Genomic DNA, 244,828 nt, shown 5'->3' on the forward strand with positions numbered 1-244,828 from the left:
ATACACATAACATACTAATATGCTTCTAATATCCAAATCCAATAAAGGATTTTTAGGCTGCATTAATTAGGTAAAACGGAACCGGAAACACTTCCCATAACACCCTTTGTACTTGCTACATCATTAGAAGAATGGCATCTACGCTAATATTTGTCTGTTTCTCTCTTGTTCCGAGGTCACCGTGGCCACCAGATCCAGTCTGTGTCCAGATCAGAGGGTCACTGCAGTCACCCGGATCCAGTACGTATCCAGACCAGATGGTGGATCAGCACCTAGAAAGGACCTCTACTGCCCTGAAAGACAGCGGAGACCAGGACAACTAGAGCCCCAGATACAGATCCCCTGTAAAGACCTTGCCTCAGAGGAGCACCAGGACAAGACCACAGGAAACAGATGATTCTTCTGCACAATCTGACTTTGCTGCAGCCTGGAATTGAACTACTGGTTTCGTCTGGTCAGAGGAGAACTGGCCCCCCAACTGAGCCTGGTTTCTCCCAAGGTTTTTTTCTCCATTCTGTCACCGATGGAGTTTCCGTTCCTTGCCGCTGTCGCCTCTGGCTTGCTTAGTTGGGGACCCTTCATCTACAGCGATATCGTTGACTTGATTGCAAATAAATGCACAGACACTATTTAACTGAACAGAGATGTTGTTCAATGTTGTTCAATGTTGTTCAGTTGCTTTGAAACAATGTATTTTGTTTAAAGCGCTATATAAATAAAGATGACTTTGACTTTTGACTTTTGCCTAATCAACTAGTAATCTAGTAATCAATCCCAAAGTATAAATTTCGCTGACCTACCTCTATCCATTGACGGTTAATCAGCATTCGTTTCGCTCTGTCTGTCATCTTGTCACAGACCCAATCTTCCTTCCAACGAAGAGATCTGTACCGGGGATTTTTCAGATCTGCCACTTTTTTCGGACCCACAATCACTCCTACCTCGCCAAACACGGCTGCCGAACACCATTAACCGTTATCGCAACAGCTGCTCTTCTCGCAAAGCCACACGTTGTGGCCAATAGACCGTGCTCCCGCTCAAGACCGGGCTCTCCTTGAGCGCTGGATCACAGCAGCAGGCATTCAACCAGCCTGGGCCACACCTCAGTTCTCACCGCAGCAAGTCTCTCTCGCTTCCCGTCGTGGCTCAGCTTTTTCACCGCGGCTTTTCCGGCCGCAGCACAGTTTGAGGCTGCCTCCTCTAGCAGCGCAGACCACTGGTCGTAAATCAATAGATTCTTCAGGTGAAGACACTAACGCAGGTTTCGCGTCTAAAGTTGTTAAACGACATCATGACATAATTCTGTCGGATGACAATGCCATTTAACCACAAAGCCAAGGTATTTTTTTTCAAGGCAAGCCATCCACACCGAAATGTCTGAAGACATTACATTTGCCCTACCGTGCATGTTTAAACCTCACTGAGATTATACAGATATAAGTTGCATGCAATTATTCTGACAGGACCTATTTATTTAGGTAAGGCAAGTTTATTTATATAGCACATTTCATACACAATGGTAATTCAAAGTGCTTTACATAAAACAAAGTGAAATAATTATGAAGGGAAATAATAATATAATAAATAAATAAAACAAGCAATTTTTAAACTTTGTAAAAATTATTTTAAAAAATGTACTTATTTAAAATAAATATAAAAACCGTTAGAAACAGAAAATGATTTTGCCAAAAAAAAAAGAAAAAAAAAATTGCAACCAGTTCGGACATTGCACAAGTGCTCATTCAATAAATGCACAGCTTAACATATGAGTTTTAAGTCTAGATTTAAATGTGACTAGTGTATTAGCACATCTGATCTCTTCTGGAAGCTGATTCCAACTGCGGGCGGCATAGTAACTTAAATGTTAAAGCCGACTCCCCTTGTTTGTGTGAACCTTTGGTATTTCATACTGACTCGATCCTAGTGATTTGAGTGCTCTGTTAGGTTTATATTCAGTAAACATATCTGCAATTTATTAAGGGACATATTTCACCATTTACTTGCGTGATTTATCTAACACACAACTACCCTCGTGTTTTGCCGCAGGACAGCAAAGGTGAGTAAAATTTCTGTTTGTCTTTTCTGGACTGTAATACGAAAAGCACACAAAGTAAATATCTTTAGAATCTGCTTGAAAGTGAATAACACATAACTGCAATCATCTTTACCATTATAACCACGTCAGTTGGTACAATGTTTTACAAGACTAAACATGCTTCATCGTCTTCAAAGCCCCTGTTTCCACAGTCCATCCTACTACGCGAAAACAGCATTCCAAACTTATCCGCTCTGGAGACAGGTTTAAAAAGTCCAGAAGGCCAAAACAAGCGGAAGACATGCTTCCAGCAGGAACGTACTAATGTGGACAAAGCTTGAGGTATTTTCAAACCAGGCAACCAATCGCTAAGCTGGTAACACAGTAGGCTACCCAGGCACTTTTTATTTTGAATTTATTTATTTTTTTTTAGCTTTCCCCATCAATTGTTACTAACCCTTCTACTTTTCCTGCAGCCAACAACTACAGCAGCCGAAGCAAGCTCAAGCCGCAGGCGGCTCAAGAAGCTATCCCTCCCCACTGCCACAGCAGTGTCTGCTCCCGCAGGAGCCTCTATCAAGTCCAGTCAAGTCACCTTTATTTATTTAGCGCTTTAAACAAAATACATTGCGTCAAAGCAACTGAACAACATTCATTAGGTAAACAGTGTGTTAATAATGCAAAATGATAGTTAAAGGCAGTTTGTCATTGAATTCAGTGATGTCATCTCTGTTCAGTTAAATAGTGTATGTGCATTTATTTGCAATCAAGTCAACGATATCGCTGTAGATGAAGTGACCCCAACTAAGCAAGCCAGAGGCGACAGCGGCAAGGAACCAAAACTCCATCTGTGACAGGATGGAGAAAAAAACCTTGGGAGAAACCAGGCTCAGTTGGGGGCCAGTTCTCCTCTGACCAGACGAAACCAGTAGTTCAATTCCAGGCTGCAGCAAAGTCAGATTGTGCAGAAGAATCTGAGACAAGGTCTTTACAGGGGATCTGTATCTGGGGCTCTAGTTGTCCTGGTCTCCGCTGTCTTTCAGGGCAGTAGAGGTCCTTTCTAGGTGCTGATCCACCATCTAGTCTGGATACGTACTGGATCCGGGTGACTGCAGTGACCCTCTGATCTGGATACAGACTGGATCTGGTGGCTACGGTGACCTCGGAATAAGAGAGAAACAGACAAATATTAGCGTAGATGCCATTCCTCTAATGATGTAGCAAGTACATAGGGTGTTATGGGAAGTGTTCCTGGTTCCGGTTTACCTAATTAATGCAGCCTAAAAATCCTTTAACGGATTTGGATAAGCATATTAGTATGTTATGTGTAAGCCAGGTTAAAGAGATGGGTCTTTAATCTAGATTTAAAATGCAAGAGTTTGTCTGCCTCCCGAACAATGTTAGGTAGGTTATTCCAGAGTTTAGGCGCCAAATAGGAAAAGGATCTGCCGCCCGCAGTTGATTTTGATATTCTAGGTATTATCAAATTGCCTGAGTTTTGAGAACGTAGCGGACGTAGAGGATTATAATGTAAAGGAGCTCATTCAAATACTGAGGTGCTTAACCATTTAGGGCTTTATAAGTAATAAGCAATATTATAAAATCTATACGATGTTAGCCAGTGCAGTGTTGACAGGACCGGGCTAATATGGTCATACTTCCTGATTTTAGTAAGAACGCTTGCTGCTGCCTTTTGGATTAGCTGTAGTTTGTATACTAAGCGTGCAGAACAACCATCCAATAAAGAATTACAATAATCTAACCTTGAGGTCATAAATGCATGGATTAACATTTCTGCATTTGACATTGAGAGGATAGGCCGTTATTAGATATATTTTTGAGAGGGAAAAATGCAGTTTTACAAATGCTAGAAACGTGGCTTTCTAAGGAAAGATTGCGATCAAATAGCACACCTAGGTTCCTAACTGATTACGAAGAATTGACAGAGCAACCATCAAGTCTTAGACAGTGTTCTAGGTTATTACAAGCAGAGTTTTTAGGTCCTATAATTAACACCTCTGTTTTTTCAGAATTTAGCAGTAAGAAATTACTCGCCATCCATTTTTTTATATCGACTATGCATTCCATTAGTTTTTCAAATTGGTGTGTTTCACCGGGCCGCGAAGAAATGTTTCCTGATGATATCTCCCAAGGGTAACATATAAAGCGTGAAGAGTAGTGACCCTAGTACTGAGCCTTGAGGTACTCAATACTGCACTTGTGATCGATATGATACATCTTCATTCGCTGCTACGAACTGATGGCGGTCATATAAGTACGATTTAAAACATGCTAATTCACTTCCATTAAAGCCAACAAAGTGTTCAAGTCTATGCAAAAGAATGTTGTGGTCAATTGTGTCAAACGCAGCACTAAGATCCAACAAAACTAATAGAGAGATACACCCATGATCAGATGATAAGAGCAGATCATTTGTAACTCTAAGGAAAGCAGTCTCAGTACTATGATACGGTCTAAATCCTGACTGGAAAACCTCACATATACCATTTTTCTCTAAGAAGGAATATAATTGTGAGGATACCACCTTTTCTAGTATCTTGGACAGAAAATGGAGATTCGAGATTGGTCTATAATTAACTAGTTCTTTGGGGTCAAGTTGTGGTTTTTTGATGAGAGGCTTAATAACAGCCAGTTTGAAGGTTTTGTGGACATATCCTAATGACAATGAGGAATTAATAATAGTCAGAAGAGGATCTATGGCTTCTGGAAGCACCTCTTTTAGGAGCTTAGATGGTATAGGGTCTAACATACATGTTGTTGGTTTAGATGATTTAACAAGTTTATACAATTCTTCCTCTCCTATAGTAGAGAATGAGTGGAACTGTTCCTTAGGGGGTCTATAGTGCACTGTCTGATGCGATACTGTAGCTGACGGCTGAATGGTTGCAATTTTATCTCTAATAGTATTGATTTTAGAAGTAAAGAAGTTCATAAAGTCATTACTGCTGTGGTGTTGGGAAATGTCAACACTTGTTGAGGCTTTATTTTTCGCTAATATAGCCACTGTATTGAATACATACCTGGGGTTATGTTTGTTTTCTTCTAAAAGAGAAGAAAAGTAATCGGATCTAGCAGTTTTTAATGCTTTTCTGTAGGATAGGTTACTTTCCCACCAAGCAATACGAAATACCTCTAGTTTTGTTTTCCTCCAGCTGTGCTCCATTTTTAGGGCTGCTCTCTTTAGGGTGCGAGTATGCTCATTATACCATGGTGTCTATCTGTTTTCCTTAACCTTCCTTAACCGTAAAGGAGCAACTGTATTTAAAGTGCTAGAAAAGAGAGAGTCCATAGTTTCTGTTACATCATCAAGTTGTTCTGAGGTTTTGGATATACTAAGGAATTTTGATACATCAGGAAGATAACTTAAAAAGCAGTCTTTTGTGGTAGAAGTGATGGTTCTTCCATACTAGTAACAAGAAGTAGAATTTACAATTTTGTCTATATGAAGTTTGCACAAAACTAAATAATGATCTGATTTTATTTCCGTGAGTGCAGTACACCTGCAAAGCGTTAGCACTCGTTAGCTTGTCATTAGCGTTTTCATTCGAACCTATCGCTGTTTTCTTTTCTCCTCTCCCTCGCTCCAGTTTTTCACAAGTTCATCAAACAACCGCAGTAAGAATTTTCATCAAGCACGGTGAGTAATGGCTTCTCCTATCATTGTTTCTTGCACCTCTTGCCACATGTACAGTTTATCTATCTCTGTCGCTGATGAGGGATTCACATGTGATAAATGTAGGGAAATAGGCTGACAGAGAAGATTTCAGAATTAGAGACACGCATCCAAACTTTAATTGAGGACAGTAAAAATGTTAGGGCTCTAGATACGGCTTTGGATGCGTCTAGCTCAGGGATTCCTGTACATTGTTCGGTTCCGGAAACAGAGCCCCAGCACCAGGGCAACTGGGTGACGGTGAAGCAGCGTAGTCGTGGGTCAAAACACCGCTCTTCTGTTCCGATCAAAACATTAAACAGGTTCTCCCCACTCAGTGATGCACCCACTGAGAAACCTGATGAAAGTGCTCTAGTTATTGGTGATTCTATTGTACGGAACGTGAATATAGAGACACCAGCCACCATAGTCAAATGTTTACCGGGAGCCAGAGCGCCTGACATCTTGGCAAATTTAAAAGTGCTGGCTAATGCTAAACGTAAATACAGTAAGATTGTTATTCATGCCGGCGTTAATGATGTTCGACTTCGCCAGTCGGAGATCACTAAAAATAACGATGTCAGACACTGTAATATGCTCTGGTCCCCTCCCTGCTTACCGTGGTGATGAGATGCATAGCAGATTGTCATCACTCAATGGCTGGATGTCTAAGTGGTGCCCACAGAATAACATAGGTTTCATAGACAATTGGACGAGCTTTTGGGGCAGACCTGACCTGTTTAAAAGAGATGGTCTTCATCCCTCCTGGGGTGGCGCCACTCTTCTCTCTAGAAATATGGCAAATAGTCTTAGTGTTTATACTTGACTAACTGGGGCCCAGGTCAGGAAGCAGACAGACTGGCTAAACCGACCATCTGCTAGCTGCCTCCCGTCACAGAGGTCAGTTAATTCTCAGCACATAGAGACTCTTTCACCTAGATATCACACTATAGAGACTGTGTCTGTTCCCCGAACTAGAAAATACAAAAAACGTCCAAACCAAGTTGAGACTAACAATTTAATTGAGGTTCAACAAATAAAAAACAGAAGCAATATGGATAAACAAATGATAAAGCTTGGCTTATTGAATATCAGATCCCTTTCTACGAAAACACTTTTTGTAAATAATATGATCACTGATCATAATATAGATGTACTCTGTTTGACAGAAACCTGGCTAAAACCTGATGATTACATTATTTTAAATGAGTCCACCCCCCAAGATTACTGTTATAAACATGAGCCACGTCTAAAAGGCAAAGGTGGAGGTGTTGCTTCAATTTATAACGTTTTCAGGATTTCTCAGAGGGCAGGCTACAAGTATAACTCGTTTGAAGTAATGGTACTTCATATAACATTATCCAAAGAAACAAATGTTAATGATAAATCCCCTGTTATGTTTGTACTGGCTACTGAATACAGGCCACCAGGGCACAATACAGACTTTATTAAAGAGTTTGGTGATTTTACATCCGAGTTAGTTCTGGCTGCAGATAAAGTTTTAATAGTTGGTGATTTTAATATCCATGTTGATAATGAAAACGATGCATTGGGATCAGCATTTATAGACATTCTGAACTCTATTGGTGTTAGACAACACGTTTCAGGACCTACTCATTGTCGAAATCATACTCTAGATTTAATACTGTCACATGGAATTGATGTTGATGGTTTTGAAATTATTCAGCCAAGTGATGATATCTCAGATCATTATTTAGTTCTTTGCAAAATTCATATAGCCAAAATTGTAAATTCTACTTCTTGTTACAAGTATGGAAGAACCATCACTTCTAACACAAAAGACTGCTTTTTAAGTTATCTTCCTGATGTATCCAAATTCCTTAGCATATCCAAAACCTCAGAACAACTTGATGATGTAACAGAAACTATGGACTCTCTCTTTTCTAGCACTTTAAATAAAGTTGCTCCTTTACGCTTAAGGAAGGTTAAGGAAAACAGTTTGACACCATGGTATAATGAGCATACTCGCACCCTAAAGAGAGCAGCCCGAAAAATGGAGCGCAGCTGGAGGAAAACAAAACTAGAGGTATTTCGTATTGCTTGGCGGGAAAGTAACATATCCTACAGAAAAGCATTAAAAACTGCTAGATCCGATTACTTTTCTTCTCTTTTAGAAGAAAACGAACATAACCCCAGGTATTTATTCAATACAGTGGCTAAATTAACGAAAAATAAAGCCTCAACAAGTGTTGACATTTCCCAACACCACAGCAGTAATGACTTTATGAACTACTTTACTTCTAAAATCGATACTATTAGAGATAAAATTGCAACCATTCAGCCGTCAGCTACAGTATCACATCAGACAGTGCACTATAGACCCCCTGAGGAACAGTTCCACTCATTCTCTACCATAGGAGAGGAAGAATTGTATAAACTTGTTAAATCATCTAAACCAACAACATGTATGTTAGACCCTATACCATCTAAGCTCCTGAAAGAGGTGCTTCCAGAAGTCATAGATCCTCTTCTGACTATTATTAATTCCTCATTGTCATTAGGACATGTCCCCAAAACCTTCAAACTGGCTGTTATTAAGCCTCTCATCAAAAAACCACAACTTGACCCCAAAGAACTAGTTAATTATAGACCAATCTCGAATCTCCCTTTTCTGTCCAAGATACTAGAAAAGGTGGTATCCACACAATTATATTCCTTCTTAGAGAAAAATGGTATATGTGAGGATTTCCAGTCAGGATTTAGACCGTATCATAGTACTGAGACTGCTCTTCTTAGAGTTACAAATGATCTGCTCTTATCATCTGATCGTGGGTGTATCTCTCTATTAGTTTTATTGGATCTTAGTGCTGCGTTTGACACAATTGACCACAACATTCTTTTGCATAGACTTGAATACTTTGTTGGCATCAGTGGAAGTGCATTAGCATGGTTTCAATCGTACTTATATGACCGCCATCAGTTCGTAGCAGTGAATGAAGATGTATCCTATCGATCACAAGTGCAGTATGGAGTACCTCAAGGCTCAGTACTAGGGCCGCTACTCTTCACGCTTTATATGTTACCCTTGGGAGATATCATCAGGAAACATGGTGTTAGCTTTCACTGTTATGCTGATGATACTCAGCTCTATATTTCTTCGCAGCCCGGTGAAACACACCAATTTGAAAAACTAATGGATTGCATAGTCGATATAAAAAACTGGATGACGAGTAATTTCTTACTGCTAAATTCTGAAAAAACAGAGGTGTTAATTATAGGACCTAAAAACTCTGCTTGTAATAACCTAGAACACTGTCTAAGACTTGATGATTGCTCTGTCAATTCTTTGTCATCAGTTAGGAATCTAGGTGTGCTATTTGATCGCAATCTTTCCTTAGAAAGCCACGTTTCTAGCATTTGTAAAACTGCATTTTTCCATCTCAAAAATATATCTAAATTACGGCCTATGCTCTCAATGTCAAATGCAGAAATGTTAATCCATGCATTTATGACCTCAAGGTTAGATTATTGTAATGCTTTATTGGGTGGTTGTTCTGCACGCTTAGTAAACAAACTACAGCTAGTCCAAAATGCAGCAGCAAGAGTTCTTACTAGAACCAGGAAGTATGACCATATTAGCCCGGTCCTGTCAACACTGCACTGGCTCCCTATCAAGCATATATTTTAAAATATTGCTTATTACTTATAAAGCCCTGAATGGTTTAGCACCTCAGTATTTGAATGAGCTCCTTTTACATTATAATCCTCTACGTCCGCTACGTTCTCAAAACTCAGGCAATTTGATAATACCTAGAATATCAAAATCAACTGCAGGCGGAAGATCCTTTTCCTATTTGGCGCCCAAACTCTGGAATAACCTACCTAACATTGTTCGGGAGGCAGACACACTCTTGCAGTTTAAATCTAGATTAAAGACCCATCTCTTTAACCTGGCATACACATAACATACTAATATGCTTTTATTATCCAAATCCGTTAAAGGATTTTTAGGCTGCATTAATTAGGTAAACCGGAAACACTTCCCATAACAACCTATGTACTTGCTACATCATGAGAAGAATGGCATCTACGCTAATATTTGTCTGTTTCTCTCTTGTTCCGAGGTCACTGTGGCCACCAGATCCAGTCTGTGTCCAGATCAGAGGGTCACTGCAGTCACCCGGATCCAGTACGTATCCAGACCAGATGGTGGATCAGCACCTAGAAAGGACCTCTACATCCCTGAAAGACAGCAGAGACCAGGACAACTAGAGCCCCAGATACAGATCCCCTGTAAAGACCTTGTCTCAGAGGAGCACCAGGACAAGACCACAGGAAACAGATGATTCTTCTGCACAATCTGACTTTGCTGCAGCTTGGAATTGAACTACTGGTTTCGTCTGGTCAGAGGAGAACTGGCCCCCCAACTGAGCCTGGTTTCTCCCAAGGTTTTTTTCTCCATTCTGTCACCGATGGAGTTTCGGTTCCTTGCCGCTGTCGCCTCTGGCTTGCTTAGTTGGGGACACTTCATCTACAGCGATATCGTTGACTTGATTGCAAATAAATGCACAGACACTATTTAACTGAACAGAGATGACATAACTGAATCCAATGATGAACTGCCTTTAACTATCATTTTTGCATTATTGACACTGTTTTCCTAATGAATGTTGTTCAGTTGCTTTGACGCAATGTATTTTGTTTAAAGCGCTATATAAATAAAGGTGACATTGACATTGACATTGACATTGACATCTGAGATATCATCACTTGGCTGCATAATTTCAACACTATCAACATCAATTCCATGTGACAGTATTAAATCTAGAGTATGATTTCGACAATGAGTAGGTCCTAAAACGTGTTGTCTAAACCCAATAGAGTACAGAATGTCTATAAATGCTGATCCCAATGCATCTTTTTCATTATCAACATGGATATTAAAATCACCAACTATTAAAACTTTATCTGCAGCCAGAACTAACTCAGATGTAAAATCACCAAACTCTTTAATAAAGTCTGTATGGTGCCCTGGTGGCCTGTATACAGTAGCCAGTACAAACATAACAGGGGATTTATCATTAACATTTGTATCTCTGGATAATGTTATATGAAGCACCATTACTTCAAACAAGTTATACTTGAAGCCTGCCCTCTGAGAAATCCTAAAAACGTTGTTATAAATTGAAGCAACACCTCCCCCTTTGCCTTTTAGACGTGGCTCATGTTTATAACAGTAATTTTGGGGGGTGGACTCATTTAAAATAATGTAATCATCGGGTTTTAGCCAGGTTTCTGTCAAACAAAGCACATCTATATTATGATCAGTGATCATATTATTTACAAAAAGTGTTGCCAGGTTTCTGTCAAACAGAGCACATCTATATTATGATCAGTGATCATATTATTTACAAAAAGTGTTTTCGGAGAAAGGGATCTGATATTCAATAAGCCAAGCTTTATCATTTGTTTATCCATATTTCTTCTGTTTTTTATTTGTTGAACCTCAATTAAATTTTTAATCTTAACTTGGTTTGGACGTTTTTTGTATTTTCTAGTTCGGGGAACAGACACAGTCTCTATAGTGTGATATCTAGGTGCAAGAGTCTCTATGTGCTGAGAATTAGCTGACCTCTGTGACGTGAGGTCAGATTTCTCCGCTGCCGCAGCAGTGTCTGCTCCCACAGGAGCCTCTATCCACATTTCTCCACTGCCGCAGCAGTGTCTGCTCCCGCAGGAGCCTCTATCCATATTTCTCCACTGCCGCAGCAGTGTCTGCTCCCGTAGGAGCCTCTTCTATATTTATCCACTGCTGCAGCAGCGTCTGTTTCAGCAGGAGCCTATCCATATTTCTCCACCGCCACAGCAGCGTCTGCTCCCACAGGAGAATTTGAAAACTCTTAATCAATGTGTCAGCTCCATATAATTTGCCGTTTAAAAACACAACCTCTTAAAAACAAAAATCTCGATGGCTCTTGATGAATTGTCTCTCACAACCGTAGAACAATGATCACGTACGCTTAACTTCGAATGCAAGCCGATCAAAGATTTTCTGACATTATCAGAAGCAGCATATTTGGATTTGCTAAACCACTACGCAAGTAACCATCATGGCATCCCCTTTAGGCCGATACAGCGAGCACGAAGTTCCTGTTGGATGCTGGTGAGAGCCTCCTGACCACACTACTTTACCTTTCTGTCTTTCATCCGGAGAGGCTTACCCGCTTAAGCTCCTGTCGAACGTCGGCGAGAGTCTCCCATCTAGACAAACTTACCTTTTCCTTTTCTATGGTCAGAGAGGCTTACCCATTCGATCGTGTGTGCTCCCGTCGGACGTCGGTGAGAGTCTCCCGGCCACATGACTTTACCTTTCCATTTGACGATAGGCGAGGCTTAACCGTCTGACGCCATGAGTCTCAACCTCCCGTCAAATACTGTACAAAAAAACCCCCTCCGCTACCCTCACATCTTTTCCCCCTGCCTGGCGAGGCTTACCCATTTGATATTCTGAGTTGATACCCCATCGGATGCAGCGAGAGTCTCCCAGCACGGGTTTTCTTTTCCCCTCCCCGTCCGGCGAGGCTTACCCGTCTGATGCGTGTGCTCCCGTCAGACGTCGGCGAGAGTTCTCCCGGTCGGGTTCCATACTTGCTGTCCACAAGCGAGTCTCATCCATCCAATGTCTATATATCAACCTCCCGTCAGTTGTCGCAAGAGTCTCCTCTTTTATCTGCCAAACCGAGAGGACCCAGACGTCCGTCGTCCTGAGTCTTAATCTCCAGTTGGAGTCTTCATGGGCCTTCTCGGTCAGCCATTTGCCCATCGGCCTCTGAATAGCAGGGGCTTATCAGCCAGTAGGGCCTGTACGCCGTCACCGTGACCTATTCCAGTCGAGGCAACTCGGGCCCTCCCGGTCAGGCTATACAACCACACCGCTCCTCCTCTTCAGCCGGTAGGACTCTTTGTTTCCAACGCTGTGAGCCCCCGTTGAGCATCGGCTCGAGCCCTACCGACCAGGTGCCTCTAACCACATAGTCCAGTACCTGCAGCCAGTAGGGCCTACCTTCCCAACGCTTAAGTCACTCCCATTGGAGTACGTATGCTCTTCCGGCCCGCCAACGAGATGACTTCTCAGAAAATAAAATTAGCCCCTGCCAGTACTCAATGCTATTTTGGGGGGTGTCCTTAATCTGGCCGCTGTCCTCTTGTCCATTTGCTTTTTGGGGGGTACTCTAGGTTCAGGCCATTCCCGAGCTCGGAGCCCTTCCCCGGACAGCACGCCAAATACGCATACCATACCTAAGCTAATTATATGTAAGCTTGAACTTGTGAAATGATGTCCTCATTAACAATGTTCGGGAGGAGCGCGTCAGATACTTAGCCTAATCAACTCAGGTGGACCACAATCTAGTAATCAATCCCACAGTATAAATATCGTTGACTTACCTCTATCCATTGACGGTTAATCAGCATCCCTCTTCCACCCCATCTCCTCACTTTGAGTTCACTTTATAATTAGACGGGGAAGGGGGGGGTACTCTAGGTTCGGGCCATTCTCGAGCTCGGAGCCCTTCCCCGGACAGCACGCCAAATACGCATACCATACCTAAGCTAATTATATGTAAGCGTGAACTCGTGAATTAGTTAACAATTTATTAATCTTGCTGCCGTGTTCTGGATTAATTGTAAAGGTTTGATAGAACTGGCTGGAAGACCTGCCAAGAGAGCATTGCAATAGTCCAGCCTGGACAGAACAAGAGCTTGAACAAGGAGTTGTGCAGCATGTTCCGAAAGAAAGGGCCTGATCTTCTTGATGTTGAATAAAGCAAATCTGCAGGACTGGACAGTTTAAGCAATGTGGTCTGAGAAAGTTAGCTGATCATCAATCATAACTCCAAGGTTTCTGGCTGTTTTTGAAGGAGTTATGGTTGATGTGCCATTCTTGATGTTGAAATTGTGATGAAGCGAACGGTTTGCTGGAACCACAAACAGTTCTGTCTTGGCAAGGTTTAGTTGAAGGTGATGGTACATCATCCAGCAAGAAATTTCTGTTGGACAAGCGGAGATGCGAACAGCTACCGTCGGATCATCAGTATGGAATGAGAGGTAAAGTTGAGTGTCATTAGCATAGCAGTGGTATGAAAAGCCATGTTTCTGAATGACAGAACCTAATGATACCATGTAGAGAGAAGATACGTGGTCCAAGAACTTAGCCCTGAGGCACCCCAGTAGTTAGATGTTGCTACTTGGACACCTCACCTCTCCAAGATACTTTGAAGGACCTATCTGATACAGATGATTCTTCTTCACAATTTGACTTTGCTGCAGCCTGGAATTGAACTGCTGGTTTTGTCTGGTCAGAGAATAACTGGCATCCCACCGGAGCATGGTTTCTCCCAAGCTTTTTTTCTCCATTCTGTCACCATTGGAGTTTTGGTTCCTTGCCGCTGTCGCCTCTGGCTTGCTTATTGGGGTCACTTCATCTACAGCGATATCATTGACTTGATTGCAAATGAATGCACAGACACTATTTAAGCTGAACAGGGATGACATCACTGAATTCAATGATGAACTGCCTTTAAGGCCCAATCCCAATTGCCCTTCCCCTTTCCCCTACCCCTCCATTTCGCGCGTTCACATGAAGGGGTAGGGGTGTCTCGATTCTCTTTTGTTTGTAGGTGAAGGGGTAAGGGGAAGGGCCAGATAGCCCTTCAAACGAAGGTTTTTTTCGGGACCACACTTCAAACAAAGGGATATGAATTATCTCGGAAACATGGCTGGTACAGCAAACAAAAAGACACATAAATGTAAGCTTTTTTGGCATAAATAAATATTTAATGAAAAGTAATCATTTGTTTTATGTTACATTCAATTGTGAGTTCATATTAATGGCCATGTTACTCAAAGAAATGTTTGCAAAAATTGCTAATATTTGCTAACGTCATATCATTACAGACTGCATGATAGTGCCACAGCATATGTCTGATCAGGGCGATAACTGCCGTAGACATTGATGGGGGCTAATCCCCCCAATAATTAGAAATCGCTAAACCATTTTCTCAAATATTGCCTATTCGAGAGAGAGAGAGAGAGAGAGAGAGATGGAAGTTGCGTGTATTCGCGTCTGTGCGTTTATCTTTTTAGAGTGAGTTTACTTAAAAACAGCGATTGTATCCTCTCGTCACTGGAAAATATAATGTAGCGATTCAGTATTTAAACTGTATTTAATAAAAGTTGTGGGGCAGCGTTGACAAGTTTATTTTCTCCTGGATGTGTGAGCTGCACGATTTAAGATATGTGTCATGTCATACAGTATGTGTCAGTAAGCAGCTCATTAATACAGAATGATAATTAAAGGCTCTAATGCACACCAGCACACCAGTATATGTGTGTATTGTAAGAGCTAGACGACGAATGATGGCGTGTGACGTCATGGAAGTGGTGTCCCAATCCTTAGGGGATATTCTGTTTCAAGGGACATGGGGAAGGGGTAGGCAGAGGGGTAGGGGAAGGGGAAGGGGAAGGGATATAAAATAGAATTGGGATTGGGCCTAACTGTCATTTTGCATTATTGACACACTGTTTTCCTAATTAATGTTGTTCAGTTGTGTAAGGGAAACAGGTCAATTTAGCTCAAAGGGAATCATTTAAGATTTTAAAGGGAATTTGAACAGAATCACTGTTTCACGGCTGATCACTGAGACGCCCTGCGATTCACTGAACGACCTGTTTAACATCAAATCTGTGCTGGATATTAATATCCAAAGTATAGTGAAAACACTATCAATTAGCACAAGATCGGCAGTTTAAGACATTAACTTGTAAGCACAAAACACAAGATACTTCTCTTTTCAATATGAATAAGGCTTTATTAGAAAAATCTAAGACATATAAACTAATCTAACACACAAACGCACGCACTCACACATTCACACAAGTTGCAGGAAGATCGAAAGTTAGGGAAAGATGAGTTTAAGAGAATGGAAATGTGGAATGCCAAGTTTACAGCAATACGTTAAATTGCATAGACATGAACAACCATCAATCACGTAATTAACCCTCGCATTGAGTTCCTCAATGAGGTTAAAATTTTATTAGATACACCAGTAAAGGTCACAGTCTGGAGGTTACTTGAGTCTCCTGTGAAAAGGGAGTCCCCTTTGTTGTCGTTGAAAGGGGTACTCCGATGTCGCTGATTGGCTGGAAGTTCAGTAGTCGCTGAAGTGACGTCTTGGGAAGCCCTGGTTGGGCGTTGGCTGAAGACGGAGTTGTGTGCTGGTTGAAACTCGACGTTACAAAACTTAACTCAGAACACGAAACTCTCAAACGGAAGCAAAGCTAAAAGCTGGCATGACTGATAGCAAAGCAAGGCTAGAACTAAAAGCAGACATGAATAATAGCAGAAGCATAGCTAGAGACTAAAAGCAAGATTTTATGGTGTCCTGAGTATTTAAACTGGCCTGTTGGCCACACCTCAAATGTTGTCTTGACCAATCAGATATTGTCTTGGCTCGGGGGTATCATAAATCATATGTTTATCTTACCAAGCATGTGGTCCGAATTTTCCCGCTCTTGCAGGGTATAATTTTGGACATGATTCCTATAACAAGAATATGATACATTTGACCAATAACTGATTGTCAGGGCTATTTCAAGTAAGCAGATTCGATTACATAGATACTAGACATGACTATGTATCCTTAAGCTATCCCATAGTTATTAAAAGACATACACAATAAGTGATTATAACATGATAGTCAAATGTGTGGGTTACATATAAATGAATATGGAGTTAAGCGATGGACTGTTATTCATTTAGAAGTCATTTTGGAGTTCATTTTGGTCCATATACATGTAGAAAAGACAGTTTATTTGCCATTCTTTTGACAAATATTTCTGTGGAGACCAGAGGTTCAAAGCCCCTTCCCCCTTAGGAATTTCAGTCTGGTTCTGCTGGGTGGGGGAAGTCAAAAGATCTTGTGTAGTACTCATATATGTTTACACATGATGTCCGGCGTTGCTTATCAATTACGAACAACAAATTTGACAAATCTCTTCTCCGAATTGAAATTGTCAATAATTGTTCTAGTGGTGTTAATGTTGAAAGCTGTTCTGTGAAAGCGTTGGTTGGTTGGTTATCTTGCTTGGGACTTGTGGCACAGAATGTTTTATGACTTCCTGTTGCCTTACTGAGGAATTCAGCTCGTGTTTCAGCCACAGCCCTGATCGACTCTTTAATTTGTCTGGTTCGAGTCATTTCTGCTACAAGTCGCTTTGACGCAATGTATTTTGTTTAAAGCACTATATAAATAAAGGAGACTTGACTTGACTTGATAGGTAAGACTCAAACCACTGGAGTGCGGTTCCTAAGATGCCCTTTGTCAGTAGGGTTGAAGGTACAACTGCAGGAGAAATGGCTTGAAGGAGATGAGATGGAATAGGATCAAGCGGACAAGTATTAGGATGATTATAAAGGAAGAGTTTGGAGACTTCTGCCTCAGAGAGTGAAGAGAAGGATGTGAATGAGTGTATGTTTGCTAGTGAGATGTGCTTGACGGATTGTGGTGTGAAAAATTGTGCACTGATGTTTTTAATTTTACTAATGAAAACGTGGCAAAGTCGTCAGCTATTAGAGTTGATGCAGGAGGGGGAGGAGGAGAACAAAGGAGTGAGGAAAATGTTTTAAAAAGCATGCAACAGTTAGACGAATAGTTAATTTTGTTACGGTAGTATGTCCTTTTAGCATTAGAGACATTAGCAGAGAAGGAAGAGAGGAGTGACTGACACACATAAAAGTCAGTAGTATTTTTGGAATTGCCCTTTCAGCAGCTCTAAGCTTAGAACGATATTCACGTAGAACATCAGATAACCAAGGGGCAAAATGCTAGCCGACTCATAATACATTTAAAGCTCTTTTTTTATCTTGGCTTACATATATTTCTACAAATGCCATGTCATGCCATAGCATTATTAAACTAGTATCTAACAATGGACAAAACTATCTCTCTTTCTCTCTCTCTCTCTCTCTCTCTCTCTCTCTCTCTCTCTCTCTCTCTCTCTCTCTCTCTCAACCCATGGTTCTCTAACCATAAAGGCTGTTACTGTATGTAATTTGCCCCTTGACTAAGCATTTAACAAATTTAGGGGAAGCATTTAAATAATTCTGTGAATGCACTTAAAGAATGCAGAATCGAATCGTTAATCGAATCTAATAGAATTTTACTGTGAATTTAATTGAATCATAAACATATGAATCGTGAATCGATTCCTTTGGAAGTTTGTTTCCTGGTCTTAACAAAGTTCTGCTGGCATCTCCTGTCATGCAATGAACCATTACGAAGTCAACACAAGTCACCTTTATTTATACAGCACTTTATCCAATAAAGATTGTTTCAAAGCAGCTTTACAGCGTTAAACATGTCTCTTTTTTTCTTCTTTTTTTTCAGACATTGTTAAGCACTTTGGTCAGCCATGATTGTTTTTAAATGTGCTATACAAATAAAATTAAACTAAAACAGAAAAAAATAATAATGTCAGTATACAAACAAAATTCAATTCTGCTGTAAAGCAGCTTTAAAAATAGGAAAGTTGTAAATAGTCAATTTTTTTTATTTAACCTCTTAAATCCCAGCAAAACACTTTTTTGTTATTACATTGTATAGAGCATTAAAAAAATAAAAATATGTGTTTTTTCGAAAAAGCTATCTTATGTCCTTGATACAGGACATCAGGAATAAAAAAAAAGAAAAAAAAAAGAAATGAATGAACATGCATAGGCAAAAACTATTTTTAGATTTCAGGATTGATTGATTTATTTTACCAAACTTTGTACAAAGATAAATCTCAACTATGTTCTAACAGAATAACATATAATGATTTGATATAATTTTTTTCTTTATGTAAAATGCGTGTAAAATGGCCACAAAACAGGTTTTCTCATTATATATAATGTATCTATAAACTAAATCTAATTTGCAAATTAATGTGTTTTTGGGACAACATGTAAAGGAAAAAAGAAGTGTAATAATGTGTAAGATTAATAAGGGAATTAAGATCAATATAACTCAAAAGGGATTGAGTTACAGTGAATAAGAACCGAATTAGTATGCAAATTATTCAGAATTAATATTTAACACTTTATCAACTATTCGTCCACCGATAAGTTGAGATTAGGGTATTTTATCAATTCTGTTATTGTTATTATTAATTCAATTATCCCGTGGCCTACAGTAATAATATCATACAATTATAACTGATTATGAGGAAGGTAACAGAATCTACAGTTTAAGGCAGTAACTTGTAAGCACACAGCACAAGGTATGACACTGGTATGTAAAATCAAACAAGGCTTTATTGAACTACTCTAATACACACAAACTAAACTAACGAAAACACACAAACATTCATTCAAACAGTGACAGAGAAAAGTGGGTTCTCCGGTTCTTGCATGTAATCAGTGTAATGTCCACGTGATTGCGTGTGTCCAAATTCCTGAGAGTTTAGTTTAAACACTTTAATAAGCAAACTTAATAGTTTAAATATGGTGCATCCTACACCCATCTACTTTATATCAAAATTCTAGAAATCATTTACCCATCAAGTAAGTACCAAAATACATATACTTTCCATAGTTGAGGTGGAAGTAAATAAGGATTTAGCCGTGATAAGTGTTTAACACACAAAATTAACTTGAGTAATATAAAGCATGCATAATACAGAGAATACACATGTATGAGGCAACGTCTGGTGATTAGTTCCTGTAACTGAGGTAGAAAACCCTAATATATGCTTTAATGAAAGTTAAACACACAGAAATAATTCCACAGGTTATATAAAACATACATGATACTTAAAATATATGTGAGGTAAAAAAAAAAAAAGTAATCAATTTAGCTTATTGGAAGCAATTTTGAGACCGTTGTTTGTATTAAACCACAAGTGGGTTAAATTTCAGTCTGTTGGTTTTGGGATACAAAGTCTCTGGAATTTACAGCTGCAGCAAGGAGGTGTTCCCTGGTTTAAGGTTTTTTGTGATCCTGGGCCAAAGGAATGCCTTAGCATCCTTCCTTTCCTGATAAGGCTGGGGATTTATGCATTGGGGTCACCACAGGGTTTCTTGGCCAAATGGTCTTAAGTTTGGGGAAAAAAGAGAAATCTTTTCCTGCTGTCCTGGCATCGCTAATATGAGATTAGACAGGCACAGAAGGGAAAGGAGGGGGTGACATCTCCTTTAGCCATCTTGGCACCATGACTGTGTTTTATGATGCACTAATGGTTCGATGGGGAATCGTTCTGAACTGTAGAATGCGGTGTTGGGTTCTTTTAATGAAATGGACTGTTCAACTGTTCAAGGATAATCCTACAAATGACAAGATTTTCATAATAATATATAATATTTTATAGGGATATTGAAATATAATTTATTTCCCTATTCATTTTTTGTGTCTCCTATAATGTGTAATAAACTTTCTTTTAATCCTGGTATCCTCATATGAGGACATGTATGAAATCAACATCCTGTTTCATAGCAGAATTTTGTTGAGAAGATTTGTCTACGATGAATACATTCAGGACACCTACCCTATTGATGGAAGCCAGTGCAAGCTGGAGCAGAGTCTTCATTGATATAAACTTCAGCTCAACTGCCTGCAAAGGCTCAAATGGCCCTGCTGTAGACAGGTCCCAAGTGGGTATAGAGGGAGGCTGTGGAGGATTTAGCCTTCTCTTCCCCCTAATGAACCCAATGACCATGTAATGCTTCCCTACCAACTTACCTTTTTCCGGGGTCGTGATTAGCAGTAATCACAGCAACATAGACTTTAAGGGTGTAGGAAGACAGTCTTTGGTTCAACCCCTAATGCAGAAAGGACAGCACGGCTTTGATTGGGCATTTTCGGGGGACTTCTCGGTGAGAAGAACACCATTCGATGAACAGGTTCCAATTCAAGGTGTAAGCATGTCTCATAGACACTGCTCTCGCTGAAGTGATGGTGTCAATTACCTCCTGGGGAAGGTTACCTAGAACCTCTGCGTCCCGTTCCTGGACCAGTTAATGCATGGATTAACATTTCTGCATTTGACATTGAGAGCATAGGCCATGATTTAGATATATTTTTGAGATGGAAAAATGCAGTTTTACAAATGCTAGAAACGTGGCTTTCTAAGGAAAGATTGCGATCAAATAGCACACCTAGGTTCCTAACTGATGACGAAGAATTGACAGAGCAACCATCAAGTCTAAGACAGTGTTCTAGGCTATTACAAGCATAGTTTTTAGGTCTTATAATTAACACCTCTGTTTTTTTTTCAGAATTTAGCAGTAAGAAATTACTCGTCATCCAGTTTTTTATATCGACTATGAATTCCATTAGTTTTTCAAATTGGTGTGTTTCACCGGGCCATGATGAAATATAGAGCTGAGTATCATCAGCATAACAGTGAAAGCTAACACCATGTTTCCTGATGATATCTCCCAAGGGTAACATATAAAGCGTGAAGAGTAGTGGCCCTAGTACTGAGCCTTGAGGTACTCCATACTGCACTTGTGATCGATATGATACATCTTCATTCACTGCTACGAACTGATGGCGGTCATATAAGTACGATTTAAACCATGCTAATGCACTTCTGTTAATGCCAACAAAGTGTTCAAGTCTATGCAAAAGAATGTGGTGGTCAATTGTGTCAAACGCAGCACTAAGATCCAATAAAACTAATAGAGAAATACACCCATGATCAGATGATAAGAGTAGATCATTTGTAACTCTAAGGATAGCAGTCTCAGTACTATGATACGGTCTAAATCCCGACTGGAAATCCTCACATATACTATTTTTCTCTAAGAAGGAATATAATCGTGAGGATACCACCTTTTCTAGTATCTTGGACAGAAAAGGGAGTTTCGAGATTGGTCTATAATTAACTAGTTCTTTGGGGTCAAGTTGTGTTTTTTTGATAAGAGGCTTAATAACAGCCAGTTTGAAGGTTTTGGGGACATATCCTAATGACAATTTCCTAATTTCCTAATGAGGAATTTATAATAGTCAGAAGAAAATATATGACTTCAGGAAGCACCTCTTTTAGGAGCTTAGATGGTATAGGGTCTAACATACATGTTGTTGGTTTAGATGATTTAACAAGTTTATACAATTCTTCCTCTCCGATAGTAGCGAATGAGTGGAACTGTTCCTCAGGGGGTCTATAGTGCACTGTCTGATGCGATACTGTAGCTGACGGCTGAATGGTTGCAATTTTATCTCTAATAGTATCAATTTTAGAAGTAGTTCATAAAGTAATTACTGCTGTGGTGTTGGGAAATGTCAACACTTGATGAGGCTTTATTTTTCGTTAATTTAGCCACTGTATTGAATAAATATCTGGGGTTATGTTTGTTTTCTTCTAAAAGAGAAGAAAAGTAATCGGATCTAGCAGTTTTTAATGCTTTTCTGTAGGATAGGTTACTTTCCCGCCAAGCAATACGAAATACCTCTAGTTTTGTTTTCCTGCAGCTGCGCTCCATTTTTCGGGCTGCTCTCTTTAGGGTGCGAGTATGCTCATTATACTATGGAGTCCATAGTTTCTGTTACATCATCAAGTTGTTCTGAGGTTTTGGATATGCTAAGGAATTTGGATACATCAGGAAGATAACTTAAAAAGCAGTCTTTTGTGGTAGAAGTGATGGTTCTTCCATACTTGTAACAAGAAGTAGAAGTTACTATTTTGGCTATATGAAGTTTGCACAAAACTAAATAATGATCTGAGATATCATCACTTGGCTGCATTATTTCAACACTATTAACATCAATTCCATGTGACAGTATTAAATCTAGAGTATGATTTCGACAATGAGTAGGTCCTGAAACGTGTTGTCTAACCCCAATAGAGTTCAGAATGTCTATAAATGATGATCCCAATGCATCTTTGTCATTATCAACATGGATATTAAAATCACCAACTATTAAACCTTTATCTGCAGCCAGAACTAACTCGGATGTAAAATCACCAAACTCTTTAATAAAGTCTGTATGGTGCCCTAGTGGCCTGTATACAGTAGCCAGTACAAACATAACAGGGGATTTATCATTAACATTTGTTTCTCTGGATAATGTTATATGAAGCACAATTACTTCAAATGAGTTATACTTGAAGCCTGCCCTCTGAGAAATCCTGAAAACGTTATTATAAATATAATAGGAATATAACAGTAATCTTGGGGGGTGGACTCATTTAAAATTATGTAATCATCAGGTTTTAGCTAGGTTTCTGTCAAACAGAGCACATCCATATTATGATCAGTGATCATATTATTTACAAAAAGTGTTTTCGTAGAAAGGGATCTGATATTCAATAAGCCAAGCTTTATCATTTGTTTATCCATATTGCATCTGTTTTTTATTTGTTGAACCTCAATTAAATTGTTAATCTTAACTTGGTTCCGTACAATAGAATCACCAATAACTAGAGCACTTTCATCAGGTTTCTCAGTGGATGCATCACTGAGTGGGGAGAACCTGTGTAATGTTTTGATCGGAACAGAAGAGCGGTGTTTTGACCCACGACTACGCTGCCTTACTGTCACCCAGTTGCCCTTCTGCAGGGGCTCTGTTGCCGGAACCGAACAATGTACAGGAATCCCTGAGCTAGACGCATCCAAAACTGTATCTAGAGCTCTAACATTCTTACTGTCCTCAATTAAAGTTTGGATGCGTGTCTCTAATTCTGAAATCTTCTCTGTCAGCCTAACTATTTCCCTGCATTTATCACATGTGAATCCCTCATCTGTGACAGAGATAGATAAACTGTACATGTGGCAAGAGGTGCAAATAACAATAGCAGGAGAAGCCATTACTCACCGTGCTTGATGAAATATTCTTACTGCGGTTGTTTGATGAACTTGTGAAAAACGGATATTGTGCAGTGGAGAGTCTGTAGTGCTCGCAATGCTCAAGAATTGCTCAGGAGATAAAGCTCAATGATCAATCTCAGGGAGATTTCTGTTACAAGTTTATTTATCCTTTTACAGGATGTGCATCCTTTACTGTGGTATAAGAGTGGTCAAGTATACTACTGTCTCTGGTAGAGCATGTAAAATGCTGTTTGTGTTTTGGAAGTTCTTGGGAGAGAGGGTAATGTGCGGGTTGTCTCAAAAAATTTGATTGATGAGGGTCATAAAAGCCATCTGTTCTGGACACCTGTTTGTACATCCCCCTCCCCTCCCTGTACACCCCAGTGACCTAAATATGAACTTATGAACCTAAGAAGGAATTTCGGAGGGAGGGAGAAGTGTTGGAAAGCTATGTGCTTTATCCCCTGTAAAGACCTTGTCTCAGAGGAGCACCAGGACAAGACCACAGGAAACAGATGATTCTTCTGCACAATCTGACTTTGCTGCAGCCTGGAATTGAACTACTGGTTTCGTCTGGTCAGAGGAGAACTGGCCCCCCAACTGAGCCTGGTTTCTCCCAAGGTTTTTTTCTCCATTCTGTCACCGATGGAGTTTTGGTTCCTTGCCGCTGTCGCCTCTGGCTTGCTTAGTTGGGGACACTTCATCTACAGCGATATCGTTGACTTGATTGCAAATAAATGCACAGACACTATTTAACTGAACAGAGATGACATAACTGAATCCAATGATGAACTGCCTTTAACTATCATTTTTGCATTATTGACACTGTTTTCCTAATGAATGTTGTTCAGTTGCTTTGACGCAATGTATTTTGTTTAAAGCGCTATATAAATAAAGGTGACTTTAAACTCTGAAAAGGGTGAAATCATGAAATTGGTATAAGGGAAGATTTTATTAAGGTTTTAAGTACACAGTGCATTTCAAGAAAAAGGTTATAAACACAGACAGCAATGGAAACAATGTAAAAACGTTGTTAAAGTTGTTACAAATTAAAAAAAAAAAGAAAACTAGGTTTCTGGTTATCTAAAACAACTAAACAAGTCAAAAAACTATCAGATACGTTTCATTAAGCAACACGTGAAAAAGATGTGAGAGCTTGTAGTATTACAGTTTAAAAATGGTGTTTTGTTTCCAGTTAGAAAACTATGTAACAGAGTTTTTGCATTTGTACCTTACCTCATACTAAAATGGTTATTTATCTAAAACAACTAAACAAGTAAATCAGATACGTTTCGTTAAGCAACACGTGAAAAAGATGTAGCTTGTAGCATTGCAGTTTAAAAAGGTGTAAAAACGTTGCTAAAGTTGTTACAAATTAAATAAAAAGAAAACTAGTTTACTGGATATTTATGTAAAACGACTTAACAAGTCAAAAACTTTCAGAAAAAGGTTATAAACACAGACGAGATGGAAACAATGTCATGGTCATTTTTTTTCCGTGCATGGTAGTGTAAAAACGGTGTTAAAGTTGTTACAAATTAAATAAAAATAAAACTAGGTTACTGGTTATTTATCTAAAGCAACCAAACAAGTCAAAAACTAACAGATACGTTTCGTTAAGCAACACGTGAAAAAGATGTGAGAGCTTGTAGTATTACAATTTAAAAAGCTGTTTTGTTACCAGTTAGAAAACTAGGTAACGGAGTTTTAGCATTTGTACCTTACCTCATACTAAAATAAGAAGCGAATGTAAAGAAACGATACAAACCAGAAAACTTGGCGTTTGTCACGTCGGGATGAAAAATTAAAACAAAAGAAAAAATATAGTAGGCATTTACGCGGATCTAAAAGAAAATACATCAGACAAGATACTTGTCAAATCTATGCAGTACTTTACCACTAACTACAATTTAAAAAATCGAGACTGTTACTGACAGAGAGTTAAACAAAAGAAAAAAAATTTTATTTATTTTTTAGTAAGACCTTTTATTTCTAATTTACTTATTGGAGTATTAAATACGATGTCTGACATTTTAATGCTTTTATCTGGTCCACTACTTTCATTACCTTCATTACCTATATGTGTGGGTATCCATACAAAATAAATATTTGTTTTGCTTGTATTCTGAACAAACTCTGTAAAATGACTGACAAAATGTCTTGTCTAGTAGAAGCTTCACCACTCTTTAAACTTGATAGTACTGAAAATGAGTCTGAACATATGACTACTTTAGGTATATTAATCTGTTCAACCCCACTGAAGAGCCAAAAATATGACAATCATTTCTGTAGTATAAACAGACGGATGATTAGATGTTCTTTCTGGTATTCTATCCCTAACCCTTGGAACATATATAGCTGCTGCTGCTGTATGGACTGTTTCAGGATCTTTAGATACATCTATGTATATGAGTTACTTTAAAACTAGGTTAGCCTATATGCTCTTTATTTTTAATCTAAACAAAAGTCCTTGATGTTTTATTTTATTTTAATAAGCCACTCACACTTACTTTAGTAGCCTAAATCATTGAATATGTCTTTTATTTTGTTAATATTAACTTCTGGCACGAAATTCTACATTCATAAATGTATGTTTTTCAAAATTCCACCACGTTTAGTGCCATTTAAAGAGGAATTTGTGATGTATTTGGAGACGTTAAAAGGAATGAAAAGTCCCAAAGCAAGATTTTTGTATTCTTCATTAGAGGACTTTGGTTTCTTAATGTGAAAATCTGTTACTCCCCCCTACATTTTCTTTATCATTATATTTTTCTTTTTTCTTAAGTGTTGTTTTATTTATTTTACATTTATTTTGTTTTATGATGTACAGAGTGTGAACAAAAATTTAGTGTAATCTCAGACCGTATTTGTAAATCTACCAGTAATGTACGTCTTTATGTTTTTAATGTTTAAAGCATCGAATAAAAATAAAAAACACACAATAACACTCCCCCCACCTCCCTAATAATGTTGGTCGCAAAAGTTTAAATGTATGTTAATTGAATGTGGTATGTCAAGACGGGCTTTTCTTGCCAAAGAAACCAACATTACAGGAAAGGCTAAATATTTCATCTCAAGTAGTGCGTAGAAACGCGTCTGGTGTCTGGCATCTGACGTCTTTGTGTTTACTGTTACGACCATGTCAGCGAAGACTGTAAAACATCTAAAGGTTTTTGGGGTTTGCAACTCAACTGTAATCTTATTAGTTTTCTGGGGTTCTGGAGTTGTAAATGGTGTGCTGCAGGTCAGCTAAAGTAAAAAAAAAAAAAAATGTTTGTGTATTCAGTGATCAAAGGGTGACAATTTCAACTTTATGGCTTAGGTCTGTGATCGCAAGGTTCACTGAAAGTTCATTTACTGGTCAAAAGGATGTGAAATCTTTTAACAAGTCAGACCATAGAAAAATGTTGTTTAACAAAATATTGTTAACATCAACATAGACGTACTGAGAATGCAAACAAGTACACAAACACAACCATACAATCATGAACACACACACACACACACACACACACAAACACACACACACACACAAATGTAAACATACAGAAAACATGAACATGTAATCAAACAAATACAAATATACACTCAAACAAGTACATAAATACACAAACAAACAAAATAGGTCACAAACACGAAAATACCTATATTAGATTGATAATGAGTTGTCATAAGTTTTCTTTGAAACCAAAAGTGTTTGTTGCTACAAATGTCTCACAGAACTTTATACAATATATTAGACGTCCTTTCTCACTTTCCAAATGGTGTTGTTAACCATGATGTTTAAAATAATTTAAAAAAAGTATTATTTTTTAGCTTTCATGTAGGATTCATGTCAGCACTCAAATGTTTTTAGCAAGAGTCCAGAGACAGATGAAAATAGATGCATGAAGAAAAAAAATTTAAGAGGTTTTCAATGACAGACTAAATGCTTTCAAAACAATTGAGTTCATGCATTTCTCTTGAATGTGTGTACGGTAACCGTTGCATACATGAAGCAGACGAAATACATAACCTCATAAACGCATTGTGGTTGATGTTAAACAATAAAAAAATATTATTTATATATCATAACTTACTTTCTTTTCAAAACACAATAAACATTCTTATGACTTTTTTAACTGTGAACAACCGGTTGGGTTGGAAAATAAAAAATAAATAAAAACATATTATGTTTCTACGTTAGAATTCTTATATTTTGTAGTAAAATCACATATATAAACTAAAAAATTTTTCTTTCAAACCACGCGGTTTTCACACACACAAACACACACACTCCTCACAAAACTGCCAACAAGGACCTTAAGTTTTTGTTTTAACGTTTAGCTGTAGCTGAGACCTTGGTGGAATTATTTTACGCACAGTTTTGGGGATGTTACTATGAACTTTGTAATAGATCACAAATTACCCTATTTAAAATCTAAAAGGTTGTGCAACTATATCAATTTCTTTAAAAAAGTAATGTAACTGATAACATTTGATTACATGTTTTAAGACTTGTAATGTTTTCAACCGTTAATCTTTTGAAATGTGTAAACAGGACGGGGTTAACATTAGAGTGCTCAACAACTAATGACCATCAGACTTTTCAAAATCCTTCATCACTTAAATTAGGATTGTGATCATTTCATTTTACAGCACAACCACCACAAAATCAGATTTGCTTGGCGATTAAATACATATTTAAAAACACAACAAGAAAGCTTAACAGCTATGATACTGTTTTGAAATCAGGTTTTTGCACACCTATGAAGGGAAATGCCACGGCAGCTAACAATGGTTTGGTAAAACAGTTCAATATAAGAAATAAATATACATCAGCCAAATAGGAAATTAGCATAGGTCTTTAACTTTTAAAACATCTGGCTCATATTTTAGAGTAGTTAAGGTAGTTTATGTAATATATCAATGAATTCTGTATGTGTGTGAAAAAATATTCGGATGTAACATTTTCATAATTAACCCCAATTAAATTATTTTTTTCTCACTGACTGTAACTGATTACATTAATTTTTGTAATCAAATGATATAATTTAGCTATATGTAACTAGTTGACCACCCTAAAACTGATTATGCGTTCCAACAATAATAGATGGTGAAAGAGTTCATTACCCTCTGAATTATTTTTTATCTGATATAAACTAGGATACTATAAAGGATAATATAATGATGTTAAGTAAACGTCTCGAATGAAGACGATGTTTAAAGCAATATTTTAATACCCAAATTCACAGAAATATTGCTTTGTATGAACAAAGAGACCCACTTACACGAGAGCAAAAACTAAGAAAAGGACTCATATAAGGCCCTAAGCATAAGACCAAACCATTGCAATTAGGATGGTGAAACTGCGGTAAACAGATTCAAACAGAAAGAGCTAACAAAATCATGGTAACATATCGTTCTGGTTTCAAAGTGTAACGCTATGAAAAACATTACGGTTTATATCTATTTACATGTGTGTGTGTGTGTGTGTGTGTGTATGTGTGTGTGTGTAAAGATCTCTAACACAGCTTGGCCTATTCTTTTTTTATTTAATCTGTTTTCTTTTTATTTATTATATTATTTAAAAGCCCATGCTTCGTGTACTGTGTTAACCTAACTGAGACTTGTTATAACACTTATATATCATTGCTCTTTTTGTTGTTTTTGATTGCATCCACCGTCCTCATCTGTAAGTCGCTTTGGATAAAAGCGTCTGCTAAATGAATAAATGTAAATGTAAATATTTCACCACTCTAGCAAATGTTAGGTGTACTTAGCAGGGGCTATTGTTTTTTTAGGGTATATTGTACTTATTGTCTGTCATGATCCCAGTTCTTTCTCTTTTCTATCTCTGTCTCCATCTGCTGGTTCTTTCTTTTCCTTTGCGCTCACTTATCTCTACTCTCATCATCTTCAGCTGTTCCTCGTACTCTCCCGCTCACCTGCTCTCTATCTCCTATCATTAGGCTCTCTATTTCTAGCTCTGTGTCTTTCCATTCCCTGTTGGATTATTACTAACCACTTCGGATGTTTCTGACTTTTTTGTGCTTTTCCTACAGACCATTAGTCCTGTCCTATCTAGTCTTGGCAAGTCGTTTGGAGAGTCTTGTGTGGACTGTTTGTTACCTGTCTTGTTCTCCGCCCAGTTCTCTGCCGTGAGGAGTAACGAAGGGTCCGCCGCCTCACCAGTACCCTGTCTCGCTGATCAGAGGCTCCCTGGACCAGCCACTTAGGCTTCATTGTTTCGACCAGGAATTATCCCTGTACTCTGCCTTTGTTTTTCGGCCGTTGCGGCTTTGCCTTATTTCTATTAAAAGAGGATTAACCTGCCATTCGCCTCCTGGGTTCTCTCTCTCTCTGTTCCGTGACAAAATAATCCAACCAACATGAATCCGGCGAATGAGCATCCAGTCAAGGCCGCGGTGGAGATCCAGGGAGTCATGCTTGGCAAGCACGAGGAGGAACTTTCCGCTGCTCGTCAAGCCGTCGATACTCTAGCCGCCCAGATGGTCGACCTTACCAGACAGTTCCATCTTTTCTGCATGGGCTCTGCCTGCAAGGCTGCGGACGCTGCTGAGCCCCGTGTGAACAATCCCCCCTGCTATGCGGGTGAGCAGTCAGAGTGTATGTCTTTTCTAACACAATGTGAGGTTGTTTTCTCGCTTCAGCCTATCACCTATGCCCAGGATCGCACTCGTATAGCCTACATTATCTCTCTGCTCAAGGGAAGGGCTCGTGAGTGGGGAACAGCCGTGTGGAATGCCAATGGAGACTGTGTTAGCCAGTACACCCGTTTTAAGGAGGAGATGTTACGGGTTTTTGACCGATCCCGTTCATGGTCCCGAGGCCTCATGTGTGCTGTCCACCCTCCGCCAGGGAAGGCGTTCGATCGCGGATTTCTCCGTGGAGTTCCGTACTCTCTCCACCACCTGTGGATGGAATGAGCCCACGCTCGTGGTGCGTTTCATCGAGGGTCTGGATGCTGAGATCAAGGATGAGGTTCTGGCCCACGAGACGCCTTCACGCCTCGATCCCCTCATCGACTTGGCGCTGCGCATCGAGAAGCGCTTCGATCTGCGACGACGTGCTCGCAGCACGGAGCCCACACTCCTTCTACCTCCTGAGACCAGTTCTCCCTCCGCTTCGATGGCAGTCCCAGAACCCATGCAGCTTGGCGGGATCCGCATCTCGGCTGCCGAGCGCCAGCGCGCATCATCAATCGGCTCTGCCTTTACTGTGGCTCTGACAAGCACTTTGTCACTGGCTGTCAGTTAAAAGCCAAAGCTCACCAGTAGAGAGAGGGTTACTGGTGAGCGCATCCTCTCTGGACCCTCCGTCACGCCCACGCACCACCTTTCCAGTACACCTGCGCTGGTCCAACTCCTCCACCTTCTGTCAAGCCCTCTTAGACTCCGGTTCTGAGGGAAATTTTGTGGACGAAGCATGGGCTCTTGAGCCCCGTATTCCTCTCGTCGATCTTCAAGATCCCTCTACTGTCTTTGCCTTGGATGGTCGGGTTCTCGCCAGGGTTCGCCGTGCTACTGCCCCCTTGAGCCTCACCGTTTCTGGCAATCACCGTGAGACTATTTCTATTTTGGTTTTTCACTCCCCTAATACCCCCATTGTTTTGGGCCATCCTTGGCTCGTTGAGCATAATCCCCAAGTTAACTGGCCTATGGGCTCCATTCTTTCATGGAATCTTTCTTGTCATGTTAAGTGTTTGATGTCTGCTGTCCCTCCCGTGTCTTCTGTTTCTGTTTTTCAGGAGGAGCCGGGTGATTTGTCAGGAGTCCCTGAGGAGTACTTCGATTTGTGAGCGGTTTTCAGTCGTTCCGGGGCCGCTTTTCTTCCTCCGCACCGACCCTATGATTGCAGCATCGAGCTTCTCCCTGGCACTACCCCTCCCCGGGGTAGACTTTACTCCCTCTCAGTTCCCGAGCGCGTGGCTCTAGAGAAGTATCTCTCCGAATCATTGGACGCAGGTACCATTGTCTCCTCTTCCTCTCCTGCTGGTGCGGGGTTCTTTTTTGTGAAGAAGAAGGGCGTCTCTTTACGCCCCTGCATTGATTACAGAGGTTTAAATGACATAACTGTTAAGAACCGTTATCCCTTGCCACTTATGTCATCCGCCTTTGAGATCCTGCAGGGGGCGCAGTTCTTCACAAAACTAGACCTCCGCAATGCCTATCATCTTGTTCGCATTAAAGAGGGAGACGAGTGGAAGACCGCCTTTAATACCCCGCTCGGTCACTTTGAATACCGGGTTTTACCCTTCGGCCTTGTTAACGCCCCCACAGTTTTTCAGGATCTAGTCAACGATGTCCTCCGTGACATGCTTAATGTTTTTGTTTTCGTTTATCTCGACGATATCCTAATTTTTTCGCCTTCACTCCAAGTTCATATGTTGCACGTTCATCAGGTCCTTCAACGACGTTTTGAGCACAAATTGTTCGTCAAAGCCGAGAAATGCATCTTTCACGCCCAGTCCGTCACTTTCCTCGGTTCCATTATCTCCGCTCAGGGCATTAGTATGGACCCCGCTAAGGTCCGCGCGGTCACGGACTGGCCTATTCCAGACTCTCGTGTTGCGTTTCAGCGTTTCTTAGGTTTCGCCAATTTCTATCGTCGGTTTATTTTGAGCTTTAGTCAGGTGGTAGCTCCCCTCACCGCGCTTACTTCTATAAAGACCCGTTTCGTTTGGAGTGAGGTTGCGCAGAAGGTTTTTGAGCGTCTTAAGTTTTTGTTTTCTTCCACGCCTATTCTCATCTCTCCTGACGTGTCTAGACAATTTATCGTGGAGGTCGACGCTTCGGAGGTGGGAGTGGGGGCTATCCTCTCCCAGCGGTAACCCGCTGACGAGAGGATCCACCCTTGCGCATTCTTTTCACACCACCTGTCTCCATCCGAGCGTAATTACGATGTGGGTAACAGCAAGCTTTTGGCTATTCGTCTTGCATTAGGGGAGTGGCGTCACTGGCTGGAGGGATCTTCGGTTCTGTTCAAAGTCTGGATGGACCATCGTAACCTTAAATATATCCGTTCTGCTAAGAGACTTAATGCTCGTCAGGCGCGCTGGTCTCTTTTCTTTGCGCGTTTCGATTTCACTATATCCTACCGCCCCGGTTCCAAGAATCAAAAGCCTGACGCGCTCTCTCGCCAGTTCGCCTCTCCCGAATCCGTACCCACTGATGAGAGGATTCTGCCTCAATGATTGGTGGTGGGTGCGGCTGTCTGGGGTATTGAACGAATTGTTAGACGCGCACTCGCCCATTCTATCATGCCTCGTCTCTGCCCCAGGGGATTACTGTTCGTACCCTCTTCCGCGCGTCGCGCTGTTCTCCAGTGGGGTCACTCCTCTAAACTGTTTGCGCATCCAGGTGTTAGAGGTACTATCGCCTCTGTTTCGCAGAGATTCTGGTGGCCCACTCGAGAACGTGATATCCGTCATTTTGTAGCATCCTGTTCCGTTTGCGCTCAGACTAAGGTCAGCAACAGACCTCCCGCGGGTCTCCTCATACCTTTACCTGTTCCGTCGCGTCCTTGGGCTCAGATTGCTCTCGATTTTATTACAGGGCTTCCTCCTTCGGGAGGAAATACTGTAATTCTCACTGTTATCGATCGCTTTTCTAAGGCGGCCCGTTTTGTCCCGCTTTTTAAACTCCCCTCCGCGAGAGAGACCGCCCAGATTGTCGTCGAGCATATTTTTAAGATTCACGGTCTTCCCGAGAATATCGTGTCCGATAGAAGTCCACAATTCTCCTCCCTTTTCTGGAAGGAGTTTTGTCGCCTCATCGGAGCTTCTGCCAGTCTCTCTTCGGGTTATCACCCCCAGACCAATGGACAAGCTGAGCACGCTAACCAGACCATTGGACGCATTTTACGCAGTCTCGCTTTCCGCAACCCCGCTTCATGGTCTGAGCAACTCCCGTGGGCAGAATACGCTCATCATTCCGCCCCCTCAATGCTGTCTGGGGTACCAACCTCCCCTCTTCCCCTCCTCTAACCCTGAGTCTAACGTCCCATCGGTCCAGACATTTGTCCAACGTTGCAGACGTACTTGGAGAGCGGTTAGATCCGCCCTGTGTAAGGCTTGTGCCATCACTCGCCGGGCTGCTGACAAGCGCCGCGTCAAGAGCCCTCGTTATGTTCGTGGTCAAAGGGTGTGGTTATCGACTCAGAATCTGCCACTCCAGTTCTCATCTCGTAAATTGGCCCCCAAATTTGTTGGACCATACCGTGTCGTTAGGGTCCTCAGTCCTGTCTCGGTAAGACTTAGGTTGCCATCTAATCTCCGTCGCGTCCACCCTGTGTTTCATGTTTCTTGTCTTAAACCTGTAGTCCGCCCTCCCCCCGTCCCGTCTCCTCTCCCATCCGCGTCGAGGGTTCCCCTGTCTATCGAGCCTGTAGACTCCTTGATGTTCGTCCCCGAGGGCATGGTCGGTAGTTTCTCGTTGACTGGGAGGGGTATGGCCCGGAGGAGAGGAGCTGGATCCCCGCCCGGGACGTCCTGGACCGCTCGCTCATTGACGACTTTTACCGCTCCCGCCAGTACTCCTCCTTGGGTGCACCAGGGGGCGCACGTTGAGGAGGGGGAACTGTCATGATCCCAGTTCTTTCTCTTTTCTATCTCTGTCTCCATCTGCTAGTTCTTTCTTATCCTTTGCGCTCACTTATCTCTACTCTCATCATCTTCAGCTGTTCCTCGTTCTCTCCCACTCACCTGCTCTCTATCTCCTATCATTAGGCTCTCTATTTCTAGCTCTGTCTCTTTCCATTCCCTGTTGGATTATTACTAACCACTTCGGATGTTTCTGACGTTTTTGTGCTTTTCCTACAGACCATTAGTCCTGTCCTGTCTAGTCTTGTCAAGTCGTTTGGAGAGTCTTGTGTGGACTGTTTGTTACCTGTCTTGTTCTCCACCCAGTTCTCTGCCGTGAGGAGGAACGAAGGGTCCGCCGCCTCACCAGTACCCTGTCTCGCTGATCAGAGGCTCCCCGGACCAGCCTCTTAGGCTTCATTGTTTCGACCAGGAATTATCCCTGTACTCTGCCTTTGTTTTATTTTATTTGTACGCTTATTTTCATTTCGGCATCTTAATGAACACTTATACAATTTGTCTTCATTTGAGTAGCTAACGTTACTCGATGGTCACATTTAAGTTTTCACCGCTTACACTCACCAAAAACACCCGAAACCTGTAACTCTGTCATAATTAGGTTAGTTAAAAATACAAAAACTTAATGCCTGACACCTTTGTAACTGACTAAAAACTGATGTTTAAGCTAAACAAACGACAGAGGCACCGTGCCTAAAACTGCGAACACAAACATCACTAACTTAAATGAACAAAAGACAATAACCACCAATATGTATTCACACAGTTAACTTTATTTAGATGATTCAGCATTAACTTAAATGAACAGATGATAATAACCACCAATATGTGTTCACACAATAAATTTATTTAGATGATTCACGGGAATAAAATGACTCTTGAGTTGTTAGAAGAAAAAAAATGTGTACTGACATAACTGCGAAAATGACTTAAGGGCCCTATGAATCGGTTCATTGAACCAAACTGTCCAGTTGAACCATTTTTCAGAAGTGAATCGGACTTTGCATCACTAAAACAGATCACAAAAAAGAGGGTTTGTAACATCACAACATGTAAGGAGCGTATACTTCACAAACAGTGTAGAAATGTGCGTCTTTTTATTTAGGTTATCTGCGCATGCGTTTAATCAGATGTCCAATGATTTAGAGCGTTGCCACATACAATATGAGTACGTATCCACGACGGCCATGTTTGAAGCCTGAGGTGTATGATGGGTATTGTAGTTCCTGACCTGAAGAGCTACATAGCTTGAATGAGGTATTAGTTAAACATATTAAATTGAACCCCTTTGTAAAACAAAAACATATAATACATATAATAACAATCAAATAACTGTTAACACATATTTAGACTAAACGACTATATTCAAGAATAATACAATATACTGTACATGTGCTAAAACAGGCTAAAATAGGGTTGGCTATGTTGTAATGGAGCAACCATTGTTATGTTATCTTGTGAACCATTGGGGTCTGGGGTTGTTTTAAGAGCAAACCCTTGTTTGCCAAACTAGTGTTAAGCGACACTGTCCGCATTTTTAAAGTTAAAGAGGGTAATGAACTCGTTCACTATCTATTATTGTTAGAAAGCATAATCAGTTTTAGGGGGGTCAACTAGTTACATATAGCTAAATTATATCATTTGATTACAAAAATAAATGTAATCAGTTACAGTCAGTGAGAAAAAATAATTAAATTGGGGTTAATTATGAAAATGTTACATCTGAATATTTTTTCACACACATACAGAATTCATTGATATATTTCATAAACTACCTTAAGTACTCTAAAATATGAGTCAGATGTTTCAGGAATTAAAGACCTATGCTAATTTCCTATTTGGCTGATGTATATTTATTTCTTATATTGAACTGTTTTACCAAACCATTGTTAGCTGCCGTGGCATTTCCCTTCATAGGTGTGCAAAAACCTGATTTCAAAACAGTATCATAGCTGTTAAGCTTTCTTGTTGTGTTTTTAAATATGTATTTAATCTCCAAGCAAATCTGATTTTGTGGTGGTTGTGCTGTAAAATGAAATCACGATCACAATCTTAATTTAAGTGATGAAGGATTTTGAAAAGTCTGACGGTCATTAGTTGTTGAGCACTCTAATGTTAACCCCGTCCTGTTTACACGTTTCAAAAGATTAACGGTTGAAACCATTACAAGTCTTAAAACATGTAATCAAATGTTATCAGTTACATTACTTTTTTAAAGAAACTGATATAGTTGCACAACCTTTTAGATTTTAAATAGGGTAATTTGTGATCTATAACCTATTACAAAGTTCATAGTAACATCCCCAAAACTGTGCGTAAAATAATTCCACCAAGGTCTCAGCTACAGCTAAACGTTAAAACAAAAACTTAAGGTCCTTGTTGGAAGCTTTGTGAGGAGTGTGTGTGTGTGTGTGTGTGTGTGTGTGTGTGTGTGTGTGTGTGTGTGTGTGTGTGTGTGTGTGTGTGTGTGTGTGTGTGTGAAAACCGCGTGGTTTGAAAGAAAAATGTTTTAGTTTATAAATGTAATTTTACTACAAACTATAAGCATTCTAACTTAGAAACATAAAATGTTTTTATTTATTCTTTTATTTTTCAACCAAACCGGTTGTTCACAGTTAAAAAAGTCATAAGAATGTTTATTGTGTTTTGAAAAGAAAGTAAGTTATGATATATAAATAATATTTTTTATTGTTTAACATCAACCACAATGCGTTTATGAGGTTATGTATTTCTTCTGCTTCATGTATGCAACGGTTACCGTACACACATTCAAGAGAAATGCATAAACTCAATTGTTTTGAAAGCATTTAGTCTGTCATTAAAAACCTCTTACATTTTTTTTTCTTCATGCATCTATTTTCATCTGTCTCTGGACTCTTGCTAAAAACATTTGAGTGCTGACATGAATCCTACATGAAAGCTAAAAAATAATACTTTTTTTAAACTATTTTAAACATCATGGTTAACAACACCTTTTGGAAAGTGAGAAAGGACGTCTAATCTATTGTATAAAGTTCTGTGAGACATTTGTTGCAACAAACACTTTTGGTTTCAAAGAAAACTTATGACAACTCTTTTTCAATCTAATATAGGTATTTTCGTGTTTGTTACCTATTTTGTTTGTTTGTGTATTTATGTACTTGAGTGTATATTTGTATTTGTTTGGTTACATGTTCATGTTTTCTGTATGTTTACATTTGTGTGTGTGTGTGTTTATGATTGTATGGTTGTGTTTGTGTACTTGTTTGCATTCTCAGTACGTCTATGTTGATGTTAACAATATTTTGTTAAACGACATTTTTCTATGGTCTGACTTGTTAAAAGATTTCACATCCGTTTGACCAATAAATGAACTTTCAGCTAACCTTGCGATCACAGACCTAAGCCATAAAGTTGAAATTGTCACCCTTTGATCACTGAATACACAAACATTTGTTTTTTGTTTTTTTTTACTTTAGCTGACCTGCAGCACACCATTTACAACACCAGAACCCCGGAAAACTAATTAGATTACAGTTGAGTTGCAAACCCCAAAAACCTTTAGATGTTTTACAATCTTCGCTGACATGGTCGTAACAGTAAACACAAAGACATCAGATGCCAGACACCAGACGCGTTTCTACGCACTACTTGAGATGAAATATTTAGCCTTTCCTGGATGCCAGACACCAGACGCGTTTCTACGCACTACTTGAGATGAAATATTTTGCCTTTCCTGTAATGTTGTAAAAGTTTATTTGGCAAGAAAAGCCCGTCTTGACATACCACATTCAATTAACATACATTTAAACCTTTGCGACCAATGTTATTAGGGAGGTGGGGGGGGTGTTAGTGTGTGTTTTTCATTTTTATTCGATGCTTTAAACATTAAAAACATAAAGACGTACATTACTGGTAGATTTACAAATACGGTCTGAGATTACACTAAATTTTTGTTCACACTCTGTACATCATAAACAAAATAAATGTAAAATAAATAAAACAACCCTTAAGAAAAAAGAAAAATATAATGATAAAGAAAATGTAGGGGGGAGTAACAGATGTTCACATTAAGAAACCAAAGTCCTCTAATGAAGAATATAAAAACCTTGCTTTAGGACTTTTCATTCCTTTTAACGTCTCCAAATACATCACAAATTCCTCTTTAAACACCACTAAACGTGGTGGAATTTTGAAAAACATACATTTATGAATGTAGAATTTCGTGCCAGAAGTTAATATTAACAAAATAAAAGACATATTCAATGATTTAGGCTACTAAAGTAAGTGTGAGTGGCTTATTAAAATAAAATAAAACATCAAGGACTTTTGTTTAGATTAAAAATAAAGAGCATATAGGCTAACCTAGTTTTAAAGTAACTCATATACATAGATGTATCTAAAGATCCTGAAACAGTCCATACAGCAGCAGCAGCTATATATATGTTCCAAGGGTTAGGGATAGAATACCAGAAAGAACATCTAATCATCCGTCTGTTTATACTACAGAAATGATTGTCATATTTTTGGCTCTTCAGTGAGGTTGAACAGATTAATATACCTAAAGTAGTCATATGTTCAGACTCATTTTCAGTACTATCAAGTTTAAAGAGTGGTGAAGCTTCTACTAGACAAGACATTTTGTCAGGCATTTTACAGAGTTTGTTCAGAATACAAGCAAAAACAAAGATTTATTTTGTATGGATACCCACACATATATGTAATGAAGGTAATGAAAGTAGTGGACCAGATAAGAGCATTAAAATGTCAGACATCATATTTAATACTCCAATGAGTAAATTAGAAATAAAAGGTCTTATTAAAAAATAAATGAAAAACAAAAAGATACGTGTCAAATTAAATGGGGTGGTTAGAATAAAGGACGGCATTTATATAATATTCAAAGAACAGTTGGAAATGAAAGGAGAATTTTGGGGATAGAAAGGAAGATCTCGCCATAGAATTGGACACATTGCACTTAATCAGTCATTATTTATAAGATGAAAAACATGTGTCTGGACTTTGTGTTAAATGTGATCTTCCTGAAACAGTTGAACCTATTTTAATAAAATGTAAAAGATATGACAACTAAAGATTACAACTTACAGAAGCACTTAATATAGAAATAAATAAGATCTCATTTTAGATTTTGTTAAATAAAGATGTGGCTATAGAAATGTTTCACAGATTAAGTATCTCAAAGAGTTGATAAACAGTATTTAAAGAATCACTACTAAGTTTATTATTATCATTAATTTTATTTTTGTATTTCTTTTATCTCTTATGTTTGAGTTAGTTTTCATTAATGTCAATGCTCCACACTCCTGCCCTGTAGGTGGCGGTAAATGCACCTAAAGCTTTGCGTCAAGAGGAAGGAGTGGTTTGAGTGGGCCCGGACGTAAGCATTCTGAGTGTATCTGCGGTGCTGGGAGGTTGTTTTACGGAAGGCTTCAAAATTCTGCTGGGAGATTTTCTTTTAGATCCGCGTAAATGCCTACTATATTTTTTCTTTTGTTTTAATTTTTCATCCCGACGTGACAAATGCCAACTTTTCTGGTTTGTATCGTTTCTTTACATTTGCTTCTTTTTTTAGTATGAGGTAAGGTACAAATGCTAAAACTCTGTTACCTAGTTTTCTAACTGGTAACAAAACAGCTTTTTAAATTGTAATACTACAAGCTCTCACATCTTTTTCACGTGTTGCTTAACGAAACGTATCTGTTAGTTTTTGACTTGTTTAGTTGTTTTAGATAAATAACCAGTAACCTAGTTTTATTTTTATTTAATTTGTAACAACTTTAACACCGTTTTTACACTACCATACACGTAAAAAAAAAAAAACGACCATGACATTGTTTCCGTCTCGTCTGTGTTTATAACCTTTTTCTGATAGTTTTTGACTTTAGTCGTTTTACATAAATATCCAGTAAACTAGTTTTCTTTTTATTTAATTTGTAACAACTTTAGCAACGTTTTTACACCTTTTTAAACTGCAATGCTACAAGCTACATCTTTTTCACGTGTTGCTTAACGAAATGTATCTGATAGTTTTTTGACTTGTTTAGTTGTTTTAGATAAATAACCATTTAGGTATGAGATAAGGTACAAATGCTAAAACTCTGTTACCTAGTTTTCTAACTGGAAACAAAACACCATTTTTAAACTGTAATGCTACAAGCTCTCACGTCTTTTTCACGTGTTACTTAACGAAATGTATCTGATAGTTTTTTGACTTGTTTAGTTGTTTTAGATAAATAACCAGCAACCTAGTTTTCTTTTTTTTTTAAATTTGTAACAACTTTAACAACGTTTTTACATTGTTTCCATTGCTGTATGTGTTTATAACCTTTTTCTTGAAATGAACTGTGTACTTAAAACCTTAATAAAATCTTCCCTTATACCATTTTCATGATTTCCCCCTTTTCAGAGTTTAAAAAAAAGCACATAGCTTCCCAACACTTCTCCCTCCCTCCGAAATTCCTTCTTAGGTTCATAAGTTCATATTTAGGTCACTGGGGTGTACAGGGAGGGGAGGGGGGTGTACAAACAGGTGTCCAGAACAGATGGCTTTTATGACCCTCATCAATCAAATTTTTTGAGACAGCCCGCACATTACCCTCTCTCTTGGGAAAGATTATCTTTTTTTATGTTTTGCTTAATAATGTGTAGGACTTCATTTCCCAGAGTGCAACATAGGTGGGTGTATCATTGGCATGTACATTTGTTATTGTTTATTACACTCACACACTCAACTTAAGTCTCATCAAGATCATAGGCACACATACAAGGACCTGGAAGACCTCAGGTGATCTGATTCTTTGATAAACCTAATTTTGTATTAAGGTAAGTGTAAAATTTGTGCTGATATTTTAACTATGTTGTTGCTGTGAAATTTTAAATGTAGACAAAAGAGAAATATGTATATATTTGTTAATTTGTTAATTATTAACATAATTTGTTAATGTTAATTTTCTGCTGTTCATGATTAAAATTTGTGTAGCTGAATTGGTAGAACTTCCAAACCCAAGATCATTGGTTTAATTCCTACGGAGCATATATATTTAGGAAATTTATGGCTTGATTCCAATGTAAATTAATTTGTGAGAAACTGTCTACCTAATGTAAATTAATGAGTGACTTTGATGAGTGATTTTACTTACTGGAAAGATCATCAATAAGACATTTACTGACATATTAAGCTGTCAATATATCTATTTATATATAATATATATATATATATATATATATTTTTTTTTTTGTTTGTTTGTTTTTTTATCTGAAAACTACAATGGATAAAAAAGTGTAAAAGCCCCAAGGGTTATATTTTATATTTAAGTTCATATGATTGAATTAAAAGATTAGAAATGTTGAAGATCATTAAGCAATGAAGAGTACAGGCTATTTGACTTGACAGCTACTTCTGAGTAAACATTCAAAGAAAGAATGCTGTTACCCCACTCTCATGCAGTTTCACAACACATGGAAATCTAATAGCAGTCATATGCAGTATCAAGCATTGCTGAAGTTTAATGGAAAGACACTAAATATAGTTGACTACACAAACATGATTGTGTTGATTCACATTTCCAGTCACTTTAGTTTGAAGCACTGAACAGCAGTGTTATTGTCTTCAATACTGAAAAAAAAATGTTTGTTTGTTTTTTGCACACTGTTTGACTGATTTCTTTGTCAGTGCAGTCATATGACCTGATTTATAACCATTGTTATGGAGGAAAAGAGAACTGTGACTTTCCGAGATGTTTCCAAGAGCTATTTCTCACAATCAAGGGTGGACTGTCGCTACACTATAAGCAGTCATCACAGCTGGAGCAGTCACGACTGGATAGGTATTTTTAAGGTAACTCCTGTACTGAATTAAACACTGTATTTATTTAGTACAAAACAAAATATGTGGAAAGGATTAACCTACAAAGCAAATACATTTTATGTTGTATTCAATTCAATTCAATTCAAGTTTATTTTTATAGCGCTTTTTACAATACAAATCGTTACAAAGCAACTTTACAAAAAATTATGTTTCTACAATATTTAGTAGTAGCTTACGAGTGGTAAGTGTCAGTTTGTGCATTTATGACAGGATTTTTAGAAAAATTAATACAAGACGTAGTCAGCCAGACGATGAACATTATTAATATAATTAATAATTAATAATTATTATATGATGCAGTCACACTTGTGGCAATATTTGTTAGTTCTGTTTGTTGATTCAGGGTTAGCATCATCTGAGGTCCGCTGAGGGTCAGCATCATCTCTTCTCAGGTGTTCTGGATCCAGACTGGAGCTTGTGCAAAACATAGAAACAAATAGAGACATCATTAGCATAGCTGCTGATCCAACAAAGTAAAATTAATTAGTTTAACCCAAGCTAAAGAATAAGAATGTGCATTTGATCAGATGCAACTACACTCACAATTTAAAAGATAAATTATTCGAATGCTTGGCGAAAGAGATGCGTTTTTAATCTAGATTTAAACAGAGAGAGTGTGTCTGAACCCCAAACATTATCAGGAAGACTATTCCAGAGTTTGGGAGCCAAATGTGAAAAAGCTCTACCTACTTTAGTGGACTTTGCTATCCTAGGAACTACCAAAAGTCCAGCATTTTGTGACCTTAGGGAGCGTGATGGATTGTAACGTGGTAGAAGGCTAGTTAGGTACGCAGGAGCTAAACCATTTAGGGCCTTATAGGTAAGTAATGATAATTTGTAACTGATACGGAACTTAATAGGTGCAGAGACTGTAAAATTGGGGTAATATGATCATATTTTCTTGACCTGGTAAGGACTCTAGCTGCTGCATTTTGGACTACCTGTAGCTTGTTTATTGAAGATGCTGGACAACCACCTAGAAGTGCATTACAATAGTCCAGTCTAGAGGTCATAAATGCATGAACTAGCTTTTCTGCATCAGAAATAGGTGACATGTTTCGTAGCTTGGCAATGTTTCTAAGGTGGAAGAATGCAGTTTTTGTAACATGGGAAATATGATTTTCAAAAGACAAGTTGCTGTCTAATATAACACCCAGATTTCTGACTGTAGAGGAAGTAACAGTACATCCGTCTAGTTGCAAATTGTAATCTACAAGATTCCGTGTAGTGTTTTTTGGTCCAATAATTAATATTTTCGAATTTATTCGAATTTAATTGGTCATCCAATCTTTTACATTTTTAACACACTCTGTTAGCTTAGATAATTTAGAAGTTGAATCTAGTCTCGTTGAGATATATTGTTATACTGAGTATCTTCAGTATAACAATGGAAGCTAATTCCGTATTTTCTAATAATATTACCAAGGGGCAACATGTATATTGAAAGTAGAAGGGGACCTAGGACGGATCCTTGTGGCACTCCATATTTTACTGGTGATAAATGAGATGACTCCCCATTTAAATAAACAAAATGGTAGCGATCGGACAGGTAGGATCTAAACCATCTTAGAGCCTGCCCTGAATACCTGTATAGTTTTGTAATCGATCTATGAGTATGTCATGATCTATGGTGTCGAATGCAGCACTAAAATCAAGTAAAACTAGAAATGAGATGCAGCCTTGATCTACGCAAGAAGCAGGTCATTTGTAATTTTAACAAGTGTTGTATCTTTTTTCACAGGTGGGATGGCTGACAGTGAATGATTACTACACTTTTGCTTGGGCTCTAGCACCAGAAGGGTACCAAACAGGAACAGATGCAAACTGTTGTGTGGCTTTTCATTGTATGTTTATAATTGTTATATAATATACTATTTTATTTGTGCTTCTTTATATACAGTAACCCAGTGTTTCTGAACCGTGTTCCTGAAGGCACATAAGTACCAATTTCGGATATTTCTCCTTATCCAACCCATCCATTTTCAAGTCTTGGGCTGTGTTCGAAATCGCCCCCGTACCCTCTGTCACTATGCCCTACAATAATCCATTAATATAGTCCAGTTAAAGAATTGAATGAATTTGGACACTGAGTGAATTCGGACACTGAGTCTGTTGGAAGGGCGGTTGCCTTAGCATAGTTTGTGCTTGCTGTTCAATGATCATTTGAAACTTAGCAAACTGGCAGCTCCATGGTTAATGAAAACATTTGTCTTAAAATCTGTCATGGAAACTAGTATGTATGTATGAACTTTAATTTAACAATTTATATATGTATATTTGCACAACCCTCACAGTGCATTATGGGTATTCTCTAGCCATTGAGTGTACATCAGTTGTACACCCACTATTGTAGTGCATTATGCAGATTGAATAAGTGCACTCAGTGATGTTTTGGACACCACTACAAATGGCCATCCCTGTTATGTCTGTAAAGGTGACTGGTGCTTGAGCTTATTTTGATTTGTATTGTTCTCGTCTTTACCTTATCTAATTTGTGTGAAAACTAAGTGTCAGAGTCACTTCACGTTCCAAACCCTTAAAGTAACCACTGTTCATTCTATTTGATTAATTTAACAAACATTTTTCTTCATCAAACTATCAGATTATTAGTCTAACTAGCCTGCCACATTTCCCCTCCCCTTCCAGTGAGCAATGTATGAAAACGTTACTTCCGGAGTCACCGGATGCTGTTCTAGGGGCAGAGGGCATAAAGAACTTGGATGTGAAGCACACCAGAAGGGCACAGTACTTTCCTCAAATAACTTGCACTACAGAAACCATCAGATAGCTGGAAAGTGTGAAGCGTGTTTTCTTGTGTGGCCGCTGAACCAACACCCAGTTCAGAAGGATAATTCTGGAAATCAGGGACTTTTTCTTTGCATCATATCTGCCCTGTGCTTTGAGCTGTTATCCACTTATCCTGGCTTACACCACCGGATTTCCACTTTGAAAAATAGGAGGGCGAAGTCTGCAGTTGTGGCATGTTGAGCAACTCTGTAGTGTAAAAGAGTCTGAAACAAAGCCTTGTTAAAAAAGAGCTGTCTTGAGCCAAGTAAGCTCTCAGACCATTTTTCTGTGACTGATTAAATCTCTCTACGCCCCTATTTGACTGAGAGTGATAGTAAGTTATTTTGCAGTGGATGTAACTGGCAAACTCAGCAAATACTAGTTGAGGGCCGTTGTCTGTTGTCATGTTCCTTGGCAGGCCCCAGCTGGCAAAGAGCAACTCGATGCAAAGAGCAAATCAGTGATGGAACTGGACATAATAGAGCCCACAGTGCAACCTCTGGCTAATTTGAGTGTAAATTATAAACTACCACATGGCAATGCAAATGGCAGGGCACATCACAGAGTTCACCACAGATATCAAGCTGAATGTGCTACAAAGGATTAGTTGGCAAAGGCAAAGACCCAAGTGGGCAAGTTATCCTTGTTACAAGACATGGATTACAGTCCTGAACAAGCTGCTCAATGTCTTTGTCCAACCCTGGCCACTTTTCAAGATCCTTACAATGCTGCTTCAAGTTTAAGTGTGTCATGATGGCCCTCATGCATCATGGCAAGTACCTGTCCTAGTTTAACAGGGATAATGGCATAGTGTCTGTGCTTCAGACAAAAGCTCTGACACTTGAAGTATAGTCTAAATATTGGAGTAAAATGGTGAATGGCCTTCAGCTGAACCATCATAGCCAACGGAGTCAACCTCTGGTACCACAAATAAGCATTTCTCCAGATTAAATGTCAGATTATGTTGAGTGAGTGCAGCAAAAAGTGGTCCTTAAGCACTGTTTGTGAATCACTGCATTCTGGGCATGGACAATGACATCATTAATGTACACTGTAGATGGCAATGCCAGGGGTACCAGCTAGAATAGTGGACATGATTTATTAGAAGCAGCTAGGACCCAAACCAAAAGGAATCCCCACGTAATGGAATACACCAACATGCGTACAAAATGCAGTAAGATTTCTGCTGTCTGGGTGGACTCAGAAACAGTTCCGTTTCAAGGATATTGCTGCCATGGCTAGTAATATGAAATGTAAACATGGGCAGGTCCTTGTTGCCATACCAGACAGGTGCGTGTATAAGACAAATATGTTCTATTACACAGCTTCAATATGGAAACAAATTCAGAGAGGATGGCTGGAGGGGCAAGGATGGCAGGAAACATTCATAAGTGGCCATATTAAATAGCAAAACATAAGACCCAGTGTCTAGTAGTAGGGCTATACAATAATTGTTGTTCACTGAACGGATTTTAGCAGGGGTTGTTGTGCAAGCACATGGATTTCTCTAAAGTAAGATCATAATCTTCCAATAGAAGCGCTCTCGAAAGAGTGTATTGTTTGGTTTCTCAATTAACTGAACTAATCTCATCTCATCTGATAAAGTACCAAAATAGAACAGCTTTGCCAGCCCTCTTAAGTCAACAACATATTGAAAAATTAACTCACTAGCACACTGTCGAAACTGCAGCCGTTTCTGCTGGAGACCCCTATTTTTCTCCCCAAAGTGTTTTCCATTGTTCCCATGGGACCATAGGCCTGGATGGGGCAAAAAAGAGGTTTGGGGGAGATAATGGGAACACGGGAAAATCATCTACCATCCTCGTTACTAGTTGTTCTGTCTGTGAAGATGGCTCATATTTGAGCTTATTTTATTTTGGTAACACTTTATTTTACGGTTACATCTATTAGTTGCTTATTTATAATAACTATGACTATCTGTTAATTAATAGTGAGTAATGTAGTTGTTAAGTTTAGGCATTGGGTAGGATTAGGGATGTAGAATAAGGTTGTGTAGAATAAGGCATTAATATGTGCTTAATAAGCACTAATACATGGCTAATATTCTATAAATATATATGCTAATAAGCAACTAATAGATGTAACTGTAATAGAAAGTGTTACTTTTATTTTTTATTGTTCTTGTCAAACTCTTTTACATCACTGAACTGTCTGAAAACATTCAAGTGTCAACATCACATCCTGTTCCAAACCCTTAAAGTAACCTACATTCTATTTAATTAATGTAGCAAACACATTACTTTAAATAACCATTATTATTAGTCTAATTAAGCATGCAACAGCCCCCTCAAATAGTGTTTTAATTAATTGCTTTAGATTTAAAAGTGTGTAGTGTTGGTGTGCCTTCAGGATTCGGAAATACTGCAGTAACCTATAGTTTGATACATGTATAAATGCATTAATGTTGTCGTATGTCCAGCACCAGCACAAACAGCAAGTGCAATAACAACTGCAGTTCTTGGTAGAACAAGAACACTCAGTTGCCATCTGATACTTTATAGCTATTGCAACACAACTGCAAGTGCCTGACATCGTTAAGGCTGTATCAAGCTGTTTATGTTTGTCACGTGTTTTGGTCTTCTGATCTTTATTCCACTCTTCCTGCCATCTTTCAGCATCTTATCTGCCAAAACCTGGTAGGGAGGCATATCAGTTTGCTTATGTGGATGAACGTGACGAGATATGTGCAGTCAGTTCTCAGTTTACTTTTTGTGCTCCAAAACCTCTGGATGAACTTGTTACACTAGAGCAGGACAAAAATGGCGAGGAAGAGGAGGGGGGAGATGACATGCTGGTGGTGGTGCCAAAGGCTCTGATCCTAAAGGTGGGGCATTCTTCAACAGAAGAGACCGAAACAGATTCGACAATAACAGCTTTTCAATTACCATAATTGAGATTTGGACACCTATCTGTATTTAAAAATGTATGCAACACATAACAAAATGATAGCAAAACAGTAACAAAACAAAGTTTGGTAGGCTTTAAATTATGAAATCATTTCTGATTATTAGTGGAAACTACACCTGCCATTGTAACCCTTTTAGCACAATTGTGTAAACTTAAGGGGAAATGTGGAGTTATTTCTGGTATAGTTTAAATAACAGATATGTTCTGTATAAATGTTACTGTATTTAGAAATGACAATCAATATTTTAAGTGTGACTTTAGTGTCATTTTAGGCCAGTCGTATCTGTCATACTGTACAAAATTTTATTTTACTAATTACCTGCATGTTTTAAAATATTTATGGTATTTCTACAGGATCTCTTAGAAGGATGTCAGCGTGAGTTACATGAGCTGCGTAAGAGGTTTGAGTCTACTGATGCTGAGGTCGAGACAGAAAGGGAAAGATGGAAAGCTGAAAAACATGAGCTTGAAAGAGTAAAACATGAAATGAAGAGTCAGATTGATGATCTTAAAAGCAACCTGAAGCAAAGTACTGAAATAATTGAGGAACTCGAGCAAAAAAAAAAGGTAGAATCCAATTTTTGCTCATGTTTCTGGATCACCATTAATCAGAAAAAATTACGACACAAAGACCTATTGTAAATGAAACTTTAAACTCTGGTATATTTACTATCAGGATGTGCAAAGCACTCATGAAAACATAGCTGCTGAATGCAGTGGGCTGCTAGCAGAGAGAGATGAAAATCATCAGCAAATCAAAGAACTTCAACAGGATGCTGCCACTCTGTCTCAACAAAACCAAGACGTAGAGGCCGAGCTTGAGAGGTGATTTAGGACTCATGCCAATCTTCACTATAATACAGTTATTCTTTGTTCACGGACTGTTAATTTCTCTGAATTTTAACCAACTGATTAAATAAAATAGTTTTTAAGGAAAAGAGAAAACAGACATTTTTCTGTGCAGAATGAAGGAAAGAGTTAAAAAGATGACCACACAAAGGCGAGATGAAGAAAAGGAGAAGAAATACTTGCAGGTGAATTAAAATAAAACGTTGTATTCAGCATAACCATTTTATAAATCTACACTGGAATATTTTCTGCATTCTGTGAAATAATTATGAACAACTCATTTGTTTTTACAATTTTAACTAAATAGCATTACATGGAGTAGATTACATGGTTAACGTGAATTAACATTTTCTCTCCAGATAGAGAATGAGCAGGCACATGCTGTGATGAGGACCTTGCAGGAGCGTCTGGAGGCCAGTGAGCGTAGCACTGAGGCCCTTCGCAGGGACCTGAGTGAACTGGGCTCCTTGCAGAGTCACAGTCATGCAGAGCTGCATCAGGTCAGACTTCAGTCTGCACAGATGAGTTTACAACTGTCCCAGGCCAACCTGTCAATGCGTGAGGGGCAAGCCACCTGGGCCCAGGAGAGGGACATTTTAAGACAAAGTGCAGAGGTAAGAGAGAGATAAGTTATAATAAGAAATCTCTCTCTCACACACTACTATTGCCACTTTTATCAGCCCAGCCACAACACAACTAATAAGTACATTATGTGATTCTCAATCTCTGTGCTCTCTCTTATTAAAGCTGGATAAGGATCGTATTCAGAAACTGAGCCGTGAGCTTCAGAAGAAGGAAGAGTGGCTCCATGAGGAGAGAACCGAGCGAGAAAAACTGGAAGTAGAGCTGGGGAACGAGAAGGACTGTAACCGGGTAAATACTCAGTGACGCATGCATGGCCTATAATTAAACTTTGACATCAGTCAGAGCTTTCTGGATAGCCAGCACATATGTGGGTCAGGTTACTGGTCTTGGAGCAACACCAGTATGAGGCAAGAGTTGCTTTAAAAAGCTTGTAAACAAGCTGACCAAAATAGATTTAAAAACAATATATGTGTATGTTTACAGAAATGTTTTCCCCCTCATCATTCATGTTAGTGGATACCATGCACACTGGTTAAACTGATTAATAAGAAATTCTTAAAGGGATAATGACATGAGGAATCAACATTTATTTGATTCTTTGACCTCAAGTGGTCAAAAATACTACAAGTTTCATTCATCACAAAATAGCATTTGTCGAAACCACTTCCAAATGTATTGTACTTCAGTCAGCATCGAAAGCAATTTGATGCATGGGAAGCAAATATATGTTCCCAAGCCTGCAACATATTTACAGGTAAACCCACAAGGGAAAAAGTGGCTTTTAATATTCTGTTGACTTGTTCAGACATAGTTCAGAAATAATTTGTTGATGATAGGCCTTTGTCAGATGTTAGCTTATACCACAGGTCTTGTAGTCATCTTTGAAGCTAGTTGAAGTAAATATTTGTCATTGATCAGAAATCGGTTAATTGGGAACTCACCCATGCATGAACACTTCTTCACAATGAATCTTCTATGTTCTTCTATGTTGTATAATAGTTGAGGTTTTCTACATCCCTAGATGAAGTGGGCTAGTGTGGAAGAAAGGTCCATGGTACTTTAATCTGAAAATTCCCATCATGGTCCTTGAGATACTGTATAATCTTTGGTACCATCTTGAGCATCTTAACCCATGTTGAGTAACATTACACCAAAAGTACCAGTGTGAAAGACCCCTAAGGGGCCGTCTCCTGTTGTGTCTTTTGCACGCTCCAGTTTGATATTTTAAATGTAGTGTACCAAGCATGCTCATAATAAAAGCGACAGTGTTGAGATCAAGTGCTGGACCAAGACTAGACCAAACTGTCAGGAAAAAAACTAGAAAGACTTGACTATACTCAAACATTCATGGTTATGGGTATTGGATAGGCATTAAGAAAGGTTTTAGAATTAAGTGTACTGTAGTTATTGCAAAAAATGATTCATTTGGTATTCAGACAAAAGGATATTTCTATAGCAATTTAATTTGGATGTTGTTAAAAGAAAGGAATGGAAAGTTGTTACCTTGCTGGAACTTCAACAATAACAGTAGTTAAAGACACCCAGGGTGACTTTATTAACATTATATGCATGAAGTTTTCACTGTAGTCTTTGGATATTACTGCATCATGTGTGTAAAACGTACAGGAACTGAGAGCCAGTTTGAGAGCCCTGCAGAAGGAACAAGAGCAGCATCAGCTGGAGAAAGAGGTGAAACCATGCTTATTTCTGACTGGTGCTATCTCATCTGATGCTATGCTGACTGGAGGTGTTTTATTCACAAACAGGAGCTCTTAGATCATATCCATGTGCTGGAGCTGAGACTAGACACAGAAAAAGATGCTAAGTGGGCTGAGGCTGCAGCTACTCCAACATGTCAGTCACATGGTTTCTCTTAAACATTATGTAGGCATAGGCCTACAAATACATTTTGTAAATGTACAGTATATTGTAGTGATATATTTTTCTTATTTCTTGCAGCTAGCATTGATAGCCCTCCATCAGTTGAAGAAAAGCCACTGAAAGATTTTTTATCTGAACAGACTTTATGTGTGGCAGATCGTGAACAGTCCAGCTTTCATGTGTCAGCAGAGCAAAGCCAAAAGGATAATGAGATTGATATGAGGGTAAGTAACAAAGGTTACTCCCAGAGATTGGTCTGTGGCAATGATTATATAGTAATCGACAAACATATTATATGACAAAACTAATTAATTGTAACAAAAGCACAATGTATAATGTTTGTGAACAGAATTGATTTATTATTTTTTTTTTTATTTGTTTATTTTTTTTGTCTAGTGTGCTATTGTTCCCAATATTTAATCTTTGATTTTAAACTGTAGATTGATTAATTATGATCACCTGATGTTTATTGATTAGTCATTATCAATTAACTTATTATTGAGAAACAAAGAATTCAATTCAATTCAATTCCAGTTTATTTGTATACTGCTTTTTACGATACAAATCATTGCAAAGCAACTTTACAGAAAATTGCATTACAATAGTCCAGTCTAGAGGTCATGAATGCATGAACTAGCTTTCCTGCATCAGAAACGGGTAATATGATTTGTAGCTTGGCATTGTTTCTAAGATGGAAGATTGCTGTTTTTTTAATATGGGAAATATGGTTTTCAAAAGACAATTTGCTGTCTAATATAACACCCAGATTTTTGACTGTAGAGAAAGTAACAGTACATCCATCTAGTTGCAAATTGTAATCTACGAGATTTTGTGTGATTTAGAATTTAGAAGTTTCATCTGGTCTCGTTGAGATACAGTGGGTATGGAAAGTATTCAGACCACCTTAAATTTTTCACTCTTTGTTATATTGTAGCCATTTGCTAAAATCATTTTTTTTCCTCATTAATGTACACACAGCACCCCATATTGACAGAAAAACACAGAATTGTTAACATTTTTGCAGATTTATTAAAAGAGAAAAACTGAAATATCACATGGTCCTAAGTATTCAGACCCTTTGCTGTGACACTCATATATTTAACTGTCCATTTATTTTTATCATCCTTGAGATGGTTCCACACCAGTGGTCTCAAACTCAATTCCTGGAGGGCCACAGCTCTGCAGAGTTTAGCTCCAACCAGCTCCAAATCACACCTGCTTGGAAGTTTCTAGTAATCCTGAAGACCTTGATTAGCTGGATCAGGTGTGTTTGATTAGGGTTGTAGCAAAACTCATTGTTGTAGAAAGTCAACCATCACTGCAGCCCTCCACCAGTTGGGACTTTATGGCAGAGTGGCCTGACGGAAGCCTCTCCTCAGTGCAAGACACATGAAAGCCCGCATGGAGTTTGCTAAAAAAACATGTGGGACTCTGGTCTGATGAGACCAAGATATAACTTTTTGGCCTTAATTCTAAGCGGTATGTGTGGAGAAATCCAGGCACTGCTCATCACCTTTCCAATACAGTCCCAACAGTGAAGCATGGTGGTGGCAGCATCATGCTGTGGGGTTTTTTTTCAGCTGCAGGGACAGGACGAATGGTTGCAATCGAGGGAAAGATGAATACGGCCAAGTACGGGGTTATCCTGGACGAAAACCTTCTCCAGAGTGCTCAGGACCTCAGACTGGGCCGAAGGTTCGCCTTCCAACAAGACAATGACCCTAAGCACACAGCTAAATTAATCAAGGAGTGGCTTCACAACAACTCCGTGACTGTTCTTGAATGGCCCAGCCAGAGCCCTAACTTTAAACCAATTGAGCATCTCTGGAGATACCTGAAAATGGCTGTCCACAAACGTTTACTATCCAACCTGACAGAACTGGAGAGGATCAGCAAGCAGGAATGGCAGAGGATCCCCAAATCCAGGTTTGAAAAACTTGTGGCATCTTTCCCAAAAAGACTCATGGCTGTACTAGATCAAAAGGGTGCTTCTACTAAATACTGAGTAAAGGGTCTGAATACTTAGGACTATGTTTTATTTCAGTTTTTCTTTTTTAATAAATGTGCAAAAATTTAAACAATTCTGTGTTTTTCTGTCAATATGGGGTGCTGTGTGTACATTAATGAGGAAAAAAATTTCCTTAAATGATTTTAGGAAATGGCTGCAATATAACAAAGAGTGAAAATTTTAAGGGTTTCTGACTTTCCGTACCCACTGTATATAGTTGAGTATCATCAGCATAACAGTGGAAACTAATCCCATATTTTCTAATAATATTACCAAGGGGCCATATGCATATTGAAAATAGCAGAGGACCTAGGACAGATCCTTGTGGCACTCCATATTTTACTGGTGATAAATGAGATGACTCCCCATTTAAATAAACAAAGTTGTAGCGATCGGACTGGTAGGATCTAAACCATCTTAAAACCTGTCCTTGAATACCTGTATAGTTTTGCAATCGATCTATGAATGTGTCTTGATCTATGGTGTCGAATGCAGCACTAAAATCAAGTAAAACTAGCAATGAGATGCAGCCTTGATCTGACGCAAGAAGCAAGTCATTTGTAATTTTAACAAGTGCAGTTTCTGTGCTATGGTGAGGCTTGAAATCTGACAAATTCCTGAAATTCTTCATACAGATAATTTGAGCAAAATTGAGCAGACACAACATTTTCTAAAATATTAGACATAAATGGAAGATTTGAAATGGGCCTTTAATTTGCCAGTTCTCTAAAATCTAGTTGTGGTTTCTTAAGAGGCTTAATAACCGCCAGCTTGAATGGCTTTGGGACCTGACCTAAAGATAACAATGAATTAATAATATTGAGAGGCAGTTCTTCTGCTACAGGTAACAACGCTTTCAGTAATTTAGTGAATACGGGATCTAATAAACATATTGTTGGTTAAGATGCAGTGCTAAGTTTATTTGGCTCTTCCTGTCCTATAGTTGTAAAGCACTTCAGTTTATCTTTGGGTCTGATGAATGAAGCTGACATATTAGACACTGTAGAATCTTGTAACGGTAAATAAGGGTGAGGAAGCAGGTGCAAGTAATAGAAATAGGATTTATTGACTGAGTCCAATGAACAGAGAAGAGTGGCAGGAACAACAGGTATGTGGAGATGTCTGACGGTGATCCAGGAAGTGGCGATGAGTAGAGGCAGCAGGAGAGCATGACACAGGAACTGAGATGAGCAGTCTGTTGTGGCGAGGAGTGGATGGGGTTCCAGAGGTGCGAAGATCCAATGATGAGATGAAACAGAGAAGAAACAGGAATGAGAAACCAGGCATGCGATTGGGAAACTTCGAACAATGCTCTGACAAACACAAGATGAAAGACAGGGCAATAAGTAGGGATTGGGTAATGAGTGGCAGCTGTGGCTGATGAACAATTAACGGAGATGCCCACATGAAACGATCAGTGCTGATGAGAGACACACAAAACTCCACCCACATAGTGCAAAGCAGAGACGACGGTTTACCAACCATGACAAATCTACATTTGTTATTGTATTCCTGATGCTATCAATTTTATCAGTGAAGAAAGTCATTACTAAACTGTGAGGGAATATTTAAATCAGGTGGCTTCTGGTTATTTGTTAATCTAGTCACTGTGCTAAATAAAAACCTTGGATTGTTTTGGTTATTTTCAATGAGATTGTGGATATGCTTGGCCCTGGCAGTTTTTAGAGCCTGTCTATAGCTGGACAAATTGTTTTTCCACACAATTCTAAAAACGTCAAGTTAGTCTTTCTCTATTTGTGCTCAAGACGAGTTTCTCTCTGAGAAGTGAGAAGTTCTCAGCGTCCTGAGAAGTTTTTTTGACAGGAGCTCTGCTCCGACTTTGCTGGGGTGCAGGCCATCAGCGCAAAAAAGCCTAGGATGCTCCCAGAAAATATTCCAATTATTAACAAAGAAGAGTTTCTGTTCTTTACACCATGACAGTAACCATTCATTTAAAGCAAAAAGTCTACTGAACCTTTCGTGTCCTCAATGATATGTGGGAAGTGTTCCTGACATGATGATCATCGCCACGGGTGTTGTGCTGCGTACCATCTCAATCAGGCTACTGAAGTCAAGTCAAGTCAAATCAAGTCACCTTTATTTATATGGCACTTTAAACAAAATACATTGCGTCAAAGCAACTGAACAACATTAATTAGGAAAACAGTGTCAATAATGCAAAATGATAGTTAAAGGCAGTTCATCATTAAATTCAGTGATGTCATCTCTGTTCAGTTAAATAGTGTCTGTGCATTTATTTGCAATCAAGTCAACGATATCGCTGTAGATGAAGTGACCCCAACTAAGCAAGCCAGAGGCGACAGCGGCAAGGAACCGAAACTCCATCGGTGACAGAATGGAGAAAAAAACCTTGGGAGAAACCAGGCTCAGTTGGGGGGCCAGTTCTCCTCTGACCAGACGAAACCAGTAGTTCAATTCCAGGCTGCAGCAAAGTCAGATTGTGCAGAAGAATCATCTGTTTCCTGTGGTCTTGTCCTGGTGCTCCTCTGAGACAAGGTCTTTACAGGGGATCTGTATCTGGGACTCTAGTTGTCCAGGTCTCTGCTGTCTTTCAGGGCAGTAGAGGTCCTTTCTAGGTGCTGATCCACCATCTGGTCTGGATGTCCTTCTTCAGTGTCTCTGTCTGCCGCAGCGTGGTGTCGTTAACCCTGGCATGAAGCATGACCGCTACGGGGCTCTTGTCGGCCTTCTCGTGTGTATCTGCGCAGAAACATCAAGAACACGAGCACCAGGGAAACAGTGAGTGTGCACTTTACCTTCAGCTAACGTAGCATGGATATGTCGGATGATGGAGTCTCCAATGATTCCGGATGGAGATCTCGAAGACTGGAGGAGGAGAAGTTGTCGCCCAGAGCCTGGCTCTGTCCCCCACTGTGTATGCACACAGGGTCCATGGTGTCCCGGCGCCGGAGTGAAGGACATCTCGGAAGATCGCGTCCTGGGTGCACCTGTGCAGAGAAACACACGAAGTAGAGGTGGTGGGACTGTTAGCAGCACGCTGTATATAAAGCAAGTAACAGTGAGAAAAGCAATGGTAATGTGAGTAAATAGAGTATTAGCAATGCATGTGGGATTAGCAGCAACCAGGAAATCAAAATAAAACTAGTGATAACAAGGCACTCTGATTATTTTTGTTGTAGTCGAAAAATAGTCGATAAATAATTAACGTGACGGACACACAAGACACACGGCAACAACAAACAGGAAGTGACATGATGGAATTGTTACACTGACGAAGACACAGCCAAAATGTTTGCCTGCTTTAATTCAAATTAGTTTTTTGAGTGCAGACCAACCTTTTCAAAGTATCACAAAAATTGGTAGGATGTTGTGTTTTATTTGCAAAATGAGCTACAATTAAGCTTAAAGTTAGTAGGATGTGGTACCAATATCAGTCGAACCAAATCTATGAATTTCCAACAACTGCAAATCTATTACAAATATTTAGCAATATTTCTTTGCTTTATTTGCAATAACTTTTAATAACTACAATTTTAAAATATACAATGGCACCAAAAGTATGTGAACACATTTTGACACCCATTTGAAGATGTCTGAATTTCAATGTATTTAGATACAAAAACAAATTACGCTGGAGCTGCTGAATGAGATTCATTCTTCAGAGCCACTTTTTAAAACACTTTTCATGGATACATAGTCAGTTTCCATCAAGTTCACATTGGTATTCTTGCAGGATATCCACTGTTCATCTTTTATTACCATACGAACATTGACAACCAGGAAGTGTATATTTTGAAGAATGTATCTTTTCATTCTTTTAACTATAGGTACATTTGCAACTGTCAACTAACACTCACAAGAGTATCAACAGACTGTCTACTCTACTTAATATCTGCTAATATTTTATTTTATTTAGTGGTCCCCCAAAAGACGCTCTATGAGTAACTTTGCCTGTTCATGCACATTCTACTAACCCTAACCATAAACATAATTACTATTCTAAAAGAAGTTTGTTGAGATGTACAAAGTTGCAAAATTACTTATAGCTAGAAAAATGTCTAAAGTGGACTGTCGAAATAAAGAGTTTTTAAAGTAAAAATAAATGCTATTTTCACATATAATTAAATGACGTATATTTTTATTTGTGGCTCAAGTGTCCAAATACTTTTTTGGGAAAAACTACATATTCCACAGTTACTACTGTATGCACATTCAAATAAAAACTTATATAACTTTGTTTGTACCCAACCCCTTACAAAAAGCAAGAGGACCTAGAAGTGGAGCCATGTTCCAGTGTCATTGCTGACAAAACTTTACTGCTTTCTGAACATAACAACAGTGTATTCAGGTGATTATGATGCACAGTTTTAGGAGCTTACCTGTGAAATAAATCAAGCCTGCTAACGTCTGTGTATTTCAGGAACACAGATTTGTTCCCATTTCCACCATAATAAAAGCATTTGGAAATGTTAATGCTTGCAGTGTGTTTCACACAGCTTCAGTGATAACAGTGCTTTCTGTCTCCCCAACAGTGGTCTTGCTGACGCCCCCATGTGGTGAACCAGACGTGGAATAGAAATGAACGTGTGTGCAGCTTGTTTACATCAGAGCATGGTCATATGCTCCTGATCAGTGTGAAATATCAAAACAGTTTTCCAAGATGGCTGATTTTATAGCCAGTGTGTAATCTAATATATGTGACACTGGAGCACAAAATGAGTCTTACGTCGCTGGGGTATATTTGTAGCCATACCAAAAATCATTAGGACATCAAGTAAAGATCATGTTCCATGAAGATATTTTGTAAATGTTCTACTATTGTAAATATATTGATATTTGATATTGTAAATATATCAAAACATAATTTTTGATTAGTAATATGCATTGCTAAGAACTTCATTTGGACAATTTTAAAGGCGATTTTTCTCAATATTTAGATTTTTTTTAACACTCCCAGACTCCAGATATTCAAATAGTTGTATCTCAGCCAAATATTGTCCTATCCTAACAAACCATACATTAATGAAAACGTATTAGATGATGTATAAAACATAATTTTTAAAAATTGACCCTTATGACTGGTTTTGTGGTCCAGAGTCACATATATTAAAAGTGTAGGTGTGGGTGTTCCAGTTGTGTGAATTTGTTTGTTGTGCTGGTATGAATTTCTTTTAAAAGTATGGTAATATACAGGAAATTTAGGTATGTTTTCTAGATATTCCATTTATTGCACATACATAAAGGCAGTGGTTTGGTTTACACTTTATTTTAAGGTGTTTTGTTACAGTGTAATTATATATTTTAATACTGAGTAATATTAATTAACTAAACATACTATATGGTTAGGGTTAGTATCAGGGTTTGGTTTAGGGTTACTTGCATGTAATTATGCATAATTTATAGTTATTATAATAGTAGGTACACGTAAAGTGAAACAAGGACACCTTAAAATAAAGTGTTACTGTGGATTGTTATATTTTAGATGTAGCATGAATAAGTCAAATGAGCTGCAATTTTAACCAATGAGATAATTTCATTATGAAATTAAATAACATTAAAGAATGCTATTTTTGTTTAGATAGGTGTGCTGGGTATGGCTGCCTGTTCGTTATCACTTAACTATGACGTAAGTGCATTTAGGTGCTAAATTTCCCTTTTACTGTAGTGTTTTAATTGTTATTTTTTTCACGTCACAATTTTATCACTATTTGTTCTGATCTTAGTTTGTGATGCTGTTATGCTATCTATTCTTGATATAAAGTGTAAGTGGTCCTTCAGCCTGGACAGTTTGACATTAAGTTCCTGTGGCTCGGGTAGAGCATTGTGTTAGCAGCACAAAAGGTTGTGGGTTCAGTTCCCAGGGAACACACATACTGCACTGTAAGTCGCTTTGGATAAAAAGTGTTTGCTAAATGCATGAATGTAAAGTCTTAAAATAATACATTGTTGTACTGCCTTCTCTAAACTTTTAACCATTAAATAAAAAAGCAGAGTGATGGCCCTAACTTTATTAATTAAAATGAGGGAAGGTGTGTGTAGACCCTCAATAGATTACACCAGTCTTGCACTTCAAGCATCGGTCCTTTCCCAGATGAGTGTACTTATGCCAGTCTTATTCTTTTACTATTTTATCTATCTTAAACTATAAATAAATAAAATAACATTTACTGAAAATATAATTAACCTCCTTCCATCTAATTTGTAAAAATGTTATCATCTGAATAGATCTAGAGAAATGTAGCATTACATCTCTTGCTCTCCAGTGGATCATCTGCAGTGAGTGGGTTCCTTCAGAATGAGAGTCCAGACAAATAATGGAGAATCCATAATCCATAATAAAGCTTCCTCCAGTGAAATCCACTGGTGAGAGGTTATATTACAGTAGCCTTATTTCTAACATATTAAATATACATGAAGACAGAGGCACATAAAACAAGGGAATACAATATACCAGAAGCCTACTAACATGCCTGCTGCTGGCAGGTTCAAATAATAATAATAATGTGAAGCACATTATCAATCTTGTTCAAAGAAATTTATTAATAGCAGTCATTCATTTAGTTATATTCTTTTTGCCGGCATTTTTGTTCTCTATTTATTATAAAGAATGACCCATCTAACCAAAACTGGTGTAGTGCCAAGGAGTCTAAAACAATTGATGCACATCATCTGTGTTAAGTCTGGTTATTTTCAACAGAAGATTTCAATGAGAGATGCACACTAACTGCCTACTGTATGTATTTGCCCTAAAATCTCACTGTATTGTATTGTCCCATTAACAAATTGTTGAACCTGCAACTCAGAATTATATTCTATTATGAAATAGTATATTATATAAATATAATTTCCTATAGTAAAGATAGATGAAGATAAATGCTGTATAAGAAAACACAAAAAGTTACCTCTCCTAGTTGAGCAGGAAAGTATGACTACTCAATTTGATGATGTTTTTTTTTTTATAAAATCAAAACATTTGGAAAACAAAGTATTTTTAAAAAGAATGTAGCCAGACATTTTGTGGACATCATTTAAAGTCATTCATTCTTAAGGACTTCAACTTGCATGTACAGTAAGATGTAACAATTGTGCAAGGTATTTGAAACATATTTTGCAAGGCACATAACCGAGATAAATGCTAAAAACAAGAAAATGCTAAATCAGAATGGGGAGATGAGGCATGGCGGGAAAAATACAAGCAAACATCAAATGCCATTATATTTAAAACGTTGCTAAAATAATAATAATATAAAAACAGATATCCTTTTTACAAGAACATAGTTTGTGAAACCATATTTAACGACTTTTAGTAATTAGAAAACAAAGAAGAAAATGCAAACAAAGAAAGATCAATACAAATAATTTTGTAAGATTAAAAATATGTATTAAAACACAAACCTAATAAGTATTCTTCTTAGCAGTTCTAACTCTTAAATGACCCACCATGTTTCCTATGTCGTAAAACCCAGAAGAGACAAAGTCACAAATAAAATGACAAATTTAGCAACAAATAATGCAAATAAACAAACAAGTAATGTACACATATTCCAAACCACCAAAAAAAAAAAATTCTTCATGAAGGAAACATTTGACCTCTACTGCACTAAATGACAAAATACAAGCACAAAAGAGAAACACTATTTAAGAAAGAAAAAAAAAGTCTTGAATTAAATCCAATATATCATGTTTAGTTTACGATACGAGGGGAAAGTATGCCAAAAAAAAAAAACACACATTTCGCAAACACATTAATATCCTGTGGCCTTCTTAAATTACACTTTGCCGTGGACTGCTACATTTATACATTTATCAATGCTAAACTGACTTGGAAGGGTTAAAGCGTTTCTAGGGACCTTTATCATATTTCCAGAGGCTTGGCTATGTACTCTTGGTAATAACAAACACACCATGTGTGAATGCATGTACACACCAAAACGAAAACTGCTAATTTGTCTTTGGTCTAAGAAGAGATCAGCTAATTGTGCTGAGTAGCACCGTTTGCTGCTGCCGCTGCAGGCCATATTTACCCTGTCACATATCCGGATCAGTGCATTTACATGAAGCTGCTAGACTTTATGATCACTGCAGATTTATCCAGCGCACTCTGTGGTAATCATGCATTCATTCTGTTCTGAGATCAATGGGAATGATCTCATTTTGTTGTCTAAGCACATCTACATTTTGGCTGATTATTACAATGGCGGTACATACAGACAAACTCCTCCACACTGTGAGAGGATATCAATAAGAGATAGACAAGGAATTATGGGAGCAGTCAAAAACCCAGTTCATAACATGCATCACTGACTACAGACAGAACAAATATGTAACAAGATGAGGATAAATAAGCAATAAATAAAATAATATGTATAGCCTATGATGTGTTTGTGTTTGAAAACATTTTAAGAGAACAACATTTCAAAACAAGACAAAAAGTCTGAGATGTCCTCTTGACGTATTAAAATAAAATGGTTTGCAGTGACACAAAAGTAGAAAAATCAAAGTAGAAAAGAGATATCATGTTTTAAGCAAATAGTACGCAACTATGCATGCACGCAGCTTACAACCTTAAACCATATGGCTCTATCCAAAAATATCTTGCTGTGCTGCTTCTATATATCAGAACATAATCAGAAGCTTATGAGTTGTTTTGGTAACACTGTTCTGTCATGTGAGGAGGTATAACGTTGTCATCAGTGGCGTGCACAGACCTTAGCAGGGCAGAAGGACAAAAAGGGTACTGAATAAATGCTATAGACTACAGAACTCGCTATAGACCTAATTTTGTAGAGTGCTTTTTAATCAAAAACATCCTACTCTATGATAATTCTCACCTACAAATAACTGTTAACATAGTAATAGCATGTTATTTGACATATACCATGGTAATACCATAGTACTCTTTGAAGTTTTGAAGCATATTTGTATTAAAATGTAAACACCATGGCATATAAATATGGCAATCATTCAATACCATGGTATTAACATACAGGTTTTTGTACCGAATGATTACCATATTTATATGGAATATTAATAAATACATGGTGATCCAACGCACTTCAAAGAATACTGTTGTAGTGTTAAAAATGCCTTATTGGTTAGGGTAAAAAAAATAAAAATCTTTGGTTGACTTCAACAACTTTTCCATTATTTATGATATGAACTGTACAAAGTGACCACTCTTATGAAGCCGGTAATTCTGATTGATGTTACCGAAATTTGAGTTTTGTTTTTATTATTAATATATAGTTTGATGAACATCCATCAAAGCAATACAGTCACTTTCTGAAAGCCTCTCTGATCTGCTGGAGCTGTGAAACTCTTTTATTATACAGCCCAATAATTTTAACATTTTTCTTTCACTACCTGAAAAAGAAACTAATGTATTTGTAGTCAGTTATTACGAGACTGAAAGGAACAGTTTGTGCACACCACTGCTCATTTATGCTGAGATGTTCGGCTTATGTTTGACACTCTAGAGTTCTGCTTCCTTTTTTTATCTAACATGTCGGTGTTATTGCTTTTAATATCTAATCACACTACTCTTCTAAATCCCAGAGAAAAATGTTACATTTTAGCTTTAAATGTTACTTTTTGCTTAATTATATAGAATATTTGAAGACAAAATATATGTATAGTGCACACATGTTCTGAGACATGTAGATCACCGTTGGTCCTTTATTTGCCCTGAGTGAAAGGTTTGATATGTAATAATGTGATGTATTTTTCTTCCAATCTTTAAATTAAATGTTTTAATCATCTAATGCCCAAAACCTAAGGTTGGTGTAAGTGTCAAATTTGGATGTAGAGTTGTATGGCTGTAGGGCTGTGTGGGAATTTGGAGTGTTTCGTAAAGAGGCATGTCATCAATAACACATAATAACACACTGAGAGAAGCACAGAGTTGATGAAAATATTCACAATAAAATATAACTGAGACAATGCAACATCAAGAGTACAAAGTTACATTATGTAGTAAATGTATGTTTTTAGACCATTGTGTTGAATTCTTTTTTTTTTTCTTTTTTCATTGATCAGTTCTGATTAGGTATCCACATGCACTCATTAAATATATATATATATATATATATATATATATATATATATATATACTTTTTTTTCCCCCTACAGAACAAGGCTTTGGGGTGCATTCTAGAATATTTGGCATCTCCAAATGAAGTACAAAATATGCATACAAGCAACTTCCAGATATGGCACTGTGGCGTATCTTTCTCTGGTCTTGCATTATTTTTAATTTCTCTCTTTTTAGTTAGAGAAACACTGTCTGAAGTAACAGTGTTGGCATGTTCTTAAGGTTTTCTCTTTTTATTGTTAGTTTTTTTACTGTTTTTGAAAAGTTGAGGAAAACTAGATGTGCAAAGTTTTGCATGTTTTGTTTGTTTTTTGTCATATGAAGCTTTTTTTTTCATTATGGAAAATTGCTTGACTGAATGACTTTGTTTGTATCAACTGATCAGGTGTCTGGAATATAAATGTTGTCCGCTGTTATCTGTATGTATCAGACCCGCATACATGGCGGTCACTGTGCTCTTCCAGTCGCACTCTTTCTAGCTCCACCCATGTCCACTTGCAGGAGTCCCCATTCCTCATCCTCGCTGTCCCCTGCTCGGTCCCGTCCCTCCTCCGCACACTCATCGTCCTCGTCCTCTTCATCCTCCAGAGCAGATTCCTCATCCCTCTCACGTTTGATGGCTTGGATGGCAGGAGGCGGTGGGGCAGAAGCACCAGTGTCTTTAGAATCAGAGCTCTCCTCGAAGACCTCAGGATTCTCCAGCATCTCTCTGATCAGAGGAGGCATGGGACCTGGGATCTCCATCTTTAGAGTGATGGCTCGCTCTGCTCCTGAACAAACACACAAAGATGATCTTCTTACTGTTTTGTGTTTTAATATCTTAATTTAGGTCCATATTTTACACATTTATCATCAGTGTGTTGCAGAGGTACTCTCAGGTCCTGAGATCTGTACCCAACCCCAACTTCTTGGACCCAACATGCATAAATTAATAAACAAAATAATGGAAAGTTGTCAGATTTTAAAAGAACTTGGGTCTTTTTGGCTACATTCAGCAAAAGCACATGCCATTTAAAATAACCTGAGATCCAAGGCTAATGTCAGTGCTAACGTGTATCTGTGTCCGTGTGCCTGCTGACTTTATCTCAGAGCTTGTGAAAAATGTACACAAATAGGTACTCCGACTAAAAACTTGTTCTAGTTAACATCCAGAATAACAGATTTAAACATGATTGCATTTCAATAATATGAAGTAACCGATGCTAAAGCAAAGCACCACACATGACAAAAACATTGGGTATTTTTTTATAAGCGTTATAAAACATTAACCATTAAAACCGCAATTAGCGGCACCTCAGTTTTTAAAAGTAGGCTAGGCCTACTGCATACAGTACATGCACCAAACCATTAACTAGGAAATAACTTTACCATTAAATAAATAAACACAGACAACTTACAAGACAATACGCTAGGATATACTTTTAACAAAATAAATGCAAAACGAAATAAATAAAACAAAATAGAATGCTTTCAAAAAAATCTCACAGATTTCACATTCACAATAGCTTGATTAACAGGCTATTGAAAAAAAAGAAAATAAATAATACTAAAAGATCTGTGCGTCTTTCTTCCAAGATCCGCCCATACACACTGAATGCCCTCTCTGATGGCACACTAGATGCGGGAATGCTCAAAATAAAACGTGTGAATTTTGAGGGGACAGGAAATTACTCTTTCCCCTTTTTTTCAGTGGCAAATGAGAATTGTTTCCAGATGTCTGACTTGCCTTGCTTTGCTTTTGTCAAGTAAACAGCAGCTTTAATGTTCTTCTCAACTTCTTGTGTTGACTCCATTTCTACTACACACCACCATTCCCCGCGGGTCTCCCGCGAAATGTTCTGACCAATGCAGCCCTCTAAATCAATTTTGCACCCAAACCTGCTTGAGTCTCTGGTAGGACCTTAGATTTTCAGATCTAAGCAAATTCATGAAGAATTTTAGTGTGCAGTAGAGTTTTTATCGAGTAGAAGTAATCAGCTTTCAACTGGGTGAGTGCGCTTTAAACATATCGCAATGTAAAGTTCCAAGACTTTATCACATTCTTCATACTGAGTACCACACAGACATAAATAATGCGTACCTTTAGTGCTGATGCCTCGGAGGTCAGTCACCTTCATTAACATTCGTGGGAACATGTGAGGCTTGTTCGGGCGTCGCCGGCGAGCGTAGATCTTTAACGCCTCTAGCAGGGGCTCCTGTAGCTGGTCCACCCGATGAGGTTCCTCCAGGTCCATGCGGTCTACTCATTCATCCAGACACAGAAAGGCATGACGTCAATCAGAGTTCAATGACAGCAAAAGGAATAAAACCAACTGTAGAGTCAAAATGTTGAGCAAAGAAGCAGGACAATCAGAACAACTACTGCTGAAGGTGCAAAAAATTAAATTCAGAGATAAGACTAGCACATCACAGAACTTACTCAGCTATAACACAAGTCATAGTTTCCACACGCAATAGAGTTTCTATCTGTAAGTAGTTGGAGAAGAAGTTAACGACACCCTGAGCGACAGCAGTACCTCCACAGATGAGGCAGATGGCACTAAGGAGCCCTGTCTCTGTGTCGTCCATCTCCAGAGGCAGGAGCTGCCCAGCGAAAGCAAACACCAGGTCTGTGAGTGGACCGAAGCCAGCGTTGTGCATCTGTGTTCTGTTGAGGGTCAGTCCATCCGAAAAGGTCATAGTGTCCTGTTCTGGTGTGTAGCGAGTACAAATCCGCAACATCTGCAAAGTTGAATTTCACAATAAAAAAAAAACAACAACCTACAGTACATGAAAGGGCACAATGTCTATGTTATTTTTATTTTTTTCTTAGAATCCCACACCATGTGCACTGAATTTTGGACCAATGGCCAATTCACACTGCACAAACAGACACAGAACAAAACTGACAGTCACCATGTTAAAGTATGTCACCCCTCAGATGACAAACAAAGAAGTGCTGACCAATGCCAACACACACTGACAGGGCGTCTACACACTGATCCAACAAAACCAGATGAATATGACTGTTGCAGTTTGTGTGCGTTTTTCAATGCAGAATAAAATGGCTTTAAAGTGATAAAAAAAAATAATCTTTGTAAGGTTGTTTATTCTGCTGAACACACACCAAAAAGCAGGTTAACCTCATTCTGCAAAATATCTTCTTGAGGTTGAGTAAATAATGTTTTCTTTTGTGTGTGTGTGTGTGTGTGTGTGTGTGTGTGTGTGTGTGTGTGTGTGTGTGAACTATCCCTTTAAGGTGTGGTATCTATTGTTGTATTTACTACTTAGAACTTCCCTTGTGCTACATCTAGTCTTTTAATGCAAGAATTAATTTAGTTTGCACTCCCCCTAAAACATAAACTTGATGTTTTTATTGTATTTACCAGTATGTCAAGGCAGGCAGATTTCAGTAAGGTGATCTGGTCTGCGATGGTGAGTGAAGTAAAACCTGGCAGACGTTTGGCAAACTCCACAATCTTTATAATGCACTTTGTGGAGAGCTCACTGAACTTATCCCACAGTCCAAGATCCAGCTGAACCCTATGATCCGCACTGGAATTCTTAAGGAAAAGTAAAACAGGAAAAAACTTTGAGTATACTTATCCATACATCTCCATACAATAGATAGATAGATGGATAGATAGAAGGATGGATGTGTAATGTGACTACATTGGTGCTGATTGTTTGTATGATCTTGGCCCACACAGTCCTGCTCATCTTTATTTAGCTGACAGACAGAAGGATGCATGTGAATATGAATTAAAATGTGGGAGCTCAGGACTCACAGTCGTGTACTTTCCGAGCTGACAGAGCGAAGGGAAGGTTTCCTTGTGTGCTTTGCTGATTTTATTAACCAGTTCTTCCAGTTCTCCACTCAGCTCGTAGCTTTCTGGAAGAACCACCTCCTCTTTGATGTCCTTCTTTTTCTTATTCCTGTCATTCCGAACCGCTTAAAGATGAAGAACAACACAAAATTAAGTCAACCATGTAGCATACATGAATAAAAAAATACATAAAAAAATATATATAGAGAGAGAATTTCTTTAGGGTTGCATTCATACCAGGTAGTTCAGAACACGACTTTTTTGAGGCAATCATGCATATGCTTTACACAAAGTCATGAATTCACTTCAACTACAGCTTGCATGTCTTTATTGCTTGTGTGAACTGAGAATAGTATAGATGGTGACGTACTGCTCTGATTTTTACCTTCCTTAGACATGCCAACCTCAAAGCACTTCTGCAGCCGGCAGTACTGACAGCGGTTCCGTGTCACCTTATTGATCTGGCAGTTTTTGTCTCTGTGGCAGGTGTACACCATGTTCTTCTGGACACTGCGACGGAAAAAACCCTGTTATGAAGATAAGAGAGAGAAAGAAACTCTATTTGTGTAATAGAGAACAGATTGTATTAACTTCAACAAATAAATCAGCAGAGGGCACTAAAGAGTGTGTTTGTCTTGATCTTGGCAGTATCACTAGGTGGCAGCACTCAAATCATCACATATGCTTATTTTATCCATGTGATGTTTTATAATGTAATTACATGCAATAGAAGTATCTTATCTGTCTAAGTCTTCCCATTAGGATGCATTTTCCCACTACAAGGTTCAAACATGATTAAAACTGGAAAATGCATTCTCATGTTTTGTTTTGTTTATTTTATGTTTTTAAAGTGCATCCGAAACTTGTCTAAAAACAAATACCACTCTTCATAGGACAAACAAATAGACATATTAAATTAAACAGTGACTAACATAATGTTTTTAGTTTTATCTTGGGGTTTAAGTAATATTTAGGCTTTGTCCAAATAAAATCTGTGGATTAAGAATGGTATGGTCTTATTATAAAAAGTATGTTGTTTGTTTGTTTGTTCATGCTTGTCTGTCAACATATTTTGTTTGATCAGTTTTAAATCAAAGTGTAAGGATTTTTAGGTTTGGACCAAACCATAAATATAATTTGAGAAATAAAAATTAGTGTGGATGAACAAGTTGGTCAAAAGTATATAAACTGTACAGGTTTGCGTACCTTGCAGCCCTCACAAGAGCTGACTCCATAATGGTAGCCAGAAGATTTGTCCTGGCACACAAAGCAGGGTTTATAGACACGAGGAGGGGGGGGTGGAGAAGGAGAACTGGGAACCATCTCCTCTGAGCTTGTGCTCTGGGTCTCCACCGCTGCAGAAATCAGAAAGAAAAGGAGCAGACAATTAGTGGAGATTAGAAAGGTAAAACTTCAGAGGGGTTGTTAAACGTTCTATCCACACAGGCAAGTTCTGCACTGGAAAACATCACCACTCTTCAAAAATATAAAAAATCTATTTCACCGTTAATATGTTAAACATCTATTTTCACTTTAAACAACAAAGCCTCTTTCACCCTCTTTTCCCTGAGTAATTGTTAAGAGGAAGCCTGGGCAAAGTTGTGAGATTATTTAACAGCACTGCACCATCAAAAATAACGACTGAATCGGAATGTGTTTCTGTTTAAAAATATTAGCATATTTAGAATGAAAGAGACAAAAACTGGATGGTTGATGACTGAAGTCGTCAAATCCATTAAGAGGCGTCTGCCCAGGGGTCTGAGCTCGAAGATAAATATTAAGTGTGTGCACTGAGGGGAGGAGGTGTTGAAAGAGAAGAGAGATGGGAAAATCTAAGCTCCAGGACAGATGGATGAATTGATAATATGTTTTGACTGACACCTCAGCATGTGTTCGACATGCTGTCACGCACACCAAATGGTACCACAGTCAGATTCACAAACATCCCTGAACCAGCCATAGAGACGCAGACATATAATCTAACACGGTTTGCCCAATTTATACACCACCATGTGAATCCAGTGTAATATATTTTGCGTAAGTCCACACTGTCACTCTGTTCAACTTTCACCTCTCCCCCCTCATGCTCTTGTTTCCTGGACCCTAAATTCCTCAGGCCAGGATGACTGGCTTTTTACTAGAGGTCCAGTCTCAAGATCACCCGTAAAGCCCGTCTGTGGTCTGACCGAGGCCTGAGGCCTGCCTGACCGGCAGTTTATTGGCAGTGAGTCACCTTGGCCAGCCATTCACACCATCAGCAGCTGTCCCCTCACTCTCCACTTGTAAAAAATGAGAGAAAAACAGCTAAAACTGGGTCTTCAGAACTCCAGATTTTACGGCCCACAGAGGCCTTCGCCCCCTCCTCCTGCTGAATGGAGCAGATCCCCCAAATGTGCCTCTCATTCTCTCTTTCTTCTACTCCCTCTGTCCTCCACTCTTCCTCCATGGGCACCATTTAACAAGAGCAAAATGAGAGAAGGTATAGATGAGAAAGCTCATAAAGAAACAGGGGGAGCTGGGGATGGGGGAGGCTGGAAGAGACAAATGAAGAATGTGTGAGAGAGGGTGAATTTCACTTTGACCTTGGCTTTGACAGCAGTTTTGGCTTCTCGAGACATGAACGTGAACTGAGAGTCACATAAATACTGCCAATGATCTAATCGTAACCTCAGCTGAGATAAAATACGCAATATGTATGAAAGGACATTTTGTTTCCAAACGCCACAGAAATCTTTGGTCAAGACTTTCCAAAGTCACAACCCTTTCTTTTTTTTGCCAACAGCAGATATTCAAAATTTGTGGAACTTAGTCAGGGTAGATGTTGTGTATGATTTGACTGGAATGAAAGCAAAGCTGTGAGAGGAACAATGACAATAGTCTTTTCAACCCAGTTTGTGTGACATTTCTGTGTAAATTGTTAATTAATTTATTTTTGCAAAATTATGCATTCAGGAAATATATCTTAATAAATATACAAACACTGATAAAAAAATAACTAAATAAATAAATAATAGCAGCAAATCAGCATATTGGAAGGATTTTGATCATGTGACAATGAAAACTGGCATAATGATGCTGAAAAAACAGCTTTTCATCACAGGAATAAAATACATTTTAAAATATATTCCAATAGAAAACATTCAAAATGTTAATATATTTTAACCATATCACTGTTTTTACTATTGTTGTGATTAATGAATGAAAGTAGACTTGGCCAAAAAAAAACAAAGAAAAAAAAACATTAAAAAATGAATGTGTATGTGTGTGTTTGTGTGTGTGTGTATAAAAAAAAAAAAAATATATATATATATATATATATATATATATATATGTATACAGAAATAAAATAGAACACAGAGTCACAAGTTGCATTTTTGTTGAACTCATTTTAACTTTACACAGCATCAAAATAATATAAATAACGACAAATACATCTATCTGCCGCATATGTATACAGATTCACAAAAAAAAAAAAAAAATGTAGGTTAGGGTTAAGCACTGGTATTGTTTTTCTTTGGATTTTGTGCAGTTCTGCCATGCATATCAACACGTCTAGGTCTCTGGAATGCTGATAGACAGAGTTCTTACACGTAATGTTCTGTGAAACACAAGGCCGAGGGTGATGGGCGAGTGAGTGGGTGAGAACGCAACCTGATCACTGTGTTTAAGTAGTAACTTAGGCTGAATTGGCTTTATGTGTTTATTTGGCAGCGATGTTTGAGTGACACAGAGCGGTTCTGAAAACATCCAGCACTGATGGAAACCTGGCGCCACCGGAGAAATGACTGACAGACATAAAGCGGAAGAAAGATTGAATGCTATTCTGTTTCTATTTCATTTTCTTTCTTTGTTATATTTAACACACTAGTTTTGACTTGAGGAGGATAGGGTCCATTTTGAAATAAAGCAGATGGAGCTTTCAGAAGAGACAGTTAAATGAAAGAAATTATTTTCTATATAGGCAACATGTGTCTGATGGTATATTGTTATTTAATGAATTAGACATAGATTCAGACATGACTATGTTTTAGTAAATTTGTAGAAGTTTCAGCCACTGGTCTTTAACCTTACATAAGCAAAAAGGTTTACATGTTCAATACATAAAATGTAAAAACTGTTCATGGTTTAGGATTAGATTCAGGGTTAGTACCTTTTTACTGCCATTTACTGTGTGTAATCAGTACAATAGCATGTACATGCAGAAAAGGACTGTAAAATAAAGTGAAACCCATGTCATTATGAATGTACTAGAAAAAAAGAATAATGTTGTTAAAGCAAACAGCGAAATGAAATTCATGAATCAGTTATTGAATGAAAACAAATGGATCGAACACTGAGATCACTGTCAAAATCACTCATACAATTGTTATATATGTCCACTATATTTAGGATCTACACACACACACACAATAGTTTGCAGACAGAGATGAATGCTTCTTTTATTTCTTCTGCATGGTTGTGTGTGTGGATGGACTGAACTGCATGATTGAGTCAACTCAAAACTACACTAAAGCATTCATGAAGCTTTTAATGCTCTTTAACTTCAAATTTGGACAAACGCAAATTAGTCATTAGTAGTCATCAAACTGATTTTAAGTGAAAACAAAACTTTTTATACAGACGCAAAGAAGAACATTTTAAAGATCACCAAGAGCTCTATAATAGTCAGTTGTGTGGAGCTGTTTGAATAGTTTCTTTTCATATAAAAAAAAATGCCTTTAAAAGACAACAGTATTTGTCTTGACTCTTTTTAGTCAAATGCTGACGCAGTCAGTTTTACAGGCTTTCTGCATGTTGTTAGAGTTTGTAACATCTCACCAACATTCGACTTGAAGTGCTACTGAGAAATTTAACAAGTTGGGTCAATTCAGGTTTGCCTCCAGAACCTTATGTTAGGGGTTCGGTTTTTGCTACAGTATATGCTGTAAATGCCAACGTTTCTGACCATTTTGGCCTGATGGAACGAGGCATTAAAACCTCGTTTGATTAGCCTGTTTTACTCTTACATAACCGCTCATATTAAACAAACATGTTCTGTTAAACTAACCAGTGGTGTGCTCTGATCTTTCATGGTGTGTACAGTCCTCCACTGGACCTCTATAAGGGCACTGAAAGTAGTTCTTTATTTACTATTTTTTATAGTAATAATTACTTATTATTTATTTACTAATTATGAAAAATGTTGTCCATATTCCCCAGTGTTCCTTTAGATATTAATGCATATGCACAATGCATATGTCTTCAAATTAAAGAAACTGACTGAAATGTATGTATATTTAAAAGTATACATATCTATATAAGTCCAGAAGTCAAACAAAAAACGTCCTCTCACCACAGGTTGAGATATGTAGTTCATGAGACCATGGTTGGGGATGATAATTAATATTGCAGTATATTTATTTTCAGTTTAACAAATAAAACATAATTTATTTTTAAAATAACATTTTATTTTGTGATGTAAATTTATGTTCGAACAGCTGAAAAGTCATCTCTTCCATGAGCACTTTACAATGTCTTATGTCCCTCCCTGTTCAAGCTAGACAACGTTTGAAACTGTATGATCACCACTGCTCGTGTGTGTTGTAATGAATGGTTGTATTCCTCATAAGTGGTTCCGGAAATGACTGCTGTACAGCACAGTTAAAGGAAGCTCCACTCAATGTTTAAAATACTCATTTGTTTTAATAATATTTTTTATGTATTATTAGTAGCAATAATAGTGGTCTTTTATCAGTAGTAGTGGTGTAATTGATTAATATTCATACAAACTGTGTGTGCACTTAGAGGATTTTTTGGGATAGGGTTAGAGTTAAGTCATGAAGGGTCAGTCTTTAGGAGTTATGCATGCATACATACATGTATTTTTCAAATCACATGTCCTCTGTAGGATGCTGAGTGCAGACAGGAAAACGGCTATCACAGGACTAACACACACACACACACACAGACATACACACATTTACTACAATCACACCAACAGCCAATTTATTGTCTCCAATTTACCTATCCAGCATGTTTTGTATTGTGGGGGAAACCGGAGCACCTAACACTGATACACATACAGACTTTTCCCTGCCCTGGCATGTCACCATTTTGAAAATAATGCCCTAAAATATTTCAGCTTTTAAATCACATAATTCTCGTGCCTGTGAACTAAAGCGATTCTTGTTTTCTGCATACACAAGAGACACACATAACAAAAGCCACAGTCTTTGGCTTGACTAAAAGCTCATTTAATCCTATAACAAGCTGTACTCCATCCAGACTAGCACCTGTGTGAAACTACTTACTAAACATACACTATGCTTGACCAGTTCAGCTGTCAGCCATGACCAGACTGTGAACATGAATAAAGCTGGATGTTAATACTGTTGATAGAAATTGAGGTAAAAATGAGAAAGAGGGCCGGCACTAAAAGCTTTGTGGGCAGTGCACCAACATACAGGTCTGTTGTGCTACGGGTGAATCCCATATTGAGAACATTTCCCAATCATGCCACCCTCTCTTGCACACAGTTTTGCTTTCTGTAAATTCTAAACTGTCCAGTCATCAAAAAAATAATAATAATACATTTAATTTAATTTAATGAGAAAGGGGATGAAATTAAAAAAAAATAAGATCAGAATAATAATGCGTGCAGTAAGTTACACATAAATGGACACACATACATTTAAAGCTATTATTTAACCAATATATAGTCATTATTGAGTATTATTCACTGGCTGATAAATGTGTTACAGTGTTTGATTCATGTAACGTTAAGTTCAGACTGAAGAAGACCTGTGGCTAAATCTAATGCATTCATAGCTCTAGAATGTGCTCCAACAAAATACAACCCTACAGGTTGTTTGTGCAAGCACCTTATTACGACCTATATTTGCATTTTAAAGTTTAGTGCCCTGTAGCAGACATAAAAAAAATGACAGTGTTGTGTTGCGTCTGTCGTCATGAAATGACGTATGACTGTCATTACCAATCAAAATGTGTGTTTATTTAAATGCAATTTGAGGACTTTTTACATGGTCCAACCTGATCTCACGGCAATTTGTACATATTTTACTAGGTGGCTAATTCATATGAATATGTACGAATGACCACACCTTACCCCACCTCACCCCTAAACCTACCTTCACAGTAATCATGCAAGATTGTGATTTACTCTACAGTGCATATGCATTTTATGAGCACATGTGTTTTCTGGGATCATAGATATTTTCAGATTTTCATTTAGACTTTTTTTGTTTGGTTGAAGCACTTTTCATCTTTATTTATATAGCGCTTTTACAGATTGTGACAAAGCAACTAAACAGCATTAAATTGGAAAATAGTGTGTCAATAATGCATCATTGAATTCAGTGATGTCATCATCCAGCTCAGATCAGTTTAAATAGTATCTGTGTAATCAAATTGACGATATCACTGGAAATTAAGTGGGGGACACCTGGGGCCTCATTTATAAAGCTAGCGTTTGTTATTATTTGATATTAGAGTGTGCGTACGCTTAAATCCACGTAAGTGCTCATAGTTGTAAAAATTGGCTTTGACATGGAAAGGTGCTTAGCGTCACATCTGTTATGGGTTAATGACATAAATTATGAGTTGTTTACAGGGCAGAGAGCTGAAACCATTTATTTGTGCACAAGTTCAAGACCATTTGTGCTTCATAGATTTCACAGCTGAAAGAGATGCATACGTGCGTTTTCTGTACGTACGTTCATTTTATGAATAATACGCATATTTGAGAGATGATTGTAAGATCAATTTTAGGATGGTTTCATGAGGCTCACGAGGCACCTGGACTTGCTGGAAAAGCGCCGTGGTTATTTTATTTGGATTACCATATAAAGTCAGTCCATCTCAAGTGGCCCAATATTTCTTTGTGTCATAGCGAACAACACATTTTGGATTATATGGATATTTGATTTTTGCAATACAAGTACATAGAGGTAAAACCAGGTTATGCATGCAGTAAAATCAGATATAAAATTTTGGTCTGTTTGACAAAATGTAACGAGTGAATAAGGATTGACTAAATCAGTGAAACTCAACCATGGTTTTAGTTTACCGAAAAGTATTCATTTATCAAACATCAAAGAACAACTAAGCATAAACCTTAACTAGCATCTCCTCCAGGTCCTCTGCACACATGGACCAACACATGTCCTGATGTGCTGAAGGAAGACTGCAAAAACAGGAGCTGTCTTTCTTAGAAGAAAGTTGTTAAACTTGGATTGCCCCTTTCATTCAACAGCATGCATACAAAGCTTTCTTCTTTATAGTACCCCATAAACCGACCCTTTTATTTAGCCTTTTCAGGGTGAAGCTGAGTCAACATTTGGCCACCTCCTCCCCAGCCTCAGTGAACATCGTAACACCCCACTCAACCATCAGGCTCAAAAACGTATTCCTGGTCAACAGCTAAGTGTCATAGTTCCGCTCCTGACAAGAACTTAACCAAAGAACTCATCACATCTCAACAAGAATTTAGCCAATGAATTATTCCATTCAAGTAAGAATCCAATGTGGAGAGCTGCAAAGATGAACTCCATTCTGCCAAAACATCATGATTTGTTAAAAATATACTGCATTGTGGTGAAAAAGTCACCATTTTAGTACAACAGTGTTACCAAGCCATAATTTGTTGAAGTAAATGACTTTGCATTCAGTAACAAGACTGAGAACAACTTGACCTTGAGGGGTCTTGCTGAAGGTCTACACAATCTCCAGCCATTACCAACAATCAAATGAGAACTAAACTTGCATCAGTTAAAGTGCACAGACCCCAGAGCTAGGAGTTTCTAAGCACTTAATATTGGAGACTACACTGCCCACAACAGATTTCAAGGCTACTGAGCTAGCTAAAGCTAACAAGTTCAAGTTTAGCTGGTGAGGTACGACTCTGAGACCAAAGCTGTTGCATCTTGAGGGTGGTTCAAAAGGGGTGAGAAAAGAGATCAGGCCATTGTCAATGGATTCATTGTAGGGTTGGCCTTGTCTGGCTATAAAATGGCATTACAGCACAGGAGCAAATTCCAAGATGCAATGCATCTCTAAATTACTCAATTACTGTATGTAACAGACTCCAAATGACTCTAAAGTGAAGACAATGAGGAGGGTAGTTCATATTCCATAGTTCATTTTTCATGTACCAAAGAGTAATTCGGGATAAACCAGCAGACTGAAGAATTCTGTTAACAAGTGGGAAGATCTTCAGTTTGTTTTTGTTTTTTTGGGCGAGTTGGTGGCACTTGAATTATCTTAAATAATGGAGTCACTGTGCTATTTCAGTTCATTTATTTAATATCATATGTTTAGTGAATGTGCTAAATAACTTGGATCTCATTAAGTGGCATTTAAATTTCATAATAAATACGCAAAGCTTTTCCATATGGAACAAACATGCCAGTGGATTTTCTTGTGGCCATAAAGAAGCAAAAGATGAAAAGTAACCCCCTAATCATATGTTCTCTTCTGCTCTCTGTCTGGCCCTATGGACTCCCTAATCCTTTAATTGAGTTCATTGTATTCATAATTGAATAATTAAAGACATCCATTAATGTCAAAATGGAGTGACACAAGAGACTCCAAGCACACACACTCACACTCGTGCACATGAGAGAGACTAAATAGTTTTCTGTACATTATAGAGTGTGTGCATTTTTTCATATTTGCTTATTACCTGCATTTACATAAATGTTTTGGATTTTATTAAAAATTCTTGATAATCGAATAGCTTATGTTTAACAGTATAACCACATATTTCAGTGTCCAGTAAAGTCTATCCTTCACTAGAACACATAGGTGCTGTATTTATATATACATTTTTAATTGTTTCCACCAAATTAATGCTTGAAACATGTAGTTAGAGTACATCTATATGCTTTCAATGTTTTACACTACACTCTTAATTATGGCACTTTTGCAGGAAAAAAAGACAGTTTATAAATATGTCATTGTTGTCATTACCATTATTAATTGTAAGCATATATCACAATGAAAAAATCCATATCCATGTTAGTTAAACAATAAAAAAAAGACAGAAAAACAGTTTACAGCTGTAAAATTGTGTAGTGGTAGGCTTGTAAAATATGCAAACATACATTATTTATCAGCAAAGTTTTTTTTTTTTTTTTCTGTGGTCTAGGCAAAACTTCTGGCAGCCAGCCATTAGGATGTTAACAAGAGTACCATTAAAGTCATGACAAGATGCTGAGCACATACTACAGTCACTCAGACTCCTAGAATACTTTAATACATGCTAAGAGTTAAAAGGACAGACAGTTAAAGTGAGTATAGTGGAGTAACAGAGACATCACACTTACACTGCAGGCTAGTGTTGTTGCTCCATGAGAAAGGTTCTAGGCCAGGGAAGAAGGAGCTTGCTTTCCTGAGCATGCATGAACTCTGAGTGGATACGTCAAAGAGGGGTCTTGCCCCTATCCCGAGAGCCTCCACACAGTCAAACATGATGTCCAGCCTTCACCAAGAAGTCAAACTCTGTCCCAGATGTTCTGTTCTGTACTGTGTCTCAAGCTGTCTGTCAGCTGCAGATACGGTTAAGCAGCACAGTAGACGATGACCAACAACAACAATGTAGAGTCTGGAGTTTCCCAGTCAATCTGGAACTCCTGCCAGAGCTATCAATGGCAAGAGAAAGTCTCAAGAACTCGAGACTTCTGTTTCAGATGTAGCTGTCACTGTAGCCAGCAGCTTCTCTGTAAGTAACTTGAACTTTTCTGTAACAGTTCTTCGTTGAGTTAAGCGGCTCCTGTGCAGCTCTATGCTGACCATCATCCCGTGCCTGTTTTTCTCTGGAGTCTGTTGTGTTTTTGAGCTTTGTCAAACTCAGCCTTACTGTCAAGACTCTTAAGTGTCAGCTAACATACTGTGACTCAACAACCTGCGCTATTTCACTCACCGCAGCTAGCTCGGCCCACAACAGAGGGAGTGGGGCAAGAATTACAGCGCGAGGGAGGGAACGAGAGAGGGAGGGAACGAGGCGGGTGCTTTTGTGGTTGGCTGAAAGAAAAAACTTTCCCTTCCATTCTCTGCTAGAGCAATCCTGTCAGCCTGCATCATATTTATACCTTTGCAAATAAAAACAAATAAACATGACATCCTCTCACTCCCTCTATCTGCTTTTCCTATGAAACATATCGCCTTCCTTTTCATCATGGACCGTTCAGAATGTCTTTTTAAATTCCAATTCTATTCATAAGTTTAAATTTAGATGCACTGAAAGTAATTCTAATTGGAGTATACAATAAGTAAAATACGTATAATTTAAAAAATATAATTACAATGAATTTAATTTGAACCCTTTTTATATACTTTGAATCTTAACTTGACCTTTTAGAAGTTGAAAATGATAGATAAGCAACTTTAAATTACTTAAGTACAAAATTCTCCAGTACTGAATTTTACCCAAACAAATGCAATTCATATATATATATATATATATACAGACCAAATGTTTGGAAACATTACTATTTTTAATTTATTGAAAGAAGTTTCTTCTGTTCATCAAGCCTGCATTTATTTGATCAAAAATACAGGAAAAAACTGTAATATTGTGAAATATTATTACAACTTAAAATAATAGTTTTCTATTTGAATATACTTTAAAAAAAATTTATTCCTGTGATGCAAAGCTGATTTTTCAGCATCATTACTCCAGCCTTCAGTGTCACATGTAACATCCAGTCTATCACATGATCATTTAGAAATCATTCTAATATTCTGATTTATTATGAGTGTTGGAAACACTTCTGCTGTCTCATATATTTGATGAATAAAAGGTTAAAAAGAACTGCATTTATTAAAAAAAGAAAAAATCTAATAATATATTTTCTTTACTATCACTTTTTATCAATTTAACAATTTAATTTAAAAGTATTGATTTTTTTTAAAAAAAAAAGAAAGAAAGAAAATACTGACCCCAAATTACTGACCAGTAGTGTATATTGTTATTACAAAATATTTATATTTTGAAAATATATAATAAATTTAAAAACAATTATTTTAAATTGTAATAATATATCACAATATTACATTTTTTTTAAAAATGAGCAGAAGAAACTTCTTTCAAAATCATTAAAAATAATAATGTTTCCTAACTTTTGGTCTGTACTGTATATATATATATATATATATATATATATATATATATATATATATATATATATATATATATATATATATATATATATAATTAAATTATATTGTTTATATATGTGTGACATTACATACACTCTGAAATTCATGATGACCATTTGATTCAGCTTTTTTAGTTTGTAATGAAACATTTTGTATTAAACAAAGAAAATGTGAAATTAAAGCATTTTTCACTAGTGGTCTTGGGCCTTTGGACTTAAATGAGTCAAGCTTCAGTCTGGATCCAACCCTTACGAAGATCTGACATAACTGAACACCGAAGAAGAAGAGATGATGCCAACCCCCTCAGAGGACCTCAGATGATGCTAATCCTGGAACAACTTATAAAACTACCAAATTTTGCTTAACAGCAATGTTTAATCGCAATCGCAAAGTTTAATCGCGACATATAATCATTGCAATTAACAACCTTGCAATGATCAGCCTAACAGGCTGGGTTACAAAGTTTAAAATGGGGGTCAGAGCCTACTGTGTGAGAGGATTGCAGGTGTTAAAAGAATGACATAAAACAGAAATATGTTTAGTAAGTATAGTGGACAGTATCTCCGCCTGTCACGCGGAAGACTGGGGTTCGAATCCCAGACAGGGAACCACATATTTAACAATCAGCCCAATAGGCCGAATTACATAGATTTAAAATGGGGACAGATTAAACTGTGTGAGGGCTTTGAGTGTTTAAAAAGATGGGTCAGATAACAAGGTTAAAAGTGAAAATCAAATATGTATTTACAATGTTCACAAGAGACTTAAAACAACACAATAAAACTAGAAAGACTCAGTCTGTTAAAGAATTTACGTATTTTGTCTATACCCTAAAAACAGTCCAAGAATCCCAGTGTGTCGTTGACTCCCAATGGGAATGTGAGAAGTGTCCACTGGTCTATATACAATCCAAAGAAGGTCTCATTGCAAATTATATTAATTTTTTCTATTTATTTTTAACTTTTTTGCAAGATGCGAAATACGTACCAATGAGTACATTATCACTGCAGTTTCCAAAAAAAAAAATAATTAACACTAGAGGCAGTAAAACTCTGACACCTTTTATTCCTTTTCACACAAATTTACAGTTTCTATTGATAAAGCGTAATTTTTGCACAATTACTTGGATAATATTATGTTATGATTTGAAAACTGATGCCTTTGAATGTTAGCATCGCATATATCCAGCTTCATATCTATGGGTCTTCATAGACGGTAGGTTTGATCGGTAGCTCACGGAGTATGGAGACATACCACCGCAATACGTACCTGAAGCACTGTAATAAAATCACAGCAATCTGTACCTATATCAACGTATTAAAAACATGCCAGGGTTCTCGTATTGAACCTGGTAAAACATGCAGTAAGGTATGTAAAAACTGTGTTTCAGAAAATTACCCCGAGGTATGTATTTTTATGAGTGGTATTCATATATAAATAAACTTGAATTGAATTGAAGATCATCTTAAAACATTTAAACCTGTTTAGTCAAGATCCCAAGCCTACAGTAACATCAAGATTTTTTAAAACAATTTCTGATATGGCTTTTTCTGCTTCTCTCTTCCTGTCCTTTCACAATAAAAGTATATTAATAAAAGTTGCAATAAAATGTCAAAAATGAACTAAAAATGGTAACGCTTCCATCCAGTAGAGAAGAAGTGTGGTTTGGTTGTTTACGGATGCACAGTGTGACTATATTTGAATCCTACTGCCACCTTTAGGCAACTCACAGCCTGGCGAAACCCTTTCTACATTACTCTTTCTGCAGTGTTTTCACTGGCAGTCCTATCATCGGCCCCAGCTCTCCTTGACTGTTTTACTTTTCAGTTCTTATTTTTCTGTTCCCAACTTACATCATCTTTATTTTTTCTCTCAGTTTGTCATTTCATCAAGTGCACCACAACTTAATGCTGTCCAGATCTTTGGTAACTCTTCCAAACAGTTGCTACTGAAATATGCCGAAATGTACGTCAACTGTCCCCGTTGACTCTGTATTACATTTCTTTATTCTTTTGCAATGTCTTCCAAACTTGTCTTGACCCAGCCAAAGTCTGCATCCAATGTTCTTACTTTGACATGTTTCTCATGATTGTGTGCATTATTTAAAATGCAGTCCTGAAGTCTACAGACATATTTGTCTCCACATATTTACAGATACTGCATCAGTAAGGAAACTTTGATTAAATGATGGCAGACATGTTTTTTAGTTTTTGCTCCAGATGTTGCAGTTAGACATTTTCCTGAGCAAAAAAAAAAAGCATGTAATATATGACTTTTAAATTAAGCAATTTTATGAAAAGCCTTTTGTTGCATTTCGGCAGTTTGTTCTTCAGCAAATCACACCAGTGCATCTGCATGGCTGACTCATGAGTCTCATTATAATCACATTTCCTTCAGAAGAGTGTGAGAGCAACAGTGTGGCATTACATTTACACAAACACACAGCTTATATGATCCACCTTCCCTCCCTCTCTCTCTGCTTTTCCCTTTTCCTCCCCTCATTCGAGAGGACTGAACCCTGAAAGCCAGCCCCAGTGGGGTGCTAACTTTCCCCAAAATTTCTGCCCACCCTCTCTCTCCCTCTCACTCGTCCACTCTCTCTATCTGGCGCCTGGTTCTCTATTTCTGCCTCACTCTGCTCAGTCTGCTTTTCATTGTGTTACTTTTTTTTTCACAATATTCTATTATATTTTTATATTTGTTTTTGGTTTTACCCAGCACTTCTGTATAAGAAAGTCACATTTAGTTTGTGCATTAATTAACTCGAACTACATTTGGTACAGTAATAACTAATCTTTGGTTACACTATTTAAAGGTTTCATTGTTACAGTGTAATTACATATTTATTCACAACATGCAATACTATAGCATTATGGTTAGGATTAGGGAATGGTTTAAAGTTTGTTACATGTAATTATGCATAATTTACTGTCATTGCCATACATGAAATGTGTAACAAGGACACTGTAAAATGAAGTGTTACCAGCCTTTTTTAATGTTAGTTACAAAAAATACAAATGTTCATTGTTAGTTCATGATTAGGCAGTTCAGGTTCATTGAATAACTGATAGAACTTTTGATTGTAATAACATATTAGTAAAGGTTAAAATTAACAGTAACTAAGATTACTAATTGTTTTATACATATCTTTCACTGTTAGTTCATGTAACTAGTTAACTAATGTTAACAAATGTAAATACTTTAGCTTTTTCTTACAGCACATTGAACGACCACAAAAATGTGTTTCATAGATTGCTAATTAGGGTTATTGTATATCTGGGAAATGCAGCATGAAGGAAGGAAAACATTTGATCAAGCTTTCACAAAATGTGATTCCAAATTTGACCAAACGTGGTTTACAAAGCTGCTTTTCTTTCGCCCGTTGTCCCATTTTGTAGACATCTGTTAATCTGCACATGCGTTATCCCCTATTTCACCCCATACCTTTGCTCTCTCTGCCTCAACGTTTTCACCTGTCTTTCAACACGTCCCCCTCCCTCTCTTGCTCTTTCTCATTCTCTTGTTCTCCCTCTCTCTCTTGCACACACACATGCACACACTCCACAGTGACACACAACAGGGAGCAGCACTGCACAATCTCAGCCAGTTCTGTTCTCTCCACACCTTGAGGCAATTACACCCCCCTTCAAACACACACACACACACACACACACACACATGCAAGCCAAGGGCCGAAGACTGAAGAAAGGAAGGGGGAATGCAGACAGGAAAAGGCGCCCCATTCTGTCTCTTTTTCTCCCTGTCTCTTTCCCAGGCCCTTCTGCTTTTCATCTATCTGCCAGTCATTCCTGTCCATCTGTGCCTCTGCTCTTTTTGTATCTTTTTATTGTCTCTGTCTTTCTCCATTGGTGTTGGTGGCTCATCCACAGGCTTTTACAGAATCAAATGCAAGTTTTTTATTGCCAAGCACTGGCGTCATGGGATGCCCAGACAGACTGAACAAAACCTACTCTGTTCAAATGGCTCACTCTTCTTCCAGTGAGGAACATAAACCTGGCCCTCGTACTTTGTGGTTGAAGCTACACAGCAATTGGGTTTGGATTTCTGACTGCATGTGTGCTGGATTTGCTTGTACTGGAATGTGTGGTTCCTTGGGGGTCTGTAGTGTGTGTGTGTGTGTGTGTGTGTGTGTGTGTGTGTGTGTGTGTGTGTGTGTGTGTGTGCGTGTTGGTCATGAATTGTAATCTGACCCTCTAGGGGGAATACAGGCTTTCCTTCATTACAGGGCACTTACGTACACACATACAAACATTTGCAAAAGTCCAATTAACTTAGTTTGCATTGGTAATAAATCTGCAAATGTTAACTTAAAGAAGAAGTTCATCCAAAGATGAAAATTCAGAAAGCTATCATATATATGCCAAGTTCTGTCATGAAACTGTAGATGGCGCGGGCTGAAGGCTTGTTGAGGCAAATTGATGTTATTCACAGCATTAAATACTCGGCACAAGCTGATTGGTTCATGTTGCACACGCAGCCAATGAGCCTCCTGCTTTACATTTAAATGTCTGGTTGGCATTCACTAGAGCAGTTTACAGTGCTTTCAGAGATCCACTGAAGCTAATAATTTTATCATACAATGCAAACATTATTGACCTTAATATGCAATAAAATATACTAAACTATCAAAAAAAAAAAAAAAAAAAAAAGCAGACACTCTCAGAGCAGCAGCAGTACATATTTCTTGGCAATAGATCTGCTTGTTTTGGGGGGCATTATCATTTCATCTCTCTCCTGCCTCATGGGGATGATTTCAAGCATATTATTGTATGTGCAGCAGCAGTATGTGTTCATGCTCAGAACAACATATAGATTTTGGCTGTTTTGTTTCTTATTCCAGCTTTGTTGGGATTATTTTGTATGCTATTTGTGCAGCAGCAGTATGTCTTATATGCTCACAGCACTGAATCTGTGTATGTATTGGCAGAAGCAAGCTCTTGGACTTGTTTTGCAGCAGCAGCATAGCAGATCTAATCCACCAAGACCACACTGCCATATACATTGCCATGCTTAAATTCTTTCATTCGTTCATTCATTCATAACAATAGTATTAAATATAAGTAAATAAATTAATTATATTATCTGTTGCTTAAGTAAAGGTTCACTTCCACAGAAGAAACTAAAGTAGAAGACAAATAAACAGTCTGCAAAAAATAAATAATAATAATCATCATAATCATAAATCCATACATAAATAAATTAAAAGGGTAAAAGTTTTCATGATTAATCATTGGATTAATTAGATTAATTAAATCAAAATTGGATTAGTCGCACACACCTATCCTGGTCATATCATTGTCAGTTGATCAGGAAAAGAGCAGCATAAACGTTCTGCTAAACATCTCCTTTTGTGTTCCACAGAAGACAGTCAGTCATAAAGAATGTCTAGAATTGATGTTGGAATTTTCATTTTTTAATATTTTTGTAATTGAACAAAGAGAAAGTTTCAAGCACAGCCTGACAAATGCTGCTGGCATAAAAGTGCACGACTCGCTGCTGTTTTAATGTCAGGAAGTCATGCCAGCTAACTTGTGATGGGACAGTTTCCCTGCAGCGTGTAGCCGGCTGATCTCTATCACCACCCACTCTGTCTGTCTGTCTGTATTTTTTTCTTTCTTTCTTTTTTTTACAATTTAAAAAAAATAACCTCTCTAACTTTACAATCTTCATTTCAAATTACTTTACTAGAATCCTCCATCATGCAAACAATCCATCAATAAAAAAATCTCTCTCTCTCTCTCTCTCTCTCTCTCTCTCTCTCTCACACACTCACACACACACACACACACACCCCACTGGTGGTTTAAAGAATTGGGCCAAACCCCAGAAATTCCAATCCAATTCTATATAAATAAATAAAGAGGCACAATGTGAAGTTTGTGCTTTCACAGCCTCAGTCCTGCAGTAAACTCTGCACTTGGCCATCCTCTGCCTCGCTCTTAAAAGAAGAAAAATGTGCAATTTGTTTCAAATGCTACCTCTTTTTCCATCACACATTCTGCATTTCTGAAACCAGAATCTCCACTAGATTCACAACCTCATGTGCAGATGTGTGAGTTTGTGGGTTGGTGTGTGTAAAAGTTGTTTTTTTTTTTTGTATGACTGATGCAATCCATTTTATGTATGTATGTGTATGAGCACACACTACCATTTGAATGAAAAATGTGAGATTGCACACTTCAGTGTCATGGGTACTGTAAGTATTCCATATTTCCTACTGCGTTCAATAAGAAAGAAAGAGAGAGAGAGAGAGAGAGAGAGAGAGAGAGAGAGAGAGAGAGAGAGAGAAAGACTTTGCAGTCACTTGATGAACTAAGTGAACTACAGGTAATGATATATTTAATAATACACCATATTTGTCCTTTGGGGGCAGTAGAGCTACAGAGGAGTGACTGGTATTTAACTTTTTTTTCAACTCCTTACATTTTCAAAACTTTGCCTCTTTTTTTTCAAAACTTTACACACAAATCCAAGAATTGAACACACAAAAAGCAACATGCTTCTCATCTCTTGCAAAATGAAGCACTGCATTCAAAATATCACAAACACATCTCAAAAGCAAACATTTGCAAACATTTTTGCCATAATATTAACTCCTGTTAAACTTTTGTGTGTTACATGGAGAACCGTGTGTTGTGTTTTGCAAACAGTGTTTTATGAAATTGAAAACTGTGTCAAAGGCCGAGAATTAGCAGAATTGGTGTGTGCTTCTGGTGTTTGAGTGTCAGCTTTCAGAAATTGTGTGACAAGTAAAGATTTTGTGTTTAAGCAGTTAAAAAAAAGGAATAGTTCACCCAAAAATGTAAATGTGCTGAGTATTTATTCACTCTCAGGCCACCTAAGATGTAAATTAATTAGTTTCTTCACTGAGAAAATTTGGAATCTCATTCTGACGGCACCCATTCACTGCAGAGCATCCATTGTTGAGCAAGTGATGAAATTATACATTTACTAAATCATCTACAGTACATCTTGGATTGCCTGAGGGTGAGGACATTTACATCTTTGGGTAAAGTATTACTTTAAATAAGTATTTAATAGTTTTATATGTTTAAAATATTATATTTATTTTTTTATATTATATTTTATTATATTGTAAATTATACGTTACACAATATTTTGCACTGCAAATTCAATATTATAAGTATTAAATGTTATATTTCCATATGTGTTATTATTGTGCATTTCAGCTACTTTTGAATTCCCTGTTTCTATTTTAAGTGTGGTGAATGTTAAATTGAAAGTTTTAGCTCTACAGAAGTTACAGGTTTTAGGTGCAGAGTGTAGATTTTACTCAGAACATCCGAGGACGTTAAATCTGAAGCTAATAAAACAGTAAAGTGGTCTTTTATGTACAGTTAATAGAGTTGCTGTCAGTACTGAGGCTGAAAAATGTTTCAGCGCTGAAGTCATGAGCTGGCAGACACACAGTTGAGTATTTAAGGTGTTCTTAAGCAAAAACACTTCACTTCAGCAGTTTTTATGCCACCACTGCAGAAAGAACATATTTAACATATCAAAAAATAAGTATTCTCAACCACTGACCTTAACACTTTTATTATAAGCTGGATGGATGTAATATATATATATATATATATATATATATATATATATATATATATATATATATATATATATATATATATATATATATATATTGACAACCTTTAGCCCAAAATGCTTGATTTTGTGCATATTTGCATTATATGTCACTTGCATTATATGTCACATAAGGTCCTATTTTTATCTGATTTAATACATGAGTCTTGATGGTATAAACTGATATATTTAGATTGATTCAGTGATTGATTCTCCCTCTGGAGTCGATTAACGCGGATACGCGTTATGAGTAATTTTCTCCTGATAACCCCGAAAAGAACTTAAATTACACTTTCAGTTTTAATCGTACAGATAAGAGCAATACATCAATCGAATCTGTAAAGGGTCTACTTTTTTGGATACAGACATAATAACAACAAAACGTTGTGCACTTATAAAATAAAGATAACAAACATGGTGTGCTGTCTGCAGCCTTTGTCTGCGCTGATCTTCATTTACAAACACGTCATTAAAATGAACTGTAACGTGAATATTCAACGAAGAGACATGAGAGAGATATCTATAGAAAGCTTGACATGTCTACTTTTAAACTAAACAAGTGCCGCCGAAAACTGATATTCTGTAATAAAGTAATCCATATGAAAACTACGGGATGTCTGTTTTTCATGTCTCCCTTCATTATATCTAATGTGACCACGCCCCCTCGCTGAACGCGCTATTCAGATTCAAACTGAAGCGTGCGGCTTGAATACACCCATAACAGAAGAAAAAACAGACAGACTGTTCTTCAAGTTTTTATTTTACTGTTTGCTTCGCGATGAGAGGAATAAGACATAATACACCCCAAAAAGATGTGATGTGGTTGAGGATTTGAGAAATAGATTTCCTCAGAAAAAAAAGAATGAAGCACTTTATTCAGCAGAGATCATAAACATGAGTAAGTCTCTTTTTATTTATTTATATACTTTTACTAGTTTTCACATAACGTGTAAACATTTTACTAGTTAGACTTTTTCCAAAGACTTTTTCCAAACTATAATTCCTGACTAAATATATAATCAAGTGAAACATTATGAAGTTTCAATAATAATATACAACACTATACCATTCAAAAGCTTGATGTAAATAATATAAATGTAACAAATAGATAACTGTAACAAATGTAAAAACAATGCTGTTCTTTCAATTGATTGCCCCTAAAAAACCTGAAAAATATTCTCAGGTCCTTTCAACATTAATAATAATGATAACAATAATAACAATAAATGTTTTTTTTTTTTTTTTGTAGAAAATAAGATTGTTAAAAGGATCACAATGATATTCATGATAGTTGACGCCTACTCGCATATGACTTTTACCAACAAAAAGAAAATTCTTAGAAATCTTAGAAAATGTAAATCAATATATTGTTTTCTGTGAGTGAGTAAACAAGATGATTTTCACATAATTTAGAAAAAAAAATTCTAGGCTACAAGCTCCAGTTCTCAAAAATCCCGGGAACCATTGTTCTTTATGTGTTTTATGGCCTTATTCAAGTGATTTAACATTTTAGTTTTTCACTAACCACGCATAACATTTTTTTTTTCTCAAAAATACAATCATGTACATGCATGCATTTGACATATAATTATAGCCCAGTTTGTGCTGATTACAGTGAGATTAGACTTTACCCATTTAGATATTTATAAGAAACTGAAAAAAGCACAAATGTCAGGGCATGACAAAACTTCTCCAGGCCCCAAAAATACCCTTAGACTCCAGAGGGTTAAATCATATTTTTGACAAGCAAAACCATTTAATTGAGATCTGCTATTTTTAGGTTACCAATTTTAGTGAACTAGGGTTTCTTAAAAACACATAAATTTAACAACCCATGTTATGTGCAACGGGACTCTGTACTTGCAGTGGGTTCAGTGTCATTTTTCTTGTGTGCATTGCATAAGGTTTTTTTTTTGTCACTCTTATTTTAAGAGTGAGAACAGGGTGAAGGCTTTAAATACTCTGTTGTTTACAATGCAAACAATTGAGTGATCAGCTTTTTAAAGAAACAGACTGTCCCGCCCGTCTAGCCCATCTGCCTCTCTGTCTCTCCCTCTGTATGTTCCCACTCTGAAAGAAGAAAGGATGGATTGAGGGATGGGTAGATGTTATCTCTTATTAAATGGAGCTAATGGAGCGTCTGTGTATGAAGGCACCACATAATGAGATAATCACACAGGATAGTTGCAGCACTGTTGACACAACTATTTTACTTTTACTAATTTTTATCTCTCAGGAAGACAAAATACGAAGCAGTATCCCAGGTATCATACATCAAACATCTTGTGACCGCTATGTGACTTTTTGTCCTTTTCCTTTTTTTTTTTTGCATTGAAATGTAATCCTTGTTCAGTTTGCTGAACAAAGTTGTATCCTCCTCTTTCACCCTTTTCTGGATATAAATGGACATTTGTGATTATATTCATTCTTTACAGTGCAATGGATTTGAATTTGCCTTTCTTTGTGTGTGTGTGTGTGTGTGTGTGTGTGTGTGTGTGCTCTTGTTTTTGTGACATATCAGGACACAACTCTGTATAATGACATGGGTATGACACAGGTATTACAAGGAGAGGGTGACTTATGAGGACATTACCCATGTCCCCATTTTTCAAAACGCTTATGAATCATACAAAGTTTCCTGTGAGAGTTAGGGTTAGGAGTAGGGTTGGTGAAGGGCCATAGAATATACAGTTTGTACAGTATGAAAACCATTACGCCTATTGGATGAACACACTTTACACAAAAACAAACATGTGTGTGTGCACGCGCGTGTGTGTGCGCTTCGGCAGGATTATTCCAGGAGGTGGTGACAGGCATGTGATCTGTTTGATACAGTGGATGTGCATGTCTGAACACAGCCGACATCAAGAACAAACCCTGAACTGAACAAACTCAAAGCACACTTTACTGGTAGAATCTTCTATATTAGCTTCATTTATTTTGTTTTTCCTTTTAACAAAATAATATTTGCATAATTTAAGTGTGTAAATACTCTATACATATTTAGACTATTTTTTTATATATTTTTGAAATAAGTCTCTTTATGCACTTTTATTCGAAAAAAAATGTGAATTATTATTACAATTTAAAATAATTGTTTTCTATGTGAATAAAATGTCAAATATTCTTTATTCCTGTGAATAATGTTAAGCTGTTTTTTTTCCATCACAGGTATAAAGTACCTATATTGTATTTATTAAATAGAATATATATAAATAGAATATACAAAAATATATAAAAATAGAAAATAGAAAACAGTTATTTTTCAATTGTAATAATATTTCACAATATTACTGTAAACAATTAAAAAATAAAATAAAAAAACCTTAAGGGCAACATAAGAAAAGAACACACTATTAGGCTCCAGTTTTATTCATAAAATGAAATTATTCTGCTACTTACACAGAGCTGCCATCTCTTTGGGTAGGTCTGCTCCAAATCGTCCAAATAGGCTGCCATTGGCCAGAAGATCAAAGGGGGAGTGGTTTCGCATTGAACTGAAGGCAAAGGGGTAGAACCCTGTCATATGACTCATAGGCCTCTCCCTATTGGTTGCCATTGTGATGATGGCGGTCCTCCAGTGCCCAAAGATTGTCCTATGGTCCTAAGGTCCTAGATGGTAAATTACCACTTCTTTTAACTTTGACGCTTTTTATAAAAAGATTTCTCTTAATAAGCTGAGTGCAATAATCGAAAATCCATTGTAAACATTTGCGCAGCACTGATCTGAATGGAAGGTGATCTCAGCAAGTGATCCAGAACTGATGCACAGTAATCCAATAGATGCCTGCAGAAAAACACAAAAAGGGAAAAAATAGCATTTAAAACTCATGTGACCCCATGCACTATAAACATCAGTTTAGCACAAGAGGTCAAACCAATGCTTTCTCATAAAATTAGTCAGGATCCAACTTGTGAGGCAGCATCAGACAGAAGAACGTTATCAACATATATAGAAGAATAATGCAGAATTTGAACTGTCTGCATCTGACAGCTATGAGATCACATCTTCAACACCAGAGTAAAAAACTGAAATGTCTCCATAAAATATACCATCTATGGCTGTGCCTTAATTTACTTATTTTTTTGCTCAGTCTTATTGTAATGTACATTTGATGCAGCAATGTAAATGGTGTCTGAAAAAAAAAAATCTAATCTGACCATTCAGATTGAAACACACACATTTCCAAGAACCTGAAATTGCCATCTGATTTCATACCACATATGAATGTGGTTTGGACTGGGTTTGTAAAAGCCAGATTTCATGTGGTTTTCTGCTTTCTAAACAACTAAATAGGTTTGAGTCGGATAAGCCAAAAAAAATTCATAAAAAATAAAAAATCCTGCCTGTCTGAGGAAAAGTCTTTTTTACGAATAATCTAGCCTGAATTGGTGAACATCTTAGCCAGGTCTGCCAAATCAGCTGTCACATTTCACATGAATGGCATGCTTTTAAGAAGTGACAAGAAACCACTGAAACTTTGAGTTCTAATCATTTTGCGTGCACATTTCTTCAGGAAAGACATTTGACATCTGAGATATAAAAGACACAGCATCTTAATCAAGCAGTCATGACGCCATTTGCTTTAGTGAGAACCACTGTGAAAGAAATTGAGATCCAACAAACAGATGAAATGTGGGGGAGAAACAGAGTGAGTCTCTTGTTGGGCATTCATTTGAACGGCCTCCAAGCCATGAAGCGATTCCAGGCGATGCCATATGATTTAAATCAGAGACACAGCTCAATAAAGCTGCCTCTGTTCTACTGCCACATGCCCAGGGTGGAGGGCACCCAGCGCTCGCTTACCCCCTCCTTCTACTCCATCAGGACTTGATGGAAAGTTCCAGAGCACAAACCCATAAATGGTGAAGCTGACTTTCCATATCTTCATACAGATTACAAATACAAGTTTTCTTAACTGACACATATGATCGTAATGGATTGCATTTTTAAAGAATCATGTTTACATTCAAAGAGCTGTTTTGTACATTTTAAATGTGTCATAGTAAGGAGTTTCCATTGGCATTGTTTTCATTTCACAGGTACATTACCTGGAACTTTTTGCACTTTAGATTTGAAAGTACACTCCTTTTGATCTACTTATAAGTGGACTATTCTCTCTCTGTCTTTGTCTGTCTCTTAGTCTGCATGGTTCTTTCTTTTAATTGCAGTCTGTTGCTCTGTAAGGTTGTGTTCATTTGGAGCAGGGCTGCAGTAAACTGTTCCACATGTGAGGACTGTGCAGAATGGCCATGTTTCAGAACACATCAACAATCAATCACACACAAACACTGAACTACATTCAAATACACCTCACTGTCCCATGTACTTACTGTCTGATGTATGTATATAACCTTTTTATTTTATTTTATTTCATTTTATTTTATTATTATTATTATTAAGTTCCAAATCCCCCAGAACTGAATTCCTTATATTTTCTTCATCACTCCCTTTTTGACTCGCTGTCCTTTGAAAATCCCCCTTATTGACATGTTTTTGTCTTCAGCGGTTTCTTCATCTCATTCAAGATGACAGTTTTCAAGATGTTTTCAACAAAGCGATGAGAAGAACAATAAAAAAAGCAGAAAAGGATAAAAGAAAACAATGATGTGTTTAAGAAAAGAAAAAGCAGAAAAATGCAAGGTGAAAAAAAAGAAAGAAAAGTTATAGGACTTTGCATGCAAAACCTTTGTGTGGAAATGTATTAAGAGTACAGAAAATCAAACAGAATCATTATTAAGTACTTAGAAGTAAAAAGTTATCAAATGAGAACAAAAGAGTAAACAAATGTGGAAAATGCAAAGCCAGGAATGAAACATTCCTCTATTGTGCAGTTGTTGCTCATTAATTAGACACACATTGTGAATAAGGAGAAGTCTGGTGTGTGTGTGTGTGTGTTGGGGGGAATGAGGCCTTGCAGCATATAAAAAGCAATGGTTTTATTTCACCCAGTAAAACGGTGAAATAAAAAGCAGTTATACAGGAGAATTGCCTATACGAGTTAATGACGTGTAAGTGTACCCAGCATTCACCCAGAGCGTACCATTTACAGTAGTAATTTATACACATTATTTTAAATATCATTTGAAAAAGATATTACAAATTTTATGCACACATTTATTTTTATAGAATAATATGATAGGACATTTGTTATTTTTATATTTAACTAATTATATTTGTTATATCATAACCTCTAAACGTAATTACGTTCTTACAAAATATTTTAGCTCCTTCATTTTCCAACCACATTCTGTTCAATTATAAGCTATTAAAGAAATGGTTGACCCAAAATGTTATTCATCTCCAAACAATGTGAAATATTTAGCATTAAATCACTTTCTCACCCATGCTAGGGCTAGGGCTAGGGACATGGGTTCCATGAAAGAAACATTGAAACTAGATGCTAAGCATGGGTAATGGACCTTAAAGAATTAATTCATTTGGTGAAACGTAGCATTACATCACTGTCTCAGCAATGGATGCTCTGCAGTGAATGGGTGCCATCAGAATGAGAGTCTGATGAAAACAACACAAAAATTTACAAAAGTAATCCAATTAATGCAATGAAAAGCTGCATGTATCCCATAATAACTTTTGCTCCAGTGAAAAAGTCCATCCGGCTGTCATCCAGCTGTTTTGGACAGTGCTTGATCTGATTCAGATGAGATGTCCTTTTCACTGGAGGAAATGTTATTATGGTATTTTGGTAAGTTAAAATGTTTTAAGGATGAATTTGTTTCTTACATGCAGGTTTTTTGTTTTTTGCTTTTTGCCCAGCAACCCCTTAACTGATGGACTGGAGTGCTGTGGATTATTGTGATGTTTTTATCAGCTGTTTGGACTCTCATTCTGACGGCACCCATTCACTGCAGAGCATCCATTGCTGAGACAGTGATGTAATGCTACGTTTCACCAAATGAATTAATTCTTTAAGGTCCATTACCCATGCTTAGCATCTAGTTTCAATGTTTCTTTCATGGAACCCATGTCCCTAGCCCCCAGATGCTGCAGGGCTGTATGCCTGCTCTCTCCTGTGGCCCCTCCGCAGGGTGCACACCTTTACACTGTCAACAAAAGCGCCTGTGTGTGCCCTGCCTCAATGCTGCATTTATAGGACAGGGTTTGCCTGGTCTGGGTCTGCTCTCATTTACCAGCTTGAACAGAGTGTGGGGGGTATAAAGAGAGGAGGTAATTAATCAACGGATCTCATCAAATTTTCCTGTCAGTTTATCTTTCATAAAAAAAAAAAATCAATTAATGTTCCTTAACATTTGGAATATAAGATGTCCACTTCAGTATTAGAATATATGAACCCTGTCACATACATGTGTGTGTGTGTGTGCACCCTATCAGTCTTATCTCCCATTTTCTCCCATTCTTGTTAATATGCTATTTTATGTGTAGCTACATATCACCACTTAAAATAGCAAATAAACAAGAATGAACAAAAAAAAAATGTATTTTTTTTTAGGTGCAAAACTGTTCTGCCACTTAGTAGTATTTAGCCAAAACAGGTAGATGCCAACATGGCAGGTGGCATGGCATGCCCTCATTGCTGAATATTATTGACAAAAAGCTAAAAGACACTAGGCTTCTTTATGATACCAGGTTTACTAGTTTGCTTTCTGCTTTCTGTACTACTACTACTTCTGAAATGTGGCATTGCCATATGTAAATATTGTTGGCATGAGAAATGCTTGTGATGTTTAGTGAGCACAACGTGATTTTAAGATAACATTTTTATGACTGAAGTTGGTTTAAATGATAAATTTCCTCTTTTGTGGTAAACAGATTTTTGAAATTATTTTGTGTATACCACCTAAAACCCCTCTAATGTTTGAGCATCCTGACCAGTTCAACACAGCAACACAGGCTCAACCAATGGCGTGAATTTGAGATGGGACTTTCCAATGGAAGACATGGGGAATGTCCAGGAAACTTGTGTGAAAATAATTATGTTAGTTTATTCATTTATTTATGCATGCAGTTGCATGTGGTGACATGTGGTGACGCTTCAGCTTTAAGTCTACTGGGTCGAATGAGATTAAAATACTGTCATAACAGTGACATGCTCTTTGAATGCAAACCAAAAACTACATAATGCAGAACCCATTTTACAGACTGTTAATTGCTCTTAAGTCCTCACAGTAACACCTTAATTTATGTCTTTGTGTAGGAACATCAAATTAGCAGTTAAAAGCAGATTTTGGACTCAGTCAGACACATCTAGTGTGTAATGAAAGAGTGTAATTTTCCTGGCCAAAAAAACACACATTCTACTCTAGACTCATAAACTTGTAAACTGCATGTGTTAATTTACCTTCTGTGGAATATTTTCAAAGAAAGGCAATATTATGACATTATTACACTATATGTAATACCCTGGCACAGAATGGCATAAATTCATCAAAGTAAACTTCTCAGTAAATGAACAGTTCTCTATTCATGAAGTGCTCTCTTTTGATTTGAACAGTGCTGCTTGGGCACTACAATTCAACACAAAATGAGTTGTTCATGTTAAACAAGGTCTAAATGTCACTATGAACGTGGATTTTAAAAAGGTCTGCCTCAGCACCTGGTCACTGCCATGTGTGACAAAAGCTGACTTTGCTTCAGGTTCGAGAGAGCTTGTCTTTGATGCGTGCTAATGAATGAGGTTTGGCACCTCCAACAAGAGCCCTGCAGTTCCCCAAAGAAACGACGAACAGCCGCAAAGGCAAAAAACGTCTGGAAAAACATGAACTAAGAGGGAATAATTACGTTGCTGAAATATGAGCCATAAATCAAGGTGCCTTGAGGGAGGTTGTGAACTTCAAACCAAAGGATGTGGTGCATTAAAACACAGACATATTAACACACATATGCAAGGCAGGGATTTTCACATGCATGCCTACGGGCTCAGCAAATACAGATGGCCATTATTGTACATAAGCGTGCACGTGTCAAAATTGAGACTCAGAGTCACATATTTCACAAAACCAGCACATTTAAATGTCCATGCACACAGGTGTGAGACAGCTTACGAATGTTCACACATGTGCATGCACATTTCAGACTCTATTCACAGCATGCGTATGCTTTAGGGCTTTAAGTTTGACACTTAAAGCAAACTAAAACATACAGATGCAGGTAATGGCTTAAGTTTCCATCCTCTAATAAATTGGAACACAAGACTTCCCTCCCTCCAAAATATTTTTATGAGTGTTGGTGCACAATAACTTCAATTTATGAACGTCATTATGTCGTTGGCTGTGTAGTAAAAAGTGGTCAGAATATTCGTAAATATCCGGAATGGCCTCAATATTGTATACAGTTAGTTGACACCAGTAAGGAGCTCTTTTTTAAGTCCTGGTACAGCAAGGCTCATCAAAATCAAAGTCCAACCAAATATTCAAAATCATTATATTCTCACCCTCATGTTGTTACAATAAAAAAGTGTTTTTTACCTTTACACGTACAGTTAACAGGGTAGAAGTTAACAAGAATGTTTTGGACACAACAAACATTCTTTATAGTATCTTATTTTGTGTTAACTGAAAAAAAAAAAGAAAGCCATACAGGTTTGGAACAAGTTGACCTGAAACACACTCTTCAAACGTATGTAAATGCACATGCTTCTGGCTTTCCAAGGGGTGCTACAATAGGAATTAACATGACCTGTCTTCTACATTAAGTTTACTCTTTCAGGACAACTACTGTCATCCTTGAGCAACTTAAAAAATCACTTATGTGTAACTAGGCAGCACCTTATTTTACTGTCCAGTTCCACAAGTACATACTATGCACATAACCTTAACCCTTACCTTATAACATTGACATTTGAAAGTAACTAAGCCACCTCTGAGTACTCATTTGTGTTAGTATTTGTGAAAGCATGTTATATAGAATGGTACTCTGTACTTTTGATGCGCCGGCCAAGCATTCACATCTACATTTGTGTTCTTCCATAAAAAGTCTCTGACACTGCAGCACAAACAATTCTGATAATCAAATTTCTCACTTTAGAGTAAGACCAGTGGTCTAATTTCAATTCTGAAATGCACAGTCCACATCCATATCTTTGAATAATCATTCAGCATTTACAGAATGAGTTAAATTGCTTGTATTATAGCAACATCTGACACAGATGACAACTTCTTTGACTATGAACCACACAATAGTGCCGTTATATTGACCAGATTCTGGTGGTTGACCCCAGTAGTTGAAAGGTCCCGGGCTATAGTCACCTTTTAGTGCCTGAAGCAACGAGTGTGGGTCAGAGGTCACCTCTAATTGAGATTGTGGCCTGGTACAAAATATAGCCTATACAGTTTTTAAAAAAGAGAATGTCAGGAGAGTTTTTACCTCATGAGCATATCATCTGTTATGTCTCAACCCAACACATTTCTCTAATAAGCCGCATGCAAACTGTTTTTTAAAATTCCAAATGGTTCGAGTCACTCCCTTTGTTCTTTTTTCCGCATCTCCACCAACTTTTGTATGTTTCCTTTTCTCTATTTCTCACCATCTTTCTCACAAATAATCAATCTAAATGCACTACGGATGCGGCAGCAGTAAAGTATTAACATGGGCCCGGTGCAGACTGCCAGCACATATGGTGAACACTTCTACACTTCTGCATGAATTATAGCTCCTTTCCATCTGCAGTGAACTTCACTATTGTATTACCTGCTCAGTTTCCTCTGTCAGGTGCACAGGATGTGCTGTGTGAAACTAAGTATATAAAACAATGGATTCCTGTGCTGCTGAATTAGATAACTATAGGTAAATGTGTGTCTTACGTGACATGGACAGAAGTAAAAGAATGGGGCTGATGGAAGCTGCTCAAAATTGAAAGACATGCAGAAATGGTGAGAAGTCGAGAGACAGACAGCATTTTCTGCCTGAAGGAACTGTCATTCACAAAAAGCTGAGAACAATAAGGAATGAAGGGAGGTGCAGTTAAAGTATTCAAATAGAGAGTGCTCTCTCGATTTCTCTCTGTTAATCACACACAAACACTGCACCGGTGCAAACAGGAGCAATGAGTTCAAAGTGCAGCTAGACTAGACGAACAACGCCAGTCTGACAGGTGAGATGAGCCCAGCTCAAGACATCACACTGACAGATTAACTGATGAGCTATAAATCACACATGCATGCCCTAATTATTGTGCTTGTGCACCTCCTGAACACAATTTAAAAGCACCATTCAGTTTACAAACTATTTTAAAGTGTGGTTATCAGTATAAATCATTTCTATACTGCGAACAATTGCTCTGTCGATCAGGATTGATGGTGTTTATTTATCAACATGGATGCATTTAATCTCAGCTCAGCCATATGATGATGGTATTAGGGCATGACTTTTAACTTAAATCACAATGTAAATAATTATTTTTTAGGAAACATATTCACGCATTTAAGCTTATGATGCATAAAAGCCTAAAGAGTTTTCACACACACACACACACACACACACACACACACACACAGAGACCAGTACACAAGCAAATCTTTCAAATGTTTATATTGACCTTGATGCATATTCATCATAGTAATTACAATTGTTGTTATTATACTGTAGAATAATAATTAAAAAAAGTCTTAAGATACTTTTGCAATTGTTTTGTCACTTTGCCTAGTTTCTACGCGTGGTGCTGGCTAACACCAGTTTTATTGCAACTATGGCATTTTGTGGACAATCAGGTCTTGATGAGTTTGCTTGGCTCTTGAATCTTTTTATTGTACATACTGTATGCCCCATTAACACATGGCATATAAATGCCTGATATTATATATCGTTTGAGGCCTGTGGTCAGCAATGATTTTGTTCAGTTGTTTTTGAGCAGGTATAAATATATACATGCTGTATCTGGTGAGTCCCTTAAATATTTCTAATGAAATGTGTGCTAGCCAAATAAATGCTGACGAAAAAACATGAAAGCTATGGCTGCACACAGCGCAACAGGCTGTGACAAGAAAAATCTGTGAGCTAAAACCTACTTTATGCTTATGGAGATCATTAAATATGTTGGCGGTACATATGACATTGTTTACTCCACACTTTAAAAAATAAAATATATTAGGAACTCTTCAAATCAGTGTTGTTAATGGGTTCTTTACAACACAAACAAAACAAAAAAATTTAAGTGGAATGTACAAAGTTCTCGGATGTAAAACCTGTCTGCCACTGGATTGCCATCTTAATTTTTAAGAGCCTTGAGGGAAAATTCACTGATCAGAGGTTGCTGTTTCAAAACTTGGGAAATTTAGTGGAGATCGCAATCATATGTTATTCATTCAAACAAATTCCTTGGAAACAAGTAAATAATTAAAAAATAGATGCAAACAAGATGATTCTCGACATACAGGAAGACTACAGAGATATGAGGACAGCATAGCTGAAAAAGGTTTGACATATATTGGAGGTCACTTCTAGGGCTACGTTTAAATGACAATCGTGTAGTCAAAAACAGAAAAGTTTTTCCCTTGCGTTTTTAAAAAGTTGCTTGTGTACACGACAATGATTTCAAAACTACAACCCGAATTCCGGAAAAGTTGGGACGTTTTTTAAATTTTAATAAAATGAAAACTAAAAGACTTTCAAATCACATGAGCCAATATTTTATTCACAATAGAACATAGATAACATAGCAAATGTTTAAACTGAGAAAGTTTACAATTTTATGCACAAAATGAGCTCATTTCAATTTTGATTTCTGCTACAGGTCTCAAAATAGTTGGGACGGGGCATGTTTACCATGGTGTAGCATCTCCTTTTCTTTTCAAAACAGTTTGAAGACGTCTGGGCATTGAGGCTATGAGTTGCTGGAGTTTTGCTGTTGGAATTTGGTCCCATTCTTGCCTTATATAGATTTCCAGCTGCTGAAGAGTTCGTGGTCGTCTTTGACGTATTTTTCGTTTAATGATGCACCAAATGTTCTCTATAGGTGAAAGATCTGGACTGCAGGCAGGCCAGGTTAGCACCCGGACTCTTCTACGACGAAGCCATGCTGTTGTTATAGCTGCAGTATGTGGTTTTGCATTGTCCTGCTGAAATAAACAAGGCCTTCCCTGAAATAGACGTTGTTTGGAGGGAAGCATATGTTGCTCTAAAACCTTTATATACCTTTCAGCATTCACAGAGCCTTCCAAAACATGCAAGCTGCCCATACCGTATGCACTTATGCACCCCCATACCATCAGAGATGCTGGCTTTTGAACTGAACGCTGATAACATGCTGGAAGGTCTCCCTCCTCTTTAGCCCAGAGGACACGGCGTCCGTGATTTCCAACAAGAATGTCAAATTTGGACTCGTCTGACCATAAAACACTATTCCACTTTGAAATAGTCCATTTTAAATGAGCCTTGGCCCACAGGACACGATGGCGCTTCTGGACCATGTTCACATATGGCTTCCTTTTTGCATGATAGAGCTTTAGTTGGCATCTGCTGATGGCACGGCGGATTGTGTTTACCGACAGTGGTTTCTGAAAGTATTCCTGGGCCCATTTAGTAATGTCATTGACACAATCATGCCGATGAGTGATGCAGTGTCGTCTGAGAGCCCGAAGACCACGGGCATCCAATAAAGGTCTCCGGCCTTGTCCCTTACGCACAGAGATTTCTCCAGTTTCTCTGAATCTTTTGATGATGTTATGCACTGTAGATGATGAGATTTGCAAAGCCTTTGCAATTTGACGTTGAGGAACATTGTTTTTAAAGTTTTCCACAATTTTTTTACGCAGTCTTTCACAGATTGGAGAGCCTCTGCCCACCTTTACTTCTGAGAGACTCTGCTTCTCTAAGACAAAGCTTTTATAGCTAATCATGTTACAGACCTGATATCAATTAACTTAATTAATCACTAGATGTTCTCCCAGCTGAATCTTTTCAAAACTGCTTGCTTTTTTAGCCATTTGTTGCCCCCGTGCCAACTTTTTTGAGACCTGTAGCAGGCATTAAATTTTAAATGAGCTAATTAAGTGGATAAAAGTGTAACATTTCTCAGTTTAAACATTTGCTACGTTATCTATGTTCTATTGTGAATAAAATATTGGCTCATGTGACTTTAGTTTTCATTTTATTAAAATTTAAAAAACGTCCCAACTTTTCCGGAATTCGGGTTGTATTCGCGTTTACAAATATCCAGGAAAATGGCCAAAAAAGCTGTATTAGGTAAGCGAGGCCAGTAGTTGGCGCTGTCACCAGTAACCAGTAACTGCAGGGAAGTGACGATTATATGTCATATATTGTATGATGCGTCTCCACTGTTAGTTGTAATATTGGTGAAGTAAATCCACACTTTGCTAAAGAAGTGTTAGCAAACTCTTAAACAGCAGCAACAGTGCCACGTACTCCGCCATTGTTGTGTATGTTTGTTCGCACTTGCCTTTAAAATTGACATGTACCACGCATGTCTACATACCTAACACATACTACGCACACGCATGACGTCACCGTTTTCAAATATTCCCGTTTGGGTGTTTACACAGAAACGACAATGATGGTGTTTTCAAAAAACTTGCACTTTGAAACCCGTTTTCAAAAATATCTGTGTTCAGTCCCCAAAATAAGTTGTCGTGTAAACTAACAGTAAAAACGCATAAAATATTTCCAGCTTTTGGCTGAAAAAGTTGTGTAAACGGCCCCGAAAACTCATGAGATTACTGGATCGGGGGGATAGAATTCTCTATTTGTGCCTTATTTATCGCTTTGTATAAGAGAAACAGTAAAAAGTGATTTCAATTCTGATCTTTCCATTGGGAGGTCGTCTGAACGAACGAGAGTGGCTCTTATCTGACTGCTCTATACAAAACACACAACACATTTCCAGTAAGGAAGCAAGAGCAATCTCAACACAAACATTTTATCATTGACGATATTCAAAACAGCTGATTTAAATATTTCCATTGTATTTGGATAATTATGTGTTTAAGGTGTTAACAGAACCTTCAGCAAACCTATTGACAAGCTCACACCTGTCCACTTGTGATATTAATGCATCTAATAATGAAAAATAATAACAACCCTAATCACTACAGTTTACTCATGTGCTGCCCTTTTGTTTAAAAGGACATTAAGCAAATAAAGTGAAAAATAACGATTTTTTTTTATAGCAACTACCCAGAATACTCATACATGAATCTGTGCATGTGAGAGTATGATTGGGAATATTGCGTCATTACGGCTACAGTCAAATCGAAATACGACATTCATCAGAAGCCTATTGTTCTGTAGTGCATATAGTCAGTGTGTGTAAAGTTTAAGCAAGCATTTGACAAATTTAGAAAAGAAAAACAGCTTTTGCTTTGATAAGACACAAATTACGAGCTGACTGTTTTGACCAGATTATTTTACAGTGACAACAAATCTTCATGTCTTCAGATATTTTCTGACTGGAATTTTTGCAATCCTCCCTCAACACCTTATCACTTGTTCAGTGAAACACCATATAAACAAGTTACCTCATAACTGCAGAAAAAAAAAATTATATATATATATATATATATATATATATATATATATATATATATATATATATATATATATATATATATATATATATATATATCAAATTGCATAATATTCCTGTAATAAAATAAAATTGAATCAGAATATCTGAATTGTTTCTTTCGATAGTAGTGAACCCCAAATAAGCACTGTTTGGTGTATCGGTGAAGCTTTGAGAAGTTCAGCAGTCTGTCATTTCCTAGCAACAGGTTGAGGCTGTTTCTATTGATTTAATCAATGTCTGAACTTGATAAGACGTTTTCTGCTTCCAGCTGCCAGTTCACCTCACTGACACGTAACATCCAATTCAGCCATACTAAATCGCACACATTACAGAAGCACAATAAAAGCACAAAAAAACAAAAACAAAAAAAACACCTTTTTTCATTCAATAGTATGTAACTTTGCCATAAGTTCAATGTCATCAACAGAAAATCCCAATACTACACATACAGATCTGTATGCAGGAATAACCTGTACAACATACATTTATTCTTGCTCTAACATGTCTTTCACATTCACTGTCTCTTTCGTTTTCATGAGTAGGGCTTTATTGCGGGGGAAAAGCTGTAAATGACAATACAACTCTTCTGAAACTTTCTAAACATATTTCTTTGTGGTCTGTTAAAGCATGGTGGAGATCAGACTTACCTGTTATGGTGAGTGAAGGTCTGGAGGGAAAGCTTGAACTGAGCATACGAGAGCAGCTCGTTGACTTGTATAAGTCAGATGTGTCTCTCTGTGCGAATAAAGAAGCCTGTTGCATTCCGCCTTTTCTCTTTCGCTCCCCCCTCAACCACCACTCACTCTACCTCCTCATTCGCTCTCTGGCATTCTTGCCCTCCCTCTTTCAATCAAACTTTCTCTGACATGCATGTCTTCTTTACAGCCATTGTAGTTTTGCGAACAGAAAAGCGTCCCCCTGTTGTTGCTCTCTCTCTTTGTTTTTTTTCTTCTGTCTTTCTCTCAGAAAGCACTAAACTCTTTGATTCATAAATACAGCCCTGGTCACGTGACGCAATACTTCAAATATACAGGGCTTTTTTTAGAAGCCACAGAATGCCTTTAGGGATGGAAAATCAGGGCCAGAAAGCTTAAGTTTCCCTCTCTCTGCCCCCTCCACTGCTTCAGCTCTATCCTGCTATACGTCTCCTCCTATAGCATCTCTCCATCCCCTCTCAGTTACCACCCGCCTTCTTCTGGGTGTCAGTTTCTACATCCTATTATCCTTCCATCTCCTTCCACATTTGCTCGTCAAACTGCTTGCTCTGCTTTTCTCTTCCCCCTAATTATTTTCCCTCCGTTTGCTCTCATGCCATCATGGTTTCTTTTGTCTAGTGTCTTCCTTTAAGTCAGTTTTTTTCCATACCTTTCATGTTTCTACTAGATATTGTGGCTATTGTAGTTCTCAAAAAAAATCTTATGCTATTCTTTCCACCGAATCACACTCTTAAAAATAAAGGTTCCAAATAGTATTTTTTCGTTGTTGTTTTGTTTGTTTGTTTTTTCATAGAAGAACCATTTTCAGTTACCAAAAGAACTTTTCAGTGAAACGTATTTTGAGAAATGATTTGAATAGGATTTCAAACCATATATTAATATATGAATGGTTCACATTTAATATTATCAAATTCTAATATAAAATGCCAAATAATAATAAAAAAAAAAAATCTTGACATTGTAAGGGTCATTTTTGTGATAGTTATTATCAGGATTATGGACCTGTTTTGTTGTGTTTTCCCTCCTCATGTGCTATGTGACCCAGTTTCTCCCTTGTTGGATTGTGTTCATGTGATTCAGGTGTGTCGTGTTAATTTTCCTCATTATCCCATGTATTTTATCACAGTCCCAGTCTGTGCGTTCAAGTCAAGTCCTCCTTATTTATATAGCACTTTTAACAATACAGATTGTGTCAAAGCAACTGTACAGCATTAATTAGGAAAATAGTTTGTCAATAATGCAAAATGACAATAGTAAACACTAATTTTTCAGTTAAAGGCAGTTCATCATTGAATTCAGTGATGTCATCATCCAGCTCAGGTCAGTTTAAATAATATCTGTGCAATCAAGTAGATGATATTACTGGAAATGAAGTGTCCCCAATTACGCAAGCCAGAGGCGAAAGGAATGAATGAACTTTTACTATGTATACAAAAGGCCTATTTCTCTCAAATATTGTTCACAAATCTGTCTAAATCTGTGTTAGTGAGCACTTCTCCTTTGCCGAGATAATCCATCTACCTCACAGGTGTGGCATATCTACCTCACAGCTGTGCATTATGCTGGCCACAAGAAAAGGCCACTCTGAAATGAAAATCAGTCCATATCTGGTGTGAACACCATTTGCCTCATGCAATGCAACACATCTCCTTCACATAGAGTTGATCAGGTTGTTGATTGTGGCCTGTGGAATGTTGGTCCACTCCTCTTCAATGGCTGTGTGAAGTTGCCTGATATTGGCATGAACTGGAACACTGTCGTATACGCCGATCCAGAGAATCCCAAACATGCTCAATGGGTGAAATATCCAGTCAGTATGCTTGCCATACAAGAACTGGGATGTTTTCAGCTTCCAGGAATTGTTTTCAGATCCTTGCAACATTGGGCCATGCATTATCATGCCGCAACATGAGGTGATGGCCGTGGATGAATGGCACAACAATGGGCCTCAGGATCTCGTCACGGTATCTCTGTGCATTCAAAATGCCATCAAAAAAATGCACCGGTATTCGTTGTCCACAACATACGCCTGCCCATACTGTACCATAACCCCACCGCCACTATGGGCCACTCGATCCACAACATTGACATCAGCAAACCGCTCACCCACACATACATGCTGTCTGCCATCTGCCCTGTACAGTGAAAACCGTGATTCATCTGTGAAGAGAACACCTCTCAAAAGTGCCAGACACCATCAAATGTGAGCATTTGCCCACTCAAGTCAGTTACGACAATGAACTGCAGTCAGGTTGAGACCCCGATGAGGACAAGGAGTAGCAGATGAGCTTCCCTGAGACTTTTTCTGACAGTTTGTGCAAAAATGTTTTGGTTATGCAAAACATAACCAGCATCAGCATCTTGATATGCCACACCTGTGAGGTGGATGGATTATCTCGACAGAGGAGAAGTGCTCACTAAAACAGATTTAGACAGATTTTTTAACAATATTTGAAAGAAATAGGCCTTTTTGTACATAGAAAAAGTCTTAGATCTTTGAAATGGGAGCAAAAAAAAAAGTGTTGCATTTATAATTTTGTTTCGTATTATTGTGAGGACACTACCTTGTCTAGCATCTTGGAGAAAATATAAGGTCTTGTTTTTGGAATGACACGAAAGTTAATACACTTTATTTTTATTTTGGTCAGAACTATTTCTTTAATTCTTGCTGTTTTATAGACATCCTATTGTCCTAAATCAGCAATGAAAGCTATGAAGCATGCATCCACACACATAAATGTTAGCTTTATGTCATCACTGATGCACACACTGATGGTGCTCTGTAGGAATGGTATGGAATGTTCAAAGATCAGATTAAAACAAACAAACAAAAAATTACTATGCAGCTCATTACAGTTACTGTAATAGTTGTATAGTTGTATCTGGTGTTATTTCATGGACCTAAACTGACACAGATTAACAACAAATAGCCGTATTTTTATTAACTAATTTGAATCAATTTAATAAATACTAGAACAAATGTAACACTTATTGTTAGTTAATGCATTACTAATGAAATGTTATTATAAAGTCTTTTTAGACCTTAAGAGTTTTCCATGTACTAATAGCACCATCACAGCAGCCACAAAGGTAGTTGATGATATTGTTGGTGCTATTGACTGTAAAGTATCCTGTGCAACATTATTTATTGATCTTTCCAAATCTTTTGAGACGGTTGATCACACTATTTTGTTAAAACGTCTGTCTAAAATTGGGATGTCTGAAAATCCTGATTGGTTTAAAAACTATCTGTCTAGTAGATATCAGTGTGTCACCTGTGAAGGCATTATGTCAGGGGAGGCAGAACTAATAGTTGGAGTCCCTCAAGGTTCCATATTAGGGCCTTTGTTGTTTACAATCTACATAAATTATATTTGTACAAATGTAGATGTAGCTGTACATCCCTATGTGGATGATACTATTATATGCAGTACTGCTGGATCTCTGTATGAGGCATTAAAGAAATTGCAGGATGCTTTCACAATTACACAATTACAAAAAAAGAAATTACTTAAAATAAAACTGGTACTTAATTCTAAAAAGACAAAAATTATTTTATTTACTCATTCTAGCAATGTACAGGATTTGCCTCAAATGATCACGCTATATCACCAGAAAATTGAAAGAATGTCATGTTATAATTACTTGATTTTTTTGTTTTATTAGCTGAAAAGCTCACATTTAAACCCCATGTAGAAAAAGCTGAGAGCTAAACAACAATTTTATTGTAGAAATAAGGCTTATTTTAATTTAAAGGCAAGAAAAGAACTTGTTGCTGCTACCTTTTTATCTGATGTAGACTATTGAGATATTCTGCACATGCATGCAGCAAAGTCTGTTTTACGCTCTTTGGACTCTGTATACCATTCTGCCCTACACTTTGTCACTAAAGCTGAGTGTGTTACACATCATTGTAGTTTGTACCGCTTATCAGGTTGGCCTCCACTCTCAAATCGTAGACAGCATCACTGGCTTATTCTTATTTTAAGGCAGTGATAGGACTGTTGCCTTCTTATTTAACAGTTTTCTCTTTTATAGAAAACAATACATACAATCTTTGGTCTAAAAATAGCATTCTGGCATACACCTGCTATAAAATCAGAAATTGGTAAAATTGTCTTCCGTTACAATGCTCCTTCAACCTGGAATGCTTTGCAGAAAAAATTGAATGAGTTTAATTTATACAGTATGTCACAGAAACCTTCAGCTATAAGTGTGATTGTATATAGGCTGCAGTCAGTGGTGGACTGGGACAGTAAATCAGGCCGGGAATTTGACTCCACCCCAGGCCACCTCTGTTGCTGAAGTCACCACCACCCAATTCAGGTGTCCACAGGACTGCTAAACTCTTTGGCTCTTTCAGTTGTTAGAATTGGGTTATACTTAAAAAATAAATCAAATCCTTAGACTGTGGACGGGCAAAATAATCAAATGAAGTATCAAGAAGTATCAAGGCATTCACTGCCTCTATCATCTTTCCCTTAATCCCCCTCTCTCTCACTCTGCACATTGAGTTTCTCTGCAATATGAAATAAGCACTTTCAATAATTTATATTAATTATGCAGCCATTAATTGTATGTCCCAATGATCACAGTCATGTTACTGATGATCTTATAAATCATAAAAGCACATATTTTTCTAAGTGTATAGCCAGCATGTTTAGTTTAGCTTATAGCTTAAACTTTACTTGAAGGTTTCCTGCTCTGACTCAAAAGCTGAACTGCCCACCCCCTCTTGTTCAAAGCAGGAGCACTAGCAGCACTAGTGCTACTGTTGCTTCCTTCGTCACCTTCAAAATAAATAAATAAGCATACACTAGGCTACATATTGTAGGCTAGAAATGGAAAATCAAGTTCGGGTCAATTTTGGCACTAAAAAAAACTGTATCCTGATATGTAAAACAGTGTGCTAGTTTGTCATTATTATTATTATTTTTTTTTAATAGATTTTATCTCTTGTAAGTCGCTTTGAATGAGAGCGTCCGTCTGCCAAATGATTATGTAAATATTAGGGTGGAACAGTTCAACTTTTTCACAGTTCGGTTGGTTTCACAGTTTTAGAGTCACGGTTTCGGTACCGTTGTATGTGCTATGTTTATGGAAAAACTATACTTTAAAAAAAAATATATATATATATATTATCATATTATTAAGAATATTCTAACTACAAGCAACAGCACAAATAAATACAATAGAGTAAAGATACAAATAAAATAAACTGACTTTCAGGTTTTTTTTAGGTAGGTCTTGCATTAGTTTTTAGGTACAGAAATTAAAGTAATCAAATGTAAAACAGCATTGCATTTTGGACTATAAATTAAAGATTATTCTTTATTAAAGTAAAAAAAAAGCTTTTTAATCAAGAGCAGTGAGTGATTTCTTTGTTGTTTCTGTTTGATTAATATAAAGACTGTCACTTTAAGAGAATGCACTGATCCAGTGTTCGTATTAGTATTGAACAGGAGTCAATGATTTGTACAGGTTTTTTTCATCGCTGATGTTGTAATGTCTGGGAATCCAGAATGCACATGCATCAACAGAAACATGTATTATTTGAACCCTGTTTGTTTTACGTGTTATTTATAGTAAACCATATTACAGATGCTTTGTCAGATTTAAGTTGAACAGCGGTCCCAGCACGTGCCGAACCGTGTGTGGAGTATTGAGCGGTTCGGTTTTTTCAGTGAACCGTCCCATCCCTAGTAAATATAAATGTAATTCTGACTGACCTTCTCCTTTACTGGCGAACATGGCTAGGATTTTGCAGCAACTTGCTGCGTCTGTGGCCAGGGCTTTTCTCCTTTTTATACGTTCCCTCTCTGCTAATCCTTTGCATTTACGCTCCATTTTTTGCGTGATTTTCTAATGGCGCTTTTCCACTACACAGTACCAGCTCGCCTCGGCTCGCCTCGACTCGGCTCTGTTTGGTTTTCCACTGTGTAAAAGTTGTACCTGTACCGGCTTCCAGGTACTTTTTTTCGTACCACCTCCGGCGAGGTTCCAAGCGAGCTGAGGCGAGCTGAGGCGATACTATAATGTGACGTGAAAAAACAGCAGACTGCTGATTGGTCAGAGAGAATCGTCACTATTCACTGCGTCATCATTACACTCCTGTTTTTTTCAGCAGTGTTTCGTTTTGCTGCCCTCAGCCTCTCCTGAAACAACGTTTGTCTTCTTGCTGTGAGAAACAGCCACATCCCCGAGGATCAAAAACAACATGCACTCGATTTCCTCCTTTGTCCTGTGTGTGTGGGTAGCGGGTGTGTGTCGCGTAGAAGATTACGTCACGGCAGTTTCCTGCAGCGTCGCCATGACAACCAGGTACTATTGTGGAGGTACTATCTGCAATGGAAAACGGAGCGAAAAGCGAGCCGAGGCGAGTCGAGCCGAGTCGAGTCGAGCTGGTACTGGTAATGGAAAAGCGCCATAAGGTAAAGCCTGCCTCTGGATATAGCCAATTGGGCAGTGCTTCGTTGATGTTTGGTCATGTGATGGTGTCATTTTCACTCCGCCATCGCCTGATTCGTAGACTCATAAGACCGTCAATTAATTCGCAGTTGCATACCAGCCTATTGCACGTCAGCCTGATCGACTGCACAGCAGAAGCCGGCAGGCCAGAATGACCGTCAGGCCACCGGAAAATGTCCCGGTGCTCCTGATGGCCAGTCCGCCCCTGGCTGCAGTTCTGTTTTGATTTCTGTATGGAGCTTTATGTAGCTGTCATACTGCCGGTTGTAGGATGTCTTGGTAATTATTTTATTATGTTATATTTTGTTTGTTATTACATTTGACTTTTGTCCTTGTTAGGTGTTGTGGTATGGTTTATGTGGTGTTGATATGTTATTGTATAATTTGGTATGCTTTGTTTGTTGTAGATGAGGTTTCTCCATTTTATTTTTAAGTGCTGCCTTTCTTGGCCAGGGACCATTTGAAAAATAGACTATAATCTCAATGTGTTTTCCCCTGGTTAAATAATGGAATAATAAAATAATAAATAAAAAGTATAAAAAGGTTTTATATGAAAAGTATAAAAATGTTTTAGTAGAGTGATGTGAAAACGTGAAAAAATAAAGAGGAAGAGAGAAGATGAAATAGTACAAGAGTAGTGATGAAGAAACCATCCAGGCCTGCATGTTAGAAACAGCATCTGTTCTTTTCCCTTAAATTTGCATATTCTGTCAGTCCAAAACATCTAAAAAGGTAGCTATCGTTTGCATGTGCAAATCACTTTTATGATCGATTAGAGCAGAACAAAGGGACTAGATCAAAGGAAACAGATGTGAGTGACCGATGAAAATGAAATAGAAATGAGAGAAATCACACACAGCAACTAGAGGTTTTAACTGGGTAAGAATGCATATGAGTGTTCAGTGTTCAGTATTTCATATTTACTGGGGAAAGGGAGGTTGGGGGAGCACTGTTAACAGTTGGGGGGCAGCCCTGTTGGTGTTGTGTAAATGTATGTAATGATTAATGAGTACTGGTATTTGGAAAGAAAAAAAATAAAATTCAGAAATTGGAAACTGCCTGTGCATGTTATTATTTCTATTTGCATTTTTCCGCAGCCTCATGAAGATTGTCAAGCAAAATTGATTCAAGAATTTGAGTGAACTTCAGAAGGAATGGACTGAGGCTGGGGTCAAGGCATCAAGAGCCACCACACACAGACAAGGTGTCAAGGAATTTGTAACTCTTGTTAAGCCACTCCTGAACCACAGACGTCTCCTTAGTCTTACCTGGACTAAGGAGAAGAAGAACTGGACAGTTGACCAGTTGGTCCAAAGTCCTCTTTTCAGATTAGAGCAAGTGTTGTATTTCATTTGGAAACCAAGGTCCTAGAGTCTGGAGGAAGGGTGGAGAAGCCCATAGCCCAAGTTGCTTGAAGTCCAGTGTTAAGTTTCCACAGTCTGTGATGATTTGGTCCACTGTGTTTTTTGAAAACCAAAGTCACTACACCTGTTTACCAAGAAATATTGGAGCACTTAATGCTTCCTTCTGCTGATCAGCTTTTGGAAGATGCTGATTTCATTTTCCAGCAGTATTTGGCACCTGCCCAAACTGCCAAAAGCACCAAAAGTTGGTAAAATGACCATGGTGTTGGTATGCTTGACTCTCCAGCAAACTCACCAGAAACCTGGGCTTCCATACCACCTCAGCAGTGTCACAAACTGATCACCTCCATGCCACGCCGACTTGAGGCAGTAATTAAAGCAAAAGGAGCCCCTACCAAGTATTGAGTACATGTACAGTTCCCTTTCAGGACGTTACGAATGGGGATCTCGCCCGAGAGCCCAATCACCTTCGAGTGGGACAAAACGAGCCAATGGTACACAAAGTACCTTGGTCTGCGGGATTTGCATCGCGAGCTCCGCCCCACAGAGCGGGTATATAAGGAGCAACGCGAGCAACTCGCATTCAAGCTTTCGCTTCGGAGCAGAGCACATCGTGTGCTGCTTTCACCGGAGTGCTACAAGCAAGAGTCACTGGTGTTGGTGTGCCGGCGCGATTCAGTGGTTCGTTTGGGTTTCCTGCGACAGCTCCCGCGTTCCCCTGAGCGCTTCAACACTTCTGAAAGAGCAAATTTCTTTCACAAAAGAGATACGGGCCGATTTGCATTTCGCCCGTGTATTTCTGGGTGCGGTCGATACATCGCTCCTCGTGGCGGGCTCATGTTCTCATTGCGGGGACATGACCATCTCGGCGTTGAGATCGAGACTCGATTACCTTAAAAGGTATAGAGTCCCCTCTGCCACACCCCGTTCTAGCTCTTCTTCTCGTAAGAGGGCTACTTCGGCTGGTGGCCAGGGTGATCTGAGTGTTACTGTGGGGGCTTCCCCGACGAGCCAACCTCCTCGGGCCACACCTCCCTCACATACGTCGCAGCCGGTCGAATTTCCGGATGAGTTTGGTGGACCCTCTCAGGCTCCTGACATCTCAATCGGGGCTCGCGAAGAGGACCGTATGTCGATCGCCGCATCACAAGGTGGGCTTGAGTCCTCGGGAGATGAGGATTCGGCTGCGTTGCCTCCCTCAGGAGTGCCAGCGTTGTCCGAGTCTGATCCCGAGCTGACGGCCGTGCTTTCCCGGGCAGCGGAGAGAATCGGGCTTGAGTGGAATCCTCCGCCCTGTCCCGAGCGCTCGAGGCTGGATGATTGGTTCCCTGGGGGCTGCTCATGCGGATCGCCAGCACCCCCCTCTGGTTCCTTTCTTCCCGGAAGTGCACCAGGAAGTAACCAGTTCATGGAAGGCACCTTTACCCTGCCCGAAACCATTCTGGTACTTTCTCCGCCTTCACTGCCCTCGATGGCGGGGCGGCCAAGGTGTATGCTGGGATTCCCCCGCAACAGAGAGTTCTGTTGCGATGCAACTGTGTCCACAGAGCGCCTCCGCTTGGCGTGGCGGTCCCAAGCTGCCCTCCAAAGCCAGTAAGTTCTCATCCACGCTTGTGGCCAAGGCTTACAGAGCTGCGGGCCAGGCCGCTTCTGCCCTGCATTCCATGGCCTCACTTCAGGTCTATCAGGCCAAGCTGCACTAGGGCAGTGCTGACCCAGGGGTTTTGCAAGAGGCACGCACTGCTACCGACCTCGCTCTCCGGGCGACTAAGGTCACTGCACACTCCTTGGGTCAGGTGATGTCCACTTTGGTGGTCCAGGAGCGCCACCTATGGCTGAACCTGGCAGACATGAGGGAGTCTGATCGGGCTCAGCTGCTCAACTCCCCGGTGTCCCAGGATGGCCTCTTCGGCAACGCGGTAGAGAGCTTTGCCCAGCAGTTCTCTGCCGCCTAGAAGCAGTCTGAGGCCATCAGACACATCCTGCCCCGAACTTGTCCTCATCGCGACAGCCCCTCCCTGGCCAATTCCTCTGAGGAACGACCTTCTTTCTCAGAGACGGAGCACCCTCTGGCACCCACGTCCCGATCTGTCTGGACGGGTCACGGAAGGTTTAGGTACCTTGCCACCACAGGTGGTAGCTACCATCACTTCAGCTTCAGACACGCCTATGCTTTGAAGTGGAACCTCTTCGTCACTTGGTGTTCTTCACGGCGTGAGGACCCCTGGAAATGTCCGATTGGGTCAGTGCTTTCCTTTCTTCAGGAGGGGTTGGAACGAAGGCTGTCTCCTTCCACCCTCAAGGTCTATGTGGCCGCCATTTCGGCTCACCATGACCCTGTTGAAGGTAAGTCTCTGGGGAGGCACGATCTGATCATCAGGTTCCTGAGAGGAGCAAGGAGGCTCAATCCGCCTCGCCCTCAGCAAGTCCCCTCTTGGGACCTCGCAGTGGTTCTATCGGCACTGCAGAGGGCTCCCTTCGAACCCTTGCTCTCAGTTGAGCTAAAGTTTTTATCTTTGAAAACTGTGCTCCTGGCGGCTTTGGCTTCGGTGAAGAGGGTCGGGGACCTGCAGGCATTTTCAGTTGACAAAGCATGCCTGGATTTCGGGCCGGCTAACTCTCACGTTACCTAGAGACCCCGGGCCTGGGTACGTGCCCTAAGTTCCCACCACTCCTTTTAGGGATCAGGTGGTGAACTTGCAAGCGCTGCCCCTGGAGGAGGCAGACCCAGCCCTGGTGCTGCTCTGTCCAGTACGTGCGCTCCACACCTACGTGGACAGAACTCAGTGCCTTAGGACCTCAGACCAGCTCTTTGTCTGTTACGGAGGCCAGCAGAAGGGAAACGCTGTCTCCAAGCAGAGGTTATCCCACTGGATAGTGGATGCTATTGTCCTGGCTTATCAGGCTCAAGACCTGCCATGCCCCCTAGGGGTGAGAGCTCACTCAACTAGGAGTGTAGTTAAACTCCACTTGCAGTTTAACAGTATATTATTCATGTGTATATAAACCTGCACATACAACAAGATGCCAAACACACAATTCAGGGAACAAATCAATCTGCATCTAGAACAAAATTAAAAGATTTTCCTAAGAAAAAAAAATAATATAAATAAAAATAAAAACAATAAAATGTTTTGCTTAAATAAATTGAAAATAATATTTTTCAAAGTAAATAAGTTGTAAATGAAAATTGAAATAAAGTGCAAATTAGAAAAATATAGCTTTATAATCTTCAAAATAAAAAAAAATAATAAAAAATGGGCTGCTTTTTATTCTTTCTAGCAACCGATGCTGTATGTCTGTGGCCATGGCCGCTATACGATTTGGTCTCCACTTTTCCACTTTAAAAATGTCTCCGCCTGTTTCACACATAGGCTACTCCGTCTGCAGTGCGTATGCAGTCCGTGTGCGTTTTGTATGTGGTGCAGAAGAAGCACAGACTCATTGAGCTTTCACACAGGACTCGTTTGCAGTCCGCTACTGATCCATGGCTGTTTAGTCCACAAACACAACATTTGTTCATTATTTTATATTTAAAATCATGTAAAAAAATTTAAAACAACAGTCTACGGTCCAACACTGTTTTTCTTGATTTCTTTGTGTTCTAACATGGTTGGCTAAATGTTAATGTTTTGTCCGGTTTAATTATGTTTATTCCAGTCATGCAACTACTGCAATTAAACCCCCTACCACTTCCCTTTTTTAATTGTCCTTGTAAAAAGGGTCGGAGGTGTCATATAATAATGTGAGGTTTTTCAACTTTAAGGATGAACCTCTTGTCATCTATTTCTGGCCTCCTACCATGAATATAGTAATGTGAAATATGATTGGGAGTCTGCACAGGGTGTTTATTTTGAAATGCACATGATTTTTTACTTCTATTTTGTATTGTCTGTGCGGTTTGGATGCGAGGTGTGTCAGAAATAGACCAGGCACCCATCTTTAGTGAAGCGGTGCGGAGAGCAGTTTCTGGGACACTTTTGAAAAGTGCCACGGAGCGTCTGGTGTAAACACAAGCATAGACTAGAGTGGCTGCGATCAGCTCCGTTAGTCGCGTCGGAGCCGTAACGCGCCGAGCCGCAGACGTGTGTAGTGGAAATCAGGGGTGAAACAGGCGTAACTTTTGCTACAGGCTACGGTTGACTGAGTGTCTTCTTCTGCTTATTAGCGCTTGTTAAACAACTAACTGAGGCATTACTGCCACTAGTGGTGGGATGGTGTATTGTAACTGTCTCATGGATCACAGTGGTCATTCTGGTGGACCCACGGCCCTCGCGGCCCACAGGTGAAAAACTTAAAGTTTTTTGCGGCCCTCCAGGTGGCGCTCACGGCCCAAGCGTGGGCCGCAGCCCTATGGTTATGAATAGGTGCACTATATAACATTCACTCAGATCAGCTTCAAACTGCTGATTATTGTTTAGCCCATGTTGTCTCGTTTCCTGCCTTGTCTTACCTTCGTGTTTTGTTCTTGGATTATATACCTGGTTTTTGATTCCTGCTTTTGTGTTTTTGGATTTACCCTTTGGATTACCCTGTCGGGATACTGTTCACTGGAGATCGACCACGCCTGTTTTAGGATTATTCTCTAGTCTTGCCCATACCATACCTTTTTGCCATTGTTTGACCCATGCCTGTTATGACCAAGTCTCTGACCAATAAAAGACTGCACAAGGATCTGCACGTCTCATCAGCCCCGTTACAGAGACTTGGGCAGCTGCTTAAAAATTAAGATTACCCCAGAATGCTGCATTGCTAGCCCACCTCAACACTAATGAACAATAATTAAAATAAATGCTGGCCAGTAATTAATTATATCATATTAATATTGTGTGTGTGTTTATATATGTCAGGTTATCAGACGGATGCTGAGGTGAGTGAATTCAACACAGTTTTCAAGACAATTTCGTGAGAAGTTTGTGTCTGTGGAAGCCAGGGAATTCCGCTTCTGTGAAAGTCAGGTGAGTTCGTTATGTGTCGAGACGTCAAAGCCACACAATACGTGAATATCAATACTTTTCTCTTTTCTTTGCAGTGGGAGAACAATGTTCGAGAATCTTGAATCTTCGAGAACCGAGAATAATATGGTGGACAGCCATATTAATTGCCCGGGCTGGTAGACAGGGGTTTCCTTATGGTAGGTATCCGCAAAACGTTGCTGGCGATTGACCGCTTGCTGAAGGTGACGGTGTGCTTGGTTCCAGACCCGCTCACTGTCACGGAACCAGTAATTTACTGCCAGAATGTTAGAAGGTTCTCCCAACCAGTGAAACAGAGGAGGTTGGTAGCCAAGGATGCATTGAAATGGGGTGAGATTGGTTGATGTTTGTCGGGGGGAATTTTGGGCATATTCGACCCAGACTAGGTACCTGTTCCATAGGTTCTGGTTCCGGTGGCAGAAGGTCCTGAGGAAATGGCTGATATCCTTGATATTGCGTTCTGTTTGCCCGTTTGCCTGAGGAATGGTAACCAGAAATGAGACTGACGGTGACGTTGAGCATGGCAAGGAAGGACTTCCAGACCCTTGAAATGAATTGGGGTCCCCTGTCGGAAACAATATCTTCAGGAATACCAAAATTACGGAATACATGATTGAATAGAATTTCGGGAGTCTCAAAGGCTGTGGGTAGGCCTCTTAATGGAATGAGTTTACATGCCTTGGAGAATCTATCAATGGCTACAAGGATACATGTGTTACCGTCAGATACTGGGAGGTAAGTAACGAAGTCAACGGCAATGTGGGACCAGGGGCACTGAGGAATCGGTAAGGGAAGGAGCTTTCCAGTAGGTAGTTGTCGAGGTATCTTGGTCATCGCACAGAGTGCGCACCCCTGAATAAACTCCATGACATCTTCTCGCAACCTTGGCCACCAGTACTTCCTCTGAAGGGCTGATAATGTTTTATTGATTCCTGGGTGACCAGTTCCTACCGAGGAATGAGCGTCAGAGATGAGGTAATCCTGGTAATCCTCCGCTACATAGATCTTCCCTACTGGACACATTGGCTGAACGGGCTGGTTTTGAGCATGTTCACGGAGTAGTTCGTCAAGGTCCCACTGAATCGGGTTCACAAATAGTTTGGTGGGCAGGATGGTTTCCGCTTCCTCTTGGGCTTCTTCTACAGTGTGTAGGCGGGATAAGGTGTCGGCTCTCGTGTTTTTGGACCCATGATGGTAGGATATGAGGAAATGGAACCCGGGTGAAGAATAGCGCCCACCCAGCTTGGCGAGGGTTAAGTCTTTTAGCTTCCTTTAGGTACTGAAGGTTCTTGTGATCCATGAGTACAAGGAAAGGCTGCCGGGCTCCCTCTAACCAGTGCCTCCATTCCTTGAGGGCCAGCTTCACTGCCAATAACTCCTGGTTGCCAATGTCATAGTTTCTTTCAACGGAGGATAGTTTCCTGGAAAAGAAAGCACAGGTCATTGGTTTTTTAGCTTGCTCAGAGTATTGGGATAGGATGGCTCCCAACCCCGTAGTGGAGGCATCCACTTCCACAATGAATTTTTTCTCCGGGTCTGGGTGCTGTAATAAAGGGGCTTTTGTGAAGGCGGTCTTTAGCACTTGGAAGGCCTTTTCTGCTTCCGGAGTCCACTGAAGTGTCTTGGGCTTACCCTTCAATAAGGAGGTTAATGGGGTGGTGATGATACTATATTGATCGATGAACCGTCGATAGAAGTTTGCGAAGCCTAAGAATCTCTGGAGCTCCTTTGCAGACTTGGGTGTAGGCCAGGAAGTGATAGCTTCTGTCTTGCGGCCATCCATCTTTACCCCTCTGGCGCTAATCTTTTATCCTAGGAATTCCAAGGAAGTCTGGTGAAAGATACATGTTTATGCCTTCACAAACAGGGAAAATTCTATGAGTCCTGGAGTACCTGGGTAACATGCTGTTGATGTTCCTCTTCATTGCGGGAGTAGATGAGTATGTCGTCGATGTAAACAAGGGCAAATCGGTTCAGGAACTCTCGAAGGACCTCATCCATAAAACTCTGGAAAACAGAAGGGGCATTAACAAGACCATATGGCATCACCAGGTATTCGTAGTGCCCGGCTGGTGTGATGAAAGCTGTTTTCCATTCATCTCCCTCTCGGATTCTGATCAGATTATATGCACTTCTGAGATTTAATTTAGTGAAGATGCGAGCGTCACGGAGTTGTTCCAGGGAGGATAGAATCAAGGGTAGTGGGTAACTGAACTTCACAGTGATCTTATTTAAGGCCCTGTAATCAATGCCAGGTCGCAGCCCACCATCCTTCTTGGGGACAAAGAAGAAGCTGGCTGCTGCTGGTGTGGTAGATGGTCTAATATATCCCTGTTTCAAGGTTTCTTCAACATACTCACGCATGGCTGTTTGTTCTTTAATGGACAGAGAGTATATTCTACCCTTAGGAATGGGCTCTCCAGGTATGAGGTCTGTAGCGCAATCCCAAGGTTGATGCGGGGGTAACTTGGCTGCTGCGATTGGGTTAAACACATCAGAAAAGGAAGCATAGCATGAGGGAACACTAGTGGATAACTTTTCCTTTGGGCTTTCAATAGATGTAGAGTTAATAATAATGGGATCTGGCTTGTCACAAGTATGATGTACATAATTTACCCCACTGCAATCACAGCCCCAACTTGTAATCTCTCCGGTGGCCCAATCTAGTGAGGGTTGATGCTGGATCAGTCATGGATGCCTTAAAATAATATCTGTTTGACTCTTTTTAAGGACGAATGGGGTGAAAGACTCATGATGGGTATTCTGTATACTGAGGATGATAAGTGCAATTTGTGAGGTCACATACCCTTGATTGATCATCTTGCCTGTCACTGCGTAGATGGAGTATTGTTTCTGGGTTCTGGTCGTTCGGAGATCATGGGTTTTGGCGAGTTTTCCCAAGATGAAGTTGCCGGCTGATCCGGAGTCCACGATGGCCGTGGCTGAAACGATGATATCTCTAATTTTTAGAGTCACACTGATAGCTAATGGGGAGGACACAGAGGGTTTGGAAGGACTGAACTCCCCATTACATGCGGGGGACGACATGGGCATGTGCGTTTGTAATGATTTTCATTCCCACAATAAAGGCATAGTCTGTTCTCTCATCGGCGAATTTGTTCAGCAGGAGTCAGTCTCTTGGTTTCCACTTGCATCCGTTCTGGCTGTGATTCAGGGTTTTTTTCCGACGCGGGCTGGTGGTGTACTGAAGCTGGGGCAGGTGCGTCTTGATAACATGACTTGGATCTAAGGTGAACTTGCTGGGCTTGCTGCATGACTTTTTCTAACCCCATATTATCATCGTAAATGGCGAGCTTTAACCGTAGAGCGGTTACAGTTGTTTCATCGTTTGAGGGGAAAAATGTCAAATGGTGCCTGAAAATGCGTCAGCTGAGATGGTAAGAGTTTAATTCTTACCATCATGGTTCAAAACATCCATTCAGGAAAAACATGATGTAAACAGTTTTAGTAATGTACAGCATATGTATACCCAGAATTAATTGTTAACCCTGGGTCAACTATGAGCAAGGTGAAACTTTATACAATAAAACCCAGGTTTCCCTTTTACTGGGGGTTTAGACTGACCCTGGGTTAACTATTTCAAGTGTGAAAAGCCTTAGAATGAGCTAAATAAACTTTTTGTCAATTATAAAGTTCATAACATAATTATAACCTTAACTATTTTGTGCATTTCCAAGTTTAAATGAAAAAATAAAAAAATCCCAGATTTTCAAAGCAGTCTCAAACCTTTGGACCCCACTGTATTTACCTTCTAGTCTGCAGGAGTAAATTAATTAAGCATGACAGAAGCTTTCCTGTACACATCAGCATATTTAACTATATTCCTGTGTCATAAATAGGGAATATAAGAATTTATCCAATGCACACATATCAGTAAAACAAATATATGAGGGCATGAGAGCAACAAAGTAAAGAAAAGAACAGAAAAGGGAAAGTACGGTTGAGTGAGTTTTTAGAGAACATAAAATGGGGCCACGTTTGGAAGCGAGCGGAGGAGAAACCGCAGAATGAAGTGAGCCTCAGGCTGAAGGAAGAAAAGAGAAGTGTGTGTGTGTGTGTGTGTGTGTGTGTGTGTGTGTGTGTGACACAGTAGGCTTTAATCAACAGCAAGTTGTCTGTAATAAGATCACTATACAGTCCACATAGATTGATGTCATGTGAAGTTGTGTATGTGCACGTCTGCTTGTGTCTCGGCATATGTATCAACATAATTTTATACAACATGCACACACACACACACACAGGCACACACATACACATACACACACACACACACACACACACTGACAGAGACCTGGCAAGAAAAAGAGGAGAAGATGAGATTGAAATGGACAGAGAGTGAGGGAGAGAGAGATTTTAGTTTTGGGTTATAGAGTTAAGCTCACATCCTAACCAATGAAAGAGTGCATTCATTGTGCAGACGCCCAAATGTGAAGTCATTTATACATTTCCACTGCCATGGAAACACACACAAACCCTTTAATTACTTCATCTATGTTGACACAAGGCCATGTGCGGCTCACACACAGTCCCATACACAAATATAAGCAGAAAATAAAGGTTTAGACTACACATACAACAATTAGATACAAACTGTGTAATAGTGCTATAAAAGGTGATTTTCTGCATGAAAGATTGTTAGTAGCACTTTATTTTTAAAGACTAATTCTCACTATTAACTAGTTGCTTATAGCATGCATATTAGTAGCATATTAATTAGCTGTTTATTAGTACTTATAAAGCACATATTTATACCTTATTCTAAATAACAATATTTTTAGATCTTTTAATCTACGCCCTATCTAAACTTAACAGCTAACTTACTAACTATTAGTAAGCAGCAAATTTAATGAGACAAAAGTAGTAGTTAATAGATAGTTAATAGTGAGAAATGGACCTTAAAATAAGGGGTGACCAGAATTGCATATGCACTCAAGAAACCAAAAAATAAATAAAATAAAAATCAAGAAAAGATTTTGTGTGGGATCTTATAATTTGCAAATTCAATAAATATTGCTCACCTGCATCTGTTATGTATTGGACATGGATCATCACAGATTGTGATGAAGCATTTTCACTGTTAATAACATATATATATTAGAGTGGCCCTCAGTAATAAATATATATATATATATATATATATATATTGTTACGGCCAGCTCGTTTCGACCGTACATAAAGTATACAAGTACACTGGAGAAATTACTTGCAAGATTTTATTAGTCTTCAAAAACACAAATAACTTAATATAACGAAGTCTAGGGATCAAAATCAAAAAGGGAAAAATCATAATCCTGATGGGGAGGAGAAAAGGTTGGTATGGACTGTAAACAAATAAAGGTTCGCAAAACAAGTGACTTCTCCAGAGGGTGTCGATCCCCTGGACGAAGTGAAGAGGAGTGGTTGAGTCCAATGTTTTATCCTCTCCACAATTAAGTGGTGATCAGGTAACAGGGGTGTGCAATCTCCCAAGCTCTCCTGGAAGAACACCGCCACCAGCAGGCGAGCAAGTAGAACGCATGGTCGTAACACCTCCCTCCTAAAATAAAGATTCGGCAACGAATCTAAAAAAAACAAAGAAAAGACAGTTAAACACTACCCAGAACGAACACATTAAAAGTTCTGGTGATCCAAAGGAACGTCGTCTTCTCTTCATTCTACAACACCTCTGGGCCCTAGAGATGCAAAGAAAAAGGAACGGACAACGCAGAAATGATGTTACACTCTAGAAAGTGTGTCAGCTATTACGTTATCTTTTCCTCGAATATGTTTAATCTCAAGATGGAAAGGTTGTAAAATGAGACTCCATCGCATTAGTCGCTGATTTCGATTCCTCATCCGATTCAAGAAGACCAAAGGATTATGATCCGTATAAATGATAATCTGTGCAGCTAGATATATCTCGAAATGTTGTACGGCCAACACTAGGGCAAGAGCTTCTTTCTCAATGGTGGAATATACCTGTTGATGTCGATTAAATTTCTTAGAAAAGTAACTTGCAGGATGTAGAACCTGGTTCAAATCCTCCTGCAAGAGAACAGCGCCCGCACCGAAAGCACTCGCATCAATTGCAAGACTAAAAGACTTTCAAAATTCGGAGCTGTCAAAACAGGGGCACATGCCAGCAAAGCCTTACAATTTTCAAAAGCCTGCTGACAGGGCTCAGACCACTGAAAAGATAACTTCGGACTCAGTAAGAGGTGAGACTACACTGGCAAAATTGTCGCAAAAACTCCGATAATATCCCACCATGCCAAGAAATTGTCGCAATTCACGACGAGTGGTGGGAGCTGGAAAGTTACAAATAGCTTCTACCTTAGTCTCAATGGGCTTTACAGAACCATTTCCCACTACCTTACCCAAATAGGTAACGGTTGCCTTCGCAAATTCAGACTTAGCGAGATTAACTGTAAGATTAGCCTTTGCTAAACGAGAAAAAAGTTCTTTAATCTGGTTAAGATGCTCAGACCAGGAGGAACTATACAGCACGACGTCGTCAAGATATGCCTCACATCCTGACATTCCATGCAGTATACGGTTTACTAGTCGCTGGAAAGTCGCGGGTGCATTTCGAACTCCGAAAGGCATTACCATATACTGCAGGAAAGCATCAGGCGTAACGAAGGCAGATAATTCCTTAGCACGACTAGTCAAAGGCACCTGCCAATACCCCTTTAAGAGGTCGAATTTGCTGACGTAACGGGCAGAGCCAACATGATCGACGCAGTCATCAACTCGAGGTAAAGGGAAACAGTATGGCTTTGTCACAGAGTTAAGTTTTCGATAATCTGTGCAGAATCGATATGAGCCATCAGGTTTATTTACTAAAACACAAGGAGGACTCCACGAACTGAAACTAGATTCAGCCAGATTATGAGCAAGCAGATAGTTCACCTCTTGTTTCAGCAAATCTCTTTTAAAAGGATTGACTCGGTAGGCGCTCTGTTTAACTGGACACGAGGTTCCTACGTCGATATCATGTTCTATGACAGAAGTACGACCGGGAACATCAAGGAAAAGAGAGGGAAATGACATCACCAACTCAGTGACATCACTCCTCTCCTTCTCTGTCAAATAAGAAAGATAAGAGGACAGGTTAAGAAGAATCTCAGAGTTTTTAAGTCGCCCGTCGACTTTCCCTCGAGAAAGAAAACTCTCACCCTCATCAGCATTCTCTAAAGAATCCCCCCTCGTACTGCAAAAAAGAGGAGATGATTCAGAGTTTACCACATTTACATTAACAGAACAAACAGGAGCTATATACAATTTCAACAGGTTACTGTGACAGACTTGTACTTTTTTTCTCCGGTCAGGAGTATTTAACAGATAATTATTATCAGAAAGACGTTTAACTACACTGTAAATTTAGCCTGAAAATGGTTGACAGGTAGAGGCAGCAAAGCCAATACTTGATCACCCACCTGAAACTCTCTTAACTTAGCTTTTCTGTCAAAATGTTGTTGCATTTTTATTTGACACTTACTCAACTTCTTTTTAGCGAGAGCTCGTGCCTCATACAATCTACGCCGGAATCCACTCACATAATCTGAAATGTTTTCAGAAGGTTTCGACATTCGCCACTCCTCAGCTAACATAGCCGTAGGTCCTCGCACTACATGTCCGAACACTAATTCTTTGGGCTAAACCCAAGGCTTTCTTGGATTACCTCACGTGTCGCCAATAACATCCACGGCAGACCTTCTTCCCAATCCGCATCGAGTTCCACACAATATGACCTCAAAAGGGACTTGAGGGTTTGATGAAACCTCTCAAGAACTCCTTGACTCTGCGGATGATAGGCACTAGAAATATTGTGGTTTACTCGAAGTTGACGCAGAGCTTTTGAGAACTGTTTTGACATAAAGTTCGAACCCTGATCAGATTGGATAACTTTGGGAATTCCAAAGGTCGACATAAAATTAGTGAGGGCCTTCAAGACAGATTTCGTAGTGATGGACCTTAACGGATAAGCAGCAGGATAACGAGTAGTCTGGCACATAACGGTTAGAAGGTATTGGTGACCAGTCTTAGACCGGGGGAAAGGACCAACACAGTCAACGATTAAATGCTCGAAAGGAGTGGAAACAACGGAAATAGGCTGCAACGGAGCAACAGGCACTTTTTGATTTGGCTTACCGGTGATCTGGCACGTATGACAAGATCGAATATGTTTTGCCACATCTCGTTTTACCTTAGGCCAATAGAACTGTCGTAAGACCCGATCATATGTTTTACGAACTCCGGTATGACCAGCAAGTCCTTGATGAGCCAAATGCAACACAGAGTCTCTCACTGGAGAAGGAACCACAATCTGAGTTTTAGGTTCTAGAGAAACATGTTTATGCAGGACCCCTGTCCGACAAAGCAGACCATCATCAAGAAAGTACGAAAAGGACAGAGGATCAGAACACTTCTTAGACCCTGCTGCAGAAAATAAAGGTTTAAGAGTGTCATCACTCTGTTGAGCTCTAATTAAATCCTCTCGAGAGATCTGTAACAAAGTAGTCAGAGAACAGTCAACAACATCAGAGAGATCAACATTGGTTTTCTCAGGAGTGGAAAGAACCTCAGATGTATCAGCGGATTCACTTTGCAGCACTGTTGAATCTTTCTGGTCAGAAGACAACGAAAAGCAGGGCTTCAGGTCTCTTTGCTCAGGACATTTGGACTCATCAGATCCTGGCTTACCTGTATTAACAGTATAAAAGAAAGTGTCATGCAGTGGAACTTCAACTTGATTTTCAGATAATGGTTTAGCCATTGATCGTGTAACTGCACAAGCTGGAAACAAATCAGGAAATTCTCTACAGTTTTCAATATCATATTTCCTAGGTATTGATGCTATTATGGGCGGAGCTGCCACACCACTCCGTCCCCAAACATTCTCACCAGCTAAATCATTTCCCAGAATAAATGTAATCCCAGGGACTGGAAGTGCAGAACGAACAACAACCACTACATCACCAGATACAATGGCAGAGGAAAGATGGATTCGATGTAAAGGCACTTCAACAAACCCCATCTCAAAACCTCGCACTAATACATGAGTTCCAGTAGCGGTTTTAGAAGTTAAAGGCAAAATTCCTTCTAAAAGAAACGACTGTGCGGCTCCCGTATCTCGAAGAAGACGGACTGGCACAGTTTTGTTTGAACCAGGCAATGACACATTTCCCTCAGTGATAAAAGGTGTATAATCAACATAGGAAGTTATACACTGATCAACAGATTTATCACTAGAACTAGATAAATGACGATCTTTCTCATTACAAGTATCAACAGTGAATGGTGAGGTAGAAACCAAAGCAACAGGTTTCAACAATCTCTCTTTCTTCTTGAGAATAAGACAGTCAGATATTTTATGACCAAGCTTTTTACAATAAAAGCAAACCATGTCTCGTGAGAGTACAGGTTTACTAGAATGTTCAGCAACTGTCGCCTTAATATTCCTACTCATCACATGAGACTTTGTCTTAGGTTGAAAGCAAAACTTAGATTTACTCATATCGTAGCTTTTCGGCCATTTCATGGATAAAGCAACACGTTCAAAGTGATAGAAATATTTATCCACTTCCTTTTCAGAAAATGGTGGCACTAATCTCATATTTCTGTGAACGTCAAACACAGGTTCACCTGCATTCGCTTGCTGTTGTAGAAAAGGAGGCACATTCGCTTGTGAAACTTCAGCTGTCTTTGCTGCTAATTCTAACTCCAACTTTTTTATCTGAAACGCTCTCCCTTCTCGTTCCTTCTCTAACTGAAACGTCCTCTCTTCTCGTTCCTTCACTAACTCAAGCTCCAGTCTTCGCATAGCTAACTGATGATCTAATTTTCTCTCTTCAAATTCTCTTTCTACCGCTCGTTCTTTCATAGCACGATCGTCGCGTTCAGCACAAATTTTTGCGGCATCTAAACACAATTGCTTCTCTTGCAAAGACAATTCTGGATATTTTGTCTCACCTTCACTATAAACCTCAGCAGGAGTAGACACAACCGATTCACTGGGAGTAATTAACTCAGTGCTTACCTCTATAACTCCTCTATCAACAAGTGACCGCTTCAAAGTAGTCACAATAGTTTCCTTCAGCCTCTTTTCCTGAGAAGTAAGATCGACACTGAAGCGTTCGGCGAACTGTTCCTTTGTACAACTCTCAAGCAAAGCTTCTGATGGAATCGCAAAGAAATCTTCGATCACCGAAGACATTTTGTTCGTATATGTATACGCACAATAACACAAACGAAACTACTAGCTAACACACGTTAGATGCTGTTTACTCGAAATACAACTCCCATAAGCCACTTCAAAGAAACTACGTCACCATATTACGCAACCTATGCTCATTCACAAAAACTTCCATCAAGTCAAAACACAATGCAAGCACGAAATTAAACCACACTATACACATAAACACAACGATTACCTTTATTTATTTTTGTAGAATGGATTTACCGTTTACATTGAGAAAACTCCAGCTCCTAACTCAGAAAACACTAACTAAATCCTACCTGGTCTTCAGAGATGTACCGGGCTCGGGGCGGAATTAAATGCTGAGCTCCGCGACAATCAGTCAAAAAGTTCTCACTTATAAACGTAACCATTCAAAAAAACATACTCACATACAACCCATACTTACCAACGTTTCCTACCCCCATAGGATCCCGGACGAGCCCCCAATTTATGTTATGGCCAGCTCGTTTCGACCGTACATAAAGTATACAAGTACACTGAAGAAATGACTTGCAAGATTTTATTAGTCTTCAAAAACACAGATAACTTAATATAACAAAGTCTAGGGATCAAAATCAAAAGGGGAAAAATCATAATCCTGATGGGGAGGAGAAAAGGTTGGTATGGACTGTAAACAAATAAAGGTTCGCAAAACAAGTGACTTCTCCAGAGGGTGTCGATCCCCTGGACGAAGTGAAGAGGAGTGGTTGAGTCCAATGCCTCTCCACAATTAAGTGGTGATCAGGTAACGGGTGTGCAATCTCCCAAGCACTATAATTTTTTTGTGGAAATATTAACCTCTTTCTCCACTAGAAGTTAGCAATGTATGCAAAATTCTATCCAGATAATTTGTAATGTAGGGTGTGCCCAAAATAGTATCTTTTTATCAACAGGTACTTCAAGATTTGATTCCTGATATTAGGGAAGTTTTTGTTTACTGATAAAATTTTGACTGTTTCTGGTTTCAGAGATGAGGGGCAGTTGTGGCATAATGGGTAGAGAATCAAAATTGTAACCTGAAGGTCATGGGTTTGAGTCTCAGTACCAGCAGGGATTTCTCATTATATGAGAAATGCCATTCATGTGGATTTTACTTTGACACGTACCACCTACCTAAGCACTGTTGCATTATTTGCTGTTGTAGTAAATGGGGACCCAAATATCTATTTTGTCCCAACCTATGTTCTTAACTAGCTTTGCTTGAAACACTTTCTGAGTCAACCAGCTTCACCATTAGACCAATTCCAAACTAGACTGGAAATGTATGCTGCTCCAAACTGTGGTGTGTTTCCCAAAAGCATAATTAGCTAACCATGGTCATTAGTACAAGTACATAGGTTGTTATGGGAAGTGTTTCCGGTTCCGGTTTACCTAATTAATGCAGCCTAAAAATCCTTTAACGGATTTGGATAATAAAAGCATATTAGTATGTTATGTGTATGCCAGGTTAAAGAGATGGGTCTTTAATCTAGATTTAAACTGCAAGAGTGTGTCTGCCTCCCGAACAATGTTAGGTAGGTTATTCCAGAGTTTGGGCGCCAAATAGGAAAAGGATCTGCCGCCTGCAGTTGATTTTGATATTCTAGGTATTATCAAATTGCCTGAGTTTTGAGAACGTAGCGGACGTAGAGGATTATAATGTAAAAGGAGCTCATTCAAATACTGAGGTGCTAAACCATTCAGGGCTTTATAAGTAATAAGCAATATTTTAAAATCTATGCGATGCTTGATAGGGAGCCAGTGCAGTGTTGACAGGACCGGGCTAATATGGTCATACTTCCTGGTTCTAGTAAGAACTCTTGCTGCTGCATTTTGGACTAGCTGTAGTTTGTTTACTAAGCGTGCAGAACAACCACCCAATAAAGCATTACAATAATCTAAACTTGAGGTCATAAATGCATGGATTAACATTTCTGCATTTGACATTGAGAGCATAGGCCGTAATTTAGATATATTTTTGAGATGGAAAAATGCAGTTTTACAAATGCTAGAAACGTGGCTTTCTAAGGAAAGATTGCGATCAAGTAGCACACCTAGGTTCCTAACTGATGATGAAGAATTGACAGAGCAACCATCAAGTCTTAGACAGTGTTCCAGGTTATTACAAGCAGAGTTTTTAGGTCCTATAATTAACACCTCTGTTTTTTCAGAATTTAGCAGTAAGAAATTACTCGTCATCCAGTTTTTTATATCGACTTTGCAATCCATTAGTTTTTCAAATTGGTGTGTTTCACCGGGCTGCGAAGAAATATAGAGCTGAGTATCATCAGCATAACAGTGAAAGCTAACACCATGTTTCCTGATGATATCTCCCAAGGGTAACATATAAAGCGTGAAGAGTAGCGGCCCTAGTACTGAGCCTTGAGGTACTCCATACTGCACTTGTGATCGATAGGATACATCTTCATTCACTGCTACGAACTGATGGCGGTCATATAAGTACGATTTAAACCATGCTAATGCACTTCCACTGATGCCAACAAAGTATTCAAGTCTATGCAAAAGAATGTTGTGGTCAATTGTGTCAAACGCAGCACTAAGATCCAATAAAACTAATAGAGAGATACACCCACGATCAGATGATAAGAGCAGATCATTTGTAACTCTAAGAAGAGCAGTCTCAGTACTATGATACGGTCTAAATCCTGACTGGAAATCCTCACATATACCATTTTTCTCTAAGAAGGAATATAATTGTGTGGATACCACCTTTTCTAGTATCTTGGACAGAAAAGGGAGATTCGAGATTGGTCTATAATTAACTAGTTCTTTGGGGTCAAGTTGTGGTTTTTTGATGAGAGGCTTAATAACAGCCAGTTTGAAGGTTTTGGGGACATGTCCTAATGACAATGAGGAATTAATAATAGTCAGAAGAGGATCTATGACTTCTGGAAGCACCTCTTTCAGGAGCTTAGATGGTATAGGGTCTAATATACATGTTGTTGGTTTAGATGATTTAACAAGTTTATACAATTCTTCCTCTCCTATAGTAGAGAATGAGTGGAACTGTTCCTCAGGGGATCTATAGTGCACTGTCTGATGTGATACTGTAGCTGACGGCTGAATGGTTGCTTTTTTATCTCTAATAGTATTGATTTTAGAAGTAAAGTAGTTCATAAAGTCATTACTGCTGTGGTGTTGGGAAATGTCAACACTTGTTGAGGCTTTATTTTTCGTTAATTTAGCCACTGTATTGAATAAATACCTGGGGTTATGTTTGTTTTCTTCTAAAAGAGAAGAAAAGTAATCGGATCTAGCAGTTTTTAATGCTTTTCTGTAGGATATGTTACTTTCCCGCCAAGCAATACAAAATACCTCTAGTTTTGTTTTCCTCCAGCTGCGCTCCATTTTTCGGGCTGCTGTCTTTAGGGTGCGAGTATGCTCATTATACCATGGTGTCAAACTGTTTTCCTTAACCTTCCTTAAGCGTAAAGGAGCAACTTTATTTAAAGTGCTAGAAAAGAGAGAATCCATAGTTTCTGTTACATCATCAAGTTGTTCTGAGGTTTTGGATATGCTAAGGAATTTGGATACATCAGGAAGATAACTTAAAAAGCAGTCTTTTGTGTTAGAAGTGATGGTTCTTCCATACTTGTAACAAGAAGTAGAATTTACAATTTTGGCTATATGAATTTTGCAAAGAACTAAATAATGATCTGAGATATCATCACTTGGCTGAATAATTTCAACACCATCAACATCAATTCCATGTGACAGTATTAAATCTAGAGTATGATTTCGACAATGAGTAGGTCCTGAAACGTGTTGTCTAACACCAATAGAGTTCAGAATGTCTATAAATGCTGATCCCAATGCATCGTTTTCATTATCAACATGGATATTAAAATCACCAACTATTAAAACTTTATCTGTAGCCAGAACTAACTCGGATGTAAAATCACCAAACTCTTTAATAAAGTCTGTATGGTGCCCTGGTGGCCTGTATACAGTAGCCAGTACAAACATAACAGGGGATTTATCATTAACATTTGTTTCTTTGGATAATGTTATATGAAGTACCATTACTTCAAATGAGTTATACTTGAAGCCTGCCCTCTGAGAAATCCTGAAAACGTTGTTATAAATTGAAGCAACACCTCCACCTTTGCCTTTTAGACGTGGCTCATGTTTATAACAGTAATCTTGGGGGGTGGACTCATTTAAAATAATGTAATCATCAGGTTTTAGCCAGATTTCTGTCAAACAGAGTACATCTATATTATGATCAGTGATCATATTATTTACAAAAAGTGTTTTCGTAGAAAGGGATCTGATATTCAATAAGCCAAGCTTTATCATTTGTTTATCCATATTGCTTCTGTTTTTTATTTGTTGAACCTCAATTAAATTGTTAATCTTAACTTGGTTTGGACGTTTTTTGTATTTTCTAGTTCGGGGAACAGACACAGTCTCTATAGTGTGATATCTAGGTGAAAAAGTCTCTATGTGCTGAGAATTAACTGACCTCTGTGACGGGAGGCAGCTAGCAGACGGTCGGTTTAGCCAGTCTGTCTTTTTCCTGACCTGGGCCCCAGTTAGTCAAGTATAAACACTAAGACTATTTGCCATATTTCTAGAGAGAAGAGTGGCGCCACCCCAGGAGGGATGAAGACCATCTCTTTTAAACAGGTCAGGTCTGCCCCAAAAGCTCGTCCAATTGTCTATGAAACCTATGTTATTCTGTGGGCACCACTTAGACATCCAGCCATTGAGTGATGACAATCTGCTATGCATCTCATCACCACGGTAAGCAGGGAGGGGACCAGAGCATATTACAGTGTCTGACATCATGCTTGCAAGTTCACACACCTCTTTAATGTTATTTTTAGTGATCTCCGACTGGCGAAGTCGAACATCATTAGCGCCGGCATGAATAACAATCTTACTGTATTTACGTTTAGAATTAGCCAGCACTTGTAAATTTGCCAAGATGTCAGGCGCTCTGGCTCCCGGTAAACATTTGACTATGGTGGCTGGTGTCTCTATATTCACGTTCCGTACAATAGAATCACCAATAACTAGAGCACTTTCATCAGGTTTCTCAGTGGGTGCATCACTGAGTGGGGAGAACCTGTTTAATGTTTTGATCGGAACAGAAGAGCGGTGTTTTGACCCACGACTACGCTGCCTCACCGTCACCCAGTTGCCCTGCTGCTGGGGCTCTGTTTCCGGAACCGAACAATGTACAGGAATCCCTGAGCTAGACGCATCCAAAGCCGTATCTAGAGCCCTAACATTCTTACTGTCCTCAATTAAAGTTTGGATGCGTGTCTCTAATTCTGAAATCTTCTCTGTCAGCCTAACTATTTCCCTGCATTTATCACATGTTTAATGACGGAACTTGCAACCATAGTTGCTTTTGGGAAAGGCACCCCTGGTCTTTTCAACCATCTAGCAACACCTTAAGGCTAATGTTGGGGGTAACGCATTACAGGTAATGCAAGTTGCGTAGTTATCAGCCTGAGGCTGATTAATTTCACTTTTGGTGTGAAAGGCCTTTTATATTAGTAAAAGAAGAACTTTTTATATTAAAAACAAAACAAGCAAGCCCAGTCCAGATTTAAAAGTAACTCAAAAGTAACGTAACACATTACTTTTCATTAAAAAAATAACTAGTAACGTAATTATTTACCTTTTTAGGGAGTAACCCAATATTGTACTGAATTAGTTTTAAAAGTAACTTTCACCAACACTGCTTAAGAATGAAATGCATTACATGAATTTTCCCCAGATTTCTGCCAGTCTGGAGAAGTTGACACTATCTGTCAACAGTCAGTGCCAGTCTGCAGATTAGAGCTGAGAAAAACTCATCTAATGTATGATGGTCACAGACTATGAATCCATCCAGTCCCAGGATAACCACATACTAAACACATATTGGTTTCATTTGTCACGCATCTCCTGGCAACAAGGCACGTGTTTCTGCATGAGTTTATTGTGATGGGAATGACTTTAAAGTCCAGAAGTGTGTGATCCTCAGTCGCTTAGTGTATGATGGTCAGTTTTTCCCCGTGACTACTTACGAAGACGGAAAGGTGTGCATTGTTAGAGTTTTAAAATCTCTTCAGATTTTAAAAGTTGTGTATCCCAGCCTTTAGCAACACCTAACATTACTTTAGTAATGAAAAAACAACACCCTAGCAACCACCCACAACACAGTGGCATCATTGTGGCTGAGTTTTGCTTTGGCAAACAACACTCACATTTTCGTCTGAAATCTAAATCTAGTATTCAGCATGTGTATTTAGGAAAAAGTGTGTGTGTGTGTGTGTGTGTGTGTGTGTGTGTGTGTGTGTGTGTGTGTGTGTGTGTGTGTGTGTGTGTGTGACATGTTTAACTACACTCATTTGGCATGAAATAAAACTTTCTGAAATAAGCCAGTGATGTCATCATAAACCTGCTGTGAACTCAGGTCCATCATCTGCCATTACTGTCAGATTCTCGCCTGCTTTGCAGTCATTCTTTATTTCTTCTTTCTTGCCATTTTTCCTCACTTAAACCTTCACTACTTTCCATTCCTCCATCTGTAATGGAACATCTATTCTTTCTCTCACAGTCGAGAGAAAGTTCTCTCTCTCTCTCTCTCTGTAACTTTGTGACTTTTTCTCTTTCTCCCTCACAATGATTGAATTACCATAAGTTTGTAGCCATGCCAAAATGTGCCAGGTTGTTCTGATTAAGACAGACATCATAAAAGTTTTTAAAACTCCAAATTATTAGAAAAGAGAGAAAGAGAAAAAGAGAGAGAACAAAAAAACAAGAAGGAGGAGTTTGAATAATGGAAAAGCAGTTCGATGCACATATGGAAACAATTGTGAAATTTCTGCTGTTTCTGCCAGCAGCATGAGTTTAAAATTACCACTAGAGAGACGCTGTCCTCTAATCCATTAGTCTATTAACAACTGCCTCAGGCCTCAGATCTGCAACACATTTAGTTCAATAATACTGTTGTTGTTGTTGTTTGGGGACAGGGAAATACTGAAAATACAGTTACTGTTGTTTTTGTTGTTTTACCTTTTTGCATGTATATACAGTGGCAGTATGGACACTCAAGCCACACTTTAAAACATAAGTTATTGGACCATGTTCTGTGCTATGCTAACAACAATGAAAAAAGTTATTTCTGAGAAAATGTCATTTGAATCATTTTTAGAATTATAGGTTTATGCTGTATATAAAATGAATTGATCCCCTTTGTCAAAGTGAGAAAACTCCTGCAGAACTGCAGTGAAACATTTTCTTAAACAAGAGCAGGTCAGGAGGTCAGGAACCCATCCAAAATACAGAAGAGTCATATTGGAAAGTGACATGTAAGAATTTTAAAAAGCATGCACATGCAATACAAAGAGGTCATATGATGTGATTTCAACTCATTTCTCTTTGGAGTGTTACAATCTCTTGGTGCATGAAGAAGATCTGTAAAGTTGCAAAGACTAACACGTGTCTACACCGGACGACAACATACTATAGAACTCATTATAATCAGTGATGCTGTCTACACTGAATGACTCGACAGAAAAAGAGCAATGTCATACGACCCCTTTGAGATATTTAATAGTTTCTTTATTTTGAAACCGGAGTCTGTTTTTAAGCACCGTGAACTGAGAGCTTTATCTAATGCCCAAAGTTCTAGACATGATCAGCAAATTCATTCCTGCTTTTGTGACAAAACTTGTTTGAAAACATGAAGATGTTATATTTTAACGCATTCTCATCCCAAGGCGTCATATACTGACCCTCTTGACATTTCGTCAACATCCTACGCATATGGCACCCTCTAGCGTCAATATGAGACACAGATTATGGGTTAAGGTTAGGGTTAGGGTTAGGGTTAGACCGCTAGGAGGCGCCTTCTGGCCCATTTTTATCTGCTTCTAATATTGACGCTAGAGGGCGCCATGTGCGTAGGATGTTGACGAAATGTCAAAAGGGTCAGTATATGACGCCTTGGGATGAGAACGGTCTGTATATTTACTGTATTTGCCATAATTACTTCATAAATTGCATACTGAATAATTACAATTTGTGATTCAACAAAATACAATTTCACTTTTTACATTTTGCATAGCTGCTGTTTTTGGAATGCAACTTAAACTTAATGCAACTTCAACTTAAGCCTGTGGTGTGCTTGCATATACATTGACTCAATGTGATTTGCCAATAATGCTGATTTCATGGGTTGGTGTGTGTGAGCGCACATGTGCTTGTGTTTATAAGAGTGTCTGAATGAATTAGGGCGTTGAATGCTTCAGGCTCAAGGTATTTTGCAAGTGTGTGTTGGCAGAGCTGTATGCTGAGTTTCCAAACACCACACTCACTCTGTAATTACCAACATGCCCATCACAACATGTCCTGACAAAAACCCTTTTACTTCTCTGGATGCAGCCCCCCACCCCCTATTCTATTCTATTCTATGCAGACTCATTTTTTATGTAGGCTATGAACATCTCATATGTTGCATTCTGCACATCACTAGCATCACTGTCCAAAGAATACAACTCTTATGCTTAACACAGGTGTTCCAGAAAGCAGTCTTAACAAGTAAACTCCGTAAGTTAACTGTTAAAACTGCAGAACGGAAGATTTCTTCAGCCCTCTAGCGGTTGAGGTGTAAAGTCCCTTGTTAAGAAACAGTGTTTTGGTAATTGCAGTAAGTGAGCTGGACTTTTTGAGGTGATCCTTGTATCACTAACAACATCAAAACTCAGCCCTCTCCTAAAACAAAAGATAGGCTATCACATAAACTAATATCCCTGGTGTGTTTTGGGCAGATTGTGTTGATAATAGACTGTGTTTGTGTTGCAGCTGTCAATTGCTAAATAAATAAATGAATAATCTGTTCCAATCATTCCAAATCATCTTCATGTGTGGCATTTCAAATCAGATTCTAACTCATTAATTGAAATAGAGCCAATTCTATCTGTTGATATAAGTGCGCCCTCGTGTGGTTCTTATAATGAGTACAACTGCAAGCTCTTCGCAAAAGACAATTATTTTTTAAATTGATCTATTAAAATTTGTTGAAAATATTAAATAGTAGTAATATAATAATTAATTACCTGCAGTTGAAAAAACCTTCAAATCCTCAATAATGACTATATTTTCATAACAGAGTAAAAAAAAAAAAATGTATGGGTGATAAGATATTAGAAAAGCAGTAGAAATAAAAATCCAGAGACAGAAAATGTAGTCCAAGCACACTTGCAGATTATTATGACATCACTATTTATTCAAAGGTGATTGTGAAATAATAGTTGTTAGATTAAGTACACAACATATGGTTTAATCTAATTAAGGATAGTCATATTTTTTGAGAATGTATACATTTTCTGAATTTTAATTATGATCTTTTTTTTTAAGTTATTGAAATATATACAAATATATGGAAATAGTCTGTTGTTGGTAAGTGTGAAGAAATGTTTCAAAACTACTAAAGAAATATTGACAAAGATGAATCTTTTGATTTATTTGTATTCTCAGTCCCTGGAAATACTAATTCAACAATAAGGGGGAAAAAGATCTTCAGAAGATGAATCTTTATTGATATGAATGTAATACTGAATATGAAATGATTAAGAGACAGAAAACACAAACTTGGGATGGTTAGTTGTGTCCACACATCTCTTGTTCAGAGACTGAGCATTAGAAATCATGCATGATTTTAATCAAGCGCCCTCACCTAAATGATTTTAGCTATGAGATTTACAAAAAAACAGAGGCCTTGATATATGAATACAAATATAAATACATATTGAAGTGTATATATCTAAAGAAATATAGTAGTTTGTAATATTATTGGGCACTTCCTGTGATCAGTGCAAATAGAGAGTTCAGACCAGCCTAACATGGCTCTTTATTTTGAATATAAGGCTAATGCACTGAATGCAGAAAATGTGAATGAGCAGAATGGCAGAGATGCTGGATGAAGCCTGCAGGTGGCAGAGCAGCACAAAACATCCTTCATCTGATCACAGTCCAGGTCTCAGAACAATGTTTGAACACTGAAACAGCAAACATTAAGACTCCCATAACTTGCACATCTCAAAATTGTCAAACTTTTGTATTGTCTTTGTAAATGATGAGGATTATATTGATGATTGATTGTTTATGCTTCATCGCTCTTTAAATGTGTCCCACAATAAGCTTTTTAATGTTCATTTGTAACTATTATTATTATTATAACACTTTGATGTTAATTCTTTCTTATTTCATAAGTGCACCAATTCTTTGCACATGCATACAGTTACATGTGTTGTGTTGCTTTTACTGTTTTAAAACACTTCTACAAACTGTTTTACTGAAGAATAAACATATTGTCACTTCTGAGGCTGTTTAGGAATGCACCAAATGGAAGAAGCATGACACTTAAGTACATTTGTAAACTAATTGCATACTTTTAATGTCAATTTTTCTTTATATTGTTATATATATATCTTAATATTTTTCTTTATTGGAAATGTATTTTGTTATATAAACAACTTAAGCACTTTTATTTTAACTAATTAAATAGTTGTTAATACTGTAGTTTCTTTTCTTGATGGCTTGAAATTAGTTTTAAATGCTAAAAAAAACTAAATGCATTATTTTTACGTGGCCCAGATTAACTATAAATGGTACACAGATTGAAAGGGTTGAATGTTATAAATATCTAGGTATCTGGCTCGATAATAAGATGACTTCCAGCTCTTATATTGATAATTGAGACCAACATTGTTTTTCCTTTTTTTTTTCTCTCTCTCTCCTTTGATGCTAAAAGCTTTCTGTGTCCGTCTGTACTCTGGTTCTCTCCTTGTGTTTCAGGTTCTTCATACAGTAACCCAGTATGCAGCAGACCTGTCATGATCCCGGTTCTTTCTCTTTTCTATCAGTCTCCATCTGCTGGTTCTTTCCTTTTTCTTTGCGCTCACTTATCTCTACTCTCATCATCTTCAGCTGTTCTCATCCTCTCACCTGCTCTCTATCTCCTATCATTAGGCTCTCTATTTCTAGCTCTGTCTCTTTCCATTCCCTGTTGGATTATTACTAACCACCTCGGATGTTTCTGACGTTTTTGTGCTTTATCTACAGACCATTAGTCCTGTTCTGTCCTGTCCAGTTTTGTCTAGTCGATTGGAGAATCTATTGTTGGCTGTTTGTTACCTGTTTGGTTCTCCGCAGTTTTCTGCCGTGAGGAGTAACGAAGGGTCCGACGCCTCACCAGTTTCCTTGGTCTCGCTGCACACAAGCTCCCCGGACCAGCCACTTAAGCTTCATTGTCTCGACCAGGAATTATCCTTGAAATCTGTCTTTGTTTATCGGCCGTTGCGGCTTCGCTTTATTTCTATTAAAAGAAGATTAACCTGCCATTCGCCTCCTGGGTTCTCTCTCTCTCTGTTCCGTGACAGAATAATCCAACTAAACATGAACCCGGAGAATGAGCATCCTGTCCAGGCCGCGGTGGAGATCCAGGGAGTCATGCTGGGAAAGCAAGAGGAGGAACTTTCCGCTGCTCATCAAGCCGTCGATACCCTAGCTGCCCAAATGGTCGACCTTACCAGACAGTTCCATCTTTTCCGCATGGACTCTTCCTGTAAGGCTGCGGACGCTGCAGAGCCCCGTGTGAACAATCCCCCCTGCTATGCGGTAGAGCAGACAGAGTGTATGTCTTTTCTAACCCAATGTGAGGTTGTTTTCTCGCTTCAGCCTATCACCTATGCCAAGGAGCGCACTCGTATCGCCTACATCAGCTCTCTGCTCAAGGGAAGGGCTCGTGAGTGGGGAACGGCCGTTTGGAATGCCGATGGAGACTGTGTTAGCCAGTACACCCGTTTTAAGGAGGAGATGTTACGGGTTTTTGACCGATCCGTTCATGGTCCTGAGGCCTCACGCTTGCTGTCCACTCTCCGCCAAGGAAGACGTTCGGTCGCGGATTTTTCTGTGGAGTTCCATACTCTCTCCACCTCCTGTGGATGGAATGAGCCCGCGTTCGTGGCGTGTATCATCGAGGGTCTGAATGCTGAGATCAAGGATGAGGTTCTGGCCCGCGAGTCTCCTTCACGCCTCGATCCCCTCATCGACTTGGCGCCGCGCGTTGAGAAGCGTTTCGAGCTGCGACGACACGCTCGCAACACGGAGCCCACACTCCTCCTACCTCCTGAGACCAATTCTTCCTCCGCTTCGGTGGCAGTCCCGGAGCCCATGCAGCTTGGCGGGATCCGCATCTCGGCTGCCGAGCACCAGCGCCGCATCGTCAATCGGCTCTGCCTTTACTGTGGCTCTGACAATCACTTTGTTACCGGCTGTCAGTTAAAAGCCCAAGCTCACCAGTAGAGAGAGGGTTACTGGTGAGCACTTCCTCTCTGGACCCTCCGTCACGCCTACGCACTACCATTCCGGTACACCTTCGCTGGTCCAACTCCTCCACCTCCTGTCAAGCCCTCTTAGACTCCGGTTCTGAGGGGAATTTTGTGGACGAAGCATGGGCTCTGTCACTGTCTTTGCCTTGGATGGTCAGGTTCTCGCCAGGGTTTGCCTTGCTACTGTCCCCTTGAGTTTCACCATTTCCGGCAATCACTGTGAGACTATTTCTTTTTTACTTTTTCACTCCCCTAATACCCCCGTTGTTTTGGGCCATCCTTGGCTCGTTGAGCATAATCCCCAAATTAACTGGCCTAAGGGCTCCATTCTTTCATGGAATCTTTTTTGTCATGTTAAGGGTTTGATGTCTGCTGTCCCACCCGTGTCTTCTGTTTCTGTTTTTCAGGAGGAGCCGGGTGATTTGTCAGGAGTCCCTGAGGAGTACTTCGATTTGCGAGCGGTTTTCAGTCGTTCCCGGGCCGCTTCTCTTCCTCCGCACCGACCCTATGATTGCAGCATAGAGCTTCTCCCTGGCACTACCCCTCCCCGGGGAAGACTTTACTCCCTCTCCGTTCCCGAGCGCGTGGCTCTAGAGAAGTATTTCTCCGAGTCATTGGACGCAGGTACCATTGTCTCCTCTTCCTCTCCTGCCGGTGCGGGGTTCTTTTTTGTGAAGAAGAAGGAGGGAGGGAGACGAGTGGAAGACCGCCTTTAATACCCCACTCGGTCACTTTGAATACTGGGTTTTACCCTTCGGCCTGGTCAACGCCCCCGCCATTTTTCAAGCTCTAGTCAACGATGTTCTCTGTGACATGCTTAACGTTTTTGTTTTCGTTTATCTCAACGATATCCTAATTTTTTCGCCTTCTCTCTAAGTTCATGTGTTGCACGTTCGTCAGGTCCTTCAACGACTTTTGGAGAACAAATTGTTCGTCAAGGCCGAGAAATGCACTTTTCACGCCCAGTCTGTCACTTTCCTTGGTTCCGTTATCTCCGCCCAGGGGATTAGTATGGACCCCGCTAAGGTCCGCGCGGTCACGGGCTGGCCTATTCCTGACTTTCGCGTCGCGCTTCAGCGTTTCTTAGGTTTCGCCAATTTCTATTGCCGGTTTATTTTGAACTTTAGTCAGGTGGTAGCTCCCCTCAGCGTGCTTACTTCTATCAAAATCCATTTTGTTTGGAGTGACGTTGTGCAGAAGGCTTTTGATCGTCTTAAGTTTTTGTTTTCGCCTATTCTCATCTCTCCTGATGTGTCTAGACAATTTATTGTGGAGGTCGACGCCTCGGAGGTGGGAGTGGGGGCTATCCTCTCCCAGCGGTAACCCGCTGACGAGAGGATCCACCCTTGTGCGTTCTTTTCACACCTGGACTGTCTGGACTGACCATCGTAACCTTGAATATATCCGTTCTGCTAAGAGACTTAACACTCGTCAGGCGCGCTGGTCTCTTTTCTTTGCGTGTTTTGATTTCACTATTTCCTACCGCCCCGGCTCCAAGAATCAAAAGCCTGACGTGCTCTCTTGCCAGTTCGCCTCTCCCGAATCCGAACCCACTGATGAGAGGATTCTGCCTCAAGGATTGGTGGTGGGTGCGGCTGTCTGGGGTATTGAACGAATTGTTAAGCGCGCCCTTGCCCATTCTATCACGCCTCATCTCTGCCCCAGGGGATTACTGTTCATACCGTCTACCGCGCGTCGCGCAGTTCTCCAGTGGGGTCACTCCTCTAAACTGTTTGCGCATCCAGGTGTTAGAGGTACTATCGCCTCTGTTTCGCAGAGATTCTGGTGGCCCACTCGAGAACGTGATATTCGTCGTTTTGTAGCATCCTGTTCTGTTTGCGTTTAGACTAAGGTCAGCAACAGACCTCCCACGGGTCTCCTCAGACCTTTACCTGTTCCGTCGCGTCTGTGGTCTCAGATTGCTCTCGATTTTATTACAGGGCTTCCTCCTTCAGGAGGAAATACTGTAATTCTCACTGTTATCGATCACTTTTCTAAGGCGGCCCATTTTGTCCCGCTTTCTAAACTCCCCTCCGCGAGAGAGACCGCTCAGATTGTCGTCGAGCATATTTTTAAGATTCATGGTCTTCCTGAGAGTGTCGTGTCCGATAGAGGTTCACAATTCTCCTCCCTTTTCTGGAAGGAGTTTTGTCGCCTCATCAGAGCTTCTGCCAGTTTCTCCTCGGGTTATCACCCCCAGACCAATGGACAAGCTGAGCGCGCTAACCAGACCATTGGACGCATTTCACGCAGTCTCGCTTTCCGCAACCCCGCTTCGTGGTCTGAGCAACTCCCGTGGGCAGAATATGCTCATAATTCCGACCCCTCTTCTGCCACCGGGCTGTCGCCTTTTCAATGCTGTCTGGGGTACCAACCTCCCCTCTTCCCCTCCTCCAACCCCGAGTCTAACGTCCCATCGGTCCAGACATTTGTCCAACGTTGCAGACGAACTTGGAGAGCGGTTAGATCCGCCCTGTGTAAGGCTCGCTCTATCACTCGCCGGGCTGCTGACAAGCGCCGGGTCAAGAGTCCTCGTTATGTTCGTGGTCAAAGGGTGTGGTTATCGACTCAGAATCTGCCACTCCAGTTCTCATCTCGAAAATTGGCCCCCAAGTTTATTGGACCGTACCGCGTTGTTAGGGTCCTAAGTCCTGTCTCGGTAAGACTTAGGTTGCGTCTAATCTTCGTCGCGTCCATCCTGTGTTTCATGTTTCTTGTCTTAAACCTGTAGTCCACCCTCCTCCCTGTTCTGTCTCCTCTCCCATCCGCATCGAGGGTTCCCCTGTCTATCGAGTCCGTAGACTCCTTGATGTTCGTCCCCGAGGGCATGGTCGGCAGTTTCTCGTTGACTGGGAAGGGTATGGCCTTGAGGCCTGTATGGCCTTCTCTCTCTCTCTGTTCCGTGACACAGACCTATTTTTAGACTTTATAGTCTCCAGGACCATTATACAGTATACCATCCACTCGTGGAAAACATGGCCTTATTAGCAATAGTTAGGAGGCTGGTCAAATCTTTCAAGCATAAATCTATTTTAGAACATGGCTGTGTGTTCTAGGAAAATGTTTCACGATGTTTGTTAACAATTACTGTCACATGTTAAACTTATACTGTTCAAAAGTTTGTGGTCAGAAAAATATTTAATGTTTGAGAACATATGATTATGCTTATCCAAGATCATCTACTCAACAATAAAGTAAAAACAGTCATTTTGTAAATGATAGTTTTAATGTTCTATTGTATTATATTGTACATTTATTCCTGTGATCCTGTAAAGCTGATTTTTCAGCCTCATTCCTCCAGTCTTCTGTGTCACATGATCTTCAGAAATCTTTCTAATATGTTGATGTGCTGCTCAGGAAACATGTTATTTGATTTGTATACTACATGAGTATACCTCTCATTTGTAATTTCACTATGTGATCTAGCAGCAGGTGAGCCAGTGTTTACTTACAGTAAGTTTAAAGTGAGCACATGACAGTAATTTGCAGCTTAAATAATGTACATACATCTCAGAATGTGCTGCATCCTCGGGAATAATCACTTTGCATATAAAATAAACTGCTTTCAAAAAAAAGTTGTCTCTTGGCTCAATTTGTGAGGGGTAGATTCTGAGCCTCATTGTGAGTGTGTTCTTTATGATTGGCTGGCAGAGATGTATAAAGTACTAGAGACCCAGACTTGAGTAAAAGTACAAGTGCTCTATCTAAAAATGACTTGAGTAGAAGTCGAAGTGCTCTTTAAGCACCACACTTAAGTAGAAGTACTAAAGTATTCAACATTTTTTGTACTTAAGTATTGCAAGTAGCCTTTTTGAAAATTTACTACTCAAGTACTGAAAGTAAAAGTACAAGTATTGTGTTATGTAGTTATTAAAGAAAGTAGTCCAGAAAGGTAAGAAAAACATTATCAAAGTAGTCCATGTGACATCAGAGGGTCAGTTAGAATTTTTTGAAGCATCGAAAATACATTTTGGTCCAAAAATAGCAAAAACTACAACTTTATTCAGCATTGTCTTCTCTTCCGTGTCTGTTGTAAGACAGTTCAAAACAAAGCAGTTTTGCCAGATTGGAAATGCCCAAGTATCGTACCAGAAGTTCAAAATTATCATATTTGGAAGAAAATTATCGTACACGAGTCAAAAGAGTTATTTATCTATTCTAAACCAACAACATTTTGACACGACCTGCAAATTACCACAATAGATAACAAGGCGTATTGTTGGATGGAAGCAGTGAGACAAAATACTATCCCATTATTTTCAGTGACTGTCTCCGGCGTGGCGCATATTAAAACATATTTAAATGATTTTTAACACTTGCTTCGTCGCATCCAGTGAAGAAGGAATTTAGCTGTTTCTGCGTGGTGCAGTAACTCCACATCTGAGCCGCTGTCTTCGGAATCCTGCGTGTTGATGTTGAAGGGGTTCTTTCTGTCATGGACCGCAACTAGTTCAGGGCACCCTCCTGCATTCTTAACACACTCTGAGGTGCACACCAACGCATTTAGAGTGTCTGTAATGAGCCGATTTCGTGTATGAGTAAAGAAGCCCTATGACTGCAACTACCATCATTTAAATTTTCATAAAATTCTGAAATTATCGTACATTACGGGATTTTTTTCATTATTGATCGTACATCGTACAGAGGTAAAAATTATCGTACAAATACGATAATTATCGTAATTCTGGCAACACTGATATCCGGTTCGCGAACGAATCATTCGATGTAACCGGATCTTTTTGAACCAGTTCACCAAATCGAACTGAACCGTTTTAAACGGTTCGCGTCTCCAATACGCATTAATCCACAAATGACTTAAGCTGTTAACTTTTTTAATGTGGCTGACACTCCCTCTGTGTTAAAACAAACCAATATCCCGAAGTAATTCATTTACTCAAACAGTACACTGACTGAACTGATGTGAAGACCGAGCTGAAGATGAACACCGAGCCGAGCCAGATAACGAACAACAGACTGACTCGTTCACGAGTCAAGAACACTGATCTATATATATATAACTTATATTATAGATCAGTGGTCAAGAACCGTTTCTGTCAGACGTGTCCGATTCGAGAACCGAGGAGCTGATGATTCAGCGTGAAAGCAAACCGACACACAAGCTGTGTCCCAAAGTGAAGTGCATGGACTCCGAAGTGCGCATTTGAAGCGTGAATGCGTCACAGGAGCGCGACGAAGGGTGTCCCAAACTGAAGTGTGTGGACTCCGAAGTGCAGATGTGAAGTGCGATTGCGTCACAGCATCACGACGTAAGCTGTCCCAAAGTCAGAATGCGCTCTTCGAAGGGCGTATTTGAAGTGTGAATGTGTCACCGCGGTGCGATGAAGGCTGACGAATTTCGAAAGACTTCAAATGCGCCCTTCAGTTCCCATGAAAATGAAGTATACATCTATGGACACTTCGCACCCTACCATATCCCAGAATCACTTGCGTGCATATGACGACGGTGGCAGTTGAGAGTTCTGTGGAGGACTTCACATTAATATGTAAGTAGGCTATTGTATTTTCATTCACTCAAATACCTAGCGAAAGTGTTAAAAGGGTTTTTTTTTTATTTAATTTTTTTTACATAAAGCCCAAAAAACAATAAGACAGCTGCTATATAAGACAATGGTCTTTCTCTTCGTTGGGTTTTTGAAGTGCTGTCATGCAAGAGATGTCTACAAATGTTTTAACCAAACTCTAGCACTTCAGTATTTTGTATGCATGGCCTGCTGTGTCATATTTTCTATTGTTAAGATTACAAACCTGTCTTTATATTTTCCATTTTCTCTTGTTTTATTACTATTCTGGAGTGAGTGAACCTGCTGGGAAAGACTGAAAAATAGAAGTTAATTGTACTTTTTTTTTTTTTTTTTTTGCTGAAATTCATTGTGCCGTTGTTGTTAACAGGCATGGTTTATTTGCTAAAGTGTCCTGGGACAGGTGAGAGAGCGAGTGGAGCTGCTCAGGGAGGACATCTCCAGAGAGAGAGAGAAGAGCGCAAGTTTTCTCTTCTTAAGAGAATGCATAACAAATACATTCTTCATCAGCCAAGAGATAACAGTAGGCTAAAAATGTGTATATTACAGTTTTTCAATATATATTTTTTTAAATGTCATATTGTCAATGGAATAACCTAATTTCTCTAGTTTATTTTTGTGATGCAAGTTAAAAATGAAATGCATAAGTTGTATACATTTTTTTTGTGTGTGTAATTTTTTCATAAATAAGCCTGAGTACTTTCTGTACATTTTGTATTTTTGTTTTTCATATTCACGTGTAAATAAAAGAGAAGTACTCATGTACATTGTAATTTATTTTTTTAATGCAGCTTATACATTTTTCCACAAAACATTCTATGTATTTATTTTTTTGTCTTGTAAAATTTTTTTTTACACATTAAAACAAATTGTTCTATACATAACTGAAAGTAATTTTTACAACCATTTACTGCATAGCTTAGGTTTAACATCAACATCAGTTTGAGCCCAGCGCTGCCTCCATGTGTTCTGGGGTCTTCAGGAGGTCAATCTCTTGGTGAATGGTCCTCAGCTACTCGGAGGATAATGGGGTGACAGTGGAAAGAGGCACATGTCAAACTCTCTGGAGAGCATAGCTCTCTTAGCTAAAGGGACAGTTCACCCAAAAATAAAAATTCCAAACCTGGAACAACTTAAGGGTGAGTAAATGCTTACAGAATTTTCATTTTTGGCTGAACTGTCCTTTAAGTAAAAGTATTATCTTGCATACTCTAATATACTTAAGGTATTGAGAGTAAAACTGTTGGGAAGTTTAATCTACAACAATACATCATGTTGTAAAAGACCATATTTTTGTAGTGCTGCTGTCCTGTGAGAAAGAAAAATATTAAGCTGTACTATGCTAAAAAAAAAAAAAAATGATAATCAGTTTATTCCGTTTAATTTTCATGGTTAACTGCCTTAAAAAATCTGGGTTGCAAACCGGTCTACATATGATCACCTTGGTCAAGACAATAAACTACATAAAATTGCACCTTTGTAAGATATCAGTCAGCTCTTTAACTGCTATGTGTGTGTTCGTGTATTTTGTCGTTTTTCATATGTATCATTACATTATTCAAGTAAGCTCCAAGTCAGTACCTGCATTTAAAGTTGTAATCAAACAAAGGACGCAGCAAACCAGTGTAATTTACCTTGCCTCGGTCTTGGCAAAGCCTGAGGTACATCACCTTCTCCACTTTGACGTAAAACATAAAAACAAAAACGAGCAGTTCTGGCTCCACCTATCCTGACAGGATTTTTTTTAATAGTGCGATTAATTGATTTATCGACTATCACGACAGGCCTACTATTTACATCATTAAATTAAAGTTTACGGAAACTCGTTTTTCCTCGTCAATCATTTTCCGTAAACTTTAATTTAATGATGTAAATAGTAGGCCTGTCGTGATAGTCGATAAATCAATTAATCGCACTATTAAAAAAAATGAGCTCGATAATTTTTTCGGCTGCGATCATTTCTTTTTTCAATTTTTATTTAAGAAATGTAACAGTCTGGAGCGCAGCCTGTGGACAGCCCGTGGCAGACACACCCTTTCCAAAGGCAAAGTTGTCCCAGGAATAAAGAGATAACGACTTCACTTGTCTCCATTGAATCCAATGGGGTCGCTGTGTCCATTTCTTTTACTGTCTATGGTGTCAAAGCACCCAGTGAGTTCACACACACACACACACACACACACTTTCTTTCCAAAGCGCTCTGGCAGTTGCGCTTAGGGGCGGACTGGCCATCTGGATGAGTGAGTCGATCGCGCGGCCGTGGCCGATGTTTTGTTTGCATGAGTGTTTTGCCCTCCCTCCCTGTTTAGTTTGGTCTACTCCATTGCGTATCTTGAAACACACCCCCTTTAACGTCGTCTATTTTACAGAGAGAGAGAGAGACAGATTTATCCGGTACAGCGAATTTCTCTGAGCAGCAGGCCACTGTATATACGTTCACTTAAAACATAATCGACTGTGTTTACGAGAATACTTGCAGAAACAATTATTTTTAGAGTGACTCTAGTGGGCCCTCTGCTGGCTACGGGGCCCTTTGCAATTGCAAGGGTCGCTTAATGGCTTGGCTGGCTCTGCACTCAACTTTGGGACACAGCTACAGAGTGTCTGAACCAAACTGATTCTTTTGGTGATTGATTCTTAACTGATTCTGTGCTAATGTTATGAGCCCAGGTAAACTGAAGGCTTGCAGTCAACGCCAATGACGCCATTACGTCGAGCGCAAAAGAACCGGTGAACTGTTCTCTTACGAGAGTTCTCTCGTACTGCGTCTTAGCTAAGACGCTACGGGAAAAGTCTCTTTTCACGATACACTGAAGCAAAAAATTATCCTTAATTTTTAATTATTGTAAAGCGCATTTGCAGCAGCACACAGCCATAGGCGAGACGGCTCGCTCGCTCATTGGCTGCTCTGCGGCAACTGCACAAGCCTATCGAGGGCAGGCTGATGCAACATCAGACCAATGAGGGCGCTCGCGCCCTCCACGCCACTTCCCGCCGAAACGGGTGTGGCCTAGCCCTATAAAGGGAGCTCGAAAAGGCTGACTCACCTGATTTTTCATCTCTTCAGTGAAGCTCACACATCGTTGGATCACGAGAGGAAGCAAGCGTCGTCAGATAGGTTTAACATCAACATCAGTTTGAGCCCAGCGCTGCCTCCATGTGTTCTGGGGTCTTCAGGAGGTCAATCTCTTGGTGAATGGTCCTCAGCTACTCGGAGGATAATGGGGTGACAGTGGAAAGAGGCACATGTCAAACTCTCTGGAGAGCATAGCTCTCTTAGCTAAAGGGACAGTTCACCCAAAAATAAAAATTCCAAACCTGGAACAACTTAAGGGTGAGTAAATGCTTACAGAATTTTCATTTTTGGCTGAACTGTCCTTTAAGTAAAAGTATTATCTTGCATACTCTAATATACTTAAGGTATTGAGAGTAAAACTGTTGGGAAGTTTAATCTACAACAATACATCATGTTGTAAAAGACCATATTTTTGTAGTGCTGCTGTCCTGTGAGAAAGAAAAATATTAAGCTGTACTATGCTAAAAAAAAAAAAAAATGATAATCAGTTTATTCCGTTTAATTTTCATGGTTAACTGCCTTAAAAAATCTGGGTTGCAAACCGGTCTACATATGATCACCTTGGTCAAGACAATAAACTACATAAAATTGCACCTTTGTAAGATATCAGTCAGCTCTTTAACTGCTATGTGTGTGTTCGTGTATTTTGTCGTTTTTCATATGTATCATCACATTATTCAAGTAAGCTCCAAGTCAGTACCTGCATTTAAAGTTGTAATCAAACAAAGGACGCAGCAAACCAGTGTAATTTACCTTGCCTCGGTCTTGGCAAAGCCTGAGGTACATCACCTTCTCCACTTTGACGTAAAACATAAAAACAAAAACGAGCAGTTCTGGCTCCACCTATCCTGACAGGATTTTTTTTAATAGTGCGATTAATTGATTTATCGACTATCACGACAGGCCTACTATTTACATCATTAAATTAAAGTTTACGGAAACTCGTTTTTCCTCGTCAATCATTTTCCGTAAACTTTAATTTAATGATGTAAATAGTAGGCCTGTCGTGATAGTCGATAAATCAATTAATCGCACTATTAAAAAAAATGAGCTCGATAATTTTTTCGGCTGCGATCATTTCTTTTTTCAATTTTTATTTAAGAAATGTAACAGTCTGGAGCGCAGCCTGTGGACAGCCCGTGGCAGACACACCCTTTCCAAAGGCAAAGTTGTCCCAGGAATAAAGAGATAACGACTTCACTTGTCTCCATTGAATCCAATGGGGTCGCTGTGTCCATTTCTTTTACTGTCTATGGTGTCAAAGCACCCAGTGAGTTCACACACACACACACACACACACACTTTCTTTCCAAAGCGCTCTGGCAGTTGCGCTTAGGGGCGGACTGGCCATCTGGATGAGTGAGTCGATCGCGCGGCCGTGGCCGATGTTTTGTTTGCATGAGTGTTTTGCCCTCCCTCCCTGTTTAGTTTGGTCTACTCCATTGCGTATCTTGAAACACACCCCCTTTAACGTCGTCTATTTTACAGAGAGAGAGAGAGACAGATTTATCCGGTACAGCGAATTTCTCTGAGCAGCAGGCCACTGTATATACGTTCACTTAAAACATAATCGACTGTGTTTACGAGAATACTTGCAGAAACAATTATTTTTAGAGTGACTCTAGTGGGCCCTCTGCTGGCTACGGGGCCCTTTGCAATTGCAAGGGTCGCTTAATGGCTTGGCTGGCTCTGCACTCAACTTTGGGACACAGCTACAGAGTGTCTGAACCAAACTGATTCTTTTGGTGATTGATTCTTAACTGATTCTGTGCTAATGTTATGAGCCCAGGTAAACTGAAGGCTTGCAGTCAACGCCAATGACGCCATTACGTCGAGCGCAAAAGAACCGGTGAACTGTTCTCTTACGAGAGTTCTCTCGTACTGCGTCTTAGCTAAGACGCTACGGGAAAAGTCTCTTTTCACGATACACTGAAGCAAAAAATTATCCTTAATTTTTAATTATTGTAAAGCGCATTTGCAGCAGCACACAGCCATAGGCGAGACGGCTCGCTCGCTCATTGGCTGCTCTGCGGCAACTGCACAAGCCTATCGAGGGCAGGCTGATGCAACATCAGACCAATGAGGGCGCTCGCGCCCTCCACGCCACTTCCCGCCGAAACGGGTGTGGCCTAGCCCTATAAAGGGAGCTCGAAAAGGCTGACTCACCTGATTTTTCATCTCTTCAGTGAAGCTCACACATCGTTGGATCACGAGAGGAAGCAAGCGTCGTCAGATAGCATCTCAGCGGGACGAGCCATTCCTGAAGCCGCTGGCCTACACCGCCTTCTACTGCTGTTCCTGCTGCGCGTTCCGGCGCCTATATCCTTTTTCGTATCGTCGTGTGTGTTCGCCCTGTGACACACACTCGTAAAAGAGCTGCATCTTTTTAAAGATGCCCTCGTGCGGCTCGTGCAGAGCCCCGCTCAGCGAAGGAGACCGTCACGTCATCTGTGTCTCCTGCCTTGGTGAGGATCATGCAGCGCTCGCGCTCGCTGACGGCGGTTGCCCTCACGTGCTATAAATGTAGTGACGATGCCCACTGCTCAGTACCCATCTCCACATATAAGCACAGCCCTTCACACGGGACCCGCTCAGCCCTCCCTCACTCGGTTAAGCACCGTGGCGGGGTCGAGGAGGAGCGATCTGTCTGCTGTGATCAGCACGCTCCCCGCCTCAAACGTCACAGGCATAACGCCCATGTTACAGCACATCGAAGCGCTGCCGTTGCCCAGCCAACAAAGCGCGCTTCGCATCCAACCCTTAGCCATTCATGCAGATGCATGGTCAGCGCTTCCAGGGGTTTCGGATTGGGTGCTAGACATTATAAAGAGAGGCTACTCGCTACAGTTTTTTCGACGCCCTCCGCGCTCTTTAGCGCGCATCGAAACTACGGTCAAAACAGAAGTAGCACACCTACTTCGGGCCGAAATATCAAAACTGTTGAGCAAAGGGGCTGTGGAGCCTGTATCTCAAGCTCAAATTGAAGGGGGGCTGTACAGCAGATACTTTCTAGTGCCCAAGAAAGACGGGGGTCTCAGGCCCATACTGGATCTAAGACAGCTGAACAAGGCATTGGTGAAACACAGTTTCAAAATGCTTACGACCAGAAAACTCCTCGCACATATTCACAGAGGAGACTGGTTTATGTCGATAGACCTGAAGGACGCGTATTTTCAAATACAGATAGCGTCACATCACAGGCGATACTTGAGATTCGCCTTCGAGGGCCAGACATACCAGTATACAGTCCTGCCATTCGGCTTGTCCATGGCTCCTCGTACGTTTACGAGGTGCATGGATGCAGCGCTTGCTCCTCTCAGACTCAGAGGCATGTGAGTGCTGAACTATTTGGACGACTGGCTGGTTCTGGCGCAATCACGATCAGAGCTCGTGGAGCACAGGCCCATTTTACTCGATCACCTCGAGAAACTCGGTCTCAGTGTCTTAGTCTGTTCGGACAACATGTCTGTGGTGTCCTACATAAATCGCCAGGGCGGTCTCAGGTCCCGAAACCTGTACAGGTTGTACAACCTGTACTCTGTACAACCTGTACTCCTGGTTTGGGCTCAGCGCAACTTGTGCTCGCTGAGAGCAGTTCATGTGCCTGGGCTACAGAATCTGGGTCCGGACAGACTGTCCAGGAGCAACATTCCCACGGGCGAATGGTCTCTACACCCACAAACAGTCCAGCTGCTGTGGGAGAGATTCGGCAGCGCATCCCACGAAAACGCTCACTGCCCCGCGTTCTTTTCCAAGAACGAGAGCGCGCTGTCACAAAGGTGGCCGTGCCGCCCGCTCTATGCCTTTCCCCCCGTCTCCCTCCTTCCGCATGTGATAGAACGGGTGAGGGAAACGAAATGCTCAGTACTGCTGGTAGCACCACTTTGGAAGAACCAACCATGGTTTGCGGATTTGATGCAGTTAGCAGACACTGCCCCGTGGCCAGTGCCGTTGAGGAGGGACCTTCTCTCGCAGGCCAGGGGCTCGATTTGGCACCCTCAACCGGAGTTGTGGTCCCTCCATGTGTGGGCTCTCAACGGTTACCCGCTGATCTCTCAGTGGGAGTGCTAAACACTATCGCTCAGGCTAGAGCTCCGTCGACTCGACGGCTGTATGCCTCGAAGTGGTCAGTATTCTCCAGCTGGTGCACAGCTCGGGTACGTTCACCCCTTAGTTGTGAGGTAAAGGAGGTTCTCTCCTTCCTACAGGAGCTGTTGGATAAGGGCAGAGCCCCCTCCATGCTCAAAGTTTACGTGGCAGCTATCGCAGCGTTTTCTGAGACAACGCTCGGTCAGTCAATAGGAAGGAGAGATAAAATTGCAACCATTCAGCCGTCAGCTACAGTATCGCATCAGACAGTGCACTATAGACCCCCTGAGGAACAGTTCCACTCATTCTCTACCATAGGAGAGGAAGAATTGTATAAACTTGTTAAATCATCTAAACCAACAACATGTATGTTAGACCCTATACCATCTAAGCTCCTGAAAGAGGTGCTTCCAGAAGTCATAGATCCTCTTCTGACTATTATTAATTCCTCATTGTCATTAGGACATGTCCCCAAAACCTTCAAACTGGCTGTTATTAAGCCTCTCATCAAAAAACCACAACTTGACCCCAAAGAACTAGTTAATTATAGACCAATCTCGAATCTCCCTTTTCTGTCCAAGATACTAGAAAAGGTGGTATCCACACAATTATATTCCTTCTTAGAGAAAAATGGTATATGTGAGGATTTCCAGTCAGGATTTAGACCGTATTATAGTACTGAGACTGCTCTTCTTAGAGTTACAAATGATCTGCTCTTATCATCTGATCGTGGGTGTATCTCTCTATTAGTTTTATTGGATCTTAGTGCTGCGTTTGACACAATTGACCACAACATTCTTTTGCATAGACTTGAATACTTTGTTGGCATCAGTGGAAGTGCATTAGCATGGTTTAAATCGTACTTATATGACCGCCATCAGTTCGTAGCAGTGAATGAAGATGTATCCTATCGATCACAAGTGCAGTATGGAGTACCTCAAGGCTCAGTACTAGGGCCGCTACTCTTCACGCTTTATATGTTACCCTTGGGAGATATCATCAGGAAACATGGTGTTAGCTTTCACTGTTATGCTGATGATACTCAGCTCTATATTTCTTCGCAGCCCGGTGAAACACACCAATTTGAAAAACTAATGGATTGCATAGTCGATATAAAAAACTGGATGACGAGTAATTTCTTACTGCTAAATTCTGAAAGGCGGCAGATCCTTTTCCTATTTGGCGCCCAAACTCTGGAATAACCTACCTAACATTGTTCGGGAGGCAGACACACTCTTGCAGTTTAAATCTAGATTAAAGACCCATCTCTTTAACCTGGCATACACATAACATACTAATATGCTTTTATTATCCAAATCCGTTAAAGGATTTTTAGGCTGCATTAATTAGGTAAACCGGAACCGGAAACACTTCCCATAACACCCTATGTACTTGCTACATCATTAGAAGAATGGCATCTACGCTAATATTTGTCTGTTTCTCTCTTGTTCCGAGGTCACCGTGGCCACCAGATCCAGTCTGTGTCCAGATCAGAGGGTCACTGCAGTCACCCGGATCCAGTACGTATCCAGACCAGATGGTGGATCAGCACCTAGAAAGGACCTCTACATCCCTGAAAGACAGCGGAGACCAGGACAACTAGAGCCCCAGATACAGATCCCCTGTAAAGACCTTGTCTCAGAGGAGCACCAGGACAAGACCACAGGAAACAGATGATTCTTCTGCACAATCTGACTTTGCTGCAGCCTGGAATTGAACTACTGGTTTCGTCTGGTCAGAGGAGAACTGGCCCCCCAACTGAGCCTGGTTTCTCCCAAGGTTTTTTCTCCATTCTGTCACCGATGGAGTTTCGGTTCCTTCCCGCTGTCGCCTCTGGCTTGCTTAGTTGGGGACACTTCATCTACAGCAATATCGTTGACTTGATTGCAAATAAATGCACACACACTATTTAACTGAACAGAGATGACATAACTGAATCCAATGATGAACTGCCTTTAACTCTCATTTTTGCATTATTGACACTGTTTTCCTAATGAATGTTGTTCAGTTGCTTTGACGCAATGTATTTTGTTTAAAGCGCTATATAAATAAAGGTGACATTGACAAGGAACGACTTGGTCATCCGCTTCCTTAGAGGAGCTAGGAGGCTGAATCCTCCCAGTCCTCCATCAGTCCCTGTATGGGACCTCTCGACGGTTTTATAGGCCATGAAGGGTTCTCCTTTCGAGCCTATCCAAACGATTAGCCTCAAATGTCTGTCATTCAAGACAGTGTTCTTGTTGGCTCTCGCTTCAGTGAAGCGTGTGGGTGACCTGCACGCGCTCTCGGTGAGCCCCACGTGCTTGGAGTTTGGGCCTAATGACTCAAGGGTCATACTCAAACCTAGGCACGGTTATGTGCCGAAATCCCTCAACACACTGTTTCGGGCTCAGGTTATTTCCCTGTCTGCCCTGTCGATGTCAGAAGAGGATGGAGACTCGAGTTTTCTTTGCCCCGTTAGGGTTTTAAGAACTTATGTGTCTCGCTCTGCTGTCTTCAGACAGATTGAGCAGCTGTTTGTCTCGTTCAGTGGACGTTCCAAGGGAATGGCTGTTTCGAAACAGAGCTTATCCAGATGGATTGTTGACGCTATAGCGTTAGCTTATGCTTCCAGGGGCCTTCAGTGCCCACTGGGTGTCAGAGCACACTCCACAGGAGGCGTCGCCTCGTCGTGGGCATGGTCTAGTGGGATTTCCTTACAGGATATATGTATGGCGGCAGGATGGGCCTAGGACCTATGGGTCATATTGCCGCGTCTATGGACGTCGCTAGATATGGGATGGAGGGTTCCCCCCTCCTGTTCTAGGACTCTCTGTGAGTCCCTCTGGTGATTGTGCACTGTAAATCCTGGGCGTCGCTTCCAGGTTTATTGGTGTGTGATCTCTGCACGCACGGCGCTTTACATTGGGTTCCCGTAGCGTCTTAGCTAAGACGCAGTACGAGAGAACTCTCGTAAGAGAACGTACTCAGTTCTCTCTAGAAGAGGGAACGAGTACTGCGTTCTCTGCCGTGCGTACGATTCACTCTGGTTCGCTTCGGCGATGAAATAAATCAGGTGAGTCAGCCTTTTCGAGCTCCCTTTATAGGGCTAGGCCACACCCGTTTCGGCGGGAAGTGGCGTGGAGGGCGCGAGCACCCTCATTGGTCTGATGTTGCATCAGCCTGCGCTCGATAGGCTTGTGCAGTTGCCGCAGAGCAGCCAATGAGCGAGCGAGCCGTCTCGCCTATGGCTGTGTGCTGCTGCAAATGCGCTTTACAATAATTCAAAATTAAGGATAATTTTTTGCTTCATTGTATCGTGAAAACAGACTTTTCCCGTAGCGTCTTAGCTAAGACGCAATACTTGTTCCCTCTTCTAGAGAGAACCGAGGTTACGTTAGTAACCGAGTACGTTTTCTTCAACTGGTTTATTGAATCGAACTGTCAGAAAGAACTACTGGTGATTCGAAAACCGATGCAACCGGTTCTTGACTCGTGAACGAATCATTATCTGGCTCGGCTCGGTGTTCATCTCTCTCTTCACAGCAGTTCAGTCAGCACGCGCAGTCTTCTTAATCGCTTGATTCGCTCAATGATGTGCCAGCTTCATCAAACCTGCCATCTACAGTTCTGTTTGTAATGGAATGATTTGTAACATTTTTATAATTGTAATGAGTAACGATGCAGCACATAAAAAAATATCGGAGTAAAAGTATTAAACTCATCGAAAATATGTACTGAAGTAAAAGTGGAAGTAGGAGAAAAAAATAATACTCTAGTAAAGTACAGATACCGCCTTTTAGTACTTAAGTACAGTAGTGAAGTAGTTCTACTTCGTTACTATACATCTCTGTGGACTGGTCATCTGTCCAGGGTTTTTCTCCACCTAAACCTCAACATGTTGAGTTAGGATCCTGCTCCACAAGACCCTAAGGACAACGAGCTTTGGATAATAGGTTGGGTGTGTGGATGACTTCTTACAAGTTTTATTGAAAGATACAGTTCACGATGTTGAAGGTATTTTAATTGTTTAAAAATTTCAGCAAAAAATGAAGTTGAAATTGAATAATAAAAAAAGGACTTCAGTTGACTTCACAGAACTGGGCACAGCATTACACTTATAAATGTTGCAGGGAAATTAAATTTCTTAAAATGGCCAATTTTCATAAGCAATTCATATTTAAAATTTTCAGGACAAAATCAAGTTCAAAACAAAATAAAAAAAATAGTAATTATGGGAATTATTCCACCTAGTCCTAGTGTACACAGGCGTGTGAAAGTAGGTGTGATAGTAAAGCCAAAAGGACTGTTCTTACACACACCAGTTGTTCAGTGTGCTGTATAATTCAGCTGTTTATTGTTGACTTTACAGGCAAGACTAATGATGTCTAAGTGCAGATTATATGTTTATGTTTTATGGATATTTTCATTGTTTTTTGTGAAGAGTTTATTTCATTCCGATTATATCAGCAGTTTAACGTGTGTGTAATCATCAGGTCATTAAGAAATGTAAAGAACAATGCGGGTTGTGGTATATGATATATGAGTTAAAAGAGTTGATTAAATTTGGATGCTGTGTACTGTTGATGTAAATGTATACCGGGATTAATGAAGCATTACAGAGTGTAACATAAGAGAGTCACACATTCTGACTTACCTTAGCACTTCAGGGGAATCCCTGCTGCCATTTTAAAGTGTGTTCTCCTTTGTGAAGTGGACAAGGGAAGTAAATATGTACAGAGCCTCGACCCCTGTTGACTGAGGGAGTGTGTCTACTTCATGTGTAAACTTCATACAGCTCCACAGACTGCAATGCAATACAACAGTGACATTACTGCAGATTCATTGACCCCTTCCAAAACAACTCAACATATGTCAACATATGCAAATCGACATATATTCATTTAATATATATATATATATATTTTTTTTTTTTTTTTTAAACAGCCCAAGCATACCAATTTTCATATAGAATGTTGCATCAAAACAGTTTGTTCTGGAAAAATCTAAATAATAGAAAACCTCCATCCAAGTGATCAACGAGATTTTTGTGAGTGAGGGCCATAAAAGTGAAGTGTAACAGCCCCAATGCATATTTGTGTTTGCACTATAGTGAACTTTAGAGGTTTCTATTTACAACATGTTTTGCAGCATTAAGCAATGTACTCACAGATATACATGTTGAATTATTTATTCATTTATTTATGCAATAGCCAATCAGATGTGTTGGGATTGATCTGCTCTATACACCAGAGTTTTTCATTCAGTCCTGATCTCTGTGCTCGCACTATACCTTTTATTGTAACAAAGTGTAGTCGCAATGTAAAGAAGAGATCTGGTGTGCAAAGTAGAGCGTTTAACTGATTATAAATGTTACGTCCCTTTTGTTCCATTTCTCTGTTTTTGGAAGGTGTTTGTCAACTGTCCCTTGTTCCCGCAGTCTAATTGAGTATTATTCATTATAAATAACAATGCAATTCAATCTTTAGTTAAATAAATTATATATATAGTTATATTTGTTGTGAATTTATTGTAATTGTTGCAAAATCTTTTTAATTATTAACATAAAGAAACTAAGTTAGGTATAGGCTACAGCTTACCATATAATTCATTCACATGACAACTCTCTTATTAGCTGCGTTCACATCATGTTGTAAGTTCTAGATGACAACACATGACATTGGACTAAGAGCTCCCTTGATCTCAAGAGACACACTAGTGGCTGACGCAAGAGACTGCGGTCTTTAGCATCGTTGTTAATGCCTCTGCTGCTGTGCTGGGAAAGCTGGTTCGAATCCTGCTCGGAGCGAATGAGGGGAGTAGAACTGGAGGAGTTACACTCACGGAGACTCACAGGTTATAATCTTGAAATTATGGCAATTATGAGAAGGCATGAATGCAGCTACTGTCTCACAACAGAGATTTTCACCCCAGTGAACAAAGTATACACATACTTTTCAGGTTTATAGACCTTTAGTCATGTTGTTTTCTTAAAATTATTCACTTTTGTGCTTTGCTTTATTTAGCTACACTATAGACAAGTTGTGAAGAGGTAAATAAACTACAAATGATAAGACAAAGAGAGAGAGAGAGAGAGAGAGAGAGAAATAAGGGTTACAAAAGTTAAAGAGCACATGGTTGGTGTGTTGCCGACCCATACCTGGAATTTGCTTAGAGCCACAAATCACTAAGTCCGCCCCTGGTTGTCAGTTACAGAGAAGGACGATGACTGTTCTCATACACATGAATACACAATGCCAGCATTGTTCGGTGTGACAGTCTTCTGTACAGTTCATGTTGTTTATTGTACAATAAAATGTTCTGCCAGGACGAAACTGCCCGTTCTGAATGTGGATGTACAGTAGTACAGTATGATCTATAACATGATAAATGTTCGCTCACGGTTACAAACATGATTTTCATGCCTCCGCTATATCATATTTAATCCAATCTGTAATTCATGGCACCAAAAATGACAGGTCCAACTTTATATTAAGTGGCCTTAACTACTGTGCTGACACTGAAATTAATAATTTGGTCAAATGCACTTATTGTGTATATAAATGCTTTCACATTGTGCTTCTATTTTGAAAAATAACTGCATGTAGTTACATCTGTAATTAAGTTTTGTAATAACATTTATAATTACACTGTTGATCCGTCTCTTAAACCATCTCTCCAAACCTGTCCCTAAACTTACCCATGTCCCACCTTAATAGCATCAGAAGTGTTTTGCAATACAGTATGATATGAACAACTATTCTTTATATATATATATATATAAATAATAGTTGTTCATATATATATATACACTAAGGCCTAATATAAAGTGGGACCAAATGACAGAGTATGGTATAAGACACAAGTTGGTCTTTTAGACCACATACTGTAAAATTTATGTAGATCAATGTTAACTATATTCACAGAGGGGCAGTAATGGTGTATCATGCTTATAGAAGATGCTTATTGTGCTTTGTTCTAAATTAAAATTAAAATGAAATGAATCCCATCAATGTTTAGTTAGGGTTTTTCCATCAGTTTTTTCAGGTTGTTCAAATATGGGTCTCTAATTTAGGTACATGACCTACATCCAAACCAGTGTGATGCAGGGCAAAAACGTGAGAGTGAGACTTTGAGAACAGTTGATGTGGCTCCAAGCCTATCAGCCGAGTGTACTGAAGAGAGGAGCAACATGAAGCTCTGGAGGGAAGTAAACAGCAGTCACGGTGCGCTCCTCCTCCTCTGCATGTGCTTCCTCCACGGATCTCCTCCCCCTCATCAGAGCGCCGCTCATTAGCATAAAATGTGTGTCAGTAGGGCAGAACTCACATGCAGCGCGCGCATGCCGAGGGCATTCCGATGCCAAACGAGTCCACGCGCGGTCATCCGCCACTGAGAGAGCAAAGAGGAGGAGGAGAACCAGCAGCTCTACTACAGCAGCGTGACTGGGGAGGAAAGAAGGAGGGCGTGTGAAACGGAGCAACAGTTCTTGGCATAGCTACAATAACACAAACAATTTAAAGGGCAAAGAAAGGAGGGGGAACTAGAAGGGGAAAGCTCAGTCACATTTTAAAGACACCTGAAAACGTGTGAGGCTTGTGCATATCTCAAACTAGTTACACAGCTCTGTCTTGGAGAACGATGCCCAGTGCACTGGCTCTGATTGTTTTGAAGAAAAGCACTACTGTAATGCACGCGATACAGTCTGTGAGGACATCTTTCAAAGAGTGAGGACGACACATTGCCCTGTTTACTTCGAAGGACGTCTGGCATTAGAGTCGCTTCTTTCTCGAGACATTGCCTGACAGACTTCGTTAAGTTCTCGCCTGTGTGGACGGAATTTGAAACACGCTGAAAATTAGAAACCAATACTCTGATAGCTGCATTTCCTTCATCGACAGCAGGAACATACGCCATGGACGGCAGTCCAGGTGAGCTCAAAACCATGTATCGTCTATAAACACGAATGGATGCAGGTCAATTATTTGCACGGTAATGTTTCAGTCACCCGTTTTAAGTATTTTAGCCAACTTCGTCATTTATTTTAACATCTTGTTTAACTTTAGAAAATAGTGGCACGAATATATTGGTACTGAATTTGGCTATAACATAAATACATGTCCTGTCAAGATTTGTAATTAAATTACATTATACTTTGACATGTTTATCATTTTTACACACACACACACACACACACACACACACATACATACACACACACATTATTATTATTATTATTATTATTTGGCTATATCGCGAACGGACAACCATGTTTTGTCAAATGTTTCCGGTCTCGCATTGTAGGTAAACAAACTCACGTGCAGCTCGCTGTGCTCACGCGCGCTTCCCAGTAGACTTGTACACCATAATAAAGTCATAAAAAAGAAAGCTATCTAGCCGTATTCTTTTCCGTTTCTTTAATGCTTTAACAGCCGCCTCCAGTAGTTATGGGGGTGGGTGAAATCCAAGCCCAATCTTGGCTACTGGAAGGTTTTTGTTTTCGGCAGGTTCCTGTGATTCATTAACTGAGTCTGACTGTCAGTATCTGTACATTCACTCCGACACGTGCTCAAAGTGTGTCAATAACTGCTCATGAACACGTGAGAAGATAAGGAAACAGTCAACATTTATGGCAATAAACCACTGTTTTGTTTACTATCATCACATGGCGTGCCTTATGAGGCAACATGTAGTATAGATGGCTAATCTTTATTAATTATAAAAAAGTCATAAAAGTGCTCTTAGATACTTGTATTTTTAATAAGTCTAATGTAAAGTATCCAAATTAGTAAGAGAAAATAATCAGCTTTGGCAGCAAGTATAATAATTATACATACATAGGAATTTCCGGTTCAACCTATCAGTATTTTATAACATTTAAGTCTAAAATATTAACTTCTCTGGAAACACATAGCGAGCTGTTTTAGCCATGTCATATCCAGGATGTATTTTTGTGAATCTGGTGCCAGGGATTTCTTAGAAACACTCAGTTTTCCTGCATCCAGTCATCAGGCGTGATGATGTCAGGCGCAGTGGTATTCATACACAGACTTTCACTTTCACCATCACGAGGATCAACTCCGAGCTCCACGTGCCACGCGTGATTTCCCAGGCACACACCCCCTCTTCACTTGTGTTTTTGTTCCGGAAGCCCGTGTCTCACCCAGCCTCTGAAGGGAGGGAGGGACGCTGGTCACTGGGTCAAAGTCAAAGAAGCACAGATCTTACTCCGCTCAGATCTTTCTCCTCTGCATGCATGATCTCTGTTTAACTTATGTTACTTGTGTTATTTGAATACTTACTAGCCATTTCTGAGTGAAAATTGTTTGACAAACAGAAAGCTCAAGCTGTAACACATGCACATCCCATTACAACATATGATAGTGTTCCTTAATTCTTAATTGCATTATGCACACCATTTTTTTTTGTAAGGGATGTAAATGAACTATATTACAAAGTAAAGCAAAATAGTAATAGTTGTTCATTTGTGAAAGTTGCATAAGTTATATTGCACACGTGTGTTGGTTCCTTGAAGATATATCAACATTGACCTAGTTTTCAGCAGCAGCACATGTCTGAGGGCATCCAGCTCTCTGAACAAACCTCGAAACAAGAAATCAAAGCCTCCCAACTGAGAAAGCTCACCTGCCAATAGCAGTGAAAATGGAATTTACTTAAAAAGATAGTTCACCCGAAAATGAAAATTCTGTCATAATCACCCCCATGTTGTTTCAAACTGTATACAATTATTTTTCATTTGACTCAAACGAAGATATTGCATGTATTAGTACATTTGTTACCATTTATATGCAAGAGACATTTCTCAAAATATCAAAACACTGTAATTGATATTCCGCAGTATAAAAAAAATTATACATGTTTGGAACTTGAGGGGAATATAAAATAACACAAACACACACACACATATATATATATATATATATATATATATATATATATATTTGTTATTATTTTTGAAGAGGGGGTGAGGTGAACTTTAATGTCCATTTCTGGTTTAAAATATAGTTCAGTCAGGCTAATTTTGGAAATAATTTTAATGTTTATGTTTTTTTATATAATTTGCTATAATTATATATACTATAATTATAACTAGCTCTCTCAAATAATATGTTATATAAATAACACTTAATGGAAGCAGCATTGGCATTTGAGTATTCTAGTTGATACTAAATACTACATAGCCTAGTATTAGATATTATTACAACACAATACAGTACAGCAGGGGTTCTCAGCTCTGGCCATCGGGTGCACTTTCCTGCAGAGTTTAGCATCAACCTTGATCAAACTCCCTCTAAAGTAATTGTCTAGCAAAGCCACTGTAGGGCAAGACTGCAACCTTGAGCCAAAAATGGTTAGCAATTATTGATATTAATGTAGGCCTACATTTACATTATTGTGATTTAAATCCATTCACAAAGTGATTATACCAAAATAAAGTTGCATATTAAAAATGATTATAGTAGCCTATCCATGTCTACATCTGTAGGTTATCATGATTGCTTTTGAGTGGGAGGTTTGTTGTCCCTCATGGCAGCTGCAAAAACAACTGAAATTCAATAACCTGTTCACTTATTCACTCTTTGAGTCACTCATCACCCATGTGCATGTGAGACGCACTAAAGCAAAGGTTAGTGTGTCATGGTGTTTAGGGAAATTATTGTCTATAAAATGCCACAACAGTCGATAATTCGGGTGGAGTTAAATTGGGAAGTACAGTTAATGTAGCCTAATCTATATTTCAAGCCATTTGTGAGGCATCACGTTATATAAACAAGTGAGATGAAGTGAAATGTTGGGTTTAAAAAAAGAAGGCTAACACAAAACAAGCTCGTATGTCGATTAAACGTGACCGTGCAAGTTCATGCGTGCACTGCAGTTTCCGGTGACTCGGGTATTATAAACACGCGCGCATAAATATGGCCTTGGTTACTGTTTTTATGTCCTCTTCAAACGTGAGGAGCAGGCTGGCAGTTTGTGCCTTTTTTTCTCTCTTGTACTGCGGCTGTTCTAGACACGGGACTGCGGAAAGGGGCTTGTATTTTGGGGCGTTCACTATGTCAGGAGAGCATGTGAGCCGGCGGTCAGGTGGCTGGCATCTCTCTGGAGGAGCGAGCACGAGCAGCGCGCGTGGGAGTCCTCAGATCCGTGTTTACGATTCGCAAACAAATTGTTCTTTGGAGTCGGTTCTTTATAAAGATTCGTTTAACTGACCCTGGGAAGTTTTTTTTGTTTTTGTTTGGTTTGTTTGATTTTAATGACATACAAAGAACATACAAAATACTTTATCAGTCTTAATACAATTCAAGAAGTCAAAGTAGCAACATATAAAAAAATAAGAATAGAAAAAATAAAATAAATAAATAAATACTATATAGTTTAAGGGCTTTTTTAATGACGCATGAGCTGTAAGGATTTGAAGAAGACCATTGAATCTTTCTGGTAAAGTAAGAAAGCGGGGGTGACTCGGGAAGGTTAATAAGAGTAATAATTTGAACTGTAGGAACGAACCTTGCAGCTGCACCTACACGAAGGAAACGCGTTAGAAAGGCGGCAACACCTGAGCTGACAAAAAACGACATTTAAAAAACTAAAATATAAAAGGTAATTTAGAACAAAATAAAAATTAAGAACTGAACTAACACATAACTTGTGAAATTCCGCATTTCGTTGGAACACGTTTTGGAGACTCAAACGGATCGAATCACTGAAGTGAACCGACTCGCTGAAATAAATCCGATTCCTCAACATTGCGCTTGCGCACGTGAGTCAGTCTGGCTCATCCTAGCTCATTTCTCACGTTTAAACCGTCCACTGGCGCGGTTTGAAACATGTGATTCATGGAGAAGGATGAGCTGAGCTGACAGGCTGGGAGCAGTAGAGGATTCAAACATATGAGACTGAGACATTTCCGAGTTTACATAGAAATTAGTGGCCTGGAAGCTTTTTTTTAAATATCCTACATATTTGAGGAATTCTGTAGAATGAATTTAAACGTGCAAAATTTGTTGAAATTTGAAATTAATCAAAATACTTAATAAACGTGTTTAAGGCGCAGGGGATATGAAGAAAACTAAGTTAATGCGTTCCAATTCTGCTGATTTTGCATAGGCCTATAAATTAGGAAGATATTAGAGATATTTCTATTAACATTAACATGACATTAACGAAAGAAATTCAAACAATAAATACCATTTTGTGGCTCTTTAATGTGTCGTGGCATATCACGCATGTGAACAGATCGTCTTTTCATATTTACTTTAAAATAAAACAAATGAACATCATAATGTATTTTATTTCAACCGAGACATCAATACACAACATTTTTCGAGTTTAAGTCCACCAAAGTTTACACAATTACAGAAACGTGTTTTTGGCAATCCATATGCAGACTAGCTGCTGTGAGCATGTAACTATGCTGTGCAAAAAGCATACATGAAATGAACCAGATTGTGCAGATCTAGACAGGTGGAGCTAGGGGAGGTGGAGGGTTATTGAGGAGTGAATTTACAGTGAACACTGAACCAGACTTTTTAAATGTTGAGAAAGCAATCTCATTGGCTGCTGATGTACCAGAGACCAATCTGGTTGTGCATGTAGTGAACAATTTCATTACTAGCAGATTGCATTAAGGATGTTTTAGTCTGCACCATCTGGAGTTTCACAACAGAACTAGATCAAAATGATAAGACCAGTTTCCCTTAATGTCATATTCTTTGTTTCCCCTCCTTTTCCTTCACACACAGGTGGAGGAGTGATCCTCTATGCAGGCTCAACTGGAAGCGCCAGCCCCAGTCCAGGAAGCCCATCCAGTGGATACCAATCCCAGTCTCCAGCCTCTCAACCCTCGTCCCCAGAGGAGGTCTCTTTCACCGAGCTTGGTGCCCTTAAAAAACATCCAATTGGAAGCAAAGCCAGTTCTGCAGGGGGCAACAGACTGGTTTTCCAATTTCCAGAAGTAAGCAGTGCTACCACTGTCAACCCTGTTACACCGACGGTAACTTCGTCAGGGCAGAACACCTACTCTCACCCAGTATTCGGCAGGCGACCAAGTATGTTCACGGGTACCTTTACCAGTGAGTATTATCAGAGTCATTTTTGATATTGTCTCTAATTCGGTGACCATCATCCACTGCTTACTTACTGTTGACAATTGTTGTTACTAGAAACAGGAGGTATGGTGTTGCTCTGCAAAGTATGTGGGGATATTGCATCAGGATTTCACTATGGTGTCCATGCATGTGAGGGATGCAAGGTGAGAACAGACACACACATACACACTCACATAAAACACCCTCAAAATGCTGATGTGTTTAGTGTCAGTCTGAGACTAAATCCACACACACACACCTACAGAAACACACACATTCACTCTGATCTTGTGTTATCCTCAGGGTTTCTTCCGCCGCAGTATCCAGCAGAACATCCATTATAAGATGTGTGTGAAGAATGAAAACTGTGTGATCATGAGGATGAACCGCAACCGCTGTCAGCACTGTCGATTTAAGAAGTGCCTCTCTGTCGGCATGTCCAGAGATGGTATGAGCTTTAAACATACAGTTATGAACAATATATTAACAAGTTATTATTCTTGGTAAGATTACATTATTTTCGGTGTTTGCCAGGGGAAATATCAGTATTGCTACAAATACTTAAGTGTTAAGGATGTTGCTGTGTTGGGAAACAACCACCTAGCAATGTTCTAGTAACCTCCCAGTACACCCTAGTAACTGCATGTTTCTAAGCAGTTAGAGCAGAATATTGACTGGTTGGACTTAAGCCAGTAAGAACTCACTTAACAATCACATACAGCACCCGAGCAACTGCTCAGCAATATGATTAAAATACTCCGTATAAATCAATCAGCAACTTCATATTGCAAAATGTCACTTTTTGAAAATTCAGTGATCTTTTCAACCAGAACCTGCAAAAAAACATTTCCCCAGGCAGATTTTTCATCAGTTACACAAATTTGAACCAACAGAAAGAAAACTGCTTGTTTTGTGAGTGCTGTTTGATGCATCGCTGCACTATTTGCCTGCAAAATTTTACTAATATGGTCTCACAACTACAATATATAAAAAAAAAATATTTCCTCAACCCTACATCCAGCATCTGTTCTGTTCTGTTTGCACCTACAGCTTACACCCTGTTCTGACAGGTTCCTTTCACCGCTGATTTATTAGTGTGGGCTCTCCGAGATCCCACAAGTCATCACTCACTGTAAAAACTGCAGCAAATCAGCTTAATTTAGGGAAATAGGGACACAAATGGCCCGAGCACCTAGTACACTGCAGTTTAATGTGTTTCCAGGTCTTCGTTTGCTTTATCGCAGGATTAATTAAGATCCGAATGCTGGCTGGGATTTAATAAAGTGCTTTGTCGATGTAACCCAGAAGCTAAGAGACATTTATTTCAATTGAATGCAATGCATAAACATTCTAAACTGTCTTTTCAAGTTGTCCTCTAGCACACTTTGGCCATACAGGACAGTATTATCTCTGGGGAGCTTTGTAAACTGGGCTGATAATAAATCATATTTTCTGGGGCTAGTGTACATATTTAGGTGACCTAAAAAGCAGGAAAGTAAAGTGATATGCACCATCATATTTCAACATCACATGATGTACTTGACCTTGTTTCCCTCCGCAGTAGTCAGTCACACTGTAACTACACTAGATTTCAAATTAATTTGGAAGTTTATGAACTTTTACATTTTTCAGGGTACTGTTATGTTGTAGTGCCATCGAATGCAAAAACCATAGCTAATACTCGGTCACTGACCATATGATTGATACTGTTCTCCCTCCATTATATTTTGTCACCTGAAACCATAACGTCTCTCCTAACCCACGAGTTCACGTGATGGTGCTATATGACACCTCTAAACCCCAAAAAGCCTTCAACTCATTGTTATATTATAGACCTAAAGACCTAGTTTGGCATTAACCTAACTTTCCGTGCTGAAGGCATCTCCCATTGCTCAACACTTTATCAGTCCAGGTTATCATATCATGCTCCTCTGCCCTACAGAGTATCAGCACTTAACTATTCAAATGCCTTCTCCTTTCAGTCCTTTTCACCCTTAGCCTGCTAACCTTTTAACTCATGCCAGTATCTGTTTCTCCTGCTGTTATTCATTCACTCATTCCCTCAGTGACATCACCTCTGCTTGGGTGACCCACTTCCCAATGGGACAGAGACACAGAGATGGGAAGAGAAGGATGGGGGGGGGGTGTTTTATACAGTAGTAGGATCTATGAATAGCTCTGAGAGGTTTTGCTATTGTTAATCAAGCTTCTCCACTGCCTGTCTAACAATCCCATTTAACCGTTACTATATTCACCATACAGCACAGCCTCTCATATCACAATGCATTATTGTAAAGCTGTAAGATAATGGACACCTTTGTGTTCTGTATAGTAACATTTATACCCCCATTTTTTTCCAGCTGTGCGATTCGGGCGCATTCCGAAGCGTGAGAAACAACGCCTACTGGACGAAATGCAGAGTTACATGAACAGCCTTAATGAATCGGCGTCCATGGACATCACCTGTACTACACCCACCGAGACTCCTCCCAGCCCTGAAGATGGCCAGTCAGAGGAGGCCATCGGGGCTGTCTCACAAGCTTATCGCAATATCTTTGTGAACAGGGAGAAGTTGTTAGTGAAGATTAACGATGACAGCAACATCAATAACAGCAATCCATCTTCCTTCCATCATAATCCAACACAAGAGTCCGGCTACAGCCAGCCTCACCCTCAGCCAAGCGTCTCACCCCAAGATTATTCCATCCATCCCACGACAAGCTGTCTACCCCGATCCAGATGCCCGGTCACCAGCCATGACAGCATACCGACAACACAAGTCATGGACAACAATCAGTATAACTTCCCACAGTCCTCAAGTCCCAGTCAGGGAGCTACACCTTCTCAAAGCTGTCCATCGAAGCACAACAATTATTCCACTCTGAGACTGAGCCCTGGTGTTAAAGTCCTGGTATGTTTTGATGATGGCATATGATTTGTTTGCTGGTCTTAGTTGACTATTTTGTCTGACTTAAAATGGTTTCTTGCTCTTTCTGTCTTTATTCTAGGCATGTCCTCTCAATGCATGTCCCGTCTCCCCAGCCAGTCACTCCAGTCAGCAGGTCTGGGCGAGTTTCTCTCAGTGCTTCACTCCAGCTGTTAAAGAAGTGGTTAAATTTGCCAAGAGCATTCCAGGGTTTCAGGCCCTGAGTCAACATGATCAGGTCATGCTGCTGAAGTCAGGAACCTTTCAGGTGAGAAACGCCAACGTCTGTCCTCAAATCAATTCCCCACATCAGTTCTTTTGAAGTAATCATCAAAAAAGAAGAAACAGTCCAGAGATGCATTTACTTCATGACCCATTTTTCCTCATCATGTGGTCCCTTGACATTCTGCCCTACATCCTCTAAAATGTTTTTTTGTAAAAAGGATCATATCACAGTTTTGATTCATTTTTATTAGCAAGGATGTTTTTGTTCCATTTCAAACGTCGTTAAGAACCAGAATAAAATTTGTACTAAATTGAATTAAGTCTTTGAGTCAAGTTTTGTGGCCCTGAGCAATGAACCATTCAGTTCAGACCAGTTTTGTAAAATTGAGGCGATTTGTATATGAATCAGATTTCCCAAGCAGTTTCATTAAGAGTTTCACACAGACGTGTTGTCACGGGTGAATATTTACAGACTGTGCAAGAATCTAGACCAATGTCATTACAAATTAGTCTTCTTTATCAATACTCGATAACTAAAGCCTGAAAGCAATATATGTGCAGTGCTTGTGTTGTGATGAATAACGTCTTTAAGAGTTATTATGATGTAGTTTACACGACTGAAAATGCTATTTTTCTAAATCTCACTTGGGTTTGTTGCAGGTTCTAATGGTGAGGTTCTGCTCGCTGTTTGATGCCAAGGAGCGTACCGTAACATTCCTGAATGGTCAGACCTACCCCCTGGCATCCCTGCGAGTACTAGGCATGTGTGGCCTTCTGGACGCCATGTTTGAGTTCAGCGAGAAGCTGGGGAACATGGGTCTGGAGGCTGATGAGATGGCCCTCTTCATGGCTGTGGTGCTGGTTTCTGCAGGTACCTTGTAGAAATGATCATGTGCATGCACTATTGGAAGTGTGTGTTTAATACTGAGCTAGTTGTCTGAGCTAGTTGCTTGTGTAGACGGATGGCGAGGCAGAGAGAGCTTGGACCAGAGCTGTAATGTTCTATTTCTGTTACTCTCTATCAGATCGTTCAGGGATCTCGGATGTGGGGGCCGTAGAGCAGCTCCAGGAGGATTTGATCGGCGCTCTTCGCGCTCTCATCACTCGACGAAGGCCAGAGGACAGCTCACTCTTCCCCAAACTCCTGCTACGTCTGCCTGACCTCCGTACCCTCAACAAACAGCACTCCGAGAAACTCCTAGCCTTCCATATTGACCCCTGAGAACAGAAAGAGACAATTACCAGACCTAACCAAGACTAGGGGTCAAAAGATAGATTCAGGGTGCTCTTCTTTTACAAAGAAGCCATGCACATTTCAGGATAAACATCTGATTTGGACTAAGACTTACACAGACACCTCAGACATTGAACTTTTCTAATGCAACATGAGAGGAGCAGAAGTGTGGAGCAGATGCTGGACGATGGGACTTTTCAGGATTGTTTTCAAGAAATGTAAAAACAGAGAAAGATGGTCTAGATTTTGAGGTGATGGCTGTTTTATAACTAGAATTAATCTGGGCTCACAGTGCAAGCTCATTGTATAAAGTTTTGAGACGTTCTAAGTATTGTCCAGATGCTATGCATTTATCATCGTATCCTATTCAACAGATTGTAAAACCTTTAAGATAAACTTCAATTCAATTGCACAATTCAATAATTTCATAAAAAATCACTTTGTGGACCTTTATAAATATTGTTTATATTTGTCAGGCAGTCAAAACCTGGGTTGTAAAAACACATGTATTATAGTTGAAATATACTGTATGATAGTTTCTTATAACTGTATAAGACTGTAGTATGTGTTCTCGTGTGCTAATGTCATGACAGAACCAGGGACAATGAAGAAAGCACTCCTCGATGTCTATTAAAGTGTTAAACCAACTGAATTTACAACAGCTCTGCATGGATATGGTTTATTCTACCCTTTTTGCAGTTCAGAATTTTCTGAAAGAGGATGGGTTAGCAGCAAAAGTGGACTTTGCCATTTCTATGCAAATGCAATTCATTTATTTTATGTGCATCTAAATGTATATTTGGTAAATGTATTATGATAATTTTTTCCAAAGAGATGACAGATAATGTGATATAAAAAAATGACCTTTCAAGTTTAGAGTATTTTATATGCATGCATATTATACTGCACGTTTCGTTGTGCATGGAATGCTGATGGTGCACAATGGTATCCTAGCAACTGGCAAATGGATCCAGTGTGTATGGAGCTGATGTATGATATATGCCAAGATTTTCACCTTCATTTAAATAATGGCTCCAGGGGTTCAAGCGGGAATGGAAACCTTTGTTTCCCATCATGCATTTTTTTAACCAGCAGACTGAAGACTATATCACTATGTTTCCATTGCAGTATAGTATTTTAGCACAGAATAATCCGACTAGAATAATTATAATGTATATAATGTGTGATATTCCAGTTACAGGGATACTTCCTCTTCACATGAAATGTTAGGCTAATAAGATGCTCTTGGTAGAATGAGGATGAGGCACTAGAAATGAAGCAAACATGCCAGAAAACCTCTCACAGCTGTGGAACAGAGAGAAAGCATTCTGCCCTCTTCCCTTTGCCCTGTGGAGTTGTGGTTTAATAGAGAAAGAGAAAGAAAGATTAACATCATTCATTCTGTCTCATAGGGTCTTAATGTTTGCAACACCTTCCTTTCACTGCCTTGACAGTGCCACATGATTCTAAAGAAAAAATACAGAAATAAAAGAATAATTATATAATGAGAGCGAGAGAGAGATTTTACAACAACATCCCCTACTAATATGTATAGTGCATAAAACCAATAATGCTTGACATGAAATGATATACTATAAGTGCGCCCTCTTGAGGCTACTGTGCCATATTACATTCAAATGAACATTAACATTGACATCAGTTTTAATAAAGCTTTTTGTGTGTATGAATAAGTATATAAAATATAGATAACGCTTTACAATCAGTTCTTATTAGTTAGCATTTGTTAATGCATTAAGTAACATTTACAATGAGCAATGAGTTATAGTATGTATTCAGTTTAGTTTTATTCATATACATTAATAAACATACAATATGTTGCTCAGATCTATTAAATAATATTAACAGCCACAGCTTTTGGTTTTAATAATGTATTAATAAATGTTTAAATAAACATTAACTGAGAATAATAAATGCTTTGGAAGTATTCCAACAATATATAACAATTGTTTTGTACATGAAACCTACACACACACACATATGGACTTATATGCAGTAAGTCCGCCCTCTTGCGGTTACTGTGTCATACTACATCAACATGACACAAATGATATTAGTTTAACTCATTGTTTGTCACACATTTGTTTCTTTTAATTATGGAGACTTTCCATAGACTTCTATTACTAACGATATTTTCTATCCCCTAACCCTACCCCTTACAGAAAACCCGTTTGCATTGTTTCAGACAAGCATATTTTTCTATTTCTAATCACTTTTTCCCCTCGTGGGGACCACAATGTCATAAATGTCAGGTTTACTGTCGTCCTTCAGATTCCCCTCAGAGCCGTCAGTCAGCTCAAACATCTGAAACAGTAAACGGTAGTGAGTTATTAATTAAATCAACACAAATACGACAGTTTACCCTCGTGACATGGAGGCTTCCAGGCACTTTAGAAATAAACCTTTAAACCTTTAACTTTCTTACCACAGCTCATTAGCCCTGTCAGGTCATTACAAAACCAGCCTTACAAAAGCCATGAAGTCACTCTTTCAAAAGCTGACTGTCACATGACCCAAAACATCATCATTATACAACATCATATTATAGCCTATAAAACATTGCTGATGTGCTTATACCTTATTATTTCTCACATATGCTAGTGATATATATATATTGCTTTTAAGCAATACATGTGTTGCATTGTGGTCTATAAAGCTGCCTGAATTGCACATATGAAGTAGTGCTCTTTCAAAATCAAGGAGTTGAGTGTCTGTCCGTATAAACACACTTCAAGACTGCACCAAAAGGAAGTGCTTAGGGAAGTTCATGAGTGTGTGTGTGTGTGTGTGTGTGTGTGTGTGTGTGTAAAAGTGAAGTGACACACAGCTGTGTTTTCTTACGTTTTCTGGTTGTTTTTCTTATTTGGTTAAAATAAAACAAAGCTGCATTTAGATCCTTCTATATATATATATATTTACAGTATATATGTGACAATTCTCTACTAAGATGTATTTTACTCTATATAAAACTCTTGGAAGATTAATGATGTACTCATATGTCTATGCATTCATTGCTAACCTCACACACTTTCCTCTCAAAGAATGTCATCTTGATGTGTGCTTACATCACCTTTATCCTTCAGGCCAGGTTTATCCTCACTAGATAATGTGCTTCTTTATTCTTTAACAGAACTGTTTTCTAATGAAAAGGTTGCGTCACAGATCAAATGAAAGCCCAGCATCTGTGCTGAATGTGGTGTTTTCCCGCTCAATCCCATTAATGCCGTCCAGCACGGAGACTTTGCTGGAATGAGCGTGAAAGCGCTCGTGGAGGAGGGACTGATGGGATTAGCCTGAATAGACACTATAAGAGACTGGAGTACATCTGCACAGGAACACACACGGAGAACATCCAGCACACAGGACTGCATCAACCTCGTCAGCGGCCAGCAATAAAACCATAAACAAGCAAATAAAATGACCCAGAAAAAGGTAAGATCTCATTTTATTGATGAATAGAAGAGTTTTCTACAAACCCCATAAGCACAGTAGCAGAAGTGGATTAATGTTAGACAGGATATCAGTATATAAAATAATAGTTTTAGTGCCATTAAAACTGAACAAAAGATGTCATGCTCACAGAAAAAGAAGAATCCACTTCTACATTGGCACATTGCTTTATAAGGAGATTATTCAGACTATTTATGGATCAAGCTTCCTTATTATAACCAGTTTTATTACTAACTAACTAAACAATTCAATCTTGCAGTCATGCATGCAATCTAAATGATCTTTTTCATAAGACGTCATATGTAATTTATTTAGTCTATATCTGTTTATGTTGCACAGGTCTGTTCATCTCTGAACTGGATTGGATCATATTTAGGAGTTTATAAACAACACTGCAGCGATGCGAACATTTTATACCAGATTTCTTTCTTGTAAAAAATGGGCCAGAACTGACAGACAGCTTGAAGTTTTAATGTGTTTACCAAAGATGCAAGTGTGCTCAGTCTATTGTCTAGCCATTTTTAAAAAGTGAATTAAATGATTATTTCATGCCATCATTTGGCCACATTAATATTCTCTCGATATGTTTATTAACAGGTCGCACCAACAGTCCAAACCGTTGAAGGAAACATGCCTCCAAGCTATGAAGAGGCAAATGCAGGTATCCATCCATCCATCCATCCATCTATCTGAACTAACATTGTGTCTTTTGTCATATATGTCATTTGTTCTTGTTTTAAATTGATGTCATTTCATCATCTCTGCAGGATGTCCTGGTTACTACTATGGTGGAACTTTTTCCTGGGATGACATGCATATCAGACGTGTTTTCATACGAAAGGTAGAAGCTGAAACAGTTACACCTAATTATGTAAAGTATAGAGGACAATCTAAAAGTGTTTGTAAAAATGATCATATTCTTGCAGGTTTATTCAATTCTGATGCTGCAGCTCTTTTCAACAGTAGCAGTTATCGCTCTCTTCACATTCTAGTGAGTAACTGATTCTTGGTATATTACATTAATAGATGACAATGTCTCATCACTGAATTGCACTGTGGATCAAAAGTTTGGGGACAGGACGTTTTCACATAAATACTGTTTTCAACATTAATAATAATCAGAAATGTTTCTTGAGCAGTGAATCAGTATATTATTCAAGATCATGTGACACTGAAGACTGGGGGAATGACGCTGAAAACACATTTATTTTTTTAATTTCTAATGATATTTCACAATATTATGTTTATTTTACTGTATTTACTTTTTAACAAATAAATGCAGCCATGGAGAGCAGAAGACTATCTGAACTATCTTTTCTCTCTCTTTAGTGCTCCAGTGAGGATATACATTCAGACACATCCTGTTTTATACTCCATGTCCAAGTATGTGAAACTGCTGTTTAATCAGTAATTAAAATGCTCTAAAATGTTAATGACTTGACTCTCTGTGTCGCTAACTCAAGCAATGTTTGTGTTCTGCAGTCTTCTGTTTCTTGTCACATATATCTCATTGGCTTGCTGCAGTGATTTGAGGTAAGTCAATAAACTGTTAATAAATTGCATTTGTGGTTATATACTGGTTATACACTCATCTCTATATGAAAAAAAAAAATATATATATATATATATATATATAACAATAATTGGGAAAACATAATATAATAGTGGCATCCATCTTTTCATTTGTGTAATGCAGGAGGCAGTTTCCATGGAATCTCATTCTGCTTACAATCTTTGTGAGTATCAGGATACATTAAAGGAATAGCTCACCCCCCAAAAACTGCTGGACGTATACTTAACCCTCAGACTATTTTGTTTTTCATGGATTTGGAGAAATGTACTCTTGCTCAGCAATGGATGCTCTGCAGTGAATGGGTGCCGTCAGAATGAGAGTCCAAACAGCTGAAACAAATCTACTATTAAATAATTTTAACTTTAAACCATTGCTTCAGGCTAAAATATGAGTTCATAATCTATAATAACACTTCCTCGAGTGAAAAAGCCCATCTCCTGTTGTCTCTCACATCAAATCCATTCCACACACATTTGTTTAGAGCTGTTTTGGTTCATAAATGTTGCTTAGATCTGTGCATATTTCTCTCCTGATTCAGATGAGATGACTATTTCACTGGAGGAAGTCTTATTATGGATTATGGACTCATATTTTATCCAGCAGCAAACATTTGAAGTAAACAAATAAATAAAGAAATTGTTGATGGTTTTGTTGCATGGATTGATATGAATATGCAGTTTTTGGCCTCTCCAGATGTGAACTGATGGACTGGAGTTCTGTGGATTATTGTGATGTTTTTATCAGCTGTTTGGACTCTCATTCTGACGGCACCCATTCACTGCAGAGCATCCATAGCTGAGACAGTGATGTAATGATACATTTCACCAAATCTGTTCCCATGAAGAAAGAAAGAAGTACCCCAAGTAAAGTGCATGTTAGCCTTTGGTCTAATTCATTTCTAGCATTTTGGAATTCCTAGAGTTATACTATTGATTGCATTTTTTTAAATCAATGCATTCATATAACTAAAAAATATTACTAGATTTTAAATGTTGTTTTTCCCCTCTTTGGTTTATTTTGCATGCTTCTGTGAACATTGTGCGAGCGCAGACTTTGAGCATGGCTTGCATGTTGGGTTTCATCTCTAGGTAATGACATGTCTGTTGTGTGTGCATGCTTTTTTTTTTTAAACATCATTTTTTAAGTCTACAAGATAGGTTTAATTTCTACTGAACATAACAGTATCTGTGCTTACTTCTGGCAGTTTCTACAACACCAAGTCTGTAGTGCTGTGCATTGGCATCACTGCCACAGTGTGTCTGTGTGTCACCATCTTCAGCTTTCAGAGCAAGGTGAGCAAAGGCCGAACAATTACAAACTATATATACTATAGATACTAATAAACGTTATGGTGAACATCGGAGGATTTTATTACAGTTGTGTTATCAGTGATATATACTACACACGTTAAATACAATAATATCTCAATTCTAAAGTGTTGTTTTTTGAATCTCTAGATTGACATCACCTCTTTCCAAGGTCTTCTCTTCATTCTGTGTATGGTCATGTTTTTCTGTGCTCTTGTCATGGGATTTGTGGTTCCCTTTGGCTATGTAAGTATCCAAAGATATATGCAAACTAGATGAAAAAAAAACAAAAAAAACACAACCTTTAGAGTTGGCTTGAGAAAGCCTGACCAGAGAGTTAGAATTTTGAAGTTTGAAGCAATTTTAAAGTAATTTTAAAACAAGTTTAAAGTAGATTTTAAAAGCTCAACGTTTGAAGGTTTTAAGGCCATGCAATCTCCCAGACCGACAAATTTTGGTCTCAGTTTATTTGAAGGTCTAGTTCTCAGTGTTAACTCACTATTAACTATGACTTTTGCCTCAATAAACTTCTAATTATTGCTTATTAATAGTAAGTAAGGTAGTTGTTAAGTTTATGTATGGGGTAGGATTATGGATGTAGAATATGCTCATTTAGAATATGTGCTTTATTAGTAGGCTACGAATAAACAGCCAATATGCTAGTGATATGCATGCAACTAGTTAAAATTGGTCCCTAAATGAAAGTGTTACAGACAAATCAGTAGCAATGCTTTCAATAATTTGATGGTCATAGCTCTAAAGCTCCAACAGTTACAGTCACCCTCTAAAAATGCTGGGTTAAATACAGCCCAGCGTTGGGTGAAATATGAACAAACCCAGCGACTGACTTGTTTTGACCCAGAAATGTTTAACCTAACCTTCTAGGTAGTAACTTAACCACTGGGTCAAAACAACCCAATTGCTGGGTTTGTTCATATTTTACCCAGCACTGGGTTGTATTTAATTCAAAATGTTAGTTTCAGGAGAAAAAATGTTTTTTTAGGTTTAAACAGAATAGCAATATGATGGCTTTCTCCAATCAACATAAACGTGGCAACACCTGAACACCTCACTTTTCCACTTAATTTAGCAAACAAGCTGAGGACTGTATTTTTGTTTTTAGATTCTAGATAATTATAGTCCTAATAGCTATATTCGCCCCAGTCCTAATCTGTACAAAAGCATTAACAGTCCAAATACAGTCACTTTCTAACTGCTTTGTCTCCTGAAAGATCCCCTGGTTACATGCGGTCTACGCCAGCATAGGAGCTGTTGTCTTTACCATGGTGAGAAGCAGATTAGTCAAGAAAGGATTATGGTTTTAAATGATGATCATTTAATCATGTGATTAAGGTGATATAACGTTGACTGACCCGTGTCTCGCATCTTCTGTCCCAGTTCCTGGCCTTTGATACACAGCTGCTGATCGGGAACAAGCAATACGCAATGAGTCCTGAAGAATATATCTTTGCAACACTCAGTCTCTACCTGGATATTGTGTACTTGTTCACGTTCCTGCTGCAGTTGTTTGGTAACGGTAGAGAATGAGCATGCTTGTGCTGGAATAATATCCGTCATGTACAATACTGATCACTAATGTTTCAAACCTCAACATGTGGCCTTTTATTTATTGTTTAAAGAAAATCAACTCTGAAAGAATGATTCTCAGGTACTGAGATATGCACTTCATGTGTTATTCAAAATCAAAAAAAATTCACAGGACTAAATCCTTCTGAATATATTTGGTTGCACCAAAAATTGGAAAATAAAAATAAAATTGAAAATACAAATTAAAATTCCAAATGCCCATCAAATGTTGAACTATTGGCTTAAAATGAGCTACTACAATGAAGTAAGGTCTTTTTTGCTTATGACAAATGATTTTATTTATATTTGTAAATAACAATTCCCTCTCAGCTGGCAGTTGAAAGCTCATAAAGTTCAAATGTGGAGTTTATATTAAGCTCTATTATTTTCATACCAACAATCTGTTTATTTGTTATATAAATGTAATGCAGTCATTGAGTGTGTTAAAATAACGGAATATTCTGAAACTGTGTTATATTAATAATTATCACAATTTGTCATTGTGAGGTCAATGTACTATAGTATTGTAACTTTCACACACAGGTTATTCTGTATTTTTAATGTACTACACTTCTGTTTACAACTTAAGCCTGTCCTCATAAAGGAATTCATATTTCTGTCTATGAAAAAGAAATGCACAGATATTAATGATAGACGGATACTAAACTGCGTTTACAAACAAAGGTGTGCAACACATCAGACAGGGAAAGCATGACCCGCACCCAATCCCAACCTTTTCTTGGTAGTTGGCTAATGGCTATGATAAAGCTAAAAACAGAATAGATAAGAAGAAGAATGAAAATAATGATGCATGTCAGTATGTATAATTGAAATGAATTTGTAGATTGATAATAATGCTTTTGAATAATAAACACAGGAACCATGCCAGAGGTCTTGTGTATGTGTTGTGTATCTTTTCAAACATATACTGGTCAGAATTCTCAATATCACATCACATAAGGAGGAGAGGACTATGGCTCTATATCAGCATGGCTGTAGGCACAATGCAGAACTCTTTTTTTTTTTATCTCTCCTTTGCTGAAATTTAGTGGGTGACTAAAATGATGGGTTTTTGCTTGTAACCGGTTCCAGAATCAAATCACTGGGGGCGTTTCTGAAATTAGTAAGGACTTTATGCATGATATATTCATTCCATCCATTGTTATGGTTATCACTGTGCCAGTCATTGCAATTTTAAGAGTGAATCCTGCGGATGCCATTCCTGAAACTTTGCAGTGTGTATGGTCTCTTAGTAGCTTAAAAAACAAATGTATTCACTTTGTTCAGATTCTGAATGGCTTATATAGAGAACATGATAAGCTATCTTAATGCTGTTACGTATGCTAAAGCTCATGGAGGATGAGTGTGTGTTAGTCTGATCCCACTGGAAGAACAGCTTGTCATTCTTTGTTCAGGCTACCAATCACCTTATACCTCACCGGTTTAAATATCCATATTTCCTACAGCAGCTTTCAGGTGCTTCTTGTTTCAGATTCTTTAAATATATTTGTTATATTGTCCATTTACAGTCGATAGTGTTTCCTAAAAAAAACACACTAATGGGGCATAGGCTGTAAGTGCAATAGACATCAAGTGGGACTTGATGACCAGACTTTGAATTAATATATTTGGAAATATTTGAAATTATTACTCTGATCTGCAGCACCTCATTAAGCAGCGCTCACGTGAGGATGACAAAAACCTTTGAATGTTTTATTTTCAGTCTGGTCTGCATCAGCGGTCTAACAGCATTTGTCAATGTCCAAATAATTGAGATGGCCAATCAAATCAAAGTAGGGGGGGGGGGGGGGGGGGGGGGGGTTATCATTCACAGAAGCAGAATATGGCCATTTTGAGAGAGAGTTGAAAGTTGTGTGTGTGATTATCTGTGCATATTTCTACAAATAATGAAGCTGTGAGTAGTCACTTCAAAACATAAATTTTACCCCCCTCGTTGCTGAAAAATATAATTCATTATCGAAGCTATATTATTAATGAAAGTGTTGTGTATGTGTATGCATCAATGGAAGAGGCACATTAATATAGAGCTGTAATTAAACTGATTTGGAACCTATATAAAGCTGGTCCCCCCAGTGTTCAAGATATGGTTACAGCCTTGTTATGGGGAACGAGACCAATAGTGTCGTGCTATAAATAAGCACAGGATGAAAGTGAATCTCGGTGAGTCCAGCTCCAGAGCCCCCACAGGGTGATTAGGCAGAAAAGATGGTGGAGTGGGCCCTCACTAGGACATTATAAATCAGGGGTGCCCAAACTCTGGGTGTCCTGCGGAGCTGAGCTCTAACTTGCCTCATCAAACGTGCCAGGAAAGTTTCTATTATGAGTAGTAAGAGCTTGATTAGCTGGTTCAGATGTGTTTAATTGGGGTTGGAGCTAAACTCTGCAGGACACCGGCCCTCCAGGACCGAGTTTGGGCACAAGATCAATATCAAATATCTGCGTCAGTAGTATCTGCTTCATAACAGACAGCCCTTTAGAGTGGCTTTGGAAGCATACAAAAAGCTGCTCTGATTGCCAGAAGTGGCTAGAGTGCTTCTCATACGGTCTAAGAACCCGGATGGGGCAGAGTGAATTAGGACCCTGCTTGTCCTCTAAGGGTGATAGTACTAGAAGGGTGATAACCTGTGCTATGATGTGGAGAGAAACTTGGGCACATAACGATGTCTTGGTTTGAGGAGGAGTTTACAGTGGTTAGGCTCAAACTCTAGACAGGAAGAGCTGATTGAAAGTGCTTACAGATCCCCTACTTGCTTGACTGATGCTAAATCCAATAGGAGGGCGGTCTTATGGATAAGCCAAAGTATGAGAGCGAGGTGGATTCAAGCTCCAAGCTCTCCTCAAGGTTGTCAAAGAACACAGACTAGCCAACGGAGCAGAGGAGCCTCATAGACGGGGCTCTAGCCTCCAAAATGGTGTCAGTTACTAACACAAGCCAATCATCAAGGTAATTCATAATGCAGATTCCCATCTCTTCTAGAGACAGTCCACTAGACAGGACTGTATATTGATAAGCCTCCACCTCAAAAGCGAATCTCGATAATGGTCTTGAGGATTTTCAACGCTCAAGCACCACCGAGTTGGCTTTGGCCTTGCCGATTGGCAAAATCCCAAACCTTGTAAAGAGATACCATCCCTTTATATAATGAGCATGTGTAATTTAGGCTTTTATTCACATCTAAACCATGATCCACATAAAGCACATCAGGTTTATTTTAGTGCATTATGTTCGTCAGAAATCAATCCTTACGAATATTGAAATTGTGGCGTATATTGTGCTCTTTTGTCCTATCAATGGCATGTATTTAACAGTTTACTCATTTACTTCTCTATTCAGCGATCCTCATTTCCATCCTCAGCAGCAACCATAAGCTTCAAAAACCATGTTTGTTACAAATTATAAATGTATCTTAAAGATGCTAACAAATAAATTAACTGGTTTTATTCAGGTTGGGGGAAAAATATTCAATATCACACTGAATGAATCGGAATATGTTTTTACCAATAAAACATTTTTGGTGAATTAGGGCTATTAAGGTAAAGGTAGAAAAAGCTAAATTAATAATGGCTGGCAGGTAATAATAATAATAAAACTGCAGTTGATGTTTTAATGTTCTTTGATAAAATAAATAAAAGTAAATAAACCAACAAAATACGAACAAGATTTTATTAAAAAAATGGAATTCAAGAGATCAGTTTAAAAAGGCACAAACAAAAACAGAAGAACATTTTGATATTGTAATTTTTCTTTAAAAAAAAAAAAAAAAAAAAAGTACGAGAAAATCAAACTGTGGCACAGGAAGACAAATTTCTGGCTAGAAGCTCCGGTTAACATGCAACCAAACTGGTTTTCCAGATACCTGTACAAAATGTGTTATTGTATAAATAAAGAATGTTTAAAAAAGCTGTTCAAGAGACAAGCCATTTGTTCAGTACAGTATTCAGTACTGACTTCTTCACAACTTCCCATCTCTAGACATCTTGATACTGTCTACCGACCAGAAACAACTACACACAGGTTATGTCTTGAGGCACTTGGATTACAGCGGCGCTACAATAACTGAATGGTTCTGTTGTTTATGGCTTCATCTGGTGAACAGCCTGAACACCACATGTTAGCAGCAATGCATTTTGAAACTAAGAAATGAGCTTTTCTTTGAAAATCTGAACCGATCGATGAGAACAGAGTACTGGCTTTCACATTCAGCATCATCCCAGCTGTTGAGACTCCATAATAATTTAGATATATGCAATCAATCTGAATTAAAACCAACACATTTCATAGTTTCAAAACCATGTTTAAAGTTTTGTGTTAATAATGGATGAAACGATTTATCAAAATAAATCCCATTTTCCTTCATGAGGTGAATTGCATAAGAAATAACTTTAGTGCAGAAGATCTGACTAAATACATCAACAGTAAAATCACACTGAAAAGTGGGCGAAGGACCAGCAGTCAAAGTAATGGAAAAAGGTGATTCTGACAACAAACTCATCAGCAACTTAATCACTCGCATGGAATTTTTGTTTTTGTTTGTTTTTTATTTTATCTTGGTGGCGTATCTTTGGTAGCTGGAACGAATCCATTCTTTGGGAATCTAAAGACAAGTGTATCACAATCACAAAGATTTCAATGACTGCCAATAGATTTCAGCCTGAGTGACGGTAAACTGTTAAAGAGGTATTGATCAGTTTCAATAACACAACTTCTTTGAATGTAATGTCAAACTATCCTAGAAGGTAATCAAGCTAGCAGCTATTTTCATGGACGGAGAAGAGTCTCTTAATGAACACCATTGAATAGTTTTCAGATCAAGGTCATAAAATGTAAAATGCACGAAGGGGAAGCCCTGAAACGAAGGAAGTAAGAACTGCATCCCGTGCCTTTAGTGTTATAACATAAGCCCTTGTGTTTCTATCCTATAGAAGAGTGATTCTTCTACTCTCTTACAAATAAAAGTGCTTAAAGGCCCTTTCACACCGGATGCGTAACGAAAAAGCGTAACGAAAAGGCGAATAGTTCGCGTCAAAACCATTCACATCAGCCGCGACGCGAATTTGCGATGTCTGTGACGTTCAGAGAGCTTCAACATTCCAAAACTTTCGCGCCGACAGTTGAGAAAATGGACACTTCAACATCATCATCCAGTGAAGACGAGCTTTTCATTTTCTTTAAAAGACAGAAAAGAAGGTTTTGGGTGCACCCAGTCCTAAAGAACAGAAAGTCTGAAGGGGAGTATGCCAATCTTGTACAGGAGCTAAAACTTTATCATGGCCGGTTCCGCACTTACTTTCGGATGTCTGTGGGACAATTCGAGGAGCTCCTTCAGATAGTGGCACCGCATCTGTGTAGGCCTGCTAGCCTACACAGCACGGACTATACAACGACTAAACTATCACACAACATACTCACAGTCGTGATACCCTAGTTAGTTGGCAATGCTACGCCACACATTGTCCTTCAAATCGTTGTCCTTGTAGTTTTTATTAGATTTGTCAAACAAAACGGGATTCGCTGACACACAAGTAATCAGAAGACCCGTTATTTTTGCTGTGACGTCACCTTTGTTTCCTTGTAATGTGATTGGCTGAAGCCTTTTTGTCGCCTCAAAAGTAAAAAAAAATCGACATGGAAGCGGAAAAAATAAAAGTCGTTTTTTCGCCTCAGCACATTCGCGTTCGGTGTGAAAGCACTCATTACACAAACAGCTGATCAAAAAATAAAACCATTGCGCGAATTATTCGCACTTCAAAATCGCGTCCAGTGTGAAAGGACCTTTAAACGGTTCTTCACAGCGATGCCATTTGGTTAAAGGCTCTTTAAAGAACCATCTCTTTCTTTGCTTTTTATAATCTGAAGAACCAAAAAAGAAGCTTTCCGGTTCTTCAGATGTTAAAGGTTCTTTATGGAACCATTTAAGGTTCTTCTATGGCATTGTGAAGCACCTTTATTCTTAAGAGTGTAAAGACATTTCTAACATATGTTGGTGTTTTTCATCAAGGATATCAAAAAATTAAATTTTCGATATTTCTTTTAGAAGTGCATCGTGATTGACCAAGACAGGACATTTCAAGTAAAACAACAAACAGCACAGAGAAGAACATAAAAGAAACTCAAGAAAAAGTCTTTCCTTTGCACACAAACATATACAAAAATCCTATTAATCTGGGACCAATACAGCAACCAATACACACGCAACCAAACAAATTCATCATCTAAACAGTTTTCAGAAAGTAAAGCGTTGCCCAAACACTACAGCTAATCTCACGGAAGATAAAACAAAACACATCAGTGAAAACAAATCATTAAAAAAAAAAAAAAAACAGCAGCATGAAGGAAAAAAGTGACTACACACGCTGAAGAACTGCTTCTGTCCTTCTCGATCCTAAACGTCTGTTCCATATAATCGTTTCTCCTGCTATACATGTGTCATGTATAACCCCAGCACCGTTTGGAAGTTATTTCTTCAAATCTCTGCAATGTACCAAAGCCACGATAACACACAAGCTGATGAGGACACGGCGACCTGACACACTGCAAAACAGCTTCTTGGTCTTGTTTTACAAAACATCCGAAAAAGCTAAGATGTAGATGAGTTTCTTTCTTCTTGGGAACAGATTTGGAGAAATGTGTCACTGCATCAGTGTCTCATCAATGGATGCTCTGCAGTGAATGGGTGCCGTCAGTATGAGGGTCCAAACAGCTGATAAAAACATCACAATAATCCACAGCACTCCAGTCGATCAGTTAACATCTGGAGAAGACAAAAGATGAAACACATCCAGTGAGCTTTTGTCTTCGATCACTGATGGACTGGATCACTTGTGGATTATTGTGATGTTTTTATCAGCTGTTTGGACTCATCCTGACGGCACCCATTCACTGCATGCAATACTACATTTCTCAAAATCTTGGAGAAATTCTTCTTCATCTTGGATGATCTGAGGTGAATACATTTTCAGGAAATTTTTGTTTTTTTTTGGTGAACTATTCCTTTAAAGAAGAATGGAAAGAAAGAAAGTCAATATGGTAGTAAAAATAAACTTGATACTATGATACTTTTTTAAAATTCAAAATCTACAAAACCTGCATAAAATGTAAGCCAGATAGAAACCAAATGCCTTGATTTTCTTCCCTTTTCATGATTATATTCTCCTACTGCAGGTGTTTGATGGATTGATTTATACTCTTAAATAACGTCAAAAACAAAAGTGAAGCTTTCTTTCAATCCTTCAAACCAGACTGACACATATATGCTTTACTACAGCATGAAGAGAAATATTAGAGTTATAGCAGTGTGGTACTGAGAAACTTCATCAAGTCATGTGTTATCATAACTTTTATGAACTATTTTTGATATTAACAAAGCACTTAAAGTCACTTCCTCGAGACTCCTGTACTGTAAGCCAATGGAGCCCTTATGTGCATTATTACCATGCACATTTAGACACAAAAACCAGCCATATTTGATGTCATTACTGTATAAAAATACTTAATCAGTTCTACCTCTTAAAATAATTTATTTTTACATTTTTCAATTTGCAATAAAAAAGGATTTGATCCTGAACACTGTAATGTCAGGCACAAACTGCTCCACAGGTAATCATTCGATTTAAAATGTCCCTCATAAAATACCTTTTAATAAAATTCAGATTAATTTTCATTACTAATTAAAAAGAAAACGCACATGACTGGAGAATTGCTATTTCTGCATCTAATATTTTATATGAGCTTGAAGACAAAGGTTTATTGTGCACCAAACTCTATAATAAGTAATAAGTTAATGATTGTCTGTGAAGATTGAATTAGAGTGATTTCATCACTATTTCTTGGAAGATTATTAAAATGGTGCAGCATGAAGAAGTGGCTTTAAATGTTTTTAACAAAACACCTAAATATCAAACAACAAATTCAAAAACAGGACAAACAAAATGCACTGTTTGCATATTAATCTGTACAAAAATATCTTACTGCTGCTGACAAAAAAAAAGAAGAAAAAAAAGAACAAATCTTAAAAAAAAGTTGCATATTTTACAAACAAAATTCTCATTTTTAACTTTTTCTTTTTTATCCTCCCATATTAAAGAATTAGTTCTTAAAAATAAGAATTTGCCATTTTGTGCATAAAAGAACACATTGTGTTTGCCTTACCCTTTTCTTAATCAGCATTATTATTTTTTTTTTTTACACTTTTTTCGGTTTTGTTATCAAAATAGATGAAAGATTGCTAGCTCTTTTGCACAGTCTCCCGCCGTTGGCTGAGTGACTCCTGAAGAGAGAGAGGAGTCGAACAAAAGATGAGTGATGTCCTACAAAAGATCCGGATTGCTCTGGGACTCTGTCTGTGGTAAACCCCGAGTGTCCACAGCGCGGAGCAGCACCTCCAGAGGACCTGGGACCAAAACATAAGTCACTGATATATACAGGAGAGACATGACACAAGTCACCGATATATACAGGAGAGACATGACACAAGTCACCGATATATACAGGACAAACATTACACAAGTCATCGATATATACAGGAGAGACATGACACAAGTCACCGATATATACAGGACAAACATTACACAAGTCACTGATATATACAGGAGAGACATGACACAGGTCACCGATATATACAGGAGAGACATGACACAAGTCACCGATATATACAGGAGAGACATGACACAAGTCACCGATATATACAGGAGAGACATGACACAAGTCACCGATATATACAGGACAAACATTACACAAGTCACTGATATATACAGGAGAGACATGACACAAGTCACCGATATATACAGGAGAGACATGACACAAGTCACCGATATATACAGGAGAGACATGACACAAGTCACCGATATATACAGGAGAGACATGACACAAGTCACCGATATATACAGGAAAGACATGACTCAAGTCACCGATATATACAGGAGAGACATGACACAAGTCACCGATATATACAGGAGAGACATGACACAAGTCACCGATATATACAGGACAAACATTACACAAGTCACCGATATATACAGGACAAACATTACACAAGTCACCGATATATACAGGACAAACATTACACAAGTCACTGATATATACAGGAGAGACATGACACAAGTCACCGATATATACAGGAGAGACATGACACAAGTCACCGATATATACAGGAGAGACATGACACAAGTCACCGATATATACAGGAGAGACATGACACAAGTCACCGATATATACAGGAAAGACATGACTCAAGTCACCGATATATACAGGAGAGACATGACACAAGTCACCGATATATACAGGAGAGACATGACACAAGTCACCGATATATACAGGACAAACATTACACAAGTCACCGATATATACAGGACAAACATTACACAAGTCACCGATATATACAGGACAAACATTACACAAGTCACCGATATATACAGGACAAACATTACACAAGTCACCGATATATACAGGACAAACATTACACAAGTCACCGATATATACAGGACAAACATTACACAAGTCACCAATATATACAGGAGAGACATGACACAAGGCTACAGCTGCTAGACAAGAAGCAAAGCCAAGCAAAGCAATCACGTATTTTCTGTTAAAAGAATGGAGCAGACTTTATCTTCAAATACACTGGATGCTAATATCGTTTTGATTTCTAATATAAATTTAGCCTAAAACAGTGATTTGTGTTGAAAACAGAGCACAAGGGAACTGATGACGAGCTGCATATAATGATCCTTCAGAAATCATTCAAATATGCTGATTTAGAATACATTTTGGAAAATATTTTTTGGGACCTGTGATACTTTTTCCAGGATTCTTTGATGAATAAAAAGTTACAAAGAACATTGCTTATTTAAAATAAAAATGTTGTGTTACAATATAAAGTACTATACAAAATTTTGGGGTTGGTAAATTAATTATTATTATTATTATTTTTAAATAAATTATTACTTTCATTCAGCAAGGATACATATGTATTATATGATGTATTTTCCTGTATCTTGATGAGTAATTTTAAAGGAATTTTAGAGAAGATGTTCTACAAAACTGGTTATAATAAAATCTGTGAATTGATAGTAGTTTATTATATGGAAGCTGTCTGCTTCTGAAAGAGACAGCACATCTTTGGTTTCTTGTCTTACCGTAGCTTCATTTGCTGTGCTGATAGGAATAATTAGTGTGTTCTGAAGGCGTCTCCATGGAAAGCTGCTGCTGCTGTCCACTGTTTTCCTGCGTGACAAAGAACAAGAATGCATCAAATCTTTACAATGGCCGTGTCCAGCATTCAGAGCAGCGTGTGCGGCCCAAGGCTGCTCATACCTCTAATGTAACAGTAGAGGGAGGCACTGAGGTGCACTGAGGGATATACGATCCTTGCATAGCTGCGTTAGGTATATACTGCAGGGCAAAATAAATAGTCATACATATAATATTTTCCCGTCATGTTTTGATGGTAATTAGGTTCTACTGAGAGGACAAACTCTAAATTGATGGTAATAGGCCCCAACCGTGCCAGCGCTGCCGAGCGAAAGGTGACCGAGCTGCTGGGTCAGGGGTCCGATCATAGACGTGGGCTGAATGGACATCTGGTGATCCATACCTGGAGTCAGAACGGCCCCCTACGGAGACAGAGATGCTCAGAAATCACCGGTGATTGCTAGATATCCAAACCAACATAGTGCTTGCTTGTTTTGCTATGATAGTTAAGATAAAAATAAATCTAAATAAAAACAACAGCTGCTTGGAAACTTTTATGTGAAGTTCCCTGCAAAATGATATGTGAGCTCATATGTGAGCACTCACGGTGGGCTGCATGAGGTACGACTGATGATGCATCCAGGACGGGCTGTGCACCTGAGGACAGAGACAGAAGCACTGCACATCAATCAACCCATCATTTTCAAAATCACTGAGTGAATTAAACGTTTCTCCAGTGGTGTGTTTTGGATGTCAGTGACACTGTGGATAAAATGCAGGCAACCTGTCAGCTTATAGCTATCATTTTTAACCAATACTCACAAGGATTCCTAGATCGTTAAATCAACTTCCTGCCATGTGTGTGGCATCTCAATCAGTGCTTCATCCACAGAGGATGTCAAACAGCTTGTGTAATGTGTCACATTGCATTACATTTGCCTTCAGTTTTTGGTTTCGGCTAAAAATTTTCATTTCGGCCCATTAGTAGTTTCTCCAAATCCAAAATCACTGTGCAGGCACTAGCAAAATAGTCAAAATGCATCATAACTACCACTTTTAACTAGCTCTCCCAATGTGCGTTTGGGTCCATATTCTGCTCATCTGACGCCAGATGCTTATAGGGACTGGAACGGGCTGGGTTTGCATCTGTCCTGTTTGCATATCCTTTAAAGGTGATTTATACACTACATTTTAAAAATTTTTGACCCTGGAGCACAAAAGCAGTCTTGAGTCGCTGGAGTATATTTGTAGCAATAGCCAACAATATACACCGTATGGATCAAAATTACCTATTTTTCTTTTAGCCAAATATCATTAGGATATCAAGTAAAAATCATGTTCCATGAAGATATTTTGTACATTTCCTACAGTAAATATATCAAAACAGTATCAAAACAGTAATATGCATTGCTAAGAGCTTAATCTGGATAATTTTTAATCCAATTTTCTCAATATTTAGATTTTTTTTGCACTCTCAGATTCCAGATTTTCATTTTTCATATTTAGTTGTATCTCAGCCAAATATTGTCCTTTCATACAAATCAATACATTGTTATTATTTATTCAGATTTCAGATGATGTTTGAATCTCAATTCAAAAAGTGCTTTCCAAAATTGACCGTTATGACTGGTTTGTGGTCCAGGGTCACATTTGAGGTCTTTAAGATATATATTTTGAAAGAAATGTAATATTTTTATTCATCAAGGATGCATAAAATTGAACAGTAAACTAATTTTTAATGTTACAAAAGATTTCCATTTCTAAAACAAATTATTCCTTTGAACTTTTTATTAATTAAAAACATTTGAAAAATTTATTTCTCAGCAAATCAGCATATTAGAAGGATTTCTGAAGTATCATGTGGCTACTGACTGGAGACTACTGGTCGACTGATATATCGCCATTTTTCAACTATTGGCATCGACCGATAAGTTTTTCTGCTCAGCCTATGTGTTCAATGTGGGACTTTTATTTTGACAGTGCTGAGAGCGGCAGTGCCTGAACACACAGTGCTCACACTGTCTCTCTGGTTTACTGTCTAATACGGACAGAAGTCTGTCTAATAATCAGACAGAACGGTTAAACAAAGGAATTAATCTATACAGACAGTATAATAACAATTTATTTTATATTAGGCCTATTAGTAATAGAAAGACAAATATTATAATACTTTCTCGTTTGCCATCAGCATTAAGCAAATACGCATTTATATAATTTAAACAAATCTTTGAATGGCTAATGAACATTTAATTTCACAAACATTGCAAACTTAGTTGAATCCAGCTGTGTTCTCTGTGTGACTATCGGTCCGTGTGAATTAAATGCTTTAAACTTTAAACTCATGATGTCAAATTATGCAGTGCTTTATGCATTTGCCCACTGTCATATTCATGTCATTTTCTCTGTGTGCTGTATGTAAAATGAGTGTCCCTGGCTTTATCTGAAAAATATGATTCCCAATGCAAACAAACGTCCCAGAATACTTATTGCCCTGTTGGTTACAGTGTTTCCTTTTTAATAGTTTTAATTAAATATTTATATAAATACTGTCATCTAAAATATAAGTATGTTCCTTTGTCAAATGATTTCAAATTTCTTAAATATGAATAATAATAATAAAAAAATCATATCGGCTTTATATCATCTATCGGTCTATATCGGTATATCAGCTCTCCAAGATATCGGCATGGGCTGTCAAAGAACACATATCGGTCGACCACTACTGGAGACTAGAGTAATGATGCTGAAAATTCTGCAAATAAATTACATTTAAAAATGTGTTCAAATAGAGAAATCGTTTTTACTGTATTTTTAATCAAATAAATACATCCTTGAAAAGCAGAAGAGACTTCTTTAAAAACATACAAAATCTCACCCCCCCCCCCCCCCCACAAAAAAAAAACATGCCCCAAAACTACAAAACAGTGCAATAACTGATGATGACTTTCATTGTTGGATGAGCTACTCCATTAAGTATTCTTTTGTAACTTTTCATATAAGACAAATGTTAGGCGCAAGCAGACTGAGCTGTAGCGTCATTACTTAGTAATCCAGCTCTAATGGGCCGTTCAGTGCCTTTTGAGCACGCGTGCCAGACCAACAGGATCTCAGTGTACATTATTTGCTTTTGCCTGCTCATCCATCAGCACTCAATAAGGTGTCAGAATTCCCACAAGCCCCAGCTCAGCTGAGTCACTGCGGTCTAATATTCTCACTGAACACATGTTGTGAGTCACTCTGTGTTTCATCCGACTGCTGTCGGCTTTGGCACACACTTAGCTTGAGCTCACTATTTCAACAAAGATGAAACTTAATCTGGATTGACCTAAAATTTTCTAATAACACAAATAAATGGGTAATTAGAAATGACCAACAAGCAAGTCTGTTTAAAGACATGGAATTGTAAAACTAATGAGCGAAACAGTGAATTAACAAATGGTTTTGCTGTAGTAAAGCATTTCAATCAACCATTATAACTCAAGCTGAGGAGACTAAACTCAAGTCCAATTCATTTATGCGTGCAATATTAGAAATTTGACAATGAAACATGATTTATCTGAACCATATGTAGTCAAGGAGTCCCAGCAGACACATGAACGTCCACCTGAGGGGCCTAACAAGGCTATCTTCTGCTGCCCACAGTTTTACCATGTTTGTAATAAATGTGAATGTACTAAAACAGTAACCAAATTTAGCAATTACGGGGCCAAGCACTCCACCAGCAAATTTAAGAGCTAAGCATGGCACCAAATGCAACAATAAGCAATTACAGCAATTTTAGGATGATTGTAATTGAAATAGCTGAAAAATCATTATTACAAGCACTAGTAATATGATTAAATGGCTTACCACTTTTGACCAAAAGGTGGCATTGTAATTAAATCATTTTGGTGTGTTCTGTGTGAGGTGACAATGGCACACACAAAGTTTTATCATGCCTCAAATTCGTCGCTGTGATATGAGAAAACGGTTTTGTCTATTGACACAAAATCCATAAACTTTTGTCAGCACAGTCTGAAGATAATCTGACTCGGATTTGGTGAAAATCGGACCAACGGTTGATGAGAAGTTAAAAAAGTAGGTTTTTAACATAAATCAAAATGGCGGACAGGAAGTTCAGCTTACTCTGGCATATTTGATATCTATGTTGTGAGCATAAGCCAGGGAATATTTTGAGACCAGTTTCATTGAAATAGACTAATGCAATAAAAAGTTATTAGCATTTTTATTATTGCAATTATTAATGGTTAATGAATGGTTTATTACTCTTGACCAATAGGAGGCGCTGTTACCAAATTGATGTGGCAAGGTCAGTGTGAGGTGACAATGACACATACAAAGTTTGGTGCACTAAATGAAAACCGTTTAGTAAATCGACACAAAATCCTTAACTTTTGGCCAGTGGGGTCTGAAGATGATCCAAGTCTAATTTGGTGAAAATAGGACGGTCTAGGAGGAGTTCGAAAAAGTAGGTTTTCAACATTAATCAAAATGGCGGACAGGAAGTATGGCCAATTTTGGCATAATTGATTTCAATGTTTTCGGCAAGAACCAAAGAATATAGGGAGACTATTTTCATTTCAATTGTCTAATGTATTCAAAAGTTATTAGCATTTTTTATATATTTCATCATAACTTTTGACTACAAGGTGGCGCTGCCACTAAACTTTTTGAGTATCTTCAGAGCATGGAGCCGAAGATTTTTGTAATTATTTTCGTAATGATACGATAATGCGTTCAAAAAATACAGCATTTTAAAACATAATTCAAAATGGCCAACTCCTAAAATGGCTGACACTGGAAAATTGGATATCATTCGACTCGACATGACTCACTGAATCTAAAGAGACATAGTTGTGTGATTTTTGACCAAACCATTCAGAAGTTATAAGCAAAAATATGCATTTCTCATATCTCCTGACCACTAGGTGGCGCTGCGCCAAAACATTGCAGGTAGTCTCAGGTCATGGATGAATGGGAAAGAATGACACACACCAAGTTTGGTCTCAAAATGCCAAACCGTTGCCGAGATATAGCCTCACATGCATTTTTGCGTGCTTTTCGACAAATTTGTTCACGTGTCATTCGAGAACGGTTGGACGAATCAGCTTGAATTGCATAACTTTTTGCCAGCCTTGTCTGAAGATGATCTGAGCCAATTTTCATGAAAATCGGACTAACCGTCTAGGACAAGTTCGAAAAAGTAGGTTTTTCGAACAATTGAAAATAGCGGAAAAACTAAACCTTGCGATTTTTGCATTTTGGGGTTCATTCAACCTGCCATGAGTCAAGGATTCAGAGGAAAAAATAATTTACATTATATACATTTTCTGGCTTATGGTTCAAAAGTTATTAGCATAAAAATATTGAAATTGTGGACAAGTGGTGGCGCTAGAGAGTTGGAGTTAGAGACTTCAAATTTGCTATAGTTAATGTTGGGACTGTCCTCTATCAGTGTGCCAAATTATACAACTTTCCCGCAATCGGTTCTATGGGCTGCTATAGACTTGCGGTGGAAGAAGAAGAAGAAGAATAACGCCAACGATTACAATAGGTGCCTACGCACCTTCGGTGTTTGGCCCCTAATTATGCAAACTATATACTGTACATATACATACAAATACAGGGATGCAAACTCATCATGAGTGAAAGGTGATATAGACAGCCATCCCCGCCCAATACTTATACAATATTTTAAAGCCTTTATTATTTTTTTTCACTTTTCATTCATGGAGATTACATGGAAAAAATGTGCCAAAAATCCTGGTGCAAAACAAAGACTTTTAAGATGACAATTACATGAGATTAGCATTATAATCCAGTAGATGGCAGCAGAGGGGTTTTCTTGATTTTGAATTTATTACAAAATGACTATTATAAAAATTTTTAGTACTGTAGTAAAGAAGTACAACAAGTATGAATAAAGAATAATGGATTACATATTTTGGAATATTTTTATATAATATATTTTTTTATAAATATATTCATCCAACACAGACTTGCTGCTGTTGTAGTTTTTTTACTCTGAATTTACTCTGTATCACTTCCGCACAGTGTTACAGTTATCACTGTCAGTCATAGCAACGACTTACATTTGTCACTCCTGAAACAGAAACCAAAACTTTTCCTCAAATTCAGGAAAGGGCTCCTCTTATAGCGCAACTGAGTGAGCTTATTCATGCAAAAACTCATGATATAATCAATGACTAACCACTAACTACAGTCAGTGTCTAATTTACACCATGTGTACGCTTTGTTCTCTCCCTCTCATTATAATAGGCAGATCTGCGAGAGTTTTCAGAGGGGATTCTGACTAAATTACAGTACAGCAAACCCCTCTGACTGGCCAGAGATGCCTGTGATTGGCTACAATACTCAATGCTGCAAAAACACGTTGTAAATAAACTTAAAATAAACTGTTTTTAATCGGTTGACTAGTGGGTACAGAACTGAATTGGTACACATACTATGTACAGGCAAGCAAATATGCCCAGAAATCTCTTAGTACATTAAGCCACATTAAGTGTTTTATAATGTTTCATTGTTTTTCACAATTGATATACCGTATTTTCCGGACTATAAGTCGCACTTTTTTTCATAGTTTGGCTGGTCCTGTGACTTATAGTCAGGTGCGACTTATCAAAATTAATTTGACATGAACCAAGAGAAATGAACCAAAAGAAAACATTACTGTCTACAGCCCCCAGAGGGCGCTCTATGCTACTCATTGCTCCTGTAGTCTACCATTGAGCAGCATAGAGCACCCTCTCGCGGCTGTAGACGGTAATGTTTTCTCTTGGTTCTTGGTTCTAAATAAATGCGACTTATAGTCCAGTGCGACTTATATGTTTTTTTCCTCATCATGACATATTTTTGGACTGATGCGACTTATACTCAGGTGCGACTTATAGTTTGAAAAATACGGTAGTATGTCAGATGCTACAAATGAATCGCAAGTGCCCAAAACTTGCAGTTTGTTCACATTGTTGTTGTTGTTTTTTCTTTTGAGAGAGAGAGAGAGAGAGAGAGAGAGAGAGAGAAATGATCAAAGCATTCTTGGCTTGAAGCAAATTTTTGCTCCAGTCACATGACTGAAAACTATTTTGCTCATACCTTATAAATGGTTTAAATAAATATTTTCAAGAATATTGCACAATAATATGGGATGAAAACAGTGCTGTATCACTGCATATTGAACACAATTATGACACACATAAAATCATATATATCATTATCTTAATGGGTTAGTTCAACCAAAAATGAAAATTAGGCTGTGTTTTACTCACCTCTACGGAATACTAGGTGTATATGACTTTCTTCTTTCAGGCGAATCCAGTCAGAGTTATATAAAAAATTGTCTTTGATCTTTCAAGCTGTTTAATGCCACTCAGCGGGTGTTGCATGCATCAGTCCAAAAGAAGTTAAATAAAAAGCGCCCATCAATAAAAAAAGCATCTCACACGGCTCCAGGAGGTTAACAAAGGCCTCCTGTAGCGAATCTATGCATTTTTGTAAGAAAAGTATCCATATTCAAAAAGTAATAATCACTTGAATCTAGCTTGAGCTCACTGTTGTAAATGAAGCAGTTCCAGGAGCATGACGTATGAGGTCTGCGTTGCACATGTGCTGCTCAGAAGTGACGATCACAGAAACGCATCGGATCAAAACAATGGTCAATAATTAGAAGTACAAAACGAGGATTTGTAAAGAAGAATGTCGGAGGATTTCAATGTAAGTCAAGAGGAGACTGGTTTTCCTTTACTAAAGTAAGGAAACTTTGCTTCTTTTGATCCTGTAAACAAACGTTGGTTTTCAGGAGACTCACCGCATGCGCAAAGCACACCTCATACGTCATGCTCCCGGAACTGCTTCTGTGTACAACTGCTGGTGCAAGCTGGATTCAAGTGATTCAATTATTACGTTTTGAATATGGATATTTGTCTTACAAAAACGCATCAATTCGCCACGTGAGGACATTGTTCACTCCTTTTTTTAAGGATGGGCACTTTTTATTTAACTTCTTTTGGACCGATGCCTGCAACACCTGCTGAGTGCCATTAAACAGCTTGAAAGATATTTTTTAATATGACTCCGACTGGATTCGTCTGAAAGAAGAAAGTCATATACACCTAGGATGCCGTAGAGGTGAGTAAAATGCAGCTTAATTTTTATTTTTGGGTGAACTAACCCTTTAATGCTACTCACCTGATAGGATGGTACTTGTGAGGACATGTATGGAGACAGAGAGGTCTGAGCGATCATTCGGTTTGGAGCAATGCTGTACGGTGGAGAATAAAACCTGAAAATAATGAGCAAAAACAGTAAGAAACATGAGAAACACATTTTGTGACATTATATGTAAATTTAAAAAGCCACTGAAAGTCATTTTGAAGAACACAATGTTTGTGTAATTTAAGTCTTAAAGGGACAGTTCACCCCAAAATAAGAAAATTCTATCATCTATTCACCCTCATGTTGTCACTCCAAACCCATGAGCTTTTCAATGGACTTTGATACACAAACAAATGAATTTGTAATGAAACCTGGTAGAATGAAAGTCCATGAAACCAAAACATTGATGCTTGGAAACCTTCATAAAGAGATCATGAAAGTAATCTATATGAATCCAGCGGTTTAATCCAAGTCTTCTGAGGATATGAACATATATAAATATATATGCTCTAAATATACACATATATATAAATATGGATAAACAGAAATACTCATTTGAAGCACTTTAAAAATGAGACCCATTAAAGCAGGCTCTGAGTGCGAGGAAGTCTGTCTGCGCTCACCCGTTCTGTAAGGCAGCTGGGTCATACGTGAGCGTCATTCCTCCCTGAACATGGAAAGGAAAATGACAAATTTTATATAAAATGTGCAAGCTCTGTGTAAGTCACAAAGAGCGCTCTCATACCGTTTCACCATCTCTAGGCCAGGCTCGACCGTTCTGTAGGTACTTTGCCTGGTTTTGTCGCTTCTTTTGTCCTCCATCAGCAAACTTGCATAACAACGGTTCTGTAGGTACTACAGGTGAAGCGCAAGAAGCAAGAGGTTGTTTTTAAATATTCATATATTTTATTCTTCCATAATCTATAATGAATTTTTTTTATTTAAAATAAATGATATCTCATCTACCTGGCACTCCAGGTGGGGTTTTGATATATTTTCCATTAAAATGCTGAATGATGGCTTCACATTTCTCTGTGGATTCCATCCTGTTATACAAAGACATTAAGAAACAATTAAAAAGGTATTGTTTATGGGGATATATAGTAGGGATGCACCAGTTGACCGGCCATAAATCGGAACCGGATGGTTTTTGCTTAAAATACGCGATCAGCAATCGTCTTTTTCCGGAAATGCGCCCGCGTGCACATTGTAATAATTTGCTATCATGTCATTTGTGTGGAAGTATTTCGAAATCTGTGCACAGGACATGGGCAGCCGTTCAACACTGGAAGTGCAGAGCTACATGTCTGAGGCACAGATAACAGGAAGCGATCAGCCGTTGGTGTACTGGCGCACGATCAAAAGTCCCTTTCCAGCGCGAGCGTACTGTATCTGTTCACGCCCCACAAGCGGAGACAGTGAAGGGATGTTCAGCTCAACTTCTCGTGTGTTGGATGAGAAACGAAACTGTGACAAAACTGGAATGTTTTTTTTTTTTTTTTTGTAAATTAGAAATTGCATACACGTTTGAAAAGCCAGAAGTAAACGTCAGTTCTGTATAGGATGATTATTTTTATTTTACCTTAAAATTACATCGACTTAATTTGATTTAAAAATCACCTGCTGCAGCACACTGAAAAAAATAGTGTTTCATTCGTCCAATTAAAAAAAATTTGGGTAATGATTCACTTCTATATATATTTTTTTTAAACTTGAGACAATAGTTAAAACAAAAGCTAAATGCTGATTTATGTACCATCTATGTTTGTATTGAATGTAGGCTACTTACTGTGCAGTTACTGCAGTTAATTTCAGATGGTTATGGTTATTGTTTTCAATAGCCAAAAGCCAGTTTGGCCTATTAAATACCAAATAAACATCTTGTTTATGCACACTATCCTTCTTTCTTGTTTGTTGCTTAAAGAAAAAAAAATAATCAGAAATCGATATCGGAATCGGCCAGTTTGCTTGTAAAAAATCGGTATCGGAATCGGCCAAGAAAAATCATTATCGTGCATCCCTGATATATAGAGATCAATACCAAATCAAAAACATCGGTAAATTTAAGTCCCTCCACACCCGGTTTTATAGATCACGCAGCTCAAGTGATTTATAAAGTACCTTGCGAATCCTACGCCTCTGCTGGTCCCACTGGCGTCCCGTAAGATCCGTGTGGAAATCACCTGACCGAAGGATTTGAGCATGGCCTCCAGCTCCTGCTCGTCCATGGACACGGGCAGGTTAGAGATGTACAGGTTGGTAGGGTCCTGTTCCTGTTGCTAGAAATAAACACATAACCTAATCAGTAAAACATTTGATCAAAAATATAAAGCAGTTTTTACTTTTTCAGAGTGACAAGTTTACAGTAGCAGTTTTACATTGTCCTTCATTCCTATATTCCTATACATCCATTTTGATTTAAGAAATGTATATTGTTAAAAAAAAAAAGAGAGAGAAAAAAGTAAATGTACTATTAATTCACTAATAGAGATAAAGACTCAATCATAACACATTTTAATACAAGAGGGTTGGGTGCAATTATAACATGTTTAGCTGGCAGGAATAGTGTGTTTTTAAGTGAGACTTAAATTATAAAGATTTGAAACTGTTTAAGCACTATTTATTATCATATATGTGTCTTAAGTCTCTGGAATATATTTGTAGTAATAGCCAAAAATACATCGTATGGGTCAAAATTATCAATTTTTCTTTAATGCCAAAAATCATTAGGCTTTTAAGTAAACATCATGTTCAATGAAGATATTTAGTAAATTCCCTACTGTAAATATATCAAAACTAAATTTTTGATTAGTAAAATGCATTGCTAACAAATCGCTAAGAGCGATTTTCTCAATATTTAGTTTTTTTTGCACTTTTTTTTTGCATTTTGTGAGAATGATATTAAGTAGCTATTCCATTTGGAACATTTGTAAATACATCACATTAAAATGAAGGGTTACTGTTTGTTCTTTCAATGAAATGTGTGCATGTGTGTGTGTGTGTTTCCATGTGACCTTAGCACACTCCCCGCGTGTCGTACAAAGACACAGAGGGATCGACTTAAAAAGACTACAACAGAGTCGTTCACAACACACACACACACACACACACAGCATCTAAATGGCAAACAATGCCACAAAGCGTGCCAGAGGATAGATTCAGACAGCCAAGAGACATAACTAGTCAAATATGTGTCAATTCAACTTATCAGTGGGAATGAAGATGTGTGTGTGTGTGTGTGTGTATGATTAAACCTGCCAAACATTACCTAACTAATGGTAACAAACCTCATGGACAAACACAAAGCTTGCCCTGTGTCCATGAGGCTACTCAACAGTAAATGTGTTTTACAGTGCTGCTCTGCATGTACAGCACTGTTTACAAGTCTTTACATTACATTTTGTAATGTTTATGAAATACGTCTCTCCTGCTCACCAAAGCATTATTATTTATTTTGGGGTCAAAAATAATAATACAAGACTTTCTATAAAAATAACAGAGTGAACATGAGTTGGTGTGTGTTCTGTTAGTGTGTATTAGGGCTGTCAACGAATATTCTAAATTCGAATATATATTCGAATAGTTTTTAAAAAACGAATTTCGAAGGTGAAAATTAATATTCAAATAAAAATAAAAAAAAAGTGGAAAAAAAGGCCCGCGGTAGTAGAGGCGTGGTTGTCTGCTTTGCAAGTGGGCCGCTAGCGCGCCTGAGGGTTCAGGGACAGGTCACAGCCTCACAGGAGTCACACTGTCTGGCACAGCATCACTGCTGAAAGTTGACGCGTCTTCATGGAAGATGCCAGCAAGTGCAGAGCCCAACTCGACCGCAGCAGAGAAAATGAGGTAAAATTGTTGACCCGCGAGATTGTTGTATGCAAGCTATTTAAGATACAGTTAGCATACCATTCGACCACTAGCAACATGAGGTCACATCTCAAAAATGTGCACCCAAATGAGCATGGCATAATGTGTGGAACTCCAGCTAAACAGTCACGTCTTGACACTTAACGTTACTTTGCATCGCCCGCCGCAAGCACCTTGCAACATGACAAGAGGCCATAACGGATAAAATAATTTCGTTCATTTTTAAGGACATGAGACCGATCAGTATCGCGGATGGGGCACGCTTTGGGGAGTTCTGTCAAGCAATGGATCCAAGGTTTGATTATTTATCGTTTCATGTCAAGGAAAAGTTCCATGTTTACCACAGCACAGCTCGCTCGGAGCATTCAATGTCAGTTCTATATGCTGTAAAACTTCAATTAATATTAATAATATTTGTCTAGGGTGAGAGAGCGTGAAGTCTGCAGTCTTGGCCATTAGTTGATTTCCTTGTTTTTGTGTAGGTAATACGTTGTCATATATGTTTAAACTTAAATAGACTATCTATACAAGTAGTTATGTCTCTTTGTATTATTTTTGCCTGTTATTGACGTAATGCGCGTCATTGACAACATGCGCAACCAGATGTTCGAATAGTTCGAATATTCATGTATTTTTTTAGAGGGAATATTCGAACGTCAATTTTGAGCAATTTTGACAGCCCTAGTGTGTATGAGAAGATATGAAACAGTTTTAAAACAACATTAGCAACACAAGGCCTGAGACAAGCTCTTGCACTCTAAACTGCAGCGCTGCGGTGTGAACACATGGAGACCGTGATTGATCAGGGCCGAACTGCTGGAACGGAAACACGTCAGCTCTGAGAATCAACTTTTCAAGGCATGAGAGCTGGAATTCATGCAGTAAACACACATGACCTTCCCTCTGCACGCTGCTGAAGTCTCGAACGCAAACGCAATCAGAGGTTCATGTGCTGAATGGGGTTTTTCTGGAAAAGTCTACCTTGGCCATCTGAGCTTGAACCCCGCTGGCCTTGAGCGCCGTCACAGCCTTCTGTGCTGCTGCAGGACTGTCAAAATCCACAAAGCCATAGCCTGCACACACACACGGAAACACACACAAATCAACACATAAAATCATATACATCTGTGTCAAATACTTAGGTTAAACACTGAGAGTGATTCTCTCAAGAACATGAAGCCACTCTTCACCCACCTTTGCACTTGTTGGTAGTTTTGTCCAGAATAGCCTTGGTGGACACAATCTTTCCATACCTATTCAAAAAATACACCGACTGTCATTATATCGTATTAACCCCAACATTTTGAACAGCAGTGTGCATGACATTACAACAAAGAAGTGAAAGATTTCCTATATTTTGAAAAGCTGATTATTGTGTGACTGATAGTGATTATGTATTGGCCTGTGAAAAATTAGTGAAAAGACAATGGCATTTAGCCAATATTTCATTAGATGTACTTCATCTCTATGCAGTTGGAGCATATTTGGCAAACGCTGGGATCATTCCTGAAATGATGACTTTCCCTTCAACACCAAACATATTTTCCCATTTTTATAAGCAACTCATTAATTATCCTTTATACTTTGCCAAACTAAAGATGGCAAGTGAATCTCGTATTTCTGTAAGTAAAGCTGACCAAACACACTCCTCTCACGCTTGTGAATGACTACTACTATATTCAAAACTATATAGTGACAGTATTTATTAGTACTTTTTTTGTGTATATTACACAGACACACATTATTCATTATATGCTATCATGACATATTATGACTCTCTCTCTCTGGTTCTTAGTGCACACTGGATTCACTGATTATGTTTGTGTGTTTTTACCGGAATTTTTTTTTGTGTGTTACACTCTAAATTAAATATTTTACATAATTTACACTACCAGTGTTTCATTTGCTTCTCAAATCCTAGAAGAATGTTGATCTAAAAGCTTATAACTAGATAAATATAAACTGATTCGATTATTCATTTTTACAAAATTTTGATTAAATTTAATTTTAAAAATCCATTTAAAATTCCATTTAAATTTTAAATAAAAAAAAATAATAATTACATTTTAAAATAAATTCAATTCAATTAATATAAGTTGACGAGTTGAGGCATAATTTGAACAAAAAGCAGGCAATGTATCCAGCATCCATGGGAAATCCTCCTCCACCAGGAAGTCTGTTGCTTCATTGAAATGACTTTAAAATGTTCATCATAAAGTCCTTCTAATCCTCGTTTAGACATCATAGATAACTCTTCACTGCCTCTGGCAATACGCACAGACATTCCTGTCTGTCTCGGACTCTTTTCCGATCACGCTGACATGTGGGAAGTCTGACTTTTGGCCAGTTGGCACAAAGGAGTTCTGTTGGCAAAGCTGCTTTAAATGACTAAATGAAGCATAACTTTCTACACTGAGTACAAGTGTTATTAACACACGCTTGGCTGCTACAACAACCACCTCGTCTGTCATGAGTAACTAACACCGCATCAAAAGGCCACTACGGTTCACTCACAAACCAGCTTTGGATTTTAAACTATTCAAAAGAGCCAAGCCAATTCAATTTGCGTTGAACGTGGAGACTTCCGCCACTTAATATGTTCATTTGGAAACACGAAAATGTATATGTTCCGCACACAAAATATTGTGCCGAAACGGTCCGGTACGAATTAGGGATGGGCATTTTCCACAAATATCACATTCGAATATTTGAGCTCACAAAAAACGAATATTCGAATATTCGTTTATTTAAATTAAGTTTAATGAGTCAGACGTTATTTTTCAGCAACATTTTTTTTCGTCATTTTGAACAAGCTTACAATAAGCTTGAACATTACACATCGTGTTTTGTAGCTGAAAACCTTTAACAATGCGTGCAAACAAACAAAAGTACAGATTAAAAGCAAAAAAAAAAAAAAAAGTGAACAAAGAAAAAACGTAAAGCAGCCTGCAGCAATTAGGCTATTGTACAGAATGTAGATTACACTTAACTTTTAAACTGTCAGCAAATCTTTTTTGCTTTTTTTCTATTCTTTCAAATGTTCTTGTTAAGAAATACGGGCATGTCAACATGATCGGGGGAAAGTCGGCTCCTTAGTCTGTTAACAATAAGGCCAGCCGCGGAGAAAACGCGCTCTGACGCACAGACGTTGGCGGGACTCACAAATAACGGTGTGCTAAGCGAATACATTTTGTGAAGCGCTTCGTGTTTTTTCGTTTCACCACTGAATGGGATCCTCATCTGGTGGAATACATGGCTCCAGCAAGAACTGTTCCCACTCGTCTCGGCTGGACTCTCTGTAATCATCCCTGTAATCATCGCTGGAGAACTGGCTCAGCCTTTTCCTACGAGTGGGCATTGCATCTTCTTCATCGTTGGGGACGGCGGCTGCATCCGCAACACTCGCATCAAGGAAAATGATCCGATAATGTTCAAAAAAGTTTTTTTTTTCTTACTTCTCTCATGTTTTCATCGATAAACCTGAGATGTTTGTGCCGAGGGTCTAGGGCAGACGCGAGAAGAGGAGTTTTCACTGCATTCTCCAAGTTAGCGGTGTTTATTCGTTGCTTGAGAGATGCTACAACAATGTTCTTGGATCACTTTCTATGATTCTCCACGGCATATTTGAAGTACTGTAGAAGACCGCAGCTCTTAGGGGGGCGTTCACATATCGCGTCTCTTGCATGCTCAAGTTCGTTATTTCCAATGTAGGCGCGCGGTATGCGCGCTCATAATGGAAGCGACGCGTGCGCATCGCGGTCCCGTTATTTCCAGGCGCGTCCGCACAGCATCGAGTTAAAAACATCTCAACTTTTCAGAATGCCGCAAGCAAACCGCGGGTCATGTGACAAGAACTAAACATTCAGCTTCATCCTTTCCCGTAACAACGTTGAAAGCTCAGCCAAGATGAAGGAACAGCTGATCATAGCTGTATATGGATTGCCATTTTGGAAATAAATTTAGTAGCAGAGCTACTGAAAGCGATTTTTTTTGTGCTGCAAATCCATTTATCCTTTGCTGAAATTTCCGTGTCTTCATGGAGAGAACGCGTCGCCTCAGGAGCGATTCTGCCCGAGCGCTTTGGAAAGAAGGAGAAAGCAGCGCACATAGCCTTTTCCACGCCTTATTAGGCGCGATATGTGAATGGCCCCTTAATCATTCATTAATTATTTTTTGCTTGCATACACCTTCAAATATGCCGTGGAGAAACACAGAAAGTGACCAAATTAGGTTTTATTGTGAACTTTTTTTTTTTTTGCGAAATTCGAATATCATTTTTATTTATCGAATAATTAGAGCAGAACGAATATTCGAATGTTCGACTATCCGTGCACACCCCTAGTACGAATACACGTACCGTTACTCCCCTAATATAATATAATATATATATATATATATATATATATCTTATTATTATTTTGGAAGGCAGCAAAAACTATTTAAACAACTATTTTATAATGACTATTTAATTAAATATGTTAAACATAACACACTGGCATATATCAGTAATCGCAATAAAGTTAATGTTCATATTGACAACATATATATATATATATATATATAAGTATAATTTATGGTTCTTGTGATGTTTAAGAAATTGTTTATATCCAAATGATTGTGCTCAGTTTCTTTCGATCTCTGGATTTACATGAATGATGTAGAAACGATACATTTCTTGACATTTTTTTTTTGTGCTCTTCAGAAAAATTGTAACAGTATACTGGTTTGATACTACACTTGGTTTTAATTCAATTATTTTACAGAAATAGGTATTTTCTTTAAAGTGGTGAAATAAAATGCAGTAATGCCATTAGCGCATTAAAGGTCATACTCAACCTCATGACCTCCCAAACCAGTGAGACCTTCGAGAAGGAGTAATTAATGACAGAATTTTCATTTTTGGGTGAGCTAACCCTTTCAGCCCATGACGGTGACGTCGTTTTCTGAACAAATGATCAACAGAACGGGATGCTATCACTTTATAGGTGTGAGAGTGAGATAACAGAGAGAACAAATGGGGGAAAACCAAAACACAAGATAGAACAACATAAAAGAGGAAGTGCCTTATTATGCTATGACACATCCTGTTGAATGTTCAAAGGTAACCAGTCATATCAGAATCAGATACAGAAACCAAATCATACAGAATGAAGTTTTGTGAAAATCAAAAATTGCAGAAAGTTTCCTGTGAGGGTTAGGTGTAGGGCCATAGAAAATACAGTTTGTTCGGTATCAAAACCATTGCGCCTATTGAATGTCTCCATAAAACATGGAAACACAACGTGTGTGTGTGTGTGTGTGTGTGTGTGTGTGAGAGAGAGAGTAGAGACACCGCTACTGTTCAACTATGACCCAGTTGTTGCTGATTCGGTCCTTTCCATCACATTCTCTGGTATTTGTTTCCCCTTTAAAGAATTCCCACTGATTCTTCCTCACCTCTCACCCTGTCGTCTTCTCCTCATGTCAGTCCAGTCTGCTGCGCACTGCTAACCTCGATGACTTTAACAATTCATCTACAGCCCAACTTCAGCACAAAGAAAACTGACTTATGTAGTTACAGATTAACAACAGAACTAATGTATCCCACATTTTAATGATGAAGCTGTGAAATCACTGAAATATACCTGAGTACACTACACAAGCCAAATCATTTTAGAAAACTGATTTTTGAATCAGTATTTATCAGCAATATGAACTTGCATTATTTGAGCTAAAAAAATAAAACATTTTTTATTCCAATTGCAATTGCAAAGAGACTACTGCTGCACAGTTACTATTGTTAAAATACAGCAACATGCGTCTTTATATATATATATATATATATATATATATATATATATATATATATATATATATATATAGTCTTAAAGGAGCATTGCGTAGGTTCTGAAATTTCTAACCGTTACTGACACCAGTGGCCGTTAGAGGAACTGCAGCCAGTCTCATGCTCGTTCTCAGTTTTTTTTTTTTTAACTTACGAGGAGTATCCGTGGGTGTCTGAATTGTGCTGGAGGCTGGTCGCTTCTTTCCATCACAGTCCATTTGAAAACACTATTGCCGCTGCTTACTATAATGGCTGGCGTGCCGTACGGTTGTAAGCCCAAGTAGACGAGAACGCACATGGTCACATTTTGTGAATTTTCGCGCCAATTCGGGCCCGACTCCTCCACACACAATTGAGCCTACAGGCTGATAGAGGCAACCGTGGTGGACAGTCGAGGTGTCATTCTCTTTTTTACATCATGGTTGGCTCATACATGTACAAATGAAAACTCTATCTTAAAGATTTTTTTTAAGTAAAAACCTCCACATAGCTCCTTTAAGGTCTCTTGGCCCATTTAATATGTTCTTAATTTTTCCCCTGATTTTCTTCTCCTCTTTTACAACATGGCACACCAAATCAAATGTCATCATGGTCCAATCATCTCTTAAGTGGACATTACTTAAAATGTCCATACATACATAAAAAAAAAAAATAATAATAATAATAATATAAATTCCATTAAAGCAACATTATGTACATTTTGGCACTTGAGCAGTTAATAAACAGAACTGCACACATTCTGCTGAAGAAGATTCTAGCCGGAGCTACTTCTCCAAGTTTATGTATATGGCGATTCACGCAGGTATGTGTGACGACCCGAACAGGCTACAATAGTCCAAAAAAAATCACTTATTACAAATGTACCGTTGTGATTTCGAATAAGACAAAAATGCGGTTTGGTAGATTAATTTATGATGTACTCGCTCATTATATAGATTTGACAAATTTTGAACACAGGAAACGTTACATAGTGTTGCTTTAATTCAGCTGATATGTTGGACTGCTCAACAAAAAGAGCAATGTTGAAAGCTGCACAGAGCCACAGTGTTCAGCTTATGAATGACTTATTTAGTGGTCTCTGCATATTAAGCTGTGACCAAAGTACATGATGCATGCATTTAGCCGACTACACATCAAAACAACAAACAGACGCAGGTTTGTTCTAGACTAGTACATCCTTCAACTGGCAGGAAAAGGCTGCTGGCTAGACAGCATGTGACACCACAAATGGAGAGCTTTACACAGCTTACATCATCACGAAATTACCATAAACTCGCAAGATCCTAATCTACAGTCTCCCGTGCAAATGCATTATGAGGCGGGACTCACAGCAGTGAAACAGAAGGCAAAACTGACTGGCTTTATTCTTTAACAAATGTGTATGAACTTTACAAATATATTGATGAAGGAGTATACATGTAAACAGGACACTTGTTGGCTAATTTTTCTGTGTTCTAAAGAAATTCATGTGCACCAAGTTTATTCATTAAATTTCAATTATTATAAGCTGCTTTTAAGTCAAGTCAAGTCAAGTCAAAGTCACCTTTATTTATATAGAGCTTTAAACAAAATACATTGCGTCAAAGCAACTGAACAACATTCAATAGGAAAACAGTGTGTCAATAAGATAAGGAAAAACAAAGACAAGAATGCCTACTGTATTTAAAAGCCAAAGTAGCTCATGTGATGTTTAACTGCAGGACTACGAAGTTCAGGACTGTGTTTTCATTCTGAGAAATGAACGACTGTCGTCTGAACTTTTCCATAGCCTAAATACGGCCGTGCTGATGTTTGTGGAAAATCAGCATTAGACGTGTCTTTTTTCTTTCTTTCTCAGAAAGGTCTAAGAGCAGCGTCACACTTTTCCAGTTCATCTCCAACAGAAGCAAGGCATCAGCAGCTCTCTCTCTCTCTCTCTCTCTCTCTCTCGCCGCGGTGCTAACGCTGTCCCACATCTGAACTGAACTGAAGAATGTGTCTGTTCAAACATTAATGACAGGGTCTTAACAAGATCCGTCTCGACTTGCAGAAGCAAAACCAGTTCTCAACCTCTACAAATCTGTAAAATGATGGTATACTGAGTGTAAGGTCCAGGCACTCGGCCCAAGGAAGGTATCCGGTTTCCTGCGTGTTCGGTCTTTCAGCGCATAAAGTTATTCAGTTTAAGTTAAACTCAAATCTGACTCCATTTTCTTATCTAATCTGACTCCATTTAGTATGACCTCGAATTTAAGTTGAAAGGCAAATTGGTTGTTTGTTGGTCTCTAATTATTATTGTTATTCTTCTGACATTTGATTATTCTAATTTAACTCTTTACATTATTTTCACTCGTTCATTAGGAATCTATCTCGCTCAGGGTGCCCCACGACGGCCGTTCTTTTACGTGTGCCCCACGATCACAAACTCGCCAGTCTCAACAGCAGTCAGAGGTTATGACTAATACTATTTAATAGGTTACCCATACTTACCATATTTTAAATAGTATTTCCGTTTAGTCCCCCTCAGCTACCCATGTACAACTTAGTTAAAGCTCAAAACAATAATCAGCGGTTATGCTAGCACTACCTGTCTAGCCCCCGACAGTTATATAACTACGTACAACTTAATTAAAGCTGAGACAATAACCAGTGGTTATGACCAGTACTTTGACTAGCCCCCCATAGTTAATGCAACTGAGTACAACTTAACTAAAGTCAAGCGGTTTAGCCAGAAATCTAAAACCTCACCTGATGTGCCCTATGCTCCATTTAATCTGAGTTTTAGTATGCACTTAACCCTGGTCGCAGATTTGCGGAAACATAGCCTTCACTTAATCTACTTGAGAAAATAATTTCAGAGTAAATCAAATGTAACAATTTATTATCAGTCAGGTAAGGATTATGCCAATTACATAGCCAATTCATAGATATCAAATCAATACAAGACATCAAATTCTCAAAGATGAATCTAATAGTAAAAGATGCATACCTGACTTTTAGAAAAATACACAGTATGAAGTGTGTGGACACACTTCATGCTATGGGCTCATTCCAGCTACAGAAGGCCCTGATCCTTTTGCTGCAGTCCTTTAAATACCTCAGACCAATGCCGCGTTTCCACCGAAATTACCCGGAACATTTGTACCAGGAACTTTTTTTCCCAGGAACTTTTTCCCCCCAGACCTGTTGCTTTCTGCGGTTCCCAGGCGGTTCCCGGCCGCGTGCCGCCATCTTGTAGCAGAACTTCACTTGCGTTACCATTCCCATTGACTCCCATTCATTTTGGCGTCACTTTGACAGCGAATAACTTTACATCTGAGGCGTTTAAAGACTCCGTTTGTCCATTATTTATTTCTAAAGATACACAACAATGTATAAAGGGCTCCATTACCTTCTATGTTACATTATGGCCCCATAGAAACAGTTTTTGTAAAAATAGGCTAACGATTGCGTCATAACCACTCGACTCTCTGTCGCATTACCGTACAGACAGGAGGAGAAGCTCGCAGGCAATTAACTTAATATGGCGTACTGGCGTTACATTTTAAAATACTATACAAACTAAATTTATCAGAATACTTACTCCTGCTCACTCACGCCAAAGAACTCCCCGCTCAAGCTCGCCGTCTCTGCAAGATTAACGATGGCAGTTTTCACGCACAGCTACTAGAAGATTTACATCTGTCAGACAGGTTGCTGACATCATCAAGCTTAGTTTGAGTCTGCGCGTCAGAAACGGAAGTGCTAAAAAACGCTAAAAATGGGCTTCACTTGTCTCAATTGAGTTCCAATGGGGTCGCTGTGTCCATTTCTTTTACTTTCTATGGCGTTTCCACCGCGGTGTAAAGTACCGGGAAGATTAGGCAAATAGACTGGTGACGTAGGTCTGCGCACGTTTCTCAATACAAAGTATGCTGATTTTGGACGTGCATTCTCGGTAGTGCGGACTTTGTGCATTCGACTCGGGAGCGTGATGTCCGCGACGACATAAGTCCAGTAAATCTGCAAACAGCAGCGTACTTGATAACTTCAGTCAGCTGACCATGGCTACTATTTTCCTCTCTGTATATTTACAATAAAACGAAATAGGATATCAAATACCACTGCCTCCTTTCGTTTTCATTTAAGCATAATAACAGCTGCAGAAATGTACTTAGTTCAGGGATATGTGTATATATACAGCCAATACAATGAAACGAAATATTATATAGATTTGACTTTTTTATTTTCATTTTAACATATAGATAAATTGAATACAGACCAAAGAAAACCTGTTAGATTTACCCCGCAGCTGAATTATATTTTATGTTTAACCACTAAAGAGACATCAGAGCCAGCGGCACATATCAGAAGGATCTAGCCGAGGTGAGGCTGCTTCTCGGCGGATAGATGATCACTGAGCTCCCACTGGTCGCGTGGAGCTGACCATCTCTGAGATCGGCGAAACACATTTTTAAATAGGCATTGTCTTCATAAATAAACCACAGATTTGAGTTTTAAACATCTACATTCTCGCCTGAAATACTTTTAAAATTACATTTCATGACACAATAACAGTAATATTTTGAAAATGTTGATCCGAATAAATGGTGGTTGAACTCAACCAATGCTGCGTGAACTCAACCAATCAGGATGTTTAGCGGCCAAGTCCTGCCCCCGAAAGTTCCGGAACTTTGAAAAAGTACCACCTCGCCAGCAGGGACTTTCTGAGGGGCATTTTATTTAGGGCCTGGTTCCTGCGGTGGAAACACACCAAGTACCAGGCCAAAGTCCCTAGTTCCTGGGTAAAGTTCCTGCGGTGGAAACGCGGCACAAGACAAACATCTCCCGAGATGAAGACAGGAACTAACAATTGGAATTTGCATTAACTCACCTCAAAGGGAACAGAAGGTAATTAAGTTGCACTGAGACAATTCAAATGACACCAAACATGACTGTATATATTCTACAACCCGAATTCCGGAAAAGTTGGGACGTTTTTTAAATTTTAATAAAATGAAAACTAAAAGACTTTCAAATCACATGAGCCAATATTTTATTCACAATAGAACATAGATAACGTAGCAAATGTTTAAATTGAGAAATTTTACACTTTTATCCACTTAATTAGCTCATTTAAAATTTAATGCTTGCTACAGGTCTCAAAAAAGTTGGCACGGGGGCAACAAATGGCTAAAAAAGCAAGCAGTTTTGAAAAGATTCAGCTGGGAGAACATCTAGTGATTAATTAAGTTAATTGATATCAGGTCTGTAACATGATTAGCTATAAAAGCTTTGTCTTAGAGAAGCAGAGTCTCTCAGAAGTAAAGATGGGCAGAGGCTCTCCAATCTGTGAAAGACTGCATAAAAAAATTGTGGAAAACTTTAAAAACAATGTTCCTCAACGTCAAATTGCAAAGGCTTTGCAAATCTCATCATCTACAGTGCATAACATCATCAAAAGATTCAGAGAAACTGGAGAAATCTCTGTGCGTAAGGGACAAGGCCGGAGACCTTTATTGGATGCCCGTGGTCTTCGGGCTCTCAGACGACACTGCATCACTCATCGGCATGATTGTGTCAATGACATTACTAAATGGGCCCAGGAATACTTTCAGAAACCACTGTCGGTAAACACAATCCGCCGTGCCATCAGCAGATGCCAACTAAAGCTCTATCATGCAAAAAGGAAGCCATATGTGAACATGGTCCAGAAGCGCCGTTGTGTCCTGTGGGCCAAGGCTCATTTAAAATGGACTATTTCAAAGTGGAATAGTGTTTTATGGTCAGACGAGTCCAAATTTGACATTCTTGTTGGAAATCACGGACGCCGTGTCCTCCGGGCTAAAGAGGAGGGAGACCTTCCAGCATGTTATCAGCGTTCAGTTCAAAAGCCAGCATCTCTGATGGTATGGGGGTGCATAAGTGCATACGGTATGGGCAGCTTGCATGTTTTGGAAGGCTCTGTGAATGCTGAAAGGTATATAAAGGTTTTAGAGCAACATATGCTTCCCTCCAAACAACGTCTATTTCAGGGAAGGCCTTGTTTATTTCAGCAGGACAATGCAAAACCACATACTGCAGCTATAACAACAGTATGGCTTCTTCGTAGAAGAGTCCGGGTGCTAACCTGGCCTGCCTGCAGTCCAGATCTTTCACCTATAGAGAACATTTGGCGCATCATTAAACGAAAAATACGTCAAAGACGACCACGAACTCTTCAGCAGCTGGAAATCTATATAAGGCAAGAATGGGACCAAATTCCAACAGCAAAACTCCAGCAACTCATAGCCTCAATGCCCAGACGTCTTCAAACTGTTTTGAAAAGAAAAGGAGATGCTACACCATGGTAAACATGCCCCGTCCCAACTATTTTGAGACCTGTAGCAGAAATCAAAATTGAAATGAGCTCATTTTGTGCATAAAATTGTAAACTTTCTCAGTTTAAACATTTGCTATGTTATCTATGTTCTATTGTGAATAAAATATTGGCTCATGTGATTTGAAAGTCTTTTAGTTTTCATTTTATTAAAATTTAAAAAACGTCCCAACTTTTCCGGAATTCGGGTTGTACTATTGACCATTCTTAGTGAGCTTTGTGAAGGGAAGGAATGGAATGAGAAGGAACTGTTGCATATGTGAGAGAGGCGTTTCCTGCATTTTCTCTCAGTGAGATGTGGGAACAGATGTCTGTATGTTAATGCACTGTGTGTCCTTAGTATGTCTCAGAAGATCAAAGTGTCTGAGGTTTCTGTAATTCTTACAATGAGACACAATTAACTTAACAGTGATAGAGTATAGACTTGTAATCGAAGCACACAGTCAGGTTTAACATGCAAAGGTTCACATAGATGTACTACATAAAACCTCACCAATTTACTGTGAATATAAATTTAAATAAATATATAAATAAAGTAATTAAATTAATAATAATAATAATAGCTGACCCTTTTAGTGTTGTGTGTGTATATATGGAATTAGCTGAAAGGCTGTGTAAAGTTGCTTGATGTAATATTTTAAAATAAAGCACTTGGCTTCATCACAGGGCAACTTCAGAACAAGAAAAAACAAACCATTTCCTTTCTGGCACTCCTATTCAATTCATGTCTCCCGAATCTACCCTCATGTTTCCTCTTTTAAACCACAAATGGCTTGAGTTCAAACCTCAAAGCACACTGTAGTTTGTGCAACAAAACATCCTCAAAGGAAGATCTGAGATTTTTAAACACATTACCAAGAAAGCTAATGGGCAGGACTTCTGTGTTTGCGTTTATGGATGAAGCATCCAACTAAAAGGCTCTTTCTTAAAAAAAGTGTCACATACAAATGCATCTTAATAAAAGTAGTCCTAAAAGTGGAAAATGCTGGAGTTCCTTCATAGCAGTGAGAGGACCATCTTTTTATTGATTTCAAAAATACAGTTACTACAACATTACACTCGACATTAGTGTTGTCAGAAATTATGATTTTCGATCGATGTTGAAATATCTAAAACGGTTTCAGTGCTCTTTTTCTTTGATCTGATGTTACTTCTTATCACAGAATGAAGCCAAAAATATATTATTTTATATTATGCTATATGTTACACGTATTATGTTGATTAGCCTTTTTGATGAAGTCTTTTATGCATAGTAAAAACATTTTTTTTTAATAGAAAATACCCAAGATGCCTTGAAGAGAACAGCTAAAAATATATATATATATTGCCACAATTGTGTGTTTATTGTCTTTATGTTTAATCAGTCAAAGCATTTCTATCTTCCTTTTATTAGATAAAGTGATAGCTGGAAACTTCTGATGCCATTATAGATATTGTTTAAAATATCATATCAAAAGATAGATTCCAGCACCATTCATTACACTAGGCATGTTACATTTTGTATTTAAAAGCTGAGAGATGACTAAAAACTTCTTCGCTTAGATCATTTCAGACCCAATTGAATTTAATTCAGACCTGACAGAAAGAGGTGATACCAAAGCAGGTGTGTTCCCTCTTAAAGAAACTTCGAACTGCTTCCTCTAGGGGTCGCTATGGGGAACACCTCGTCGTTACCTGTGTCTGAAGAATAAATTGAAAAAACACCAACGAGTTGGCCACAGACAGTCTCTGACGTCACTACCGGCGCGACTATAAACAGGCACCGGGAGAACACGTCATTCTCTTCTTCGTCTTCACTTACTGTTCTGTTTGAAGCGTGCATCTGAAAGAACCGGTAAGAGCTATCTTTCTCTGTATTAGGGCTGAAACGATTCCTCGAGTAACTCGATAACAAAAGATTATCGAGGCAGAGGAATTTGCCTCGATAATCTTTTGTTATCGAGTTACTTGAGTTACTCAAGGAATCGTTTCAGCCTCTTTTAATTTATTTTAAATCTCACGTCAGGTTCTTTCGCAATGATTTTTTTTTAATTTGACAACGCGTTTAAGTCACCCACAAAGCGGAAGGAGACACAAGCGCTGCGTCCGAAATCCTCAGCAGTGTTTTGATTCGAGGGCGGGCAAACGTAAAGAGAACGTCGTGGCTTGTGTCCATTGCAAGATAGAGCTGGCATACCACAACTAGGGCCCTATGATTTCTGCGATGCAGAAAACGCGGAGGGAATCGCGGAATCCAGTCATAAAAAGAGAATTTACAGTTAAACGCGGAATGGCAGGGAATTTGCCAAATTTTGAATGAATTAATCAAAAATAGGTCATTGCACTTACATCAAATCGCGATATGGACTAATATATGTAAATATTAAGCCGGAAAGTCTATTTAAATATGAATCCTGCATGTTCTGCGTGTCTCTGTTAATGAATGGAGCAGAAGCGCGACTTCCTTTATTAACACACTCAAGCACGAGTGACGCTCCGGTGATGTCAGCGTTTGCTGTCTCACTAAATGAGGATGAACAACATCTCCAGAACTGCTCTGACAGTCACTTCATGAGCATTTGACCGTTTGATTTGAGTAAAACTAGCGTCACATCACATACACAGAACTGTAAAGGTACGTCAACCCGTCAAAATAAAAGTCCGGTTAAAGACTATTTTTCAGCAGAATGTACATAGCCTACTACAAAAAAAATTTTTTAAATAAATTAAAAAATATATATTTTAAGGTTTAATCACACAACATTTCTTCCATGTTTTATTTTTAATAGTAAATCCCCTTTGTTTACCAAAAAGTTAAGTTAATTTTCAATAATTAAAAGATAAATTAAATTAATGTTTTATGTGTTTAATGTTTAATGTGCATCTCAGAAAATGCTTTATTTAAAACCCCAACTGAATGGCACTTAAATGCACTTAATTCATCTGTCAACTTTATTGTCATTGTTCACAGTACAAGTACAGACAGAGAAACAATGGGTCATAATTAAATGTTTATTTTTGATGTATGCATTGCATTCTATGCATTTAAAAAAGTAAACTTAGTTGTTCATTTTAAGAGACCCAGGAGTTTTATTTTCTCTTGAATAATTAATATTGCACTTTAATTAAGCAAAAACACATTTTATCCGATTACTCGATTAATCGATGGAATGTTTGGTAGAATACTCGATTACTAAAATATTCGATAGCTACAGCCCTACTCTGTATATCATGGCGACTACTAGCAAGCATTTAGACAATGTGTGCATCCGTGTCGGCGTTATTTGACACCTGATGACACACACGATCTTTGCGTCATTTGTTTGGGTGAAGAGCACGCACGCGATGTCTTTGAGGAGGCAATCTGCGAGTATTGTGAGTGTTTTTTCAATGAAAAAGCTCTGCTCTCGTTCATCTCTCTTTCCAAGGAAAAAAGACAGCCATCTGCTTCCTGTGGTTCAGGACCTGCCTCCAGCTCAGGTGAGCCTTCCATTTCTGCCTGATCTCCATACAGAGATCGAAAAGAAACGAAAGAGGCCATTTTCTTCTTGCATCCATCGATTTCAGCATTAGAGTTGTGCCGACATTGAGGCAATGCGCGAAAGCGGGTATGAGAGGATGCCCCCTGTAGAAAGAGCTTTCTTTCTGTGGGGGAGACATCCTCTCTTAATCTCCCTTCTTGCCATCTAGGCCCCTTCAAGAAAAACATCTCACTTAAATGGCAAGGCATACGCAGCAGCAGCTCAGGCTGTGGCTTTATTACACACGATGGTGGTGCTTCAAGCATATCAGACTGATCTGTTAAGAGAGCTGGATAGAGGCGAGGGCCTTTCTCCTGATCAGGTAGCCGAGCTGCGCCACACCGCGGATCTCTCTCCATGCTACCAAGCAGGCCGCCTCCACCATGGGCAGGACTATGGAGGCCATGGTGGCAGCGGAGAGACATCTGTGGATGAACCTGGCAGACATCGGGAAGAAAGAAAAGGCTTTCTTCTCGATGCTCAGATTTCGCCTTCTGAACTTTTCGTTATTTCCGTTGAGATGGTGATCGAGAAGTTCAGGGAGACGAAGGTGCGCTCTGCTGCTTTCAGATCCTTTGTTCCATGAAGGTCCAGGTCTGAGCCAGAACAACATAGGTGTCCTGGCTTATCTCGATCTAGTGCGCTCCTCCCCCACCTGTAGGCAGGGGTAAGAGGAATCGTGGGTCACGAGGAGGTAAGCAGAACCTAAAGGATGTGATCCAGACGAAGCAGCGTCCTCGTCCGAATCGGAGCGATACCTATGTATTTGCTCGTTACCTTTGGGGATTTTTAACTTCATCTTCCCCTTCCTAATTCCGCTCTAACCACCAGCTCTCCACCTGATCGAGGTTAGGTGGAAACCTCTCACATAACAGTCTCCTATGTGAAATCTGAAATCCACACTGTGGTAAGTTTTTGGTACAGCTCAAAATGTACAAATTAATAGGAATTCATCACCAATTTACCAAAGCATTAATAGGGTTAACTTCAAAACATTTAAAAAATGGTTCGCAAATATGGGGTAATCTCAGTGAACCTATGCACCATTTATGGTTTATGGTATAGCTCGTATTGGCCTCATTAGTCAAGTCCTCAATAAAACACACAAAACAATCCCTATAAATTAATAAAATAACACATAGTATACACACATTTCATTATAACAGTATATGATTTGTAGATTTGTTGCCTTTCAAATAAAAAGAAACCTCAATTTGTTTGTAAAAAGCATCTTTACGCATGTTTGGGCTGAGCATTTACACCATTCTGACAAGCAGTTGTCACAAGTGTCTGATGCCTTGACCATGAATCAGTCGAAGAAATTGTTTCATTTAAGTCAAGTTTCAACAAGCTCTTTTTCTCCCATCGCTACTTTTAAGGAATATTATCCCTGATGATCATCATTCACATGCAAGCCCACCATAGTTAGCTAACCTCTCATAGCTTACACAGAACAGTGAGACTTACGGTTGGCAGAGCTTGACCAGGTCTTGGTCAGTGGTCCCCGGATGTAGCCCACGAATGTACAGGTTGGTTTTGCTCAGCTGTTCCCCGCCCCCCGCACTACTCGAGCTGCTGCTGTTGGTGTTGGGACTGGGCAGCGCCATCTGGTGGCTGCAGGACACATAGGCTTGCTGTTGAAAAAAAGAAAAGAAATAAATTCCATAAGTATAGTTAAATTAATGTTGTAACGGGTGTGTGATATATATCATCTGCAATTTATATTGTAATTGTTGTTTTAACAATGTGGAATTTGACATTATCGAGTATTTTGCAAAAACCACTCAAAACACCTACAGCATGCACGCAATACATTACGTGAAGTCTAGACTAGTGCGCTATGGGCATTTAAAGTGCAAGCTTTCACTGCATGATTCAGTCTAATAAAATGTATTAAGAATGATCACAAATCAATACAAGGGGGCAGAAATTTTATATATTTATACCACTTCATATAGTTAATCAATTTCAAACAATGAGTGGCATTTAAAAAAAAAAAAAAAAAATTACCATGATGTGAACAGTTCAGAGGTTAGAGAGTCAACTTGTTATCCTAAGGTTGCAGGTTTAAGTCTCAGTGCCGGCAGGAGTTGTAGGTGCGGGGTGTGAATGAACAGCGCTCTCTTCCACCCTCAATACCCATGGCTGAAGTGCCCTTGAGCAAGGCACTGAACCCCCAATTGCTCCCCGGGCGCTGGAGCAAATAGCTGCCCACTTCTCAGGGTGTGTGTTCACGGTGTGTGTTCCCTAATCACTGCTGTGTGTGTGCACTTGGATGGGTTAAATGCAGAGCAACAAAAATTCAGAGTATGGGTTACCTTACTTGGCAAATGTCATGACTTTCACTTTTCACTTTCATCTCCAGTTTTTGACAAAAAATAAATAAATATTCCAAACACAGCCGCTATGCTGTTTTACATCTATAAGTAACATGTCACCTACTGCCAGTTTTAATTAAACATTTAAAGTATATTTTATGTAAATAATTTCAAATATCAGTATTCAATGTTGTAAAAATTTCGTCACGGTATTGCAGGGATTGCGCATAATTCTACTGATTCCCTCGGTTTCTGCGCTTTTAACGCAGGAAATTCCCCCAAATATTTAAACGTGAAAGGGGCTCGCAACGCGATGACGTAATGTATCATTTGCATGTGCTTTTGAGTCTTACAATTTTAAACATTTAAGTGCTCAATTCAGTACTTACGCTCTCTGTGAGACCCTTTCTGTGAGCCATCACACACCCAAAGTGCACACACATAGAGACACATCTGAGAGAGCACGCCTTTGTGTGTAAACGGCCAAATACATACAAAAATATATACCTAATTTTATGTTTTATTTTAAAATATATGTAATATATCAAAACATTTTTACGCATTTGTAATTGCAGGTTAAATGCATTCATGTCTTGCATTAAACAGTGTGTAAACACATCTAAATGCCACTTCAGACGCATCTTCTGTGTTGATTTCATTTTCTTGGTTACAGGCCAGATGTCTTATGATTCTAATTCACTGATTAAATGTAAGAATTTGACTCAAAAAAATAATGGAAGCTTTTAGAAAAAATGGCTTTATTAAAGGTACAAATGCCCATAAAATATAAAAATCTACTTAAACTTACTGGAAAGGATTAAGGTCTATGAGTGTAAACTGACCACCACACAGAATATGAAGAATATCAAAAGCTTCAGGAGAAGTCATCATGATTATAGTTTAACCATTATACTGTGTCTAAGATTTGACAAAAACCTGGCTAAAATGCTCATACATTTCAATTGCTTAAACTTGACTTAACCAAAACAGGACAAGGGTGATTAAATATGATAACTGAAATGTACATTTGACTAAGACTAAATAAAAAATGGCTGCCAAAATTAATATCGCTGTACGGTTAATTAATAATAATCTTATTGTTTTCAATGACTAAAACTAGACTAAAATAATTTAGATTTTCTGACTAAAACTAAATAGGATAAGGTTGACTAAATAATGATAAAAACTAACTAGGACATTTAACACATGACTAAGACTAAAATTGAAAATAGCTGACAAATCTAACACTAGTTGCCACATTATAGACTGTATTAAGCCTTAAACAGTAATCACACTGCACAATTTTTGGCTGTCCCAGATGAAAGATTGGCATCGTAAAACAACTGTGGCCACTTCTGTGATCATGGCTCCTAACTGGTGGTCCTGTGTCATACAGTGAGAGAGGTTCAAAGACGGCCATTGTCACAGTCTTGCGACCAAAGATAGCCTACGACACAGCATGATCGTCACAGTGAATTTGCTGTTTCCATCCATGTTTACTCATCAACCAATAAAAATGTGACATGAAATTCACGTTCATACAATTTATGTATTTATTCAATACATTGGCTAAATTAATGAAAAATAAAGCATCAACAGCACAGCAGTAATGACTTCATGAACTACTTTACTTCCAAGATCGATACTATTAGAGATAAAATTGTAACCATGCAGCCGTCAGCTACATTATCGCATCAGACAGTGCACTATAGATCCCTTGTTAAATAATCTAAAACCAACAACATGTACTGTATGTTAGACCTTATTCCATCTAAGCTCCTAAAAGAGGTGCTTCCAGAAGTCATAGATCCTCTTCTGACTATTATTAATTAATCATTGTCATTAGAATATGTCCCCAAAACCTTCAAACTGTCTGTTATTAAGCCTCTCATCAAAAACCACAACTTGACCCCAAATAACAACTATACAGACCGATCTCGAATCTTCATTTTCTGTCCAAGATACTAGAAAAGGTAGTATCCTCACAATTATATTCCTTCTTAGAGAAAAATAGTATCTGTGAGGATTTCCAGTCAGGATTTAGACCATATCATAGTATCTGAACTCTTATCATCTGATCGTGGTTGTACTGTATCTCTCTATCCATGCTACTGGATCTTATTGCTGTTTTCGACACTATTGACCACAACATTCTCTTGAATAGACTAGAATACTTTGTTGGCATTAATGGAAGTGCATTTGCATGGTTCAAATCATACTTATCTGACCGCCATCAATTCATTGCAGTGAATGAAGAGGAATCATATTGATCACAAGTGCAGTATGAAGTACCTCAAGGCTCAGTACTAGGGACGTTACTTTTCACACTTTACATGTTACCCTTGGGAGATAACATCAGGAAACATGGTGTTAGCTTTCACTGTTATGCTGATGATTCTCAGCTCTATATTTCTTTGTGGCCCGGAGAAATATACCAATTTGAAAAATTAATGGAATGCACAGTCAATATAAAAACCTGGATGAGGAGTAATTTGTTACTGCTAAATTCTGAAAAAAACTGAGGTGTTAATTATAGGAACTAAAAACTCTACATGTAATAACCTAAACACTGTCTAAGACTTGATGGCTGCTATGTCAATTCTTTGTCATCAGTTGGGAAAATAGGTGTGCTATTTGATAGCAATCTTTCCTTAGAAAGCCACGTTTCTAGCATTTGTAAAACTGAATTTTTCCATCTAAAAAATATCTAAATTACAACCTATGCTCTCAATGTCAAATGCAGATGTTAATTAATGCGTTCATGACCTCAAGGTTAGATTATTGCAATGCTTTATTGGGTGGTTGTTCTGCACGCTTAATAAACAAACTACAGCTAGTCCAAAACGCAGCAGCTAAAGTTTTTACTAGAACCAGGAAGTATGACCATATTAGCCCGGTTCTGTCAACACTGCACTGGCTCCCTATCAAATATTGTATAGATTTTAAAATTAGCACTTGTAAACAACTGAAAGTGGTTACTTTGTACCTTTGTAAGTCGCTTTGGATAAAAGATATATTGCTTATTATTTAGAAAGCCCTGAATGGTTTAGCCCCTCAATATTTGAGCGAGCTCTTATTACATTATAGTCATCCACATCCACTGCATTCTCAAAACTCTGGCAATTTGATAATACCTAGAATATCAAAATCAACTGCAGGTGGCAGATCCTTTTCCTATTTAGTGCCCAAACTTTAGAATAACCTACCTAACATTGTTTGGGAGGCAGACACACTCTTGCAGATTAAATCTAGATTAAAGACCCATCTCTTTAACCAGGCTTACACATAACACACTAACACATTTCTAATATTCAAATTCATTAAAGGATTTTTAGGCTGCATTAATTAGGAAAACCGGAACTGGTAACACTTCCCATAACGCCCTATGTACTTGCTACATCATTAGAAGAATGGCATCTACGCTAATATTAGTCTGTTTCTCTCTTATTCCGAGGTCACAGTAGCCACCAGATCCAGTTTGTATCCAGACCAGATGGTGGGTCAGCACCTAGAAAGGACCTCTACAGCCCTGAAAGACAGCGGAGACCAGGACAACTAGAGCCCCAGATACAGATCCCCTGTAAAGACCTTGTCTCAGACGACCACTAAGACAAGACCACAGGAAACAGATGATTCTTCTGCACAATCTGACTTTGCTGCAGCCTGGAATTGAACTGCTGGTTTCGTCTGGTCAGAGGAGAACTACAATCCCCCCCTTGCATTATTGGCACACTATTCTCCTATTTAATGCTGTTAAGTTGCTTTGTCACAATCTGTATTGTTAAAAGCACTAAATAAATAAAAGTGGCTTCACTTAACTTGAAATAAACACAACATGGTGCTAAAATATAAATATTACTTATTCCTTTCTCTACTGCCACATCCACATTTTTTCCAGCACACATAAAAAATACAACTGCTAAAGTGTGATTTATCTTACTCTTTTTGTCTACCACTAGCGCATGCTAATGAGGTTTTATTCTTCTGTAGTAACGTGTGTCATAGTGTACGAGTCAATAGGTGTCATACATCATACAGTCTACATACGTAGAAGCCAAGATGTCACACGGTGTGACATGCAGTGATCTTATAAGATTGCTAAAATCATGCAGTGTGTTTTGGGCTTTACACAGAACAGCTGTGTCCTTATATTAACCTGCTCTGGCTAATGTGACCGATGAGCCAATTCATCCGCGTACAGAATCAAAATGCTGCATGTTTCAACACCCCCTCTCCCCTCTGCTCCATGAGTGTGTTGACTTAACCTTTTGTCTCTCCCATTCAATAATAACAATATTAAGCAACCTTCAGATGCTTGCCAAAAAAAAGAAAAAAAAGAAAATGGCACTGAAATGTGGAGGACAGCATAATGTGCTACTCATCTCGTACTAAGGTTTAAGACGCCATGTATCTGTAATTAATCACACTGAGACAGGGAAACCGGGGGACATGGACACAGGTAATAAAGCGGTCACAGAGCGCTTCAGCCCACACAACACTGAGCCAAGACAGGGAGAGGATGTGGACTGACATGAGTCATGACTGACTATATGAGTGATGTTTTTAAACCAGAGTATGTGAGAGAAGAAGAGTGGAAACTGAATTGCACAATTAGCTAGGAGTGAGAAGCATGAGTGTCTGTTTCCTCTCGCTCCATTACTGCTCCATCACAAGCACATTAATGCTTCAAAATGCAACATCGACAAGAATTTAGAACATGTATAAAAACTATTAACGGGTAATGTGAATGTGGCGACAACCAAATATGCTTAGTGTTTTTTTTTTTAGAAAAACATTAAGCGTTCCTTATTGGATAAGGAATGAGGAAATAATTAAAAGAAGGCCAATAAGTCTCAAAAGTGTAGTCTATTCAATTGTTTGAGGGTTCTCACTCACAGGGCATCTGATACAGCCACACATCTGCACACCACTGCACAGACAACAAAATACACATATGGTGCTTTGGTGTTAATACGCTGATGCAATAAATTTATTAAAAAAAAAAAAAACACAATTAAGATGCATTCCAATTTTCTAGCACTAAACAAGTCGAGTCAAGTCACCTTTATTTATTTAGTGCTTTTAACAATACAGATTGTAACAAAGCAACTGAACAGCTTTAAATAGGAAAATAGTGTGTCAATAATGCAAAAAGGCAGTTTATCATTGAATTCAGTGATGTCATCATCCAGCTCAGATCAGTTTAAATAGTATCTGTGCAATCAAGTTGACGATATGTGACGATTCGCACACCAGAGAGACACAGGAGAGAGTAGAGATCCAATCGCTGGTATTTATTAATACAGGGTAATCCAATTCGTGGTCAAACAAGCAGAGGTCAAAGCCAAAACAGACAGTCCAAAAATAAACAAAACAAATAAACCAAGGAGGGAACAGGAAAGGAACTCGGAAGACGAGAGGTCAGGGTGAATCTCGGAAGACGAGAAGACGAAGGGGAATCTCGGATGACGAGAAGGCTGATGACACGAAGGGTAAGGACTCCATACAAACAAAAGGGAAAAACAGGTATTTATAAGGAGGCTAATGACAATCAAGTGACTGCACCTGGTGCAATTAACAGGAGTGCAATTACTGTGAAGACAGGACCAGACAAGAGGAATTCTAGTTCCTACGGTAAAGTGCCTAAGGGGAAGTGAGCCCACTAGTGGACACCCAGGGAAACAGAGACTAGACAGCGTGACATTACCCCCTCCTCCACGGAGCAGCTGCCAGATGCTCCACCCGAACCCAAGGGAAAACCAAACAGACAAAGAGACCAGGAGGGAGGTGGAGCGGCGGAGGACTAGGGGGAGGGACGGAGGGCCAGATAAAATGGTAAAACAGAAACAAGAGGACCAGGTAGAATGGGGAAACAGAGACAAGAGAAGTGCAACACAAAACAAGGAGTCCAGGAGGGTGTTGGACCGGCGGAGGATCAGGGGGAGGGACGGAGGGCCAGGTCCTTAGAGAGAAACGGAACGACAGACACAGACTAGAAACCCAGGAGGGAGGTGGACCGGCGGAGGATCAGGGGGAGGGATGGAGGGCCAGGTCCATAGGAGGAACACAGACAGAAAAAACACGTGACGCCCACCAGGACGGAGCAGAAGACCACCACAACCGTATGGTCAGGGCGGAAGCCCCCCAGGCCGGAGCAGAAGACCACCACAACCGTGTGGTCACAGCAGAAGCCCCCCAGGGCATACAAGAGTAGTGCAACACAAAACAAGGAGTCCAGGAGGGTGGTGGACCGGCGGAGGATCAGGGGGAGGGACGGAGGGCCAGGTCCTTAGAGGGAAACGGAACGACAGACACAGACTAGAAACCCAGGAGGGAGGTGGACCGGCGGAGGATCAGGGGGAGGGATGGAGGGCCAGGTCCATAGGAGGAACACAGACAGAAAAAACACGTGACGCCCACCAGGACGGAGCAGAAGACCACCACAACCGTATGGTCAGGGCGGAAGCCCCCCAGGGCGGAGCAGAAGACCACCACAACCGTGTGGTCACAGCAGAAGCCCCCCAGGGCGGAGCAGAAGACCACCACCTCCGTGTGGTCGGGACGGATGCCCCCCAGGGCGGAACAGAAGACCACCACCTCCGTGTGGTCGGGACGGATGCCCCCCAGGGCGGAACAGAAGACCACCACAACCGTGTGGTCAGGGCGGAAACCCCCCAGGGCGGAGCAGAAGACCACCACCCCCATGTGGTCGGGACGGACGCCCCCCAGGGCGGAGCAGAAGACCACCACGTCCGTGTGGTCGGGACGGACGCCTCCCAGGGCGGAACAGAAGACCACCACAACCGTGTGGTCAGGGCGGAAGCCCCCCACGGCGGAGCAGAGGACCACCACAACCGTGTGGTCAGGGCGGAAGCCCCCCAGGGCGGAGCAGAGGACCACCACATCCTTGTGGTTGAGGCAGAAAGTCTCCAGGGCGGAGCAGAAGACCACCACAACTGTGCGGCGGACCAGCAGGAGGACGAGTCTGGTTGGGCAAGTCTGAAACATAGAACAAGAACATGTTAGGGGTAGCCTCCGTGGCCACAACAGGAACAGTCAGATGCTCAGAGAGTTCGACTGAGACTTGATGAGTCTCTGGAAGTTCCGCAGAGGCGAGGAGAGACTCTGGTAGTTCATCAGAGCCGTGGAGAGGCTTGGGTAGTTCCACAGAGAAGTGACGAAACTCTGGTAATCCCATGGTGTTTATACTGGATTCCAGAATATCAGTGCTGACTTGACTCTGCTCATGAAGACTATTGGTGACTTGAATTCTCCCATGAAGAACTCCGGTGACTTGACTCTGTCCTTGAAGATCACCAGTCACTTGACTCTGTCCTTAAAGATCACCAGTGACTTGACTTGGTCCTTGAAGATCACCAGTGATTTGAGTCTGTCCTTGAAGATCACCAGTGACTTGACTCTGTCCTTGAAGATCACCAGTGACTTGACTCTGTCCTTGAAGATCACCAGTGACTTGGCTTAACTCTGGAAGGTCAACGGTGATTAGCCCTGACTCTGGAAGGTTCACGGTGACTAGCCCTGTTTCTGGAAGGTCAAAGGTGACTAACCCTGACAGGTCCACGGTGACTAGCCCTGTTTCTGCAAGGTCAAAGGTGACTAACCCTGACTCTGGCAGGTCAACGGTGACTAACCCTGACTCTGGAGGGTTCCTGAGCACCTGACTCGACTCTGGAGGGTCCACAAGCACCTGACTCGACTCTGGAAGGTCAACAGGAACTAACACAGACTCTGAAAGGTCAAAAGTGACTGACCCTGACTCTGGAAAGTCGATGGTGACTAACCCTGACTCTGGAAGGTCGACGGTGACTAACCCTGACTCTGGAGGGTCCACGAGCACCTGACTCGACTCTGGAGGGTCCACGAGCACCTGACTCGACTTAGGAGGGTCAACCGGAATCTGACTCAACTCTGGAAATTCAACGGACACCTGACTCGACTCTGGAAGGTCAACAGGAACTAGCCCTGACTCTGGAAGGTCCACGGTGACTAACCCTTACTCTGGAAGGTCGACCGTGATTAACCCTGACTCTGGAAGGTCAACGGTGACTATCCTTGACTCTGGAGGGTCCATGAGCACTTGACTCGACTCTGGAGGGTCCACGAGCACCTGACTCGACTCTGGAGGGTCAACCGAAACCTGACTCAACTCTGGAAATTCAACGGGTATCTGACTCGACTCTGGAAGGTCAACAGGAACTAGCCCTGACTCTGGAAGGTCAACGGTGACTAACCCTTACTCTGGAAGGTCAACGGTGACTAACCCTGACTCTGGAAGGTCGACGGTGATTAACCCTGACTCTGGAAGGGCGACGGTGATTAACCCTGACTCTGAAAGGTCAACGGTGACTAACCCTGACTCTGGAGGGTCCATGAGCACCTGACTCGACTCTGGAGGGTCCACGAGCACCTGATTCGACTCTGGAAGGTCAACAGGAATCTGACTTGATTCTGGAGGATCAACTGGAACGTGACTCGACTCTGGATGGTCAACAGGAACCTGACTCGACTCTGGATGGTCAACAGGAACCTGACTCGACTCTGGCTGGTCCACTGGAACCTGACTCGACTCTGGAGGGTCAACCGGAACCCGACTCAACTCTGGAAGGTCAACGGGAACCCGACTCAACTCTGGAGGGTCAACGGGAACCCGACTCAACTCTGGAGGGTCAACGGGAACCCGACTCAACTCTGGAGGGTCAACGGGAACCTGACTTAACTCTGGAGGGTCAACGGGAACCTGACTCAACTCTGGAGGGTCAACGGGAACCTGACTCAACTCTGGAGGGTCAACGGAAACCTGACTCAACTCAGGAAAGCCCACAGTAGCTGCCATCCTCTGCAGTGGCTCTGGGCTGGCGGCCATCTTGTGCAGTGGTGCTGGGTTGGAGGCCATGTTGTACTGTGGTGCTGGCTCAGCAGACGTGACGTGAACAGTCTTGGGAATCTCTAGGATCTTTGACAGCATGGAGAAATAATCCAAAAACATCTCAGCGGCCATCTTGGGCGTTGGCGCTGAGCTGGCGGCCATCTTGCACCGTGGCGCTGGGCTGGTGACCACTTTGTGCTGTGGCGCTGTGCTGGCGTCCATCTTGCCTCGTGGCGCTTGGCTGATGGCCATCTTGTGCTGTGGAGCTGGGCTGGCTTCCATCTTGCCTCGTGGCGCTGAACTGGCGGCCATCTTGTGCTGTGGTGTTGGGTTGGCTTCCATCTTGTCTCGTGGTGCTGGGTTGGCGGCCATTCTGTGCAATGGTGCTGGGTCGGCGGTCATTCTGCGCAGCGGCGCTGGGGTGGCGGCCATCTTGTGCAGCGGCACTGGACTGGCGGCCATCTTGTGCAGTGGCGCTGACTCGGCAGACTTGCGCCTCCTTTCCCCTCTCCGTCCACACTGGTGAGACGGTGGTTCCCAACCGAACTCAGGGTCTCCGGTGGGCCATATGGGACAGTGATGTCGGACCTCCTCTCGACCACTCACTCCTGAGCGACCTCCCCTGGTCCCACGGAACACGACCAGGCGAGTACCCTCAAAGCCATTCCTCTCCCGCTTGGTGGCTGGGGAGGAAATTGGAATAGACATACCGCTGGATCTCTGTGGGATGGAGTCCTTCTGTGACGATTCGCACACCAGAGAGACACAGGAGAGAGTAGAGATCCAATCGCTGGTATTTATTAATACAGGGTAATCCAATTCGTGGTCAAACAAGCAGAGGTCAAAGCCAAAACAGACAGTCCAAAAATAAACAAAACAAATAAACCAAGGAGGGAACAGGAAAGGAACTCGGAAGACGAGAGGTCAGGGTGAATCTCGGAAGACGAAGGGGAATCTCGGATGACGAGAAGGCTGATGACACGAAGGGTAAGGACTCCATACAAACAACAGGGAAAGAATGGTATTTATAAGGAGGCTAATGACAATCAAGTGACTGCACCTGGTGCAATTAACAGGAGTGCAATTACTGTGAAGACAGGACCAGACTAGAGGAATTCTAGTGCCTACGGTGAAGTGCCTAAGGGGAAGTGAGCCCACTAGTGGACACCCAGGGAAACAGAGACTAGACAGCGTGACACGATATCGCTGGATATTGAGCGTCCCCAACTAATCAAGCCAGAGGCGACAGCGGCAAGGAACCAAAACTCCATCGGTGACAGAATGGAGAAAAAACTTTGGGAGAAACCAGGCTCAGTTGGGGGTCAGTTCTCCTCTGACCAGACTCCAATTCCAGACTGCAGCTAAGGTGGAACAGGTGGAAACGAGGCCCTAAGAGATTGTGACCTTGATCTGATTATTGAAACTACATAAATAAAAACCACATACAATTTCTAATAAAACACTATCTAAGTCCCTATGACTTCTGCAAATACACACAGACAATTTGGATAAATTCCTGTGGTGCAGCACGTTGTTCGCCAAAATAAAAGCAATAAAATGAATTGTTCAATTTAAATCTCACCACAATTTAAAAGATGAATAAATTGTTTATGTGTTCATTTGGTTATCACGGTTTTTGATAATAAATGTAAATCATACAAAATTAAATCATAATTTCAGAATATTTTTATTCAACCTTTAACAGACACGTTAATTTTAGGTTTATTACACTGTATATGCAATACAAGTCATGACAAAAAATTAAACATGTACCTTGAATACTATTTACTGTAAGTAGGGCTGACGCGATAACCGCAATATTGTAATACCGCGCTATTGACAAGCAAACCGCAGATGAAAGATAGCAAACGCAGAAACCGCGGCAACCGCAGTGTTCATTTTTTTTTAATGAGGCTGAGGCCTTCTTGTTTTTTACAATTTGTCACTGTGCATTCAATGTTAAATAAATTAATGATACAATATGGTTATGAGTCTGTCATTTTCTCGCGAGCCGTTAGCTTTATGGTGCTTCGTTTGTTTTGAATAGGCCGGCTGAAACGATGGCAGGCGCTCTCGTCCCAAAACCCAATGTCACGTCGCCAGTTTGGGAACATTTCGGCTTTCAACCCAATGAAAAGGGCGAGCCAGCCAATTTAGATGAGCCGATATGCAAAATTTGCGGCAAAAAGGTTCCTGTGACACGCGGCAATACATCTAATTTGAGGTGTCATCTCGCTAACTGTCATCCAGCTATTGAAGCGCAGCTGCGCCCTCAAGCATCAGGTCGTGGAGCAACATCAAAGAGAACAGCTGAGACCGGTACCGGCCGACAGTTAGGAGTAGCTGAAGCCTTTGCGAAATCTGTAAAATACAGCCGTGAAGGTAACAGGCATAAATGCCTTACAACCGCTGTAACGCAGTATCTAGTTCAGGAGATGGTTCCATGGAGATGGTTCCATGGGGAAGTCGAAGACTGGGGAAGTCGTGGCCTAATGGTTAAAGAGTCGGACTCCCAATCGAAAGGTTGTGAGTTCGAGTCCCGGGCCGGCAGGAATTGTGGGTGGGGGGAGTGCATGTACAGTTCTCTCTCCACCTTCAATACCACGACTTAGGTGCCCTTGAGCAAGGCACTGAACCCCCAACTGCTCCCCGGGCGCCGCAGCATAAATGGCTGCCCACTGCTCCGGGTGTGTGCTCACAGTGTGTGTGTGTGTGTTCACTGCTCTGTGTGTGTGCATTTCGGATGGGTTAAATGCAGAGCACAAATTCTGAGTATGGGTCACCATACTTGGCTGAATGTCACTTCACTTTCACTTTTCACTTTCACATTCAACACGGTGGAGAAACCTGCATTCAAGTCAATGCTTGAAAAATTTGATAAGCAGTACGAGTTGCCAGGCAAAACATATTTTTCAGAAACTGCTGTGCCGAAAATGTACAGCAGGGTAAAGACATCGATCAAAAGCGAGCTTATGAATGTCGATTACTTTTCTGCCACAACCGATATGTGGTCAAGTGTCAATATGACTCCTTATATGAGTCTAACGGTTCATTATCTCAGCATGGAATGGATTCTGAAATCACGTTGTCTCGAAACAGTGTTTATGCCCGAAAACCACACGTCCGACAATATTTCGGATGCTCTCCGGCATGCATTTGAAGAGTGGTCCCTGGATGAAAATAAGCTGGCCTGTATCACTACAGACAACGGGGCCAACATCGTTGCAGCAGTCAGAAAGTTAAACTGGCCGTGGCTGAACTGCTTTGGTCACAATTTACATTTGGCCGTTACAAATGCAATGGCCAGCATAAAGGACCGCACAGCCCGATCAATGGGCCTGTGTCACACATTGGTCAGTACATTTTCTCAGAGCTGGTTGAAGAGAAGAGATCTAGCTAAAGCACAAGCGGAACTTCAAATTCCTCAGCATGGCCTCATACTGGTAAGTTATAAAATGTAAACTTTGCTAACTTATCGATCATGTTATTAGGCAATAAAAAAACGAAATTATAAAAGAAACAATTTAAACTACTGTTACAATAGCATAGGCCTACTTGTCTGTTGATGGGTTTAATGTATTTTTCGTTTAAAATAAATATTTTAAAACGAAAATTATTTCAAAAGGTAAGATAAATTAAAGAAAAAACATTTAGGCTAACTTCAACTCAATTTAACGTCCATAAAGATAGGCTATCTGTCTGTGCAAAATTTTGCCTAATATGCATTATTTTACAGTCGGGATAATTTAAAATGTATTTTTTGTTTAGTAAAAATATATTGAAACGAATAAACTAATTTAAAATGTAGCCTAGTCTATAATTAATTTGGTAGCCAACTTGGATGTTGTCCTTGGCTAATTCAATGATTTAACGGCCAATATTCTTTTCAGGACTGCGCTACGAGATGGGGCACCAAACAGAAAATGGTGGAAAGGGTTTTGGAGCAAATCCCGGCTATTAGAAGAGTTGTGGATGACCGGAGACACCAACATCTAAATCCAAGCTGGCAGGACACCGCTGTCCTTGAGTCCGTGAATGCAGCACTGAAACCCACGGCTGAGTTTACGGATCTGCTGTCTGGCGAGAGCTACGTTACAGTGTCTTCAGTCAAACCCATCCTGAAACTCCTGACAGAAGATATGCTTAAACCATCAAACGAGAATACCACCTTAACATCGGACATAAAGCAAAAAATGTGTAGTGTTCTACAGGGGAAGTATGAACCAGCTGCCTTAGAAAAAGTTTTGGCAAAGGCTTGTTGTTTGGATCCTCGATATAGGGGCGATCATATCAATATCACGGAGACAAAATCCGCACTCATCGAAGAGATGGTGGGAGTGGAGGACGAAGAGACCGCTGCTAGTGCGCCAGTGGTTGGAGACGAAGGGCAAGCGGTGGTGCCACCTGCAGCAAAGAAAAAGACTCTTGGAGACCTGCTGAAGTCACGGACAACCTCTGCGTCAGCGCCCATACCCAAGAGAGTGCGAGCAGATAACGAGCTCACACGCTATCTGCATGAGGAGTGCATCGACTCCAACGCGAATCCACTGTCCTGGTGGCGCGATGATCAGTCTAGATTTCCGCTGCTGTCTAAAGTCGCGCGCAAATACATGTGTATTTGTGCAACGAGCACACCGTCAGAAAGGGTTTTCAGTGCCGCAGGGAATATTGTTACCCCCGTGCGATCCTTCCTGAAACCACATAAGGTTAATATGTTGGTTTTCCTAGCACGCAACAAGAACATGATAACCCAGGTCTAAATCACATAGCCTACGTTACCGATTAAGTAATATTTAGTTTATTTTTCGTATTTTCACTTAGGTCTACAAGTTGTTCATGTGATAGCCTATTTAAGAATTCTAAGCCATTTTCTTATTGCTTGTTTTCATGTGATACTTTAGAATTCATGTGATACTTTAGAAATTGGAAAACGCATGTTCTTGTTGCCATTTGGCATTTAACAATAAACAAAAATGTTTTAAAACATGTCTCTCTGTCAGTTAAAAAGCAACAATATATGGTACACAACTCAACGACAGAGCTTTGTATGCAGTAAAATCAGGATAAATTGGGTAAAAAAAAAAAAAAACGGCGGAAATACCGCATATCGCACTATTGAGCCACCCAAAATAACCGCAGCAGAAATTTCTTAACCCCGACAGCCCTAACTGTAAGTAGCTTTGGATAAAAGTGTCTGCAAAATGCATAAATGTAAATGAAAGAAAAGAAAATGTATATACATAATTAAGATTCTACTTAATGCTTGATGCAAAACATGTCACATAAGAGTTAATATTATGGAAGTCATGTTTCACTCATCTCTATTTTCCAGCTTTGTCTGAGAGAGTCTGACGTGGGAATCATTACAACAAACCCAATGATTCATTCCGCACTACAAGAGAAACCAATGGACTTTTTCCTTTGAAAGCAAGAGACATTTACAGGAAGATTGCATGAAAACAGCAGACTAAGAAAACCACATTAAGTAAATTGAAGATCTCTCACAGCTTCACCATGTGACGCATAATAACTATCACTCTGTCTCATCACTCCGGGAAACTCTCAGGCTGCCTTATTTGGCCTTAACGGGGTTCAGAGAAGGATAAAGCATCCAATTACAGTTGGCAGCAGACATCTGACTGCACACACCACCGCCGCCAGCGGGGTTACAGATCGCGGCCTGCTAGTTTAAGATCCACCGGCACAAATCAAGGGCTCAGGGGCCCTGCGGGGACCCGCTTCAATCGTGCTAATTAAGAGCCTTTCTGCTTTTGTGAGCCCATCTTGCTCTCGAGAGAAACTCTCAAAACAACAGCCTTTTGGAGTGGCCTGATCTCTGTCTGTTGATTTATTCAAAGAAGAAGAAAAAAAAAAGATCTAAATCTTCAAAAGTGATGCATACTTAAGCAATTGTAGAGCTGTTTGAAATCCATTATTTCCATTGGAGTAACCAACTCACACCAAAGTGTATCCAAAATCAACAATGACTCACAAAGGTGAACACAGGTGCCAAAAAACACATCAATGAACAAATACTACGATAATTAGCCTAGACACCGGGAACGGCTTCAAAGTGCTTTCTGATTTGCCTTGCCAGCAGTTAGTGCCCAAAGATCAAAGAAAAGAAAACCATAGTCCTTTTAGTCAGTTCATATTCAATTACAGGGTTTCTGCAGGTTTCGTAAGGCTAAATTTAAGACGCCTCATAAATAGAAATGTAACACTCTCAGAAATGTGTACTTGGAAGTACACATATGGTAAATGTAAAAGATTACAAACATTCATTTCCATGCTACAAAATAAGAGGCACAAACCTCCTCTAACCAAATATGATAATCTGATGTGCTCTAAAATGCTGCTTTAAACAGAACAAACGGCGGCGACGACAATAATAAAGCATTGAATCATCAGTGACAAATCCTTTAAATATGTAAACGTACTTACAGTCTGTGAGTCAGAACAGATGCCATTGTAGTCTACTCTCCCAGGTTCAGGAAACAGTCCTCCATAAAATGTGCTGCACACATCTGAATATTTGGGTTGAATTGTTCTGGAACAGTTTTGTAAATCAAGTCTTAACTTGTATAAAGAATATCTCTTTGGGTTTGAGACTAGTCCTTGCAACTTCAGGGATCTTATCTATTCACAAACATCGTGTAACACTCTAAAGACAAAGGAAAACTTGAAATCACATCATAGATTTAGATTCCTGTGCACAGCTGATCAAAAAGTGCTGAAAGTACTAAAAGTGCTGATGTAATTAAGACCATGTTGCAGGGGAAAAAAATTTATCAATGAATGAATAAATACATGTATTAATGCAAAGAAAAACAAAAGAACAGAAAAGCAACCTCTGGAGACAGCATTCACAAAATATTTTTAAGAATGGTTACTGCAATAATCAGCCGTCAACGCAAACAAAGATAAAACAGTTTAAACTGTGAATTGCTCAGTGAGTCTTCAGGAAGAATCACCAAACACTTACATAATACCAAAGCATATCATATTTTTCTCAAGAAAAAAGATAAATAAATAAAAATACAGTGTTCTTTGTGAACTTACACATTTCTTAGAATTCATCGTTATAAATATAATTTCTTATATTGGTTCACAAGAAAAAAAAAGGGTTTATTTAATTTAATGTTTATTTTCTTTTTTTTTCAACTGTTCCCATAACTACACAATACTAGGATTAAGAAAAGGGAAACACATCTGTGACCTTGGACAACAAAACCAGTTATAAGAGTACATTTTTCGAATAAATAAGCTAATATATTAATGGAACATGATCTTTACTTAATATCCTAATGATTTTTGGCAATAAAAAAAAAAAAAAATTATTTAAAAAATTTTTTCATTAAAAAAATTTTGACCCATACAATGTATTTTTGGCTATTGCTACAAATATACCCCAGCGACTTGAGACTCATTTTGTGCTCCAGGGTCACATTTCCGATCTGATGGCCCAGAAAGGAACTCCAAATCCTGTGTCACAGTCTAGCTGGACACAATGAGGGCTGACAGAAACACATTGAGCGTTTTATTGGCTCCTCTGGTCTTAATTAAGACTCCGGATATCCACGAGGCTCAAGCCTGCTCTTTAAATAGCTCTCAGAATTGACCTTCTTTTCTTCTACTGTCTGCTTGTTCTCTACATATGTGTGTGTGTGTGTGTGTGTGTGTCCTTTGGGCCCCTTAAACTCTATTACATTCCAAGGATTTGTGGGATGCCCCTATAAGAAGCATGTCTTTTCTTCTCTTCCATTACCTATACGCTGATCAGCAATACGCTGCTCCTCCACCTCATCAACAAACAACAGCAACAATTAAACTCTTGAAGCATATTGTAAGCTCTAAGTAACTGACTACATTTATGGCATGACGATGATTTAACTTTGTTTTTTTTAAACTTACACGCTTAAAGTTTTCTTTTACAAGTGAACAGCTTATTAATTAAGTTGGTATTTTTATTTCATTAAATATTTTCATTCTGTATGGTTGTCACCGGTTTCATTTTGGATGTTGTACTGCATCCTTTTTTTTTTTTTTGTGAACATCACTCTGCATAAAATGCAGCCATGCTTGGACAGAGCTGGAAGAGCAGCAAGACAAACCCCCAAAACAATCATATGCCAAAACCCCCCAAAACAACAGATGCGATTTAAATGGTCAGTGATGGGAAATGTTGGCTTAATGCTATATTTATGGCAGAAGCATCACCCCAACTCAGTAAGGAAGCATTGCAACAAGCATGTTGCTTAAGCTGCTTATGCAAATATTTGAATGTACAGGGGGAAGCATACACCCCTAGCAGCAGCAGTCTAATATGATGTCAGTTTAAATTTAAATTTCTAACATGCTATTAAATTGCATTAAGGGGGAAGCATCACCCAAAGTTAGGCAATCGAGGATATGCAACAAGCATGTTGCTTAAAATGCTTAAAGCAAATACATGATTGTAAAGGGGGAAGCATACGACCCCTAGCGAAGGCACGAAGAGCATGTTATGTCCATTAATGCTGTGAATTGCATAATTGTGGGTGGAAGCACACTCACACAGCTAATGAAAACATCAACCTTAGAAATAATACCGCGAACCCCAGTTGAAACGACTACATGAGAATGCCTATTTAATTTAGACCTGTTTTCATGGCCTTAACTATCGCCGTGTACTCAGAGCAGTTACATGCTCTAGACTGCGTAATGCTCCAGGTGTATGAACACAGATACATAAATGCTGCTGCAAATATACTTAATATTTAGCTCCTGCAAACGATGCAAAACTGCTAACAACATTTTTTTTTTTTTTTTTTCACAATTATCAGACCAGGCAATATACACAGGGATATGGATTAAAAGAGCATTCACTTATCTTTGATGTGGATTTCAGATGTTCTGAAACCCGCTGCAACAGTTTGATTTGTGGATTGTTTTTTATATCACACAGTTAAAGTGTGTCAAACAATCATCAGCAGAGAGAGCAGGGCTGGACTTCCTCTGTCACACACACACACACACACACACACACATTCCTGCCAGCTGCAGAGTGACATCAGAATCCAGTCCAGACTCACTCCGTCCCCAGCGTCTCACTCTCGCTGTCTGTCTCGTGTCTTCATTACCGTGTGCGGTAGGAGGAAACCTGATGCTGTCTAACATTAACCTGATTCCGCTCAGTGTGCAGTCTCTCTCATCTTAATGCTCGCTTTGTGTAGCTTTTCAACTTTTCAAAAGATGTCTTAAAGACCACAATAATCCACAAGACTCCAATCCATCAGTTAACATCTTGTAAATGCAAAAGCTCTGTTTGTAACAAACTATTTCAGCAAGGAGTTTCAATTTCACTTCTGTCAAAAATATGACTCCATAATCCATAATAACACTTCCTCCAGTGAAAAGACTTTCTCATATCAAAATCCACACACATCTTTGCTGCTTTGGACTGTCTTTTGTTTCTAAATGGTGCTTGTTCTCTGCAGATTTCTCTCCTGATTCACTGGGAAAAGTAACGTTATATTTCAGTCAGAAGCAATGGTTTGAAGTTAAAATCATTTAGATGGATTTGATTCTTACAAACATGCAGCTTTTCTCTTCTAAATACACTAACAGATGGACTGGAGTGGTGTGGATAACTTGTGGTTTTTTGTGACGGCACCCATTCACTGCTGTGGATCCAATAGTGAGCAAGTGATGAAATGCTACATTTCATCACTTGAAATAGAAATCTAAATAGGTTTCCATGAACAAACAAACTCATCTATATTTTGGATGGCCAGGGGGTGAGTACATTTCCAGTACAATATCATTTTGAATGAATAAATGAATAAATCTTGTCAACTGAATGACTATAGCTGCATAAATTCCTCAAAGCTAAAAAGTAGAACAACATCAATATGATTTACCCCAACAAATCCATAGATACAGTGTGTTATCTCTGTGTCAAAGTTTCTGTCATATTTCTGACATCTGGGTGTATCCCTAATAAAACAGGACTCTGCTTGACATTGTGAATTTGCTGAATTCCCAGAGAATGCAACTAACATACATTTGCATTTTGGGACTCAGACTGCCAAGATTGTGTTTGCATGCAGTAGTTTAGTAAACATGGCAGCCTTTTAGTGCCACACTAAAAGTAAATACATAAATAATGAATCCAAGATTATGAGATGAAAGTCATAGCATTTTTAAAATAAAATACATATTATGAGAACACAGTTGTGTTGTCTGCATGAATAAAGTTAATTTAATTGAAAATTCCACCTACTCTGCAAAAAAAAGAAAAACTCTTCAGCAACGTGTGAATTTTTCATCTCTTTTTTTTTTTGGAATATGGGCCAAGGGCTGACTTAAGGCCCGTTCACACCTACAACAATAACTATAAAGATAACAATAAATATATAGTTCTAAAAGTCATTCCCAATATCAAAGAAAAGCAGCTATAACGATAAAGGCACAGAGCAACGATATCGTTGGAATCACTTTCAGAACGATGTTTTTTCAGCTGATGAATGATAAAATAATTGACGCCCAATCAGAATCAATCCTACAATCACAAGCTGAAGAATTTAAAGCGGCAGACGTGTTTGCGCTTAGAATAAACAGACGATGTCATCCGCTGGTGTGGACTAGGGCTGCACGATTAATCGAAAAAAAAATCACGATCTCGATTCATACATCAATGCGATCTCATTTTCTTAAATGACGGCGATTCACTTCCGTGTATTTCCCTGTATTCAGATCATGCTGCATTCACGTGTTAATGGTTACTCTCACACAATAACAAAACACTATTAATTTACCAATCAATCATAAATCTCGATCACTTCTCTCCTCTCCCTCATTGGCCATATTCCGCTATCACTCACGAGACGTGTAAGAAGAAGGCAGACCTAAACGGAGTCATTTTACCTGGTGGATTTGTAGCGGTAAGAAAAAAAAAATTTAAATGCAGTGTGGAAAATCCTGGTGGCGACGGTGAGAGTGAGGATGTAACACTATTGGTACAGAAAAAGGAGCACATTCCACCGTGTGGAACTTTTTCGGTTTTAAACCTGAAGACGATGCGCAAAGAGTCACAATTTGTAAGCACTGCTTTGGCATCGTCGCAGCACCTCAAGGTAACACCACTAATCTCTACAATCACCTCAAACGTCACCACAAAATACAGTATGAGTTAGCCATGGAAGACAAGGGAGCCATACCTCAAAATACCAGCCGCCAGACCACACAAACTTCCATAAGTCAGACGTTGTGCGGATACCCTTCAAGTTCCCAGAGACACAAAGAGATAACAAGCGCCATCGCTTACCATTCAGCTAAACCCATGGCTCCAATCAACACCATTGAAAACAAGGGATTTAAGGCAATGATAAAGAATTTAGACAAGCGCTACTCTTTGCCCTCTCGCAACTATTTTTCATCCATTGCACTGCCTGGTCTATATACCCAGTGTCGAATGACAGTCGAGGAAGAACTGCAGAATATGCAGAACTTTGCAGCAACAGCAGACCTATGGTCAAGCCAACTATAGAGCTCTATTTAAGCTTGACAGTGCATTTTATAACAAGTGATTTCAATATGAAAAGCCGCTGTCTACAGACGACGTTCTTCCCTGCTGATCACACTGGCGAGAAACTGGCACAGGGACTAAAGGAGAGTCTCAATCCTGGAGTTTGGAGGAGGAAAAAATGGTGTGCATCACCACAGACAGTGGAGCAAACATTGTAAAAGCAGCCTCCCTGAACAACTGGACAAGGCTTCAATGTTTGGGCCATAGGCTACATCTGGGTATTAAATACCCAGTAACATTTTCATATTTTAATTTAAATTAGAAAAGTGTTATAATTATTATTTAATTTTTTATTAAATAATTGACCTATGGAAGAAAACCGCCCTAAATTAATATATACATATATTAACCTGACATAAGTAGAAAAAATAAAAGTATAAATGGGCCCATTTTTACTCTGAGGTTTAAATGTTTCTACATTTTAATATGTGCCTTTTGAACTAACTACTTTTATTAAACACAGTGCTTCCCAAACCTGTCCTGAATGACCCCTGCATATTTTGTATGTCTCCCTAATCACACACACCCAGTTTAGTTCTGGCAGTCTCTACTAAAGAGCTGATGAGTGGAATCAGGTGTGTTAGATAAGGAAAAGTACAAAAAGTGCAGGGCCTCCAGGACAGGTTTGGGAAGAACTGATTTAACATTAAGATAAAAAAAGTAAATAAATAAAAGTATAAGCACACACAATTAAGTTTATCCTGTTCTATGTTTGTCCCATTATATTGCATTTTAAATAACTATTTTAACATTTCATGCAAGAAAATGTATGAAATGTTAAATTATTTTACTGCAGATTTGATGACAAAGCATATTTTTATTTGTAGAGAATGCAATGAAAGATTCACAGATTGACCGTGCTGTGGCTGTTTGCAAAAAGCTTGTGGCCTACTTCAGCCATAGTTGGAAGCGGAAGAGAGAGCTTGCTGTTGCCCAAAAGGAGCTCAAACTGCCTGAACACCAGCTTAAAACAGAGTGCCCAACAAGATGGGGATCCCAACAAGCAATGGTGCAGAGGATCCTTGAACAGCAAATTGCAATTGGACATGTTCTCTCCTCTGACCGGAAGGCTAGACAACTCACACCAACCTGGCTGGATATTGAAGTCCTTGAAGTGATTAACAAGACACTCACCTCACTCAGACTTTACTGATGCTCTCTCAGGAGAGCAGTATGTTACTGTCTCCTCCGTCAAGCCTGTCCTCCACCTTTTTGAGACAATGAGGGCAATGCAGGAAGATGATACAGATCTTGAACGATCAATTAAGACAAATATCCTACATTACCTTAAAGAAAAGTATATATCCAAAACTGTCTGTGCTGGCAAGGAAATACCTCTGTGTCACTGCTACAAGTTCCCCATCAGAAAGGGTTTTTAGCACAGGGGGGAACATTGTATCATGCCTGCATTCCTCCCTGAAACCTCAAAATGTTGATAGGTTAGTGTTCTTGGCCAAGAACCTTTAAGGTTCTGTGCCAATTGGAGCAAAAAGCACAGGTTCTATTTAGTCAACGTTCTCTTAAGTTCAAAGTTGTTCACTTTAAGGGGCCTAAAATAAAGAAAAGAGACTATTTTCTTTGTCACTCTAGCACTTTATTATGCTGAATGTTGTGTTTTTTGTTTTTTTTTGGACTTGAGTGCAATAAAATTTGGTTGAAAAAATGAGAATCGTGTTCCCTGGAGAAAAATTGTGATTCACATTTTAGCAAGAATCGTGCAGCCCTAGTGTGGACGCTAAAATCATTTTCTTTATAGTCATTGTTCTTGGTGTAAACAGGGCTTTACTATGCAACTGTGCATTACATACTCAAATTTCAGCAAGATTTCCAGCACAAACCTGGAAAGTGCCTGCTATTTAAAAGAAAAAGAGACCATTAATATCTTTAATGTCTATAATATAAAACTAGCATATGGTATCAAACTCGGGACGAAGATATGTATTTGTTTTCCTCATTTGTTGTAGTTTTCAAATTTCTTTAATTATGTAGACTGGAGATTTATTTTTATTTTTTTCTGTGAATGGCATAAACATGCAAATATGACTAAACCATTACAAATTCTTGTTTAGAAAGCAGTGATTCAATTTACAGCTGCAGCATTTCTTACAATTCCTTCAATACATCTTGCAAAAACTTGAGTTCACCAGAACAGCGGAGTTAGGATTTCTGGGAAATGTAGTCATCAGCGTTATTTTAAAAGCAATGTGGTGATTCCAAACCCTGTGCCATCTGGTTCTATTATCACCTCCCACTCACAAAGAGCCGTTTCTGGTCCCTGGGCTTGTGTTTGTTTACTCTTATGGCTCAGGTACAGAAACGAGAGATCAGGTCAGAGAGACAGAATAGAGAGATGGTAGGAGATATGTCTGGAATTCTCCACATGTGCACTTAACCTGCGCATGAACTCCAGGCTACAGCCAAATGTTTTTCAGCTAGTCATGGGAGTAGCATTCTCACCACTAACATAACAGTTCACTTCGCCCAGTGTTGTGACATGCGGGAAAGACTACATTATAAAATAATGTTTAAGCTACATTTGTTATATCACTGCTTAGTACAGGTTTTAAATGTATCTGAATACAGAAATGTTGACAGCAAATTCAATCAAGCACGTGGTGAAAAATATCTTGTCTGGGAAATATTTGTTAGGTTATTATGAAGCAGAAGCAGTCCTAATAAGTTTAGCCCATTTGTTTTATTTTGAAATGTAACCATGGGAGAAATAAGCTTCATAGCAAATGTGTGTTACTGTTATTATTATTATTATTATTTGTAGCCAAACAAATTTTTGGTTCTTGGTCCTTCAGTGACATGATCGCGTACACTTCTCCTATTGGTAGTTGCTCCCAAAGGTCGCCGATCATTTGCATAAAGTTAACAATTTCTCACCTTGTCAATGAACATGCACACGTCACATCACCAAAACTCTCTGAAATGCGTGCAAACAAAGTCCAGTGTTTAAGAAAGTTTAAAAATTAGATTTTTTTTTCTTAAAGAAAAAAACAACAAGTATTTGCTCACCTTTAAATTGTTCCTAAATGATAATTTTTTTTCTGCTGAAAAACAAAAGAAGATACTGTAAAGAATGCGAGTAACCAAACAGTTTCTGGTCTCCACGGACTTCCACAGTATTGTTTTCCCCATAACAACTGAGGGTTACCAACATTCTTCAAAATATCTGTGGGTGTGAGTATATGTGTGTGTGTGTGTGTGTGTGTGTGTGTGTGTGTGTGTGTGTGTGTGTGTTCAGCAGAAGAAAGACATTCATAGAAGTTAGGAACAACTTGAGGGTTAGTAAATGATGACAGAATTTCAATTTTTTTGAGTGAATTATCCCTTTAATGCAGTTCGTGGACAAAGCAAGCAGAATTTCATGTCACTTTCACATTTCAGTGTCCATATGAAGGCGAAGTACTCTCAAAAAAAGAGGGTTCAAAATACTTACATTTTTATTTGTATATATAATCGATTTACTGCCATGAGGTAATTTGGCAATTTATCAGTGCAAAGCAATTAAACAAGTGACAGCCTCAAATTACAGTCAGTTTCTATAGTTTATCTGTGACGTTCTGTTCTCTCTGACTGATGCACCGTGAAGTCAAACATTCCAGACACTTGACTCTTGCACAATAACATCAACAGTCTTCAGAAGTCTAACCAACACGGGCTGCTTGCCTTCCTCAATCTCCTGTCGTTTCTTGAGCTCTACTGGTTGAAGAACAGCATTAGCAACACCGACGTCAAGGGTTCATTCACAGACAACACTTGGGCTGATCAAATGTATAGCCTGAATGCTACATTTGGATAAAAGCATTTTCCAAATGTAGTGCAAATCTCCTGGCATCTTTCTTGCCAAGAAATATACCTTGCTATACCTTATCACTTCATTGAATATAATGGAAACTTCAAAGTATGATAAACCATAATATACGCACAAACAGACAGCATAAAGTTTCAAAATTGGATTGATATTATTAATATATATTATATATATTAGTGGTAGGCCGTTATCGGCGTTAACGTGCTGCATTAACGTGAGACTCTTATCAGGCGATAAAAAATATATCGTCGTTAATCTATTATCAAAGTTGGGTTGGGAGCTGGGTCTATACTAAGCAAGCTATGGCGACTTTCACCTTGATATTTTATATTACTGACTGGCTGAGGCCAGCCTAAAAAGATGCTCAGGACAGTTGACGGGCCACTGCTGCGCATTTGACTGCTGTAATGTTAATCCAAGAAAATCAAAATCAAAATCACTCACTGCTCTTTACTGAATTACTTTGTAGTTTTAACAGTCAAACCAAAAATTATTCAGACACCAGACATCATTTTTGATATATATAGTAGGGCTGTGCAAAAAATCGAATGCGATTTTCATGCACATCTCATCAGTAAAGACGCTCCTGTAATCATAAGTATATCTCCAGCACGTGCAAAACAATCGCAGACTTGGCAACTGTTGGTCTTTCTGAAGATCGAAATCATAATAAACATAAATTAACTAACTAAACTGGCAACTATAGTACATATATTAAGCAGAGCACTGATCATATTTTGAATGTGTGTGACATTTAGTCGCATTTGATAAGCCACGCCCCCGCCTACTCCTCAAAAAAAACCTAAGTTCTGGGAAACAATGAAACATTAACATCCTGAATTATGTAACTGTTTAACCCCATCTGCTACTACGCAGCGCGACAGGAACACTCACATTATAAACATCTCAGCTGGAAACACTGATCGCGCTTCGTTTATGATCAATGTAAACGTTCTCGTACATTCGGTTGCGTCGCGCGCTTGTTTACTGTCGCTGATAGCGTTCTATTCTGTCGCGTCGCGTTGTTCGTCGAAGTCACTGCTTTGGTCCTTTAACAAACATGGACGGTCACAAAAGGCGTAAACATTGCCCACACAACCGGATAAGTTCGCTGAACTGAAACTTTTTGCCATGTTATTACTCCACAACGCGACAGTCAGAGCGTCACGGTGGGTTTTCGAGGGGTGGGGCGTTGTGTTTTCCCACCGCTGAAAACTTTCGCGCAATCGCTCCCACTGCAAAGCGACAGAAACATCAAAGCATCCGCATCCCCCCTTTGCTGCGACACTGAATATGTTGACCACTTAACGAATCGAATCGCTATTGAATACTTGATCAAATATATCAATCTCTTCATTTTTCAAACCTTTCTTCTCTGTGAGAAAGTAGGCTACATTTTCCATACGAGCCTTACCAAAGTTACCCTCTTCCGCGGACAGCTGAAACTCAGGCAGTAAACCCGTGGAAACAGATGCGTGTATTAATGTGAAAGAGTTGACTGATTATAGCGACGGATGCAGCTGTTATTACCAGAAACTTAAGAAAGCCGCCATTCCCAACCAACCCCAGCCGATCCCGAGGCGTCTTTAAACGCGTTGTATCCAGACAATGATCCGCAGAAAGCTGTAGTTGATTTGTCAAGGACACTGCAGCTCGCATTTGTGCACGGAAAGCCACTGGTGTTGGAAAGAAGCAGTCAGATACAAAGAAGAGTCCGTCTGCTTTACCTTTTTGCTGTTTCTGCTGTTGTATCCGTTGTAGGGGTTGATTCCCGTCCTTGGCGCTACGGAGAGAAGCATTTTTCTCAGCGCGGTGTCCGGAGCGGAGAGGCTGACGTCAGTCAGAGGAAGTTCAGGCGGGATCTCTCTCTCTCTCTCTCTCTCTCTCTCTCTAAACAATTTATATTTGCATACTCAAGTAAGAAACAATGCATGCATATGAAAACATAACAGGCAGATCGACGAATATGGGCACAAGTAAATGTCCATTAGCTAATATATTGTTTTATGCCTACTGTTATTATGTTACCCATAATCATGTTTAACTTCAGTGACATCTTTTTTGTGAGATCATCCACATAAACTAAAACCTGAAAGACATTTAATGAAGGAATGTCAGTATAAATGTGATGGTGCATTTAAATAAAAATAATAAAATAGTTTCATGCAATTATTACTTTGTTGTTACACTTTTGATCCCTGTTGTACACTTCACCAGCCTTTTGTTCAGACACATTTGAATATGTGCGAGTGTTTTGTATTAGCTTTATTACATTTGTATAGTTTTGTATTCTAGAAGAGGGTTGGCTGTACACACTAATAATTCTCTAAAAGAAAATTTTGTCCCTAATTTCCTGATAAATTAATTGTATAAATTGGACAATGTGATCCGTCAAATCAACAACATGTAAGTTTTGTTTCTCATACTAGATGTTAGAAAGGTATAAGCTATCATTTGAGTGCACATTAGAAACAGTTTTGGAGAAACTGAACAACCCTGATTCCACTAAATCTCTCAGTTCTAGGAGTCATACCTGGATTGAGTTATATATAACTATAAATGCTATATCAGAAAATTCCAATATCATTTCAGAACCCTTCCCCAAAACTAAACATTCAAAGATGTACAAATAATTGTGTGTTTACAGTATTAAATGCTTAAAGTCTATAAAAATCTATAGAAATAATCTATCATATCCTAAATATGATATTTACGTTAACTATTGATTTTTTGGTTAAATGCTGACTGATATTTCTCTACAAGTTTCTCAAGCACTAGTCTTGAGATGATCATCACACACCAAGGCAAGACATTTATAGTTTTTGGTTTCCAAATATCTAATGATAGCAGTTGTTTCTTGTGTTTAGCAATGTTAACAATCCTGTTTTCTGAATGCATTCCACTAATGCATAATATACTGATTTCCTAATATCTCTCCAAAAGTGTTTTCAAATGTCTGCTGTTAATCTGTCAATACCTGGTGATGTGCCTTTTTTTTAAACGCCACATTAATTTATCAGTTCACTTTAAGTGAATTTGTCATCAGTTTGTCAGTTGTAATTATAAACTTTAATGTTTCAAAATCCACTTTTATATTTGGATTTATCAAGGTTAAAAAAGTACAAGCTTTACGATCTTTCTTTAAAAATTCTTTCTTCTGTAAATGGTCAAAATGAGGAGCGAGGGGGCTCTAGAGGAGGACTTGGAGCAGGCAAAGACCAATTTGCATACTGTCTAAATAGGTCTTTTGTGACCCTGGACATTAGGGTAAATATTAAAAACTGAGATGTGGTGAGGATGGTGATGATGGAAGCCAGGAGCAGAGGAGCAGAAGGAGCCAGATGGGAGGATCTTATGCTGTCAGTTTCTTTCATCATTGCTTCAACTCCATCATGCCTCTGTGAGAGCAATCACGTCTCTCTGTAACGCTGTCTGGGTCATGATGCCAGCGCCACTCAAACACTGAAACCTGAAAAAGTACATCTGTACACTGTACTCATACAATAATGTATGAACTGATGTGAATAATTTATTTACAGAAATAAATGTACTTGAGCATAAAAGTGTATTTAAAGTCATTCTCTCTCTCTCAATCCATAATAATTAAACTTTTTTAAAAAGCGCTGGTGTATGAAATGTGCTACAAATAATGACAGGTTTACACTGCACGATTTTACTTCAGATTTTCACTTGCTTCTGTATATAGCTTTTGAATTTGGCTTTTTGGAAATCACTGACAAATGTCCAAAATCAGAGGCAAATCGTTGCTCGTTCATATGTGATAATTGTGCAGTGTGTGTTATCAAAGACAGTGACAGCTCAATAAAATTAACTATTACTAAAACCTTTCACCTACACATCCATTTTTATTCCAGAGTTATGACTTTTGGAGAAACTGCAAGAAGCAAAAACACATGTATAAATCACTTTACCACT

The 244,828-nt window shown here is 39.1% G+C and overlaps 5 protein-coding genes and 2 long non-coding RNA genes across 13 annotated transcripts; 3 read left to right on the forward strand and 4 right to left on the reverse strand.

Moving 5' to 3' along the window:
• Positions 1-41,698: 41,698 nt before the first annotated feature.
• calcoco1b (calcium binding and coiled-coil domain 1b) lies at positions 41,699-57,758 on the forward strand. 3 transcript variants are annotated; one of them, XR_009427436.1, is made up of 13 exons: positions 41,699-41,951; positions 43,723-43,825; positions 47,405-47,613; positions 48,051-48,263; positions 48,373-48,521; positions 48,661-48,730; positions 48,905-49,159; positions 49,293-49,418; positions 50,757-50,819; positions 50,897-50,984; positions 51,090-51,235; positions 57,268-57,349; positions 57,534-57,758. XR_009427436.1 is itself a non-coding variant. In XM_059538151.1 (13 exons), exons 1-13 carry the CDS (start codon positions 41,820-41,822, stop codon positions 57,559-57,561), a joined length of 1,668 nt encoding a protein of 555 aa, XP_059394134.1. In that variant the 5' UTR covers positions 41,699-41,819; the 3' UTR covers positions 57,562-57,758. The 3 variants fall into 3 exon arrangements, 2 of the variants coding, with proteins under 2 accessions (XP_059394134.1, XP_059394135.1); XM_059538151.1 differs by having other exon boundaries at positions 57,264-57,349; XM_059538152.1 differs by lacking the exon at positions 57,268-57,349.
• A 5,363-nt stretch (positions 57,759-63,121) lies between these two features.
• Positions 63,122-103,230, reverse strand: LOC132126563 (retinoic acid receptor gamma-A-like). Of its 4 annotated transcripts, none has more exons than XM_059537875.1 (9): positions 102,821-103,230; positions 90,076-90,460; positions 68,104-68,252; positions 67,268-67,424; positions 66,859-67,022; positions 66,457-66,633; positions 65,608-65,812; positions 65,172-65,330; positions 63,122-63,861 (listed from the first exon to the last, which is right to left on the reverse strand). In XM_059537875.1, exons 2-9 carry the CDS (start codon positions 90,230-90,232, stop codon positions 63,539-63,541), a joined length of 1,491 nt encoding a protein of 496 aa, XP_059393858.1. In that variant the 5' UTR covers positions 90,233-90,460; positions 102,821-103,230; the 3' UTR covers positions 63,122-63,538. The 4 variants fall into 4 exon arrangements, with proteins under 4 accessions (XP_059393858.1, XP_059393860.1, XP_059393859.1 ...); XM_059537877.1 differs by having other exon boundaries at positions 67,283-67,424; positions 102,821-103,217; XM_059537876.1 differs by lacking the exons at positions 90,076-90,460; positions 102,821-103,230 and adding an exon at positions 77,220-77,834.
• A 17,702-nt stretch (positions 103,231-120,932) lies between these two features.
• On the reverse strand, positions 120,933-123,522 carry LOC132126520 (uncharacterized). The gene is made up of 3 exons (XR_009427408.1): positions 123,196-123,522; positions 121,077-121,679; positions 120,933-121,042 (listed from the first exon to the last, which is right to left on the reverse strand). It is a non-coding gene; the product is annotated as an uncharacterized LOC132126520 (long non-coding RNA).
• A 34,242-nt stretch (positions 123,523-157,764) lies between these two features.
• On the forward strand, positions 157,765-168,879 carry LOC132126329 (nuclear receptor subfamily 1 group D member 1-like). Its single transcript, XM_059537525.1, has 8 exons — positions 157,765-158,893; positions 163,727-164,056; positions 164,147-164,235; positions 164,375-164,519; positions 166,432-166,982; positions 167,080-167,265; positions 167,883-168,093; positions 168,248-168,879. Exons 1-8 carry the CDS (start codon positions 158,878-158,880, stop codon positions 168,442-168,444), a joined length of 1,725 nt encoding a protein of 574 aa, XP_059393508.1. The 5' UTR covers positions 157,765-158,877; the 3' UTR covers positions 168,445-168,879.
• A 2,916-nt stretch (positions 168,880-171,795) lies between these two features.
• LOC132126367 (protein lifeguard 2-like) lies at positions 171,796-176,427 on the forward strand. Its single transcript, XM_059537583.1, has 12 exons — positions 171,796-171,906; positions 172,522-172,585; positions 172,692-172,765; positions 172,851-172,915; positions 173,254-173,307; positions 173,407-173,457; positions 173,621-173,660; positions 174,548-174,585; positions 174,702-174,789; positions 174,955-175,050; positions 176,037-176,090; positions 176,203-176,427. The coding sequence occupies exons 1-12, from the start codon at positions 171,892-171,894 to the stop codon at positions 176,350-176,352; spliced, it is 789 nt and encodes a 262-aa protein (XP_059393566.1). The 5' UTR covers positions 171,796-171,891; the 3' UTR covers positions 176,353-176,427.
• A 3,735-nt stretch (positions 176,428-180,162) lies between these two features.
• On the reverse strand, positions 180,163-183,239 carry LOC132126467 (uncharacterized). Its single transcript, XR_009427392.1, has 2 exons — positions 182,186-183,239; positions 180,163-181,371 (listed from the first exon to the last, which is right to left on the reverse strand). It is a non-coding gene; the product is annotated as an uncharacterized LOC132126467 (long non-coding RNA).
• A 1,044-nt stretch (positions 183,240-184,283) lies between these two features.
• On the reverse strand, positions 184,284-242,895 carry LOC132126486 (RNA-binding motif, single-stranded-interacting protein 2-like). Of its 2 annotated transcripts, none has more exons than XM_059537743.1 (14): positions 242,620-242,895; positions 215,766-215,932; positions 199,832-199,890; positions 199,619-199,710; positions 196,895-197,052; positions 195,740-195,819; positions 195,519-195,628; positions 195,397-195,440; positions 194,807-194,900; positions 187,208-187,258; positions 186,886-187,023; positions 186,725-186,802; positions 186,547-186,634; positions 184,284-184,802 (listed from the first exon to the last, which is right to left on the reverse strand). In XM_059537743.1, the coding sequence occupies exons 1-13, from the start codon at positions 242,689-242,691 to the stop codon at positions 186,554-186,556; spliced, it is 1,224 nt and encodes a 407-aa protein (XP_059393726.1). In that variant the 5' UTR covers positions 242,692-242,895; the 3' UTR covers positions 184,284-184,802; positions 186,547-186,553. The 2 variants fall into 2 exon arrangements, with proteins under 2 accessions (XP_059393726.1, XP_059393727.1); XM_059537744.1 differs by having other exon boundaries at positions 186,913-187,023; positions 242,620-242,890.
• Positions 242,896-244,828: the final 1,933 nt, after the last annotated feature.

The sequence above is a fragment of the Carassius carassius genome, chromosome 44 (genome assembly GCF_963082965.1).
Source record: "Carassius carassius chromosome 44, fCarCar2.1, whole genome shotgun sequence".
Lineage (NCBI taxonomy): Eukaryota > Metazoa > Chordata > Actinopteri > Cypriniformes > Cyprinidae > Carassius > Carassius carassius.

Coding starts and splice junctions, on each gene's coding strand:
- LOC132126563 (XM_059537875.1), bottom strand. CDS start 90,232: ATGGCAACCAATAGGGAGAGGCCTATGAGTCATATGACAGGGTTCTAC. Junction 67,023..67,267: donor GGAAGGTAAAAATCAGAGCA/GTACGTCACCAT, acceptor TTCATCTTTAAG/CGGTTCGGAATGACAGGAAT. Junction 65,813..66,456: donor CTGCCTGCCTTGACATACTG/GTAAATACAATA, acceptor TCAACTTTGCAG/ATGTTGCGGATTTGTACTCG.
- LOC132126329 (XM_059537525.1), top strand. Junction 164,236..164,374: donor ATGCATGTGAGGGATGCAAG/GTGAGAACAGAC, acceptor TGTTATCCTCAG/GGTTTCTTCCGCCGCAGTAT. Junction 167,266..167,882: donor TGAAGTCAGGAACCTTTCAG/GTGAGAAACGCC, acceptor GGTTTGTTGCAG/GTTCTAATGGTGAGGTTCTG.
- LOC132126367 (XM_059537583.1), top strand. Junction 172,916..173,253: donor ATCGCTCTCTTCACATTCTA/GTGAGTAACTGA, acceptor CTCTCTCTTTAG/TGCTCCAGTGAGGATATACA. Junction 174,586..174,701: donor ATGTTGGGTTTCATCTCTAG/GTAATGACATGT, acceptor TACTTCTGGCAG/TTTCTACAACACCAAGTCTG.
- calcoco1b (XM_059538151.1), top strand. CDS start 41,820: ATGGAGGAAAAGAGAACTGTGACTTTCCGAGATGTTTCCAAGAGCTAT. Junction 41,952..43,722: donor ACTGGATAGGTATTTTTAAG/GTAACTCCTGTA, acceptor CTTTTTTCACAG/GTGGGATGGCTGACAGTGAA. Junction 51,236..57,263: donor ATAATGAGATTGATATGAGG/GTAAGTAACAAA, acceptor CCTTACAAAAAG/CAAGAGGACCTAGAAGTGGA.
- LOC132126486 (XM_059537743.1), bottom strand. CDS start 242,691: ATGCTTCTCTCCGTAGCGCCAAGGACGGGAATCAACCCCTACAACGGA. Junction 199,711..199,831: donor AACTACCAACAAGTGCAAAG/GTGGGTGAAGAG, acceptor GTGTGTGTGCAG/GCTATGGCTTTGTGGATTTT. Junction 195,629..195,739: donor AACCCCACCTGGAGTGCCAG/GTAGATGAGATA, acceptor CTTCACCTGTAG/TACCTACAGAACCGTTGTTA.